At 44.6% G+C, this 287,082-nt stretch overlaps 8 protein-coding genes across 13 annotated transcripts in view; 3 read left to right on the plus strand and 5 right to left on the minus strand.

Annotated features, from left to right (window-relative positions):
- Nucleotides 1-11,235, plus strand: part of PTGER4 (prostaglandin E receptor 4) — an 11,369-nt gene extending 134 nt beyond the window's left edge. The window contains exons 1-2 of the mRNA XM_081132554.1: nucleotides 1-770; nucleotides 9,458-11,235. The exon at nucleotides 1-770 is cut by the window's left edge and continues 134 nt beyond it. Coding sequence (XP_080988680.1) covers nucleotides 1-770; nucleotides 9,458-10,036 — 1,349 coding nt within the window. The 3' untranslated portion in view covers nucleotides 10,037-11,235. The remainder of the gene's footprint in view (nucleotides 771-9,457) is intronic.
- Nucleotides 11,236-19,666: 8,431 nt separating this feature from the next.
- On the minus strand, nucleotides 19,667-43,220 carry TTC33 (tetratricopeptide repeat domain 33). Its single transcript, XM_081132865.1, has 5 exons — nucleotides 43,028-43,220; nucleotides 38,850-39,071; nucleotides 25,224-25,305; nucleotides 23,693-23,824; nucleotides 19,667-21,069 (listed from the first exon to the last, which is right to left on the minus strand). Exons 2-5 carry the CDS (start codon nucleotides 39,068-39,070, stop codon nucleotides 20,716-20,718), a joined length of 789 nt encoding a protein of 262 aa, XP_080988991.1. The 5' UTR covers nucleotide 39,071; nucleotides 43,028-43,220; the 3' UTR covers nucleotides 19,667-20,715.
- A 259-nt stretch (nucleotides 43,221-43,479) lies between these two features.
- CARD6 (caspase recruitment domain family member 6) lies at nucleotides 43,480-96,052 on the plus strand. 2 transcript variants are annotated; one of them, XM_081132867.1, is made up of 6 exons: nucleotides 43,480-43,563; nucleotides 47,306-47,386; nucleotides 50,184-50,233; nucleotides 87,199-87,371; nucleotides 89,074-89,604; nucleotides 92,339-96,052. In XM_081132867.1, the coding sequence occupies exons 2-6, from the start codon at nucleotides 47,324-47,326 to the stop codon at nucleotides 94,606-94,608; spliced, it is 3,087 nt and encodes a 1,028-aa protein (XP_080988993.1). In that variant the 5' UTR covers nucleotides 43,480-43,563; nucleotides 47,306-47,323; the 3' UTR covers nucleotides 94,609-96,052. The 2 variants fall into 2 exon arrangements, with proteins under 2 accessions (XP_080988993.1, XP_080988992.1); XM_081132866.1 differs by having other exon boundaries at nucleotides 43,552-43,563; nucleotides 47,306-47,373.
- Nucleotides 47,485-74,702, minus strand: PRKAA1 (protein kinase AMP-activated catalytic subunit alpha 1). 3 transcript variants are annotated; one of them, XM_081132873.1, is made up of 10 exons: nucleotides 74,482-74,596; nucleotides 73,276-73,407; nucleotides 64,138-64,279; nucleotides 62,442-62,535; nucleotides 59,154-59,298; nucleotides 57,322-57,409; nucleotides 55,105-55,329; nucleotides 53,370-53,856; nucleotides 53,145-53,271; nucleotides 47,485-50,363 (listed from the first exon to the last, which is right to left on the minus strand). In XM_081132873.1, the coding sequence occupies exons 4-10, from the start codon at nucleotides 62,499-62,501 to the stop codon at nucleotides 50,119-50,121; spliced, it is 1,377 nt and encodes a 458-aa protein (XP_080988999.1). In that variant the 5' UTR covers nucleotides 62,502-62,535; nucleotides 64,138-64,279; nucleotides 73,276-73,407; nucleotides 74,482-74,596; the 3' UTR covers nucleotides 47,485-50,118. The 3 variants fall into 3 exon arrangements, with proteins under 3 accessions (XP_080988999.1, XP_080988998.1, XP_080989000.1); XM_081132872.1 differs by lacking the exon at nucleotides 73,276-73,407 and having other exon boundaries at nucleotides 74,482-74,702; XM_081132874.1 differs by lacking the exon at nucleotides 62,442-62,535 and having other exon boundaries at nucleotides 74,482-74,602.
- On the minus strand, nucleotides 81,388-83,817 carry RPL37 (ribosomal protein L37). The gene is made up of 4 exons (XM_081132876.1): nucleotides 83,725-83,817; nucleotides 82,953-83,088; nucleotides 82,639-82,723; nucleotides 81,388-81,506 (listed from the first exon to the last, which is right to left on the minus strand). Exons 1-4 carry the CDS (start codon nucleotides 83,725-83,727, stop codon nucleotides 81,437-81,439), a joined length of 294 nt encoding a protein of 97 aa, XP_080989002.1. The 5' UTR covers nucleotides 83,728-83,817; the 3' UTR covers nucleotides 81,388-81,436.
- Nucleotides 96,053-103,076: 7,024 nt separating the features above from the next.
- Nucleotides 103,077-145,752, plus strand: C7 (complement C7). Its single transcript, XM_081132871.1, has 18 exons — nucleotides 103,077-103,323; nucleotides 105,466-105,521; nucleotides 107,770-107,845; nucleotides 110,630-110,771; nucleotides 112,897-113,044; nucleotides 114,025-114,163; nucleotides 119,000-119,176; nucleotides 120,425-120,668; nucleotides 123,457-123,570; nucleotides 126,487-126,653; nucleotides 129,155-129,383; nucleotides 130,963-131,140; nucleotides 134,095-134,182; nucleotides 136,283-136,415; nucleotides 137,526-137,717; nucleotides 139,399-139,489; nucleotides 142,037-142,221; nucleotides 144,469-145,752. The coding sequence occupies exons 1-18, from the start codon at nucleotides 103,318-103,320 to the stop codon at nucleotides 144,648-144,650; spliced, it is 2,547 nt and encodes an 848-aa protein (XP_080988997.1). The 5' UTR covers nucleotides 103,077-103,317; the 3' UTR covers nucleotides 144,651-145,752.
- A 9,946-nt stretch (nucleotides 145,753-155,698) lies between these two features.
- Nucleotides 155,699-198,235, minus strand: MROH2B (maestro heat like repeat family member 2B; the record flags this gene model as incomplete). The annotated part of the gene is made up of 41 exons (XM_081132604.1): nucleotides 155,699-155,844; nucleotides 156,286-156,351; nucleotides 157,624-157,726; nucleotides 158,119-158,253; nucleotides 158,592-158,747; nucleotides 162,335-162,517; nucleotides 162,777-162,923; nucleotides 163,466-163,580; nucleotides 163,946-164,086; nucleotides 165,161-165,348; nucleotides 165,890-166,016; nucleotides 166,513-166,670; nucleotides 167,206-167,358; nucleotides 168,118-168,215; nucleotides 170,226-170,346; nucleotides 170,687-170,776; nucleotides 171,032-171,127; nucleotides 171,206-171,341; nucleotides 173,650-173,729; nucleotides 174,501-174,620; nucleotides 175,410-175,436; nucleotides 177,781-177,933; nucleotides 178,465-178,572; nucleotides 179,676-179,792; nucleotides 180,715-180,822; nucleotides 182,949-182,992; nucleotides 183,548-183,689; nucleotides 184,235-184,275; nucleotides 184,660-184,816; nucleotides 185,509-185,622; nucleotides 186,361-186,483; nucleotides 187,887-187,960; nucleotides 188,869-188,982; nucleotides 189,421-189,490; nucleotides 189,569-189,661; nucleotides 189,980-190,120; nucleotides 193,378-193,532; nucleotides 194,558-194,656; nucleotides 195,321-195,480; nucleotides 196,656-196,766; nucleotides 198,122-198,235. 41 exons carry the CDS (start codon nucleotides 198,233-198,235, stop codon nucleotides 155,738-155,740), a joined length of 4,785 nt encoding a protein of 1,594 aa, XP_080988730.1. The 3' UTR covers nucleotides 155,699-155,737.
- A 21,034-nt stretch (nucleotides 198,236-219,269) lies between these two features.
- C6 (complement C6) lies at nucleotides 219,270-267,466 on the minus strand. Of its 3 annotated transcripts, XM_081132869.1 has the most exons (19): nucleotides 267,291-267,415; nucleotides 263,419-263,553; nucleotides 262,345-262,503; nucleotides 260,795-260,951; nucleotides 259,431-259,575; nucleotides 254,502-254,643; nucleotides 249,559-249,697; nucleotides 246,649-246,849; nucleotides 239,682-239,922; nucleotides 235,757-235,879; nucleotides 232,239-232,405; nucleotides 230,544-230,769; nucleotides 229,515-229,686; nucleotides 229,166-229,277; nucleotides 227,661-227,793; nucleotides 226,619-226,807; nucleotides 222,840-222,927; nucleotides 220,242-220,483; nucleotides 219,270-219,946 (listed from the first exon to the last, which is right to left on the minus strand). In XM_081132869.1, exons 3-19 carry the CDS (start codon nucleotides 262,485-262,487, stop codon nucleotides 219,765-219,767), a joined length of 2,802 nt encoding a protein of 933 aa, XP_080988995.1. In that variant the 5' UTR covers nucleotides 262,488-262,503; nucleotides 263,419-263,553; nucleotides 267,291-267,415; the 3' UTR covers nucleotides 219,270-219,764. The 3 variants fall into 3 exon arrangements, with proteins under 3 accessions (XP_080988995.1, XP_080988994.1, XP_080988996.1); XM_081132868.1 differs by lacking the exon at nucleotides 263,419-263,553 and having other exon boundaries at nucleotides 267,291-267,466; XM_081132870.1 differs by lacking the exons at nucleotides 263,419-263,553; nucleotides 267,291-267,415 and adding an exon at nucleotides 266,560-266,964.
- Nucleotides 267,467-287,082: the final 19,616 nt, after the last annotated feature.

A 287,082-nucleotide genomic window follows, 5' to 3' on the forward strand; every position in this document is an offset into this window, starting at 1 on the left:
TGGTGGCCATCGTGGTGCTGTGCAAGTCGCGCAAGGAGCAGAAGGAGACGACCTTCTACACGCTGGTGTGCGGGCTGGCCGTCACCGACCTGCTGGGCACGCTGCTGGTGAGCCCGGTGACCATCGCCACGTACATGAAGGGCCAGTGGCCCGGCGGCCAGGCGCTGTGCGAGTACAGCACCTTCATCCTGCTCTTCTTCGGCCTGTCGGGCCTCAGCATCATCTGTGCCATGAGCATCGAGCGCTACCTGGCCATCAACCACGCCTACTTCTACAGCCACTACGTGGACAAGCGGCTGGCCGGCCTCACGCTCTTCGCCGTCTACGCGTCCAACGTGCTCTTCTGCGCGCTGCCCAACATGGGCCTGGGCAGCTCGCGGCTGCAGTACCCGGACACCTGGTGCTTCATCGACTGGACCACCAACGTGACGGCGCACGCCGCCTTCTCCTACATGTACGCGGGCTTCAGCTCCTTCCTCATCCTGGCCACCGTGCTCTGCAACGTGCTGGTGTGCGGCGCGCTGCTCCGCATGCACCGCCAGTTCATGCGCCGCACCTCGCTGGGCACCGAGCAGCACCCGGCCGCCGCCTTCGCCTTCGCCGCCCCCGCCGGCCGCGGCCACCCGGCCAGCGCCTCCCCGGCCCTGCCGCGGCTCAGCGACTTTCGCCGCCGCCGGAGCTTCCGCCGCATCGCGGGCGCCGAGATCCAGATGGTCATCCTCCTCGTGGCCACCTCCCTGGTGGTGCTCATCTGCTCCATCCCGCTCGTGGTGAGTGGCCGGGCCTGGGGCTGCGCTCGGCGCAGCGCACGTCCCGCCCCCGCCCCCTTCCCCTCTCAGCCCTGGGCAGTGGGCGCGTCTCCGGGTCGGGGCTGGGATGCCCACCCCCTTCCCCTCTCAGCCCTGGGCAGTGGGCGCGTCTCCGGGTCGGGGCTGGGACCTCCCACCCCCTTCCCCTCTCAGCCCTGGGCAGTGGGCGCGTCTCCGGGTCGGGGCTGGGATGCCCACCCCCTTCCCCTCTCAGCCCTGGGCAGTGGGCGCGTCTCCGGGTCGGGGCTGGGACCTCCCACCCCCTTCCCCTCTCAGCCCTGGGCAGTGGGCGCGTCTCCGGGTCGGGGCTGGGATGCCCACCCCCTTCCCCTCTCAGCCCTGGGCAGTGGGCATGTCTCCGGGTCGGGGCTGGGACCTCCCACCCCCTTCCCCTCTCAGCCCTGGGCGGTAGGCACATGTCTCCAGGTCGGGGCTGGGATGCCCACCCCCTTCCCCTCTCAGCCCTGAGTGGTGGGCGCACGTCTCCAGGACGGCGCTGGGATCCCCACCCCCTTCCCCTCTCAGCCCTGAGTGGTGGGCGCACCTCTCCAGGTCGGGGCTGGGATGCCCACCCCCTTCCCCTCTCAGCCCTGGGCGGTGGGCACACGTCTCCAGGTCGGGGCTGGGATCCCCACCCCCTTCCCCTCTCAGCCCTGAGTGGTGGGCGCACGTCTCCAGGTCGGGGCTGGGATGCCCACCCCCTTCCCCTCTCAGCCCTGGGTGGTGGGCGCAAGTCTCCAGGTCGGGGCTGGGATCCCCACCCCCTTCCCCTCTCAGCCCTGGGTGGTGGGCGCACGTCTCCAAGTCGGGGCTGGGATGCCCACCCCCTTCCCCTCTCAGCCCTGGGTGGTGGGCGCACGTCTCCAGGTCGGGGCTGGGATCCCCACCCCCTTCCCCTCTCAGCCCTGGGTGGTGGGCGCACGTCTCCAGGTCGGGGCTGGGATGCCCACCCCCTTCCCCTCTCAGCCCTGGGTGGTGGGCGCACGTCTCCAGGTCGGGGCTGGGATCCCCACCCTCAGCATCTCAGCGGGCCCAGCCTCCCTTCAGACCGCATCCCTAACGAAATGTGGCAGGTGCTTCCCGAAAGCCTGGCTTCCTTTCCCTCCTGGGACAGCCCCTACCGGTCGCTGTCTGACATTGGCCTTGAGCCTCTGGGAACCCCCGCCTCTTATCAGATGTGGCGGGGAAACCGCTGCAGTGAGACTCAGCCGGGGCCTCCACACTGAGGGGCCTCCACAGAGGGCAGCAGAGCCCGAGACACCAGGGGCGCCCGTCTCTCCTGGGCACTATTCGACTTGTGGGATCTGGGGGGCGGGTGGTTGATTTGTGTAGGGTTTGGGAGTAGATTCTGCAGAATTTTAGAGCTAGAAGACAAACTCTCTTTAGTCTTAACTCCCGCACCTTACCTAGAGCTCCACTGTCAGCTAGATTCCCGGCTCTTTCCCTGCTGTGCCTGGGAGGACATCTCAGTGCTTGTGTGGGTGACAGTTGCCGCATGGGATGGTTCCTTCGCTCTCTGCTGGGTCCGGAAAGCAGGGTTTCTCAGAGGGTCTGTAACAGGCAGGCTGAGGGACATGGGGTATTGAATTTGAATTTGCAACAGCTATGAGAGGTACAGTACCATTCTAGAGGAAAGGTGCTTTGGAGATGGTCATCCTGTTTACTGCGGGTCCAAACTCTGCGGCTGGTGAGAGCTCAGACCTCTCTGACTCCGCGCCCTGCTCTTACAGCAGGACATCACCCTTCCTTCTACAGCCCTTCGAATTTTGGCCTTCAGACGGTCTGTGGGTTTGGGTTTGGGTTTGGGTACACTTTGTTTTCAGGACATCACCTTCTATAAAATGGCCTCTGAGTTAACTTTTAAAACGTTATAAGCAGAAAAGTTGGAAACCTACCTAGTTCTCCTGTGCATCGCCTGTCATTAGGACGGAATGCACTAGAAACAAATGGGCAGATGCACACAATACTTTATCTGGAGTTTCCCTTAAGAGCAACTACTTCTGAGTTTTTTCATCTCTCAAAACACAGCTTGCCTGGAAATTCTAAACTCTGAACTCAAAAGATGACTTCTCATTCTTATGCTGATTGGGAGCAAGAGAAAATAAATGTAACACATTATTCTTTTCTTTCCCTTATTAACACTGCCCGGGGATAGTTAATATAAAAATATTATATCTCTTTAAGAAAATATATTATATCTCTGATCAAAGTGACTGTGGATGGAAGGAACTTGGAGGTGGCTGAGAGCCAGTGTACAGTAGCTTCTTGCCAGTTTATATAAACAGAAGTAAATATAATTGGTCAAAAGCTTTAAACCATTCCAGGACCCAATATAATTTAAGGAGTTAAGTCTCACTTGAGCCACATAAATATATTTTACTGTATGTAGTGGCAACTCAAAGAAGATGAGATTTTGGAAGACGCAACGTAGCTCCTGCTGGGGCTCCCTTCTCGGGCCTCCGCCTTATGTTTTGCAGAACTGTAAATGACAAAGCGAGCGGTTATTTACGGAATGTCCACTTTAAGGAACAGGGGAATCAGAGCTAGAAGGTCAGCAACCTGCACCACTTTTTAGATGTGTTTCAGTTGGAGGCGAGCATGTGAAGCCACTGGTTGCTTCACAGTCACAGATGAATTGCTCTCCTCCAGCTGAAAGGGCGGACGTGGCCCGTGGTGCAGGGCCGTTTATTACAAAGCCTTTGAAATTACTGGAGAAGCCAGAGGCAAGAAATTATGGGAGCTATATTTGTGGTTTTCAAATTAACCACATTTTAAGTAATGAATACTGTGCACTCTATAGAAAGTCATTAACGTGTAGTGGATGTTAAGTAATTTTACCCTGAAAACTGAAACCAGCTCAGCTAAGAAGCAAACACATAGGGGAGCTCTTACATACCTTTGTAAGTAACAAGTAATCATGCGACTGGCATTGGCTTCAGTGTGGGTAGCCTTTAGTTTGGGCCACCCAAGTCTAGTTTCAGAATCAATTGAACTGTAAGTTAGTGATATGCAAAAATGATATGCATACTCCCCACCCCCCCACCCACAGTTTAGCAGTTACTGGAAGCATTAAAAGGGAAATGTGTCCCCAACCACAGCCCTCTTTGGCTTCTATTTGCAACCTTGTTTTTTCATGTTTCTCATATTCTATTGTAATTTAAGCTTAAGGTTTCTGAGTCTGGCATGTAAAGCAGCCGGGCCGATCATCAGTTCCAATAAAAACGGAATGAAGCATCTCTCTCCTTTTCAACTTTATCAAATCAAGTTGGTTGCTAATCCTATGTGAGGAAAATCAAACCCTTCAAAACACTGAGAAGCTTTGGATGGGGCTAATAGAGCTCACACGGTTTGCTTGGAATTTCAGAAAGCTCGACGGTCGCTGAAAAGCAGCCAAGTTTTTGTCTTCTGGAAAAAAGGGAAGAAAAAGCCATGGTGGCCCCTAGAGGACAGTTGATACAGAGTTCAGTATAAAGAGTAAATATTAATTTGTTATTCAAAACATGGATGTCTCATCATAGAGCTTGGATTGGACATCTGAAAGAGGCTGGGAGGTTAGTTGTGGATATGAGGAACTGTGCTGAACTTTCAACATTTTCTAAAGTGAGTCATAATCAACTAACAGGTGTGAGTACAACCTCCAAGGAACATTACATGACAGCATGTAGTGGGACGGTGCTTCTTGACAGCCAGTCTCTGGTTTTTTTAAACACAGGAGAAGCTGAAGAAATGACAGCGTCTACACCTTAAGATAAATAAAAGGGACTGTATTCTTTAGCAATATGCAAGCAAGACAGCCTCCTAAGGTCCAGCGTCAGTGTGTAGCTAGGTCAACCGTGGTGCCTACGTTTGTGGTTACTAGTGTTAAGATAACAACTGTAATCAAATCTCTGCCTCAGAACTACACGGTCACACCATAGGGTTGGGAGAGGCATTTCCCCCCATGCAGGCCCTGCCCTGTGTATTGTTTACTGTTTCTTTAATTTCCTCTCTTCTGGCTTTGAAATAACAAGTATTAATCTCTGTTAGGGGTACAGTGGCCAATGCGATTAGCCTTCTGCCTGAAACTTAGGTCTTTAGGAAAATAGCTTCCTGTGCGTGTTTCTGGCTGCTGACTGTACACTAATGGTCTGTATAAAGCCCTCCCCAGCATTTGATCAGCGAAGGTTCATTAGGGCAAATGAAAACTGCATAAATAGATACCCTTGATTCCCGGAGGCGAACTGGAAGTGGAGCCGTAAAACACGTGATGGGATTTCAGACGAGTGAGCTTCGCATCTCTAGGTCCAGGAGCACCAGAGATTTGGGGACTGTTACAGCAGAACCTGAAGGGTTGGATGATTTTTCAAATCAATTGAGCTGAGCAAAAAAAAAGTAGCAACTCCTAAAAGCAGTTTTTTAGTCATAACCTAACCTCGCAGACCTATTTGTTGTACCTTGAAGACTGCGGAGTAACATAAAAGTATTCCCACATCCGGCCTCCCATTGACAAAAGCTCTGGGAAGAACGCGGGGCTGGCCAACACGCTCCCTCTCCCTCAGCTTCCTCACCCGCAGACGCGGAATCTGTGTCCTGCAGCTTGGGGGGGGCTGTGGGTGAGCCCTCATCTCCCGCTCTCCCCAGCCGTGCTGCCCTGTGTCGAGGCCTGCTTTTACTGAGCATCTACTAACAAGATGTCTTTTCCCCGGAGCTGAAGTGATTCTTACAGTGTGCTTGGAGAATGCTGAAAATTAGTATATATATATATAAGTGTGTGTATATACACACACTTCAGAAATAAATTTTTGACGTAAAGACTGACTTGTAGACATGAAGTAATTTGCCTTCGGTATCTGGCCAGTTAATGACCTAAAGCAAAGGAGATCTGAGCTCCAACCACCCAGTCAGAACTCTTTTCATTATTTTCTACCTAATGTGTTTTGTTTTGTTTCTGTCACACACACACACACACACAGAGAAAAAGTAACAATTCTGGTAACAGCTGTGTGAGTTTCACAAGGCAGTTGATAGCTGAGCACACACGGGGCACTTCTTTGATGTGGTTGGCACAGAACAAGTAGGCAGACGCACCAGCCCGGCTCCGGGAGCTTGTCACTTATTGGGAAGCGTTTCTACCTTGACAGTTAATGACAGAGAATGGGTTTCATCAGGGCTCAGCATTCTTTGTCAGTCAGGCGTGCCCTGCCAACAGGTCCCTCTTAAACATTAGCTGCACCCAAAAGCTACCTCTAAGCCGTGGCCTTCAAATTATTGATAGATTCCACCGTGGCCAAGCTGGTACACACGGGTCACCCAAAGGGCAGGGACAGCCCACAGACAGGTCAGTGTTAGCCACTTCACTAAGTGCTCTCACCGTCTGTCCGTAAGTCAGAAGGAGCAGGGCCGGGTCTGAGCGGGGGTTTGCCTGGTTCCGAAGCTCGGGCCTCGACCTCTGCAGCAAACAGCCTCCTCGTGACTTTGCTGAGGGCACACACTCCGTAGAAGGGTCATATTTTCTCCTGCACCTGCAACTCGAGTCATCCTCGGGAAGCTGAGGGTGTTGTAAGATATGCCAACATGAACAATAAACTACACGCAGAGATCTGCTGCTACTAAAAAATAGACTGACTTTTAAAGTTGCAAGGGATTATGGATGTTGTTTGTATTTGGTGAATATTTTTATGCCCCCCCCCCTGATTTAGAGGTTCTGTTTCCCTCAGCAGCAGGCTTTTCCAACACTGGGAACTGCCCAAACGTGTTTATCTGTGCAACATACGTGGCCTGTTGGAAGAGAATTCCAGAAAGGCGCTTTCACCTACCCACGTGACATTGCTGAGGGTGTTCTCATCGTAACCTGGGGTTTCCCCCTTTGGGGAGAGCGAGCCAAGGAGCCTTGAAAGTGAGGCAGCGGTTGCTACGGTGTCTCATGTGTCACGAAGGGCGTGGGGCTTGCATTCATTTCTGTCTTTTTTTCTGTACTTCGGGTCTGTCAGCGTTGAGAACGTGTCGCAAAGGCAAACTCATTCGTCTCACTTCTCTTCAAAATCATTTAACCAACTTTTGAGAATGTTTTCACCGGAATTTGGAATTTTGCTTTTCTGATCACCTTTTTGCCACCCTGTGAACACCCCATGACTGAAACACTGTCCCCACTTAACACTGTGCCTTGTGTTAATTAATGGTAGCTACCCCTCCCCCGTGGAGCTGTAAAATAGGGCTTCCTTAGCTTCCTGCCCTTATCTGCCTAAAAGCATGGCATGGGTTTCCCTCCATGAAGGTGGCCTTCCTCCCTCCCTCCAGGACCAGGGTGAGGAGAGTGCCTTTATCGCAGGAGACAGAGCTGGCCCCAAGATGAGCCTGCATAAACCTTCCTAAAAAAATAACTCCTATCTTCCACTAGTCCCCCATATGTCCCCTGGTTACTGCCCCACATGTGACCTCCCTGGAGCCCAAGCCCTCTTTTCTCGGTTAAGATGGGTGTATAAGCTGCTTTTAGTCACTTTTTTGTGAACTCCTGTGCACATAAAAAATATTAATAAGTTTGTTGTTCCTTTTGTCCTGTCAAAATAAATCAATTAAATTGTATAGGCTTCCTTTCATTTCCTTCTACAGTAGTCAAAATTAATTACTGCTGTGGAGGAAGTGAGGCTCAGCAATGATTCTTTCCTTGCTATCATCACCTTTGATTATTAAAGCCCATTATTAATTTTTTTTTTTCCAAAACTCTGACTTTTCTCAAAGGTCATAGAAATGTAAAAATAGAATGCTAACCCCTAATACATTCCTTTAAATAGCTACAAACTTCATTCCTTTGACATCCATTTTAACTGTTCAAAAAGTGTCTTCCTTTCGTTAGTAACCATGTTTTCTTTGAGGTAGTGGTGTGGGGAGCAACCAGCAACAAAACATTTAAATTTTAAAAATATAAGAAATGCTAAGTTCAGACTTAACCAAGTTTCTGTTCTGAAAAGAGAGAGTCCTGGAGATGGCTGGCAAAATGCTGCCTAGGAAGGTCTGCGGGACCAAGACGACCCAAGTGGAGCAACACTGCCACCTAGAGGCTGCAAGCCTCAAGTTCTGTAAACCCTGCCACAGGTTTCTCCCCGGAGTCTATGTACACACAGAGGGCCTGACTTCATCCATCATTTCTCTTATCCTGAGGAACACAGTATGTGATATGAGTAAAATGTAAACCTAATGCTTTTGACCAAGAATTCTATTGCTGGGAAATAACTTAAACAGAAAGCCAGCCAGCCTGGTAGAACAGAAAAAGCAACGTGGAGGTCAGTCATCTGGAGTCCTGGGGCCTGACCAGAGTGGGCCACCAATGGAGTGGGGGGACCTGGATAAGTTCCCCAAAACCTCTAGGTCTCAGCAGCATTTCATCTGAGAAGAGGCGCATAGATCTAAGGGAGGCGGATCTCTTGAGTGTCCGAACACAGCTGAAAACCTCAGTAGAGATTATGGTGGGAAGAAAACATAGATGTTTTGTCTCACAAGATTGTGTACTTAATTAGAAAGAACTTTACATTCTGAAATGAAAATTATAAAAAAAAAAGTGAGTAAATAAGTGATTATGGTAAAAGAAAAATTTTTTAACTTCTAAAGATAAAGCTCCAAAACAGCAAGCAAGTCGTTAGGGTCTCCTTGTGTTTACTTCAGTTACGCCGTGCCTGGCCCATGGGTATGTGAGCCGGCCCACCTGCCTCTTGCCTGAAATAGCTCAGACTGCACTGGAATGAGCTGTCAGCCCTGCTGGTGTGTCCAGGGTGCTCTTTAGCTCTGGCTATCTCCCAGCTGAAATGCAGAATGGGATTCTGGTTGGAGTTTCAGGATGGAGTCACTGAGTGCAGTTGTTGAGCAAAACCATAGTTCGCAAGCAGCAGGGAGACAAATAGCATGACCAGATCTGCTTTTTAGAAATAACCTTCTGGTGGCAGTTTGGAGGGTAGATGGGAGAGGAGGGCAGTTGAGGTGCGGAAGCTAGTTCGGTGGCTGATGCAATAACCAGATGAGGAATGCCGTTAGGGAAAAGATTGGAACCGGTTTTTACAGGAAGAGTTTATGATGTTTGGGGAATAGACTCACAGAAGGAAATAAAAACTTCTCTGGTCATTCTGGATGATAGGCGATCCAGACAGTGGCTTAAAAGTTTCGGGTATATTCTTTCTGGACTCTAAAATAATCTCTGGGCTTGTCTGTGATGACTAGACGGTTAGTTGACTTACAAAATGAGTTTCAATTAAAGATCTAAATGGCAGCTGGAATAAGAAATCAAAGGGTATTGACGGGAAAGAAAACGCACTTCATTAGAATTCCCAAACCTTGAAAGCACTGGCAGAGGGAAGTTAATCACATGCTTCTCAAGGAAACGGCGTGTGTGTGTGTGTGTGTGTGTGTGACCTGTACATGCTTTGCATTTTTGTATGACATCTTTAGTCTAGGAAGTGGTGTGTTACAAAAAATACTTCAAGTTATACTAACAGGAAACATAAATGTAATTTCGCAGTTCGTAGTTTTCCTGGGGCTGCTCCCTTTTTTTGGGGGGGGGGGGCGCTTATTAGCAGAAAAGAGGGCAGTTACCTGATTGTTGGAACATTAGAGCCCCTGCACGCAAACGTTTTCCCGGTTGGCCGATGATAACGTGACCGTGGGCATCTCGCCTGTTGCAGGTGCGCGTGTTCGTGAACCAGCTGTACCAGCCCAGCCTCGTGCGGGAGGTCAGCCGAAACCCAGACCTGCAGGCCATCCGCATCGCTGCCGTGAACCCCATCCTGGACCCCTGGATCTATATCCTCCTGCGCAAGACCGTGCTCAGCAAGGCCATGGAGAAGGTCAAGTGCCTCTTCTGCCGCATCGGCGGCGCGGGCGCGGACGGCGCGGGGCCGCGCTGCGCGGACAGCAGGCGGACGTCGTCGGCCCTGTCGGGCCACGCGCGCTCCTTCCTGGCGCGGGAGCTGCAGGAGATCAGCAGCACGTCGCAGACCCTGCTGTGCGCGCCCGAGCCGGGCGAGGCGGGCGCGGCGGGCGGGGGCCTGCTGCCCGGGGTGCCGGGCGCGAGCCCGCCGAGGGCGCGGGGCGACGCCGCCTCGCTGCGGACTCTGCGCGTCTCCGAGACGTCGGACTCCTCGCAGGGGCCGGACGCGGAGCGCGCGCTGCTGGCCCCCGAGGGCGCGGGCGCCCCCAAGGGCGGCTCCCTGCGGGTCACCTTCCCCAGCGAGACGCTGAGCTGCTCGGAGAAGTGCATATAGAGGCCAGGACAGAGGGATGCGCTGTCCCCGGGCGCCCGCGGCTCCCGCTGGGCGCAGGGACGCTGCTTTCGTTCCTGGAGCCCCCAAAGGGACAGCGGGGCCCTGAGCGCGCTCCGGATCGTCGGGCTGGCTCGCGGGGCCCCTGAGGCCCGCAGCCCGGCGCCCAGTGGGCCCTGGGTTTCTGCCGGACGGGCAGGCGCCGCGTTGCGCTCGGGCCGCGCGTCCCCAGCGCTGCGCCCGGCCCAGCGCGCACGGAGCAGACGGGCCGCGCGTCCAGGACGCGGCAGGGCTCTGGGTGACTTAGCGTCTCACTAAAGCATGAAATGTGAATTTTACTGTTGTAAATATGACTTACGGTATTTAAAGTATGTTCTTCTCTGTGAGAAGGTTCGTTGTTGTTAATACAAGGTATAATAAAAGTCCGGTAGCCCCTCTCCTCCCGGTGTGACGAGCCGAAGCAACACGTGTTAGCTTTTGTTTTTCATAAACAAGCTCAGGCCGAGGTGTTGAACATTCACATGAAAATTACAGTCCAAAATATTAAAGTTCTTTCCCAAGCTATGTGTAATAACATAGTGAAAATTGTTTAGTGCTAGCTACATGTATTTATCCAGAAACTGTGGTTTCTGGAGAAACGAACATCCTGGCCAAGATTTTCTACTTTTGTCCCCACAAATTGATACTTTTAAAATGTAACATAAATTTTAAAAAGTCTTCAATAAACAACCCAGTTGAAGTGTACAATATAAAAGTAAAAAGTCTTAAGCAGCTTGTTCCCCCCCCCCCCCGAAATTTTGTGCATAGTTTTACTTAAGGAATGTTCTAGAACATCCTTGCAAATTTAAGAGGCAGATAGATTGCACGCACCATACGACTTTTACTTTGAGATGTGAAAGGATTGGTTCCATCAGCCTTTCGCAGATGTTGGATGAGTCTAAGGAGACACGGGGTGCAGAACTTGGGCACAGGAGAGTCACCTTCTAACAGTTTTGTATCACGCCCTATAACGCTATACACGTGCGAAGGAAACCTCCTCAAAGAAATATTAAGCATGTTTTGTTGCTTACAAGTGTTTTTTGTGAATTGCCTGGTTGTAATTAAATTCTGACCCTGATAGTGATATGGTTTAAAGAAGCAGTTGTACCAACTGAGATTCTTTTGGAGATTATAATAAATAAATACGTTCACTCAGAGTTCCATATTCTCGGTTTTCGGAGAACGGTGTGATTTTTGTTTGTTTCAGGTCATCTGCTGTATCTTTTTCGATTGGAATATTGAAAATTTTTATTTTGATATGTCAAATTTAGAGAAAAGGTGCAAGAATAGTACACAGCCTTGGGTCTGCTTAGTGTTTAGAAACCAAGCTGTAGGTAGGAGGCGTACTCAAAACCTCCCTGTTTGTATGGGTGGTGGGAGACAGCATTGCTTCCTGTTTGTAAATTCTCTAGAATGTATGTATCAGTCACTGGGAGAGCTTGAAAACACAGTTTCTGATCCCGTAGGTCTGGGGTGGGGGGCACATTTCTACAAAGCTCCTCAGTGATGCTGACTGCCTGTGTGAGGAAACACTTCAAGGAGCAATAGTCCCCAGAAGCGAGGTCACGGTTTGCTATTTGCAAGTTGTTAAGAGTATTTTTGCATGATGTCAGAAAGACACGACTGTCATTTTCACAGGCCTGATGGAACAGTGATTCCCAGCTGAGGCAGAGATGGCGCAGAAAAAGAGCATCTGGTTCAAACTTCTGAAGTGTTCTGTTTCACCAACAGAAGTAGCAATAGTTGTTTCACCAAGTATACTAACCAATGCCTAAGAAGTGATGTTTTCAGATAGTATTTTACTTGTGAAAGAGGCTCTTCTCCCATGTACACAATGAGACACCTAGATTTACATATAAATGAATGTATATATACACACACATATATATACATACACACGAACACATTTACCACCCATGTTCATGGGGGGAAACTAAAGCCTCATTCACAAGTTAGCACTATTAACATAATATCAGAGCATAAAATCACTCATCCTTTACTTCAGGCTCCCCATCCAGAACACTGATTCTGGCTTATGTTTTACTGAAACATAATTCACGTATTTTAAAATCTGCCTTGTATTTTAGTATGTTCACGGAGAGCACCCATCACTGCTCTCGAGTGAAAGAAACCACATACCCACTTGCATTCACTTCCTATTTTCTGCCCCCAACCCCTGGCAACCATGATATGGATTTGCCTATTCTAGGTGTTAATGGAATCCTACAATATATGTATGTGCCTCTGTCTGGCTTTTTTCACTTAGCATGCTTTCAGGGTTCATCCATATTGTACCATGAGTCAGTACTCCACTCCTGTTTGATGGCCAAATAATATACCATTGTACAGATATACCACATTTTGTTTATCCATGCATCAGCTGATGGGCATTTCGGTGGTTTCCACTTTGGGGCTGTTACTAATAATGCCAATAGCATGATTATTATTAATAATGCTGTACAAATTTTTGTGTTAACATGTTTTCAATTCTATATATCTATCTGGAGTGATATTACTGGGTCATACGATAACTATGTTTAATTTTTTTGAGGACCTGCAAATTTTCCCAAGTGGCTGCTTCATTTTACAGTCCCACTAGCAATGTATACGGGTTTCAATTTCTCTGCTTCCTTACTAACACTTGTTACTGTCCATGTTTCTGATTATAGTCATCCTAACCGGTGTGAAGTGGTCACACTGTGGTTTTTATTTGCATTTCCCTGTTTGACTAAAGACACTGAGAATCTTTGCATATGGTATTGGCCATTTGTATATCTTACCTGGAAAAACATCTATTCAAATCATTTTAACTGGGTTATATGTATTAGTTTGCTAGGGTTGTCATAACAAATACCACAGACTGGACAACTTCAACAGAAATGCATTTTCTCAGTTTTGGAAGCTGAAAGTCCAAGATCAAGGTGCTGGCAGATTTGTTCTTGGTGAGTGCTCTCTTTCTGGTTTGCCAATGGCCACCTTCTTGCTGTATTGTCACATGGCCTTTTCTCTGTGCACACACATCCCTGGTCTCTCTCTTCTTATAAAGACATTAGTCATATTAGATTAGGGCTGAACCTTATGACCTCATTGAACCTTAATTATTTCTTTTAAGGCCCTATCTCCAAATAGTCCCATTGGGGGTTTGAGCTTTACCATATGAATGGGGGGGGGGGGTTACAATTCAGTCCATAACAATGCCTTTATTGTTGGGTATGGCTTATTCTTATAAAAACAGCCTTCAGTGCCCAACTGGTGTGGCTCAGCAGTTGAGCATCAACCTATGGTCCAGGACACGGCAGTTCTATTTCTGGTCAGGACACATGTCCAGGTATCGGGCTTGATCCCCAGCAGGGGGTGTGCAGGAGACAGCTTATCAATGACTCTCATTATTGATGTTTCTATCTCTCCTCTCCCTCTCTCTAAATTTTTTTTTAAAAAGTATATATATAAAATAGCCTTCAGCCATCCCACTTCTGGGAATATACCCTAATAATACCAAAACACCAATCAGAAAGAATATATGCACCCCTATGTTCATAGCATTATTTACAATAGCCAAGATCTGGTAACAGCCCAAGTGCCCATCAGGAGATGAGTGGATAAAAAAACTGTGGCACATTTACACCATGGAATACTATGCAGCTGTAAGAAAGACGGAACTTTTACCCTTCGCAACAGCATGGATGGACCTGGAGATTATTATGCTAAGTGAAATAAGCCAGTCAGAGAAAGACAAGTATCACATGGTCTCACTTATATGTCGAATCTAATGAACAAAATAAACTGACGAACAAAATGGAACCAGAAGCATGGATACATGGAACAGACTGGTGGGTGTGAGAGGAGGGGTGTGGGGGTGACTGGATAAAGAAGGTGAAGAGATTAGCAAAAGAACATACGTACACCCCATGGACATGGACAATAGTGTGGTGAAGGCAAGAGGGAGAGCCAGAGGGGGGTGGACAAGTGGGGGGGGGGAGGAAATGGGGGTTAACTGCAATAATGTCAACATTAAACAAATTTTAATTAAAAAAAATTTGACAGGAGGCTAGAGTATTTAATGCAGTAAAGAGACCCCCCCAAAAAAAGCCAAAGAAGAAAAACTCTCAATATTACTTGTAATCCACATTTATACCTTATTCCACATTTATTCATAAGGCTTACCAACTATGTTATGCAGATAGTTTCTTGTTCTGGGAAACTTGTTCAAGGCCATCTAGAGCTTCAAATTTTCTATATAGGAAAGTTCTGATTGTCTAACTGGCTGTTATTAGATCTTAACCAGTCCCACTAGGATATAGCAGACAAGTAATTTTAACACCATCTCATAATCTTGAAGACGATCTAAACAACCAGGTCAAATATTTTAGAAAATATTTTGATATTGGTAGAACTATTAAGGTGGTTTGACCGGAAGACCATGGAAAGCAAGAGTCCTTCCTCAAAGCACAGCCACCTCTATCTAAAAGCTTCTTACTGGAGCCACAAATACAAAGGGCCAGGAAAAATCAAGGCAAATTTGTATTTACTGACAGCTATGCCTTTGGCCATAAACCTTAATGCAGAAATACTCATTTTCCCTTAATTACTTCTACTAGTTTCAAAACGAGCCATGAAGTTTGCCCTCTTCCACCACTCCCCCCACACCAAACCTGAGTCTAGATGCTGCAAGTATCTCATGACTGCTCTCCAGGTACACCAGAAATGGAACCAGACCAAAGAGACTCAGCGAGAGAACATTTGACCCTTATAGCCTACAAGGTCAATATACAAAAATCTATTGTTTTTCTAAGTAGTACTATCAAATTGGAAAATAAGATTTTAAAAGCACTCTATAATAGCATCAGGAATATTAAATATTTAGGGATAAACTTAAAAATATGGGAAGATCTACTCACAGAAAACTAAAAAGCATTATGAAAGTAGACCTAAAACAATGCAGTTACGCCACGATCATGGATTCAAAGACTTGACGTTAAGATGGCAATTCTTCCGACACTGACTTATAGATTCAACACAATTCTAATCAAAATCCCGGCAGACTTTAAATAGAGATAAGTTCATTCTAAAAGATATATAGAAAGACAAACAAGAATAGCAAAATTATTTTTTTGGGCAGGGGGAACAGAGAAAAATCACTGATTTTTAAGATTACAGTTTTTAAGCTAGTAATCAAGACTGTGTTACTGGCATAAGAACAGATCAGTGTAACAGAATACACAGCTTAGATAAACTTTACAGTACATGGTAAACTGATTTTCAACAAAGATGCCAAGGTATTTCAACAGGAAAGGGCAGTTTTTCAACAAATAGCGCTTGAGTAACTGAATATAAAAAAACAAAAAAACAAAAACTCAACCTTTACCTTCTACCATACATAAAATGAACTTGAAATGGTTAAAAGCTAAAACTGTAAAACTTCTAGAAGAAAAGAGAAAATCTTTCAATTTTGGGTAAGTACAGAGTTCCCAGCCCACAGAAAGTATAACCATAAAAGAAAGCAATATATTAAAATTGGACTACATCAAAATTAAAAACTTCTGCTCTTCAAAAGGTATCAAGAAAACAAAAATGCAAGCCACTGACAGGGACAAAATATTTATAATACATAGATCTCATAAAGGATTTTTATCCAGAACATAGAAAAAATTTCTTACAGCTCAATAAAAAGATAACCCCAATAAAAAATGGGCAAAATATGTGAACAGGCACTACCCTAAAGAAGATACAAATGTCAAATAAGCACATAAAAAAGGTGCGCAATATCATCAGGGAAATGCATATTAAAACCACAATGAGATACCACTACACATCCACTGAAGTGCCTCAAATTAAAAACAACAGCAATACCAAGCATTGACAAGGAGATGGAGCAACTGAAACTTTAATACATTGCTGGTAGAAATGCAAACTGGAAGTGTCAGTTTCCTCTAAAGTTACACATATACTTACCATAAGACTCAGCAATTCCACCCCCAGGTATTTACCCAAGAGAAGTGAAAACATATATCCACACACGGACTTGTGACATATATACATAGCAGCTTTATTCATAACAGATCAAAACTCAAGATATTCATCAACAACCTAGATGTCCATCAACAATATGTAAAGCTACAAATTGTGGTATATCCATTCAATGGAATAATACTCAGCAATAAAAAGGAACATATTACTGATATGCACAGTAACATGAATGAATCACAACATGGATTTCAAAAGTATTAGATCGAGCCAAAAATGTCAGACACAAAGTATATATTGTATTTGAAATTCTAGAAAAGTCAAATTTACAGTCACAGGAAGCAGAATAGTGCTGGTTGCTGGGGTGGAGGGGAAGACTGCAAATGAGCCTACGAGAACTTTTTGGATGAGGGAAATATCCTACATCTTAATGGTAATGGCGATTGTGTAATTGTTCACGTCTAAACTCCTCAAACTGTAAATTTATAACGCATGTTTTATTGTATGTAAATTATACTTTAAGAAAGTTAACCATGTTCCCAGAAGACATCATGGTTCGTCTCACACTCTTTCCTTCCAATTAAACCTAGAGTCAATAGTGTGGTCTATCACAATTCCAAGTCAGTAGATGTTTTCAATATCCAAATGTTTACATGTTACCTTGTAATTAACATTACCCATTTTCAATAGAATTTCCATGGTTTAAAAAAAATCTGAAATTAGAAAAAATTTTCCAATTTGGTTTTCGTCTCGTGCTTGCTTTGAAATATAATAATCTGCACTAATCTTTGTTGGGGTTAGAGGGAGGCACATAATATCCTCTGTCCCCTCCTGACTTCTGAGCCACACGAGAGACAAAAGGAGTCAGGCAGATGGAGAAACGGCATGTCAGGTTTACTGCTGAAGAAGTCTAGGTTAGAGATGTAATTTACGTTGGTGCCAACAATGGCCACCTAATGCCAAACCCAGAATTAGACCTCTCATGAAGCGTGGGCAGCCCTGCACAACCACAGAGGCAGAGCCTTCACTGCCGAGCTGACATCTCTCTAAATTCTGGCTCTCTGCAGCCACGATCCATCCAAAAGGAGAGAAAGGAGCTTTTATGTCCAGTTATTTATCCTAAACTCCCTCTCCTGAGGAGGTGGGGGGGAAGAGAGAGATCAGGATTCCTTGGTTAATGGGTGAAGCAGCACTGCGCAAGGAAGCCATCTCTACCCTCTGCCTTCCCAACAAAGTGAAGATCAAGTTTCCCAACCTTTCTTCCACCTCGGCACACATGCCAGGCGAAGTTCACACACAGTAAGGCACGATTTCATGGTACGCTAGCTATAGGCCACCCCTTCTCTCCCACTCAAGTGAGCATACTGAATTGCAAGTGACTAAAGTGGCATATTTCAGTTTGCTTTGGTAATGAGTAAATCATGTACAAACTTCTGTACTGGTTAAAAAAAAATTACACCTTCTCACTTCTAAAATACCATCAATTACAAAATACACCACCAGCTTAATACACTCTCAGAAAAAAACACATTTAACATTGCCATCGATTTGAAGATGATTACGGAACTTTGGTTCTTGCGTCAAATCACAGCTCATTTAGATAAATTATGTCATAAGATCAAAGTCCAGAGTCAACTTAGGAGGGCTTCTGACTCACAAAGCCTGAAATTAAAGAAATGACTGGCCCTTTTCCTGCTGCAGGAGAAGGTAATGAAACAAGCTTTTGGTACCATGACATAAAATATAATTTTCAAACTAAAAAGGCTATACTGATCAGTTATAATCATGCAAACTCCAGCTTTCTGAGACCAACCTTTTTAAGTCTTCACTATACTTTTGCATATAACATCAATTTAAAAGCTTTTCATACTTAGACTACTACCATAAAATGCTGTACACAGACCCCAACTGCAATAGATGTAAGTTTTGTGATCTACACCTTGCATGAGTTTTCAATGTTTATGCAGCATTTGGTAGCGGATTTAAGATAAATGCTCTACAATGTAAGAAACTATTGTCTAGAAAATAACACATGATTCTCAAATTATCGGGCATGGATTGGATGTAGTGTTCTGACTAATGAGTTCCTATGCCATACAACTTTCAACCAAGAAAAATACAAATTACATTCAATATAATTTTAGTGTGTAGTGTAGTTTCAGAAAGTGTACTGAACATCTTTATACTGCTACCATGAATATCGATTCTCTTTCAGATTCAAAAGAGTTTGTTATTAGTTAGTAAGTTTAGTAAACGTCAGTGTATCAGTACTCGCAGCCTTAGAAAATCCATTTGCCCTCTCTCTTCACCACGGAAGAGTATCCGCTAAGCACCTTTTGGGGCCTGGGGAAATACGCGGCCTTTCTTCTCTATAATTCGGTATTTCCTTTTCTCCTCCACCTTATGTGTAAAGCACCTTGTGTCTCATCTGAGTAAGAAGACGAGCCTGGCCGACCGATGTTAATTCAGCGGAAACACTGGGTTCCTAGTGGCGACTGGCACCCCATCCTGGGTCTTGCCTCTTTTGGGGCTGAGGCATAGACTTTACAACAGGAACAACCCCCAACTGAGAACCATCTGTCCTAATATCAAAAGCAATGACTGCTGAATTTCAGATAAAGAAAAGATTACAAAGAAGTTCTCTTCCTTCTTAAATCAGAAGAAACTGAGGTTAAATATCTCCAAGCTAATTCAAGGTCTTCATAGAAAAATCTAGCACTTAGAGAGTACTCCATATGTAAGAGACCATACAAAGTGCTTCACATACTTTCACATAAGAAAAAATAAATCTTTTTCAAAAGCTAACAACACAAAATAATAGGCAAATCTTTAAAATGCAGAAAAAACTTTATTTGCTGATTACACAATAAACAAATACCCATTAACACAACACACCAACTTCTCTAGATACCCAACTATCCACCCTTTGAGAATATTTCTTAGTAAACAAAATAAAATGTAATTAATTTGTTTTTTGGATCATTCTAAAACTAACCTCTCCAACCAGAGCTAATTTTCTAATATCACTTTGGGAGGAAATGCAATACTTTCTAAGACAAGTGCTGACTTCTCTGACTCTGAAAAAAGAGGTAAACATTCCACTAAAAGAAAAACTTTAAAAATCATCTCAGAAAAATATAAACCATTACTTACATGCTCCAACAGGGGAAAATTTCTTTAAATAAATTAACTTACTTTTATCTCCAACAAGGATAAAATTAATTTTATACCAATAATAGTTTCCTGAGTGTCCAGAGTAACAGTACCCAACTGTCCCATATAATTGTCCCACAATGTGTAAACTATAAAAATAATAATTCACATTAGCAATGACAATATTGATTTGTGGATATAACTGTGCTTTTCAATGACTATTTCTTCAATATATCTTTCTCTATTTGTAAGATTCTACCATAATCACATTTTAGTTTCCATGTATGCTGTGCCTGTAATCCCACTGGAACTCTAATAACATCCCTGTTTGTTTGTTTAGAAAGATACAATTTTGTTATTTAAAACTGTGATTATTTCTCATTTTACTGAGCAGCTCCAAACAAGTTATCCAGAAAAGGAATTCCCAATCATCAGCTGAAAAGTTATAAGCAAAAGGTACTTTCAAGGTTTTTAAACTTTTATTTTTTTTTAAAACACGTTTTAGAGAGAGAGGAAGGGAGAGGAAGAGAGAGAGAGAAACACTGACTGGCTTCCTCCTGTACGCCCCCTATTGGGGATCAAGCCTGCAACCTGGGCATGTGCCCTGACCAGGAATCGAACCAGCGGCCTCTTGGTGCACGAGATGACACCCAACCAACTGAGCCACACCATCCAGGGTGAGGTTTTCAAGCTTTTAAAAATAAAGAAAATACTCCTTTTGACTGGGACAACACTGCAGTACAATTTATGATGTAGCTATAAGAGCCACTAATTTAAAAAATGCACATCTTAAAAATGACTCGCTTGTGGTAAAGACTATCTACTTTAACAATTAAAAAAATAAAACCATCACTGTTACAATTTATCAGAACTCCCCACATCCAATAAATACTGAAGGTGGCAACTACCATGGTCTTAATAATTTTATAGTCAAAACAAGCATAAATCAGAATTAAGAGTATCTACAGGAACCGTCCGGAACGTACACATTTGCATGCATTTCCAGCTGAACTTGATAAGAATCTACATATAACCAAATGACAACTTTGGATCAAAATGAGCATCAGAAATACTCAAGCTTTGTGACAAAGTTACTCTAATGAAACAAGAAAAGTAGAAGAGTGACTAGTAACAGCAGTGTATTTTTAGGAGGGAGAGAAATCACCCACTTCCTTTATCATAAAAAGGTCAACGAGTCAACATTTTAATAACACTGGCCAAGTTATTCACTATTCAAGCATCACTTCCAAATCTTGCCTTTAAAATGCATTCACTCATATATCTGGATTAAGTTTATTAATAAAAACCCACTGTAGTCAGAATTCTAATCTTAAGTTTAAATCATAACTTATCAAAGCATAGTCCAAACACTATATAATAATTCTACCCTTTAGTTTTTATATGCCTCATCTGAAAAACTGATTTTACAAACAGGAGTTTGACCCTGTTTCTCCAGAGTAAATGCCCGTCTGCCCTGAACTTCAAGTGGCAATCAAAAGGTAGATTCAGAGAGCTCCCGCTAAGCTTCATCGGGCTCTGATAAAAACAGCGCCATCTGGGGGGGCAGCACCATCTTCCTTCTCACTCACAGTCTCCACAGTCCCAGAAGCGGACACAATAACCATGGTTTTATTTGCTGAAACCGGCTTTTGTTTCTCAGCAATAGCTGCGCAAACAGCAACAATCTCATCACTTTCAAAGTCATAGTCAGGAATGGACTTTGGTGAGACATGTGTCACTTCTGCTGGTGCTTCATCTTTTTTAATCCTCTGGGCTGCCTTCTGCTGCTCCTGAAGCTTTCTTGCCCAAGAAAGGTCTTCTTTCCATATCTCGGGGTTCATTGGATAGATATGAAGGGCTACTTGGAAACTTCGAATTGCCTAGGGAAAGAAAAGGTCAGCTTTTTTTGTTTGCTTTGTTTTAAAAAAATGAATGTATTTAACATAATCCACAATAGCTATCTATATATTTATATATATGTATATGTTATCCATGTATAGTATCTATATATACATAGGTATCTTTTTTTAACATAACAGACTCTAAGGATGGAAGTTAGGGCTGTGATCTAACCACTGATGATGATTATGATGAAAAAAAACAAAGGTTATAAAAGTGTGAAAGTGACAAACTGCTGAAGAGGGTTAAAAGCCCATCAAAATAGCCCTGGCCAGTTTTGCTCAGTGGTTAGAGCATCAGCCTGCGGACTGAAGGGTCCTGGGTTTGATTCCAGCCAAGGGCACGGACCTCGGTTACAGGCTCGATGCCTGGCCCTGGTCGGAGCATGTGTGGGAGGCAACAATTGATGCATGTCTCACATCGATGTTTCTCCCCCCCCCCACTCTCTCTGAAAAGCAATGGGAAAAATATCCTCGGGTGGGGATTAAAAAAAAAATAGAGGTGCCGACATTATAGTTCAAAACGAGGCAGACACACCGTTCAGCTTCTGCAGATCAGCAAATACATAAAACCTAGGGATTTCCTGGGCTAAAGCACAGTCAGGAGGTACCAGGAATGCACAACACTGAAGCCAAGAGCTTAGGCCACAGTAATGATAACACACAGCGAGTGTCATGGGAGACAAGGCAGGCGTTGCATGATCATAAAAGGGTCACTTCCCAGAATTACATAACACTTGCAAATACATATGCACCCAACGCCAGAACACCTAAGCATATAAAGTAAACACTGACACAACGGAAGGAAAGAACATCAATAAGGAAGCAGAAGACTCGGACAACATTATAGAGCAACAGGACCAAACAGACCCACACAGAACCTTTCACCCCACAGCAGCAGGACAGACATCTTCTCAACACACATGGAACATTTTCCAGCACAGATCACATGCTACGTCACAACACAAGTCTTAACAAATGTAAAAGACATGCCAACCATCTTTTCTGACTCAAATGGAATAAAATCAATAGCAAAAAGATAACTGGAAAACTCACAAATATGTAGAAATTAAACAACACACTCTTGAACAATCAGTAGGTTCAAAAGGAAATCAAAAGAAACTAAAATATATCTTGACACAAATGAAAATGAAAATACACTAAAACTATGGGATGCAGCAAAAGCAGAACTAAGAGGGAAGTTTACAGCGCTGAATGCCTATGTTAAAAAAGATCTCAAGTTAAAAAAATAACCTACCTTTGCACCTCAAATAATTAGAAAATGAAGAACCAAGCCCATATTCATTTTCCAACATACACACCCAATTCTGCATAAAAATCTAAATAATTACTCATAGAGATATGCCCAACTATTGACTTTTAATTTATTGCCTGTTCTATTTAACTGTGTATTTTCTTACGTTAATATATATGGGGTGGGGCAAAGTAGGTTTACAGTTGTGACTTCGAAAAATAGAGTTTATTCTTGTATTATTTATTAATTATTGTACTATTTTCCGTAAGAACTGTAAACCAACTTTTGCCCACCCCTTAGTAAGAACTGTTAGAAATTTTAGCTTGCTTTCATATATTTTTCATAGTATCCCTTCATTATGACATTGACTAAAGTAATTTTTAACCACTCGTCTTTCAGAAGAACAGTTTAAGTTTACATAAAAATTACACATTTAGATTTTTTCAAACAGATCCCTAAAAAACATTAAATGAGGAAAAATTAACACTTCCAGTTCCTCCAAGGGTCTCACAGCATAATGGAAAGAACCGTATCGATAGATAAAGGAATAACAGTTTAACAACTAGTATTCTTATATAAAAACTTAAAGTTTTGTCCTGGCCGGGTGGCTCTGTTGGTTGGAGTGTTGTCCCATATATGCCAAAAGGCTGCAGGTTCGATCCCAGTCAGGGCACATACCCAGGCTGCAGGTTCCATCCCAGTCAGGGCGCATACCCAGGCTGCAGGTTCCATCCCAGTCAGGGCGCATACCCAGGCTGCAGGTTCCATCCCAGTCAGGGCGCATACCCAGGCTGCAGGTTCCATCCCAGTCAGGGCGCATACCCAGGCTGCAGGTTCCATCCCAGTCAGGGCGCATACCCAGGCTGCAGGTTCCATCCCAGTCAGGGCGCATACCCAGGCTGCAGGTTCCATCCCAGTCAGGGCGCATATGGAGGTAACTGATCGATGTTTCTCTCTTTCTCTCTCCCTCCCTTCCTGCCTCTCTAAAACCAATAAACCTATCTTTGGGCAAAGATTTTTTAAAAACTTAAAATTCTGAATAAGTTTACTTTTATTGGTTGATTCAAAGTATCTGTTATCCCACCTACAGTGTATTTTCTTTCTTTATAGGACAATTTTTTGCTAAATATTCTGTCCTAGAGGTTTTTTTCCATTACCATAGGCACTTACAACCAAAAGCATAATGATCTGTAAGTTTTAATAAAGGAGAAATGGGGAAAAGTACTACATAAGCTTTTGTTTGTTTTCCTGTTAACCTATTAGAAAACCAAATTCCTTGAACTTTTGGGTTCTGCTGATCAAAACATGTCAAAACAAAATTTTAGCATTATAATCATCTGACTTCCTTACCAAGACTATCTCTCCCAATCCCAGCTGAGCACGCCCCAGAGTCTGCCAAGACTCCCACGAGTGTGGATTTCTCTGCACAGCCATTTCTGCTGCATGAACAGCAGGGAACATTTCATGAAGCGACATTAGGACCTACAGTAAAAAGAAAACAAAACCTGTCAGTAACATTCATAAACTAGTAAACTACTAACAGATAACCATACATAAATAACCCTTTTCATTTTTAAAAGTGTATTTTTAGTCTGGTAAACATAGCATTTCAGTGTTTCTGATCCCATCCACTGCCATTCAGGGTCAGGAATTATATTCTTCCTACTCCTGAAATACTATAAAAATGTATACTAGTCCCTTCCCAATTACTGAACCCTACCGTCCCTCTCTTCAAAACCACAGTCATACTCTGGCCATGGTAGCTCAGAATTATTTGATCTCTCAATTCCACTTCTATTTATTCTGTGTACAATGTGGATTTTAGGGTACCACAGGTCTTGCTGTTAAACTAGGTAGATGTAAATTTGTTCAACCACCCATCTAGTCCCCAGTGAACATCCTCCTGCTATAAAAACCATGCAAACACACCAACAGGCCTCCCCACAACTGGGTTCTTCACATCACACATCAGAAAAACCAGGGAGTTCCAGAACCCTCCACTTCCAATCCATGGAAAAGAGCTGGATATTATCTATATTCTTTGGGAGCACATACATTTCACAAAATTTGTGAAACAACCACCCTTACCAAGTTCCAAATTAAACAACTCGTTTCATACAGTTCACCACAAATCCTGCCTTTAATATATACATTTTCAAGAATGAAAATTAGCTTATCCAAATGAAGGTCCTCATACCCCTCTTATTCAAGAGACATAATCTGGGTTTTTCCTGGATAAACTAAAATCACAACTAATGAAGAATGCACCCCATGTTTAACCTCACCATCAGGAAGGGTGGTAGGTGTGTGGGTGAAGGCGGCACTGCAACTGCTCCCTGCCAAAAATATGCTCAAGGCGCTGAGACTTGAAGTCTCTTGGATAACTTAATCCAAGGGCTCAGAGGTTTTCTTTATAAACTTTCCCACAAAATATTAGAAATGTATTTTTAAATACAATTGTTATTTTTAAATTATTCATAACTTGAGTCTATTTAACCTTTTGCTAAGGGCTAGGCCATTTTCAGAGAAATGTCATCATCTAGAACCCAATCCATCAGAGGAAACTAAGTTATTGCTGAGCCCACGACAATTAATTTCCAAGGGAAGCAAACACATTTCATTTATTTAGGAGAGCACCAGGGACTTTTTAAAAGATGTCCATCTGCTCATAACTTACCAGTTAGGTTGAAATAACAGTTAACTTCATTGTGAAGGTAAACAAATTTCTAATTCAATACATAAGGAAAAGCCACAAATAATATAAAACTTTTTTCCCCCAAATAAATTGTATTTTAAGAAGAAAATGCTATTTTGGCTCATCATGCTCACCAAACAAACACAGTGCAGTTTCATAATGAAAGGGGCCTTCTTCCGTCCTTACCTGTGATTTCATCTCATATAGGGTAGCATCATTTGGGGTTAACTGTAGTGCTTCGTCCCACTTCTGAATCGCCTCTCGATATCTGTGGTTATTAAGGTTACATTTATATCATATTTCCAATGAGTCCGTGAGAGTACATGATCAAATTTAAAGACCAGATACTAGGGAATAACTGTTTATCAAGCAATATCTCTATTCAAGAACTGATAATAATGATGTTACAAAAAGCAGGAAAATTTAAGAGATAAAGGGAAAGGAGAGCAAAAGAGAAAAAAGCAAAATATAAATAAAAGAGATCTTGAAAATCTGTCTCCAGTATTTTGTTTCCTGGGCTGAGAAATCACCAGAAGAATTTCTCTTTTTTCATCAACCTCAATGTCTACATATGTTGTCACTCATTTTAGAAGTATTATAAAGAACCTTTCTGAGGACTTTACAATCCAGCTGCAACCCTGGGCTCTAGACTGCAGCAATCTGGCTGACAGAGGCGACAATTTAAGAAGTTGCCAGGTAATTTGGTACAGACTCTTCAGTTTTCAGTTTCCTTGTCTATGAGCCCCTTGAAAAGAGACCCTGTCTGGTTCATCACTATTAACGCAGACAAGTTCGTAAGACATGGGTCAGATAAAGGAAAACCAGGATGGAGATGGTCACTGCCACTACCACCTTTCACTAAGGTTCTCCTAGTCATATCTCTCTTTTGAGCTCCAAAGCCAACTACCATCTCCACCAAGATGTCCCCAAGACATCTCAAACTCAATATGCCCAAAACTGATCTAGCACACTCCATGCCCAATCTGTAGCATAGAAGCACTCTTCCTTTTTTAAATAAATTTCAGGAATGACTAAGTCCTACACATTATCCAAAGCAGTCATCTCTACGGCACCCTTCACAAAGGTTAACTCACGTACACTTTAATATCTCTATGAGGAGACAGTTCTAATTAACAGAACATTTTTCATTGTACCTTTCTGTCTTTTACCTTTCCCCCAGTGCTACTAGTTCTGCTTTGTAGAGCTAAACATAAAATACATAATCCACCAGTTTTCATTCCTGGTTATATACAGAATGATCTATGGAGATTATGGAGGGGAACACACACACACACACACACACACACACACACACACACACACGTGTCCCTGCCTCAGATCAATTAAAACAGAAATTCTCAGAGCAGGACCCAGGCATCTGCATTTTTTAAAAGTTCCCCAGGTAATGCTAATAAAAACCAGGGGTATGAAGCATTTTTAATCTCTCTCAGAGTATATGAAGCCCCATTGTGTGCTATCTTCTCTGAATCACTTCTTGTTACCTATTTTCCAGACCCTTCATGTCCTCTGTATGTGTGCTTGTAATTTCCTACCTAGTATGAGAACCCAAACCAAACATAAGCACCAAAATGTGAGCTGATCTGTACTGATTTGTAAGCAGGGAGTAGAGAACTGAAGAAATAAGGGAAGAATTTGGTAGAAATACAAAGTCCAAGAACATAAAAACCTACATTCTCTCTGTTTTCACCCTGCTATAGAATAGTTCCTTTACTATAGTAAATAATACAAATGGGCAACACCATTTCCGGGGTCTTATGCCATCTCAGCACAGGGCAAATGGGCTATGGCCAGCTCAGAATGAGTTTGCCCTGGCTGGCACAGTTAGGGCCCACAGAAGGGAGCGTGCTTTACACACCCTGCCTTAACTGCCACTGTCGGCTGTAGCAGTGGCTGTTGTCATCTTGTAGTATCAGGCTATCTGTAACTATACACTGAAGATTCACCCACAAAGGCTGGCTGGCCGTCCACGCAACACATCTGAATATGCAGAGACAGCTACCAGATCTGCAAGGACCACTGTTTTCAAAACCTTTGTAAGGGCCAAAGATAGTGACTCTTCCTTCAAAAATTTATAAATACAAATAACAAACCTCTAAACAAATGCTTATTAGGAAAAGTTCTTTACAGGCTGAAAACAGATGATGAATGTGACAGGAATACTATAATTTTTTAAATAATCACTTATGAACAATAGATCTAGGCAAGACCACCAGTGGGTGCTCGGGTGCTCTGCTCCTCCTGGCCTACAAAGAAAGGGTAACCCCACTGTGGTCAGAGGAAACTTGGCACCTAGCAGATCAATGGCCTCTCAGAATTATGCTCTCACAGAGCACAATGGAGATACACTCCAAGCATATCTACTAATTCAACTTCAGTCTGGAACATGCTGAGCAGACACAGCCCTGCTGCAGCTGTTGGATGGGAAGCATTAAAGATAAAAACTTGGTTTAAAGTCACTGTGGTTAATAAGTGACCAAAGTCTGATCAGCCAGTTTAAAGCAACCTTAACAGTATCCAACTGAACCAGCACAAGGAAGGAAGCAAAAGGAACAGCTCCAGGGGTTGCGCAAGGGCAGGGTAAGATAATGAATGCCCTGCGCCTGCACTGAGGTAAGGAACAGCTGGTGATCCAGCCGAATAAGTTAGATAGCACACTCATTACCAGATAGAAATGTCAGTGTTTGGCTACTTTGCTCCTAATTAAATTTCTAATTTACTATAGCTTCAAGTTTAATGAGCTCTGTAGTTATCGGCTTATTCACTTAATAAATATTTATTGAGCACCTACCCTGGGACAGGTAGGGCTCTAAGAACTGAGGATGCAGCATTCAACAAGATATAATCAGACCTGGGGTGGGAGCAGGTGGAAGGGGGTAAAGGGGGGATAAATGGTAACGGAAGGAGACTTAACTTTGAGTGTTGAACATACAATACAATATGCAGATGATGTATTATAGAATTGTACACTTGGAACCTATATAATTTTATTAACCAATTTCACCCCAATAAATTCAATAAAATTTTTTTTTAAAAGATATAAACAGACCTTCCTTTTCTAAATCTTACATTCTAGAACATTTGTGTGTAAAGGCGGCAGAAAAAGACAACAAACATAAGTTAGAATACGACAAGTGCCATGACAAAAATCAAATGGGGGGATGTGATAGGGAGTGAGCGGGTGGCCACCCAGAACGCATGGTCAGGAAAGGTCTCTAGGAGGACATTTGAGCTGAGATCTGAATGTTAAAAAGTCCTCAGCCAACTGAAGATCTGGAGAAAGTTCATTCCAGACAAAGTGCAAAAAGAACCCAAGGCAGGACTAAACACCCCATGTTTTGAGGAAAGGAAAGAAAACCAGTGTGGCTATAGCAGGAGGAAGGCAAGCGAGAGGCGAGAGGTAGGCCACAGCCACAATCACTGAGGCCCTAGCAGGCCATGGCTATGAGGATGGGTTTAACCATATGTGTAGGGGGGGATCCCTAGACTCTTCCCCACCAGGCCTTAACCCACTCACACTGCTGGGTGTGCGATCCAGTCCCTCCAGGGCATCCACAGGTCAACCTGGCTGGCGTCGAGCTGGGATGGTCATTCATTGTCAGTTAGCACCACACATGGGCTCTTTGGTCTGTGCGGACACAGCAGCTGCAGGGCCTTATGGTCTCAAAGGTAGGGAACTGAGGGTGACTGGGGAAGACAAGCTCTGGTCGGCACATGAACCTGCTGAGTTGATGCCTGGCTGTTGGGCCTAAGTAACTGGGTAAAGGGTGGGGCCTTTTACTGAATAGGGAAGAATGGAAAGGACCAGATGTTTGGGAGAAAAATCAGGAATTCTGCTCAGTACATGTTACGTTTGAGATACTAATTAGACATCCAAGTGGGTCTAAAGCAAGCATTGGAGATTGGAGAGTCTGGGGTTCAGGTGAGGAGACAGCACTGCAGACAGTCATCGGTCTAGAGATGGTGCTGAGAGCCGGAGACCATGCAAGTTTACGATGGAAAAGACTGTGTGTGGAAAGGACAAGTACTTTCTAAATACTGTGGCCCACCAATATTTAGAAATAAGCAAAAGAAAAGACCAAGCAAAGAAAATGAAGGAGTGGACACTGAAACAAAGGACAGGCACAACACTGTTGTAGATTAGGAAGGGAGTGGTCAACTGTGCTGCCCGTGAGAGGGACAGTACATGAGAACAGAGATAAAACCTTTTAAGAGTGGGTCAGCAGATTAGTGGGGACAGAGGCCTGACTGGAATGGACTGAGAGGATGATTCATCAATGGAGCTCGTGCTGAAGGGGAGCAGAGAAATGGTAGGGCATGTGGAGTCAAGGGAAGCTTTTAAATGGATGCTGTCAGGGTTTGCTTGTAGTGAGAAGGAGCCAAAAGAGAGGGAGGAACACATGACATCAAAATGAAGGTCACTGTCATTACATATAGCCAGGCTGGCACTCGGGACATTGTGTGTCACATGGCCAAATCACCCCCAAGTTCACTTTGATAGAAATACTTTTCTAGACAGGAGACAAATTCATGGTAAATTCTAATTATATTCCTGCTTCACACACACACTAATTCTCAAAGAAAAAAACAGACCAACACAATCAAATATCACCACCTAGTGGTTGAAACCTTAAGAGCCAACATATCAAAGTTAGGACCCACACTGTAACTACTGAGAAAGTATATCCTAGTTAGTAATAATTCTAGAAAAAGGTGTCTGAACAAAATCACTTACAAAAAACATTGATACTACATGAAATGTACCAATCACACACAAAATCCTAAAATACAATATCTAAAGTGCATGTACTGAGTGCTTACTAGGTGCTAGGTGGCATGCTAAACTTACACAGGCACTTGCTCTTTACTCACCATTTTACATCTGAGGAAACTGATACGTAAAAAGCTGGTAACCTGCCAAACTTTATACAGATAGAAATGGTAAAGCTAGGCCCTGAACAGAGATAAAATGACTTCAAAATCCTCATGCAAACACTAGGCTCACTATACTGTCTCTATAAAGCACTCAAATTATCTAGAGGGTGAGTAGAAGAGTAAACCACTTTTTGGTTACAAAGAATCATGAATACTACAATCCTTCAGATTTAAAAACCATTCCATTGCAAACCCAATTTTCTAAGAGTGGTGATAGTCGCTAATGAGGCCAACTGGAGAGCAGGAGACTGATGCGACAGAACCGAGTCGCCTTTGGAGGGAGGCTGGTATGAACACTTGGATTGTGCCCCATGTAATGTGTTCAGACAACTCTCCATGTGCTAGATAACACCAAATGAGAAAGTATGAGGGTTAAAAAAAAGAAGCGAAAGAATGCACCCCAGGAATAGAAGTGGCTCCCTCCTCTCCCATCGACCTTCCTCCCTGCCGCCTCCTCTGCGCAGCTCCTCCACAGGCATCCCCACTTCCCCACCGCCCGAGATGACTGCGCGTCCCAACCTCACAGCTGGCCCACACTGTGTTGCACTTACTGTCATTTTACAACAACAACAAAAGAAAAAGCCCAAAACATATTACGTGATTGGTACACATCCTCTGAACTGGTAAACTGAGGAGGTGAGATTCAAACTCAAGATCTGTGAATACATGCAATGGCAAAAGTCCCCACCCACCATCTGGACTAAGACTGGGGCTCCTGTCACTGCTCCCAGAGCAGAATGGACTGACGAAGGCTGACAGGGTGATAAAATGATCAAGACCCCCAAATTGGCAATATTCAGAGGGAGAGTTTTATTGAAATCTAAACTGTTTCTTTTGGCCCAGCTGGGCATGGCTCAGCACTTGAGCATGGACCTAGGATCCAGGAGATCGGGGTTTGATTCCCGGTCAGGGCACATGCCCGGGTAGCAGGCTCCATCCCGTCGGGGGCGTGCAGGAGGCAGCCGATCAATGACTCTCATCATTGATGTTTCTATCTCTCTCTCTATCCCTCTCCTTCCCTCTCTCTGAAATCAATAAAGATATATTTAAAAAATAAATGAACTGTTCCTTCTGTCAATCAACTTGTGAAATAATAGCAAATATGGAACAAAAATACCTCCTGAACATTTACAGAGATACATGAAACAAATACAGAATTATTTAATACTTCAAGTTTGTTTTTTTAAATCAAATTTCCTGAGGAACAATTTATATACCAAAACAGTACCAATTTAAAGACTACTCTTTAATGGGTTTTGACAAATATATACACCCATCCAAATACCACAGTCATCACAACAAACAACATTTCCATCAACCCAAAAAGTTCCTTGTGCCCTTTCTCAGTCACTCACCCTGATGCCTGGCCCCACACAACCACCGATGTTCTGTCACTGTAGATTAGACTTGTCTCTTAAAAGACTTGCAAAGATGAAGTCAGACTATATGCACTCTTTCTGACTTCTGTGAGCACAATGATTTTGGACGCATCAATTATTTGTTCTCGTTGCTCATTAGGATACCACTGGATGGATATACCACAATTTATTTACCCGTTCACCTGCTGATGGGCACTTTGGTCCTTTCCAGTTCATGGCCACTATGAACAAAGCTGCTAAGAACACTTAGACCAGTGTTCACATGGATATAAGTTTTCTTTTCCCGAGTAAATATCTAGCCATAAAACTGTTGGATTGTATGGTTAGGTGCACCTTTAACTTTATAAGAAACAGCTAGACTGTTTTCCGAAGTAGTAAAACCACTTTATATTTTCATGAGCAATGTATGAAATTTCAGTTGCTCCACATCCTTGCCTGACACTGTCAGTCTTTTCAATTTTAGCGCTCTGGTGGTTATGTAGTAGTACATTGTGGTTTTATTTGAAATTCCCCGATAATGAATCATGCTGAGCAGGTTATTGGCCAGTCACATATCTTCTTTCTAAAGCTTCAGTTCAAATATTTTGTCCATTTTTTAATTGGATAGTGTCTAAGTGAGTTGTGAGAGTTCTTTATATACTCTAGAAATAAGTCCTATATCAGATATGTGTTGTAAATCTTTTCTCCTAGTCTGTGGCCTGATGTTTCGTTTTCTTAATTATGCCTTTTGATAATCAGAAGTTTTAATTTTTGATCAACTGACCAAATATACATGAGTCTTTGTTTTTAGTATGTTTTTATTGATTTTTTCAGGGAAAGGGAGAAAGAGATAGAAATATCGATGAGAAAGAAACATTATCAATCAGCTGCCTCCTGCACACCCCTACTTGGGGACCACACCTGCAACCTGAGCATGTGTCCTGACAGGGAATCGAACCAGCAGCATCTTGGTGCAGGAGTTGACGCTCAACCACTAAGCCAAAGCTGGCCAGGCACATGAGTCATTTCTGTACCTCATATTCTTTTCATTGCTCTATATATGTCTATCCTTACACTAATACTATAAAGGTCCAGCATCCAAGAATGTGGTAAGTGTAGAAATGAAGCAATATAAGTTCACTAAGTATGTTTTGTTCCATAAAATTGTTTTGACAGTCTAGATTTTTTGCATTTTTATGCAAAATTTAGAATAAGCTTGTCAGTTACTAGAAAAACAAGCTTGCTGAGATTGTCAGTGGAATTGCGTTGAGTTTACAGCACAATTTGGGGAAAACTCACAAAACTTATTCTGATCCATGAACATATATATATCTCAATTTATGTAGGTCCTCTTAAATTTTTCTTGGCCATGCTTTATAGTTTTCAGTGTCCAGTTCTTATACACACTTTATTGAATTTTTTTCCTGATGATTTTGTTTGGGGGTGGTAGTGTAAATGGCACTTTTTAAAAATTTTAATTTCCAATTATTTCATTTTATCCCCATTATTGGCTTATGACCCTCTTATTATTTCTTAGCAGTTGGTTAGAGTTTAGGTTCAAATAATATTATACTACTTCCCACGTAATGTCAGAGTGTAACGGCAATATAATTCCATTTGTTTCCACATGCTTTTTATTATTGTTGTTACACATTTACTTCCATATGTTATAAATCTCCAATGTGTTGCTACAATTTTTTAAAATCAGTTATCTTTTAAAGGATTTTAGGACTTTAAAAACCACTGGTCTTCATTTTTACCCACACTTTACAATTTCCAGCACCCTTCGTTCTTCTGATACAGATTTCCATCTGGTTATCATTTTCTTCCACCTGAAGAACTTCTTCTAATGTTTCTCGAAGTTCAGGCCTACTACCAATGAGTTACCTCAGCTTTGGTTCACCTGATCAAGTTATTTTGCCTTATTTTTGAAAGACATTTATGTGGTATATAGAACACAAAGCTGATCATTGTTTTCTTTCAGAGCTTTAAAGATGTCATTCCATTCCCTTGAGCAGACCTCCACCTCAGCTGCTACACTCTGAGTCCACAGTCGCATTTGCAGGACAGACGAGCTTCCATGGCTGTTCCCTACACTGACTGAGCGCAGCAGGGATACTAAGACAGGCCCGTTCCTAGGGGGCACGGGACTTCTCTGATGGAGGATCCTGACTTAAGACTACCGAGGTCTTAACCAACAGCCCATGAGACTTCTAGCCAATCTTTCTTCCCTCTTTCCTTCACTCAGGGTCAAACACTGTAGACTGACGACTCTCCCAGGTTACCAGCTTCTTTACCATTTTCTCTCATACAGGTGATTCCACTAATAAAATGTTTGCATGACGTTTAATCTGGTCTTGGCATCTGTTTCTCCAAGGACCGAACAAACACAGCTATTAATCCTATTTGGGGTATTTTTTTTATTTAGAATATTCCATTTTTTGCCTCTAGATTTTCCATTTGTTTACATCATTCACTTCACTCCTGATTAGGTTTGTGTTACCTTTTAAATATGTGAACATAGTTATTACCAGTTTAACCTCTTTATCAATTACTTTTATCATCTACATCATTTCTCAGTCTGGCTTTACTGACTGATTTTTCTCCTGGGTCAAAATGTTCTCCTGCTTGGCATGTCTAATAATTTTTATTGGATGTTGGAAACTGTAAATGTTATATGCTATTAAGTATCTGAATGTTTTGGCTCTGTTCTGACATGCAATCAGTTTGAACCTATGAAAATCTGTTTTTAAGCCCTAGGAAAGGTCTAGATTTGCCTTCCCTCCAGGATTGTGTAGTCATTCTACTAATGAACAACAGACTCCATGTGGACTCCAGTTAATGTCCCTGATGACCTCCAAGGCATCTCCACTCTGGGTGGTGGAAGCTTAAACATCTATCTCTTTGGTCTGGATGAACTCTCGAAATAGGTTCAGCTTACAACTTTTCGGTCATCTTACTAGGATTTGTGGACTTTTCCTCACAGTTGAATGGCCTAATGTTCAACAAATACTCAAAGGAACCTCATACAGATTTCTGGAGCAATTTCTCTGAGCAGCTCCCTCTTCTCTGGTACACTATTCCACAACTTCTAGCTGCCTGAGCCTCTCTGAAATGCAATCTCCATCTCCTCAACTCAGCAAGACCACCATGGTGTGTCTGGTTTCCCCATCATGTGCTTATAGCCTGGAAATTGCCTTCAGGTAGAAAGTGAGGGAGGTCACAGGGATCAAATCATTTGTGTCCCTACTCTCAAAGATCAGAGTCCTATGTCAACTATTATCCAGTGTTTGAAAACAGTTGTTTCATACGTTTTATCTAATATTGTAGTTGCTTGGGGCTGTCCAGGTCAAGTTCTTGATACTGCCTCCTGGCTGCATGCTGAAGTCCATACCTGGTTGTTAAAGTACTTTTGTATCCATCAATGGATTTCAGCCTCACAAGAACCCCGTGAAGCAAACAATATTGCCAGTGAGAAAATGTATCACCAATAAAAGATGCAGAATAATTGAGAATACTATAATAGTGGTATTAATAATAGCTAATATTTATTGAGTACTTACTATGTGGCAGGTACCACCTTGAGTACTTTACATATGTAAGTTCATTTCATCATCACAATGGCATTATGAGGTAGGTACTTTTTGCAAAAGAGGGAACTTAAACACAGAGAAGCTGAATAACTTGCCTAGTATCACAACACTAGCAACTGGCAGAGCTGGGGTAAGGCCCAAGCCCTTAAGCCACTATTCCGTAAAACCTGTTGTCACTTTCCTGTTGTATAAACAAAAGCCTTCTGCACACAGAATAATCCGGAGGGCGAGGGGAAACAGCGTGGACTATGGGGAAAGGGAGGAGACCGAGAAAAGAGCAGTTAATTCTCAAGGGCCATATTCTCATGCACAAGGAGGGTGGGAAAATTCTATTCTCAAAGGCCCGCTGTGTTTGGGATAGAAAAGAAAATATATTCTCAGACTACTCCCATAGATACAATGCAATAAATGCTAGTTAATCCACAAAAAAACTAACCATAACATAGCTAAAAATAGCAGCTTTATAAATATTTGGTAAATAGGTACTGAGGGCCTGGTAGGTGCCGCAAATTGTTTTAAGAGCTGAGGACACAGAACAAAAGTCAGACAAAATCCCTACAGTCCTGAAGCTTATCTTTCCACAGAAGACAGATGAATAACACATAAATAAAAAAATTAAGTAAGTGAATAAAGTAACTTCCAAACAGAAGAAATGCTAGAGGAAAATTTAAAAGGCTGCTGTGAGGGAGAAGGGGGAATGAGGGGCCCTGTTAGGCTGGGGTAAGGGGGGCGGGCATGCTGAGAACACAGTATGTGAGAAGAGATCGGAAGGACAACAGACCAACATCCGAAAACAGGAGAGAGAAGCTGTTCACACAGGAAGCTATAAAGTAAAGTGGTGTAAGAACTGTGTTCAAAAACACAAGGCAGGCCAGTGTGGTTAAAATACGTGAATAGTGAAAATGGGGTGGTTTAAGATAGAGCTGATTTGGAAGGCAGGGAATGAGGATTTTTTTGTTGTTTTTTAATTTAACTTCACTATTTCTGCTTATATTATTTTCTACTTGTATTTTTTTCAATCAAGTTTAATATTCTCTTAGATAATTTAAACTGTTATTTCTACTTATTTTTGGCATAGACTCACCAAACTACTTAATTCGACTAGATTCCTTTAATTCTGTTTAGTTACTTCCTAGAGCTGTATATACATTACTCTAAAAGAAATGCTAATGAGCAGAAAAACTTACTGATCTCAGTGTCCTTCATTCAAAATAAAGCATCTAATCCAGCTGATTTTAATGAAATGACTCAATGTTTTGACATGCAAGCAAAAAAAACAAGAGTTATTCTGTTTATCGACAAAGTTGATATCTCTTCTCTACACAGGAAATTCAGAGAGAATCCCATGGCAATAACTGAATAGCTTTTCCCTTCCACACACCAGTGTGGTCTAGAGGAAAAGGCAAAACAACAAAGTTAATGAACTTTTAACAAGCATTTACGGGAATTTCTAAAGATGTTTTATGGATGTTCTGAAAGTGATTTCACAAATGTGGAAAATTTATAGTTGGTTTCCTTCTAACTGAGACAGAAGAATGCCACTCTCACCAAGTTCTACCAGACAAATTACTTTTGTGCCTAAAATAACACAAATGGGAATTCGCAATCTAACATTAGGCTGTTAAACTGTTGTCCCTGATATTTATTTTCTACCTTCTTTCCCAATTCAAGGTGCTGATATAGTAGAGCTGAAGCATGATTTTATGTTTTATATTAAAATAAAAGATTACACTCAGAATCAAACATAAGAACAGACCTAGAAACTAAAATGTTTGTTTTTCAACTTTGACTCATTTATGACAAAAATGATTAACAAATCTTCTAACCACCCTTACCAATTAGGAAAAATATAAAAAGAACAGAAAAGAAAAGAAAAGCCGTAGTACTTATTCAGCACCACTGCTTTTAATTTCTCCAACTCTTCAGTACCACATGGAAGATACCAGCCAAAAGCACACAGGCCTGGTTTTAGATCACTGGATGATCTGAAGAGTATCCTGTCCTACCAACAACCTATTCAGATACTACTCCTGCTGATCACACACATGTCCTAAAAAATCATATCTTTAGGGCAAATAAATCAACAGTCCTCATGTTCTCAAGTATAATTTCCTAGTATAATGTATTTCCTTCACCAAAGATAAATGTTTCAAGATTTTTATAAAAATGTGGCTTTCAGCAAATATTACACACAGCAAACAGACTGACATAGGCACAGTGTCTTTCAGTGGCTGCACTAATAACTGCACTAATAACAACCACATGTCCTTATTTCCCAATAAGACACAGTGTAAAGCATAAACATTACATGAAGTTTTCTCCTCCAAAGTGCTTAATCAGAATCTAAATCAAACCTCAACACTCAACTTTCAGTTTACAAGAAATACACAAGATAGAGGAACAAGTTAAGGAAACAATCAAATAGAAAACTGGTCTGCACTCTTCAACATGTCAGTGTCATGGGGGATAAAAGTAGGGGACCCAAGTAGACACTACAGAGATACAATAACCAAATGCAAGGTGTGGACTTTGTTTGGATCCTGGTTTTTAAAAAACACTAAAGACACTTAGGTGAAAACTGGAAAAATCTAAATGTGGAGTGGATATCAGATCACAGTACTGCTCATTTTCACAGGGTGGACAGCAGCTCGTGTTTGGGAAGAGAACACCCTTGTTCTTAGGAGAAGCACGAGGACTCAGGAACCAGGTGCCACAATGTCTGCAACCTACTTTCAAATAAATCACACAAAAAATTCTAATATACAATTACGTGTGTACATGTGTATGTGTAGGAAGAGATAAATAAAGCAACTGATAAGAATTTTTTAATCTAATGTAAAGCACAACTTAGGGAATACAGTCATTAATACTGTAATAACTACGTACGGTGCCAGGTGGGTATTTGAAATATCGGGGGGATCACTTTGTAAGCATATGATTGTCTAACCACTGTGCTGTATACCTGAAACTAATGCAAAAAGTACTGAATGTAAACTGTAATTAAAAGATAAAATTTTAAAAAGTTTTCTGAGTCTAGACAGAGGGAATATGGGAGATTCAACTATTTTTTCAACTTTAATACAGATGTGAAATTTTTAAAAATAAAAAGTCCTTTCCCACATCTAGGTCACAGAGATACTTCCTATATTTTTTTATTCGCATAGAGAGTTGTGATGCCTCTAGAGTTCTCTCTATACGTGGTATGACACAGATCACTTTCTTTTCCTCTGTACGAAGTTCCAGCTTCCTCTACACAATGTACTAAACTGTGTGTCCTTTCCCCACTAATCTGCGGAAGAGCGGTTTTTGGTTCCACTGAAGGAGCTAAGCAGAGGAAGGTGAAAGGACTAAGAAAGTAGAAAAAACAGCAGAGGGGGAAAGAAGGAAGATCTAAATAATGGAAGTCTAAGGGCTTAGCGAGGAAGGACAAAGAATAAATGAGGCTATTATCAAATTCCACATTTACTAAAGCACATAAGAAGTCAATGGAAAAAAATGACTGAACACCTACTTAAAAATATATATATATATATGCCCCCAAAGCTATTCAGGAAACATCTAATTTATTTGGTCCATAATATCACAAAGAGAAAGTCAATTACACCAAGAATTAACCATCTCCAACCAACCAGTAAACTGGATTACATTTTACTGAGTCTTTACTCTACTTTAGACAGAACAAAAAAGACAGCAAAGGAGAGACATTATAAGCATCATGCAGACTTTTTTTTACAAACTTTCAGATTCTATGGGAATGTTTAAAGGTGACTTTAAAACCTATTTCTTTAATTTAGCACCTAGATCAGATCCTAAAAACATAAACTTAGAGAATTCATAACTCTTCATCCCACTACTGAAAGCAAGTCAGAAAATATAAATGTTCTGTATGAGAAAACTCTAAAACATACCTTTTATTTTCAGCCAGACTGGCTCCTTCATCCTTCAGCTGTTTACTTTTCTCAGCACAGCCTTCGAGGAGACTTTCCTTCCTACGTTTAGTGGCATGAAGCCCGTTCCCTTCATCACCCTCAACTGCATCCTTCTCGTCAGCAGCTTCAGCCTCAAACTGCTGGGAAGTGGCCTTTGAGACCTTCTCGCCAATTTTCCTCTTCCATCCGAAGGAAGCCATTCTGGAGAAGGACAGAGAAAGAGCTTTAAATTTCAAACCTGGCCCCTTATAGAAGTATTCCAACTAAGGGAAGAAGGAATAGCAGGATCAGACTACCACCGTTTAACTCCTAATTAAACAGTGGCCCTAAGAAATCACCACTGAAGGCTGCTAACATCAAGAAAGACAACTGGACATTATGCATCTCCTGATGGAGGGGACACGCTAGCCATGATGTGCTCTTGCCAAAAATTAATCCTGAATCAGACCAAGGCTCTAGCTTATAAAAAATACGGGATGCAGATGAGCATGCAGACAGCAAAAAATAAAAATAAAGCTGGTTTCTTCAAGAAATAAACTGCCAGGAAAGAAAAAAGAAAAAAAAAGATGGGAGGTAACCCCCAAATTATGAGAGACATACTAGCCAAATAGAATGCATGGATCTTGTTTAGCTCTGGGTTCAAACAGGCCAATGGGGAGGAAATGGGAAATCAGAACACTGATTTGATATTTGATGATAATAAGGTTATTTTTTAGGTATGATAAATAGTATTATGATTATGTTTGTAAAAAAACCCATATCTTTTAGGAATACATACTAAAATATTTCACACAAAATTACATAATATCTAGGAATTGTTTCAATGTAACCAGTGGGAGGTGGGGGCAGTAGAGGAGAAATACAAATGAAAAGATTGCTGAATTGACAGCTGAGGAAGTTAGGGGATGGGTGCATAAGCCTCCTTATACTTTTCTCTCTCTTTTTATATATGCTTCTAATAAAAAGTTTTAAGAGATTCACACCTGGCAAATTCACAGCTGGTGATTCGAAAAGGTAACAAATGTTGAATTGTTTTGTAAATCTGCAATTACGTACAAATGTAAGGGACAAGAAAGAATAAAAGAACAATTGATGGAACAACGTCAAAGGAAACCCTGGAAGAATTCAACAAATATTTATTTAGAGAAGGGATTTATTGAGGGATCCAAGAATTCTTACTAATTACATAGATGTACTTAAAAATTCTGAGAAACCTCTGAAATTTTTATGTAAGTTTTTATATGCCCGTGTGCATTCTTAGCGAAGTCTATGACCCCAAGGAGACTATGATCAACAGACTGAGCAACCCGAGGAACAGGAAAAACAATAAACCAGAAGTCTTCGTAAAATTATCCAAGAAGGGCATTGTGGGATAAGGGGAAGAGAGAAATGAAGCAGTAAGTCCTAGCAGATATCAAAGTCTTCACCACCCAGGCACATGACTGAGGTAAAAGCACAGTAAGTAATCATTAGAAGGAAGGGGAGAGAAAAAGTGAGGGCAGCTGTGAGGCCAGCCATGGGGAAAGGCCCTAGATAGTGACAGAACTTGGAGGGCTAAGAAAATTATGGGTTGTGTGTCTAAGCTCTTAATGAGTATAAATGAGTGCCAATAAATTACAGCAATCGAGAAATATATAGGCTGATAGGGTGAACCATATGCTTTCCAAAGGAGCAGGGATTTTTAGAAAAGCCTAGGGAAGTCATGGATTATAAACTACACTAGGAAATTAGAACAATGCCACTCTCTCTCCCCAGACCTATCATAATATGAGAGAATGAGACTCCTATGTTTGAAGATGACTATAAGCAAGTTAGGGGAAGAACCAAGAAATGCCTGAAAATGAAAGTGTGATGACTACGGCACAGAAGTGCAGAGGCACAGAGTGAGGACCATGTGAGAGAGTGGACCATGAGGAGTCTCACAAGATACCAGGGTAATTCAAGATAAGAAAGAAGTCTTGTGTTTATGACTGTCCCTAAAGCTGACTAGAATGAAGATGATTTGGTTTTCTGGTTTCAAGTTTCCAAATGGAACTTTGTGAGGCACTCTATTAATAGACGGACACCTGTATTAATTTACTAAAGACAAATTCATTATAACTCATTGATCAGGTCTGTAGATTATTGGGAGCAGGGGGTTAGGGTGGGAGAAAAGGAAAAAGACGTACAGATCCACGTGTATTTTTTTTTTTAATTAATAGTTCATTTAGACTCCCATTACCATCCCCCATCCTCCAACCCAAACCACTGTTACAAATGCTGAAGACAGGTATAGGTCAAGGGCCCACGCAGTGGTTTTCAACCCCGTAGGAAAAAGCCACACACCCCACTGCCTCAGGCATTTCTGCCAATCTCCTCCACAAATCCTTTAGGATCTTCTAGAGATCAGAGGCTGTGGAGGTCAGGACACAATGAGGTTTTGTAAGAGGCCTGATGACCCCTATCAACTGACAAGTTGAGCCTTGAAGAGAGGGACAAGAATACATTCCTCTCGGACAACACCAAATATTGAATGAAAAGTATAGGCAAGTTCAGAGGTAGAGGAAAATGAAAATGACAAATTTCATTCCCCAAGCTTCACATTTTTCAGAGAAAAGAGGAGGCTAGTCATCTGCTCCAAGTAAAAGGGAAAGAAATGAACCTAAGGCATGAGAACAGAAAAGATCTGAAACAGTCACTGTGAATAGGAAAAGCAACAATAAGGGATGAGTCAAGATGCCAAACGGAACCAAGGGCGCACTAAGGTTAAAAGGCACGACTCTCCTACCAAAACCATTAGTACGTTTTATATTTTCTTCAAAATTGTCTGGAGACCACAAGAGTAAAGCCAATTACAATACAGAATAAGTGCTAGAAGAGAGTAAACAAACGGTGCTAGGATGTCAGAGAAGAAACACTTCAGCTTCAGTGGATTTTGAAGAATAAAAATTAGCCAGGTTTAAAAGAAGGGCGAGTCCTACAACATAAACAACATGCTTTCTGCTTTGGAGAATTTAACACTCTGAATTGATTCAGTAAGTAGGATGAGTTTATTGTTCTTCTAATGCTAATTGAACATTAAATTAAAACTTCTTAAAAAGAAGGCTTTCTTCTACATCTTAAAGAATTAGAAAGCTTCCCTGTGAAGCCGTTCGGAGCCGGGCTTTTGTTTGCTGGGAGGTTTTAAATTACTACTTCGATTTCATCAGCTGTTATTGGCCTATTCAGGTTTTCTGATTCTTCCTGATTCCGTTTTACATGATCTCACTCATATGTGGAATCTGATAAACAAAATAGACATGAACAAAATAGATCCAGTGACACAGAAGCATAGAACAGACTGATGGATCTCAGTGGGAAGTTGGGGGTGCGGGAGTGAGTGGGGAGAAATTAATCAAAGAACTTATATGTTTATGTGCATAACCTACAGACCCAGACAATAGTGTGGTGAAGGCCTGGGGTGGGGGGGCAGATGCAGGGTGGAGGGGATCAAAGAGGGAAAAAAGGGGATATCTGTAATATTTTCAACAATAAAGATAAATTAAAAAAAAAAAAATCTTTCTTGAATCTGTGTAGTCAGATGCACAAGGCACCAACATCCTAATCTTTACATTTTCCACCATGATACAAAAAAATCACGGGTAAATCATAATTAAGTGGGTTTCATGTTTAACTCACAAAGCAAGACAAATTCACTTTACGCAGAATTATGTTTAATTACTGCCGTGCAAACTCCAAACAACGACGCTGGATTCTAAATTCTTTTGCTGGGCAGCGATCCAGGAGGCCCTCGAGGGCTGCTGCCGGCCGGACGAGCCAGGGAAGGCTCCCCGCCCGGCCGGGGCGCGACCCCCAGGCGGGAACCCGCTGGCAGAGCCGGCTCCGGACGCCGAGCGGACCCCGGCCGGTCCAGGGAGGTGTTCGGAGGCGAGGAGTTCAAGAAGCGATTTACCCGAAGATGTCCCCGCGAGACTGAAGCCAGCATGAGCGACTCGCCTTCATTTCCCACAGGGATAAAAACGTGGGGCGCCCGTCGGAGCTGCCCGCGGGCCCGCCGCGCCCCCAGCCCCGCCCCAGCCGCCGCCGAGGGCGCCCGCCCCGCTCCTCCCTCCGCGACGGGAAGGTCAAGGCCGCACACGCCGCCCCGGCGCCGCTGCGAGGGGCGCCCGGACACCAACCTTAGCGGCCCGGCGTGGCCGCAGCCGCGTGGAGACGCAGCTCCAACTTCTGAAGCTGCTTTCTCCTCTAAACGAGGACCCACGCGCCTTCTTTCCCCGCTCTCCCTGCGAGTGCAGCACGCACCGGGCGCCCAGTTCCCTGAGGGCCACTCAACGGGTCCCGTGTTTACATTCCGCTTGCCCTTTGCCCACAGGAAGCGGAAGTCACCGCGCGCGCCCTCCGACCTGCCTACCTTTAAAGCCTGGGCTCCAGCCCAGAGGCGCTCCTCCGAGCCTCTCTCAGCCGCCAATCCCTTCTCCGGGACCACGGATCCCAGAAGCCATTGCGGCCGCCCCCCCTGTGGGCCGTTACCCTCTGGGATTTGTAGTCCGGGCCGCCCGAGCTCGGAGCGCCCCCTAGCAGCAGGCGGGAGCGCCGAGTGCGCAGGCGTCCGCGGGAGGGAGCGCGGGGAACTGCGGCTGCGCGGGCTGAAGGGCGCTGGGAGAGAAGCCGGAGGGAAGCCCCGCGCGACGCGACGCGGCCGACCCGGCGGAAGGTAAAGCGGCCGAGGCGCGGGAAAAGCGATCGGGGGCAATTTACTGCCTAAAGCTCCCATCCTGCTTAAAAGAGTTTACGCCCTAGCTATGGAGGCCGGCCACGCGCAGAGGCCGGAGACGGGCTCCCCGGCGGAGGGCTCAGGGAGCAGCTCGGGGCGCCCTGGCTCCCCCGTGGGCTTCCCGGGGGAAAACACGAGTTGGGCAGAGGAGGGAGGATTCCAGTCGGAAGAGAGCCGCGGTTCACGTCTAGACAGTGAGGGCGGGAAAGCCACACGGGGGAGCGGTCAGGCCTCCGTGGCCGCCCCGTGCAAAGGAAGGCCGCCTCCGGGGACCCGGGTTCCAACGCCCGGCGCCGCCCACCCGCGCGGGGAGAGGGGTCCACCCGCGCGCCGCCCACCCGCGCGGGGAGAGGGGCCCACCCGCGCGCCGCCCACCCGCGCGGGGAGAGGGGCCCACCCGCGCGCCGCCCACCCGCGCGGGGAGAGGGGCCCACCTGCGTGCCGCCCACCCGCGCGCCGCCCACCCGCGCGGGGAGAGGGGCCCACCCGCCCGCCGCCCACCCGCGCGGGGAGAGGGGTCCACCCGCGCGGGGAGAGGGGCCCACCCGCGCGCCGCCCTGTGCTTAGAGCAGCCGGGGCCGCCCACCCGATGCCGGCACGGCCACCGTCGGCTGTGACCACCCAGAGGCCTGCCGCGGCCAGACTTCTCCGCAAGGAAAGTTTGCTGCCGCCCCGGCCCGCTGGGAGCCGCCAGTGCGAACCAGAGCTCTGCAGGGGTCATCCTCCTGCGGCAGAAGCTAGGGAAATTCTTGCGCCGGTGGAGTAGGGAAACTGAGAGAATCGAACAAGGCCCAACAACTTGGACAGCCTACAGCCAGCTGGTGCAGCGCCAGGCCTTATCTTCCCCAGCCAAGGACACCTGAAAGCAGTTGGTTTCTACTGCCCGCCCTAACCAGAGACTCCATAGCTTAAATCACCCTGGTCTGGGACATAGAGAGCAAAGGCCCAGTTACTGCCCGTTGTGCCAGCTAAACTCAAGGGCAGACGAAGTCCGGAAACAACAAAAATCCCATTAAAGCCAGACAGACGTAACAAGGAAACCAACCAAAGAATAACCCCAAACTCTATACACTCCTTTTGATTCATCAGCATATTAAGAATGCACCAGGAAAGCTGATGGATATTTTACTGAAACCCTCCCCTAAGATTCTCACCTGCGGGAAAAAAGAGGGATAAAAAGCCCTCAGGACAAAGGCTCAATGGGGGCTCACTCTAGAGCACTCCTGTCCCCCTTCCCCGGCATAAACTATTTCTTCCTAAATTCTAAGGGTGCCATGAGACTTGCAGCCAGGGAAGTAGTAGGCAGTGGCAGCTCGACCCGGGCTCACCGCCTGATCTGTCTCCAAGGCCCCCTCTTTCTCTGACTTCCCAGTGAGCTAACAGCAGCCCCATCTTGGCTCACTTCTTTCCTATAACATTTCTAGGGAGCCAAAACAGAGCAGCACTTAGGCTCTCTCCTGTTGCTGCTTCTACCCTAAGCCCTTCCTTTGTTTCGCCATCCCCAGCTTTAAAAAACGTACTCAAACCCACCTGGACTCGTGCTGTGACATCTCTCCTACACGAAGTCAAGAATCCACACACTACAGGCCGGCCTGAGACGGACCGGTTCCAGACCAGTCCCTGTGCGGTAAACACTCGGACCCGGAAACCCTTTCAAAGTCAAAACTATTTTCATGCTGCTCTGAGGACATTTTCACAATGTTGACATTTGCACTTGAAGTGGCAGAGTGTAGTGGGTGAAAGTGATGGCCCCTGGGTGCCCGTCAAGGCAGTGACAACACTATTCAAGTAGTCACTCTCTTCCCCCCCACACACTGAAAACTGGCCTTGAGGAAGCAGTAAAAATTATTAAAATGACCCTTGAGTACACCTTTTAATACTGCGTATGACAAGGTTGGGGAGTATTCACCAAGTACTTGTGCTGTACCCACAAAGTGTGATGTCTCGAGTACAGGCACCTGGGGAGACTGCAGTACAAACTGAAATGTGTAGTTTTCACCAGAACACAGCTTTCACTCACAGCTGACCAGCTGGTTATGCAGGCTTGGGTATTTCTCAGGCCTTGACATTGAACAAAGGGAGCTAGTTTCTTCATGAAAACAAATGATAGAGTTGCCATTGATAAAATTCAAGAATTGAAACAAAAATTGTGATTTTAGAAAACATTTGCCCTGAAGCTGTACTGCTTTCTAGGGGTCTTTCCTAAATTTCTCACAACTCGATCCACTCTACTCTGGTAAAGGCCACCCCCACCCATCATTTCTCTACATACTTTGGTCTATGATCTTGATGCACCTATTGGTAAATTTAATGCATTTACCGTGCTTTCTGCCTACAGACATGATCATCTTCCTAATTGCTAGCAATCCTCTAAATTGATTATAGGATTTCTTGGCACTCACAATAAACAATTCAACATAGACTTTCAAACAATTTTCGTATAATTGTGTAGAGTCAAGGTAAGTACCTAGAACAGTTTATAAGTTCCATAAAATAACCTTATGTGCTGTTCATAAGTCCTTTTTTTAAAAAAAAAGTATTGATTTAGAGAGAGGAAGGGAGAGGGATAGAAACATCAATGAGAGTGATTGATCAGTTGCCTCCAACACGCCCCCCCACTGGGGGTCAAGCTTGAAACCTGGGCATGTGCCCTGACCTGGAATCAAACCTCGATCTCCTGGATCCTAGGTTGATGCTCAACTGCTGAGCCACGCCAGCCGGGCCATAATGGTCTTTAGTACTGTTTTGTTCCAGCTATTTTAAAGATTTAGAACGTCAGCGATCTAGTACAGCGATTTTCAACTGGTGGTTTGACCGCAAGAGTTTTTAAAACATGCAATACCTATTCAGTCAGGGGCACTGGCCTTTTTTCCCTTAGATGGTCAAATAAAATGACAACAACCAATACAGCAATAGCCGTCCAGTGTGAATAAGTCAGTACTATACCTATTTTTTGGTCAGATCAGCAAAAAATATATTTTTTGGTGTGCTGTGGAATTTAAGCGATTAATTTATGTGTGCCATGAGATGAAAAAGGTTGAAAATGGCTGATGTAGTACAAGCCCTGCCTAACAATGTCATGTGGGATACAAGGCTTAATACCAGTAGTGGAATTCTAATTAAATCTAATGTTAGCAGCCAGAGAGAAATGGTAGCTGCTTTTGCTTTTCTCACATATATCTTAATATTTTGTTCAGGTGGTTGATTTTTAAACTCAAAACTAATTTAGTTGAGACAAAAATTACAGTATTTGAGTGCTAAAATTTGTTCAAGCACTGTGATTTATATTTAGGCATGTCATTGTAAAAGGAAGGTGCACAGATGGTCAGCTATAAAAAAGCGGGTTGTTTTGTTTTGATTTTCCCCAGAGGTTAAAAAAGTTACACACGTTGTAACAAATGAAAAATGATGGTTTTTTTATTATCCATTTCTAAATCAAAGTATCTTAAATTTTATGTTTAAATGTACTCCATTTAAAACAAACATGAACGTATCTCAGCACATTGCACCACAAAGATTGATTTCTACCCTACTGTACCAATTTACAGTTATGTTGTATGTAGAATTTCATTCATCTGGCCAGAACTCAGAATGTAAAAGAGATTTATATTGTGGATGTGGGCAGTGCAAGGGGTTAAGGGGAAGAGATTTAACCACCACATATTTTTCTTTCGTTCCAAAGGTGACAGAACATGGATGCATGGAGTTCTACACACGGCCAGTCCACCAAGCAGGAATTCAATGTGAATGGTATCCCTACAAGGTCAAAAAGGGTGGGGCAGGGGTATGAGAAGGCAGAACTTTTTATAAAATCATTGAACACTCTGAAAAACTATAAAAGGAGCTCAAGAGAATAAATAATCAAAGTAAAAGCCATGGAGTTTATTTCAGTGAAATTATTTTAAATTAGATATGATATATTAAGCTCCCATATCCCCCAACCTGGTAGAAAAGTTCCTCTCAGTGAGAAATCATTTATTTTAATGGCAAAATTTTTTACATATCAGTAAAATCTGTTATATTTAAAACTATGTATATAGTACATTTCTGGCAAAAACCTTATACATCTTTCAGTTGTCAAAACAAAGTAAAAATGTGGTTGCATAAAATCACAAAAGATATAAATTGCTGAAAAGATAATAAAAAAAGATTAAAAATCATTTGCATTGACTTCCTTTACATCTTCAATTAGTAAGAATTTGCAAACTACAATAAATTTGTGAAAAATCTGATGCAACCTTTATATACTCAACCAAAGTTGTCATTTCAAATATCTCAGCTTAAAAAAGAATTTACTGCAATAGTCTGTGCATTTATCATACTGTTTGTACAAGTGCAACACTTAAATATCTTCAAAATAAAACTCAATAACTAAAAAGGAATCACAATAACTTAAAAAGAAGCAAAGTTTACAAAATTAACAATTTTTAGAAGGTCCTATTTAATTGGCCCTCCTTTTGCCCCCCCCCCCAACAGCTTAGAGAGAGACATTACAACAATGTCTTAGTTCTATATACAAATTTGTAACTTTAAAAATAGTCTTCTGTTCTTAACATCAGGAACAATGCTGCATTTAGAGAGCCTACATAAAATCAGTATCTTCAAAACAGAGGGCCACGTACAAGTTAGAACACAGTTTTAAACTTATATTTAAATGGAACTCCTATTATTTTATACAGCTTTCAGATTCTAAATAGAATAGAACAAGCCCTGGACAAAAAGAAGCCTTTTCCTTTTGAATTCAGTGCATGTTTCTAGGGGCACGAGCCAAATTTGCAACTACAGTAACTACACAAGCCATCATGACATCTGAGAACATTACTGTCTAATTACACAGGTGCTCACTGTATTTGGGAAAAAAAGACAAAATAAAACAATCCTACATTAACAGTCTTAAAAGAGAAAAAAAAAAGATAGCTCTGTTGCAATGGAAAAATGATTAATAGGAAAAAATCCATTTCTTGAAGTTAAAATAGTATAAGGCAATTATGGGTAATCCTTTTTATTTCTTATTAGCATACACGATACCAATTTTATCTGAGGTGACTTTAAATCTTCATTTACACCTATTATGTAACATTACTAAGAGCAAGAAAAAGACTATCAATCAGAAATCTTAGGAAGATTCAGCATCTTTAGGCAGTTCCCATATTGCTTTTAAAAAATTCAAATTCAAAGTAAATGTGACCATTTGGAACTACCCAATTTGTTCCACATTTTATTGAAATAATCATGTCATACCTGATTAAGAAGCCATTACCTAATACAATGTGTAAACTTTAATTGGATCTGGTTTGAAATAATCCAGCTATAAAAGAAATTTGGAGGACAACTGGAGAAATCTAAATACACATGATTAAATGACATCAGGGAATTATTTTTATAACAGGATTATGGTTTGGGGGGGACAATATTATTTTTAAAAATATTTTTTAGAACATGCCTGAAGTGTTGAGGGCGATGAGTATGTCTGCAACACCCAAGCGGTGCATGGAAGAACATGTGTACGCATGTATACCTATAACTATGACCCATATACACAATTAGATAGAAAGCAAATACGGCAACGTGTTAACCAGTGATGAATCCCAGTGGTAGATACACATGTATAAATGTTTATAATAAAATTTGGGAGAAAAAGTCACATCTGAACATTTAAAATGGTTTGTAAGAGATGTTCTGTGCACTGAATCAGTTTAAAAGACAGGTGATCAAATGACAAGAAGTGTTTGCATACATTCAATACTGACTGACGTGAGGAGCAGAGGAACAGGTGAGATTGGCAAAAACAAGATTTATTTACAGTATATGCAATTCAGCTCTTGTCACAAAAAGAGCAGTTTATGTACAGAATATGAGACAGACTGTGAAAATTAAGCCCAGTGCCTAGAATATCTGAATATGTTAGTGCTGTGTGTTTTTTGGACTTAACCAGACTTTCCTGTGTCTACTATCTTTGATGTGACTTACTATATTCTATAGACTATTAGAGTGTGGGATATGGAAGAGTCATTCAGACTGAACCTACTGTTGGAAGATACTTGCTACTTAAGAAGTTAAGGAGCTCAGAAAACAAAACCGGCTATAAAGTTCTCTGAGGATTCTAGGCAAATATTTATTGAATAAATTTATGAAGCAAATATGTAACACAACATGTAAGAACATATGAAGGCCTTTATGGTAAATTAATATTCTACAAAGCCCTGTGTACACTAAATATAAAATAGCCAAAAATCAAGTGAGCCTGAGACCTATAATTCATTGTGTATATTATATGATGCTATATGCCCACTGAACAGTGAACAAAATTATCTTGATTCATTTTTGCACATTAGGCTTTTAACTATTAATCATGTCCCAATCCCTGTGCAAAATGCATTCCAAAAGGCCAGTCCTCAGTTATAATTATGTATAACTTGATTATAAATGGAAGCATTTGGCTATGATTTATTATGCATGCTTATTGCTATCAAAGAAATAAGCAAAGTTTTAGGTTTACTGTGCAAGAATTTTAATTAGATTCGCACACATCTCAAAAAATTCTATTGTGTGACTTCCAGGTCTTGGAGTTAAGTCAACAGGAGAAGAGTCAAGTGAGGTCACAGATGAGGTAAGAGAAGCTTCTGCGGACTTTCCTTGGGCCTCAGCATCTGAGTCACTCCTTTGGCAAGATCGGTAGTTGCTAACTGATCCCGATCTCTGTGGTGTAGCAGTCCCTGATTTGGCTTCAGTAATTTCATCTGGGTAAAAAATAATTCAATTTATTATAATCCATTACACCCCCCAAAATTTTTAATAGTATTTCATTTTCTTCTTTGAGTGCAACCACTGACCAGCTATCAGATCCTGTCTATTTTGAATACCTTCTCAAACACAGGCAGAGCATCTGTACAGTATTAAATTACTCATCTTTTTTACACACAACATGTATTCTCCTGATGGCTAATCAAGGTGGGGTACAGTACGTAGCTACTCATCAATCTTGCAATCCAAGATTAAGAGCCCGAAAACTAATAGCTTGGGGCTTAATAAACATCAGTCCTTAGCAATAAAAATGAATCCCTCTATAATGAAATCATAGAATAAATGCACTTTTGGAAGATATCTCATCAAACTCCTTGTTTCATCAATATGAAAACAAACCACAAAAGTTAAGTGACTTGCCATAGGTACGAACTGAGCAGTAAATCAAGAACCCAAGTCTCCTAACCCTCATCACAGTGCTTTTCACTCACCCATTTTCTCTTCATATTTACTTTAAGATCTCATAAAAGAGCAACAATGAACAAATTAATGAAATGAACAAAAGCAGGGAAAAACTAAAGTTTTAGGAACACAATACAAAAACAATAAATGGTCATTGCATTGGTAAACCCAGGTGCTAAGGTTGAGAATTTGATCCAAAAACAATGAGAAAAGTAAAGCCCATTCCATATCTCAGACTGCATTAGTATGTATTAGCAGATAAACACCTTTTGGACATAAAGATAAGCAGACAAACAAGTCTGGCTAGCATGTCGCATCCCAAACCTGTGTCTTTCTGATACTATGTAGAAACTATCTTTGAGTTTATAAAGAAAAGATATTCATAGGTGAATCTCACCTGACAATCCCATACAATCTCAGATGAACAAAAATGGCAACACATCTTAACTCAATTGGGCCAATGAAGAATTGCCATAAACAATTATAGGCTTTGTTTATGAGAGAACTTTTATATATACATCTATACCTTTTAATAATGATGGAGAAAGAAAGAATATTTACTTGAATTATGAGTCAAATGTGTTCCAACAGGCTTTTTAATATATAAGGTAAATTAGTTTTAACAGCAATACAGATGGGAAATCTGAGTTAATGTAAATTTCAAACCACATCAAGATTATTTACCATTTACTGTAAGTATTATAGTCTATCATATGTATATACCTTGCCATTCAAGATATTTTCCGCATTGAAAAATAAAAGCAACAACAAAACCAAATGTCTGCTTTCCCCAGTGAATTACTTCAAGTTAATCAATCTAAATAGTTGAGGAGGATCTATTCTGGCAAACTATACATAATGGTAATCAGAGATGCATTTGCTAAATATAGATTTTCATTTTCTAACTACTGAGACAGTAAAACAATATTCAATATAATTAATGTTTCTTTAAAATTCAAGGTATTTTAGGAAGGTCATTAATTTAATGACCAAGTAAAAGACCTAATTTAAAATTTTAAATATTTCAGTGACTTGATCATCAGGTTGTCTCTGATTATTTATAGTAGCTGGTAAATAGAAATGTACAACAGTCTAGGTTTAAGGTGTCACTGTTGGCTAACTACGATAGTTACCTTGGACATAAGATGCTTAGTCTCAGGAATCCTTCTACAGTGCATTTTATATAAAAATGATCTATTATTGCCCAGTTGGGCATGGCTCAGCGGTTGAGCATCGACCTAGGATCCAAGAAATCATGGTTGGATTCCCAGTCAGGGCACATGCCCAGGTTGTGGGCTCGATCCCCAGTGGGGGGCATGCAGGAGGCAGCCGATCAATGACTCTTTCATCATTGATGTTTCTCTCTCTCTCCCCCTCCTCCTTCCTCTCTCTGAAATCAGTAAAGATATATTTAAAAATAAAAAAATGACCTATTATTCAAGCACACTTATGGAAAGGTAAAATTGGAATCATGTAACTCGTAAAAATGTCTATAGTGTCAGGCTGAGAGGAAAAGGCTGGTTCAGAAGAGAAAAATAACCAGAAATTCCTACAAAACATTTCTAAGTGCCCTGCAAGAAAACTTACTCAGCAAATAATCCCTTGTCCTATGAGCTACTAATCAAATCTATTTACAGTGCCTTGTCACTTAACTCTAAAAACTAATAACTATATTCTTATCCTTACATGAAAAATAAAAATTTTATTAAATATCAGATACAAAAAATTAATAAATAAAAACTTACGGAAAAGTCAACATTTCTAAATAAAACATTTTACCAGAATAAACCACATCAAAAAAACAGAAATGTTTAACCGCTAACACATACTAATGCAGTCTGATCCTAAGAATTTAAGGATTCTACAAAATAATTTTTTTTAAATCCCCACCTGAAGATATTTTTCCGATTGCTTTTCACAGAGAGAAAGAGAGAGAAACATCCTGTGAGAGACACATAGGTTAGGTGCCTCCCGCACATGCCCCAACTTTGGCCAGGGATTGAGCCTGCAACCGAGGTATGTGCCCTTGGTCAATATCGAACCCAGGACCCTTCAGTCTGAGGGCCGATGCTCTAACCACTGAGCCAAACCAGCCAGGGCTACGAGATAATCTTAAAAGGACAATATACTCTAAGACTATAATAACAAGATTCACAAATGTTGACATCACGAGGGCACAGGATCTCACATCTCATACTCTTTTGCTGTTGAGTTACTAGGGACAATTCAAGAAACTTCAAAAGAATCAAAGACAAAAAGCCCAGTTCGGTAACAAGGGCCAGTATGTCACCTCTGGCGTTTTGTCAAGGACGTACCATCAATACTTCGGAAATCCAATAAATACGTCCTACTATCCACTTGGTATAACTGTAGACTCATTTTGGAGTACGTACTTGTCACAGGATTCTTCCTTCGAACACGCAAATAATACGGGTTTACAACCTAGCATATGGTAGGGACAAAAACAAAGTCAAAAGCAATTCTATAAAACACTACAGGTCTGCCCAATGGGCTAATCGTCAGAATGCTTTCTCTCCTACCTTCCACTCATAATCCAGTTGTTTGATTGCTCTACAGACTTCTGCCATGATATCATTTGGTCGACTTTGACTTCTGATTCCCAAATGCCATTTCGCTTTCCTTACACCCTGGTGTTTGGATTTCTGTGGATTTAATTCATCGAGGGTATGGCGTGCCCTTGGTGTTTCAGCAACCAAGAAGGGCACTCTCTCGGGGTGGGGCCGAGTCAAGTGGTGATCATCGAGGAAAGAATCGGGGGGGCTTGTAGCCAAGTAAAAGTCTTTCGCCTCATTCATTATTCGCCTGTTGTCTATTATGAGGTGGTAGGCAACTGCCAGCGGGTCCTGGTGGTTTCGGTTATAGAGGCAGCTGAGAACCTCCTCTTCTGAGCACTCAAACTTTTCACACACTTCTTTTAAGGCTTCGTCATCAATCATGGTTGAACTATATGATGGATCCTCAGGAAAGAGATATTTTGGAAGATCCTGTTTAAACCATTCATGTTCCCTGAGAGAAAAAGGCAGGGCAAGAAGAAGGGTTGTGAGTAGAGGTGAGACTGAAAGTAACAGTTTGGGGAATTTAGCATATAAATTCATTTATGTTTATACTCATGTTTTTTTAAGTTGAGATTTTCCTCTTCTGGCTCACAATTCATTGTATATATTAGGGGAAATGCTGCAGCCTCCCTTTGATTTTAAAAGGGAGAAAGCAATACTGTAGTAACAGGAAAAGAAATGTGTATACCTGAGGTTACATTTAAGTTGGAAAAAATATGTAAAACAAGAAAAAAGATCTCTCAGATATTTTAAAACATAAATTTTAGAGAATGATTTGTCCATTTCATCAGTTGGTCTCTTTTGGCTAGTCTACAGCATACGGACTGAATGGAAAGGCACCAGGCTCTGAAGTCTACATACATAAAACCTTTCCTCCTCCTTTGTTACCCTAATGCCTTCATTTACTAGCCCCAGAGCTGCATCTCATTTCTTCCTTCCATCTCAGAGAACTGTGCTATTGAGCTATTATAAGACCAAAGAGAAATTCCAGGGAAGGAGGGCACACAGACATAATGGTAGACGAAACATGGTCGGCAGCAAATTTTAAGTGTTCCTCTGAAATGTCTCGTCCAAATTTAAGAAGTAGATTTGTCACCATCACTTTTGTCTTATTTAAGTTATTGCGTTAAACCATAAGTAAATGGCAACATTAATGGATTTTTTAACCTACAAAACAGCAATTTCATGTGATTCAGCATCTGCTACTACAAAAAGTATGTGTCATTGATTATATTAAAATTTTCAAATTCCTTGAGATGAACGAGAGGAAAAAATATAATTCATGAGATTAGAACTCAAATAGCTACACATAAATTTACCATTAAAAAGTATTCATCCTAATGAGAATACATAAAAGTCAAATATGAAGCATACTATAAAAAATCTTAAAGAATCACTACAAAATCTAATACCCTCCCAGGGTCCTTTTCATTTTTCATTAGCTATTTTTTTAACTTAAAAAGTATACAATGTTCACTATTACAATTTCAAAACAAACAAAGATGCATAAGTAAAAAGTGAAAGTCCTCCCTCCTACCAATCTTACAGTACAGTGTATATTTTTTAATAAAATAAATAAATGTGTCTATACACAATTGTTTAACATAAAAACAGTGCTTTCTGTCCTGCAATGTTTTCTTTCACTTAATTTACAATATTGATACTATTAGATCTGATTATCTCCAAGTTGCTTTATTACCTGATATCTTTGATTGTGGCCCTCTTCATGGGATCCACCTGCAGCATATGTTTCAATAGGCTAATCACAGAAGGATTTAAATACTGAGGGGTATAAAAGATTCCATCGCATATCTTCTTAAAAAGGGTTGGCACATGGTCATCATCAAATGGAAGCGTTCCACATAACAGAGCATAGAGAATAACCCCACTGCTCCATATGTCTACCTCTGGGCCTGCATACAGTCTGCAACAGGAAATGCCCATTGGATTAAATAATCATTAGTAACTTGAGAGTCAATCATTTAATCAAAAATCTTAAGTACAGATAATTATTAGTCAGAATGTTGTTTGTGTAATCAGTGCTGTATACTACACATGAAGATTTTGTACTAATTCTATCAGTATTTTCTTTGAAAGCAAAAGTCAAAAATTTGTTTTTTAAGTTACAGTCTATAGCTAAAATTCTGTTCTTACTACCTTACTATGTGCTCCTGAGAGCCAACCAATAGAGCCAAACTTTGAACTAATATGTCATTGCTGAATTTAAAACCACTGTTGTTTGGTTCCAGAAGAGAGAGGAAATGATCTTTCACTAACTGAGAATGTTCTTTACTGATGGACTCTAAATCCAGCCTCCCCAATAACCCGAGATGTCCTCAAGGTAAAGCGGGCCTGCAGCTGTGGGAGGAAGCCAAGCCAACTGGTTCAAAGACGGTTATACTTGCAACACACTGCAGCCAACTGCCTAGACTAGCTGCAGACTGGTTAGATAACCCATCAAAGTCTGGCTTCAGAGAAACAGTTTCTTTAAGCTGGTCAAAGAAGCTGTTAAACTGATCCATAAACACTGTTTTGAAAACAGAAGTTTCCATTCTTCCAGATCTTACCGAAAGACCTTATGCAAACTAGAAAAATCAGACTTTAGTCATGGCCCAATTGCATATATTCATAATTACAATACGTTTATTTTCATTTATTTAACCCTGCCCCCAGTATCTAAGTCTTGAATTGTTTTCTTCCCAAAAGAATTCAGACAACACAAATGATTTTTTAAAGAACTCTGAACATTAAGTTAACATAAAATGATAAAACCTGATAAATCTAAAATTAGGACACTTCTGCCTTGTTCATAGCCATGACTTTACAGAAATATAATTTCTCTGAGCAGGTTAGGCAAGCAAGCTTATGAAAATAGGAAGAAAGTACTACAATATTTCTGCATTATGAATTAATCAAGATCTGAAACAAAGAAACGTGGTTTGAATAAAAGTTCTTACAAGCTAACTATAAAAACTAGTAAAGAAAATCAACTTTGTGTTGAATCTCAGTGGTATCACGAGGAACAATTAGTCTTCAAACAACTTGACTTCCCTGTCGTCTAAACTATTCAAAAAGCTGCACCATACAAAGATTTTCACCTTCTCACACATTAGCTTAGTAAAGTAAGAGGTTAGAATTCTTATAATATTGCAGTCTCTAAAAGATTTTTAAAGTGAAAATTCAAAATAAATGAAGTCTGAAGATTTTACTAATACTTGAGCCTTCTCTGTAATAAGGTGATAATACACCTTATCATAAAACCTTAAGCTACTACCAAAATACCATCTATTTGAAAAATTAAAGTTACACATTACCCTTTTAATTCATCTAAGTAAACAGTAAACCACTTCTAACTACTAGATACTTCAGTATTATTCAAGTTTTTAATGTCTCACCTACCTTTAAACCTCACTGATTTTAAACCTTCAATTTCTTCCACAGGAGGGGAAACGTAAGTATTCTCATCTAACTACTGTAATATAACACTGACCTTGCATACCAACATTCTCCTCTATACATGGAGGCCTTAATTGTAATGTTTTATTTTTAAAACAACACTTTTGCCCGGCCAGGCATGGCTCAGTGGTTGAGCATCAACCTATGAACCGGGAGGTCACGGTTCGATTCCCGGTCAGGGCACATGCCCGGGTTTCGGGCTCGATCCCCAGTGGGGGGGGCGTGCAGGAGGTGGCCGATCAATGACTCTCTCATCACTGATGTTTCTCTCTCTCTCTCTGAAATCAATAAAGATATATTTTTAAAAAATTTAAAAAAGAATACTTTCTGGATAAGAAAAGAATAAGCCTTAAATGTTTTTCCTTTCACTAAATTCAACATTATACATACTATAGACTAACAGCATCCAGGAGGAAAGGACAATTACAGGTGTACTGAGGGGAGGGAGTGTCAATCCTACCTTCCTGAAATCACTTCTGGGGCAGCATAGTTGGGTGAGCCACAACTGGTTCTTAGGAATTCACCATCTGACATCATGTTTGAAAGACCTAGAAATGCACAAAATCGACTCCTCAGGATTTTCCAAGGACAAAAATAAAAGCAAAACTCCATTAAACAATACAACTGAATCTGCATTAAAATAATCAATCATTTTATTCTCTGCTTCAACAAAATCCTCTAGTCTTTACTGTTCCCAAATATTTTGCACCTGTGCCCTAAAATTTGTACTCTATTTCAACATTTAAAGTTATTACATTTTTGGAGTTTAATGAGTATATATTAAGCTATTAGTCACTGAGCTTACTGGAATAAACTTGGCATGTTTAAATTTTATTAATACAGGCTGGCCAGGCATGGCTCAGCGGTTAAGTGTCGACCTAGGATCCAGGCGATCAGGGTTCGATTGCCGGTCAGGGCACATGCCCAGGTTGCGGGCTGCAGCCTATCAATGACTCTCTCATCATTGATGTTTCTATCTCTCTCTCCCTCTCCTTCCCTCTCTCTGAAATCAATAAATATTATAAATAAATAAATAAATAAATAAATAAATAAATAAATAAATAAATAAATAAATAAATAAATAAATTTTATTAATACAGCCTGGCCAGGCGTGGCTCAGCGGTTGAGCGTCGACCTACGATCCAGGCGATCGGGGTTCGATTCCTGGTCAGGCCACATGCCCGGGTTGCGGGCTCGGTCCTGGTCAGGGGTGTGCAGGAGGCAGCTGATCAATGACTCTCTCATCACTGATGTTTCTATCTCTTTCTCTCCCTCTCCTTTCCTCTCTTTGAAATCAATAAAGATATATTTTTTTTAAAAAAAGTTTAAATTTTATTAATACAGAAATTACTAGAAAAAATGTAGAACAGAGAATTAAAATGGAAAGTTTTTCCTAACCCCCGTTTCTTTAACAGAATATAATAATTTTGAAAATCAGAGTTCCCTCACAGTTTTACTCCAAAAAGACACCTCTGCCTTCTTAAAAATGTCCTCTATATAAAAGTAATTATGACAACTGAGGTATAAGGAAGTCAAATAATTTAGTCAGTTACCAAAAAACAGAACAAAAAAATAGCAGCTCAGGGCTGGTTGGCATGTTCAGTTAATTTCTATACACTAAAAAAATATATATATTCAAAACAGAAAAATATTTATAAGAAAATCTCTGATTTGAAATAAAGCTAAGCAAAAAACATTGCAGAGATCCAGTTTTCTGTTAGATTTAATGTCAATGGCAGCTAAGCAAAAAACATTGCAGAGATCCACTTTTCTGTTAGATTTAATGTCAATGGCAAAGGAAATTAAATTCATCTTTCACAATCCAAATAACGTTCCTCAAGCTGAAATGACGTTTTTCTCAAGATAAAATTGTTTTTCTAATATTTAAAATACCCTTTTTCCCCCTAAACAATTTTGTTCATATAGTTTACCTTCTGGCTTTCAAAGTTTGAATAACTCCATCCCAGTCTCTCCACCTGCTCCATAATTGATCAAAAGAACACACTGGAAATAGGCTGCTCCTTCACACATAATAGGCTCCTTCTGATGATGTCTCTACTGCCACCAACTTAAATTGTTTACCTACTGTCACAAAACTCAATTTTAAAGAAGACATAAAGCTAAAAAAATAGAATGCCTTATCTTTTCGCCTTTCTGTATGCTCATGAACAAAATGGTGAAGCTATACTACTCTGGGATACTAGGTCTACTACATAAAAGTGGAAGTTACCTGAAGAATGCTACTCCTGCTCGTTAAACGTGATGAACATATGACTATAAAAACCTCCTTACCAAAATCAGCTATCTTGGCATTCATGTGTGCGTCAAGCAGGACGTTCTCGGGTTTCAGGTCTCTGTGGACCACCATGTGCCTGTGACAGTAATCCACTCCAGAAAGGATTTGTTGGAATAGACGTCGACTTTCTTTTTCATCCAGCTAAAAAAAGTAGAGAGGCATCTTAAAGGTGTGTGCAAAAGAAGTTCTTTTACCTATAATTCTCCAATCTACAAAACTGTATGAATGCATGAAACCTTCCAAATGAACCTCATTTACAATGCACGTTTGAAATGCAGAGGAGAGAGATGCAGCACAAAACAGAAATGCTGAGAGGATCTTGGAACCCAAGTCAGTAACTCAAGTTTTTAATGTTACCACTGTCATGGCCACATTGTTACAGCTTGCTTTCCTTTATATCTCATGAGCTATTTCAAATAGTTTCAATTTCTGCCTAAAACCAGACATGTTTTCTATAAATTCAAAACGTTTCATCTTTCACTCCTTTAACAAATATTTATCGAACACCTACTGCTTGCCGTGCACTGTTTAATGATATACAGAAACAAAATAAAGGACCTAACACAGTTGACGAGAACAGACAATAAAAGGAATGCGTGATATAGTGCACGGAAGAAAAACAAGGCAGGGCAAGGACACAGTTATGCTGTGGTGGGGACTTCATGTTAGACTTCATGAGGAAGACACTTAAGTATCGTCAATGAATTAGCAAGCAACCATCTCATGTTCTGAAATAAAAGACGTTCTAATTCTAACAAAAGGAAAACCTTAATTCCACTTATTTTATAAAATATAAAAGCATTTACCTTTAATCTACGTACTGAAATGATTATCTTATGCTAAAACTACATTTTAAAAAATATTCTTTTAAAAATTATCTTTCATTTATCCATATTTTCTTATTTTGTTTTTTCCATAATCATTACTTGGACATGCTTGCTATTAATTCTTTAGGCAGAGAACTCTAATGTGCACTTCTCTAACTCAGACCACATATTAGCATTCTAAAACCAGACTTTTATACCTTAAATTGCATGGATGATCTGGGAGAAAAGATGAAATAATTTTTTTTGAAAACCAAATTAAAATGATCAAAGTACTATGAGATACCCACCCTTCCTCCGAAAAGAATACTAATGAATTAGCAATCTAACACCTTTATTTCTAGAAGAAATGTAAGTTGATTTTTAAAATATTTATATCAACTGTGCTAAATAAAAAAAGAATGTGTTCTAAATGTGAAAGAGAAGAAAACTTAATTGACTAAACAAAATATAAGAGGTAAAATAACTCGAGAGGCTACAAAACAATGAAGATTATACTGAACTGATAATAAATACAGTACAAAGGATGAGGGAAAGATCTACAAGGTCGGTTAGAAAGGTCAAAGCACATTTCCAGTTAAACACGACAGACTGAGCCTTGGTCTCCACTCCCTGAAACATTACCAAAATGACATCAGCACATAAAGACAAAAGAACCAGAGAAGAGACAACAGCAATCAAGAGGAGTCACCATGCTGGAGAGCGGATGAACAGTGCCCAAGACTTCGCCAGGCAGGACGCTAGCGAAACCCAAGCCTACAGGGACAGAGACCAGTAATAAACTTGTCTGTACACAGAACCCTGGAGAGGCTCAGAAATGGGAAGTATTGGGAATTTTTGAAGGTAGATGTGAGAGGTGGGCTGAAAACAGAGGACACTGGTTGAAGAAAGACGTTTTAATCTCACCTCTACTAGGGAATAAGACCCGTGATTTACTCTTTAGTAAGGATGACTCAGCTCTGTCCTCAAGGACACCAAGGCAGGGATGAGGCACCAGAAGGAAAACAAGGGGATTAAGTGAAAGTTAACATACTAACTAGGGACACCTGCAGCCTCTTCCCCATCCAGCTTCCGAGCGCTGGCAGCTAAGCTGATACCCTCAGAGAAACTGGAAGGTTTCTTCTGGAGCAACTATCTGATCCAAGGAAAGATGTTTTTTGTTACTGACATTTGGTGTACCCTAATAAAATGGACAGGTCCCTACCTAATCAACCTATGGGAGGCCCACCTATCAGTAAGTTCCACCCACATGAGCTTGGCATTTAGTACCCCATTCTCAAGTGAGTGGACAGCCGGTGAGGAAGGGCCAATGCACAAAAGACAAAGGAAGACCAATAAAGTGAATTAAAAAACCAGGGAGCAGGGAGCACAGAGCGTACAGGAACAATGCAGGGAACCCGAGAAAAACATTTAACTACTTGTCATCTTCAGATAAGATCATTACACCTGTGGAGAAAACACAGGCTATTTAAAGAAAGAAAATTTCAGAATATAAGAAAGATCTTTGAAACAGAAAATATGACAACTGAAATTTTAATATGCAACAGAAAAAGCTGAAGAAAATTCCCATAATGTAAAGCAAACTGACAAAGAAATGAAAAATGGAAAAGAAAACAAGATACCAACTAAACCTGTGTCTATTTCCATTTTTTCCAGGCAGAAAAAGGGAGGTGGAGGGATACACGGTGAATAGAGAAGTGGAATCCTGATATGGCAAATCAGGATGAACTTGGTTAATGAGTTGAGTTTGATGAAAATAAACATAGGCCATACAGAACAAGTGAATGACTGATATAAAGAAAGGTTCAGAGGGGGGAAAATGGATTCTCAGTGCTAGGTGCAGCTTTTCCAGTAAGAGGCTTTTGCAAACCACATAACCTGGGTGTGAGAAACAGTGTGGGCAGGGGGCAGCGTTCAGGTTTTGGATCCGTAACTTAGGATACTGTTCAAAATGTCTTCTATAGTTCCTTCCAGCTCTACATTCTGTAAGTCTAACTCCTACCTCCTTCACGGAGCCTGTCCTTACTACTTCAGGTACGACAGATTTCTGAAACCAGAAAATGAATGCAATTTAAATGTGGCTAGGGTTGACCAGCAAGGCCTAGTAAGGATTAAATATATACTTAAAGATACATATGTAAAGTATCTGTATGCCCCCGAGAATTAGGTCTGAAAATCATGGGTTCTGTGCTCTCATTCCAGTTCTGTCATTAGTAAGTCATGTGACCTCGAGCAAACATATAAACCGTGGGTCTCAGTTTCCACATCTGTGTAAGTAGGCTGAGGAAATAATGTTTAAGGTCCTTACTAGCTCTAAATACTCTGATTCTAGACAAACATAAGAGTAAGGGAAATGGTTATTAAATAGACCTCTTAACAAAACTGCTTTCCAGTGTCCTGAAGCCAGTAAGGGATGGGGGGAGTTACAAACAGATACAGGATTAAATCGGAGCTGCTTACCCTTCCATTTTTACAGATATAATCAAATAGCTCTCCTCCTGAGACATACTCCATCACCATGAAAATATCAGATGGTGTACTGATGACCTGGTACCTGGTGAGAGAAAACATTATCTACCAATATTAACACATATGAACTCATTCATTCAATAAATATTTATTAAGCACCTACAATCTTCCAGGTACTGTGCTAGGAGCTGAGATAACTGCAGGAAACAGAACTTCTCTGCCCTCCTGGAGTTCATGTTCTAGGAGCCAGGCAACAAACATTAAATAAATAAGCGTCATCTCAGGGGGTGGAACATGCTATAAAGAGAAATAAAGCAACTAAAGGGGATCTTTCACCTGGAGTGTTCAAGGAGGGCCTCTCTGGTAAAGTGGTATTAGCAGAGCCTAGTGGAAGTACCGGATAAACTGTGCCATTACCTAGGAAGAAGGTGAACCAGGCAGAGGGAACAGCAAGGGCAAAGACCCCACGTGGAAGCCTGCCTGGCATGTTCAAGTGATGTTAAGAAGGCTGGCAGAGGGCCCTGGGAGAGGGAAATAGGATGTGGAGTCAAAGAGGTGACTGGAGACCTGAGGACACAGAACCTTACAAGCCGGGATGGAGATCTGGCTCTTACTCTAAGAGAGATGCAGGTTTCAAGCAAAGTAGTCACGTGATCTGGCCTATTCACACGTTACTGTGGCAGCAACGTGAAGAACTGACCACTGACCGTAGACAGTCCCGGTGGGTGCAGCGGTCAGTCCGTGAGCGAGATGAAGGGAGCTCAGACCGGGGTGATGGCAATGGCGTAACGGAGACAAGAGAATGGAATGGACGGCAGACGTGAGGGCGGTGGGGAAGTTAAGGTGGCTCCCAAGCTTCTGCCCTGAGGAGCTGGATGTTAACTGAGATGCGGGAGACGGGGAAGAGCTGGTCTGGGAGGGGAACAGCGAGTTCTGTTTCAGCCACGTGGAGTTTCACGTGCTTCGCGGACATCCACACGGACGTAGAAAGCAGGCAGTGGGCGTGAGTCTGGAGTTCAGGGCAAAGGCTTCAAAGCGGGAGGTGGATGCTTAGGGGCCATCAGCACACGGACATATTTGAAACCATGACACCTCAACACGAGAAGAGGTGAGAGTGAAACAGATTTTGAGTCAGTGAGTTCAGACAAAAGTCTAAGCAGTTCTAACTTACAACCTGTAGCATAAAGCTGAGCAGTGAACAAAGTACCTAAAAACCCTACAACTGGCAACTGAGAAGCACCGGTAATGTTACTGCCCTTGTGCACAAGTGGACTCCTGACATTGTATTATCTGCTCTTTGTTTTATCAGATGTCAGCAGCATGGGGAAAACCCTTCTGACTGCCTTTCTCTAGTGAGGGTAACTGACACGTGGAAATCTGGGGGTTAAGAGTTTGTCCTAGCAAATCCCTGTTGGTCCTGCAGCAAACAGGGTGCTGAACGTTATCTATCAGAAGGGCATCGATCCAGAAGAGAACGAATGAGAATGGTAACTGCTGACACGCACAGGGCGAAACGGGAACGCAGGCTTCCGGGACCCTGAGTGGGGTCAGATACAGAACAGGGAGAAACATCACCCTCAGGAACAGACCGAGGAAACGCCGGTCGTCTCCCTCACTCATCGTATTAATTAGGTTAACAAAGATGATGGAAAGTGGTAAGGCTGTATTTAATATAATCAGGTCTTACAGTTTAATTATGTGAGGATGGCGGAAAAGCTTGAGGTTCTGAATTTCTCTGCGGATTTTTCCTACCACATCGAGGCTGCGAATCTTCTGTCGATTGAGTATCTTCACAGCGACCTTGTGCCCCGTCAATTCGTGTTTGCCAACTGCAGGAGAAATCGTTTAATGAATTAGTACATAGTTAGACACATTCTAAGAGTAGGAATCTTAGCATTCTCAGAAAATACTTGAGCGGGTTTAACTTCCTTCCAGTTCCGCCCGATTTACCCGTGAATGTCTGAGTGAGTGACTAAGTGGGAGGACACACAGGAACATGGTACCAGGGGTCCCCTTCCAGGGAGGGAGGCTGGGCGGCGGAGGGAGAGAGAAAAGAAACTTCCTTTTCTTTTATCGTCTCTCCATTTATTTTTCATTCTTTAAGCTATCAGACATACAATCACAATTATGAAAACACCAAATATGGATTTTTAAAGAATGATATAATTTTATTAGGAGAATGAAAGTGTAGAGGAAAAGGTATAAGAGCTAACATCCATCTACCATAAGAGGCGGTCGACCAGAAACCCTGTGCGAGGAATCAGGCGCCTGTGTGGGTGTGTCACTCACAGACCCTGGAGGCTGGGCACGTCCAGGAGGGCAACCACCCGACGTTTCTCTCCCATGGACGTTTCCTTCTCTCTCCCTTCCACGCCCTAAAATCAGTGTCCTCGGTTGAGGATTTAAAAACCAACACCAAAAACCCAGGAGTGAGAACCTTACAGATCATCGGGTACAATGGTTTTCAACAAGTCAGTGCCCTGCCCCAGCAGGCTAACCAAGGCAGCGAGTGACGGCGCCCTGCCCACCACAGCCCAACTCAGCCAGAACCAGGGCGGGCTACTTCCGCAGTATTCTGAATTTTTTTAAGCTACTTTGCTTAAATATTTTAATTAATAGTATTAAATCCAAGGTCAAGTTATACAGAGATTCCGCAATGGGAGAGGAAAATCTTTGTTAAATAAGACTCAGTGTGTTTAAGTCAGAGTCCTGACGCGCAATCCTTTCCAATACAACTTTCCACCTAAGTTCAGCTTCCAATCTAGAGATCCTTTAACCTTCACAATATCCCTACAACGCAACCTTCCCAGCAAAGGAGAAAATGTGCAACTGCAGCACAGTCTACTGGAACCCAAAGGATTATCACAGAATCATAAGGTGAAAATCCATTTTTAAATTACTACAAGGTAAAAGGAATCTCTAAATTTAACTGCCCTTTATATAGCTCCACTAATCTCAGAACCACCCATGGCTAAGAAATTAGAGCAGCTTTCTGAAATGGCAGAGTAACAGAATGCACTGGATATACTCCTATCAAAACCTTATTAAATATACATGAAATTAGTGAGGAGGAAAACCCTACAGTCAGAGCTAAAATGAACTGTGGGAATCAAGCACACTCCTATTTCTGATAAGGCTTTCTCCAATCTCCAGTACCAACCAGATGTGATTGAGAGCAACCAGCTTGGTTGTAAAAACACAATTCAGGCCCTGGCTGGTGTGGCTCAGGTGGCTGGGTGTCCTTTGGTGCACCAAAAGGTCGCAGGTTCGATTGCCACTCAGGGCACATGCCCAGGTCTGATCAATGCTTCTCTTTCACATCGATGTTTCTCTCTCTCCCTTCCTCTCTCTAAAATCAGTAAACATACACACAATTCAGGAAGCATTTTCTTTCTGAGGCCCAGTTTATTGATACCTGAAGTAGTAATCACCTCTGTCCCAACTACCCCCCAAACCTCCAAGCCCTGGCTTCCTAGGAACCTTTTCCCATTAATTGCACAGCTGAGACAGACTGGGAAATATGCACAATACTAGATAATACCGCAGACTGAGACCTGGAAAGAATATTAAAGCAGAATCCATTTAGGCTAAACTCCAACACAAATCAGCCAGTCTCCTCTCATGTCATACCCTGCTTAATTTAGTTTCAATCCTGAGTAGCTTTAAGAAACAACTGGAATTATCACAAACCCCAGAAGTACATTCTGTCATTAAATAAGGAAATGCAAGAGGAGCTCCAAAGCATTCTCTCAAATCCATTCGTTTGGCATCATGCAGTAAGCATCTCCTGCATGCCAGTTAATGCTGCCAGGGAAAACAGTACTGACCCAAAGCGACCTGGGTTCCCGGACCTTCCTAGCCTCTGAAAGTGACCAAAATAGCCATGAGTTTAAAAAAAAATTACAGTACAAAAGAATAAAAAGGGAGGGGGGAATACACATTAAGGTCACCCAAGAAATGAATGTTTTAGGACAGATTATTAACTATTTTAAGGTGATAGTTAAGTGAATATAGAAGTTATGAAATAAGAGCAGAGTAAGATGACTTTTGCAACAGAAACAAATCATTTCGAAAGCAGTAAGTTGTAGCACAAATGTGACAGAAACATTTATGCAACACAAACCAAAAATGAGGAAGAACTGAGCAAGAATCGGAGGGAACGGGACAGGGAATCAAGTAAAATCCAACTCATGAGTAATTAGGGAGCAGAGGATCAACCCACCTGTTTATTTAATTATATACAAATCTTGGTTAAAAGCATTTTAAAATGAACAGGGTGTTAATTTTCACATACGACATATGGACTGGAAATTTCGTCCGCTAAATCGAAGTCCGCAAAATCGAGGGTTTACTGTATTCACAGAGCACCAAGTCCCTGGCAGGGATTTCACCTACTATCTAAAAACTGTAGGAACACGTTCAGTCACAGAAGAGCAGAGGAAAAAACAGGTGCATCTGACTTGAATTTAAATCAGATTTTTTCAGCGAATACTATTTTTAAATAGTATTTTAAATCTAGTTAATATGCAATGTAACTTAGGCGTACAATATACTAGTTACTATTCACGACATTCCCACTGTGTACCAGACATGCAGACCCCTCAGCAGCCCTGAAGATCCGTGTCGTCAGCAACACTCTGCAGGTAGCAAAGCACCGTAAGAGGAATTAACCTGCCCACGGTCGCACAGCCAGTGGCCTGCAAAGCCAAACTTGAAGCCAGGTCTGTCTCAAAATATTGTGCTTTTTCCAAAAAGGGCCAAGTGAAATGTAGTAATTTTTAAAAAAACGACAATCCTCAAATGATATTACTTAATACAACACCACAAATATAAATATCCTTTTCATAGAACACAAACAAACAGTTAAACATATCAGAGGAACCCTTAGTTTATTGTCTTATAGTTTTAAAAAGGACAATAATTATGCTAAAACTTCATTCACTTATTTAAGCAATAGTTAATGAGTACCTGCAACTACTATACGCCAGGCACTGCTACTGTGACCTTCTTTCGGTACAAGAAGATGAACCCCGTCTACTAAAAACCTGCCTGGCATCAATTTCAATGTTTTAAGACAGGATACCAGAAGATATTTTATTTATTCTATCAAACCAACTTAAAAGTTACTCAAAAATTAAGGTATTGCCCGGCTGGCGTGGCTCATCACTTGAGCATCGACCTAGGATCCAGAAGATCGGGGTTTGATTTCTGGTCAGGGCACATGCTCCGGTTGCGGGCTCGATCCCATCGGGGGCATGCAGGACGCAGCCCATCAATGACTCTCTCTCTAATCATTGATGTTTCTATCTCCCTTTCTCTCTCTCTACCTTTCTCTCCCTCAAATCAAGAAAGACCTATTTTTTTAAAAAAATTAAGGTATTATTAAGGAGAAATGAAGAGCATAAAACTATAGGCATATAAAATACAAAGGCAAGTGTAGGGGTTGAATAGTGTCTCTCCTCCCTGAATTCAAGTCCACCTGGAACCTCAGAAAGTAACCTTATTTGGAAAAAGGGTCTTTGCAGACCTCATCAGCTAAGGATCTCAAGATGAAATCACTCTAGATTTAGGGTGAGCTCTGTATCTAGTGACCGGCGTCCTTATAAGAGGAGGAGCGAACACAGAAAGAAACACAGACACACACACAGGATGTTGCCATGTGAAGACCAAGGCAGAGATTGCAGTTTTGCTGCCACAAGCTAAGAAACACCAGCAGCCACCAGAAGCTAGAAGAGGCAAGGAACAGACTCCCCCCTAGTTTTTTCAAAAGGGCTGTGACTCTACTAACCCCTTGATTCTGGACTTCTGGCCTCCAGAACTGTGGGGGAATAAATGTGTTGTTTTAAGCTGCCCAGTTTGTGGTACTTTGTTACTACAGCTCTAGGAAACTGATATAAGTTTATCAGCTTATAAGTGAATTTTCTAAAATGATATTTACCATTAACATTAACAAGCTAACAGAAGTAATCTCTTCTGAAAGCAGGCTTTTTAAACTACTCCACATGCCCAAGCGCTCTTAAATGGAACACACTGTACATGACTAGGGACCAAGCAGATGTTCGAAACCTATGAGCATCAGTTACTCCCAGCTCCCTCGCATGGTGACATCGTGGGAGTCACTTGGCTGGATGGGACTTCTTGCTCCTAGACTGTATGTCCAGCTCCTGTGGTTTTCTGCTTTTTGAAGTTGTGTCCCATCATTCACAGTCTATCAAGAGCCAACTATTACAGCCTCCTCTCCCATGTTCTAATTTAGGAGTTCTAATTTTCTGTGGGCTAGAAAACTTATTAAAATAAATTTTATAAAGTATGCTCTACAAAACACCAGGACTGGAGACTCTCCACAGGAAAAAGCCTCCATAATCAAGGAAGTCTGGGAAAGGACATATGTTCTCCCCTTTCAAAATTCACTATGGGCGCTGGCCACGTAGCTCCGTTGGTTAGAGCGTCATCTCGATACGCCAAGGTTGCGGGTTCAATCCCTGGTCAGGGCACATACAAGAAGTGACCAATGACTGCATAAATAAGTGGAACAATAAATCGATATTTCTCTCTACCTTCCTCTCTCTCTAAAATCAGTAATTTTTTTTAAAAAGTCAGATATTCTCATGATTAAAAAAAAAAACTCACTATGCATATTAACGCTATAGAAGCTCTGAAAAGCCCTGTAGTAAAGAAACCTGTTAAAAGTTGTTTAACCTGGTATTTCCCAGTCTTAACTGGATATAGGTTTTTCCTTCCGAGGTTTTCAAATAATGTCCAACATTGATGAGTCTAAAATATTTCCTCTTTCAGAGTAGGCAATATTCCCTCTGTTTATTTCCTCCCAGCAAATCTTGGTAATTTAAGGCCATCACATGATTATCTGTGTGTTTTCCTTACTTACAGGAACAGAAATATTTGCCTTGAACCCAATTACCAAAATACTTCAAAATTAGAATTTATGTTGCATAATACTTTTCAAACTATCGTGTCTTATAGCTTAGGAAAAAAACACACGTTCTCACATTTAAGCCTCACAATAAACCCAGCTTTCTCAAAAGTAAACTAAACATTCTCCACTGACTAAGCTCAGTTGCAGCCAAATTAATTGCTGCTCCATAATCGATCAATGTCATAAATAGACCCTGCCAGGATATGCATTACTAAGAGATGCGTCCCTTTTCCAAAGCTCAAAATTCTACTTTTCAGACTCTCACTGTATAACAGTAGTGCTAAGGCGTTACTTTTGAACGAAATGGAAGACCTGTACATCATTAAGCAAAGGTTACCAGAATTCACCTCTCCCTCACACGAACAGGAAATTAGTCAACTAAATCTTAGCTAACAACCTGTTCTTGCTCTCTAAAGGGAACTTTGTCTAACTGTAGAACATTGTAACAATTGCTCTTCTAATCAGATATGTAATCTTTTTTAAAAAATATATCTTTATTGCTTTCAGAGAGAGGAAGGGAGAGGGAGAGAGACAGAAACATCAATGATGATCGGCTGCCTCCTGCAAGGCCCCCACTGGGAATTGAGCCCACAACCTGGGCATGGGCCCTGCCTGGGAATTGAACCTCCATCTCCTGGATCATAGGTCGATGCTCAACCACTGAGCCACAGCGGCTGGGTGGATATGCAATCTTGAAGTGAAACAAGATCATACTTTGAGAGGATTTTAAATAGGAAAGAGATGCCACCTACAGATAGAAATATCGATTGAAGATATTCTAATCACCTAATGATTACATCCCCACTGTAACATTAAAAGTCTCATTTATAAAAATATTAGCAAAAAAATAATCCTAGAGAGGGGTAAACTTTAAAAGCTATTGGTGGAAATTTGAGAAAGCTACCTTTATTATTTTTTTAATCCTCAACAAAGATATGGTCATTGATTTTAGAGAGAGGAAGAAGGGGGAGAGCGAGCAAGAGAAACATCGATGTGAGAGAGAGACATGGATCAGTTGCCTCCCATATGCGCCCCAACCGAGGATAGAACCTGCAACCTAGGTATATGCCCTGACCGGGAATCAAACCCACAACCTTTTTGGTGCAAGGACGACACTCCAACCAACTGACCTACCCGACTGAGGGGAGAAATCTACCTTTAACAACACTTTCAGCCATCCCAAAAGGCATACCAAATATCCATGTCTCACCCACCATTAAACAGTAAAATAGTACAGCTGAAATCCAGTATGACTCTTCCCAGATCTTTCTCCTTCCTCTCCCCAGAGATAACCACTATTTTGAATGCAGTGTTTCCCACAAATTTGAACCCATAAACAATACAATAATATTGTTTTCCTGTGCCTCTCTTGCAAATTTAATTTTGTTTATTCTTTGAACACATGATACCCGTACTACACAATTCAAAAGTGCAAAAAGGATACACAGTGAAATGTCCCGATACCTAGTTCCCCTCCCCTGAACAACTAATGTAGCAGTTTCATGTGTACCTTTAAAGAGACACTTTATTCATAAATAAGCAGTTACACTTAGACACATATTTGCCTGGTTTTAATATTTATATATGGTAGGTATACTATACATATCATTCTGCTACTCCCTCATTTCTCCTCTTAAAAGTATACCTTGAAATTGTCCCCTAAATTATATAAAGTCTCTTGCTTTTATTTTCATGTTTGCAAGACACTTCACTGTATGAATAAACCATAATTTAACTAATGTCCTATTAGAAAGTTGCTTCCAATCTTTTGAATTTGCAAACAATATGGCAATAAATAACTCATTTCACACACATGAATATAACTATAGGATAAATTCCTAGAAATTGAATTACTGGGTTAATTTTAATAAATACTGTCACACTCTACAGAGGTGGTACCAATTTATACTCCCACTAGCAAAATATGAATGCTTTTGCATGTTTTTAAAATTTATATAAATGAGTGTAAACATTCTTCTGCTGCTTCTGCTTTAGTGACCTAATCTTATATACTTGTGATTCACCCATGCTGATGTGTATATATATATAGCTCTAGTTCAATTATAGATTTTTACTTAAAGAAATGTTTAAGTAACTTCCACTATGATTCATTCACAAAGAAAACAGTCATCTATTTACCTGACACTGCAGTTTTATGTAGAAATACTTGCCAACTTAATAGATTCTATGTATGAGCAACTCATTTGCCAAAGACCATCCACCCCCACCAAAAAAAAACAGCCTTCTCTTGGAAAACTAACAAAAACTGCCATTTTAATTTACTGCACTAGTCACATGGGGGGAGACCTTGGAAGTAATAAAAGATAATTCAAGCATAATTCCAAATTACCCCTGTTGTCTGTTTCAACTTTCCCCTCAAAATGTTACCATTAAGTTTTTTAGCCTGTAATAAGAAACAAAATAATCACTATAAATTTACAGTCCCCTCCTTCCCCAAAATTAAATTTCATCTAAGCATGGAATATTACATTGGGAATTCTCTGGCATTATCAATATCACATCTTCTATTAGATTCCTTTTCTATGTGAAATTTACCAATGTGCTTAACTAACTTTAAAAGCTCTATCTACTCCAAACTGTCTCCATTGAAATACATGGCTAATCATATTATTCATAAGAATTCTTGTCAAATTAGGGGTAGTGTAAGTTACCAACATCACCACTATAGTAGTTATCTTTGCCTGCTCTCTGAGCATCTATATCCCCCTTTCTCCTAATAATACCCATGTCTGTGTATCTACCCTGTCTCCCCACACTACCCAAGTACTGCAAAGATCCCCTCCCCCACCCCCACACAACACACGCATATCCAAGAGTGTCCATGTCCCTGTAAGGGTAATTCCATCTCCCTTGCTAGTGCCGACTTAGGAACATAGCCTAAGCTGGTTGGCACAAGGCATCCCTGGCCTAAGGGACAGGATGAGCCAGTGAGATTCGAAGAGGTGCACGAGCACTTCCTCTGGAGAGAGGACTGCCCAAAGAGATGTTCTTGGCCAGGTTCAGCTGGATTTTCTATTACTTGGGGCAAAAGGCATCCCAACTGTTTAACTGTTAAAAATGGGTGAGCCCTGGCCAGGTGGCTCAGCTGGTTGGAGCAATGTCTGGTACACCGAAAGGTCACAGGTTCAAGTCCAGGTCGGGGCACATACCCAGGTTCCATCCGCAGTTGGTGCACCTATGACAGGCAACTGATCGATGTTTCTTTCACATCGATGTTTCTCTTTTTCCCTCCCTCTCTCTAAAAATCAGTAAACATAATACTTGGGTGAGGGTAGAAAAAGTACCGGTTGAGGATTTTGACCAACATCAACTAATGTATTTACGTACAAACTGAACCACATCTGCGACGCTTTGACCAGTGCTGGCCTTTCTGTGCGGGGTGAAGCTGCTGACCTACCTGATGAAGCTGTTGACTCGGACGGACAGTGTGAGCGAGGCACGAGTGGAGGCGTGAAGGCTCAGGAAGAGCAGCCACTGCTCCTCGCGTCACAACCACACCACAGACCAAGTCCAGAAAACAAGACTTCCTCTTGCTTTCCTATCTGCCAGGCCAAAAGCCCCCTAGCAAACTGAAAAAAGTGAGACCTGACTCCTCTCAGGTCTACAGCAGGAGCATGATGAGCAACCTAATCCAAGCAAAACTGTGGGAGAGGTGACGGCATCGAGAGTCATCACTATCTGGGGGCATCAATGAGCATTTTTTACCAATACTTGCAAACTAAAAGCAGTTTGTAATTTGCGAACAAGTAAAGAGACAGCATAGCCAAAACAGATAACTTCAAGGGCACAGAAAGAACCGTCTTACTGACCTAATCCAGACCCACCCTAATTAATGGCTGTTATCGCCCTATTCTGGCATTTGCGTCTTACTTTCTTAGATTGTTGGCCTTGCTGATTTTCATAGGAAGGTTTAGGCAGCTGCTTCCCTGTGGGCTACACAGCAATTTTCCAGTTCTATGACTCAGAAAGGGCAAGAGAAGGAAGGGTTCTCCTCTTCCATCCCTAGATAAAATCAGAAAATGTTTATTTAGCTCTGGTAGGGCAAGGCTCAGTCAATTCACTGTACAGACTTTCAGAAACGTTTCCTTCTTTCACATCGAATATCTATACGTAAGTCATAGGCTCTTGCGTATCCAAAGCCATAAATTATTATCTGTTTCATACTATTCTCCTCTGCAGTCCTAAAAGCAAAGTCAAATATTTTAAAGAAAAATATATATATATGTATGCCTCACAAAGTTTGCAATTAAACTTCTTGTGCCAGACGCTGGAGGACTAGAGAGCAAGTTTGCTATTTCCAGAATACTGTGTTGAAACCCAAGGGTAAGAGAGCCCACAATGTTCTCAAAAACAAAAAAACAAAAAACAGAAAAATGTTTTCAAATGACGGGCACTAAATTGTTCGTCAACACATACATGCCCTGTGCAGATGAAGGCGCTGCAGCCGTGGGCCAGCGAGCACCGTCCGGGGGCAGCACCGCCCGGCCCCCGGTCTGGCGCACGGGCTGCGCCCCGCTCAGCGGCGGGGCCCGGGCGTGCGCTCGGGACCGGGCCCCTCGTCACCTCCCCCGGAGGGTCCTTCCGGACACACGGCCTCTTCCACGGTTCCATTCCCTGAGCTCCCCCACAGCAACCTGGCTTTGGGGGAACACACTTCCCCCCGGGGTAGCGGCGAGCAGGTAGGTCGCCGGCCTCCCGGAGGGGACGGAAACAAGGACAATGCCCGGGGCGGACAGAGCGCGACGCTGGCCCCGGGCCGAGGGAACGCACACGGGCCGCTCCCGGGCTCGGGTCCCGGCCCCGCGCCGCGCCCCCCGCCGCGCCCCTGGCCAAGTTCGCGCCGCCGCCGCCCCGACCAGCCCGCGGCCGCGGCGCCGTCGCCAAGGCGACCGGCCCCACCCCGCCCCCACCCGCCCGGCCGCGCCGCAGCCCCGCCGGCCTCGGGCTCGGCTCCCGCCGGACGCGGGACCGGGGCTGCCGAGCCCGGAGCCCGGGAGCGCGGGGCCGGGGGATGGAGGCGCGAGGAGCGGAGCGGCCGGTCCCGGCCGGGGCCCAGCGTCGCCCCGGGGTCCTCACCCTTCACTTTGCCGAAGGTGCCCACGCCCAGCGTGTCCCCCAGGATGTAGTGGCCGATCTTCACCCGCCCGTCGTGTTTCTGCTTCTCGGCCGCCGCCATCTTTCCCCGGGAACTGAGTCTGCGCAGGGCGCCGGGGGGGCGGAGGGCGGAGGGCGGGCGGGGGGCGGAGGTGGGACGCGGAGGGAGCCCGCCGCCGCCCTGCGCGCACCGAGGCCCCGCCGCCGCCGGCGCGCGCGCTCCCCCTGCGGGCCGGCGCCGCCCCCGCGCCCCGCCCTCTGCCCCGCCCACCTGCGCGTCCCCGGCCCCGCCCACCTGCGCGTCCCCGCGCCCCTCCCTTGGCCCCGGCACCGCCCACCTGCGCGTCCCCGCGTCCCCCCGCCCGGCACCGCCCACCTGCGCGTTCCCGCATCCGCGTCCTGCATGCGTCCCGCGTCCCTTCCGCCCCGCACAGCCCTCCTGCGCGCGGGACAACTCGCTGGTCTCTGGTCGCCGGCCGCTGGTCGCTGGCCTCTGGCCACGCCTCCCGGGCGCCCACCCCTCCCTCCCCGCCGAGCCTCTGCCCCCCGCCGTCCCCCCGGCGATCGCCGCCGGCTGGGGGACCCTCCCGGTGACCGATCCCGCTCGAGCGGCGCCCGCGTGCGGCGTTACCCGGCAGCCTGACCTGACACGTGTCGGGGCACCGTCCAGCCTTTGCACTTTCCCCGCGCGGGGGATTAGAAGCCGCGCTGCGCTGTCGCCCGCCGCTTTGACGGAGCAGCGCGTACCCGCTGCGCCCGGGTCTTTGTACTTGGAGCAGTAGGTTGCTCTTGGGCACCGCGGCAGCTCGGGCAGCGACGTGAGCCTCGCCGCCTCCCGGACGCTTTCCCGAAACTTCCTCCCCAGGGGGAGCTCCTGGGAAGGGCCAGGTCGGGGACGTGCGGCTGTTTGGGGTCCAGGACTGGGGCATCGCCCAGACCTTTCGACGGATTGGAATTAGTCTGTCAGATGACCAATAAAATGTAGGCTTTCGCTGAACTGAAAGCAAGGCTCGCGGGTGCATGCATCAGGTCAGTCGGCAACCTGTTTTTTAGCAGGTAACAATGACCAGCATCTAAAATAGTGTTTTGATGAGAACACTTTCTCACCATCTTTAAATAAAAATGATTTGCACTTTTTAATCTGAAACAGCTGCGGCATTAGGACTTAATTCCCTCGTGGTTCAGGAGGCTGAGGTGCCAGGGCTCTAACGCCAGGGCCCTTGAGGCAGGTGTGAGCCATGCCCTCCTGGCTGGAAGTCCTTGAGGCCACCTGGGGCTTGAATCTTACCAAAGGTTTAGCCACTTTCTGCTTTGCACTGGCTGAAGGGATGCTCCTGTGAACTTGAGGAGTGAGTGCGTGCTTTTTCCAATCCAAGCACCTTTATTGCATCTTTTTCACAATACGGACATCTGCCCTTTTGCACTTTTTATTGTGGTCACAACATGCTGGTTTTGAGGGTGCTGTGGATCCCACTGTATTTTTCATGAGCTGCAGGTGAATGCAGAAACCCTTTTTCTGTAATTCTTGTCTTGGTAAATTTATGACAGATCCTACCTGTACAAACGAGACACTCCACACTTTGTCACATTATGTAGTCTGGCTGGGGGCCTCTTAACTATTGAGCAGAAATCCCAACCATGAGTGTGGTGACCAAAGAGGGCGCAGAGAGGAAGCCAACAGGAATGGACAAATATTTATCTTTGTTGGAGAGAGTAGGACGTAGACTATTCCCTATACAATGGGATCACGCCCTATCATAGGGGAAGTAGAGAAAGTATACTTACTTTTAATAAATATACTTGATTTGTAAAAAAAAAAAAAAAAGTGAGTTTATTAGTCAGCTATGTTTCTCTAACATGAGCAGAATCCAGTGTCCAAAAAACCCCCAAAACCAGCTTATATGATCTCAATTTTGCAGTGTCATAGCATTTGGGCCAGTGTCAATGGGCAAAGAGATGGACTCTTCGTGAAAATAATATAAAAAAGTAAAAGACTAAAAATGTTACTTTCTTCCAGTGGAAGTTACCCAACTGTTGTGATTTTTCAATGCTTCCCATGTTTGAAATCGTGCATTAAGTGCTGTGTTGTTTCAAGCAAGGACTGCAGGGGAAGGCAAGCCCTGAGCTTAGACTTACATCTGATAAGCAGAGTCCATTACAACTAGCCTTGGAGAGATCATCAGTTCCTACTTATTATGGACTGCTCATATTTTGAAAGGCAAAAAGTTGAGAAGTCATTGATTGCTGAGATATTGGGGGCGGGGGGCAGAAGTGGTTACCATCGTGATTTCTGCTCTCGGGTTTCTTCACGTGCCATTCCCTGGTTTGCCTTGTGAGCTTCCGCACCTCAGGCTTTTTGGATCTCCACAAAGCACAGAGCTCTCTGGACTCTCTTAGGGAAAACAAAGCACTGTAATCCCCCCCACCCCCTGAAATAGTATCTTCAATTACTTTAAATTTGTATCATGTCTAGAATTTAACCCAACAAGTTTCAGTTATTTCTTTAAAAGAAAAATCACAAGGTCCCTTAGCTCAGTACAGTGCCAGTTAAGCCACAGAGCAAATGGAAGCTGAATTTTACAAGCCCACTGCCAATCTCTCCATGAAACAATGAAGGCCCAATTAAGAAAGTAAACTTTTTTTAGCAGAAACATCAGTTTGCTTCTGCTTTGGTATTATTTTAGACTACATAGTCTAAGCAGCTGGTGTTTTTCTTGTTCCGTTAAAAACTGATTCCAACTAACAGTTTCTAAGAAAGTAATAAGTCGTCTTTATTTCCTTGCTTTCTCTTTCCTTCATTCCTTTTTAAAAAACTTTGTCACATTTCCTTCCACTTTCTCTTCCTTTCATGCTCCCATTGATCCATTCCCGACTTTCACTTCCTTTTCTTCAGGGATCTGAGAACCACCAGACACTGAATAGATAGGAAATGAAGAGTCATGCTCCCGGCTCTGGGGGAGCCCCTAATCTAGGATGGCAGTTCTCTGGATCCCCCCACCTCGAGTAGATAATAGTCACATGTCCAACATCTTTCCGGGTAGAAGCAAAGATAAAGTAGACTGTGGCTTCTACCCGGTTTCCAGATCCATCAGTTGCAACTCTGCAAAGTAAATTAAATTGGAATATAAGTGTGCAGGAGTGCCGTTGTCGAAGTAGCCTTCAACCCGCTCTAGTTTAAGGGGAGGAAAAAGGTAAATTGTTTCCAAACGTAAGTACTTCAGCTTTTATTAGTACACATAAGTTCCAGTCCATCTCAGGGCTGATGAAGACATGGCAGATAACCCAACACTGGCAGAGACACTCGGGTCTCAGAGTGGGGCTCAGCAGGTACTAGTCAGCTGCTTCCTGTGTACCCCTTCAGAGGTTCTTAGGGAGCCCAGTCCTCTTGGCCTTTTCTCCTTAAGGATGTCACGGTGTTAGTACACCCAACACTGTCAGGTGGACATTACACCTCCCCAAAGTCTACCTCTAAACACAGTAACCAGAACCAAAAATTCTGAGTGCTCTGCTATTAGTGCAGCCTGATATTCCCTTAGCTTAGCTGTAGTTACATGGTAACTAATATTCAATATTTATTAAACACATCTAGGTAGATACTAGGCAGTTTGCTAGGCTCAGAGGACTCAAAAAACAAAGGAACACAGAATCTGCCTTCAGCACGTCATAGCAATGTGATAGATGCTCCAATAAAAACACATATGTGGTCCTAAAAGGGGGGTTATGAGGAGGGCATAACCTGTAACTGTGGAGGTAGGTCCACAAGAGCTTGAACCTGAATATATTTAGAGGAGCATTAAGAGATGGTGCTTTGGCCCTGCCAGCATGGCTCAGTGGTTGTCTCAACCTATGAACCACAAGGTCACAGTCCAATTCCTGGTCAGGGCACGTGCCTGGGTTGTGGGCCCGATCCCAATAGGGGGCCTGCAGGAGGGAGTGGATCAGTGACTCATCATTGTTTCTCTCTCTCTCTCTGAAATCAATAAAAATATATTGAGATGGTGCTTTGTACTCAAAGAGGGTGGCTAGCTTGGAGCACAAGGGCACTTGGGGGAGGGACCCCAAGTGGGGTCGAGCACATTAAGAATCCCAGAGGGAAGTGGGCTAGGCTTTTTCAGTTTTTCAGACAAGAGTGAGTGGTGACTGGATGAAAGCTGGATGTGCAAAGGGCTCCTCAGAAGAAAGGAGGTAAACAGGACCAAATCCTGAAAGGCCTTGTACGTGCTTCTCAGCTTGGACATGATCTTGCAGAGTGATAAGCGATGAGAGGCTATGAAGTCAAGGATTTTATTCCGTAATACATTGTCATATAGGACTTTTTGGGGGGGAGGGAGGGAGGGGATCAGGAAAAGGCAGAGTTGCTCTGATCAAGGTAACTGGGAATGGCTTGCTATTACCTTATAAAAAGTTAATCCGATGCTCAAGTTATACGTGCGAGTGCGATCTTCATCTCTATACTTTAGTGTATGATTAGCACCGTGCTTCCATATCCAGGCCATGGATGAGTAAGGATTCTATTTAATGAAGACAAATTTGCTGCAAAACTAATCTTACATTGTACAATGTCCCAATTAAAAGAGTGCATTCCCATAACCCTGTTGTCAGAATCTTTATTACCAGAAAAAGTTACACCTTTAAGAGGAAATCTCGGAGCCTTAGTTTTCTCCTCTCCAAAGGGAGTTTGCTTTCACCATCAAGAATCCCTTGCAACTCTAACAGCCCTGTCATGCTGCCACCTCAGAGGGATTGTTCCCAGAGCTCTCTCCAGAGCCATCCCCAATTGGACAGCACTTCTCCCTGGCTTCCTGCCTCCTGACTCTCCTCCCTTGGGAAGCCGCCTTCTTCTGAGGGCTGCTCCCGTGACACAGGGACCATAATTAGTTTTTGCTCTGACTTCACCTTCTCCACTCTGAGGTGGCTGAGCCATGCACAGCCAACCCCTCCATTCGCCCGAGGTGGTTGTTTCTGAAATACTATTTGTCACCTGGTATAGAATTTGCTTCCTCCTCAGTCACCTCTATCACCTGCCCCAAACTGAAGCGAGACCTTTCTCCTATACCATTTTATCAGGTGCTGTTTTTTTTTTTTTTTGAAAGATCTTCCCCTTAAAGGACTTACTGATTTTCTCCACGTTAAGAGTTCAAACCATTTTAGACACTTTGGAGGGCAAAGCAAATACTTTTTACATTTGCTATTTACAGAGCTATGTTCAGTCTAACACTATCAGAATGGGGCTTTTCTTGCCTCAGGCATCTTTTGTCAGATGAGGGATCCACTGTCCAAACCTCAATTCTGATCCTCAGGACATCAGACCCACTACACACATTTTTGCAAACTGATTAAATGAGCAACTGAACGCACCTGTTTGCACTTCATTTCAAATGTGCCAACCCAGCCCCATTCCTTTCCCATTGCTTCTCCCTGGGTCTTCAACTTAAACTGTGATCAGTGCAGCTTCATTCAGCCTGTGAGCCATCTATGATCAATGAGGATAATTACCATTGCACTAAATTCCCACAAACTCTTTATGCCAAGGGCCACAGACACTGGCAAACAACTAAGTTTACCTTATACTCAATACACAGGCATTAATGCATCACTGCCCACCTCTCACCTGACCCCTTGTAGCCACTTCTTTTCCTGACCCAGGAGTCAGCAACTCCATAGGTCTTCAGGTCAGTGCCCACTTGCCTTAAAGCCTAACATTTACTCCATACTAAGTATTACCTATCTTAATGGGCCCCTCCATCATTTAGGAACCAGCCATTAGTAATACTGGATTTCAGAAAGATCTTAAGAGCAAGTCAGACTTCAGTTCTATTGAGCCAAAATAGTTTCATACATTGGAAGGAAGCCCAATGTAGACTAAGATCAGCAGGGCTTCTGTACAAGTGACTAGAAGCTGAGACCTGAAGGGTGAGTTAGGAGCTGAGAAAAAAGCAGGATGAGGGCAGGAATGAACTAATATCTTGGGGAGCATTCTAGAGTGGAGTAAAGGTAAGAGTGGTGAGGCAGTGAAGACCACAGAAACCCTCTGCAGGCCAGGTTGAGGATGTTATCCTAAATACGAGAAGCTACAAGTTAGCAGCTCAGCCACTTTGCTATTTCATGGTGACTGTCACAACACTTGTGCCATGTAATCCTGTCCTGACTCAGCAATCCAACAAAGCTGGCCTTGTCTCATTTCAACTCTCTGGCGATAAGCCACCCAAAACCATGGCAAAAAATTCCAGAGCACTTTAACACAGAAAAATCCTTCATCACCCAGTTGAGGGTTAAAAAAATTCTACCAGGGAGCAATTTATCATTCTTTAGTCTGCAATGAGTTTATACTTGGCTTTCCTTTCCTTCCTACGCAATCTCCTGCATTTGCATGGGGCCCTAAAGACTTTTACACACCCAACAGGTTGCTTTAGTGTTTCACTCAAACCTCAAACACAGCCTACATGTTGGGCACCAAGCAAGCATTCTGGATACTTGGATGAGTTCAGGTAGAATTCATTTGACCCTATACCCCCCCCCCCCATCCTTCATGTCCTCACTGGTACTCCAAGCCCTACTGTTTAGGTTGACAACCACTCCCCAGTCATTACACTATATTAGATGCATGTTACTAAAAGGAATTTATGCTTTCATTCACTAACATTTTAAATATCCATAAGCCACACAAACTGTGCTCCTCTACCCCTTACTCTGTCATTTCCCAGTGTTGTCTGCTTGAAAGAATCCTGGAATTCCGCTGGTTTCTTGTCCGTAAGCAACGTCACAACCAGTTCAGAAGTTAGTGTTCCCAACCACCACTTAGCAAGTGAATTCGACAGCAAGTTGTCCCATTCCCAAATATAGTTCACTGATACTACAAGCCTATTAAAAATACCTTAGCACACCAGATATTTTTTAAAACCATGACATTTATTGTCCCAACTAATCATCGAAATCCTTAAGATGAACTGGATGCGGCAACAGCTGCCCTCTTGGGTTTAGGTGTTGTTCCTTCGCGGAATCCATGCCTGCACCAAGTTAAAGACAAGAACCGTTACGTCAGCAATGCCACATATGCATTGTTTGCTAAAAAAGATTTTTAATAAGCTTATCTCAGTTAAATGCTGAAATCAGTATTGAATTCATATGTTCAGACATTTATTTTTACAACATCATGGATAAGCTGCAAGTTTATTTCCTTCCTTCTGCTTCACAGTATCTATTTTAGGCATCATAGCTATGGGTCCCTAGACTATGAGGCAAAGATATTACTTTCCCTGAACCAAGGAAAGACAATGTGTGTGTTAAATGCAGGTACTTTCTAAACTGCTTGACAATGCTGTGCATTCTAACTCATTTATTATTCACACCTACTCTAAGGAAAGTGGCAAGTATACTGCCATCCACCTTAAAAGGCTGGTGAATCGAGGCACAGAAAGGTTCAAGTCTGGCTCCATTCATGCTCTTAACCCCTACACCACACCAGCAGGCCACTCAACACAAGTCCACACCACTGTATAATGGTCTGAAGTGCAAAACAAAAGCCACCTCAGTACACGAACAGACACATCAAAGGGTGCTATGTTAATAAAGCCCCTGCTTCGTGATCTTTCAAAATTAGAAAATGTGGAGTTAAGTGGGTAGAAGCCAGGGATTCTGCTAAGTATCCTACACTGCACAGGACAGCTGCTCACAACAAAGAATCACCTCACTTGAGACCTTAGATGGGTCAATGCTTTAAAACCTACCATTGAAACACAGTTTATAAGTCTAGGTTGGAGCTGAAATCTCTGCATTTCTAACAAACTGTAAGTAGTAAGACCGTAAGATTTCTCTCTCTATAAAAACCCAATAGCAACTACGGCAGTTTTCTACAGTAGACTTGCCCAAAGCCACAAAAATCTGAGGCCTGATTCCAGTCCTCATTCATACCACTGTCTTGGCAAGTGTTGGTCTTGGGAATCTAGCTCAAACCAAGCCCTAGCCATTTATAACTCATACCAGTTTCCTGAAAGATTAACAACACGTAGATTTAATGGATCTGACGGTTATACTGGTGAAAATACCTTCTTACACCCCATCCCCACTAATCAGGACAGTATTCTAATTTGACTCTTATCCAAGCTCATAGAGCCAATAACGGAAACATGGAAGCTGTACCTGAATCTGCGGTACACAATCTTTAGGTGCCTCATGCGACCAGTCCCGGTGGTGTTCCGTCGCTTAGCCTTGGCACTCCAGTTATCTAAAACACAAAACCCGGGTGAGGTTCTGCACGGTTCCCCCAGGACACCCTGTAGGCGCCGCTGGTCAGTGCAGTTCAGCGCCTCCCTTGGGTTCTGCATCAGCTTCAGAGGAGACACAAAATAACCCCCCCAAGCCAGCCCCACTCCGGAGCGCCGCCAACAGGGCTATTGCGGGGAAGCTCCAGACGCATCCCCGCCCCCGCACGCGGCCGGCCGCGGCGAACTCACACTTCCTCTTGCGCTTGGCGGGGTAGCCGCACTTGCCGCAGGTGGACTTCTGCAGGTGGTAGGCCTTCGAGCCGCAGCGGCGGCACAGCGTGTGCGTCTTGTTGCGCCGCTTGCCGAACGACGACGTCCCTTTCGTCTGTGCATTAAGGGGGCAAACGGTTCCGAAAGCCAGCCATTACTAGTCATGTCGGGCAAAGCAGCTACAGAGGAGCTGAGACTCTCGAGAGAGTCCTAAGGGCTGGAGCTGCGGGACAAGTTCCTAACTTCTCTTCGAGGCTCCATCGGGAGCCACTAACCGGCATTTCACGGTTACCTAACGTTTCCCGCAAGAGTTGCGGTTCTGGAATCCGCTACAACCGAGCAGAGAAAAGGCGAAAGGCCAAATAATGTGGTTTTCCTACCTACTCTCGCCCAAACACCGAGGCGCGCCTGCCCGGCACCGCTACCAACTCATCCTTTTGCTTACAGAGCCAAAGACTCCACACCGAGCTGCTGCTCCCTTTAGCTCTCACCCGAGGGCAGGGCGGCGAGGGACCCAAAGCTCAGACCGCAGCCAGGGAGCCAAAGCGGCTCCAGGTCCACGACGGCAGGCTCGGCACCCCGCGCACAGTTAGGAGCCATTCTTCCGGCTCTTGAGCGCCACAGCGTGTCCCTTTCCTGCCCATCAGCTCCCCTTATCGGGAACCTTGCGGACACCCCCACGGAGAGCAAGGAACGCGGCGCAGGGGAGGAGGATGGAAGGCGATTCGAACAGCCCTTGCAAACAACTCACCATCTTGCTCCTGCGGCCGGGACCAAAGAGGGTGCGAGGGAAGACACTTCCGCTATATCGCGCTGAGCAGCTTCCGCTCAAGGGAGTACTTCCGGCGGGCGCGGTGCACCGTTCTCAAGCCTCCGTCTCGGCGCAGCAGCTGGGGTCGGGAGCCCGGCGGGGCCAATAGGAGCCTCAGCTCCCGGCAGGTGGGCGGGGCCAGGGCTGGCTCCGGGGCGGCAGCTCCGCCTCCAGCTTCTGCAGCTGGAACAGCCCCTGGGCCTTCGCGCGTGGGCGGGTCCCAGTTGCGGCCTCGTCGTGGATTCCAGTCCCGAGCTGATGGGAAGCTGGGGCGGGAGGCGGGTCCTCCCGGGCGCCCCGCGCGGACCCCGCGCCGCCGCGTGCGGGGCGTCGTGCCGGGCGGGGGGTCCCGCCGCGGGGAAGGCGGGGTCCCGAGGCTCGGCCAGGCGGCTGCTCGCCGGGAGGTCGCCGCGGCCCCGGGGGCGAGGCTCGGGGCCTGAACAGCCCGGCGGATGTGGCCTTTCCAGCCGTAGCCGTCTAGAGGCAGGTCTTTTATTCCGAATTCCGTTGCGCCAGGAGTGGCGCGGGGACCCGAAGCGTCGTTTGCCGCGCCCGGCGTGGCGCCCGGGAAGCGCCGCCTGAAGTGTCTCCCTTGGGGGCTCCCGCGCCTCGACCGACGTGGATCCGATGGAACCTCCTGCCCGGCGGAGCGCAGCCTTCGCGGAAACGAACGTTTCAAAGTCGTGGGGGGAGACGGCCCCGGGTGACCCTGGAAGGTGCTGTCGGCAGCGCCCCGGGGACCCACCTGTCGTGTGTGAAACGGTCGCCGACCGACCAATGGCCGCGCGCGGGGAGCCCGAGGATCCGGCTCATGGGCAGGTCGCCGGCGGCTGAGGGCCTGACACGCACCGGGCCCTTTCTAGGCGCGGGAGTTGGAACAGGAGGAACCTTTTGCTGAGAAGTTGTGTGCGTGGGGCACGACCACCACCCGGCCGCCCCGTCGGGGGTTCAAGGTCAGACCCGGAGGCGGCTCCCCAGGCCGCCCCTCCCCCGCCCGGGGGACGCTGCGGTTCGTCCGTCCAGTGCCGGTGGTCGGTGCTAGGGATTCTTTTCGGGTTCTTCTGAACTGCACCACTGAATGACGACCAGCTACATAGTTAAAAATCAAAATAAACTCTGCTAATAAAAACAGGAAAAGGTAATATATTGCATAATAATTTTTTAAAAAAGGAAGTTCGACTCCCTCTGTAGCCTCAGCCCCAGAGATACCAGTGTTCCAATGGGGCGCCTCTTCCATAGCTGCCTTCTGTCAAGTATAATGTATAGCTAGGTACACGTTATATACGTGCGCTAGACACATTCATTTTTAAACAAAAATGGGGTCTATAACTTGTTTTTTGTAACAGTACATCGTGGGTATCGCTGCTTGTCATTATGTACAGATTTACTCAATCGTTTTTAACCACTGTTTGATGTTTCCTTGCTGATATATCAAGAATTCCACAAACCTGCAATTTATGGAAATTTTGGTTACTTTCAATTTTCTGTCATAAACAATTTTGTAATACAGATTCTTGTGCATACATCTTTGGGCATTTGTCTGATGATTTCCTTAAGATAATTTCCTAGAAGTGAAATTGCTGGATTGAAGGGTATGAATTTTTGATTTTTTTTCTATCAACATTTATTTACTGCTGCATATTGCCAGATTTCTCTCCAAAAAGAGTTAATCAGTTCACATTGTTATTATCACACGGATAGAGCTCGGAGCAGGGAGTATCTAGTCCAATCAAGTTGGAGAGAGGCTCCTCAGAGGCGTTGACCCTGGTGCCTGTTTGTAATGAGACTGAGTCAGATGATCGGAATCGCAGAATAGAATCCACTTGGAGCCAGTGTCTGGGAGGGCGCAGGGCTGGATCCTCCCACTGCCCGGGCTTGTTCCTATCATCAGCCCTCTCCAACACCAGGCAGTGTTGACATATTTAATCTTTGCCAAATAGAATTCCTCTTTCCCTTTTTTAAAAACGTTTTTTCTTAATTGAGATTTTATTGCTTGTTCTGAGGATAAGTACATAGATGATTCAGTTTGTACACAATTTTTAGCATACATACCCAAAACCTGTAATATAGTTGTGATTCTTTTCTGAGCTTATTCCAGTAACTTTCCAGCTTAAAATTTGGCAAATTTTCCTTAATAGAGTATCAAGTACCAAGATCTTTAAATGTTGACACACTATTACATCAAAGTCCCACTAATTCACATTTTATATCATATGCACGACATAATCTAATTTTCAGTCTTTCACAGCACATTGACAAAGTTACTAGGAAAACTGGACTGCCACGCCGAAGATGTTACAGGGTGGACACAATTCTGACAGGAAGAGCCAAGACCAAGGAGTGGTTTTCTTTAGGAAACAACTCTACCAAAAACATGGGAATGGAAGTAATTTAAAATGTTCAAGACATGTTAAATGCATGACTGACTCCAAATTGCCACCTAGTAAGCGTTGTGTTATGGGACATAACACTACCCTCATCTATGGATTGTTAAGCTGACATCCAAGAAAACCAAAGCCTCCCATATTCAATATCCTGCTATTTTCTGGTTGTGCCAAAAAATAAACAACCAGCAAATGATTTCACCTCTTTTAAAAAAAGCATTTCTACTGAAAAAAAGGGGGGGGGGGATGAAGTGGAATTCCCTCCTTCTTAAAAATGTTTCTTGGGCTACTAAAAAACTTACATTTACGAAATAGCTGACAAAAACATTCCTATGGATTGTACAAGAAGGGAGACAGAGCCCACTGATAAGACGGTGTATGATATTAGCCAGACTGGGCTTCTGGCTCTCCTGCTTCATCTGAAGCTGGACCCTTGTCATTTTTATTTTTTTAATTTTTTAAAATTACATCTTTATTGATTTCGGAGAGAGAGAGATAGAAACATCAATGATGAGAATCAGCTGCCTCCTGCAGGCCCCAAGCAGGGATCGAGCCCGCAGCCCGGGCATGTGGCCTGACCGGGCATGGAACCGGATCTCCTGGATCCTAGGTGGATGCCCAGCTTCTGAGCCCGGCCGGCCAGGCCCGCCTTGATTTTAGTTTCTCCCTTTTGGGCAGGGACAACTAAATCTTTAGCCTCCTGGCCAGCCGCTTCGGGGCTCTGCCTTTGCTCCCCCTTTCCCTTTGCTTGCACTTCCCTGTGTGCAGATCGCCTGCCCTCTCGGCTGTTTCCAGGCTGCAGGAGCCCTGGCTCCTCCTCTGCCGCCCGTCGGGGCTGACCTCCCGCAGGTGGCAGCCACCGGAGGGCCCGCCTGCACTGGTTGTGTAATCCAGCTCCTGGCCTGGAGAAAACAAGAACCATGGCCACCGGGAGTGTTGCCTCCGAGATGATAGAAAGGGAACGAAAGCAGCTGCTGGAAATCCTCCAGCAAGATCTCGATTCGATCCTGGACTCCTTAACCTCCCGCAGGCTGGTTTCCGAGGCCGAGTACGAGACTCTGGAGGGTATTGCTGACCCGCTGAAGAAGAGTCGGAAGCTGTTGATTTTGATTCAGAAAAAGGGAGAAGACAGTTGTCAGCATTTCCTCAAATGTTTGTTTAGTACTTTTCCAGAGGCGGCGACCGTTTGGGGCTCCAGGCACGGTGAGTTGAAGCGACACTTTTTGGGGGTGAAAGGGACAAGGCATATCTCCTGAGGAAAGGGAACAATCACCTATTTTCATTTGTCTTTCTCCCAGAGATAAGTTTCCAGTGAAATGTGGTAACGAGGAAGTGGCCGGATTTAAAAGCAGGGAGCAGTGTAGCTTATCGGTTCAGGGGACTGGTAATTTTTTTGTTTATACAACATTCAAAATTTGCAGTTGATTTAGGGCCCGTATAGACTGCTCATTATTATGACAGACACCCCGAAACACTCACAGTTGGAGAGAGGCCACTGTTCATGATGACACATCGGGGATTTCTTTGTCAAGTAAGTGAATGCACGAATATAAACAATGCCCACGCCACAAGCCACATCTTTCACTTAGTAGATAGCCTTTTGGAAAATACAGGCAATTAGTCCCCAGATGTGGTAGATCAGTGACTTCCTTTTCCCCTAGGAGTCAAACCCTAGTTTTCTGAAGCAATGCAATGCTCATTTCTCAACGCTCAGAGATCATTAGTGGCCAACGAGGGAGCCATTCTTCCCAAATGGATTGTTGAGCAGCTCGTAGGTGACCGCCAGGGCCCAGGGTAGCTCCCCTGGCGCGAGTCTAAGGACTGTTGAAGATCTCCAGAAGTTACAGAGGCGGAGTCTCGGGTTAAACGGTTAGTGTTAATGTTCCTGAGTGCGGGACAAGACCCCAATGCTTAAAGAAATCGGTGTTATTTATAGGATTTACTATTCCAAATTAGAGCTATTTGCATCCTGATTAGAAATTATTAGGATCATGCCCCGGCGGTGTGGCTCAGCAGTCCAGCATCCACCTAGGGTCAAGGAGATCGCAGTCAGATTCCCGGTCAGGGCACATGCCTGGGTTGCAGGCTTGATCCCCGGTAGGGGGCATGTGGGAGGCAGGGGATCAATGACTCATCATTGATTTTTTTTTTTTAAATCCTCACCCGAGGATATTTTTTCCATTGCTTTTCAGAGAGAGTAGAAGGCGGGGGAGAGAGAGAGAAACATCGATGTGAGAGAGACACATCCATTGGTTGCCTCCTGCATGAGCACCGACTGGGGCCAGGAATCCAGCCTGCAACCAAGGTACGTGCCCTCGGCTGGAATCGAACCCGGGACCCTTTGGTCTACAGGCCGACGCTCTAACCACTGAGCATAACTGGCCAGGCCTCATCCTCAGTGTTCCTCTCCCTCTCCCTCTCCCTCTCTCTCCTCCCCCTCTCCCTTCCTCTCTCTGAAATCAATAAAGACATTAAAAAAAAAAAAAGAAAGCATTAGGATCAGACCTCATTAGCAACAGCCCTAGGAATTCTGAGCTGGTTTTGGGCCACAGTCAATCCACAAGTTAGCACTGTTCATTAGATTCCACTTTTGCTTCGCCCATTTAACATTTGCGTTTGCTGTGGAAGACTGGGAATTCTGAGCAAGGCAGGAGTGTGCCCTGACTGGGAATTCTCAGCAAGGCAGGAGTGTGCTCTGATTTTTTTCCAGCAGGCCAAGAAAGTTCTGACAGGTGACTTGCTCCGTTTGTGCTGGAGCTGGGGACAGGCGTGTGTTCCTAACCTCCAGTGAAACAAGGAAGAGGGAATACTTTGAGGTCTCAGAAACCACAAGTACACATAACATTTCTTTTTGTTAATTTGGAAAACAAAATGAAAACCCCCATAACTTTCTTGTTCTTTTCAGAATTTCTAAAACATGAGAATATAGAACCTGCTCCACCGTCGGGGGTAAGCAAGGATCCAGAAGCTCGATCTTCGCCGGCAGAGCAGCAGCCTGAGGATTCTGAGAGCACGGTGTCCTTCGAAGAGGAAGAACGGCTGGGCCTGGAGCCCTCCGGGAGGGTCACGGACAAGAAAAGGAGCGACGGGGAAGCGGCCTGGCCGTCCGGGGGAGATGAGGACGAGCTCCCCGCGGCCGAGAGCCCGGAGGGCGCGGTCCCAGAAACCATGGCTTATGTGCTGGACCAGCAGAGATACGAGCCCGACGCTTCTTTATACTTGGGGAGCGAGGAGTATCTAGACTGGCTGCTGTACTCCGAGGGTGTCGGGGCAGAGGAGGGTGGGGGCGGCCCAGAGCCCCTGGGCTGGGACGGCCAGGAGCTGGCTGTGCCCTCAGAGGCCACCGAGCTAGAGCCCGCTGACACTGACGATGGGCAGGCCTGCAGCGACTCGGAAGCCGGCCTGGCCCTGGAGGAAGAGGAGGAGAGAATGGAAGGTAGGGGGTAGGGGGGTAGGGGAGGTGGGGGGGTAGGGGAGGTAGGGGAGTGGGGGAGGTAAGGGGGATAGGGGGGTAGGGGGTAGAGAGGTGGGGGGGTAGGGGGTAGGGGGTAGGTGAGGTGGGGGGTAGGAGAAGTAGGGGAGGTATGGGAAGTATGGGAGCTATGGGAGGTATGGGGGTGATGCAGGAGCCTCACCTGCAACGACCCCAAACAACACCACATTTCCAGGCTGAGTAATGGGGGAGAGGGCGAGGGAGGGCACCAGGTGCCAGGCGAGGGAGGGCACCAGGTCCCAGGCGAGGGAGGGCACCAGGTGCCAGCCGAGAAGCAGCCTCTCAGGAATTCCTGGCCCCTCTCTGACCTGGTCCTTCCCCCAGGTGGGTGTTGACAGGGAGGAAGACCCAGGGCCTAGGAAACGCTGCCCAGTACAAGCAAAAGTAAACCTGGACTGCAGCCCGAGGTGTCTGCGGTCACCTCCATGACACACAGAAGGTGGTGCTGGCCGCTAACCTCAGGGTGTTACCTTCTAGTCCTTCGATTCAGTCTCCTGAGTCATTTTAGTGCCTTGGTGACCAATGGGCTATGGTGACGAGGGGCCTAACTATTGAAGTGAGGACAGGAGAGGAGTTTGTGGTGAGTGGGTAAAATCCCCAAATACGGTTACTTGGCTTGATCCAGTCCATATAGTGCCATCTTGATGAAGGAAACTATATTAGTATCTTCAATTAAGATATTTTTTCTTTTTAACAAAAAAATTATGTATCTATTTTATTTCATTGAATGTATTGGGGTGACACTGGTTAATAATATAGGTTTCAGGGGTACAGTTCTACAACACACCATCTGTATATCGTATTGTGTGTTCCCCACCCCAAGGCGAGTCTCCTTCCATCACCATTTATCCCTCCTTCACCCTCTCCTCCCTCCCCACCCCCTTCCCTCTGCTAATCGCCAAGCTGTTGTCTGCGTCTATGAGGCTTTTTGTTTTGTTTTTGTTTTTGTTCTGCTGAAGCTCTTCACCTTTTTCACGCTGCCCCCTGACCCCATCCCCTTTGACAGCTGTCAGTCTGTTCTCTACCTATAATTCTGTTTCTGTTTTATTTGCTAGTTTATTTTGTTCATTAGATTCCACCTATAAGTGAAGTCATACGGTACTTGTCTTTCCCTGACTGGCTTGTTTCACTTAACATAATACTCTCCAGGTCCATCCACGCTGTCGCAAAAAGTAAAATTCTCTTCTTTTTTTACGGCTGAGTCGTATTCCATTGTGTAAATGTACCACAGCTTTTTGAAAACTCAAAATAAGACGGATGCTTTATTTGGGGAGCTCTTGTCTAGGAAAATAAACATCACCAAGTTCTGAGTAGAGAAGGGAAAGATGACTACCATCTCCCATTCAGTCCAAACCCCGGGGGATTCATAGTCCAGTCCGGGGCGGAGAAAGTTATTTCCTCTTCATCACACCTAGTGTTCATCTGCCAGGGCTGCCTTAAGAAAGTACCACGAATTGGGGAGCTTAAACAATAACAACAGAAATGTATTGTCTCAACAGTTTGGAGGCTAGAAGTCTGAAATCAAGGTGTCCACAGGAAATCAAGGTGTCTAAAGACTGCAAAGAAAACCTGTTTCTAGCTTTGGTGGTTTGCTGGAAATCTTTGGCAACTTTCAGACAACCCAAGGATTTCTTATACTTACTTTTATTAACTCTTAAAATCCATACTTTTCTCTCTGTTCTATTGTTTCTTCTACAGTTTTTTTTTTTTTTTGTAGGGGATCCAAGAAGCTTATGCTTATTTACCATCCACCAGGAGCAAAAAATCCTTTCAGCCCTTCTTTCTCTACTAAGTACTATATCTATATTACCAAGAAGTAGCTAGAAGATACATTAGGAAGTAGGAGACCAGAAAAATTAGGTGCAACATATAAATTCTGAGAAAACCTAAATCGCAACGAAATCTTCCATTTCTCCAAACTTTAGCAAGAGGTACACTTACGAGAGAAATCAGTATCAACCTAGAGAATGCCTCATCATGTGTATAATGAGGTATTAACAAGGTTTTAAATTGCTGCATATAAACATTAGCCAAAAAAATCCCAAACCCCGAAATATGATGGATTAGCTAAAATGAATGAAGTAGATCTCTATATATACTGACTGGGAAGAATTAGTAAAGAATACCATTAAGTGAAAAGAGGTTGAAGAATCATTTGTTTAGTATAACATCATATATGGAAAAATAAACTGGCATCCACTAAACTGAACTATGCATTTCTATATATCTGTGCATGCTATGGACTTCCATAGGAAAACGGTGGGAAGCAAACATGTGGACGTCTCTTTTTAAAATATTTTTTAAATTGAATTTTAGAGAGAGGAAGGGAGAGAGAGAGAGAGAGAGAAACATCGATGTGAGAGAACCATCGATCAGCTGCCTCCTGCACGCCCCCCACTGGGGATCGAGCCCGAAGCCCGGGCATATGCCCTGACCGGGAATTGAGCCAGGGACCTCTTGGTTCATGGGTGGATGCTCAACCGCTGAGCCACACCAGCCGGCCCATGTGGGTGTCTCTTAGAAGGAGAGTAGAACTGGCAGATGGTGGAAGGGCACTTTCACTTTATTTGTGTCGTTTCATCTTTTTACAATGAAAATGGCAATTACTTAATTTTAGAAGTCGGTGAGGGACTTCGAATTTGGAAGTGACATTCATGGGGTATCTTCTTTCCTACAGAAAGAAAAAAGGTGTTTAAGGATGTCCTGTCCTGTTTGAACTTGGATAGGAGCAGGAAGCTCCTGCCCGATTTTGTTGAGCAGTTCTCCTTAGACCGGGGCTGTAAGTGGACGCCCGAGACTCCGGCAGACTTGGCCTGGAATTTCCTGATGAAAGTTCAAGCCCTGGACGTGGCAGCCAGAGACTCAAGCCTTGGGCCCGGGGCTCTGTGTGAGGGTAGCCAGGGGGACCTGCGAACCGGAGCAGAGAGTCTGGAAATGAGGGGCGCACAAACCGTGAACCCCCTGGACGTGCTCTGCGCCTCTCTGCTGTGCTCCGACGGCGCTTTGCAGCGCACGGTCATGGCAGGCCTGCATCGGTGCCGGTTTGCCCTCCCTCTGCTCCTGCCAGATGCCGAGAACAACAAGAGCATTTTGCTGCTGGGGGCCATGCAAGGCATTGTGAAGGGGCAGCCGGCGCCGCCTTCTGGGGGGCCGGCGGGGGGCGCCCAAAGGCCCCTGACTCTCTGGAAGATGCCTGTCATCTCCTTCGTGCGTCTGGGAGACTGCAGCTTCTCCAAGTCCAGGATCCTCAACGCACTGCTGAGCCCGGCCCAACCGAAGCCGCACAGGACCTTCCTCCACCAGGACCTGCCTGCCCTGGCGCCCCCCCGGCGGATCTCCGACGGCCTGGTGGAAATCGCCTGGAGCTTTCCCAGTGGCCAGGGTCCAGAGGAAAACCCTCATCTTTTCCGAGAGCCAGTTGCCGTGGCCAACCTCCGTGGGGATCTGGAAAGTTTTTGGACACAATTTGGTTTCTTGGTGGAAGTTTCCTCCGCTGTGTTCTTCTTTACCGACTGCCTGGGTGAAAGGGAATGGGACCTGCTCATGTTTTTAGGAGAAGCTGCCATCGAAAGATGCTACTTTGTCCTCAGTCCCCAGGCCAAGGAGAGTGAAGAAGCTCAGATGTTCCAGAGGATTCTGAAGTTGAAGCCGTCACAGCTACTGTTTTGGGAGGAGGAGAGAGCTGGGGAGCAAGGGAGGAACATGAAGAGCCTCCGAGCTGCCCTGCAGGAGGTGATGTCCTTGTCGCTCAGACATGTGTCTGTGGAGGACATGGCCTCCCTGGCAAGGGAGCTGGGGATCCAGGTAGACCAAGACACTGAGGCCGTTCAAGGAATTCAAGTTGTCCCTGGTGAAAACGTGGCTGGAAGAGTTGAAGATGAAGGTCAACAAGGACGCAGCCAGCCAGAGAGCTCGTCCGAAAGGCCCGCTGAGGTGCCTGCGAAAGAGCCTGGAGCTGGAGACGAGCTCAGCCGGGCACTTCAGGATTTCCACCTCGCCCCAGTATCCCTGCCTCCTCTGTACCACCCCTGTCCCTTCCCAATCGGGATGGGAGGCCACTTTAACCGCGTTCCTCTGAAAGCCCCTTGGGCTGCGGGCTTCCACCCTCGGCCACAGCAGAAGTGGTTCCGTCTTCCACCCTTCCAGAATTCAAGGGCCCATCATCGAGGTAGAAGTTTTGGGGCCCAGTACTTCCAGCCCCAGAGGTTTTGTTTAGGTGAAAGGTTTATGAAATTTTCGGGACCTGCTCGGGGACATCACATGGGTGGACTGTTTGTGAGACCACCAAGACCCATTTGGCGGCACGTACAGGCCTGGCCTGGCAGACCACAGACAATGAGAGCTTGTGATAGGTCTGCCATGGCCTCCCAGGTAGGTCACCTCCATTCACAGCCAGCAGGACCAGCTGGGAAGCCACAGCCTAGGCCAGGCCACGGCCGGGGAACACAGCCATCTGAAGCAACTGGAAAAGTTGGGAGAACAGCATCCCGGGCTATGAATCCTCACTATCGAGCCTTTCAGCCAGCAGGAGTCATCCAAAGACCCCTAAGACCCGCCTTTCCGCAGGGATTCAAGCTGAAGACGCAAGGTGGGCCTTTAAATCCAGCTGGCCAAATGGGCCCCCATCCCATGTCCAACAGCAAGTTTACACCCAGCTCTCCATTCAGTCAGCCCAAGCCATCGCAAGGCAAGCATCCCCAGGCCAAGCCCCCCCAACCTGTGTCCTCTCAACCCAAGCCCACTCAAACAAAACCCACTCAGCCGCAGCCCTCCCAAGCTAAATGCCCTCCATCCAAACCCACTCAGGCCCAGCCATGCAGACCCCCGTCCTCCCGATCTACGCCTTCTCAGCCCAGACCTACTCAACCCAAGTCATCACCAGCCAGTTCTTCACAGGCTAAGGCCTCCTACCCAAGAGCAGGGCCCAAGAGAGGCGGGAAGCGTTAAAGTGCTGACTCCAGAGACCTGTGAACTGTGTCCGTTACTCAGGCCATTCTGATCACACAGTAGTAACCTGAAGAAGGGTGGCAGTGATGGGAAGAGATTCCTATCATCAGAAAAGGAGATATGCACCGCCTAATTGCATATCATTAAACGATCTGTGAGAATTGTGTCCCTAACAAAGAGGAAAAATACGAAAAGAATTTAGAACAGAATCGAGCAGTAAATAAATTAATTGAATCCTACCTTGAGTTGTAGGTAATATAAAACCTGAATCCGGGGAATGGGGGCTGTGAGGCAGCCCCACTTGGGGAAGAATGGGCTTGGAATCTCCATTTGCAAAGAGATCATAAACTAGGGCTCAGGTTGCCTCAGTGTTGCAAATAAAATTGCCTTAGATGTTGGCTGCTCCAGAGGTGTCTTGGTCAAAGTTTTTGGTTTAATATCAGCCACTAAGCAGACAAACCCTGTTTGGGATAAATCAGTTTGCTTGTGATTACAGCCTTAATTTGCTTGGATGGTAAAACTCTCTCATTTGACCCTTACATATAGAAATAATGAACTCTCGACCAGTAAAATTAATTATTTTTCATTAACTTTAAGAGTGATCTGTGTATGTTTCATATTTTAAATGTTTGTAATAAGTAAGATAATTTGGCGTATTCTTGGAGGATCTCCTATGTTAGTCTCATGATTTCAGTGCAAAATGTGTAATTTAAGTTTTTAATGTTAGAGTTGTTATTTTTTAAGATGAGAAGATTAAGATCTGTTTACAAAGTTTGTTAGAAGCATTGAAATATTTAAGAGAACTTAAAATTCACAGAATTTACAATTTTAATTTATTGGATTTACTTTTGTCCCAAACATTTTGCTAAGTTCTGCTAGTTCAAAGCATTAAATAAAAGGACTATATTAATTTTAAATATCTATGTGAAGTTCTAATTAAGCTTGTGAATGATACCAAATATTAATAAAAGGTCACTTTTAAAGGTAAATGTTAAAATTTATTAGATAGAGATAAAATAAGATTATAAATTGAATTAGGAGCCCTGGTTTTTGAATTTGTAACTTTTAAAGTACTAAAATAGTTTCAAAGTTATCTTTTCTGAGTAAATAAAAAATGCCTTCAAGGAGTCACGAAAAAATCATATTGACAAGTAGATGAGAAATGATCTTTGGAAAGGAGTAATTAATCTCTGAGAACATTCTCAGACTTCAGTAGGTCTCCTTCATGTGTCCGTGCATATATTAAACAGTCAGCCTTGAGTATTTAGAGGGTGCTCAGTCCCTCTAAAGGTTTAGTAAGGGCAGAGAAAGACAAAGAGGCCTACGCATGTGAATTTTTATCTGGCGGGAGAAAGAGCATGCTAATTAGTTCATTACAGAATCTTTGGTGTACAAGTGGTGCCTGTCAACTGAAAATGACACTTTTGTTATTTAAGCTTTCGCAGCGAGCAGTAGTGTGATGCTTTTAAAACCTTCCTCCGAATCCTTCAAGATTAGCTCCTGGAGGGTGGCACTTGCTGGGTTGTCGCCAACAGAGTCAGTATCTGCCTGGGTCTTGACAGTATGTACATGGTATGTTCAAATCGGACAATTTGAGGAGTTTCATAAAGGGACCACTTATAAAAGACTGAGCAAGAAAGCGATTCATCAATGAACTTACATGCGAAGCCCATAGACAGACAATAGTTTAGGGAAGGCCTGGAGAAGGGGCCAGAGTGGGGTGGAGGGGGCCAGTGGTGGGAGAAGGGGGACATCTGTAATACTTTCTTTTTAAATATATCTTTATTGATTTCAGAGAGAGGAAGGGAGAGGGAGAGAGAGAGAAACATCAATGCCGAGAGTCATTGATCGGCTGCCTCCTGCACGCCCCTTGCTGGGGATCGAGCCCACAACCCGGGCGTGTGCCCTGACCGGGAATCGATCCTCGATCTCCTGGTTCATGGGTCGGCGCTCAACCACTGAGCCACGCCAGCCAGGCCTGGGGAAACATTTCAATATCGCTGCTGGAGTAGGGGCATGTAATTGGTCTGTCATGCAAAGCCCGATTGGGAAGGGAGTGGAGAATGCGATGTGACCAAGTGCAGGGCTGTTTCTAAGCAGAGTTTTTCAGGGTGATGAAGGCTGGCTCCTCAGATGACAACTGCGAATGGACTGGGCAGCAGCCAGTCAACAGATGGGGGCGTTGGCCTCAGGAGTGCGCAGAGGTCCCCTGGGTGTTGGGGCACAGGAGCTGAGAGGGGGTAGATGCACCATGAGAGTGTGGAAGTCCTCTCACAATGGGTGCCGTTTTACCAGTGAAATAGGGGACTCGTTGGTTAAGAATGAGTGTGGGGCAGTAGATGCTGGAGGTCTGAGGGGAAAAGTGACCATGAGACAGTTTTGCACAACTCTTCGGTGTAAGGATTCTTGGATTCTTTTACTCTAAGTTACACTCATCAACTTTCCCCATTGTGGCCCCTACCTAACCCTAGCATCCCAGTTATTAATATTAAGTAGAAAACGGTGAAGAAAGATTCACACCACCACCAGTGAGACAGGATGTCATCGGGGGCAGTGACGCAAGATGAACTACAGCTAAGCCCAGCATCCTTCCTACTAAGCCTTTCGGGCTGATTGACGAGGCCTGTTTACTTTCCATGACTCAAGGGTGCCATCTAGCGACCACGCTGGCACCTGACGAGCACGGAGGCGTTCCTCCAAATGAGAGAACATAAATTTTGTTTTTATACTTAAAAAATAAGAAACCTTTTTTATAGGATTGATGAAATTCGAGATACATAGCATTCACTCTGCAGCATCTTGAGCCCATATAGCCCTCTATCCCCTCCACAATGATTGATAAATGAGATTTTCAAAAAATATGCACACGTGAATGTGAGCCAAAGAAAAATTTTAGCAAAATAGTTTATCTAAAGGTATCCTTCTAACGATACACAGCTTTGGTGCTAGACTCCCTGAGAACAATAAAATCAACTTGCAAACACTTGGTCCAGAATGAACCTGATTAATAATTACCAGCTATGTGGCATTAGATTATTATGGGCCTGTGAAGATAGTCATTGGGGGACCTAGGGTTACTTTACTAATGTATATTTACATGATCTAAAATGAGAATGTGCAGGCTTATCGAAGCACCAAGACCCTTTTCTCTACATTGAAATTACATCAACCAGCACAGCTCACAGCAATGAGAACGTCCAATTGACAGTTGCATTATTATAACTTTGATTGACAAAAAGTGAAGCCAATTATGTTGATAAGTGCTTTTATTGCCAAAAAAATATTTCAAAACATGTGGCCTCAAGTCAAATGAAGAGGGCACCTCACTTGTGAAAACGTCGGGAAGAACTTGGCAGAGCACTTAACACTTCGTGTAGAGTTGACAGAGATCGGCGGCTTCTCTCATCAAGACTCAAATGGGTCCATCCACGCTGTCCCAAAGGGTACGAGATCCTTCTTCTTTACAGCTGCGTAGTATCCATGGTGTGAATGTCCCACAGCTTTTTATCCACTCATCTCCTGAGGGGCACTTGGGCTGTTTCCAGATCTTTGCTATTGTAAACTGTGCTGCTATGAACATCGGGGTGCATATATCCTTTCTGATGAATGTTTCAGGATTCTTAGGATACATTCCTAGGAGTGGAACCACTGGGTCAAAAGGCAGCTCCATTTCTAATTTTTTGAGGACCTCCCTACTGTTTTCCATAGTGGCTGCCCCAGTCTGCATTCCCACCAGCAGTGCACCAGGTTCCCCTTTCCCCACACCCTCGCCAGCACATGCCGTTTGTTGACTTGCTGATGGAGCCATTCTGACAGGTGTGAAGTGATTCCTCATTGTGGTTTTAATTTGCATCTCTGATGATTAGCGACGTTGAGCATTTTCTCACGTGTCTCTTGGCCATCCGTATGTCCTCTTTGGAGAAGTGCCTATTCAAGTCCTTTGCCCATTTCTTAATTGGGTTGTTTGTCTTCCTCTTCGACCTGGAGAATATTATGCTGAGTGAAATAAGCCAGGCAGCGAAAGACAAACATCACATGATCTCGCTTATATGTGGAATCTAAAGAACTTAATAAACTGATGAACAGAATAGATTCAATGACATGGAAACATAGATGAGACTGACGAATGTCAGAGGGATGGAGGAGGGCGGGTGGGTGGAGGGGGAGAGAGTAACCAAAGGATTTATATGCACATAGGCAGAACCCAAGGACAGGACAATGGTGGGGAGAGGGACTGGGGAAGGGGAAGGGACAGTGTGGAACAGGTCATTGGGGAGAAAAAGGGACATCTAATATTTTAAACAAAAATAAAATTTAAAAAAAAAGAAAAGACTCAAATGGGGAAACCTCAGAGCGAGAAGCAGACTTTCAGAACTGTTCAAACACAGGAGGTGACCTCTGTTCACGGGAGCAATCACGCAGCTGAATTGCGAGACAGACCCGCCTTCTAACTGGACGTGACGCCTCTGTGTTCCTCAAGCGCCTGCACGATCACTAGATGGCACTCTTGAGTCATAGAGAGTAAACGGGCTTGTAAAATTATTTTTAAAATTTTGATTTTTATTGACTTTTTGGGGATGGCATTGGTGAATACAATCAAATAGGTTTCAGGTGTGCAATTCTGTAACACGTCACCTGTATATCGTATTGTGTGGTCCCCACCCAAAGTCAAGTCTCCTTCCCTTACCATGCCCCCCCTTACCCTCTTCTGACTCTTTAAGAGTAACACCGACGTAAGTGGTAAAGCCTGGATTCCAGACGAGGCCTGTCTCACGCTCTTTCCGGGGAGCCACGTCTTCTCCCAGGAAGCAGCCCCCACTAATAGAAGCTGGAGGGGCAGGAGGTGAGGGAAACTAATCTCTTCATGAGCCTGGGTAACTTCCCGCATCTTCATGTGCATTTAAATACGTGTGACCAGGGCACCGTAGTCATCTACTCACTAGGAAAGAGCGTACACGTGGGAACATGGGCACATAAAAAGCTAGGGGCTGTGTCAGCAGTCACTAAGGGGAGGGCCTCTGAGTCACTGGGTCTATCTTGCACCCAGGCACCCCCCCGCCCTTGGCCCTGGCATCCGTGAGGCCTTCCAGTGAGAGCGCCGATCGCACATCCTCACAGTATAACCCAGTTCCTTCACCCGGACGCATGAGCACACGCGCGAAGGACAGAGAAGGTGTCTGGTCTTGTGCTATTGCGCTCTGAATAATAAAATAATAGCAGCTAACAAAAATTAAATAATTTGACAGGTTAGCTGAGAATAGGTAATACGTTCATTAATGTATTAAAAATGTAAACCACCATAAGGTAAAAAGTCTTAGTCCCATCTCTTTCTGTCTATCCTGATTCCAGCCCCCTTCTCGCATGTATCCCCAGTCAGGTTATAATTTTTATTAGTGTCTTGGGTATCCGAGAGTTTCTTCATGCAAATATAAACAAATGTGAATATATATTTTTCTTATCCTTCCCCCTTGTAATCCCAAAGTAACTTACTGTTCTGTATCTTTCTTTTTCCTCAATGCATAGAGAACTTTTTCAATGTTTTATAACTGCATAATATTCCACTTAATGTGCATGTTATAGTTGACTTAACCAATCCATAACTGATGAATATTTGGGTTGTTTCTAATCTTTGCACAGTAGCTCACATTTATTGAACTAAGCTTACTATATTTGAGGCACAGTGCTAACTGCTTTACTTGGATTCGCTTAATGTAACAGCCCTATGAGTTAGATAATGTTTCCACTTTTTGGGTAAGGAAGCAAGAAGATCGAGGTGGCTAAGCAACTTGCCTAAGACTTGAACCAGACTCTCTGCCCTTAGAGCACATTTTTATACCAGTGAAACATAAATGAGTACCCTTTATTGATTTCAGAAAGGTTCTTTCTTTTAAGAAGTTCTCAGTTATGTGTTTGTGACTGTTCTTCACTTGTTTCCAAGATTTTTTCACAAACATGTGAAGTTTGGACAATTCAGGATTTTACTTCCTTCTACCGCCCACATTATCTGACATTATCTGAGAGTGATTAATTTTTATTTTAGGGCCATGATATGCTGAACTCTTGATCTGAAAAAACAAAAACAAAAACCAACAACAAAAAAACCAGACAAACCGAACTTTCTTTGTAGGCACCACAAGTTTAAAGTACAGAATAAATAGTCCTGGCCGGTGTGGCTCAGTTGGTTGGGCTTTGTCCCCGGCACCGAAAGGTCACTGGTTGATTCCCAGTCAGGGCACATGCCTGGGCCGCGGCCCCGGTGGGGAGCGTGCAGGAAGCAGCTGATCGATGTTCCCATGCATGTTTCTCTCTCTCTCCCCCTTCCTCTCTTTCTAAAAATCAATAAAAAAATCTTAAAAAAGAAGACCCCCATCTCCAAATGCCATAGTAATTTAGGATAGGGCTTCAACATATAAAAAAATAAAGTGTAGAATAAATAAATGACCTTGTCTTTTGATAGTCACCCTTCCTCTGTAGGACTTCACGTAATGCAGTTAGGGAACCATGGAAAGCTCTGCATTTTGTATCTTCCTTCTCAAGCTGTTTGAATTAATTTAAGTGTAAACCAGATGAAATGTATCTTGGGCTTGCAGGCTGCTGCTACTCTGTGCATTGCAGATAACTGAAAAACCCAGATGAAAGCACAAACCCAAGCAAACCTGGCCTTTTCCTAAACTTAGCAAGTGCCTGCCACTGTTGAAAACCATAACAACAAACGTCTTATCGCCTCCCGATGGTAACTGGATCGTTGCCTTCTGCGGCCATCAGAACCACGGGGCAAAGGCCTGAGCAGTGCTGTAAGGGGCACCGCCATCTATCTAAAAGGGAAGTGTGAAGCCCCGTAAATATTTCTTACTCTAATTAAACCATAAACAGCATTCATATGAAGAACTGGATGCCAGCACTTTAAACTAATGAACAAATTACAGTATTGAATGCCAGCAGAGATAGGCAGAATCTTATTAGTGTAATGATCAGACATTTAACAATCATCATTTTGCTGAAAGCTTCCTTTGGATAAAGCATTGCCTCATAGTCATTTTTCACTGTTCACACAGTGACACTTAAATGGAAAAAGAGATGCCACCTGGAGTATTTATTAGCTTAACAAGCCCTTGACTGGGAGCCTAAGAAGATTCAGTGTTTCTCAGGGTTTCCAAGTGGTTTAACGCCACAGCCTAATGCTGTTCCTTTACCCGAGGGCCTGGAGCACACGTGCCACTAAGGGGTGCTGTTGCTTCTTTGCTCCAGCCCCTGGCAGTTTCAATTCTGACCTTACCAGTCTCAGCAGAAGAGAAAAAAATGAGGCTTTATCGTTCCCCAGGGAGTGCACTTCTGTGCCTCCAGAGCCAGAGGAATCTGTTAGAACAGCGCAGAGCAAAGCCAAATGGCCAGTAGATGAAATAGGCTTGTTAAAATGTTCTCAAATATCTCTCCTAGGTGGACCCAAACAGCTTCCTGATATCATCAGGGGCCTAATTTTATTCAGGTCTGGGGATGTTAACAGCTTTTGAGGTGCTAGCAAGGGAAGTGAGGACTGATGGGGGAAAGGGGGGGGTCATAGCAGGAGACGTGGGGAAGGGCTGGGCTCTTGTGGGCTCTTGTGGACCCTTCCCCAGTCGGGCAGAAATCCGCTTTCCCCTCTACCTATTCAGTCCTGGCTCAGACACCATTTGCCAAAGCACGCCACATTCCCGTTTTGGGGGCTTGTTAGAAACGCAAGTTCTGTGGTCACATGAATTTGGGAAACTCTGGTCTGAACAAAGTTTAGAAGAAGCATTAGTTGGGTAGAACTTTCGGAACATTTAATTTGTCATGAATGGCCACTGTGCTTTGTGAATCCAGGGCTGGACGTTTGCTGGGAGTAGACGTTACTCCGGTGCCTCTCAGTGGAAGGGGTGTGTGCGGGTTGGCTGTCCCTGTGCGCCCCCGACTGGGGACCGAGCCCGCAACGGGGCCTGTGCCCTGACCGGGAATCGAACCCCGATCGCCTGGATCCTAGGTCGATGCTCAACCGCTGAGCCACGCCCGGCCGGGCTGCAAGGATTTTTACAACATGCAATACCTGACTATTTAGTTAGGGGCACTGACTTCTTTTCTCTTAGGTTGTCAAGTTAAAAAAAAAAATGACAACCACCAACACAATAACAGCCGTCGGTGTGAATGAATCAACATTATACCTATTTTATTATTTTTTTTTGTCAGATTGGTAAAAAGCACATTTTTTGGTGTGCCACAGAATTTTGGTAATTAGTTTACGTGCCATGAGATGAGAAAGGTCGAAACTCGCTGGCTTAGTAGACTGAGACGGGATGAAGGCTCATTCCTTGTCTCACACAGTCTCCTGTGGTTGAAAATCACTTAAACGTTGAGCCGAGACCATTTTCTGCCCTTCTTGATTTACAGATGTTTCCGCAGAGCCGCATTTCCAAGCAGTCCCAGCTGGCCCGAGCCAAGGCCTGGGTGGCTTGATAAGCTGCATCTGGCCTGAAGACACAGAGCAATGGGGGGCGGGCTCCTCCTGTCCCGGGGGCTCCCTCCAGGAACCCGGCTGGGGCGGCAGCCAAGCTCAGGAGCACCGGCTCCATATAAGGGAACCAAGCGAGCCCAGGGCAGCCAGGGGCGCAGACTGCCCGCGGGCTCCTCTGCTAGGGATCGGCCCAGCGCCCAGCAGGACTTTCCTCCGCTCCCCGCCCGTGTGTTCTCTCCAGCATGGAGGTAAGACAATTATTCTGTTACTTTTGCAAACAGAGCTGTCTCCAGTGAGGGTGACCTTAGTGGAAAGAGCTCCAGGAAGGAGAGGACATGGGAAACAAGGAGGACAATGGTGACTTTTTATATCTTCACTTAAATATGTTCAACAGTTCAGCCAAAGTGAATCCCTTTTGCTTGTCCTGCAGTTAAAGGATTGGTCCAGAGGTCTGGGAACCAGGAATTGGAGACAATGTTTATGAAAGTCTGAGGAAGCCACTGAGAGAGGCAATGGTACCTTTGTTATTTCTTAGGGAAAAGTTCCCTGCAGCGTATTTCTGTGTGTTTTATTGGGAGTCGAGCCGTGAGCCCCCGTGATCTGACTTATCTAGGAGCTTTATGAAAAAGAAAATTCAGAGACTCGGGACTTCAGAGGGTCAGCATTACGATGGGAGAAGGCACAGGTAGTTGGGATGAAACTAAAGGTTTAGCAAATACACATGTTGGTCCAATGCAAAATGGCCAGATGATTTAAAAAAAAAATTACTATTCAACCAAAGACAAGACCAAAGACAGAAATCACTGTCATAGATTGTATTTCTGGAATGCAAAAGTAACTTGAAATTGCTGCCACAGTTTTATTATTGAAAATTTTGCTATTTAAATGTTAAAAGTTTTGCATTATAATGCTGAAACGATGATTTCCAGTCCTGTCCGCTGCTCCACGGCCTTTGTGGTCGCTCTGCTGTCCATCTGTGATATTGAGTGATATATGTGCTGTTTCCAATGGGTTTGGAGGAGGGGTGAGACATGGGTCTGAATAACTCATGCCCCAAATTAAGTGATTACAGATTAAACCCAAATCACAATTACTAGAACACCAAGTAACCCTACAAAGTTAGAATTATGATACAGTCTAATCTTTATGACCCTGTCTTGCAGTTTTAAAATTTAAAAATGTTTGGGGGCGGTGAACACCATCACCAGACTCCCGCTGACTGAGTCAAGCAATGGCAACGCGACCAATTTAATAATCATTAGAAAAAGACCCTTTTCGGCTCTTTCCCCTTTCACTCCCGCTGCTCTGACTCTGAAGAAGACAGAGGCAGCTTGGGCGAGGGGTGGGGCAGAGATGCCCAAGAGCACCCCTCCCTTGTTATAAGCATCCAGGAACTGGGAGTAGGAGAGATATTTAAAATCGGATGATAAGTTGAAGTTTGACTATTAAATTGGTCCAGAATTTTTATTTTCTGAAAATTTGTTAATGCCTGGGCGTGACTCCTGAAGCTCTGAGACAGGCTTTCCCGGGGGGGCAGGAAAAAAGGGGGGCACAGAGGCATATGAGCAAGGAAAGAAGCAAACATGTAGTTTACAATTAAAAAATAAAACCTTTAAAAGGTGTTGCTTTGCATTATATGCTCCACACGTCTGTTGAAAACTCGGGAGGTGTCCTACCTCCCCCACTATTATTTACTCACTTCCACGGTGCCCACGGCGCCTCGGTTGGGCTGATCAGAAGAAGAGACAGAGGGTTTGTTCAAGCATAAAGGACAGGGACAGGCCGCAAGGATCGTTTAACTGGAGGAAGACACCTAACGTGAGGGCAGGTGAGCTCGGAGGGCGAGCGGGAGGGTCTGGAAAAAATGTTGGGAAGCCACCCCACAGCTGCACTGAGAGAAGAGAGAAAGGATATTGGCCTGTTAGCAGGAGGGGTGTGTCTCAGCCTCCCGCTCCTTTATGAGGCTCATTTCCCCTTTACCTCCTCCACACTCTCCCTGCGCTTTCTCCCAGATGTTTCCTCTCCGGGTGCCCTCACGGGTGCTGAAGTCAGAGAGCAGGACAGCGGAGAACGGAACTAAAACACAAGGGACCCAAAAGAAATGCTTGCGACAGTTTAACTCTAGTGATCATTTTTAATTCGTCCTTGACATCGCCCGGCCCTAGCTGTTTTACAGAAATGAAGAGTAGGAGGTGGGCTTAAGAGAGTCAGAGTAAACTCTTACTTAACGTGGAAACTTAAAAGACTAGTAGCGTCATCAAGGCTTCTGTATGGTCCTCCCACTCTTTGCATCCCTCAGTCACAAATCCTGACTTGTGCAGATGAATTCGCTTTCAGCTCATTAAAGAAATGCAAACTAAAATAATGCTTTTATTTCCTCCCCTCCCCAGGCAATAGGTTTCTTCATCTTGGTGGGATTTATAGGACAGTTCCCAGCTTTTTCAAGGTGAGAATTGTTTGGATTGTGGGTGGAAATCATTAAACATTATTTTTGGGTTTTAGGACATTCGTGCGCCGTGATTTCTACATTGCAGCCTGAGCGTATTTATCTCTTCAACGCTGTGTCTTTCCACATTTTGAGGAAAACAGTGATAGCAAAAGCTTGTTTAATTCTTATTTCATTTCGCTCTCTGTAAGGAAGAAACCTGGAGATGAAATAAATACACCTCAAGGTGTTCTGCTTGTCCCAGCTGCCTGGTTTTACCTGCCTTTTGGAGGGCGGCAGCCGCCCCACGCAGCTCAGAGCAGACTTTGATCTTTAACTGTAGTCATTGCAGAACATTCTTTGGATTTAAAAGGTCGAGAGTTTTTTAAGAAAACCGTTTTTTTGGCTCTTGAGGCCTGGAAAACAGCAGCAGCATTTACCCGTGGCCTTGTTTTGCTTCTCGGACAGTTTGGCGGGACGGGACCAGGTCAGTTCACTCTGTCGAACTGTCAGAGTAAGTGTCAGGCTCAGAGCTAGTGACCGGGACGCCAAGAGGACCGAGCCAGCACCACGAGCCCGCTGGTGGTTCAGGTCGGGACACAGCTGGTTTCCATGCACACGTGCTCAGGGCTCCTCGCCGAGGCCTGGCCGGGGAGCTGGGGGGGCAAAGAGGCGGCGAGGCCAGGCCCCCTCCCCTCCCCACGCCTCGGTGCTTGGGGAAGACGGCAGTCTGTCCCCGGGACCCAAAACAGAAAGACAGCAAGTTCCGATTGCTTAAGGGTCAGTAATTCCAAGGCCCTGCGATCACTGACGCCCTGTCAAGACTACGGGTTAGCGCCGGTGGCCCCATAAAGGCCCCCAGACACACGCACCTCCTTACTTCCAAGGTCAGCGCCAGCCTGAGCATAAGCAGAGGGCACCTTAACTTGCGATGTTTCCAAGGCGAGAAACATGCTGGAAATCCAGAGAACAGGAGGCTTCATTCCTTCAGCCTTTGTAAATGTGCTTTGAGGCTAGGCTAGGCCTCAAAGTTTCTTAGGTGTAAGCCAAGAGGCCTGGACACAGCCGAGAGTTAAGCGTTGCATGAGTGCCAACTCTCCATTTTATTTTGATTAATTAATCAATCAAATAATATTTTTATTTATTGGTTTTGGTTTTTTTAATTGATTTTAGAGAGAGAGGAAGGTGGGGAGAGAGACATGGATCTGTTGCTCCACTTATTTATGCATTCATCGGTTGATTCTTGTATGTGCCCTGACCTGGGATCGAACCCACAACCTTGGCTCACCGGGACGATGCTCTAACCGACTGAGCTACCAGCCAAGGCTCAACTCTCCACTTTCCACATGTATTTTATTTGAGTGGAATTGTTTGTGCTGGAATTTCCCCTCTATGGGTGTGTGCATAAGAAGTGACCTAAATGACCGGGGGAGCGTTTAAAAATAACTTCCTGTCCATCCAGCCATTGCCAGTTTCCAGTATCCCCACTTCTCACAGGGTCTTTTTAGAACCCCTGGTTGCCCTGTTCGAGAGTTTCTGAATAACATTTCCACTCATCATTCAGAGCCCTTTCAAAGGCCGTAATACCTTCCTCCTATATGTTCTCACTTATCCCTCCCAACTGGGAACACTCCCCTAACTGTGCCTCCACAGCGTCACACTGTGCTCATTTCTGCCATGAAATCTTTTAGATCAGATATATTGTATTACGGATTATGATTGTATTATTGTATTAGGGTCATTTCTTGATGCATCTGTATCTTTGTTCTCCCCTCTATCAATGGTTAGTGACCTATCTTTATTTAATTTATGTTTTTTTATTCATTTCAGAGAGAGGACGGGAGAGGGAGAGAGGGAGAAACGTCAATGGTGAGAGAGTCATTGATCGGCCTCCTCCTGCACGCCCCCTCCTGGGGACGGAGCCCGCAGCCCGGGCATGTGCCCTGACCGGGAATCGAACCTTGACCTCCTGGTTCATAGGTTGACGCTCAACCACTGAGCCACGCCACTGGGCTGACCTATCTTTTAATATATCTTCAGCGCTAGTGTCTAAATAGCGCCTGCTACATTATAGATGTTTAATAAATGTTAATCTCTAAAGAAGTGGGTACCTTTGACATATTTTAAAAATATATTTTGGGATATTTCTGGTGTCTCTTAGAAAAAAACGGCAAAGCAATTTTTGACTATATTTGACTGTTTTTGACTATTCTTGATGTGTCCCCTCTCTCTTATCTTTCTACCTGCTTTGCGATGAACCACTGGACAGCGCCTCCTCTCCAGTCGATTGCCAGTGGGGTTCCTTCGGCCCTTGGTCAGAGTGTAATGGTTGTACCAAGTCTCAGGTAGGGCCATGCAGAAACTTTGTACTTACTACTTATCTGCTGAAATAGCTCAGGTGTGGACAAAAAGGCATTAACTTTTGAATGCTATCCTTTGTTTCTTAAAAATATAATTAATAATTTTAAAGAAAAAGAGGCCTAACTTGTGTAATAATATTGTAATAAAGTAATTTCTGCATTCTAATTTTTTCTTGCAGGACTTTTCTAAATAAATCTTACATTTGAGCCTAGCAATATACATAGGATGACAATGAAAAGCATTTCACTAACTCTTGAGCTATTAGAGAAATAAGAATAGCATGATATGAAGTTAATTCAAAATCTGGTTCATGCCTATTGGATTCAGCTTTTCTTCTTATTTGAAATAAACACTAACAAGTAGTAAAATTATTGCTTTGTTTTACCTGACAAATAGTGAATGGCCATGAAAAGACAAACTTTTTTTTTGTAATAGTTTAAAGTTTCATTCTTAAGTAATGCAAATAAAAGACCAGACTTGCTCTGGAGATTATAGAGAACTTCTAAAAATTCCTGCTTTTTTTCTTGTTATAAATTACTCATTGGAGAAAAAACAGAAAATATACATAAAGATAACACTAATTATAATTCTACCATTTAAAAGAAACCAATACACCAGCATTTTGGTATTTATTTCTTTCTTTTTATTTTCTTGCTATGTGTTTATGATTTTTAAAATTAGGCTTATTCGATCATAGTTTTGTATTCTACTATTTTAACCTAACATACTATCAGCATGAATTTTAACAGCTGTATTATGTTCCCTTATATAAATACAGCAAACTTTTTAATCAACTTTGCTATTGTTTTGAGATTTAGATTATTTACATTTTTGTTTTTTATAAATTAAACTTTAGTGAACATTTTTTATACATAGCCATATATCCTCTTTTCTGATAATTTTCTTAGGATAAACTTGAAAAATCTAATGTTTGTTTTAAAGGTTCTGAACATTTGAATGGTTAAATATTTTAACTGACATGTAACATTATAATAGTTTCAGGTGCACAGCATAATTTCATATTTGTAAAATATTTCAGAGGTGGTTCTGTTTGCATAAAAAAAAATGTGTATTTTAAGTTTATTTTTTAAGTAGTACAACAACGGAAAGATACTGCAGAAGATAATGTTGAAGCATCATCATAATCATTGTTTTCATCCAGCATTTACTTAGTACCTCTGTGAGTGGCATTTACCAAATAAGTTAAACAAATGCAGAATTCGGCTTCTGGCAAATATAATAGATGACAACTCTGATTACAGGCACAGAAGTACATGAACAATAAGGCATACGTCAAACACACGCTAACCGCAGAAAACATTTTTATAGTTTAAAAACGGGTTAAGAAAGAACACTAAATAGAAGGAGACAGAAGGTATTTTTCATATTAGCATGTTTTCTCGTTGAGTGAAGGTCATCGTACAATGGATACATCCTTAGCTTATACAATCAAAACTTTCATCCAGAAAGAGACAAGTGAAAATGAAAAAGGGCTCGTAAGATGAGAATGTGACAGGTGAGAACGAGACGGCTGAGAGTAGGCGGCCTTCAAGGTCGCCCTGATGACAGGGAGGGAAAACATTCCTTATACAAACAACATGACCTGTGCTTGGGAACTCCAGAGAATGACAAATGAATAAGCCATACGTGAGAGGTGTCTTCATCAATTAAATGCAGAAACTAAAAACTTATCAAGAAGCTGTACTGAGTTCCATTCCCCACTGAGAAACGGGGAGCCAGGCCCAGGATGCTGGAAACCTGCTCAGGGTTCAAATCACATTCCTGTGGCCCTTTGTCCCGAGGCAGCCCCACTTCTAAGCTGGTTTAAGATGGATCGATTCAACATCTAGTCTTCCCTGCTGGTCTTTGCTCAAGGTGGAAATTCTCTGGAATCTCAGATTTTGTTCATTTTTATTAATGGGGAGCAGCTGAGTATAGGAAGAAGCTTAAAAGATGCCCCTTTGGGGATGGAAAGAATTTCGTACATCTCTCTTTTTATCTAAACATGGGATCCACGTCTTTATTCCGATTAGTGCATTTTAAGACGATGAGTTGTTTCCCATTTGGTTTGATGATTTCCTCGACCTTCCCCTACTCTTTTCCCCGGGGGTTTGCTTTTGACACAGTTCCCATTTCAGGGGTCAACGATTTTGATTGTCCCCTAGAATTCCATTGCAGGCGCAGCCTCCCCTTCGGGCTTCTTAGGCCCCTGCTCTGTAAATTTCACATGCACATCGACACGTTTCCCTCTGGGTTGCCTCGCCTTCCTGGAAAGGGGTTGACATTCAGTTCAAATCAGTTGCCACCACTTTTCCAAAGTTTTCCATAACTTCACTTCATCTCAGCCCCCTTCTCGATACCATTACCCTCTCTCCAGCCAAATTCACTGTTGCCTTTCTGATTAGCTCTTGGTACAGAGCTTTGGCAAAAACATTGACCATCCTGTATTGCAATCTACTCGCATGTTTCCCCAGCTAACTCTTTCAGGTTACTTTCTTAAAGATTCACTAATTGTTTTTAGCACTCACTTCTAAGAGAAAATATATATAGTAAATATAGATATATTATCTGTAGTAATAACCCAAGTGTCACTGGACTCAAGGACAAGTAGGTCTGTGGGCTCATTGATTTTGGAGGTTTTACTTCTGTGGGACACCAGAACCATTTCCCAAACATCACTTCTTCAGTTGTGTTAATTTTTCTCAGATCTTATGTCTCAGACAAAGGAACCTGGAGCCGTTGATGAGCACTTGCTGTTTCTCGCGCAGACCCGCAGGCGCTTGATCGCCGTTCACGCGCAGTACGGCGGCCAGCCGTGCCCAGGCGGTGCCTTCCAGACGCAGGCCTGCGAGCCTGCCCGGGGGTGCCCTGCGGAAGAGGGGTGCGGAGAGCGGTTCAGGTGCTTCTCAGGTACTGGTTTTCCGCAGGTGCGGCATGCAGAGAGCAAACTCAAATGCTATTTGGTTAGCGTACTCAGTATCTATTTGTTAGATTTTACTGAATTTATATTGACCTATAAATTAGTGTCCCCCCAATCTCGGTATAATTTTTATTGGCATAATAATCACACCCTCCACTATTATTCTTTCAAATGCAAGGGGAGGCATATGGTAATAAAAGCGGGCAGACTCTTTGCTTCTTTGAAAAGAAATATGACTATTGATGGACTCACACAGTTCTTGACATTGCATTTTTGGTGAAGATCTGGTATGAACACTGACACTGGGCAAGAACAATGTTACTACCAAAATTATTAGTATGTTTATAAGAAAAGCAACTCTCATAGGTCATTAAGGAGCAATGCAGATCACCCCTATGCATGGGTGATTGAAACATAGTTTTTCCATTATGTGATTTATTATCTATGCTGCATTTGTGCAATAAGATTAACTCAGCAACCTTTAGCAAACATTTATTATTCTTGTTAATGTTCCAGATATAGTGATGGGCGCTGTGGATTTATAAATAAAACACAGCCTCTTCTCTAAAAAATAAAATTTAAAAAAATTAAAGCTTTATGGACAGAATAGAATATAAATAATCCTTGTGTTAGAAGTGTTCCTCAGCAACAGCTGTCAAACTCCTATTTCACTTTCAAAACCCAAATCAAATGAGACCTCCTTTGGGGAACCTTCCCTAACCCCTTAACTGATAGAGCTGATTAACAAATCACTTCTCTGTGTTCCCTATGTACACTGTACCATCTGAAATCTGGAGTATTGGGCGGTCTGGACGTCTCTTGGCGGACTATGAACTCTTTGAAGACATACAGAGTGGGGCAAAAGTAAATTTACAGTTGTGAGTACGTGAAACACAGAGTTTATTCTTGTATTATTTTTTATTTAGTAATTACTGTATTTTACATATGAACAACTGCCGACCTACTTTTGCCCCACCCTGTATCATATTTGATTTTTGAGCCTGGAGTGCCTCGTACATAGTCGACTCTCAACCAATGTTTGCTGCATGGGCTTGAGTGAGAGCATAGTGGGTGCAACTATACTGTCAGGACTGTGTGCAAAGCATACTGTGAGGACAAGGGGAAGGACATGCATTGTAGCCTGCGGGATAGGGGTGGTTTCTGAGAGGAGGTAATGTGTGATTTGATTCTTGAAGACAAGCCTTGAAAACCCGTCTAGGCTGCGAGAACTGTGAGTGCAAGGTCAGTGGAGATGAGAGGAAGCCTGGCTTTATTCCTGCAAGCGATCCAGGATGACTAGGGCATGGGAAGCTCGCCGAGCGGCTGCAGGTGGTGCTGCGGAGGAGAGCAGGAGCCAGATCATTTGTACCCTCCAGTGCATCCCTGGAACCCTGGGCTTATGTCTACCGTGACAATGATGTTGTCGAATTGTAATCTACGTCTATACTCTTCCCTATTACATTGTAAAGTATATTAAAAGCCTGACAATACCATTTTTATTTATGTTTGTATTCCCACACCCAGAAGAGTCTCTCACACAGAGTAGGTGCTAAAGAAATGTTGAGTTGTTACCTTTTGGCTCAGTTCCTGTGCTCTCAAAGCTTACACATCTGAATCATCGAGAAAAGCAGGACTTGGCCATCTGGGTCAGTGATTCCAGAAAAGAAAACGGAAAGTTGAGGGGCAGGAGATCAATCTTTCTTTTCCCAGTGGTTGGCACTGTCCGATTTTGGAGAATCCAGACAAACTGCCTGATGCTCACAGGTGAAAGCCTGGAGTTGGAATTCAGGTTTTATTTTCAATTTTGTGTCTGGTCAAAATCAGAATCAATTTGTTGTATTGTAAAATGAGGACCAAAATAATCACCAGTCCTTCCGTGGAAATGCTGGGAATGGATGTCAAACTCACACCAGAGTGTCAGTGCAGGGCTGGGGGCTGGGGCCTGGGGTCTGGGGGCTGGGAGCTGGGGGCTGGGGGCTGGGGCCTGGGGGCTGGAAGCTGGGGGCCAGAGGCTGGGGGCTGAGGGCTGGGGGCTGGGGGCAAGCTTTTTGATCCCATGTGGTGCTTCCTTTCTTCCCACTTTTATTTTCATGGGATGGCCTTTCCCGTGGTCAGGCCAGTGCATCAGCAAGTCTCTGGTTTGCAACGGGGATTCTGACTGTGACGAAGACGGCGCTGATGAAGACAGATGTGAGAACGCAGAGAGCAGACTCTCCTGCGACCTCGATAAACCTCCCCCCAACATTGAACTTACTGGAAATGGGTAAGGAGCTGGTCAGCCTCCCGTGCATATTGGTGGGTCATAGCAAATCACCTAATGGCCAAGCCTTTGGCTCAGAGCTCTTTGCCACATCCTGAAACAATTTTTAAATTCCTGTGTGTATACTCGTAAATGTATATGCGGTAAAATACAGAGGGACCGACTGTCCCAGGACTGTCCTGGTTTAAGCACCGAAAGTCCTGCATCCAGGGAAGCCTCACAGACCTGGAAAAACCCGAATAGCTGCTCAGATTGTTGGGGGAGCGGGGGAGAGAGAGAATTCAGTGAGGTAGGGCTACTGAAGAGACTGAAGACAAACACGAGAGCAGGGAAAGGAGAGGCAAAGCGGTATATTGGAATATTCAGGCTTAAAAGCAATTGCTCAACTTAGCTGGGAACTTTTATTTCCAAGTAAAGTTGGGACAATCCCGTGTTTGCCTTTTCAGAAAGAATTCTGAAGAATTTTTAAGGGTCAGACCCAAGTTAAGAGTTCAAGGTTTTAAAATAATCTATTATGGAATGATATGATTTTTTCTATGATATTTGAATATTCACTCACAGAGAAATGATAAAATTACTCTAAAGAGGATACCATTCAGCACGCTAAGAGGCAGTCAGTTGACATTTGTTGTAGAGAGCTCTTGCTCCTCAAGAGTAATCTTAATTGTATTGGTTTTCTCTGTAGATTCAGTTCAAAGCCAGCTGTTGCCATAGATAGAAAAGGTCTGTGTGTTTCCCAAACATGTGCTGCGGCTGAAAGATGTTGGATTTTCCCAGATATTAGTTTTAGCTCCCATACCAAGCAAGGGAGGCTGGAGAATGTACTGTGTGCAGTAGGGCGGTGTTCTCTCCGTGTGAGCTCTCTCCAAGTCGTACTTAAACACAGTGCATTTCTAGAGTTCTCTAATGATGCCTTTTTCAACAAGTGCTATTTCTGATTTTTCACTGCCTTCCTTTTTTTTAATTTTTAAAAATAAAACCAGTTACAATATTCTCACCGGCCAGTCCCGGAGCAGAGTCATCAACACGAAAAGCTTTGGTGGTCAGTGCAGAAAGGTGTTCAGTGGGGATGGACGAGACTACTACAGACTGAGCGGAAACGTCCTCTCGTACTCATTTCAGGTACTTAATTACATTGATTTTTCTTATTTTGAACCTGTGAGATGTTGCCAGGCCTCATTATTTTCATGATATGTATATATATATATTTTTGGTATTTTTGGAGAATGTACTTGTACCTAATATGTGGTCAGTTCTTAGAAATATTTTCTATGGACTTAAGAAGAATACCCATTATGGAACTCTGGAGTACGGGGCAAGGGTACTTTAACTTGTGTTATTTGAGCTGAAATCTCCTTCTGCCTCATTTTCATTTGCCCCTGCTCCATGTGGGCCCAGGACCTCATGGTCTGTAAAAGTCAAGGCCCTGGCCATAGCTCGTATGACTATTTCCTCAGAACCGCCACAGTGTACTGAAAAACACTTTTATTTTCAAATTGTGAAAGATTTCATACATACAAAAGAGTGTGAGTAACATATATGTGCAGCTGGGAAAAAACTAATAAAACAAGTACCCATATATGCCCACCAGCTACCTTAAGAAATAGAACATTACCAGCGACTTAAAGGCTCTCTCTTATTCCTCTCTGACCAGTGCTCCCTCCCCTCAACTCCCCAGGCGACCACTATCTCACACTTTGGACAAATCATTTTCTTGTTTTTCTGTAATGTGTATTTCCCATGTCTTTGTCTATAAATTAAAATCTGTAATTTAGTTTTGACTGTTTTGGACCATTTATGTAAATAATGCACACAGTCTATATTCTTCCATGGACGGTTTTTTGTACCCAGAATGATGGTTTTGAGTTTCACTCCTGCCGCTGTAGATGGCATTTTCATTGCTGACCCCAACTGTTCCTTATGAAAATGCCTCGAGCATCCCTGCCTGAGTTCCACGCCGATGAGGGGGGACTTCTCTGGGGCACACCTGCAACGCGGGTTGCTGGCTGGCCCGTGACACTCTTGACTAGGGAGAGCTTCCGACGTGGAAGCAGCGGCTCACCCCCACCAGCCTTGTGGAAGAGCGCTCTGCGCCCCCGTCCCGTCCTGCCCGCGTCGCCCGCACTGCCCGCCTTTACCTTCTGCTTATGGTCCCAGCGTGGCCTCTGGCTCCAGGCTCCTGCTTCTCCAGAGCCCTTTCTGCCAGACGCACCGGAACTCGGCCCGTTCCTTGATTTCAACACAAAATCTGCTGACGCAAAAACAGTTAGGGCTTTGGGGGACGTCCCTGAAGATCGTGGGGAATGCGGAGGAGAGGTTTTCCCATTGCAGTGGAGCAAACGCATTCAACAGAAACAGTTGACCGCCTTTGTCTTAGCGGTCTGTCCTTCCACATGCTCAACAAAATGTTGTTTCTGGTCTTATCCTGTGTTAGCCCGTCCCTCTCTCTGTCCCTCCCTTTAACCAAGGACACTGCTCTTACTTTGACACAGGCCCTGCTTGTCAGACACGTCAGCTGGTAGCACCCACTGAGTGGGTTGGCAGTGGCCCCTGCTCTCGCCTCTTCCTTGCCGTGCCTCCTCCAAGATCTCCTCTCTCAGCGCTTCCCTCCCTTCTTCCCAGGATGCCCCAGATTTCCAACTGAGTGCTTCCTATCTATTACTCCCAAATTTGTAAACCAAAACTATTAGGGTGTTCAGACGGAAGGGCCCTTGTTTACCAAAATTAACCCCCTCCAGAAAGCAGTTTTGATTACAAATAGCAAAACTCACCACCCTCCAACTTACAACAGAATACATTATATGTAAGAGTTACTGAATCATGAGAATGAAAAGTGAAACTGGTCTGAGAAATAATCATAGCTATCAATTTTTGAATATCTCCTGTGGCACCCGCACTGTTTCTCTCAACTCGTGTGGGTTTAATCTTTAGAAGACAAGTAATATTTTACCATTTTAAATATGCAGAGAGCGAGGCTCAGGGAGAGGGCCTTAGGTGACTTATTCCAAGTCACCGCATTGTTAAGCAGTGGAGCTTGGACCCAGTCTCTCGGACTTCACCACCCTTTATTTTTCTACTGTATTTCACTCGCCCCATGTATTGTATTTAACAGCATTTCAGTCCTATATCTATGAGATGAGTAATATGCGTTCAGATTTCAGCGGTGGCCGGGAGGGAGAGTGTAAGCTAGGCCTTCGTAGAGAATTTTTTTCTCCTTCTATTCCTAGGAGGATGTGTTGAGAATTATTTTATGATTACAAGAGGGGGAATTGAAAAAATATATATATATGTATGTATTTGGGTGTAGTTTAGAAAGTTACAGGGCAGAGAAAATAATGAGGAAGAACGCTTCTGACCCAGCTGGAGGGCAGACATGCTGGGAGGGGCAGCTTCTGAGGAAGGGGAACCATTTAATAGCAGCACAACCCTGACATGTTTCCCTCAGCCCGGCGTGGGGTTTGGGGTTGACACCTAAGGTGTCTTCTCAATCACTGAATTTGTAGGTGTCTGTCAGAGTGGAGGGAAATGCTAGCTTGTTACTGACTGAAGAAAACAGATGCTCTGAGGACCCAGCCCAAGGGAAGTGAGGCGGGAGGATGGCGGCGAGCCGGTCGTGACAGCGCTAAACCCAGTGACCCAGTGGTGGCTGTGGGGGTGACCTAGGGCCATGAGGTGTTCAGCTCTCCATGGGGTGGGAGGTGACTTCTGGTTAGCCAGAACATAAATATTAGTAAATAAACGTGTAAGAGAATCAGTCTGCCTCCCTTTGAGTCTCTGCGTTGGTTATCAGCAGCAGAGTTTATTCAGGGCAGACCCGGGGTCAGCCACTTACCTTGATGAAGCATAGTCTCTGTCTCCTCCTATTTTTCACGCCACAGGAAGCCTGTGGAACATCAGCACGATCCCGCCCCATGGTCCCTTTGGGAAGGTGCCAGTCTGTGTAGTTTATCCTGGGAGATGGTCGGCAGACTTGTGTTTACTCTCAGTATGGGATGAGTTGCACATGGGAGTCAAGATCGGGGTGGAGAAAATTAATACCTTCCTGGATCCTCCTGTGTTTGGTCTTGAATGTACTTCCTATCCACATATCAAATGAACTACAAAAACGTATTCTAAAGGCAGTTTTGACTAGTGCTTAATTATCTGATCTTCTGCTGCTTCTGTTGGTTGAGTTTAGATATCCAAGATCTCTAAATCTAGCTTGTTCGGCAGGAATAACTTAAATAATAATAATGAAGATAGCTCACATATGTTAAAAACATGGGGTCCGGGCTTAGGCAGTGTGACTCCAGAGCCCTCGCAGTGCTCCCTGCTTTGGTGGGGTTAGAATATGCGTACGTGTTGATAGGAACGAACCAGCAGAGGGAGAAAAGTTGAAGCTATAGGAGGGGGAACGATCAATTAGTTGAATAAGTCTTTTGAAGGGGAGGGAGGGAATGAATACAGTGAAGAAATAGAGAAATTAGCCTCAGGCAGGAGGAGGGACACTTATGGAGGAAAGGGGGGAAAAAAAGAAATGTTAATAACTTTGTAGATTTGTGAGCCAGAAGTTTAAGAGGACTCCATCTGACAGTGGGAGGAAGAGGATAAGTTCATCTTCTTAGAGTTAAGGAAGCGGTTGTAAGATTGGACGACTGAGGTAGCTGCACAACTTTTAAAACACAGGTGTTGCAGAGAATGAGAGAGAGAGAAAATTGACCAGAGAACTATAGGCCCACCAGATCGCGCGGAGGGTTCCACTGAGGTTGGAAATCCTGAATGGACTTAGAGCGGCACCAGTCTATAGAGTGATTTTTCTGCAGTAGTGCTGAGCAGTTGGTTGCAAACGTTGAACCAGGGTTAGGTGTTGGCCAGGCAACCATGATGGCAGGACGTATTTAGGCAAGAAAGTTAAGTTCTCTGGCGAGAGAATGGTTGAGGTCATAACTGCAACAGCAAGGAAGTGAAAAAATGAAGGGGCTAACAGGGAGAAAGAAGGGAAAAGAAATTGATGAGCTCGTCTCTACGAAGCTGAACAACAGATATGTCAATAATAGAGTGAGAGTTGAAAGAGTAAGAGCTCAGAAGGTAGGATGTTGGAATATGTGATTTCAGAGGGAGGATCAGGTTGAGGGAATCCAGGATCTGAGCTGGAAGGAAGAAGGTATCAATTAAGGGTTCTCGCAGTTGTGTGTGGAGTAGATGGCAGTGAGGAGATGCTCAACTAAGCAGCTAAGAGGCTTACTCGCATCGATTGTAACAGAATTGGAAGGTTAAATCTACCACGGAATCGCACAGAACGTTCCAAAACACAGTCCAGGTAATCCGATTGCATTGTATAACCTATTTGCATCTCTGTTCCTCTCTATTAGGCAAAAAAAATCAAGAACCAAATGCTTTGTTGTTCTTTTTTTGGTGTAGCCTCGTTAATTTGCTCACTTCTTTTTAAATATATTTTTATTGATTTCAGAGAGAGGAAAAGAGAGGGAGAGATAGAAACATCAATGATGAGAGAGAGCCATTGATTCGCCGCCTCCTGCATGCCCCCTACTAAGGATCGAGCCCGAAACCCTGGCATGTGCCCTGACCAGGAACTGAACCGTGACCTCCTGGTTCATGGGTTGACAACCACTGAGCCACGCCGGCTGGGCAGTTTGCCCACTTCTGAGCTAAATGTCGACTTTAAAGGAAAATGGAAGATGTTTGTTCACAGATGTATTTTGAGAAACACTTGGGATTGCTGTTATTGATAGCATGTTTCCTGGTTAACAAAGAGTAGTTACAGAGTGAATTCTATTCCTTATACTCAGGAAGGTCTGGTCTTCATGGGAGGCACAGTTGTTTTGTGTCAATGAAGAGCTTTGTCTTTGGGAGACTGTAGGAAGAAAGTATCCGTATTACAGGATCTATGACGGAAGGTTCTTGATTGTGTCCAAGGCCTTAATTTAGTTACAGCAAAATTTTTCATTTTCTTTATAGGTGAAAATAAATAATGATTTTAATTACGAATTTTACAACAGTAGCTGGTCTTACGTAAAAGAAACATCAACAGTGACTTCATCATCTACAAACAAACGCTCCTATTTCGGATTTTCATCATCATCTTCTTCTTCAAAACATGATTATTCAAATTTCAAGGAAAATCAGAAGAAAAAGGTTAGTATGAAATATGAGTTAACTTTTCAATATTTTACTGGCTTAATTATTTATAACATTGACAAAAGTGTGTTTACCAAAAGGACCAGCTTTCATTTTTTAAAAAGGGCAACAGTATCTTCTTCAAAGAGAAAATACAATATGTTACTTTAAAAGGTATGAGCTCGTCTTATTAATTCTCTTTGATATATTTATTTATACTTTCACTTTTTTTTCATTAAAGTATTTGTACTTATTTGAAAATCTAAAAAAAAACTTACCTTCAAATCTTCTAGTTAAAACTTTCTTAAATTTCTCACCCATGATTACCGATGCTACTATTTTAAGTGTTATAATTTTTAAAATCCACTTCATTTAGCTCCCTAAATACTAATGCTAGAAAAAATTTAAAATACTGTATTACTTTTGTGATACTTACATTTTCATATGAGGAAGTTAAAAGGCTTGCGATACTTTGTTGTTTTGAAATTTCAAAACTTTTGTCTCGGGCCACCTGAACAGTGGATGTGAATTGTGTTAAGTGCTACACACTTACTGCTGAAAAAAAAATTCAGGCTGATCATTATTGATAATCTGCATATTTCATCTCATTCTTAAAGTCAATAACTTGCCTAATAAATCACACAAGGGAGGCATAAAAGAATATTTTATCTGTTTTATGACTAAGAAGTGGGAATATGAGCTATAAAAACATCGATCATGAACATTGTCCACATAAGTGAGGATTCGGTATAAGGCAGATTTGTCTTGAACAGCATCAAAAGATGCTTAAGAAGCAGTTAAAAGAGCACATTATAAAGTGGCTTAACTTATAAATACTTCAGTATGGGCCATCTTTATACGGTCACCCTACCTTAAAGTCATCACCAAGATGTGGATCCCAAGGACACATTATTTTATATACTTATCTGTGAAATGATTTCGCAGTCAATGAAGTGGGTTCTCGTTTTGCCGTTGAGGAGGGCCCAACACCTTGGTCACGGGGTTTTCAAGGTCACACATAAAAGAAATGACAATGACAACCCTCAAACATGATTCCTACTTGGGATTCCAAAAATTCCTTAGAGCGCTCCGAGTCATCGGGCCCCGAAGAGGCCTTGCCGCGCGTCAGAATTAAAATCCACGGAGCCTGGGTGGAAGGCGGCGCGTGATGCAGGTGGCAGGTGGTGGAGACGTTGGACGGGGGGCTATCTCCGCTGCCTTTCAGCTTCGACCCGAAGCTCCTGTCACTCTTTCGCCTTCCCACAGAGCTATCAGCTGCTGGTGATACAGAACACCGTGGAGGTGGCCCAGTTCATCAACAACAACGCGGAATTCTTGCAACTGGCCGAGCCCTTCTGGAGGGAGCTCTCCTACCTGCCCCCTCTGTACGACTACAGCGCCTACCGAAGGCTGATCGACAAGTACGGGACGCACTTTCTGCAGTCCGGGTCCTTGGGAGGAGAGTACAAAGTTCTCTTTTATGTGGACACAGAGAAAATGAAACAAAGAGGTAGAGTATGTATTTTTTTTAATGTTATAAAAGCATTGCAGGGATGGTAATGGGGAAATAACGTGTAGCTGTCTTAAACTTTAGAGCTCTAAAATAAGGCAAATAGAAATCAAGTTGCAAAAAGGCATCCCAAGCTGCAGGAGTCCGTTATATTTTACTCAAAATCTTACAGGCTTTCAGAAAAGCTTGCCAGCCCTTTTAGACAGTGCCCTGAAATGTGAGTTAAGCCATTATCATTATTGACTATTTCCAGAGGGTGCTGATTGGGTTTTTAGAATTCTTTTTTCTCCCGTTTCTCAGATTAAATAATGTTCCTCAGGGAAAGCAAATGAGAAATGGGCTGTGATTACAGAAATCAAGATTTTTAAAGAAGTATTTTATTTACCTGTCTCCTTTACCACTCACATTCCTTTAAAAAAAATCTGCTCCGGCTCTCACAAGCTGGCTTGCTCCCTAATCCTTGTAGCAACAGCTTACATTTCTTGGCTGCCTTTCTCACGGAACCCGGGTTACGTACGTTGGCAGTTACCCAGTGAGACAGCCACTGTGATTCTTGCCCCACAGACTGAGACACGGAGACTCACCAGGGGCCACCGAGATTGTAAGATGTTCCGACTGCCTCCAGGGCCAGCTCAGTGCTTTCCTCCTGCTGTGCGGCTGGTGGAGGCACCTGGCCTTTGCCGGAACCGGAGCCTGCCCCCGAGCTCAAGCTCTGATCCACAGTGAGACCCCCACTGCCCCACTGTGGGAAGGGAGAGTGTCGCGTCTTACTCTCCGCTTGTCCTCTCCAGGGTCCTTTTGACCTTGATTTACTCATGTCCCCAGTCAGACCTGTTCCTTCCCAACTTTGACCTTAGGCTGATGCCTTCAGTTTCTTCTCCAGCCCAAGTCATCCCCTCAGGATGTTTCTCATCAGGGAAGACGCCCTCACAACCCTGGAGGAGAGTAAGACTTCTTTTTTTTTTAACAAGTTGTTTAAATATTTCACGACAGCAGCAATTTAAAAACGTTAGGCCGCACAGTTCACTTCCTTTTCCATAACAAGAAATAATTAACGAATAGCTGTTACTAAACCGCGACGGTAAAATTAGAGCGGTAGGTTTAAAAAATTGATGTTGCAGGATTCAAGTCAGATGTCTACTTGATATAACAGTGGATAGGGAATTATGTGGAAACGTCCCAGATTGTTTAATTATAACTTTCCCAGAGGGAATGCAAGGCAGTTTCCCAGACCTGTCATCCTATGATAGTTGCTTTCACGGTAAGTTTTAGAGGCAGTGAGAGTAAGACTTCTTCATGAGATTCAGAGGAGATCTCGTTTCCTCTCCTGTGGGTGAGCCAGAATATTTTTCTGTTTCCATTAACTAATTTTTTTCATTGGGCTTTCATTTTTACCAGTTAACATTTAAGTAGTATTTGAACTCTTCTAACTTCACAGGTTGGAAAGAAATTGCACAAGCATAGGTTTTGTAGCAAAGACAGAGACAATATTTCTTTGGACAATTAATCTAGAAAGTGGTCTGATTTAGCCGGGTCGGGCATGACTCCCCAGTTGAGCATGGACCTAGGACCCAGGAGATTGCAGTTCGATTCCTGGTCAGGGCACAGGCCCAGGTTGTGGGCTCGATCCCCAGTCGGGGGCGTGCAGGAGGCAGCCGATCAATGCCTCTCATCATTGATGTGTGTCTCTCTCTCCCTCTCCCTTCTTCTTTCTGAAATCAGTAAAGATATATAATTTTTTTTTTTTAAAAAAACAAAGTGGCTTGATTTAAATTCAGTTTCACTGTTCTCCCCCTTTTTTTCTGTAGCACTTAAAAGAAATGGAGAGAAAAAATTTTTAAAGCTTTTCAAGTTGGTAAAAGTTTTTTGTTTTGTTTTTTTTGAGTAAAATTTTACTCTTGAGCAGTTCCTGTTCTTCCTAAATAGTTTAATTTAAATATAATCAAATTTTTGGGGATACAATACAGGGTGGAGCAAAAGTAGGTGTTGCGAGTATGTAAAACACAGAGTTTAATCTTATATTATTATTTATTAACTATTGCATTTTTTTCCATGTGCACAACTGTAAGCCTACTTTTGCCCTGCCCTGTATATGCCCCCAAGTATTCTTTAAGAAACATTGAGGTTATAATTAGTACAATTATGTAAGAAAAAGATATTTCCACACTTTATTATTTTTTATCCTCACTTTATTAAAAAAATAAGTGCATTGGATAATGAATTGTAATTTTCACATACTGCGGTTCTGAGTCAGGGGGAGGAAATGTTGGAAACCAGATGTTAAAGGTAGAGAGACTGAGGCTGTAGAAATAGGGTTTTAGGAATTAATTGCTGTAGAACCAGAACCCAGCTTTTGGGGTCCCCAGTAGATGGGCTGGAGGCCGTCACTGCCTATTTCCATCTATTTGCTTTATGCCTGAGAAGCTGACTATGGATGGGTGAAAGACATCACTGCTTGGGGTATTTAATTTCTGCTCCCTCCACTGTTTCATGTAGAAATCACCTGCGTCTCCTTCTGTCTGTGGTCAAAATTAATAGGAGCCAATACTGTCTCAACCATTTGAAACTAAGTGTAATGTCTGCTTTTGTTTAATAACAGAAATCAAACAGCCCTGTTCCTCACCCTTGACTCTTCTGGAGCGCCTGAAAAGGCCCCTATCGTATCAGTCTTGATTAGATGGGCACACTCGTAGGAAACATCCTCTGATCCTCTCTCATCATACCTAGCTACATCTAAAAGGTCTTCAATAAATATAGAAATTAAGCACCTTTTTATTTTTCCCAACAGGCCTTAGCTCAGAAAGTATGAAGGAATGTAGTTCCAAAAATGTCAACTTTGTGTTTGTTACACAATCTTCAAGCAAATGCAAGGAGCTAGAGGACGCCTTAAAATCGGCTACAGGTAAATGAAAACGGGGCAGTTTGCACGACAAGCTTCACCTCCATCCCCCTCTTTTTGGTTAATTCCTGGTTGCCAAAGTCCTTAGACATTTCAGCAGGTGTCCCATTTTGTGTTTGTCACATGTTTGGTTATTTTTGCCTCTGATCGCTCTTTCCTACGTCAAGGTAATAAGACTCAGGCAGAGTGAGAAGTTCCCTGGGGATCTCCTGTGGACCGTAAATATGTCCTCAGGGTACACTACCTCTCTCCCATATGGTTACGGTTGGCAAGCAAGCCTAGAACAATGTCACCATCAGGAGAAGGTTCAGGTTTGCTCTGTGACATGGATGCTCAGTGAGGTTGGCGTCTTTGGCGCATGCCCTTGGTGGTGGTGGTGGTAGGGAGGTGGGGAGCCTGGGGCGCTAGCCTTTGAGTGAAGCAGCGACAGGAGAGTGACTTAGGCTGTCTAGATGTCAAGCTAGAGAGTGTGGCTTTCATCCTGATGCCAGGGGTGCCAGTAAAGGATTTAATACAGGGAGCGAGTAAATGAACGTTTACAAAGATATAAAGTGGGAGAGAAAGAAGAAAGACTGAGAAAGAACAGCCTGGTAGGATAAGAGCCAGACGAGATCGACAGCTGGGGAAGTCAGGAGAAGGGAAGGTCCACGAAGAGAAATGCTAGAGAGCAGGTAAGTGAGAAGAGCACTGAAGACTCTCCCTTGGATTCGGCGGCAAACACCTACCTGCCTTCAAAGGAGAGACTCCGAGTGTGGTAGGGGCAGGGGGGAGGCCATGGGCGAGGCCGCAGGCTGAGCGGATCTGGAGATGAAGTTCTCCTGGGGTGATGGCAGAAACTGGGGAGAAAGCGAAGACTGACCCAGCTGCCAGAGTTCTCATCAAAGAAGTGGAGATTCTCGGAATATTGGTGGGTGACTGCCTAGTAAAACCAAGTTTATTTATTCACTCACTTCATTCATCAGCTAGTTATGAAGCCCGTAGTATGTGGCAGGAATTGTGGGCAGTGGGGATGCAGCGCTGAATTTGCCAGAGAAAGGGCCTCTCCTCAAGGGGCTGACGCGACAGAGGAGGAGTGCAGGTTTTGAACGAGATGGAAACATCCTGATCTGGAAATAGAAATGGACGTGGGAGCTTTGGGAAGATGTTGACATCAATTGTCAGCGGGCTGGGGATTGGAAGCTGTTCACCGATTTTATTTCATTTTGTATTTAACAAACACACAGCACTGTGTGCCCCGCACAATGTTAAGCGATTTACAAAAATTAACCAATATACTGTGTCTGTCTAAGAGTTAGGTATTATTCTTGTTCCCATTTTACAGATAGGGGCACTGAGGCACAAATGCATGAAATCCGGCTTCACCCTCTGGGCTCTGGGCTGTTGCACCAGGCTTGCTGTCTAGGGGAAGAGAGCCAGCCGCAGCACAGAGCTCACTGGGGTGTGGACAGGCCTAAAAAGGAACATGAAAACAGAATTTTTAGAATGTGTAGTTCATAAACAGGGGTTCCAGGTGACGCAATGATTCCCAAACTTTAGTATGCACGAGGGCTACTGGGGTAGGCTGTTCAGTGCCAATTCCAAGGCAATTCTCTCACAGCTCTTGCTTGGGGCTCAGAAGTCTGCGGTCACCCCCGGTGACCCTGGTTCAGGTAGTTCAGGGGGTGAACGTGGTGATACACTTCATTGAAAGGGTGACTATTTGCATATTAAAAAGTAGCTGACAACGAAGATGAGGAAGCACTCAGGCAATTTATTTAAAACATCAGGCTTTAATAATTTCCGATGATAAAACTGCAATTTTTGAATTTGTAAAACCTTGTGAAAAATTTTATGGAATTTAGTTAAAAGAAAGGAAATGAAAATCACCCCAAATGTGATCTGCAAGTTAGGACTTTCTTGACATGACCCGTGTAAAAATCAATTGCAAGTGGAGATAAAAATATTTCTGCAATTATAAGGCACATAAATGGAAAAAAGGATTCAGTTGGTATTCAAACGTTTTAGAACACTTTTCAATGGCTTTTTTGCTTATTGTTAGTATTCCAGGTGCAATGAGCTCCCCCCATTTTATTATGAAAAACTTTAAGCATACAGAAAAGCTGAAAGAACAGTGTAATAAACACCCACACACCCACCTCCTCTGTGCAACGTTTATTATTTTGACATTTTACTATGTATAGCTACATATAATATTTATAATATGAACTATTTAGCAACGTATAAATATTATATGCTTAAAACAGTTGTAGTATGTGTCGAGCCACTTGGAAGTAACATCATGATGAGTCGTCTGTAAATATAAGCACGTGTGTCCCAAGAAACAGCATCCCCGTCTATCACAACACCTGTTACCCTGAGAACAGTAAGAACGTGAACAATGACTCCCCAGGGTCATCTCCTGTTGGATAATGACTATTTCTTCTTTTTTCTTTTAATAGATATTAATCTGTAGAGCAGTTTTAGGTTCACAGCACAGTCGAGCGGAAAGTCCAGAGAGTTCCCGCGCACGCCCCCCATCTCCCACTGTCAGCACCCCGGCCCCGAGGGCCCCGCGTCACAGCTGATGCACCGCCACTGACACACTGTTACCGCCCAAAGCCCGCACTTCACACGAGCCTTCATTCTTGCTGTCGTACATCCGATGGCTTTGAACAAATGTGTGACGTGTGTCCGCCACTATCGTATCACAGACAGTAACCTCACTGCCCTAAAAACCCTCTGTGCTCCCCCCACTCACCCCTCCCCCGGCCCACCCCGGCAACCGCTGATTTTTGTTTACTGTTCTGTGGCTTTGCCTTTCCCGGAACGTCACACAGTCGGATGGGTTGTGTCTCAGGACTCGACGGACTTTTCACGTTGTTTACGCTCCCGTTTTCATCCGTGCACCTGACTAACGTCGTTCGATTCCTCCTTGCGTAGCGACCCACAGCAGCATGCTGCGAGGGCTCCCGTTTGTCCGGGGCGGCCGTGCGGGCCTGGCGTCCGGCCTGAGCTTCCTGGAGCTGGATAACCCCGCCGGCAACCAGAAGCGCTATTCCTCCTGGGCCGGGTCTGTCACCCAGCTTCCTGACGTCATCAAGCAAAAAGTGGGTGATGCTCTGTTTTATTTATTATTATTACTATCTTTTTAAACCTCACTAGAGGATATTTTTTCCGTTAGTTTTTTTAGAGAGAGTGGAGGGGAGGGAGGAGAGGGGGTGAAAGAGAGAGAGAGAGACATTGATTGGTTGCCTCCTGCACTTGGGCCTGCAACTGAGGTCCGTACCCTTGGCTGGGCATTGAACCCAAGGCCCTTTGTTTCGTGGGCTGATGCTCTAACCACTGAGCAAACCAGCAGCAGTGCTCTGCTTAAAGCAGCAGGAAGCAGTCCTGTTGATCTGCACCGGGAATATGGGATTAAATCAAGGTGGTCAAACAGGGAGGGCTGTGACCAGCATTTTCTGAGTCCCAGTTTATGTTCTGGGTGATAAAATTAATATGTGCGTAATCTTAAAAAACAGAAAGTCTGTGACCTTGTATGTCCATATTTCAGGTGTAAAGGTAAAATGTCTTGTCAATCCCAAGAGAAATTAATGACAAAATTTGCATTTTAAGCTTTTGCCCTGAATTTGATTGATATCTTCGGAGCCTGATTCCGAGGAGCCGCAGACTCTTGCAAGAGGAAGGCGCTTGGGCTTGTTGTGTTTGTCAGGTCCCCTTCTTCCTGTGGGCTTCTGAGCTCCCGGAGTCACGCAAACCAAGACAGCCGATTTGGCTGGGGAATTTTAGGATGTTTTATTGGTACAGCCAGTCCTTTTATAACGCAACAACTGTGTTCCTAAAAGTCAGAGAGCTAGGAAACATGGCAAAATAAAAAAGACTGCAGGGTTTATGGGGAAAATGGGGTTAGGGCCACAAGGCTAAAAATCTAATCTGTGACACTCATTTTAAAAAATATATAGGCACCAAAAAAAAAATTAAAATAAAAACGAAACACAGTGGCACAGTTTTATGTATGTTAATCGTTAAGAAATGCATTTACTATTATAAACGTGGCACATTAGAGAAAGATCTGACGCTTGCTGGGCGAGGGAACAGTTGCAGCGTGTGAACTGCCGTGAAGTGGTGGGAGGACAGTCGGAAGGGCCAGGCAGTTTAACACCGGGCGTGGACGGGTGTCGTTTATCACAGGCGGTGAACCAGGTGGGTGTCTGAGGGGTTCGTGTGCTTTGTGTATTTCTATGCGGTTTGGCTCAGTCGTATCCAGTTTTCTGTGTTCACCTGGTGTTCCTTGTAGACAAAATTGTACATAAGAAAAAGCAATATTTGTGTGCTGTGCTTAGATTGTTCCTTAATTCAACAATCTCAGTGGAACAAATTTATATTTGCAAAAACAAGCGCTATAGCAGAATTGATTCTATGATCTGTTCCCTACCATGGGAGTCAAGCATCGTCCAGGTGAAACTGGCTCCCAGAGATTAAGATACGTAGGCAGATGTTATCAACTGAAAAACTACAATAGCTCCTCAAGTTACCCCCAACACCCTTCTGCACCCCCTGGCCTCCTGATAAGGGTGGTGAGGGAGGGGGAATTTCCCCAGGACTCAGGAAGATTCAAAGTGGCTGATTTTCATTGTCAGCATCCCATACAAATCTTTACAAATCCTAAACTGCTGATTAGGAAAGAAAAGATTCCTTTGCATTCTCAACTATGCACTTTTGCACGTAGGACTGGGGCTGTCCCAGCCAGCTGTGCTCACTCGTTAGCGGCACAGGAAAGGAACAGAGGAATTAGGGACACGTCACGGCTCTGTGGCCATGGGGAGCCGTCCCGTCCGGTTCAGAAGGGCTGGGGCAGAGATGGGGCCAGTGCGGCCGACTCTCTGAGTTCATCACGGTCGGTGCTGCAGCTGGCTCGTGCTGACTCTCTCCTGCGCCAGCGATGACGCACTTCTCTTCCCATTTCTGTGCCCGTGACGTCATGGAGGTTGCCTGAAATCAGCATGGTGACAGTAGTCACACTGATGCTACAAATCAGAGCCCCTTTGTTCCTGGGAGAGCAGATTGTTAAAGGTTAGGCAGGGCGCCCATGGGCTCCAGCATCGGGCATACCCAGCATAGAGCAGTAATAATGCCCACGTGGTTTAATTTCCAGGGAGAGAGAGGGATGGTCTCCACTCGAGAGACCTGTGAAGGCTCAGAGGCAGGGTATTTAATTTTAAATTCAATTGCACATGCTGCTTTACTGTGACGTAAGTGTGCTTCCTTTTCTTCTGTCCCCTGCATGGGAGGAAATGTATTGTCTTTAAAACGATCCTGCAATAACTAGAAAATGAATGTCCTGTTGGTTTTTAAAAGAATTTTATACACGCACACAAAATGCAAAAAATAGTCCTTCCCTATCTGGTCCTAATTTTCCCTAGATTTGTCTTACAAAGAAAGTGAGTTGTTTTCTCTTTTAATTTGAACAAGAAATAGTTGGAATTAACATATGAGTTTGCTTTCGATTTTGTTTTGGTGGGGATTGAGCTTAAATGTCAAAAGGAAAATACTGTCCCGTGAAACCCTGACTTCCTGGCTTCTGACTGTGACGTCTCCACCCGTCTAGCTGACACCTTTGTATGAGCTGGTGAAGGAGGTGCCCTGTGCCTCGGTCAAGAGACTCTACCTGAGACGGGCTCTAGAGGAATACCTGGACGAGTCTGACCCCTGCCATTGCCGGCCTTGTCGGAACGGTGGCCTGGCCACCGTGGAGGGGACCGAGTGTCAGTGCCATTGCAAACCGTACACATTTGGTGCGGCCTGTGAGCAGGGAGTCCTCGTAGGGGATGAAGCAGGTCAGTGCGCTGAATTTTCTCTAGTTTCCCTGGACCCGTTGAAAAGGGGGATCCCCTTTCCTCCTGCCCCTGAGACTGCACTCCTCGGTGTATGGAGGGGAGGCAGTCTCACCGGCATTTTAATTCAGTGTCTCCCCCCCTTTAGAACTTTAGAACAGGGTCTGTGAGGTTACTTTAAGAGTAGGCCACGTATGAGACAGTTTATGGGTATTTATTCTCATTTTTATTTATATGTCCCTTTCCTCTAGAAAGCTCGTTTCTTAAGATCAGGACTGTTTGATTTCTTTCTTTATTTCCAGAGCCTGACACAGAGCTCGATTTCTAGAATTCACTTAGTAAATGTTTGATAAATGAATAAATACATGACTAAACTGTGGATGCTTATAGACAAACATCAGGAAGGCATCCTTGCCTCCAAATGTTTCTCCTTGTGGAAAAATTCCACCACGGAGTCTTTCCTTTGTGGCCTGGATTTCCAGCTATTTGATAAAGTGGAAGCTTCCCCTGCCTATAAGGAATGGAGTAGCAATCACAATATACCAAGCTATTTATTACCCCTCTTCATAGATCCAGGGGGCTACTTTATTAGCTCAGTTTTTAATTATGGAAGAAAGCCTAAGGAAGGTCGTGGGAAAATATTATACAGATGAGCTTAGTTTTGGTGTGTGACACTGAGGAATGGGGGTGAAGTGGGGGGCGCAGAGGGATGTAGGTTGCACAGTAGAGAAAGCTAAGGACCAGTCAACACACCCGTCTATTACCGGAAAATAATGCTTTGGAAAATGGTTTCTGAGATCGGTTTCTAACTAGTAAGGCCAAGTTCTTAGAATATGGGACAAGTTCTCTCTTGCCGCCCCCCCCAAGGAATGTGGTGGGAAAATACTAACAGGGCTGTGAGTCCTGCTTCGGCCCTGAGGGGAAGGCAGCCAGGGCGGGTTGGGGAAGAGCCTTGTGTAATATTGGGGAGGGATGCTGCAGGGGGAAAAGCCTTCCCCAGCGCACACTGCCGGCCTTGCACAGCGCCCGCCCTGGGCTTGGCGGCCGGGAGCACCCGGGACGTTCCTTCCTTCTGCCCTATGGCTGCTCTAACAACAGCAACTTACTTGCTTTCTTGAGAGACCGGGGCGATGACCAGAACCTGAACTCGGATGTAAGACCGGGGTGCAGTCTGGATGTGGCTCTTAGCAGCCATTATAGCCCTGGGCACAGAATTACCCCACTTTGTGTTAGATTCCCCACCTATCGAATAAGTGGTACCATTACCATGGGCCTTCTGCCACCCTGGAATCATTCTTGTGAGAAGTAAATAAGTGGTAGAATGTATGTGACAATGTTTTGAAACGGTTGTGCAGTGATAAACGAATTCAAGATAATTTTGCAGACGCTTGTTAGCGCAGCCTTGATATGGACGACCCTGGTCAGCGTGCAGAGCCCTGGCCTTGTAGGGGGCCTCAGCCAGCGCTGAAGGTACTAGACCTTAGGCCGTCCCCTCTCCCAGGGCCCACGGGAGCGGGAAGCTTAGCGCTGAAGTCTGGACCCTTCCCTCCAAGTGCTTTCTGACCAGCCTCTTCTCGTACAGGAAAGGTTGATGGAGGCTGGAACTGCTGGTCCTCTTGGAGCCCCTGTGTTGCAGGGAAGAAAACAAGGCATCGGGAATGCAACAACCCCCCTCCCAGTGGGGGTGGGGCGGCCTGCATCGGAGAAACGTCGGAGAGCAGGCCCTGCGGAGAGGGAGACGAGGAGCTGGAGCACCTTCGGTAATGAGACCAGGCCTCCCGGCGGGCGATGCCATGGAGCAGTGTCCCTGCAGTGCGCGGGCCACGCGGCGGCTGCTACTAGGAGATTTAAACGTTAAATGGCGATTTTTATCAATGACCGCTTTGCCCTCTAGCACTGGGGTCAGTGGAAGGACGGAGGCGTGTCCTGGCCACCCTGCTCTTAAGGTCCAAGCTTTCCGGACACATCTTTACGAGAGGCTGGGGACCTGGGAGGCAGTCTGGCCACACAGATAGGAGCAGCAGCGTTGGCGTCGAGTAGATCGGCCGCCTCCTGGCTGTGAGACCCTGGGCAAGTTACTTGCCACACGTCTAAAATTATTAAGATCATCATAGTAGATAAAATGAGAATAGGATGTTATCAGAATTAAAGGAGATTAAGCATGTAGTGATTAGTCCAATGCCTGGCACATAGTAAGCATTCACTAATAGTTGCATTACTTTTCAGATATACCACTCCTTCTTATTTATTTATTTATTATTTGTTTATTTAGGAGTAACCATAACGCCAGATGCTTGAGATGCCTAATAGCTTTTCTTTTTTTTTTTTCTATATCTTTATTGATTTCAGAGAGAGGGAGGGAGAGGGAGGGAGAGAGAGAGAAACATCAATGATAAGAGTCATTGATCAGCTGCCCCCTGCACACCCCCGACTGGGGATCGAGCCCTCAACCCGGGCATGTACCCTGACCGGGAATTGAACCCCGATCTCCTGGATCCTAGGTTGATGCTCAACCGCTGAGCCCCACCCAGCCGGGCCCTAATAGCTTTTCTGTTTCTAAATCAATACGTTTTTATTTAAGGAATATCACGTTGTGACTCTTCCCACTGCCTTAGCTGCTCCGAGTTGGAGTCATAACCTTCGGGTTAGGCACTTCGCTCAATGCACAGTTGTCCTCTCCGCCAGTGCACAGTTCTTGTTTTAAATTTATTTTTATTCTTCAATATGGGTTAATACTCTTCTCCATTTCTGTACATCACAGCACCAAGAGCCCACAATTCATTTAGTTGAGATTCTTTGATCTCCACCTGGCTAGAGACATACTTGAAAATTCCTCGCCTGTAACCTTTGGGATCAATTTCCTTTAGGTCCCTGGAAGTTAAACTGTGGAAACTATATCGCAGTTTTGGCAAATGATCTAAAACCCAGTCGTTTCTGATATTGAAAAGTCTCCTTACCACCAATTTTTGCTCACGAGCCTGGCAAACAGCGTTGCAGGTCCCATCGTCACCACCGCAATAAACGAGAATAACCTGTGTCTCAGTGTAGGCGCCAGAGACCGTGAGCGTTGTGCCTGTCACCCCAGTTGGCTGGCACTCACTTCCTACCGCCAGGGCCTTGCAGACACTCTCCCAAAACTGCTCAGTTGATGTGCCGTACCCGGGCCAGCGTTCTTTATGCCACAGCCACGGTTTCACAGCGTCCGCACTGACCTCTTTTAATCGGGGGTTGGCACAAAGTTCTAGTCAGGTAGTTTGAAGATGTTGGGAGTGAAAGGAAGGGCGATGCTCAGGCACCTAGAGTGCGATGCCTTGTTCCCAGGCCCTCGCTGTCTCCTAATCTAACGTAAGCAATGTCCTGACGGAGGAAGGTGGTGAGCATGTGGAACCAGGGTGAGAGGACGCAGGCCTGAGGGCGCGTGTCTCTGCGAAGACGAGGTCTCTGAGGAGGCCCCTGCCCGCTGGACTGCTCCCCTACCTTTAGACGGAAAGCTTGGAGGAAAGGGGCGTCCTAAGGAAGGCACTGAAGGGATTTCCACTCTTCTTGGTGCGCAGAGGGGGGGAAATCTCCTTCTGGGTACAAAGAGGAAAGTGATGATGAAACTTCACATTTCTGAGTCTCGTGGGACTGTGGCGAGTCGAAGGGACTGAGCCCAGAGGGAAGCGGGGCTCAGGTTCTGTGTCTCTGGAGTGGAGATAATACGGGCGATACACTGACCTCAGAGGCACTGTAGAAGACCGTTGCTTAAGGACGGATGTCACCGTCATCACCATGGTCATTAGGAGCTCCCTCTAGAGTTTGCCTTGTGAGAGGTAGAAAGGGCATGATTTTAAGAGCCTGACCCATTAGACATGAATCCCAGCCCTGGTATTTTTACTTTATAACCTTGGACAACTTATTCAAACTCTCCCAGCCTCTGTTTTCTCCACGTATCTCAGAGGTTACAGTGAACTGAGGAGGCAACACACATTTGTAGAGTGACTGCCAAGGTCCCAAACACACAGTAAATGCTCAATCAGAAGAGGAATTATTTTGTGTTACTTCTCTTGCAGGGTCACTAATTCTAATTACCTTTTTATTATTATTGTTTTTAACCTTCACCCGGAGGTAAGTTTTTAATTGATTCTAGAGAGAAAGGAAGGGAGAGGGAGAGAGAGAAACATTAATGTGAGAAACAGCGACTGGTTGCCTCTTGTACGAGCCTCAACTGGGGATTGAACCTGCAACCCAGGTATGTGCCCTTGACCCGGAATCGAACCTGTGACTCTTGGTGCACAGGTCAAAGCTCCAACCAACTGAGCCGCACCAGCCAGGTACCTTATTTTTAATACAGAATTCATTCTGTGTTAAAGAATTTCAGAACCAACAGCGATTAGGAGAAAAATTAAGTCTGCATCAGGTGACCCCTAGAAATCACATAAGTAGGTGTGTTGTCCAATGAATGACTTTTCTTTTTCTTTCCTTTCTGCTGTTCCCCCCCCCCCCCCACTACTGACCTGGTAGCTATCTTTTGCAAGCCTGAGTTTATGTTTGAATGTTCAGTCACAGGTTGTGATCAGATATTTGGTCCTGACAATAACAAAAAGATTATGTCAACGTATGTACACGAATGCAGTCCTTTCAGATGCAAATGAAAATATTGCTCTGGTGCAAACTATTGATTCTACTGTGGCGATTCGTCATGTTAATTATATTTGTTTCCTTTCCCTTCCAGATTGCTCGAACCCCATTGCTTTCCTTTGCCTTCGGGTCCGAGGGACTTCTGTCCACCACCGCCTGCCTTGGACCATGGATTTGTTCAAGTTGGTTATGAGAGATACATTTTTCCTCTACATATACTCTGCTTCAAGTTCTGCCTCTCTACTCTTGTCACAATCGATGTCCTTCCCCGAGGAAACAGGGCTAAATATTTTATGTGTGCATCTTAGTTTTAGTGATGGGGGTTTTAGACTTTTGTTCTTTGACCGAAGGTGATTAGAATTCTGCAGAAGGCAGTCCGTCTTCTGTGGCAAGGTACATCAACACTGCCACCCCATGAATTAGCAATGTAATCATGCCAGAGGGCGGCTAAACATTCCCATTCCCACTAAAATAGGAATCTATAAGCAAGTTCTTCAATGTGAGGACTTCATTCTTGCCACTGAAAGAAGTCTTTTTTTTAAAGAGTCTCATAAATATGGTGTTTGGGGTGAAGTATTAGGTTTATTCCAGACACTGAGGGAGTGTTGGTGAGATACGGGTCATTGTACTCTGGGCAATTATCTTGTTCAGGAAGGAACACGAGTGCCCCGTTACTTGTCATTTTCGGGAACCTTCTTGGCTCTGGGGCCCTGTTAACTTGTGCCCTTCTCACTCCTTGTTATGGGGAGGCTTGGGCCCCAGACCCAGCGAAGCCCCCTCCTGGCTCGCCCGGGAGGTGCTGCTCGTCAGGGCTCTGTGCAGCCGGCCTTGCTTTCGAACAAAAGCCTCTCAAATCCCAGGCCCCAGAACATACAAACGCTGAGATCCTGCCGAAGTTTCCCCAAATGCAGGTACTGCTGGGAGATGGAAGAGTGGTGTGTGTGTGTGTGTGTGTGTGTGTGTGTGTGTGTGTGTGTGGAGAGAGATGAACCCAGCATTACTAACGCTCATCTGTCCCACTACGGTCGCCACAGTCCATGAGCTTCCCGAAGGAAACGGGTGCTGAGGGCACAGGCCAGGCAGACTGACACCGGTCAGCGAGCCCTGAGGCTGCCCCAGACTCCAGTGCACGTGCTGTCCCGTGGGAGCTCGCGGTTCCCAACGCTGCCCCACGGACGGGCTCCGTGGGTCACCCAGGCCCTTAGCACTAGAGACGGCTGCTTGCGGTTTGCTCTCTATTGTTTCTCATTCTGTAGGTTTAGGGCAGATCCTGAGAGTCTGTATGTTTCTAACTTGCTGCTAAGGGCCCTGAAATAGAGCCAAGTTTACACACTGTCGAGCTTGCCTTTCCCAGACCGGGGGCCCTTCTGTAAGGCCCGGGAAGTAGGGTGAAAAGAAGGTCGAGGCTCCTTCCCCATTTTCTTGGAGCCTCCGCATCGCCCGGGGCCTCTGTGTCCCGCCCGCTTCCCTGACGGAGCTGGACTGGGCCAGGCCCCGATGGGAAGGAGGCACGTGGAACCTTCCAGCCCAGTCCTCTCCTGGGCCGATTACTTCGCTGTAGCCTTGGGTGGCAGAGACCAGAGGGGTAAGGCAAGGGGCTGAGAGAGACCCCAAACAAGCCTGACCGCCCACTCAAGGCTCGGGCTGCAGAATCTTCTGTGCTTCGCCGAGAAAGCTCACTCCTGGCATCCCAGGCGATGACATGCCCTTGAACCCGACCCAGCCCGGCAGCACTTTCCTTACAGGGTGGGCTGGGAGGGCAACATTGTGCTTCCCCCAAAAGTCATTGGGGGGAAACATAGACGTTCATGCACAGGCTGATAGGATTTGAGCATATCTGTCTGTTCACACCAGCACTCGTCCGGCAGCATTGCCCGCGAACAGCCCATAACACGTCCCTGTGAGGGGTTGACTGACAAGGGTGTTTCCCAAATCTGATCTCCAACCGCCTTTAGCTAAAAGCTTTAGGGAGAAGTTACTCGGGCAGTGTGTACGAAAGTAATTTTAGTGAAATGCTTAGTGCCGTGCTTGGTATTTTGAAAACAATCAATAAATTATAGTACATGGCATTACTGGCTTTATTTCGGTTGACGGTGGGACCAGTGTAGCTAGCTAGGATTATAAACAAAATAATATCTTTCTAGGCAATTTTTAAATCAGTGATTTGAACGTAGGTTGTCTGATGATTAAAAGGAGGCCTAATTTATAGACTGAGTGTATCTAAAGAAACGTTTTGTTAATGCAAAGTAGGCATGCTCTCTCTCTCTTCCATCTCTGTTTAGGATGAAGGCACCAGGTTTCCTGTGGGGAAAAACATAGTCTATACCTGCAGGGAAGGATACTCCCTGGTCGGAGACCCTGTTGCCAGATGCGGAGATGATTTACAGTGGCTCGTTGGGGAAATGCATTGTCAGAGTGAGTGGCCTCGGCTGTCATATAATTGAAAAAAAAAAATGTTTTTATTGATTTAAGAGAGAGAAGGGAGAGGGAGAGAGAGAGAGAGACATCGATGAGAGAGAACCACCAATCGGCTGCCTTTTGGATGCCCCTTACTGGGGATTGAGCCTGAAACCCGGGCATGTGCCTGACGGGGAATCGAACCGGGACCTCCTGGTGCATGGGACAATGCTGAGCCAACCGAGCCACACTGGCTGGGCGCCTTTCAGCATTTTTTTTTTATTTTTTATTTACAGATAACTCAAGGAGAAAGGCGTGACTAAATGTAATCGCCATTTGAGACTTCCTTTCTCTCAGGAATCTTGGACCTTCAAAACCTGACATATCTTGTATCCCTAGCAGCACACAGCATTCTTGGCAAAATAGAGGCACTCCATGGATGCTGTTCTGAGTGAATAAATAAATGGATTTTCTGATGAAAATGATACAGAATACAGCAGTATTTTGTAGACTATTGTCCAAGGTCCGTTAGAGAGATTACCAAGATTTTTTTTAAAAAAATTGTGAATTCTGACTTGCTTTTCATAGTTATGCATGCTTCTAATTTTTCTCTGTTATTTTTTCAAGTACGAAGTTTGAACTAATAAACGTAATCAATCAAGAAAGAACAGAGATGGGAAACCGAATAACATTGAACACTTTTACGGTTGCCCGGTTAAAGGCAGTTCTTTAAAAATTTCAGATAGTAAAATATCCAACTGGATCCATGCTAATGATATACAAATAAACACAGTTCTTGGGAAGTTCTCCCAGACCAGAGAGATCCGTGGCAGCTGTGGAAAGTCTGGTTTTGACAGCAGGCTGGACTTTAGGACTCTGTTTATAAGGCTTATTTATTTTAAGCTGTCACATTGTTTTGAGGGTAGGCGTGGAGGGTGGGAGCTGTTTTGGTCTTCGGTCATTCAGTGGTTAATGTCTCCTGAGAGTGAACTCAACTCTTCTTTCTTGTCTTCTAATGTGCAAAAGCAGAGCAGGTATGTCAGTACCGTTCAAGGCTGTCATGTTTTTAAGAAATGGCTTAGGAAAGCAATGACGCTGGTATTCTGCTCTCTTTGTTTTTATCTTTAGAAATTGCCTGTGTTCTGCCTACACTGATGGATGGTGTACAGAGTCATCCCCAGAAACCTTTCTACACAGTGGGAGACAAGGTGACCTTCTCCTGCTCGGGTGGCATGTCCTTAGAAGGTCCTTCGACATTTCTCTGTGGATCCAGCCTTAAGTGGAGTCCTGAGATAAAAGATGCCTATTGTGTGCAGAAAGGTGAGTGGTCCCAGGTCTGTCCAGGGACACCTGCCCCCAGGCGAGTGACGGTGCTTGTGGTGGTCCTTTATGGCCCTGAATCACTGTAACTGTTGAGTCCTTGCCTCCGTCTCAACCCTTCGCCCCCATGAGAAGGGGGTCAGTTCATAGATAAAATAACAGGCTTTTTTATGTGGCACAGACAGACTCAAGGAATGCAAAGAAAAGCAGAATAGCCCTGGTGATTCTTAAATTTGAACTGAAGTCCTTTATATCAAAGACTAGTTTTGTACCACTTATGGTGCCACGGAAACGGATTTTTAAAAGCTAATTACTGGTTTCCTCCTAATTTTTAAATGTATTTTTGTTAAGTACAAAGTTAAGATATTAATTTACATAACATTGTGTATGTTTTTTATTTATGGGCTTTCAGGGAATTTATTAGTATTACTGAAATTGAAAATTTAAAAGCATTTACATTTAATACCACAAAGCAGAAGTTATTGAAGAAAAAGTGTTGTGTTTTGCAAAGTTGTTCTTAATAGTGTAAACCCCAAAATCTAGTGTTTTGAACATTGGCAAATTAATTAATTTTTTTAAAACAATTTAAGGTAGGAAGAGATTGGGAAAGCCAAACTCTTTCTTTTTTAAAAATATCTAAGATGAGATGGATTTGTTTTTTAAAAAAACCTCTTATTTTTTCTTTGTTGGCATTTTAAAAAAATAGAGAATATATGTTTAGAATAACTAAAAACAGGAAAGAAGAAAATCTCTATTACATTCCATTTTATTCTTATTTCCTAGTGCCCGCCTTTGAACTCAATGCTGGAATTTGTCTCTGCTGGTGGATGTAGCACTGGGTTCCATGAGTGATGCCGCTCGGTGCCTTAGGTGGTCGCGGCTGCGGGGCGCAGGCTGGGGAGCAGCGGGGGGCTGACGCGGCCGTGGCGTGGCCTAGTGGCCTAGACAGACGGTGGCGACAGGAGGGGAGGGCAGCCCCCGAGCGCCCACCGAGCCGCCACCGTGTGCTCTTCAGCCGTCAAAGGCCCGCATCAGAGGCAGCTGTGTTTTTCTACGTGCACTGAAGCATAAATACAAATTTATTTGGGATATTTGAAGCAGGGGACCTGTGCCAGTAATTCTAAAATGAAAGAGAAGGGGGCGCAGTGATGAGGTCGCTTCTTGATTCCAAAGGAGATTATACCCTTGTCTTTCTAAAAAGACAAGGCCGTTTTAGAGCACGATTTGGTATAAAAGTTCTCCCTCTCAGTAGCAAATCTTACTAAAGTTTTAATTGAGGATGTTTTTCAGACCTGCGTGTTTTTTGGAAGATGTAGCTAACAATGACTACCCTTAAAGTAAGCCCATAATAAACAAAAAGTTCCAGGTGTGTCAGCCACCGAAATTAATGTTTTAAAAGACCTGCCGCATCACTATGTAGTCTTTTTTATTGTGGTAAACTGTACCTACCATGAAATTTACTATTTTAACCAAATATAGTTTCCAGATACCCTTTACCCACCTTTCCATAATATTAACATGTCACATAACTTGACATAATTTAGTTGGTCAAAATTAAGACATTAATATTATTACAATACTACTGACTAAACTACAGGCTTTGTTAATATGCTGCCAGTTTTCCCACGAATGTCCTTTTGGTGGTCTAGGGTGCAATACGAGACCCTCTGTTGCTTTTTAGATGCCCCTGTGACTCAGGCAGTGCCTAAGTGTCGGCCCTGGGAGAAGGTGAAGAATTCCAGATGTGTTTGCAAATTGCCCTACGAATGTCGGTGAGCCCCGCCTTTGCTCCTTTTCTCTGTTTTATTTTACCCAAGGTAAAGATGATGATTTCTTAGATGCTGGTCTCTGTTAGACCAAGGGCGCTGCTTACCAAGGGTTAAGGGCCTTCGCCTTTTCGTCTGTTCCATTTGCCGCCTGCTATTTGCCTGGGTCACCAGGGCTGACAACTGGGGGCATTGGACTGTCACCTGAGGATTTAGAGTGTGAGAGGATCAGGCTGAAATCCTCCTGAGCAATGTCCATAGTGAAAAAAGCAGCTGGTTTTCCGGTTCTTGGCATGTCTGTCTCTAGATTGCTTTATAAGAGGCCGCCCAACTGGAAGCCAGTCCACTGTGGGAGGAGGGCTGAAGGAGCTACCGGATGTCTGTGTCAGGGTCCTAGTCGGGTACAGGTGGTGCAACTAACTAGGACAGAGGAGGGTGACAGGAGGGACCACTGACCGAAGTGTGGGAGAGTAAAGGACATTGCAGGCTACCGGGCAGCATCCTGATGGGTCACAGCCCAGATCTGTACCTATGCCCAAGCCTGAAGGAGCAAGAGAGGAGCATTTATGAAAACCTAGAGACAGAGGGAGGTGTGGAGATGGCCGCTGAGGAGGGACCTCAGGGATCCCCCAGGAGGGAGCCAGGAACTCACTCTCTTCCCCTTCCAGTCCCCTACCATTGCTCCCCATTGGTTAAATGCCCCCAAAGCTGGAGGGCAAGGGGATATATACACACATATGTATATATGTGTGTGTGTGTATACATATATATACACACACATTTTTAAATCTTCACCCAAGAATATTTTTTCCATTGCTTTTCAGAGAAGGTGGAAGGGGGAGAGAGAGAAAGAAACATCTATGCGAGAGAGACACGTTGACTGGTTGCCTCCTGCACCCACCCCTACCGGGGCCAGGGATCGAACCTGCAACTGAGGTCCGTGCCCTTGGCCGGATCAAACCCGGGACCCTTCAGTCTGAGGGCCGACGCTCCAACCACTGAGCCAAACCCGCCAGGGTGACAAGGAGGGGTACTGATGTGTTTTACACCGCAGCCCCCCAGGCAGGCGAAGAGGAAGGTGCTGGAGAGGCACGTGGGAGACACCCAGGCTCCCGGACTCAGTCAGAACACACGTTTCCTGGCCACTTACTTGGCTGTCAATTATTATTGTCATCAAAGTGCACACCCCGCTCCATGGGCACCTGCAGTGGGTAGTGACAATCACGGCAGCATCTTGCAGGAAGGGACTTCTCACGTGAAGGAAAGCGCAGCGGAACAGTGTGAGCGGCAGTAGTGTTCGGCCCCACGTGTTCTGACTGTGCTGTTATGTCCTATTAACCTCATTTACTTTGACTCACTCACATTGTCTTTCTACCTTCAATGATTCATTTAGTGTGTCTGCAGTCTGCCGTTTATACATGTTGTGTGTGTGAGGTTCCTGAGCAGATACTGAGGATGAGGTGTGGAGTCTCTGCCTTTTAAGCAGCTCTGAGTTGTTCTATTTAAAGTTTAAAGAAGCAGATGAAAGAGAGATACAAGGATTTGTTTTCATTGTGTAAAAAACTCCAAGCAAATGGAGAAGAAAATATGAGAGCTCGATAGATCTGTAAGTGAAGATAGACTTCGTCCGCTATACAGAAATGCTGCGCCGTCCAAGGTTTCACTCCAGTAATGGCTCCTTATGCATCAACATGCAGGGATGTAGTGGGTTTTATTTTTTTATTTTTTATTTATTTTAATATATCTTTATTGATTTCAGAGAGAGGAAAGGAGAGAGAGAGAGATAGAAACATCAATGATGAGAGAGTCATTGATTGAACCCGCAACCCGGGCATGTGCCCTGACTGGGAATCGAACCCCGATCACCTGGATCCTAGGTCAACACTCAACCTCTGAGCCACGCCCAGCTGGGCATGTGGTGGGTTTTATGAGCGACGTTTCTCGAAAGCTGGATCTCATCATTTTGGCACCAATGCTTAAAAAAAAAAAAAATAACACATTTTATGGAAATGTTTCTAAAGAATTTTGTAAACAAAGACACTAAAAAAATAGCACTGAAGCACTTTTGCCTTCCCTTGAGGGTTTGGTCATCAGCTGCTGGACAGCGCTGCACTGTGACCTGACCTCTCGGGGCCGCGGGGCTGGGAGCGCTCCTGTGTCCCGCACTCAGCGATCCCATCTCGCCAGAGCCTCTGGGTGCTGGGTCTTTGCAAACTTTCTGTCTCCTTCCTGCCATCAGTCCCCTAGCTGTCCCAGCAGAGCTTGCCTTCTCTTCTAATTTACTGTATCCGACCTGACCCAGGTGAAACTAGATCGACACTAGATATCTAAGCTTCTAGAAGTTTGAGCAAATAAAGAGCCAAACCTGTTCATCGAGAGGCTCCGAGGGGGTTGGGCCCTCGTGAGGAAGGGGACGTGAGTTCTGTTCCATCTTTTCGCTGTGGGTGATGACACCTGGGACCCTGAGCTCAGAGCCTCTCCTGCCACTTCTCATCCTCAGCTTTGAGGAATGAAACTCTGGTAAATAATATGATTTGACCAAATTCGTTCCAGGTCCTCCTTGGATGTATGTGCTCGGGACGAGAAAAGCCGCAGGATACTGCCCCTGACCGTTTGCAAGGTGCACGCTCTCCGCTGCCAGGGCAAACACTTCACTCTTACGGGCACGGACAGCTGTGTCCTGCCGGCCCCCGCCCGGAAAGCCTGCGGCGCGTGTCCCCTGTGGGGCAAATGTGACGGTGAGGGGCCGTTTCTCTTCATTTCTTTTCTTTTCTTTTTTAAAATACAGGCGCTTCACGAATTTGATATGTGCTGCCGAAGCAAGAACAGGAAGGGCGATTTCTTATTTGTAACTTTAAAAATGCTAAAGCGATAGTGCTGAGGTTTTAAAAAGCTAGTTTTCTAGCCCAGCAGCAGATCAGAGCAGACCCCCGAGGGTGCCAGACTCAGGCTGGTCTGAGAGTGAACCGCCCGCACCCACGGGCTCCCCTGAGAAGGAGCTTGGGTCAAGTACCTAGAGGCCCAGGGCCCATCCCTGATGGTCTTAGTGTCCTCCCAGACCACAGTGAGTCCCGTTCTACCTTCATGATTTTCGCTTTGTCCCTGTATTATCCATATGACGTACGTGGAGTTGGGCTTTTCCAGGAGAGTGAAAATGGATTAGAGCAGCCCTTCCCCCCAGCCCGCCCGCCCCCATGCAGGCGACACCTGTGCAGGGTAGTACATTGAGGTGCCGTAGCCGACACTGCAACTAGCCGGCCTGTAGCGAGGGCTCAGCCCTGAGCTGCCCGCGCCAGAGAGTTCCTCCTGGGCCATTGCACGTCCCACTGAGCCCCATGCTGCTGGGCTGGCAGGGAGCCTGTCCATCCCCAGGGCACATCTGGGTCAGGTTCCGAGAGCTGGACTGGAACCTCTTCCCTCTCTGCTTTGAGTGAGCCTGGTCAGCTGGTGGGATCCATGGTGCAGGCTGCTCCTAAGCTCTGGACGTGGTATCACGTGCAGGACCTTCAGGGACCCGGGCTGGGTCCGCATGCGTAGTGCTGACACCCCCTCAGAGCTCACACGTGCTGTCCCATGAATGACCTCTCAGTGTGCTTTCCCCAGCCCCAGGGTCCACTCAGGCACAAGGCACAGCACCTATCTAGTGTTACCTGTTGCCATTGGCACCTAAGGATAATCCAGGCCAACTAGGCTATATCTGTGACAAGCAGCTAGCAGAGCCACTGGTCTCTCCTTGGACTAGCTGCCTTCAAGCACCCCATGGCCTTTCAGGTCCCTGGTCATGTCTCTCCTGGGCCATTTCCAGAAGAAAATATGCCTTCTTATCACAACCTGTCCTGCAAGTGTCCAGTCCATTCTGGAGATCACTGGGTGGTTCTCTAAGCATAGGAGACCTGATGCAGAACCCTAGCCTCAAGGTCATTGCTGACCACAGACAAGCTTAATCCATGCTGAAGCCACATAGTGTGCATGTCTGTGTGTTCTGCACAAAGGGAGAGCCTTTCCTCAATCCAGTCCACCGATGAGGGTCCCAGTGAGGACTGGGTGGAGCAGTGTGATCCTGGCCCCCAGGCCAGGGAGGCTCAGAAAGAGGCTAAACTGGGGAAACAGAACTTGGTGTCTGGAAAAGCTGTTTCTGTGGCACAGGCTTGCCTCTTGCAATGACCTTGATCACCACCACTGACCTTTTCCACCTCCCACGGTTTCAGCTCTACCACCAAGCAGGGATGTCTGGGTCCCTTCCTCAGTTTCCCCATCTGTAAATACAGGAGCTGGACTGTGGGATCTGTAAAGTCTTTTCCTGCTCTTCAGGCCCTGCTCCCTGGCCTGTGACCACTGGGCACCTTCCTGCTCACTCCAGTCCCAGTACGCAGCACCGATGATTACATTCATAACTCTAGCTACGTCTGGGTCACTTTGAGTTTGGGAGTCACCACAGTAGGCTGGCTGACCTTGCAACTCTCTTTCTGATATATTCCAGCCTCAAAACTCCAAGCACACAGAGCTCTCCCGCACAGTCCTTTCTGATTGATTAGGAGGCTATGTGGCCTTTGGTCTCTCATGTCCTCTCTCTCAGAGCAAGCTGAATTCTTTGGTTCTTTGTCTCCATTTGACCCCTGCCACTCAGCTCTTTGCTGAGGTCTCTTCATTTGGTCTGGGGGTTGAAGGGTCCCACTCAGTTACTGACTCACCTGGACAGACCCCTCACTAGGAGAGAGCCGGACAGCTCTTGACCCGGGAGAACCACCCTTTGTGGTCCAAACAATAATAGCAAGCCTGGCACCAGTTTCCAAACCTGCTTGTTCTGAGCGGAGCAGAATGCCTGGCTGTCCTGGTCCCCCTGCTTTTCCCGGGGGTAGAGGGTTCCACCACCCGCGGCAGGAGCTTCTAGGGGTCACTAACCACCACAGCGTGACTTTGGAGGCCGTGTGCCCAGTCTCCCCATAGCCACCATGTGCCGTGAGCCTCTCTCGCTTCTTTTCCAGCCGAGGGCAGCACATGTGTCTGCAGAGAAGCATCGGAGTGCGAGGAGGGAGGGATCAGCATCTGCGTGGCCGTGAACGGCGAGGAGCGGACGATGACGGAGTGCGAGGCTGGCGCCCTGAGGTGCGGAGGGCAGAGCATCTCCGTCACCAGCATAAGCCCCTGCGAGCAGGGAACCCAGTAGGCTCCTGGTTGCCGCGGGCTTGCTCGGGATCAGCAGTCGCCGTGGCTGGACTGAAACAGCCATGTAACTGAGCACTCCAGGCAAGGTCTCCAGGGGGAGGCACATTTCTTCTCCTTCCCCAGGGCCCATGTCCCCCCTTGACCCCCAGCCACCTGCAGAAGCCAAACCGGAATCAGATACTCTAGCTCTTCTTTGTTAAAACATCAGTCGGGGTGAAGAACATTCTTGAACCTCTGCATGAGTTAACTGTGTTCTTGGGAAAATTGCTAACTTCTCTGGACCTTGGCTTTTTAATCAACTCTCTGGACCTTGACTTTTTAATCAGAAAATTAGAGGGATAGACTAGAGAAATGCAAATGCTCCCTTCAGCCCTATGACTCCTCCAAGTCTGATTGACCCCACCCAGGGGCCCAAACACTGCAAATTGATTAGGAAACAGGAAGGTCCGAGAGGTACCCCCACCCTACAATGAAACCAAATACAAAGGGGACCTTGGATGGAAAAGGATTCCTTCCGATGCAGCGATTCTTTCCCAAGAAGGATACTCATGTCACCCTATTGACTCCTGTAGGGGCCCCTGATCTTGTCAGCAGATGGAAACCCAACGGTCAGAGCTGAACCCATCATGCTCTAGTCACGGCACCTTCTGCCCTTTTGTCTGAGAACATACCCCTTTCAGTCTTCGTTCGGGAGCTTTTTTAGTATGTGTCAAACACGATACCTGCAGCCTGCCCCCGCCCCCCCTGCCTCGCCCCTTTTCTTTGGTGGGAAGTGTCAGTTCATCCTGAGCTACGGCGTGATTGCACACTAGAGAGAACAGCTTTCTCTGATGAGGGTGCACGCCAAGATTTTTCGGGGGCTGTAGAGGCAGATCAAGTTGAAGCACTGGCATTCAATTGATTCCATAATCATTCTTCATCCAAACAAAACGGGAAGAAAACGGCTGTGGGAGATGAAACGAGTGGGCTTACACAGAACTTAAAATGTGCTTTTATATACAAATAATGCCTCTGTATTTTTCTGATTCTGATAAATGCATTTTGACAAAGCTTTAGTTAAAATGACAATGATTAAAATACTCATTAAAGATACTATCCTTTGGAAATTTTTGGTCTGTATCATGTTTAATTTTAAAGAATCTTTCCATGACGAATAGCTAATGTGTTCTTTTAAAAAATATTTTTATTTTTTTAGACTACTTTATTGAGGTATGATTGACATGTAGAAAGCTGTGCATAAACGATGCTTAATATAACTTGATGAGTTTGGGGACAAGCATACGCCCATCAAGGCCATAAATATATCCATTACTTCCCAAGGTCTCCTCCCACTTCCATCATTATTATTATTATTATCATCATTGTAAGAATACAACATAAGATCTTTCTTCTTAAAAAATTTTAAGCATCCAGTAAGTATTGTTAGCTAATGGCACTATCACTTGCACATGGCCTCAGCTATGCTGTAGAGTGGATCTCCAGAACTTACGCATCTTACATAAGTGAAACTTGCTACCCTTGACCACCATCTCCCCATTTGTCCCCTCCTTAGCCCCTGGCAACCACCATTCGAATTTCTGCCTCCTAGGAGCTTGGGTATTTTAGATTCCACATGTAAATGAGATCATACAGTATTTCATTTCTTTTCTTTTTCTGGCTTATTTCACTTAGCATAATGTCCTCCCCATCCATCCATCCATATTGCCACTAATGGCAGAGTTTTCTTCTTTTAAAGGCTGCATAGCACCCCAGGCTATGTCTACACCACACTTTCTTTACCCGTTAGCCATGGTTGGACGCTTAGGTTGTTTCCATGCCTCGGCTGTTGTGAATAACCCTGTAATGAACATGGGAGTGCAGGTATCTCTTCAAGATCCTGATTTCAATTCCTTTGGATATGCACCCACAAGTGGGGGGATTGTTGGATCATATGGTGGCTTTATTTATAATTTCTTGAGGAACTTCCATACTGTTTTCCACAATGGATGTACCCAGGTCTCACCCAGGTCCAGTTTTATATACCAAATTGTCCCTTGAGTGACACTTCAGATATAATATGCAGAAGTTACAAGGAGGTAGGTTTACACTGATTGAAAAAAATAATATTCAGAAATGTTTAATTGAGGCCAACTACATTTGTTAGAGGTTATTATGGAGTTACTTTCTATCTTGGGTAGGGGGATAGATTTGAAAATGCCAGGCCCAGGTGCAGATGTCAAAACAAAGACTTGAACAAGTAATTCATTTGGGAGGAGGCAGATCAGCATCCTTACAGTAATTTCTCTCTTGTCTTAAACTAATCTGGAGTTAGGGGTCTATTACCTAGATACCAACCCCCTCCTTCCCTTTCCTAACAGATGCAGAGGACATGGTTGACATTGTCAAATGCTAGAAGAGAAAGGGGCCTGGAAAGAGGAACCAGCAGATTTGATGTCTAAAGTTAGTGAAGGAGAAATAAGGGCTTAGCAAGCAGGTGGAGGAAGGGAGCAGTGAAGGGGGCTGTAGAGATGCTGTCTTGAAATATGTAATTTCATGCCTTTTTTCTTTTCTGAACATCTGTATACTTGACACTTCCTCTCGTTAGAGACGTTCACAATTGTCTATAGGAGAATTAGGTTCGTTTCAGCAGGTCTGCAAGGAGAAAGTGACTTTCAACATTAAATCTTTAAAAATGTTTGAGAATTTCAAAATAAAGTCTTACATAGCTAAAGAGAGGGCTTTGAGGGAAGCTAGATGGACTATCTATGGATGGTAAAGAGAACAGAATGGAGGGAGGGTGAGGTTTCCCTGCCTGCCCTCCCTCAGCCTCAGGCCAGGTGAGGGTCACCTGAGAGAGGATGGGCTGGAGCCTTGGAGGAGACGGCAGAAAGTGCTGAGAGTAAAATCACCTGGACCTTGGTGTGGGGGGAGGGACAAAGGGAGGGAGGGGTTGGCTGGTGCATTAACCATCACTAGCGTCAGAGAGGTACATGGGAGCCCAGCCACATCCTATGATCATCACTCAATAGAAGTGAACCCTACAAGTCACCTGGGCCGAGAAGCTGCTTCAGGAGATCTAATTGCATCGGCCAGTGCCTTCTTGTGACTCGGCACCTTTTCCTAATCATGGGCCAATGGGCGTGCTGCTTATCAGTGCCCTGAGATTCAGTGAGCCCATCCCAACAGCTCTGTAAGGAACCTTCCTCCCTGCCCTCATCTGTCCAAGGCACTTGTAATCTTCTTGACACAGAGGGAAGGTTCCCGGTGTTCAGATGGGGCATGTTTCGGGTACTGAGTGACAAGCAGGAATATCTATCTGACAAATGATCCCTGGAACTCTGCCCAGCGATTAGCTAGGCTAGGTAGCTAGTTTGATTGAGAGTCCCAACTCCTCTGGGCAGGTCACAGCGCATCTCAGCTTCGTATGGGAGCTGTGAACCCGTCCTGCTGTTAAGCGGCCACGCAGAGCTGTGGGGGCGGGGCAGCTGGCTTACTCGGCATTCTCCGAAACAGCTCATTATGTGTCTACACAGAAATTGCCACTTTTCCATTTGGTTAAGATAAGTATCTATATTAATCAAAATTTTTGAACCCCACAATTTTTTATTTGTTCTACATTTTCTTCCTATACCCACTAACATTTCTTACACCAGCAAACTCACATGCACACTAATCCACCCTAAGAGATGGGTTATAGGTGAGACAAGTATGATAGCTCTTGGCGGTAGTCATCATAAACTTGACTATAAGCTGAGGTGTCACATACTTGGGGTACAAGGTGAAGTGTGTGTTCAGGTGCCTCTACCTCTCTCTCAAGTAGGAAAGAGGTGGGGAGAAAGAAGCAGGATAACAGAAATGAGAAGCAGAGGAGAGAGAGGGAGAGAGTGGTGGTGGGGGGAAGAGACCTGCTGGCAAGGCTCAGTGGTTGAGTGTCAACCCATGAACCAGGAGATCACACCCTGATTCTGGAACAGGGCACATGCCTGGGTCGTGGATTCCATCCCTAGTAGAGGGCATGCAGGAGGCAGTTGATCAATGTCTCTCTCATCATTGATGTTTCTCTCTCTCTCTCCCTCTCCCTTCCTCTCTCTGAAATCAATATTAAAAAAACTAACAAACCAAAAAACATATTAAAAATAAAATGAAGTGTGAAAAAAAAGAGGAGAGAGAGAGTTGGGGCGGGGAGAATGGGTCATTCTTAGTATAGGATTAGCAGAACTGAGCAGCCACAGTCCCACAGTCCTACTATCTGCCAGTCCACTGAGAATTTTCCTCTTTGAAGGGCTAGTTACAGTGTGTTCAATGCTTGTGCTAGAAAGGGAATGACCTGTTTCTCTCTCAGAACACTGAGCCAGAAAGCAGCCACAGTGGGAGGCAATTTCCGTTAATATCTGAGAAACCAGAGGCATATGCACAACTTTCAATTACCTTGGCCTTGCAGGCAGTTCGCACATTTGGGGACAAGAAAGCTGATGGCATGATAGGAGTCCCTGCTGTGACAACCGAAGCACCTAGAATTTGTCTTTTATTTATTCCCGTCAGGCAAAACTCCAGATTTACACTCAAAACATCAATCATGGAGAAAAAACTGGCTTTTTCAGCCAAGGATCAACCAGGCCAGGTGGAAAGACTTGTTTCACAGGGAATGGGCTGAAGGTGAGAAGATGGGCGCAAGAAGAAAAACAATAAAATGTTCTTGTGATTCATAGGCTGAGGTCAATTTCCTGTGCAAGGACAAACACAAAGGACTGCTCTGTTATCACTGTTATTTGCAAGCATCCTGGGGGGGCGGGGGCGGACTTGTCCTGAATGCAGGGGAGGGGCCTTAGGTACATAACAGGTCAAGGAGGTTTGAGACAGAGGCCTGGCTGGAAGAGTAATGCCTGTGTGATACTCAGTGAGTGTCCTCATGGAGCAATGAGCTGGCCAAGGCGGCTGGGAACACAGAGGTCAAAGGAATTCGCTGTAACAGCAAAGTGGAATTTTCTTATCGAAGGAGAGTTTTACCAGACATCCTCAAAAGAAAGTGATTCATATGAAAGGCTCCGGATTGGTGTAGTGTTAGACCACGTGCAACCTAAGTGTGCTTTAGGACAGCATTTAATCAAGGGCCCTAACTGAACCCTACGTCCAGAAACTCTTCTCTGTGCAGATGCTGGGCACCAAGAGGAACTCCTGAAATCAGCGTGATGGAAAACTGTGGACAAGCCCGTTGACCGGATGATTGCAGCCCTATAGAATTAAGTACTTTGCTATAATGATAAGAATACTTCCAAAAGATCTTGAGTCTCTTAAAAGTGCAATGATTGGCCCTGGCTGGTGTGGTTCAGTTGGTTGGGCATCATCTCGTGCACAGAAAGTTTGCTGGTTGGATTCCTGGTCAGGGCACATGCCTGGGTTGTAGGTTGGATTCCCGGTAGGCGGTGTGCAGGAGACAGCCAATCGATGTTTCCCTCTCCCATTGATGTCTCTCTCTCTCCCTCTCACTTCCTCTCTCTCTAAAAATCAATAAAAACTCTTAAAAAAAAAAAAAGTGAGAGGAATGCATCTTTTAGGAAATCTAGACCCAAACCACCTCTAGACTTGGGAGGATTGGGACGTACATGGTTATATGGTCCTGTGCCCCTTCTTGCTCAGTATGCTGCCTGTATATACCCAATAAAATGTCCATTTTCCATAGTTGCACAGCTAGTTAGCAGAAGACCTAACCTGAAGATGGCTCTTGTGCCTCCCAGGGGAGTACTCGCCCTGTTTCACAACAGCACTGGCCTTGTTCCTTTCCCGTGGACCTGTGGATGCCATGTCTGAGCTCCGTCTTCCAGGACGGGGCAGAGTTAATGAGCTGTTAATGAGGATTGGTATTAATTCTTCTTTAAATGTTTGGTAGAATTCACCAGGGGAGCCATCTGGTCCTGGCTTTTTGTTTATTGGGAGGTTTGTGATTACTGTTTCAATCTCCTTACTAGTAATTGGCCCTGTGATTTCTTATAATATTTCCTTCATCCAAAAGCCCATCACCTACTCTCTGATATACCAGTTTATCTACTCTGTTAGTCAGTCACATGCTAAAGCACTGATTTTATCATTTCACTACCTTGATCAAGAACTTCTTTTGGCTTCCCACTGTCTTCTAGATACAGTGTCACTTGGTTTGTCATTACATATTTGTGCCTTGCCAGTTAGCCGTCTTTATCTCTTAACAAAATCTTTCTGCTACAGTCAGATGGGGCTTCATTCTATCTCCTATAGAATGTTACAGACTGGAAAACGGCCACGCCACAAGCCCTGCCTGCAGGCCTGTCCACCCTGGCCCACAGGGCCGGCACAGTCTCATGATCCCAACCCTGAGCAGAGCCTCTGAAGGTTGGATGTGGGGTAATTAACGGTTTCCTGATGATTCCACTGGGGTCAGGGTAAAGATAAAGTCCAGCTCCCTCCTCTCTGGAAGTAAACGAGTCCTGCCTAACTGTTCTCCAGGCTCTCCATCTCGAAGACAGAGCCTCTTTTTGACCCCTGTGCAGTTAAGAGGGTGTTAGAGCATCGGTCAACTTAATCGTCAGGATTTACCTCAGAATATTTGGACAGGTGGTAGGTAATGCAGAAGGAAGGATCTCTTATCTAGTGTTTTCTGGTGGCTCTCCCGTGGAAAAAGAAGCTATGAGTCAGGGATATTTATAAAATTGTGTTTCCAAATGCACCTTTCTTTCAGGATAACCACATAACTCAATAAATAAAATCCAGGACAATTTGTCCAAAAGGAGCACAAAAAAGTTTTGTTGGATAAATAGTTTGACAAAGTAGAGGTAAGAAGCAAATGCCACTTCTCAGGTCATGACTTGGTGATTTTATACACACACACACACACACACACACACACACACACTTTTGCAATAAAACCCACTATCCTTTCCTCATGTTGCTCCCGACTCCCTCCATGTTTTGCACTGTCCCAGTTTAAGGATACCTGCAATAAATGAGTAAAAAAGAGAAACTGCAAGAAATGATCCTCCCCAGCTGCTGCTGTATAAAATCGCTCGTCAGGGACCCAGGCCAACGCGCCCGGCTGGCTCGCAGCTGCTCCCATGTCTCACTGACCGTGGGCTGTCCTTTCTGTGCTTAGGAATCTGAGGGATGCTGTGGGACTGACGACTAAGCCAAGTCATAACAGAACACTGTGAGAAGGTCTTCGCTGCAATCTCAGAGCCTGCAGGGCTTCAGAAGTGGCTGCGCCAGTGTGTTATCCTTTAAAACGACCTCACGCAGGGCCCATTCCAGTTGAGCAGTTGGCCTGGCTCCTTCCTCTGGGAGCCCCCCCCCCCCGGTGATCTCTGCTCTCCCCTTTTCTGGGGAAACTGCCCCCTTAGCAGGGTCAGCCAGGCCCAAGGGCCTGACCTACCAGCAGGGCGCCGGCCCCGGGCTGGGTTAAAGGGCAGAGCGCTGGGTTGGAAACAGCGTGGCCGGACCCGCGGAGCAGAGCCAGCCCCTCGGGCAGCCCGGGGACATCCCAGGCTCTCCGGCCTCAAGTCAACACGAGCTGGAGAATTATCACGAGAGCCAACAACAGCCAGCAAGCTGCAGGGGCGAGGCTGAGCGGACGGGCCGTTCAGCGGTGCCGGGGCCTGTGCCTGTGCCTGCTCCGTCATTGTCTCCCCGAGACCCTCGGGGGGTCTCTCTCGTCGGGGGCATATGCCTGTGTTTGAGCCCCGGAGACGAGCTGCAGAGGCCGATGGAGGACCGACAGGGAAGACCGGCGGCGGGGAGGGCTGGTGGCAACGCCCTAGAGCGAATAGTCGTCATTGGGATTAAGAGACATAATTGCTGGGGGAGCAGAGAGATCCCAACTCCCCGTGTCGCACAGCCCGGCTGCGGCTTCTCTGTCTGACAGGAGAGCCACTGAGGAGGCTTCAGCGGGCTTTGGGGTGCCCGCTGCGGAGCTGGGATTGAGCGGAGGGGCCGCCTCATCGCCCGCCTCCCAAGGCCAGGAGCATGGCCACATGGGGGTCGGCTAACCAGCTGTCTTTAGATACCAATCACTGAGCTTAGGTAATATCTGTGATTGTAGTGATACGTTCGTTAATATGGTCAATATTCATGTTGTATAGTTAACCTGTACTTAACAATGACGCTGGGCCATGTTTCTAAATGCGCTGCGTGTACGTTAATGCGTTTAATCCTCACAACAGCACTTGGACATAAATAATTACTGCCCCGATTTTACAGATGTTGAAATTGAAGTACAGAGAGGTCATATGATTTCCCCAAGTAACGCGGCTATAGGAGGCGGAGCCGGGATGTGACTAAGAAAAAGTCTTGGAAATTCTTGTCAGGGTGAATTTTCCTAAGATTAGGGTTTAGACAGACAGAGTCAGTGGCAATGTATTTCATGTGGCCGTCCCACCTAACTCCCAGCAATCGAGGGTGAGCAAGGCTTTGCTGGGCTCTAAGAGGGGTGGAGAGGAATCATGGGGATTTACAAAGAAGACCAGTAAGGCCCCATGTCAGTGAATTTATCCATCTGTTCAGAGTGTCCCGTGGTTCTCGGGTGGCTCAGCCCAAATTCTACTACAACTCTGCCCCACGTTCTGAAACTGTCTTGTGCCATATTGTAGCTACTAGCTACATATAACCACTTACATGTAATTAAACTTAAAAAGGGAAATGTAATTCCTCAGATAGAAAAAACACATTTCAAGTGCTCAGTTGCCACATGTGGCTCGGGGCTGCCGTATTGGTCAGTGTAGACAAAGAACATTCCCATCACGGCAGAAAGTTCTGGACAGAGCTATTTTGCAAAGTCACTTGACTTAAAATAACCTGCCAAAAGGGGTCGACTAAACTCATATATCTCGCCTTCTTTTCTTGCTCTGTTTCACATGTTAGGCTGCGGAATAACTTCTCGCTCCGTGAAGAATTTAATGAAAGCAATTACCCAGAAAATGCACCTATGCAATTATGCGCAGACATATGCATACACCTTCAGTAGGATCATGAATCCTCTGTGTAATAGTTGTCCACTGGTGCACAGCAAATTACCTAGAAACTCAGTGGCTTAAAACAGCAAAGATTTACTGTCTCACACAATTTTGTGGTTCAGGAATTCAGGAGTTTAACTTGGTGATTCTGGCTCAGGACTCTCATTAGATTGCAGGAGGGTTGTCAGATTTAGCCAATAAAATACAATTTGAGTTTTAGATAAACAATAAGTAATTCTTTACGCGTGTCCCATGCAATAATCAGGACATGTTTTTATTAAAAAAATGTTTTCCTGAAATTCAGATTTAGTTGGGCATTCTGTATTTTATCTCATAATCCTGGAATCCATGTGTCAGCTGAGGCTTCAATCATCTGAAGACGTTCACTGGGGCTCATGGATTTATTTCCAAGATGGAGCATTAAAGCGTCCAGGAAGCTAACCCTGGTTGTTTGCAGGAGGCACCAGTTCTTTGCTCTGAACTCTTTTTGGGCTGCTTAAGGGTCCTCGTGACATGGCAGCTGGCTTCCCCCAGAGGGAGTGACTGACTCAAGAGACTGTAACGCCATCCATGACCTTGCCTCGGAAGCCACACTTTGCCATTTCTGAAACATCGTATTGCTTGTGTAGGTCATTTCTATTTTTCTCCTCATTGTGGGAGGAGACTATACAAATCCCAGGAGGCAGGAATCACTGGAGGCCTCCTTGGAGGTGGCTCCAGCCCCTAGAATTCATACACAGATTTCACAGAATAAGCTCCATGAGGGTAGCATTTTTAAGTATGTTTTCCTCATAGTTGTAGCCCCAGTGGCTAAAACCGTGCCTTACAAATTGTAGGCACTCAATAAATATTGGCTAAACGATTGAATACATGAACTCTGGCCTAAAATCTCTGGCTTAAAAGATTCCTTTGGTCTTTAGAAAGTTTTATAGGAACAAAAGATGCTTCCTCAGAGTCTGAGGATGAAGAGATTACAATGCAAGTAACAGGGATTTGTAAAGGGGTACATCAGTTGACTAATGTTGCTAATAATTAATCTTGGCGGTGGTGGTGTTAGGTGGTGGTGTTAAATGAATGTGGGCTTTATGTTAGAAACTTCTCTTCATGTATGTAACCTCTCAGGTACGCACTGTGGAAAGAATAAAAAGTTATGATTCAGATACTACAGAAGGTTAACACATACACGCACGCAAGCACATATGCACACACGCACGCATGCATGCACACTCACACATTTCGAAGGGAGGCATGCTCTGGGATAAAAATGGAGAGGACTTTGGGACAGCATGGAGGGACCTGGAGAATATTATGCTAAGTGAAATAAGCCAGGCAGAGAAAGACAAACATCACATGATCTCACTTACATGTGGGGTCTAAAGAACATAATAAACTGATGAATAAAATAGATTCAGTGACATAGAAGCATGGATCTCAGAAGGAAGGGGGGTGCGGGAAGAGATTAACCAAAGAATTTATATGCATATAAGCATAACCCATGGACACAGACAATAGTCTGGGGAAGGCCTGGGGTGGGGGGGAGGCAGGTACAGGGTAGAAGGGGTCAATGGGGAAAAAAGGGGACATCTGTAATACTTCCAACAATAAAGACAAGTTTTAAAAAATGGAGAGGAGATCATGAGATTTAACAGAACGTCAGAAAGGGACTTTGGTAGAGAAGTACCTGGCATTGTCCTGGCACATAAATTACAACCGGACAAAGAACAGACAGGTCAGAGTTTACCGACTGATCGCTTGTTAGAAAGGGGAGAGTGTGGGCAGTGATTCGAAGCTGGCTAAAGAGGGCAAGAAGGGGTTGTGTGTGGCAGACAGCATGGCCCTCTTCTTAACGGCAGCGCCCTATTTCCAGTTCTGTCCTTGTCTGGTGTCTGCTGGGTCTGAGCTTCCCGAGAGGGCTAACCTGTGGCAAAGCCGTGCGGAGGCTGCCGCAAGTGACTCTGTGGGGCTGACTCTTCCCTCGGGGGAGCCACCGGGGGACCCTGGCGGGCGAGGAGCACACCACCACCTCCAGGTCCCACCCCAGGCCCGTGTCTGTCCTAGGACGCTGCAGGTTGTGAAGTACGGGGACGGAGACAGCAGTCGGTTATGGAAACAGCCCAGCAGTTTATTTCCAGGTGGGTCACGGAGGGGCGCTTATCTCTTTACACCTTCGCAGGAGGGTCTGCAAGGCAGCCTCGGCCGCTCTCTGCACACTGATACAGGGGTCTTGCCGAAGTTCCTGGAGCCCTGAAGTGGAGAGAACAGCGACGTCCCGTGAGGGGGGAGAGCCGAGGCCCAAGGTGTGCGGCGCTGTGGCCTCCCCACTGAGGGCGGCCCTGGGTGGGCTCGGGCTCCCACGCTCACATTTTACCCTAAAAGGCAGGATTTGGAGCCACAAGTTGAGAATCTGTTTTAACGCTGAAATGACGTGAGAGAAGATCCTGACCTTGTGGTCAACAGACAAATGGAAAACTGCGGTCTGTTGGGTGTGATGCCCATAAAGGGGGGGAGCTGGGGCTCGCTTTATGCCCTGGAGATAGTCCAGGGTCTAGGGAGCATTGGAGACAATAGTGGGGTGCTAAGATTTTCAATTTCGGGGCTAATGTGAAGCTTGGAGCAGCCAGCACGAGCCTCTCTTTCTCTGAGAATGCACCACCACGCCGGGCAGAAACCGGGCTCGGTACTCACGGGTGGTCAGCTGCTCTCTGTCTAGTAACTCCACATTTTGGTTGGTCAGATTGAGGACGATGGCATCTAAAATCAAGCCGAGAGAAAGGCACTGATTTCATTATAGAGAAAGAGTGACCCACCTTTGCCCCAAGCCTGCTGCCCCTCCCTAAATGGTCTCCTTTGCATCAGCTCTTAACATCAGCGCACGCTGGGGCAGGTCAGACTCTGCAGCCGGTCAGGGGTTAAACGGTCTGGCTAGTGAAGGAGAAAACTATACAACCCCCCCCCCCCCCCCCCCGTGCTCCCAGGATGATGCGAGGACCACGACTACTGGGTCTGGAGTGCCACGCCTGGAGGTGGTCACGCACTCCATGTGCGTTCCAGAAAGCTCCCACTGTGTTCTCCCAGGGGGTGTGCCAGTCATTGTCAGGGTTTCAAACCTGAGTAAGATAAGGTCCCTGTCTTCAAAAAGTTTACAGTGCAATCGGGGATCAGGGTACACGATCCAGTAAATAATCTTCACTCTTAAAAGTGGCCAAGCTAGTAGGCCTGTCACTGTGGGCTTGAGCAGTTGGGATAGGCATTGCGGTAAGACTTAGAATTTCTTACTGGAAGGGTCCTCAAAGTTTCTGTTATAGGTCAGACAAAACGGCCACACAGAGAAGTTAAGGGGATCGTCCAGAATCACGCGGCAGAGCCAAGCTGTGCAGGCCCCCGCAACAACCCACTTGCATCCTGTCGCTGCTGAAGCTCTCAGCTTGACCTGAGCTCAGGTTGGTTAGGGTTTTATGTTAAGAGCTGATGCAAAGGAGACCATTTAGGGAGGGGCAGCAGGCTTGGGGCAAAGACTTGGGGGAAAGAAGGAGCAGCGGCTTGGAACCAGAAGAAGCACAGAGGGCCCAGGATGGGCAACGCGTGTCAGAAAGTCACAGGATATAGGTTTTCATTCGCAAAGAGAACAGGCTCCTTTGAGGGGAGATGTCTCAAGACATAAAATTTCCTTTTTCTCTTCATTTCTTGTCACACCTGTCACATCAGTGTTCAATTTAGAGTCACTTGCAGTCAAAGCACAACTAGGTGGTAAAGAGCAGACACACCTGAGGGGGGCTGTGGAGGTACCCTCACCTGTGAGTTTTAAAAAAAAAATGTTTTTGTTGATTTCAGAGAGAGGAAGGGAGACAGAAAGAGAGAGAGAGAGAAACATCAATGATGAGTCATTGAACAGCTGCCTCCGGCAGGCCCCCTGCTGGGGATCGAGCCCGCAACCCGGGCATGTGCCCTGACCGGGAATCGAACCGGGATCTCCTAGATCATAGGTGGACGCTCAACCGCTGAGCCACACCGGCCGGGCCTCACCTGTGAGTTTGATGGCTGTGCTCCTGATCATCTCCCAGCTGCTGCTGAAGAAGATGAACGAGTGTGTGTGGAGTATCCACAGGATTTCCTGATTTTTCTTGGCCTAGAAGAGATTCATATTGCAAAGAGGGCAACCGGAAAGAGATCCTTTATGGAAATCAGCATCCTAGGGTCCTAAGAAGGAAAATCTAAAGGCCAGTGAAACTCACACAGCCATTAATTACTCTATTGGAAGATGTCTTACGGCTGTTCCAACCCAAGTTCAATCGGAAAGGCATTGGGCTTAAGGGACTGAACAACAGACGTGTTGCAGGAATCTAGGAGGACAGATCCAGCCAGGCCTTGGGAAACATGGCAGGACACCAAGAATCTCTGCCACCTTCCCAGGACAGCTCTGCGTCTGGCCCACGGTCCCTTGCTGTGCTGTTTCCCTTTCTGGGATTTGCCGGGACTCTTGCCTGTGTTTTTCGCAGGCAGCATTGGCTGCACACTCACCAGTTTCACACAAAACTGCCTATAGAAATCCCTGGCCCTTGGTGGATCCTGACCGTCAAGGAGGCGATCTAATACCCCATAGAGTTCCTGGAGGCCCAGGAAAGGAATGGAGACCATCAGGACGTCTCGGCAAGCCTGGAAAACAGAATTTCCTGCGTCACGGTCCATAGTGCCGGGGTCCCCTTCCAGAAGGGAAGAAATGTGGACTAGTGTTGGGCAAGGAGCAGTGAGAGTCAGTGACGTGAAGGGCTTCATAGCTGGTGTTATCACCTTCCCGGTTTCAGGGACAGAGGAGCAAACTCGGGAGGCGATGGAAAGAAAGAAGCCAGGATTGGAGAAGTGGCTTTCAGGCTCAGCTGAGAGTGGCGACTTTAGCTGTGACTTCTAGCCGGGCCAGACGCAGACCGGGCGAGCTGGCACTGCTGGCCTCGGGGAGAGGAGAGGGTGCAGGTGTCGGTGCGGGGGCCACTTACGGCTCCAACTTTGGGATTGGGGTCCCAGAGGTGGAGAAGGAATGAGATCATGCTCTTTTTAATTTCTTCCGCAAAGAAAATCTTCCACCTTCTTCCTGTTAGGGATGCCAGATTCTCAAATAAGACAATGGCAGTCAGTCTCACATCATCCTGCTCCTGTGGCGACAGATGCATGTCACGGGTGAGTCCCCCTCTCAGGCCATTTCTGGCCAGCACCCCCCTCCGCACCCCAGCCCTGCCCCACCCCACTTCAGCAAAGGAAGGCTGGGACCCAGGCACGGGTGCCGGCCTGGTCACAGCCCCGGAGTGTCCCCTTCCCAGCAGCTCGCTGACCCACATGACAAAAGTTTAAATGACCACAGATGGGTCTGGGGTTTACTTGACACCATAGGACTGGAGACTCAGTTTCTGCCTCTGAGTAGCTAAGTGGGGAAATGGGGCCACAGCAGTGAGGAGCAGCGGGCGGAAGGCCAGGGAGGGGTCCTGCTTATTTTATATTTACGCAAACCAGTCTGACTGCACCATGAGCCCAGTTATGGGGCCTCTCATCTGAACTGCCCAAGGCCCAGGACTCTCCTCCAAGGTCCCAAATGCTCTCTAGTGGAATTACAGGCAGCTCAGAAATTTGGGCTTTGGGTCTGAGAGAGAGAGAGAGGGGGAGAGAGAGAGAGAGAAAGAGAGAAAGAGAGAGAAGGAGGGAGAGAGAGAGAGAGAGAGAGAGAGAGAGAGGGAGAGAGAAGGAGAGAGAGAGAGGGAGAGAGAGAGAGGGAGAGAGAGAATAAATGCAAAGTGCTAAGCCCTATTCTGGCGCATTCGAGGTTCTGGAACCCCCTTGTTTGCTGCCCTGAGTGGTAGGCAATGGTCTTAAAAGCTAAAGGGGAAGGTGGTGGAGAAAGGTGGCCTTCTACTACCTCAAATTCTTTGCTGATATGGTTCACAGTTCTAACAAATGCTGAGGAAATTTCTGGAGGGTATTTTCCACCCCAGGTCTAGAAAATTAGTTTAAATTACCCATGTGGGGGCAGAGGGATGAGAGAAAGAGCTGTCGGACTAGCAGAACGTTATTTAGATTCGCAACAAACAGCCAACAGGAAGCATTCCCATGAATATGAGGGAGAGAAAGAAGGGAGGGGAGTTAATTTTGATGGCAAATTAAACGTATAAATGGGCGCACAAACAAAATGCCATGAAAAAGGAAGGCATCGAAGATCTTCCAGAAAAAAATAAGACGGCCTGCGCGGAAGGGCCGGGAGAGTTAAAGAAACACATGAGATGTGGCCTCATGTAGTAGAAAGATTTTTTAAAATGTACTAGGAAGGCGATCAGGATATATTTTTAAAAAGTGTTATTTTAAAAAAAGAAGACTGATTAATAACGAAGTACCCAAAAGATGGATAGTTACTTAAAAAAAAAAAATCTTTTGAATTTTCCAAAATTGATGGCCTACTGATAGGCTAAGGAAGGATCAGCTAACTGGGCGATGGAAAAGCAGAAAAGAGGAGAGGCACGAGTGTTCTGGATGCTGGGAGAGGGGTCAGAGTTTAATGTCCTTGTTTGGGGTGGAGCAGATGGAGTCACAGAGTAAGGTGACTGCTCAGGGTGGCAGCGTGGGAAATGGCAGGGAGCGGGCCTGGAGCGTGGGGCGGCAGCTCTATTTTCTGTTCTACCGCTTCATCAAAGTGTCACCATGTTCCTTGAAGTCCAGTAAAATATTTAAATATTGGGAAAAAAAAATGGGGAGGGAATTGGGAGATTACAAAATTGTATGTCTAATCTGTAGAAAGCATAGGAGCAAAGCATCCTAAAGTATAGTTAAATATATTTGCGGAGAGAGCATTTTGGAGAATAAATTGCTTGTCATTGCTAAGACTCAAGTTTGCTCAAGTGCTTAGGCAAATGCAACGGAACTGATACCTATTAGGAAGGAGAAAGGTCTACCCTACCAACCAACAAGACTCAAGATTATTTTTCTCCTGCATGAGATGGAAAAACATTATCTTGGCCACAAATGTGGCAGGTGAATTTGTGATTACGGGAGGGTCGGATCCAAGAGCGTTATTATCACTGGGTCAACAGCACCCCAGGGAAACCTAAGGAGCAGATGGGCCTCTGCAGGGGGGACCTCAGCCCTTTGTTGTTCAAGATGGTCATCAACTATCTGTGTGATGGGGAAAAAGACACATTTGTTATTTTACAGACAACACCGAACGGAGTATAAGCCAGGTAAACATTTGTGAGAACAAGATGGGGGTGAAGCGTACTATCGATACCTTGGAGAGAGTGGTTGGAAATGAGCAGAAAGCTGCTTTCCAAGGTTAGGCTTAGGCCAGCACGTAAGTAAACAAGGGACACTGAAAAGTACTAACCTGGACAATATATTGCCGGCTAAAATCCGGACGTCTGTGTGGTTAATACGTTGCCAAAGAGTCAGGAAGAAAGGGCAAGATTTTAAAAAAAACTGAAGAGAATGAACAGGTGAAGTGTGGACTTGAGAGGTAACTTTTCCTTTAGATCCTATTCAGTACTTCTCAGGCCTTATTTAGAGATACAACCCAGTCACTGGTTCATAAAATACTCCAGGAGCTGAAAAATGAGATGTATGGTGAATGAGGAAGGAGAGGAAGACTCTCCAGGCTGGAGGCTGGAGGTAAACGGGGAACGTAGTAAAGCCTGAATGTTCCAGGAGGAGGCAGCTATCAGCCTCCCGTCTCCTCCGACCATACAGTGCGGAGGAGCAGGCTTAGGCCTCAAAACTGTCCACCGAAGTTAGACGGTCAGTACATTTTTACACTGATGACAGCGAGTAGACCAGAAATAAATAATAAAATCCAGCTTCCCAGAAATTATAGAGGATAATGACCTTCCCCTGCCCAGGGACGCTGCCCGGTATTTTTTGAGATTAGGGGTATGGAGTAGATCAGGGGGTTGACAAACTTTCCCCGAAAAGGCCAGACAGTAAATCATTCGGACGCTTGTGGGACATCTGGTTCCTGTAACAGCGAATCGACTCCACAAATGAAATGAGGGAGTCGCCGTAGACATTATGCAACCAGGGAGCGTGGCCGTGTTCCAATAAACTCAATTTACACAAAGATGCTCTGGGCCGGATTGGGCCGAGGGGCTGGAGTTCATACCGACTCCTGGATGAAATGAACCACGTGAGCGCCCTGAGCCTCAGAATCTCAGGTGTGGGAAAGATAGTGTTGGAGGCGACAGCGTCTTTCCTGGGGCCCTAGTCCTGTACTGAGTATTGTCGTAACTTGCATTCCCCCCCGAAGCACATGCTGGGATGATGATTTACGTTGAGCGATTTCTTTGGGAGGTGAGCCCAGGAAGCGTGATGGGAGCGGGAACGAGACAGGGAAGAGACAAAAGCCACAGCAGGGAGTATAGATGAGCGTGCTACCCTTGAGAGAAGGTGGGGCTCAGTCCCAGGGGTGAGGAAGCTGGGGAGTTATCTACAAACTGCTGTTTCTTATCATTTGAGAGTCCTTCCCCAACGTCTGGCCCATCCTGCTCAGACCAATTAGGATTCCTGGGCCAGGGAGTCCCCTCAGACAGACACACAGGCAGCCGACAGCCTGCAGAGGAATTGTCCAGGTGACCTCTGTGCAGGTGACCTCTGGGGCAGGCCAAGGACTGTGGACAGGACACCGACATTGTCTGCTACGAGCACTACCTGAACTTCTTTGTGTTTACTCACTTCGTCTGGGGAGGGAGGATTCCTAAACGGGCTCACTTACGTCTTCAAAGAAGGTTCTCGTTTGCAGCACTATTTCCTTGAAGTAGAAGCTCACATCTCGGTCTGTGAGCAACTCCAGGATCTTCCTTAGCGCCTTCAAGCTTTCGGAGACGACCTCGGTGCGGGCCAGGTGATACAGACCTCGGATGACAGATTCTAGCATTATCTGCTTGTGCTTCCTCACCTGTTTTGAAATAAGGTCTCTTAATCTCAAAACCTGTTGTGCGTGTAACTGGAATAGGGTGGAAGACCCCGGACAAGGGGACTGAAGTTCCTTTAGGGGCACAAGTACTTCAACTCAAGAGCCACAACCTCAGCAATTTATTTGGATTTGTCACTTAATTTCTCTGCAACCACAAGGTATGGGCTAGTAAATAAGTATTCCAAACTCATGAAATAAACTACCCTCCCTCAAAAAAAACCCCCCAAAAACCTCCCGTTACCTTGTGAGGGGCTCCAGAAGCTGTATTGCCGAGCCCTCGGATGGCCATCTGCCTCAGAGTGGCATTGGAGTCCCAGGCACTCTGATCCATCAAGATCAGCACGTCCCGTAGATTCCAGTGCTTCCAAAGGATCGGCTCCTTCATGAGCTGAAATCGACACACTCCTCCCCTTTAGTGAAGGGAGTGGCTTCCCTTCAGGACAGTGACGAGGGCTCCGAGGCCACAGTCGAGGAGGAGGGCCCCGCAGCTCGCTGAACAGAAGGAGAGCCCCTGGTGGGCAGCAAGTCCTGCAGAAACTAAGCTCTAGGCGCCAGCAGCCCACAGGTCACGGTTACTGATGGGCACAGGATACTCAGTTAAGAAGGTGCTTCTAACTAAGCCACGTGGAAAACGGGGCAGGGAAAGCGGGAGTTCCTGACAACGCTCCTCCTCTGGATGGGCCGGGACTGCTTCACCCCACAGGGAGGGGGCAGTGACCCCCGGCTGGCTACTTTGGGCCCCTCCCCTGTTTATTTTCCACCCTCCTCTGTCCGGGAGGGAGGAAGAGGTTGAGGGTGGGGTCTGCGTCTCCCTCACGCCCTGCTCAGGCGCCAGGCCTCTGGGTCTCCCCACCCCCAAAGCTCCCCTTGAAGGTCCCCGCGAGAAGCACCCCCACGCCCCGAGCCTGCTGTGCGGGCTGCCGGCCTTGCCTCGGAGAAGAAGGCCGTGCCGGTGATGCGGTAGTTCTCCGAGGAGGAGGTGAGCGAGGAGAACAGCTGCTCCATGATGTCCACGGTGACCCCGTGCTGCCACACGGCCATGCTCCTAGAAAACGAAGCCTCCGGTTGTAGCAGAGGCTTGTTGTTTTCCAAGCGACGGAGGGAACTGGAGTCTATTTCTCTATCAGGAAAGTAAGTCCTCTACAAAGGAACGTTCGAGGGAAGAAATGGCACACCGGGCGCCCAACTTAAGTGTGACTTGCCTAGAACGGGTCCAGGTATCGCTGTTTTCTTGAGGGGGTGGTGAATTCTGGGCCGACCCTACCATCTCTCCCCAGCCCCCTTGGCTCCCTCTTCCCTGCCTCTTCTCCTTGACTATATACAAGCCCTTGGTGGGTCAACTGCTCTCAGTGAAGTTGCCCGTTTCGAGTTTCTTCCTTTGCGTGTGGTTCTAGGATCTCCGCACGTTACCTGGCCAGCGCACACACCCCGATGTGGTGGGTGCCGGGATCATGGAGCAGCACCCACAAGTTGTCCCCTTCGTCAGACTCCCGGGCCAGGCCTTCCCTCATGGCTTGGGCTTGCACGCACTTCAGAGTTGCGATCGAGAGCCTGAGGGGGCCGGTGGGCATCACAAGAGTAAGTCAACCCTGCCCGGTGAACTGTGACGTCCCGGGGTCACTCCTCCTCTTCCCCACAATGCTCCCTCGCCCCTGCGTTAATGGGTGGTGTGCCAGGGAAACAGGCGGCCTGATCTCACACTTTAGTGTGGGGGTCAGAGGGAGCATCGAGATGGTTTGAGCTGGTAAGTAATGCCAAAGAATCTCATCCACCTCTCACGAGAAAATGAAGCCCTAAAGGATGGGAAGTGAAAAGGGGCCGTATTTCATTGGTTCTGCAGCAGCGGCTCGGGAGTTGGGACACATCTCGCAACAGCTGGTGCGTTAGTTTCGGCCAGACAGTGGTTGTGCCGGGGCTGCTGTTGCCTGGGCGCGCACGCGCATGGGCGTAGGTACGGATGGCTCTGTGTGCTGATGGCGTTTTGGTAAAGTTACGTGTATTGTTGAAACGGCATGTGCTGCGCCTGACTGCTATTGAACTATATTCTTAAAAGCTGGTTTGACCTTGGGATGAAAAGTTATGCCAAAGGGCAGGGGGAACAGAGCAATGGGATATTGGATAAAAATGTATACCTAAAAATCCTAAAAGAGCTCTCGGGATAAATATAAAATACAAAACTTAAAGTATAAGAACGCATTGACGCATGGCTTAATTGATGATGTGGCATCAATTAGGTCGTTTTTTTTTTCTTTCTCAGTGGTACAGAAAGTAAGGCTGCCTCCTTCAACTGGCAAAAATCTTAAATTTGGTGAAACACGGTCTTCCTTTTTCTCCTTTCCCTGTGGTCTTGGCTATGGTAGAATTCCAGCTTTCCTTGGAAGGCCTCAGTGCAAGGAAACAAAGGAGACAGCGGGCCCTCTAGGGAAGCAGACACAGCTGCTTATTCCTTCTGTGGCCATTGCACCGGGCATTGGCCAGGGGAGAGCTGCTCCCAGGCTTAAGGTCGCAGAGCCTTGTGTCTTCATGGGTGGTTGGGACGGTGCCAGAGGCGCAGGCTTGACTTCTGCGGTCCCGGATGTGGAGTCCGGGATCAGGACAGCTCGGGGCCCCCGCCCAGCCGCTTACCTGCAGGGGTCGGCGATCTGCTGCCGCTCCCCTTGCTGCATCACCCGCCGCCTGTAGCTCAAGGAGGAAGCGGGCATCTTCTGGCCCAGCGTGCAGCTGACCAGCTTCAGGAGCAGAGTGAACAGCTCTGGGTACAAGTTCGCCACGGGGGTGCCTATGGATACCACTTCTTGGATAGCACAGGCCACCTGAGGAGAGAAAGGACCCTGTGGTCAGGCAGGCGCCTCACCTCCAGGGATATCATCCCACTGGGCTGATCGACACGTTTGTTTTCTCCCCAGACGACTGCCTTGCACGCAGGTTGACCACGTTCGTGGTAAAAACACGCAGGAGAGGAAGGACTGGTCTGGAAACTTCTCAGCTCAGACTGCGTTTCTCTCTCGGGGCTGCCACGTTGGGCGGCTCCCAACTCCTGGGGGCGCTACTCAGGTAAAATGACATGTTTTCCAGCAGTGGGGTCTTTCAACAAAAAAAAGGGCACTTCAGGTATCTCGAAGACAGGTTTGGAAATACGGATACACAGATTTTCTTTGGGCTGATGAGAAATTAGCTTCTGAAAATGTCTGCCAGAGGCCAAACAACAGCCATATCTGTCGGTTATAAGCTGGGGCTGATTTAAGATCAGGGCGCGAGAGGAGAAGTGTGATTAATGACACACCACCAAGTCCCAGGTGGGAGAAGTCACGGCGCAGGGCCCATCCCAGACCCGTGGCGCGTGGTCCAACTCACCGCGATGGCGTCCATGCGGGCCAGGTCGTCTTCCAGGCCCACCTCCAGCTTGACAGTCAGGGCTCGCAGCAGTTTGCCGCAGGAGGCGGGGTGCTCAGCCAGGGCCTTCCACAGCGTCTTTGTGTCCCTAGGGCAGTGAGGCGGCAGGCTCAGGAGGCACAGCTCCTTGGCACAGGAGCGTTTCCACCCGACTCGCTCTCAAGCCACATCGTGACTAACCAGCATCTCAAGGACAGAAGGACGCGTTAGTGTGCCTGGGGTCATGAGGGTGTTTTATTTAACAATCCAGCACTCTGGCCTTGGGTTACTGAGGTTGGTTAACGTTCATCAAGACAGAAACATCTCAGAGAGGTGTATTCTGGGCAACCAAAATGAGGAGAAATATTCACTTTCTAATACTTTTTCCTATGGTCTATTTAAGAAAAATCTCAGTATTATTCCATAAACATATGGGAAACATGAGGGAAAACATTACCTGTGATTCAAACACCAATTTTTAAATTATTATTCGGGTGAGATGTTTTCAACCTGTATTTGCTCTCTTTCTTTCAAACAACACGCCCGTCCCCGTGCCCTGCAGAGCGGCCATTCCTGGGAGAAGGGACCGTTCAGACAGAACCTACCTGTCGTGGGGCAGGGGCTTCTGCAGAAGGTTGGCGACCACCGCCTCCATGTGAAAGCTGGCGATCTGGGAGATGGCTTCCAGAATGAACTGAAAACTTTCCTCCTTCTGCCGGAGGATCGGCATGTGATAGTAAATGATGCTCAAGATCTCCAGCAGCTACACAGAGAAAGCCAAAGCCAACGTTACGTTGTCATTTCCCCTCTAGGACGGGAAAGGCTCAGGGCTAGTGCAGTCGGCGTATCGGTGGCCGATGGATTATAAAAAATGTTAAAAATGATCATTGATTCTCCACACGGCCTTCTCTTATTCAGGAGAATTGCTGACTTGGGTATGTATTCTTAAATCAATTTAGTGACTATTTCGTGAAAGGCCGCTTTATGCCAGGAGCTGTGCTAAGTTAAGCGCTGTGCGGAGTTTACCCAAGGTGATTAAGATGTGGCCTCTCTCAAACGGAAAGGGAGGCCTGATAAAGGCTACTGGGCATATCCCCCAAGGGTGTTGCAAATGGCATCCATGAGGCACCCAGGACTGACGGGCACCCAGAAATAACTGAGGTCGCTCTGGAGGGACATCTGGCCTGGGTCTCGAAGGACATACAGCAATTTCCAAAGGCGGGGTGGAGACGGCGGGAAAGGCGCCTTCACCGGAGGGTTAGAATTTGGCTGGGCGGTCGGGGGGGCCGTCAGTTTACCTGATCTTCCAGAACAGCTCCCTGTTCCTTCAGCGCCGTGATCATCCATATGCCACAGGCTGTTGTGCATGTGGGGTTGAGGGTCTCCAGGCCATCCAGGGCTTCCTCCAGGAACATGAGAATTTCTTCACTTGGGATGAGCTTGCTAACGATCTGAGAATGGGCCAGAGGAACGCGTGTTATCAACCACCTCACTTCCCATCTGGGCACCTACCTCGTGCGGGGCGTGCGCACTTGCTGTCCCCCTCTGCCTGGAATGTTCTTCTCCAGGTGCCTGCGTGCTTCCCTCCTTCGGAGTGACCTTCTCCAAGGGGTTACCCCTCCCTTACTCTCTTTTATTTTTCCCAGCGACTCCTACCTGATATGATATTGATTTGGTGGACTCCATCTACCGGGATGCAAGCTCAACTCAGGCAGGCATTTTGTCTTTCTCTGTTCTTAGAGCTTAGACAGAGTCTGGCACATAGTAGGTGCACAGGGCATATTAGGTGAGTAAATGAATGATTGAATAAATGAATGAATCGACTGACCAAGTTCTCAAAACAGCTCCGAGAGGTAGATGAGACAGATCCTTTCTCTGGAGCTGAGGATTCTGGGCTCCGAGCAGTGCACTTGGCAAGTGACTGATCAACTCCGTGGCCCTTGTCCCTTCTACTCCACCCCACTGCCTCCCTCAACCCGGAGAGGGCCGCTTGGTTGGCAAGGCTTCCCGGGGTATGAAACGAGCTGCGGCGGGCGTCCACTGGGCACCTGTCAACCCAGAGGTCATAAACGACAGGACACAGGCCTTTCGTTCGGCGTGGACGGCTAAGCCGCTGCCCTCGTTGGCAGTGAGGGGCACGCAGCTTACTCATTTGAAAGTCACCCCGGAATCATCTTTACAGCCCTTGGCCGGTCCCCCATGCCCGTTACCTTTGCTATTTTAGAAGAAATCTTGACCTGGACCTGCACGTCGTCGCATTGCAGCCCCTCCTGCAAAATCTGCAGCCTTTCCACTTCCAGGCGGACACCTAGAAGCAGCCACAGGAGACCGGTAAGAGCTCACAGCCCCGAGGGACGTGGCGGAGGCTGGCTGGGTTAGGATGCGACACGAATTCAGCGACCGGGCACCTTCCACAGACGCACCGAAGACTGACCGATGAGGCAGTGAGCGTAAGAACAAACAGGTATTGAGTAGCCTCTGCCTGCCGGGCACCATGGTAAATACTCGCATGCAGTGATCTCACTTATTAGTCAGAAAGATCGCCTGAGGCAGACTCTCCTGTCGCTGTCCCCATGGCGCAGACGAGAAAGCTGAGGCAAAGAGAGGAAGCCATCTGGCCGCACGAGGGTGAATAAAAACAGAAAGCTGGAGCTGGTGCCCTGGTCTGTCTGACACCCCGACCCCGAGGCCCAGGCCCTGACTCCCTGTGATCCTGGCTCTGTGGGACTTCCATGCTGCAGCGAGCCGCTCCGGGGGGGGTGGGGGGGGCGTGTTATAGAAATAGACACACAAATTTATTTCTATAACAGGGGGGCGGGGGGTGACGGGAAGGTAACGATTGCAATGGGACCGTCAGCGACTGCGTCGGCGCTTGTTGATCGCAGCTTATGGAAGCGGACCTAAACCATGATGATTTCCTGTCTGTCGTTTGAATGTACGGTAACTGTGGAAACTCACACCTGAATGATTCGGTGGACGGCCACCTAGCCCAATGAAACACACCCAGTCTTTGGAGTCACCCAGTCCTGGGCTCAAAGCCCAGCTCCGCAAGGTCAGCGGTCCAAGCTACTGGTGCATTCTTAACCTCAGGTCCCTCATCTCAAAACGGACCGAGCAACATCCATGAGTATCCGATGCGTATGTAATTTAGTATCACACTCGTTACTTGTGCCTAGTAGGTGTTTAACACTCACGCTCTTTCTCTCCACCATGCTCATTTGATCAATGAAGAAAAAGCGTTAAAGTGAGTAACAAATTATGGGATTTCTTGTTAACAAAGGGTATTTTGAAGCCTTGAACTTGGCACATTTCAGGGAAATAAAGTGGGCTAAAGGAGGAAAAGGTAGAACAATAGTAGAATTCAGGTCCCTTTCTTCCCCGGAGGTCCCTGCTCTGACACCTTTCCTCTCTCACTGAAATGGCCCATCGCCTCCTTAGTTCATTGTTTTCCTGGCTTGGTAAAAGCATTTATCCTTAATGAATGACCTTCCCATGTTCCAAGGGACTTTCAGACCTATTCTGTCTCTGCTGAAAAGTTTTTTTCTTTTTGACTGACTACCCCTGCCCCCATCCCCTCCCACCAAACCCCAGCTTTTGGCTTGGGCACACTTTTCTTATGCGAATCTCCAGACTGTAATATCTCTGTGTCTCCAGCACCAGGGCAGGGCTCGTCGCCCGGAGGCACTCAGGGAATATTTCCTGAGTACCTGAAAGAACAAAGGGTGCAGTAAACACGAGACCAGGTGGCACTAACTGAGCCCAGGTGTGCCTGGCCTCGCCCGGCGGGCACACAGCTGAGCACACACACCGCAGGGCTGTCCTCCACGGAACACCTGCGACGTCACCTGGGCAGAAGGCCCTGACTGTGGGGTTCAGCCCGAGACTGGGGTTTGTAAACTCCCTACATTTACTGACACTGACAGTTATTCCCATGTACTTGGAGAGCCGACCGAGGTCCTGTTATGCCAGCTGGGAAAACCCTCCCAGAACAGGGATAACAGCGTGACCTCGTCCCGAGGAAGGCAGAGGGGGCGTCAGAAACATGCGGCGGCTCAGCGACGTCAACCAGACACTCCCAAAACGTTCCACCCTCTTTAATGGCTCTTTAAGATGCTCTGGTGTCACTATCTTTATTTCAAAAAACAGAACCACTGAGTAAGAAAGATCCAAGGGACAAATTCTGTGACATAGTTAAGGTATTAGAATCAAAAATGTCTGAACTGGGGAAGGAGGGAGGGAGGGAGGGAGAGGAGAGAGACACAGGTGTACAAGGAGGAAAACCGGGAAGGTATTTTCTGTTCCTTTGCCTCTCGCTCACCTTTTATGCAGAACAGAGCGACGGCGGAGCTGGCGGCCGCCTGGCGGATGGTGGGCAGGGTGTCACAGGAGTGTGGGACCAGGAGGCCGAGGAGCGAGCCGATTTTAAAGTTCTCTGGTGCCTGCAGGACAAAGGGGCCCCCACGGTGATGGGGTGGCTTGGTAAGACCTCCGGAGAGTCCCAACACTGGATAGTATGGTCCTTGTTTTCTCCCTGCAGGTCCTTGGAATGACACCGAATCCTGAACTTTCCCCTTCAGGGGGTGGAACATAAGCGGGCACGCCGGCCAAGACTCCCAAACAGCCAGTCCCCGTGTGCTTGCCGCCCGGGCTTAGGTGGCACCCCTCTAGAGCGCCCTCCCTCTGGGACTGGAGACCCACCGAGGAAGAGGTCTGGATTCCAGGGGCCTCAGGGATCCCTCAAGCCACGAAACCCGTTCATTCGGGGCGGGGGTGACTCACCGCCACGTCATTAGTCAGCACCTTTGCGGTGATCTGGAAGGCCCTTTCCCTCTCCCACTCTTTATGTGAAACGAGCCACATTCGGAGAAGCTGTTGGTCAGAGGATCGGCGTGGCTCCCTTAGAGCCCTTCACGGCCACTCACTGGCTCTGGCCCCCACAGCGTGGGCTCCCTCAGTGTCCCCCGCCCCTCGCCTCTGCTGTCACGGGCGCCCGGCTCCCAGTTTTGAAGGGCCGGGCCCTACCGGGTGGGCTACGTGGGTCGGGCTGGCCGTCCCCGCACGAGGACCAGGAGGTCGGGTTTGAGGGGCACACGGATGGGGCACAGGGCTCCAGGCCCTCCTCACATTAAACGTTTCCTGGCAGTCCTCGGCTCTCACGTTGTCCCACATCATGGCCCGCACCAGCTTCCCCAGGGCGTCCATGGACCGCTCGTAGAGAAACTGAAACGCGAGGCGAGGGCGTGAGGCCGAGGCGGGGCCGGGTCGGGCCCACGGCCCCCGCCCGGCTGCCCCGCGCACGCTGATGAGCTCCTTGTCCCGGTCGGTCTCGCCCTCGCTCCTGAGCGCGTCCAGCGGAGGGAGGGGCAGCAGCCTGCGCACGCTCTCCTCCAGGATGTTGAGGTGGTCGTTCAGAGAGAGCCGGGGCTGCAGTTTGCTGGAACGAGAGCCACGCGCAGGGCGGGTATTACGACGACAGAGGGGACGTGGCCCTGCAGGGTCCCCAGGGACCGCCAGCCACGGCGGAGGGGGTCGGGCACACTTCCCGACGTGCTGGGACGTCGGGGGAGCGGGGACAGGAGCCGGGGGAGACCGGGGACGGAAGGAGGCTGTGCCGGCGAGCATCGCCGACGGGCCTCGGCTATGGTTTGCTGGGGCGACAGCAACTCCTCACCTGCCCTGCCTCCCCGACCCTTTCGCAGGCGACCTGTGATAACACTAACTGCTGGGTCTCTCCAGCGCTCGGGCGTGGGAGGGGAGGAGAGAGAAAGTGAGAGGGAGAGGGGGTCGAGGTTTGGAGCAGTGGGTTTATCGGTTTCATCTGTCCCCTCACGCTATATGTAGTGTCACACATAACTATAGGTTCTTACAAATGCACATCCTGCATCCCTTCTCTCTCTCATGATACCCTGAGATATCATGAGGACATGAACAAACCTGGACATACCTTGGCAAGATGCAAATGTTCAAAAAAACATGAAAATCCCATTTGTTACTAAAAAAAGACAATACAATACCACTTGTCAGTGACCAAACGAGCGAAGAAATGAAAAATGGTGACACTCTCAGGGCAGGGTGAGATTGGCCCTCTCACGGGGAGGAAAAGTTGGGGCCAGTTCTACTGAAAGAGTTAAATGTGTTGATATATACTTAATAGTCTTCTCATCTTTGTTGTCTGGCTGACTTTTAAAAAATCAACTTATTGATGTATAATTTATGCACAACAAACTGCATCCATTTAAAGTGCAATTAAATGAGTTTTACACCCATGAAACAACCATTATAATCAATGCAAAACATTTCTACCACCCCAAATTTTTCCTTACACCCCCCTGTAGTTCATCTCTTCCTCCACCTGGCCCCAGGCAAACACTGATTTGCTTTCTGTCATTAGAGACTGGTTTACAGGTGTCCTGTGCAAGTGAGGCCGCACTAGTGACAGGTGGCTCTTGGACACCTGGGGGTGGCTAGCCTGGGTCAGGATACACTGCCATTCTATACACACTGGATACGGGATATTTAGTAAGAAAAGTCATGCAAATGATCGCGTTACTATTTTATATATTGAATTCATGTTGAAATAAGTAAGGCACCAAAAAAAACCCCAAATATTGTATGATTCTACTTATATGAGATACAAACATATAAAATTCATAGAGACAGAAAGTAGAATGGTGGTTCCCAGGGCTGGTGGGAGGAGGGGATGGAGAGCGGTTGTTTAATGGGTATAGACTTTCAGTTTTGCAAGATAAAAAGAATTCGGGCCGTAGGTTGCATAACTATGTGATTCGACATAACACTACTGAACTATGTACTTAAAATGCCGAGGATGATAGCCTGGCCGGCGTGGCTCAGCGGTTGAGCACTAGATTCCCAGTCAGGGCACATGCCCGGGTTGCGGGCTTGATCCCCAGCAGGGGGCGTGCAGGAGGCAGCCGATCAATGACTCTCTCATCATTGATGTTTCTCTCTCTCCCTCCCTCTCCCTTCCTCTCTCTGAAATTAATAAAAACATATTTAAAAAAATGACTAGGGTGATAAGTGATGTGTATTTTATCACAGTTAAAAATTTTTAAAAAAATTTAATGAGAAAAGAACGATGTTTGTGAAGGACTGGCGGTAATTTGGGAGTACAGAAGGTGCAGTGAGAAATAGCAAGAAGAAAAGGCGTATGCAGAGCAGGACCTCAGCTCTAATCTAACGGGGCGCTGCATGTGAAGACCCGAAGAGGGGGAGGAAATAGGGCAGATTTTATTGTATTTTTAAAGCTTTCTATAGTTTCCAAGTTTTAACAGTGAACTTGTAGTTCTTTTACTGCAGGGTGGGGGAGGGGATGGGGAGATATTATTTTAAAAACTTGCTTAAACTTATTTTCTTCTTCAGGTTTATTGCTAACAGCCAACTAGAATGTGATTAGGGCTGTCACAATTTTTTAATGGGAAGATTAAAATTTTTCTACAGGCCAAGGTCTAGGAAGAAGAATTTCCTTTGGCACAGAAATTTCAGTCTCCGCGTTATCGATAAATCTGACACCTCTAAGCAGCTCTTAGTCTCTGTCAGTCAGCAAAGGATCCACCTGTCAGCCCTGAAGCTGCGGAAAGAGAAGAGGCCCCTGTCTGAAACGACCCGTCGATGAGCTGTGTTCATTTTCGGGAGGGTGCCCTGGAGCCTGCGCTGACCCATAAATCAGAAGGAGGACTTGGGGGAGGATGTTTTTCCAATGACAACGACAAAAAATTCTCTACCTGAGGTATCTGATGGCGATTAAGGCTTTCCACCGAACAGGGGTGGCTAAGGAATCCAGCGGCTCGTCCCTGATGAAGTCCTGCCACACAAACAAGGGGGTGCAGTGTTTCAGAAAGGATGAAGAGAGTTTCCCAATGCAGCTGCGATTGATACCATTGTAAATAACCTCATTATCAATAACAGGAAAGGGGCCCGGGGAGGCCAAATCATATAAGCTTTGCCAGGAAAATGCAGTCTAACACTCCCCAGGGAGCCACCGGTCTGTTCCCCACAGATCACTGGGGGGAGGGACTGGACAGGGGGAGAATGGCCACATGCCCAGTAAAGTCTGGGGAAGGTACCTGTCTGTGAGTCACACCTGGGAACAGGTCATTGGCCAGAGCAGGCTTGGCCACTGAAAACTCGGGAAGATTTGAGATACTTAATCCCTTAAGCAAAGGAGTTCTTGCTCTCTTGGTTCCTGGCTCTCGTGGTTGCTCTTGTGTTTTCTGGATTCTTGGGACTCCTGTTGCAGGGGGAGCACTCTCTTGGCTCCCCTGCATTTTCCCACATGGCCCACGGCCATGTGGACCCCACACAATGGACCAGTGGACTGCAACTAGCCTGATGCTGAACCGGACCCAGTTGTAATACAGAACGGAAACTCTGGACACTTGGCTTTGCTTCTAGCTCTGCTGAATCCCCAGCTGTACTTCTCCTAGGACTGGATTAAGGGAAGTGGGACTTTGGAAACCCCCAGCACTCAATGGGGAAAGAGATACCCCACTTCCACCGATAACACAACCTCATTGGGCCCTTGGGTGCCCCTGGGCAGAAATATGGCAGAGATCTGTCCTCTCTGCTCACTCACCAGCATGTGACCGAGCAGCAACTCCTTGTAGGAAAACTTGAACCCCCAATCCTCAGCATCTTGGACAGCAATGCCAATCTCAGTGATGCTTCTTGTGAAACTCATTTGCAGATCCATGTCCTAAAGCAAAATGATTCAGTGTACAAGCTGGGGTCTTAGGCATCACTCCTGGTTCTACAAACGCGTCGCGACCTAGGGTTGAAATGCGGGCCCAGAAGGAGCGCGTGTCTGCTCCTTTTGCCATCTCTCCCTCAGTCTGGGGTCGAAGTCGCAGGGAACTTGAAAAACAAAGGTCAATTTCCACTCCCTTCCCCGAACTCCACCCTGCCTGGTAGATCAAGTTTCTCTACAGCAGTAGCTTTCAAACTTTTTTGACCATAAATCACAGTAGAAAACAGTTTACAATTCCACCCAATATTACATACACAATATCTATACCTATCATCCATCTATCTATCTATCTATCTATCTATCTATCTATCTATCTATCTATCATCATCTATCTATAAATCTATCTATTTATCTATCTATATCTATCAATCATCTATCTGAAATAAAAGTTTTACAATACTGCTATATGCAATGTACTCTTCTATTTCTCTTTTATTTCACTACAAAAATTTTGCTGGTTGTGATCTATTAAATTAATTTCATGGTCTACTGGTAAGTCAGACAACCCACAGTTCTAAAACCCTGCCGTAGTTTACAGCCTAACTTCCAAACCACCTGGAACCAAATACAGCATCTAGCTCTGTCCTAGACAAGGCTCCGGGATCCCGGCTTCAAAATTGGATTAATATATATTGAGATCCTTTCCTGTGGAATCAAATCAAGGGGACATCTATGCTTACTGCACTTCCGGGGAGCATGATTTGTGATCAAATATATAAATTCAAATACATCACATACCTTGTTCATCACAGACATGCCCAGAACCTGAAAATTCAAAGGTAAAAGCAGATGCTGGAGCAGCAGTGAGAGAGTCCCCGAGCCCCAACAAGGAGACCCGCCTAACACCCTGAAGGATCCAGTGCAGCAGGACACCCCGTCTTGCCAAAGGGTGGGGTCCGCTTACTTCCTCCCGCATTTTCAAAGGGAGGCCTAGTGCACTGGCAGAAACTTTCCCTCGGGTGAGTCCCCACTGTGCTCCAGAGGCAGCCTTCGGGCCTCAGGCTTCACAGTGAAAGAGGCTCTGCTGGACTTGGGTGAGAAAAGGGGGAGGGCTCTTGGCAGAAAGAGCAGCGAAAACTTCAGAAAGGAGAGGCAATGGGGCAGCTCGCTGTGGAACTGGATCCGGTCAGTTCCTCTATGACGCTTGTGTTGAAAATGCAAACCTGTTCCAAGGAGGTCGGTCTAGGCGGGCATATCTGTAGCAGCTCTGGGTTTTGCGTTTGCTGACCCGCAGCTGCGTCCGTGAGAGCAGAACAGTGCCCCACGTGAACTGCGCTGCGTGAGAGTCCACACGCACACCTCGGCACCTCCGCGGCCTCAGTTCACTGCCCTGGCACCCCATCCGAATCTGGTGTTACCACTATCCAGCAGATTTCAGATAACCTTTCTCTGCCACCATTTCATAATGTTTTACAACTTTCACAATTGACTGTAGGTATTTTTCAAGGAAAAAGGCCACCATTTTTGGTAATATATATACACATACACATATCCATATCCATATACACATACACATACACATACATATACATATACATATACATATACATATACATATACATATACATACATATATATAGCACAATTTTGAATTGTTTTTAAAAATAGATTTCTGGGTGTTTTTTTAATGCGTCATTGATGGATTTTTTGAATATTGTGCCCCTCAGCCCATTTCCCTCACAATCCCCGTGATCCTCCTTGTACTACTCAGAGCACGTGTTGTGTCCTAGCAAAACTGATTGCACCTTGAAGGTGTACAGTCATCTTTATCTAAAACATCTCTGTCTCCTTTCCTCTTCTATTTTTATCATAATTTTCTCAGTGATGGACTGAAAGTTAATGGAACATGAAATGTCTTTTTTGGTTACGTTTTCTGCTCTCCTCATTGTGTGTCAAATTTTGCATGCGTGGGGACGATCTTGTGGGGGGACGATCTTTTGGGGGGCACTTTAAACATGCAGGTTCCGAGCATGTCCCGGAAGACTGCGGTTCGCCAGGGAGGGGACCTCTGTGTGCATCAGGCCCCCGGTGGCCGTCCTCAGCGGCCGGGGTGTGAGGGTCGCGAGCCTGCGCCCCCAGCACAGGCTCGCATCTGTGCCTCGCGGGCTCCCTGCGATTCCGTCCTTGTCACCTACACACGTGAGTTTACATCAAGAGCACAGGTTCATCGGACAGGTGGCGTGCAGAGGGCACAGGAGCGTAAGGCACAATCCCTAATGTCAGGGCGCCGACCGCTTGGTGGGAGAAGCAGGTGTCAGCGAGAGCTTCCCAGCCTGGCCATGGATGGAAATCATTCAGAAACCTTGAAAAATACAGGTGCCAGGCTCCACCCAGGCCGCCTGAACCCCCCTCCCTGGAGCATGGCCCTGGGAAGCTGTTTTAAACTTGACCCCTAGGTGGTTCTTAGGTGGCAGCTCGGGCCTAGTCAGCAGAATAGCTAAACCGACAATGTGTACAAAGCGCTTTACTAAAGAGACCAAGAATGCTACGGGCGCAGAAACGATGGGGTGAATCCTAACCCGGCTGGGGGCCCTGAGTTAGAGGCAGAACATTCTTGGCATGTTTGAGGAGCATCAGGGACAGTCGGGGTGGCTGGGATCATGTGGGGGGAAAGCAGTACAACATGAGATCGACTGGGTAGATCGATGGGTGACATGATTTATTCACTTAAAAGCACACACGTGGCACTTATTTGTGAAGCACTGTTTTACGAGGGTTATAGATATTACCATATAAAAGTTTAGACATCTTCCATTAGTAACACTTTAGAGGCTTTTAGAAGGAACCAATAAACCAGCTGCCCTAAAGCAGAAGGGGATTAGTTGTTTGAAGTTCAAAAGTGGGTGAGGCGACTATGGGTACAATTGACATGGGAGGCACTGCGGGGGTGGTAGGACATGGGCATCCCAAGACCTTAGGAGAGAAACAAATGACCTGTTTCATGACAAACTTTTCTGTTCCCACATGTTCCCATCTTCCAAACGTACCAGATCCTACCTTGCCTTTGGCCTGTTCCTTTGAGCAGGAAGATTCCCAGGGCCTGAGCCCCCTCCCCCCAAGGTTTGGGAACCCCAGCCTGGAAACAGAGGCAGCCTGTCATGGTCATTACCTGAGAGCACTGGTGATAAAGGAACAGGACTTGGGATACGATGTCTTGATCAAGCCTGGTGAGGAGCTGGCGCTTGGGGGCATGGAGGGCCACGGCCCCGTAGATTACCATGATGTCAGTCTTGCTGAGGCTCTTCTTCCCAGAGAAAAGACCCTGAAGACAAGGGGACACACGAACAGTATGAGCGAAGGAGTCTACTTTCTCTCACGTCTTCCTCACCCTATGGATGACTACAGAGGTTAAGAAACGAGATGGAGGTGATAAAGATTTGTCCAAAACAGGTACTCTTGTTTGTCTGAATTTAAACACCCTGATTGTGCTGTGGACATATCAGGCTTTAATAGAGGGGCCTGCGAGAGGCTTGTGTTAACTTTTACTTATTAAGTTTGTCTCCTTCAGGGGAGGCAGGGTGTCTATGTGCAAACTGTCTATGAAGGCCAAGCAGCTGGTAGGGACAAACCTAGACACACACACAGAGCTCCTTAGGGCTTCTGGGTCAGCATTAGTCACAGAAAATAGAGTAGCCTTGCTATCTAGCTGGTCACCCTATGGGGTCTGGGCTTCCGCAGTCCTGACCTTCTGACCTGGAATAAAGGCCTGGGGACAGGAGTCAGTATAATATGACCAAAAGCTTTGGGAAAAAAAGAGTGGGAGTTTTTTGGTTTTGTTTTGTTTTGTTTTTACCTTGCATCGATTCATGAAACGCTTTTCCCGATCTTGGAATGTCTTAAGAACTTTTAAAACAGTATCCAAGTGGTTCTCAGCACAGTGTCCCAAAACAGATGCTGTTCCCTAAAGTCAGAAAAGAGATGAGATTGGGGGTTTAACCATCCATTTATTCAACAACTACTTACTGAGCACCTATGATGTGTCAGGCTCTTTTCTAGGTGCTGGGGATGCAAAAGTAAAAAGATACACACCAAACTCCTTGTCCTTGTGAAGTGTACGTCCAAGGGAAGTGACATTACATAAACACAAATTCAGTAAATGTAAATATATAGCGTTGTGATGGCAATAAGTGCTATGGAGAAAAGAGAAACAGAAAAAGGGCACAGTTGCTGCAGGTTGGGGGCAGTTTGCGATTTATTTATTTATTTATTACCATTTTTAAAATCTTCACTGGAGGATATGTTCAATGGCTTTAGACAGAGAAAGGGAGGGAGGGACGGAGAGAGAGAGAGAGGGGGAGAAACATCGATCGGTTGCATATCGTACATGCCCTAATCAGGGACCGAACCCAAAACTTAGGTATGTGCCCTCAGCTGGTGGTATCTGGAGACATTTAATATGGGAGAAAGACCCTAAACACCTTGGAATTTCTGAGGAGAGTATATAACAACCCAATACTTATTTTATACTAGGTGGTTCTTATTAACTTGGAGAGGGTTTTGGTTTTTTTAAATACACACCCTCTCCTTCCTCCGTATTTATATATGTTCTCTAGCCTAGGCTAGGGTAGGGAATAGGGAATGGGGGGGAGGGGGCGAAAGCTCTCCAGGTTATACTTATATTCTCTCTAGGTTGAAAACCATTGGTGTGTGTGTGTATATATAAACACAAATATAAAACTATATATATAGTTAGTTTCAGCTTGTAAACTCAATAATTTTGATGTTTATGATCATACCCAAATTATAAAGCCAATGTCAAATATATAAAAGATACTTGTTAAATAAGAGAGATTAAAATTTGTTTTTCAGTATTTTTACAAACATGGTTAAATAATGAAACATTGATATTTAAACAGGGTGTGTCATTTTCCTGAGAAATTCCATTGGGCTCTTTTGACTGTATTCATGGATAATTCTGGACAAGTAAGACATTATCATAAGACTGTCCGGTGGAATTAATAATTATCATTGTCATAAGAGGACATTGAGAGATAGGAGTCCCACCTGTCGCTGGTCCCCCAGCTGGTTGGGAGCAATCAGAAATTCCTTAATCTGTGAGCTTACAAAGTTTGTATCTTGGCAGGATGCTAAGGTGGTTCCCAAGGCTTTCCAAAGGAATTTCTGGAACACAGAGGACAAGAGTGTTAAAGGTCGGAAGGCAAGACCCTGCTGACTTTATATTTATATACTTCACCCCATGGAACCCGCATCACAACGCACCCTCAGAGGTGGGTGTCATCTCTCCTTCCCCGGTCAGTACCGAGGCTAACCTCCAGAGAGGTTAAGTAATTTGCCTAAAGCTACATAAGTAGTATGTAGCAGAAAGTGGATTCCTACAATGAGGAGGGTCAGGTTGAGGCCTGCTGGAGTCAGGAGAATGAAAGAACTGGCCTTTGAGAGATTCTTTTAGTGCCAAGTTTTTGTTAAAAGTAGTAGATTCTTTCTGGGAGCCAGCCTCAAACACCGGCCCAGTGGAAAGCAAGATGCAAGCCTCGTGCTAAGTGCTCTGGCAGGGCTGCTATCGGCCTTCCAGTATTCATTCTTCCTTCTCTAGGACAGAACCCCTGAATTCTAGTCAGGCACACATCTATCTTCCCCCCCCCCAATAATCCTCACCCAAGGATATGTTTTTATTGATTTTAGAGAGAGGAAGGGAGAGAGAGAGAAAGAGAGAAACATCAATGTGAGAAACATTGATCAGTTGCCTCCCATAGGCTTCCTGACTGGGGATCGAACCCGCAGCCTAGGTATGTGCCCTGCCTGGGAATCAAACCCTCAACCCTTTGGTGCACGGGATGGTGCTCCAACCAACTGAGCCATCCAGCCAGGGCAGGAATGTGTCTATCTTGAAGACACTATACTTCGGTTTTCCTCGTAGACAGCTGCGGCCCTGTGGATAACTTTTGGTCCAGTGTGAGGCGAAGAGAAGGTAGCATTTTTCTAACAGGTCCTCCCTCTTTCTGACTGCAGGACAGACGAACTGGAACTTGAGCAGTCATTTCACATCATCAGGTAGAGCTGAGGCCCCGAGCGGGACACCAACCTTCTCGATGGAGGTGTTGCTGTAACTGCCCATCTGCTGGTTGAAGTCCCGACTCAGCTGGATGGTCCAGGCCACGTCACCAATCTTCCATAAAGACTCTTTGAGCAACTGCGGTGGGAGCGGGAGTCAGACGTACATGTGACTGTTTAGCGTGCTCTCTTGGTACCTTTTTGGTACTTTATTTTTCAAAAGTATAAATATATATTAAATGGGATTATTCTGTTTCTCATAAAAAGGACACAACTAGTTCCTTTGGAACTTTGCATCTTAGTTTATTTGCAAAGCCATGTTTTGAATTCCCACCAGAAACAAGTTACACAGAATCTGAAAGTAACTCCAGGTAGGTGCCTCTCTTTCTTCCTAAATGAAAATTGCTTAAAGACTTAAAAGAAAGCAACCTGTCCTGAAACTTAAATTGACGTGAACGTTTTCGAAGTTCTGGACAGGTTTGGAAAAACTCCATTTGTCAATGTTAGTTTGCTTTATTATAGACTAAAACGGGACATTTTTTGGAGTAAAGAAATAAATGTCTTTAAGAGCCAATGGGATGTACAGGCACTTTTTGCTAACTTCAACTCCAGTAATTATGTATTCCTAGTTTCACCAATTGTTCTGAGGCCAAGGCCACAGTGACTCATCTGAGCCCATGTTCTTTTTCACTGAACAAAAAAAGGCGTTTTTGTCTTTTTGGAGGACAACATCCATTGCAATTTCTAAAATCTATTCTCTCTTCTATATTTTCTCTACTTTAAGTCTAGAAAAGGACACCTAATGTCAAAGCCAGTGAAAAAATCTGTATGCATTTTCTTAATAGGAACTCTTTCCGTGAGTGGGTCCTTTGACGAGAAAGAATTCGACAGCCTGGGTGTCTAAGCCAAGAAGGCAGGCAGGAGCTTTGGAGGAGGGCTGGAAGCACGCTCAAGGCTGGAAGAGGGGAAGAAGCTGGCCTCAAGGCTTCTCCCTAGAGAAAGAACCCTCATTCCTGGTCAGAACGGTTACTTTAAAATGGCAGCAGGGGAACACAGGCCGGGATTTCGATGGGGGTGGGGAGGGTAGAGAAACACGAGTAAGGAGAAGAGGCGGGCCCTAGAACTAAGGGCCAGGGGAGTAGACAGTGGCCTTCACATCTCATATTGAGTAAGAATCGCTGTGGGGTCTTTAAAAGGTGCCAGTTCTCAAGCACCCCCCCCCCCCCGCCCCAGAGATTCTGATTCTGGAAGGGGTGGTGACGGGAGGTGGAGGTGCTGTGGAGAGGTCACTGGAAACTGACTTTTTAGAAGAAGCCATATGCCATTTACGAAATAGTCACAGGGATGTAAAGTACAGCACAGGGAAGCAATATAGTCAATAATGTCGTAGTAACTATGTATTGTGTCAGGTGGGTACTGGGAATATCAGGAGAACACTTTGTAAAGTATATGATTGTTTAACCACTATGCTGTACATCTGAAACCAACACAAAATAACACTGAAAGTAAACTGTAATTGGAAAAAATTCTAAAATAAATAAATAAATAAATAAAAGAAGCCATATGTAATTCCTCTGTAGGTGGTTTATGAACTGAAGCTCGGCTAGATTACAAGCTCCTTGCTCATGGGCTCCTTGACCTGCAGGCTTCTGAAATCTAATCCTCCCCATAAATCCAATGCATAACTCTTGTCTGAAGTTTACCATATGGGGAATTTGGCATCATCTGGAGCACTGTTTAATTGCAGAAGTCCAAAAAGTTTTTGCACGAAAGGTGCCAGTTCTCAAGTACCTTTTTCTTTCCTGAGAAAGGTGTACAATGTGGTTCTTTGGTTTTTAGAAATCAGGAAAAAGACAGTGAGGGGCAGACAGAGGAAGAAGTGGAGTTGTATTTAGGGACACAGAAGTGGAAATTATGTTGGTCTGTGTTTCTTTATATGAATGGCAAAAGAATGCAATTGCAAAGAGAGAAAAAAACAACCCTGAAAACTGGAGAAGATTTAAGAAAGACACAGAGAAAAATATTAGTAAGTAAAATATTCAAAACTGTCTTAAACTCTTAATCAAATTGGAGACTAAAGGTTGCCGCTCAGATTATGGCGATTTAAAGAGCATAATTCTTAAGTGATCGCTTCTGACATACTAGACCTTTTCCTGAGAAAAAGAGATGTCGATCACTGCCCTTGGGAATCCAGTTCTTTTCAGTGAGGATGGGTAACTTTAGCTGATTTTATCACCCCACCACCAACACTTAATCTACCCTTACCTGAAGCAGCATGGTTTCCCATAGCACTATACTAATGTTCTTTCCTAGAAAAAGAAGAAATTAATGCAATAACTGCCCCCAGATCAAGGCTCAGTTTCTCCCTTGCAAGGTCCCCAGTGGATGCTGCAGTCCCACGTCAAGCTTAGTCTTTACACAGGACGGTTATTTCAGATGAAATTCACCATGTTGCCAACTGTCAGGTGCTGGTCAGGGGGCCAGAGGGTCTTCAACCCATAATAAAATCTAGGCTTTTTGCTAATTTCAACAGTAACTACTGAAATGACCATGTTTCAATATTCTAGCATGGACGAGTAATAACTTTTCGGAACAACACCAAAAAAGAGTTTCTCTAACCACAAGAAGATGACCAGTTTATCTTGCTAAGGGTGTTACCTACCTGGTCCTCTTGTAGAACAAGTGTCCGGTAAAGAAATAGGACATGAGCGATCAAGGAAGAAATATAGCTGTCTACCTTGTGTATCAAGCTCATTGCTCTCCCTGCCTAAAATGAACCACAGTGGCTTTGGACAGAGGAGTGGCGCCTCATTTCTTTGTGTTTTTGCCTCCTTGGGTAAAGACCTGACCCCACTCCTGTGTACCTTCCAGAGGTTGCAGGAGCTCAGGCAAGCGTGTTTTCCAGAGGTTTACCAGTTTGGGGTGAATTATCTCAGGCAACAACTTCAAAAGTCCTATTGCACCAGCCCCACATGGTCTCCCTAAGCTGGCGAGCATAGATAGTACCTGGAAGATAGAAGAGAAAATGATGGTCAACTTGGGGGTATTTAAAAGGCCACCTACCTGTTCCTCTTTCCTCTTGTTGTGGATTCCCTGGATTCCCACATTAGCTAACCTTTTAACGAGTCATCACAGTCCATTCTCACTGATTCTAGAGCTGAAACCAATGAAAGTTAGCAACACTTAGCTAGGTTTATTAATTAAACAAGAGTCTGTGGAAATAGTGCTTGAGTAAAGGATACACATGGGGCAAAAAAGAGGCTGCAATCTAAGCAATCGATGTGGAAGTTGTTTGAATGGTACTTACGGATCAAACTCAGGCGATGCTTATTTAAAAATTGTACAGTTTAACAAGCATTTCAGAGTGAGAAGAAAATCTAGCCAATTATATGTTTTCAGGAGTGCCATTAGCATAGCAGGACACTTACTGTGCCTTTAGTGTTTCTTTTGGTTTGGAGTATCTTATGCACTTTTTATTAGCACTTATTTGGAGCTGAGTTACCGATGCTGGCTTCAGTTTATCCCACATTGGTTTTTCGTGACTCACTCACCAGGAGTCTGGCCAGGAGCTGTTGCGGTGAAGGAAGTTTCACTGGAAAGAGAAAGCCATTTTCATTATTGCCATGGGGGCTAGAAAATTTCAGATTGGGGTTCGGTATATGATCAAAGCCCTGTAGCCTTTCTGAAAATGAGTCTCAGAAAAGAGAAATGTTTTGCTTTGTTTTTGTTTTTTATAGTATGTTTTTATTGATTTTTAGACATAGAGGAAGGAAGAGGGAGAGAGACAGAGAAACATCAATGTGAGAGAGAAACATCAAATAGCTGCCTCCTGCCTGCTCCCTACTGGGGATCGAGCCTGCAGCCCGGGCATGTGCCCTGACTGGGAATCGAACTGGCAACCCTTTGGTGCACAGGCCGACACTCAACCGAAGGAGCCACGCCAGCCAGGGCTTGCTTTGTCTTTGAAGGTACAAACCAGGGCCTGTGGAGATGACAAGGGCCGTGGACTCCGAGGCACTCTTCTTCTTCCTCTCCTCTGCCATGATCAGAATCCGGATGATGTTGAACAGGTAGTCCAGGGTTCCCGTGTATTCTGCAGGTACCACGAACGTCAGGATTCGTGGCCAGAGCACCTGTGGCAAACACGAAATTTCCCCCCACTTGTTATCAGTTTGCTCTTCGGGCCAGATCAAAATGAAACCATTAAACAATCTCCGCCCAGCACATTCACTTTCAGCCGCTCGTCGCAGCGAGTGTCGCCGGGGTTTCTCCGTGGGGTCGTTGCTGGGACTCGGGGCGGGACAATGGACTCCTCACTGCGAGGACGTGTTCTGGGCACTGCGGGAGGTGCCGCAGCCCCAGGAACAGCCTCTGACCCACGTGGACCGGCCTGTGACTGCCTCCTGGCTGGGCCAGGTATCTCTGGCCTCTAAGTCCTTTCTCTGGTTGTCTAGCTTAAGGAAAATACAGATTCCAAGGCTACGCCCCTCGAGGGTCAGGTTATATTGGCTTCAAGGGAGGCCTGAGAACGTGCGCTCTTAACACCTGCACCGGTGAGTGGGGATGTTTAACATTCACCGCATGGCAACCACCATCCGCTATGGGAACGTCAAGGAAAGAAGAAAAAGAATAATTGAGGTACTTATAAAGTGTCGTCTGCTATCCAGGTATCAGAGTAATGAATTAATTGATTCTATACCTGTCTTTGAGGAACTACTATGTGCTGGGCACTGAGCTTCAGAAAGCCGATGACACATGGGGCACAAGCTCGTGTCTTTACTCCCGAGCGGGCAGAGCTTTCGGAAGGAGATCCAAGACCCCCTACCTGAGGCATTCCAATGACCAGGGGGTCCAGGGTTCTTAGGACCTCGAGGCTTGTTGCTCGGACCGATTTCTCTCCCTTTTCTTCCTCACAGGAGTTAGGTCTCGCTGGTTTCTCCTTCAAGAAACATGAAACAGGTGACTTGGTAATAGTCCCTCCCTGTGTCCCCTCTGACTGCACGTGGCTGTGTGCTCAGGCTCTGGGGTGGGGAAGGCTGTCACTCAGCTAAGGGGACCCATGGAGCCCATTGGCTTAGTCTTCGGCATCTAATTCCCATTTAAAATTGCTTCTTGGAGGAATCGGTGAGAAAAAACACCCCTGGCTGAAGCAGTAAAGAAAAATTGTGAGGAGCCTTGAACCGAAGACATTCCCTCTCTCTCTCAGGCCTTTGCCATTTTCTCTGGGACAAAAGGAATTCAAAGACAATGCTTCCTGGTGGGCTGCAGCTTCAGTGGTCACAGACGTGCTAAGATCTCTGAGATCTTACAAACGTGCTTTTCCTGCTGTTCGTGCACACGACGCCAACTCCAGGGCAGCAAGTATCCCTGTCTCCGATTTTCTCTAAACAATTCGTTTTCTCTGCCTCTGTCCACACCGCCCCCAGGCCTTGGAGGCCGGGCTGCCTCCTCCTTAGGGTAAACTGGGGTTTAACTACCTGGCGTTTCGTGTAAGTCAGACGTGATATCGGGGAAAGGGATCTGATAACTCTAGAGGCTGAAGAACGTATCAGAAAGGGTGAGTGAAATGTAATTTCTAAGTCAGGTATGGGGTCGAACCCGCGCGTTTCTTTTAGGACCCAGCTGAGGCAACTGCACTTGACCCCGGGCAGCGCCTGGAGCCGCACCCTCTTCCTACCAGGTTCTTGTTGGACATGACAAACTGCGAGAAGACGTATTGGACCAGCGGCCAGCCCTCCTGGGCCTCGATGTAGCACTTCTCACACATGGTAAGGATGAGCAGGAGGGTGCAGTTTCTCACCTAGAGCGAGGGAAACGCACTTGCAACAATTTACTGCGTTGGGTGGGATGGGAATTTAGCTTCTCCTATTCTTTAACCTTCATGGATCATTTAGTGGGAACCTTTTTTTAAAAAAAAGATTATAAATTGAATAGTGTTACTCTCATAGATGGAGCAGGGGGTAATTTATAGGTTTCGATGAAAAGGTCACCAGAAAAGCTCTCTCTAACCAAAGTCTTTCTCCCTAGCTCCCAAGACATACCCTCTGTTATTACGTATTATAAAATGTTGCTAACTTTGGGCAAAAACACCGCCTCACTTCTGGGATTTTGTTTTTAAAATTTGGTGGCGACTCATTGGTGTCAAAACCCACACTGAACTGTTTTAAAGCTATTTGTGGTCTTTACTTAGTTTATGTAGTGTGGATATCCACCCATTTTCCTGCAGAAATATTAATGGGTCTGACTGTGGGCTATTGTCATGGTAATGCTTTTCTAAAATCTGAAAATTCTGAATTCTGAAATATATCTGGCCCTGTGTGATACGTTTTTAATAATTTGGCCTCTGTTATTTATTGGATTGCTTCCCTCAAGGATAGCAAGCCCAGATCTAGTTCCTTAGTGAATGGGTCTTTTAATGGAGGGTGGGAAGTGGGAAGAAAAGAATAGTTTGGAATGGAGAGGCAGAACTACATGATGGCAGTTATCAAAAAGGTCACCCAGTCATCTCCCCAAGTGAACAAAAACGAGGCCCAGCTTCTCTCTGTTTTTGCCAGAGGAGCTGGCCTTCCTTAAAGTTTCTGTGTTCTTTTATTCTACCCCTAAATCTTCTAGCAATTCTTTAATTGGCTTAGCCAATTACTGGGTCAGGCTTTTCTATACAATCACTCTTGTTATTTATTGCATAACTTTTATTTTAAACACAGTCATAGTCAATCAAAGCTTCTTAGGGGAATTTTCTCTTCTTCCATTGTCTTTGATCCAAACAAAACACGGTTTTCATTCCAAAAATACGACAATTGGTAATTTTTAAAAATTTTTGTTAGCAGAAGTTTTCTGTCTTTCCTAACATGAAATAACATTGATCAAATAATCTAGAAATATTGAGCAATCTATTTCGTGCAAGACTTGCTCCAGGCGCTCCCTGCTTGAAAAACAGGATGTCTGTGCACAGAACGCAAGGTTCAGGGGATATTGTTTTTTGGAGGAAGACATATTATCTTTATCACTAACAAGTTATTTTTAGAACTGTATCTCATTTTGATTTATCTTTTGGGGGAAAAATGGAGTTCTTTTAAAAACAGAATTCATCAGAGTTCTTTATAAAGCAATCTCATAAGTAAATCTTTCAACAGTCCAAACTGTTTTGTTTACTCCTAAACTACCACCAACAGAAGAGAAGTAAGTCCCCATTAATTCTCTTACTTTTATGCTGAGGTCGCCCATGACAACTTTGACTGTACTTTCGATTGAAGTGATGTGATCCCTCAAGTTGGGCTCTGAAAGACAGAGGAGAAATTGAGACAGGTGACCCTGTAGGAGTCCAGTATGTTCTAGGATTGATGAAAACCCATTAGAGTTTTGGCGCATAATTGAAAAGTCTCTTGTCCTTAACATTTTACGTTATTAACGTTCCTCCTATCTTCTTCATCTCCAACTCTTTAAAGATGTTGATTGCTTCCTTTGCTCCCTATTATGTTTGGTTTCATCTTGTTTAAAATTAAATTAGAGTCCAAAGCGAGTTCAATACATCACGCCCAATGGGTAAACTTTAACTTTTGTGAAACTAATTCACATTTCTTGTTTGATTTTCCAATAAATCTCAGTGGTGACTGAATTTTAAAACCTGTTATAATGTAGAGCAGAAATAAATTACCATATTTTATTAATCCAAGATACCATCAACTTTATGAGGCACCATTATTTTATATTGCATCAAAAATAAAAACTGTAATGTCTGACTATAATTAAAAATGCCGTCAATTATAACATATATTCCAATATCATGAAAACATGCGCTTCTCAGAATTAAAAAAATATGATAGTTTATTAAATTCTGCTCTTTTATAAATGTACTAATCTCTAGAATATTATGCATTCTTCTCGCCCATCCCTTGTTTATTGGGCCACTTAACCAGCTTACTAGATCTTCCAAATTCTAAATTCAATTCCCAGATATTCTACTCATCCTCCTCAACTCAGTGTATCCATAAATATAATAAAAGAAAAGAGGTAACTGGAAATGCCTGTTTAAAATTAGTAGATTGTAGACAACCAGGAAGACAGAGCTTCACTTGAACATGATGTTCTATAAACATCCAAGGACATAGGTTAGGGTTAGAGCAAGCACAGGCTTTGGCTTTCTTCCTGGTACAAACGAAACCGCTCTGGCGTCATCCCTGCTTACCTTCAGCATTGATAGCTGATCTTAACAAAGTCAAGATGCCCGCTCGAGTGACTTCATTATTAATTCTTATTTGTTCATCAAAAAATTCCATCAGGTCTGCAGGGTTGGAATGGGCTGCAGGTTGAAGAAATACTGGCATCATAACAACTCACTTTCCCCTCCAGTAAAATATATGTGAATGGGCGGAGGGGAGCGCCGGGAGGCTTGTCAGAGCAGCCCTTAAATTCCCAGTTAGATTTTATTACGTTCTTGCTTCTTGAGTATCACGGAAACATTGTGTGTGTGCGTGTGTGTGCGTGCGTGTGTGCGTGCGTGTGTGTGCGTGTGTGTGTGCGCGCGCGTGCGCGTGTGCGTGCGTGTGCGCGTGTGTGTGCGCGCGCGCGTGTGCGTGCGTGCGTGTGTGTGCGTGTGTGCGTGTGTGTGCGTGCGTGTGCGTGCGTGTGCGCGTGTGCGTGCGTGCGCGTGTGCGTGTGTGCGCGCGTACACGCCCTTCGCCGCCGCATCACCACCACCCGGCCGGCTTTGCTAACAGCCGCCGGGGCCTGGGCCTACCTAGAACGAGGAAGCAGCCGGCGGCCTCGGCTTCGTTCTCCTTAACCGGGGGCTCGGGAACCCTGCACACCTGGGGAGGGAGCGGGCGGCGCTGTTGGAACGGAACCGGGCCAGCGGCACCAGCGGCCGGGTGGCGCGGGCGCCTCACCTGGTGGAGCAGGTTGGTGAAGATGCTTCTCTTCAAGTCCCGTGGAAGGCCGATGTCATACAGGACGACCGAGGTCAGGATCTGCTTCAGGCTCTGGAATCAAAGGTTAGCTGGACGCTGCCCGTGAAGCAGCAGACACCGGGCGCGGGAGGCAAATCCTTCGGTTCTGTGAGAACAAACCTCTCACCTTCCCGCAGTTACCTGTGTGTGCGTGTGTGTGCGTGTGTGTGCGTGTTTCCTAGTGACTCTGGCCCTTCTACCATGTTCACTGCTTCAGCAGCTCCTTCCTGGAGCTCCCATCCGAGCCCCGCGGGCCCGAACTTCCCAGGTTCAGCTCCCACAGGGGCCGGTGCGTCAGGCCCTCCTGGGACTTGGCGTCGCCGGCCAGCTCCTGGAGGGTGTGGCTCCTACCTGAGTGACGTGGAAATCCATCTCTTTGTCTTTATACTGGCTCAGGAGCCAGGGAAGCTGGCCCAGGGCGTATTCGCAGAGGTCTTCCCGATGCAGCAGCAGGCTCACTGTGGGGCCGAGGGCCTTGACGATGCACAGAGTCTGCAGAGGCAGCAAGAACGAGCACTTCCAGTTCTGCGCGGCGCGGTTTGTACGTTTCTCAGTCCCAGGGGATTGAGAACCCCGTCCCCCCAAACCTTCCTCACTGCTTTCGACCGAGAAATGTTTCTTAGAAACTTTGAACAATGCTCAGGTTAAGATCAGTGCACGAGGCAGTTATGTTTATATTTGTATTTATATCTGCATCTTTATCTATATTGATTCTCATTTCAACACTTTTATGTCTTTGACCTGTCTCTAATAGTCACTTTCTTTCATTTCTTTTTTTTTTTTTTTTACCCTCACCCAAGGAGTGAGGGTATTTTTTCCATTGATTGTTAGAGAAAGTGGAAGGGGGACGGCGGGGGGGGGGGCTGCGGGGAGAGAGGAGAGCGAGAGAAAGAAACATTGATGTGGCAGACACATCAGTCGGTTGCCTCCCACAGGTGCCCCGACCAGGGCCGGGGATTGGACCTGCAACCCAGGTACGTGCCCTTGACCGGGAATCGAACCCGTGACCCTCCAGTGCTCAGTCTTATACTCTAACCACTGAACCACACCAGCCGGGTCTCTAATAGTCGCTTTCTTTCACGATGTTAACAAATTTCCCTCATATTAAAACATTCTTCGCCTCCATACAACTTCGAGCAGCTGCCACCCTCACCACCCCACCCGTTTCTTCCTCTAGAGCAAGGCCTTTGGAAGGAGTGTGCACATTTGCTCTCCCCCCCCCCCCACTTATCCCTCAGTGCACCGCAATCTGGCTTCGCTGACACAGAAAGTGAACAAATATAAAACACACACATAATGCGCATCGATTATAAAAGTTCAGAAATCTCCAACGTTCTCATGAAGGAAACTCTGCCCACCGTATTCAGAGATAATCACAGCTCGGTGTAGTTTTAATATGCTCTTACATTCACTTTTTAAAACTCTTTTCTCTATGGATTCAAATGTTTAAAAAATTAACATTCTTTCATATAGAGTCCTATATTCTGCTTTTTCTGCCTAATAATACATGAAGTGTTTTCTATTAGCTGGGTTTTGCTGTACAGAAAAGCACTCAAAACTTACTGGTTGATAACAACCACCGTTTATATCACTCAGGACCGTGTGCCAGCGACACAGTTCTTCCAGCACGTTTCTGTGCAAGGAATGCTTTTCAAGAGTTTTCTCGCTTGAGCACTGTGCCAGTGGATTCTGGATCCCTCTTTGCCTCCTGCAAATCCCTCCTTTCTTGGTTGGTAAGTTCTCATTCCACTCGGTCCTCCCATTCCTTCAGCAGCACGTTCTCGATTCTCCGTCGTGAGTTCTTCCTTTGCTTTCCCTTAAAAATTGATCACCCCCACCCCAAACTCTATTTTTAACACTTTCCGCTCTACATACTCGTTTTAAAATTTTTTATCTTTCGATTACAGTTTGAACTCAACACTATTCTGTATTAGTTTCAGGTGTACAGCCCAGTGGATAGCCATTCATTATAGGTTACAAAGTGTTCCCTGTGATAATTCAATACATACTCCCCTTGAGCAACTCGACCCACAGCCATGTATTCAGTTGTCACTTGTATAAAGCTGGTATCCAAATCTGTGTATCTAGTTTTTGCTTTTCTTCTTAACACCGACCCTGAATATCCCCAAACCTATTAATATCTCCTCTTGGATGGCCCATAGGCGTTCAAGTCAAAATGTCTAAAATGAAACTCATTTTTCTTACCGCCCCAAATGCGCAATTCCTCCTGCTTTTCTCACCTTGGTTAATGGCCCCAAGATCACTCAGGCTGGAAATCTAAGAATCATCCCAGATGCCTCCATTTTCCTCATTATAAACGCCTAATTGATGCCAAGTCCTGCGGATGCTATTTTTCAGCCTGTGACTCCTTGGGTCTGCACTGCCCCTGCTACACCAGTCTCCGCCCTTAGCATGCATGACCTGGAACGTTTCTCCAGCCTCCTGACAGTCTGGTCTTTCTCCACCCTACACCCCATCCACCTTCAGCACTGATATTAGAATGATTTCTGGCACTCAAACTCTGGCTTAAAATCCTTTAAAGGAGTCTCATTTCTTAAAAAAAAAAAAAGTCCAAGTCCCAGTTCCTGAGTGGCAGTCAAGGCTCTTCATTTTGTGGCCAAGGCCTTTCCGGTTTCATTTCTTCCTGCCTTTGTGTCCCCTGCCCCCCGGGCCCTTCGCCTTCTCCCACCAGACTCGCTCAAGTGCACACGCAACCCCATCTCCCACCTAGGCTTCAGTGGGTTTCATTCCCTCTTTGGGGAATGCACCTGCCCCGTCGAAAATGACTTCAGGGGTTAAAAGCTCAGTCCCAGAGTCCCAGCCTTTCCAGCGCTCATCACAGGAGCTCAGGCTGCTCTCTCTCTGCTCCCTTCTCACTTCAAGCACCGTCTTGTCATTTGCCTAACTCCTCTCGTGGGACGCCAGGAAAGTAGTCATCGAATTTGTACTGAATTTTGTTTTTCAGATGTCTTGAAAAAAAGACTTCTATAGGACATTTTTAAAATTCCACGTTTGCTAATGATTTAACCAACCCAGCATGTTAAAAAATAAGTGCCTTAGCAGCTTAAAAGATAGAAAATGGGGGGGGGGGGAGGAGTATAGAAAAGAAACTGAATGGGAGAAGGTAGCTAAGTGTTAGATCTTTTATAATATAGCAATAGGGGATTAAATAGGGTATAATTTAGCCTACTTTTAAAAATTATAGCAATTAAAGCAAGATACGGATGGGATTATATATGTGCACTGTGTGACCTAGTCTCTGGAAAGAATTACAGTCTTTTGAAGCAGCCAAACACATTCTTTAGATGTTATTTTATTTCGCTGTGATAACCACACACAGGCAATTTCTGTGGACTATTGTTTTTCCTAATCAGTGACTCAGCCCAAATGTGGATTATGATAAATAAGACATGAAACAGCTAACATTCTATATATTCTTTTCATTTTATCTTGTCTGTTGTCTCCACACACTGGAATGTCAGTGGCATGAGAGTGGGGACTCCCATCTGTTTAATCTCTGTATCCCCAGCATGTGGAACAGTGCCTGGCATGTTCCGCAGACCCAATAAATAGTCATTGAAATTCAGAATGAATAAATACTGATTTGAAATAAGAAAAACAAAAGGTTTGATAAACCCGATAAAACACAACCCACAGCTCTCCAAAAAAATCGAGATTAATAATCATATGAAAAGAAGAGAGGAAGTTCAGCCAGCTCGGAAGGAGAGCCAGGCGGGGGCTCCACTCACCTGCGCGGGGGAGGTGGTGGGGGCCCACTTGTCCATTATATAGCGGAACAGCATGAAGATCTTGTCAGACAGTCGGTTGGCATCCAGCCTGGGATAGGGGAAGTCTCGCCAGTGGTTCACATACTTGTAAATGGCCTTGCTGAACTTCTCAAGGGCTGCATTTTAAAAACAACCACAGACTGAGAAAAATAAAAGGGTGGGAAGGACCGTCAAGTAATTTGAGAGTAGGGAAGAGTAGCAAATACAGTATAATAGTTTCTATAAGATCTAATAACTCTACTAAATAAACATAAAAAATGTTCAGCCATGTTAGTGAAATGTAAGTGAAAACCATATGAGATACTATTACCTACCATCCGCTATGGCCAAAATCTAAGCCAATGTCCAGCATTGACAAGACTAAGATGTAGCTGGTATTTTCACGTACTGATGGTGGGAGAATGAACTGATACCAATACTGGGAAAAAGTACTCGACACTATCTACCAAAGCTGAATATGTGATCTCTGTGTCCCAGAAATTCCATCCCAAGGTATATATACAATCATTAGACATGCGTACATATAGGCACTAGAAAGTTGTACAAGAATGTTTCATGTTAGGGCTGTGTGTGTGTGTGTGTGTGTGTGTGTGTGATAGCCTCAAACAGAAAATATTCCAAATATCTGCCAACAGATGGAATGGAAAACTAAATTGTAGTGTAGACACATGATAGTATACAGAAGTGAAAATAGACTACACCTACACAAAACAACATGTGTGAATCTCACAAACGGGCAAAACTAATCTATGCTGTTAAATGTCAAGATTGTGAGAATGGAGTGACGACCGGGAGAAAAGAGGGGGACATCTGGGGTATTAGCAATGCCCCACTTCTTGACCTGAGGGATGGTCAAATGGATACATTCACTTTGTTCCAGCCCATCGACCTGCACACTTCTCATTTGCATGTCTTCCTGTGTGTCTGTTTTCCTTTTAATTTAAAAGAACCTTGGGCCTACAACGATGCCCTGTGGGCCACTGACCCGTATGTGTTTGCATCAGATGCAGAGGGCCTTCCACACGGCAGGCACCTGATAAACAGCGGCTCTTGGAAAGGACAGGAAGGGAGGCAAAGGAAAGGGAAGCGAGCGGTGTGCTCAGTTCGCGGCCTGGCCCCAGCGGGGGCGCAGGGTACCCACCGACGCAGAAGGCCGCCTTCATGCTGTCCTCCTCGGCCAGCCGCAGCATGGTCTGCATGGTGAGCAGCGTCATCATCATGAAGGGGATGCTCTGGGACGCTGGGGGAGAGCAGACAGGCGCTGGCCTCGGGCTGGGAGCTCCCGGCCTCCTCGTGCCAGCAGCAAGGTGGCCAGGCCGCGCTGGGCCGGGCAGGCAGGTGGGTGCGGGAGGGAGGGTGCTCTCCAGCCCGCCCCACCACAGTGCCAGGCTGCGGTTAGGGAATTAAGGAACCACTGGCTTCATAGCTATGCAGCCACTTGCACCTCTGTTTAGCAGCAATGACTTATTTGGATAATTGTTTCATGACCGTTCATCCCTCCCATCAGAACTTTCCTGTATCTCTAGGGCCTAGCCCAGGTAATAGGTGCTCAATAAATAAAGTGGTGTAGGAAAAATATCTTAAGAAGCCCTTACTGCGTGTAAGTGTCCATTGGTTTGCAGAATACGCCTGTGGAAAACGTGCTTCTGCAAACACAAAGCTGGCGGAAAGGGAAGGCGGGGCTGGGCGACAACCCAGCCAAATTCGGAGCCAGCCGTGCGGACCAGTGGCGGTCAGCAGGCGCATCTCCGCCCATGCACGGCTGCCCAAATCCCTCTGTCCATGCTCTTCAGTTCGGCACAAGGTAGGGATGCTGCCCTCCTGCTGTTGGCCCCCCTGGGGTTTTCCACAGTGAGTCAGGGCGGCTGCTTCCCAGGGGAGCCTGGCGAGTGCCCCCACCCTACCGTAGCTGGTGGCCAGCTCCGCCAGGGCGAGCACGACGAATTCATTGGGCAGCTCCAGGATCCTGAAGTTACTCTGTATTTCGTACATCACAGAGTTGAAATCATGGGCAGCGAGAGACACCAGCACCTCGCCAGCTAGCATTCTGATTCCTCTGGGGACCTGAGGGACAAACGGAAAGCAGCAATAGTGAGCGAGGGGGGACGAGGGGACATAGGATACATAACACTTGTGAGTCCCCTGGCTCTGGGGCAGAGGGAGGACAGGCTGTTCCCAAACCCGGGCGAAAGCCTCAGGGGTGGTGTCAGTAGCTGGGAAAGCAGAGGAAATCGCAGTTCATTTTCAAACTAGCTTCTAATAGGAATCTTGTAAACTCAGGGTCAGTACGTCTTTTCTCGCTGATAGATCAGGCACCGTAAGCATAGGATTTATGTTCTAATTCAGGGATGTGAACAGCTGTGGTTGAATTACTGTGACGGAAAGGCCACGAGGAGAGGAAACTGGGGCTAAGAGTCTAGAGCTTTGGGTTTTAGTTCAGCCCTGATCTAACAATAGCTTTGGTTGGTATTGGAGGTAGTTGGAGGAACTTCTGCTTTTGCTAATGGCGAACTAGGTAATTTTTTCCCTTTTTATTGAATTTACTGGGGTGACATTGGTTAACAAAATTATACACTGGCTTCGGGCGCACTATTCCACAACACGTCATCTGTACACTGTGTTGTGTGTTCACCACCCCAAGTCCAGTCTCCTTCCATCACCATGTTTCCCCTCTATATGAATTAGGTAAATTTAATCAACTCTACTACTGAGAAGTTGCTTAAAAACTCTCAAGCTCTGAAATTAATCATAGATTAATTAATTAGTGTCCTTGGCAGGTAAGCAAGTAAAAACCCTTTCTGGAAGAAAATACCATTATCTTAGGACTCAAAATAATTTCTGCAAATATTTTTTTCAGATACAGTGCCTATGTACATAGATGGGTAGGCACATAAATAAAAATTTATATGGGAGTGAAGAAAACTGGGTTCTAGTCACTTGTTCTGTCAGTACATAACTGTCACTTTGGAGAAAAAAAAATCTCTCTAAACATCAAGTACCTCATATAAAAGTGGATTGGATAATATGACCTCTAAAGTCTTAGCTTGGCCTCAGTTTCCTCTTCTGTGAAAGGCTAAATAACAGGCCCTGTTACTGCAGACAAGTTACCGTGAAGACCAACTAGAAGTGATTTCATCTGCGGTCCTGGCAGCTTATGGACGGCTACATGGGTGCAGTCGGGTCACTGAGAGACCTGTTGTTGGCCGTGACACTGACTCATCACCAACAATCAAACTTACGTTGTTGTCTCTCATGTCCTTAGATGCGTAATAAATCAGCCTTTGGACAATGGCGTCGTCCAGGATGTCACTGTTCTGAATAACGGAGGTGAGGTGACTGTAAATGTCTTCCTGTGAACAGACGAGGGAAACAGAAGTGTGAGTTGCACGGCTAAAGGAACCACATGGAACCCGAGTGGATAACACCATGAAACTAAGCAATGGATCTCTCCTGCCCCCCAGATTGCGTGCATCTTAGTCGGGGCTTCCTGGATATAACAGGCATCTTCAGGGCCCAAAGGCTTCCAGGTAGAGCAAAATCTAACGGAAGGAGGGGTGGGCTGCCTGACTATCAAAGTCCCCTGGAGATCACTGTCATAGGCACACAGGGGAATGGAAATGCCCGTCAACCTCACTGCTGCTCTTACTACCAGGGAGTGACTAGTATTAAGGAACAAACGCCGTTCCCAAAGAGGCTGCGAGGCTATGAAACTGGCCCCTGAGGGAGGTTTAGAGGCCTTTGCTTCATTCATGTCTTTGTGGGGAGAAAGTGATGCTCTTTTATTTTTGGATAGAGCTGCAGACTCTGGGCAGCAAATGGCTTGACCAGATGCGGCGTCTGAAGGCCCTTCTGCATCTCTCAGGTGGCTGCATGGCCTCTGGAAGAGGCGAGACTGGGTGCTCTGAAACCTCCAGCAGCCTCAAGCGTGTCGCCTCGAGGTACTGGGCCTGCTTTAAAATGTGAAATAACTCTCTCTGCACACAGACTCTAACGTGCAGTCAGGGCCGAGAGCCACGGAATTAAGAGAGGAAGGCCTAGGCATTGCCCTTCCCAGGGAGGCTGCCCTGAATCGGGAGCATCACTTCAGAGCCCAACAGGCTTGTGTTTGGATGTCGTCCTGCTCCTCTTAGGCAAGTCACGTAACCTCTCTGTGCCTCACTTCTCTCAGCTGTCAAATGGAAATCGCAGTACCTACCTCACGGAGTTGTGAGGAGGGAGTAGGATCCGATGCAGTATTGTTTGGAGAGCACACAATCAGCGTCCAAGGAAGGGTAGCTATTGTTACTTTACAAAAGGTTAGTGAAGCCAGAACAGCCTTGGAATCCCAGAGGAAAGGCCTCTCCTTACAGATGCCTAGGGGAGGTCTTTTGGGGTTCTCAGAGGAGCCCTCACATCATACAGGGGGAGGCGCCATCCCGGTGTTATGAGCCCGACGCCCCCCCTTTCTCCCACTTGCTGCAGGAGGTCACGGGAAGGGGCACTCTTTGGCTAAGACTAGACCTGGATACTCTGAATCTTCAAATGCCAACATGCTTGTTAGGCGTTATAATGACTTCCATTGTAAGTGCATTTTCTGAAAGATTGGTGGCCACGTAAGAAGCCCGGGGAAAAGAGGGGTCGAGGCAAAGAAGGGCATCTTTGAAATGTCGCAATACCCCGGACCAGAAAAAGTCACCGGGAAGGGGGCCTTCTCGCTTTTCCTTACCTTGTTGATACCGTCGCCGGTGTTCAGCATGCCGAGGGTGAGGCTAATGTCCCCCGAAGTCTCTAAAACGCACGGGAAGAGGTTCAGTGTGCGCTCAGAAGCCCTCCTGTTCATCACTCCACCGTCCCAGGACAACTCTTCTCTCTCTCTCCTCCTGAACTGCCAGCTCTTGGCTGTCACAAACTGTCTGATTCATATTTCCTGTACTTGATATTATCAAAACTAGCCAATGCTAAGAATTTTTTTCAAAACATCAATATATGCACAACCCAAGGACATGGACAATGGTGGGGAGAGGGACTGGGGAGGGGGGAGGGTGGAAGGCGTCACTGGGGAGAAAAGGAGACATCTAATATTTTAAACAAAAATAAAAAATACGATACAATACAATAAAAAATAAAATAAAAAGTGGAGGGGAAGATAAAAGATGCTGGATTGCTATGTGTCCCTCCAGCCCTGTAGGCACGACCTGTACCCCCGCCAGCAGGGCTCAGCTCTCCGACGCCAGGGGCTGCACCCTGACGCGGGGTGTGAGCAGGCGGTGTGGGATGCGGCCCTCTTCCCCTGGCACATCTCTCTCCTTTTTCCGCACCCCTGCCCTCTGCGCCCTGCCACTCCCCCTTATGGTCCCATGCTCATGGAGCCTTGCTTTTTTCTGATAATAATCTGAAAGCTTTTGACCTGCCCTCTCCAGAAATATTTGTATTTGAAGAAAGCCCTTTGGAAAACTGAAAAAAAAAAATTAAAAATAAAAAAATAACTGAGTCAAAGAAATTGAGCATTTTAGGCCACAGGGTAAGTTGGTGGAAGAGATATTTTTGGAGGTGGTTTTCCCAGGCCTCCAAGTCCAACAACAAAGCCCTCAGCACAATCTTTTTTGGCAGAGAGTCAGCCATACTCAAAAACTGGGGAAAATATTTTCCAAGGATTCTTCCAGTATTTATGGTTAAACAGTGTGGACAATAAGGGTGGGGGGGGGGCGGTCCAAGGAAAGTAACCTCATGGGTTCATCTGCTCATAAAATTTTAAATAGGCTAGTCATGGGGTAGTCACATCTCAAGCCTACAACTTTTTATTGAAAGGTCTTTTTCATTTTTGTTGTTTTTTGTAGAAGGTTTATCTTTGCTTTAGCAAGCCCTGTTTACTGTTTCTGTGTGTCTAGGTCAACACACCTTTGAAATAAGATGTAGCCACCCTCAAGAGAGCACATAATCTTGTTAACTCTCGGGTAACCTGGCCCCCACCTCCCTTCCTCCCACCTCCATGCCGGTCTTCCTTACGTCCCCTCCTTAATTTCAAATGCATAAAAAAAGCTGCAAAACTGTTATTCCCCAGAGCATTTGAGGTTTTGCTCCCCAGCGTATGTGGTCATTTTGGCGCAAATAAACTCTTACAAAATTTATGAACAGGTTCCAATGTTTCTTACACCGACAAAAAGAAACGGCCTCTCTCTGTGCTGTAGCCACTTCGGCCTCAGGTGGGCTACATTTTTAAAGGAGACAAGGCACGATCATCTCTCGGGCTCCTAGTGTATCACTGGTTGTTTGCAGTCAGTGTGAGTTTCTTATTTTTGAATTAAGGGAGAGTAGAGAGAAACAGTCTTACTTTACCATAGCTTTTCATAAAACCTTTAAGGTATACGGACCTCCCCATGACACACACCATCCCCCAGCCCACCTACGCGTACGGTCACACAGACACGCGACCCCTGGCTCCTCAGGGCCCTGGCCAGGCTTACCCACAGGCCCCTCCGTGCCCGGAGTCATATCTTCGCTACTTCGGGCTAAGAGATCGCACCTAAGTATCAGCAACAGTGAGGCTAACAGGCCCAAGAAGCAGCTTGGCAGGTCCCTCGTACACGGCTCACTTAAGGTTCCCTAAATGAAAGTCCCTCCCTCTCTTGATTGGCACAAGGATCTGGAAGCTTCCAGCGACGGGCTGCTGTTGAGGAGGAGGCTGTTTTCTACGACCGTGACATTTTCTTGCTTCTGAGCTCTTGCTGACCAACAAAAGGGTTGCATCTCACCGGATAGTGTCCCTTTGGTGGAGACCAGAGTGTCTGAGAAGGAAAGTGTTAGAGACTGGAAGTCAAACCATTTTTGTAGACCAGAGGAGCTCCTCTCCCTAAACGTGGGTCCATTGATCACAGGTTGGGGAATGATTTTCAGCGGTCACATTACGGGCTTGGTGTTGGTAAAGCCTTTGTGGGGATCTTGGGGATTGTCCCCCTTGGGGAAGGTCGGTCACACCGCCTGGGCACGCTCACTGGGCTGGAACCCCTGCCAGGGGCAGTTGAATGGAATGTCCAACCGACGGCGGGAGCAAAGCCTCCCCCGCCTCCCTCCCGCTCTGCCCGCCCCACCCCCGCCGTGCACTTGGCCTCACTCCAGGCTCAGGCTTTTTCTCTTGACTCTATTCTCTCTTCTGGTTTTCAAATCAGTTATTTTTTACTTTTATCCAGACCTCTTGGATCTAATGCTCTCAACTTTACTAGTATGGACCTAAACGTGGTCCACATGCCCCCCTAACCCTAAATCTGTCTGACCACAGTTTCCCAGGTGTGTCCAGATGGGATGTTAATGGGCAGACCTTAGAGGGAGCGGGATGGGAGTCTGGCAGGCAGGCGATAGGTCTGGGTGGGAAAGGGCCGAGGGGAGGGCTCAGCACAGTTCTCAGCTGCTGCTGCTTCTCTGGCCAACGCCTGTTCATTAGCGAAGTTCATTTGAGACTTAAAGGGAAAATGCTTCCAACAAAATCTTTGAATAGATATTTTCCACTGTCTTTGTGGTAGGCGTCTAGGGCAGGCTGGTGTTTGAGAACATCTTCAGTCTCCCAAGTCAGCATCACTATTTTCTGATGCGTCCACAAGTGCTGAGTAACAGGAATCACACGTGGTGTCCTTATTTAAAACGTCCCTTCCCACCCGGCTGGGCGTGGCCCAGCAGTTGAGCGTCGACCTAGGATCTAGGCGACTGGGGTTCGATTCCCGGTCAGGGCACATGCCCGGGTTGTGGGCTGCAGCCGATCAATGACTCTCTCATCATTGATGTTTCTATCTCTCTATCCCTCTCCTTTCCTCTCTCTGAAATCAATAAAGATATATTAAAAATATAAATTAATTAATTAAAATAAAATAAAACATCCCTTCCCAGGCCCACCTCAGACCTGGTAAATTAGAAGGAGAGGCAGAAATCTGTATTTTTGATGAGCACCCCTGGTGATTCTTATGTTTGCTGAAGTCTGAGAAGCACTGGCCAAGATCCTCGCCCAATTGCCCATTAGCAATAACTCGAAGGCCGTTTATTGGATTGGGCAAGGACACAGTGACTCATCTCGAGCACCATGGCTCACCCACTCATTGGAGAAGGGCAGAGAATTGGTGGGTCAAGAGGTATTGAGAGGCAAGAGAGGCACCCTAAAACTCCTAATGTCTTATAGGGAAATAAAAACGTAGGAAATTATATGCACTTAGAATCTTAAAGAACAGTATGTAATAGGATCGATAGGGAGAAAGCTAGCCATGTGGGTGCTGTTACATCAATTTCTTACTCTTTTTGTAAGTGGAGGCAAATAATTTTTGTGGATATCTGTATATAAAGAATTCCTTGATTTCACAGAGATTGGAAAAGTCAGGAGGTGATTGATATTTTCTATTTATTTGCCGAGAGTTAGGCAGAGTTATATGGTGGTCACCTGTGGTATTGTGATACAACGTATATTCAAAATACCCTTTTTCCCCCACGGAGCAGGATTTATATATGCAATAAAAGGGAAAAGAAAACAACAACATGGAACTTGGAGTTCAGGAAGTTGAATTGTATCTAAGTTCTGCTTCAAACTAGTTGTGTGATTCTGGAAAAATCGGCCTCCCTGGACCGAGTGTGTATCCTCAACTGTAAAATCTGAGAATCAGGTTAGTTGACCTAAGGATTATTATTTCCTGCCTAAAGCAGCTTCTCTTCACTTTCTTAGTAATGCCAAAATCCTTTGTAACGCTTACTTATAAATGATTATTTTTTGTATTGGACCTTTTGTGGATGGGAAACTTCATAAACCGGGGCTGGGGACTTCTTTTTGCCCTGTGTGATAGCAGCAGAGGGGGTGGGGGCGCAAGAGGTCAGGGGGCGTCTAGGGACTGAGCGTAAGGCAGCTTCACTGTGGGGGGCAAAGCGAGACACACAAATACACCTCAAAGCCTCATACAACGACGAAGCCTCACTAATGTGTCTTGATTAACAAACCTTGAGGGATATGAGCCATGAACTGCTCATCTGAAACGTGCAGTCACTTTTCTGCGTGTGATTAAGCTTGCTGCATTTTAAAACTGAGAATGTGGTTTTAAAGTCATCCCTTCGGGAATTCGGAAGGTGCTGAAGAATTGAATTCAGAGAAGGGAATTTGCAGATGGATTTATACAATGATTTTGCTCTCAAGTGATAGATCATTCAGGCCCCTGCAGATGTGTGGGCAATTTCCTAGCAATTTGTTTCTCAGACAGCTCTCCTGCTGGCCATTTCGAGCTTCATTCCTAACAGGTGCCTGACTTCATGATCCAGAGCAGTGAGGAAGCCCTTGGCCTCTGCAGCCCCTAGTGCCTGGATCCCAGGAACCGGCTGTCTGCTTCAGGGGCTCATGGGGCCCTGGCCAGAGAGCTTTTAGAAGGTCACTAACCGTCAGGTCGTGTTAGTGAGAAATGAAGCGTCATATTTTGACTGAGGAATTCAGCTTTAATCATTGCTAGAGAATTCAAAGTAAGAGGCTTTCACTATGCCAGCTTTTCATAATAATAAATTACTTGGGCCCCATAACTTCCTAAGTAAATAAATCTGAAAAGAAACAGTCATTAGTATTGTATTTTTAAGGATTACAAGATAATCCTATTACCTCTGGGTGATTATCTTATATGTACAAAAAAAAAAATCTTTTACTTTTTTTTTTTTTTAAAGAAACAAACATCTCTGTTGTCTTTTAATTCCTTTTATAAGATTAAAAAACATTTCTAATTCATGATTGGGGTAGTTTCAATATGCGGATATTTTTATGGTACATTTGGAGACTTTTAGAATCCAATAAATATTCAATGAGATTTATCAAAACAACTTGTTAAGTGAAACTCTTAAAAAACATTTAAGTCAAGAAGTCATGGTAAAATATTAGATAAGATTCCAATTAATACAATTTCTGGTTACCAGTCGCATTCAGATATGAGGAGGGGTTTTGCTGGGAAAGAGGCACATCCTAAGACCACGCTCTGGGTCAAGGACCGAGAGAGAAACCACGACTCTCATGGGTGGTCCCAGTGTTAGTGTATGTAATTCCCCACCTTATTCTAGTGCACAGAAGTCCAAGAAGAGGAACCTGGAGCCCATGTCAGCATCTTATGCTTACTAGAGCAGGAAAGTATAACCTGTTAATAAATATTAGAGATGTTAGCAATAAGGTCACACACCATACCTAAGCCCCGGTTGCATCTTCTGTAAAGTGGTTGGTTGTGTAGGTTCAAGAAGTAATCGAGGGAAATAATGTTGCTCTGAGCTGTCATTGAGTTCTGGTCGTCTGCTATTTTGTTTGAGTTGCTCTCCTGCTTGTCATATTTACAACTTAACCCAAACACAGACTATGATGCGGACTGTGGTCTTAAGGCCTGTAAGCTCCACTTGGTTTCCTCTGCTCCGTTCAGGGGCTTAGAAACTTTCCCTGGAAGTAGGGTTGGGGCAGCCACTGGGGCTAACCTCGCATCGTCTCCACTCTTACAGGTCAATGTCCTGGATTAAGTGGTCTTCAGTGTCTGAAAACTGTCATTTTTTATATTGTGTCTGTTGTTTTAGTTGTTTTATGTGGAAGGGTAAGTCCAATCCCTGTTGTTTCATCTTTGCCAGGAGCAGAAGCCTGCAACGTTCTTGTATGTATTTATGCTGTGTCTGTCTTGTGAACTTCTGCCACCTAGTTTGCGCCCAGGGACACTAGTGTATAAGTTAGAAATATGTTTTCTTGCAAAAACAACAACAATAAAAAAAACCCAAACCCAGAAAACACTTTTAACAGTGGCTTAAACCTGCAGCGTTTTTTTGTTCTTCTGTAAAACTCCATCTGGAGACAGGCGGCCGGAGCTAACGCAGCTGCTCGCAAGGCTCTCACGGATCTGGGCTCTTTCTCTGCTTCTGCTTTGCTGTCTGTAGAGTGTGTTTTGGTGTCTTAGTTGCAAGAAGATTGCCGCACCGCCGTGTAGACCTCAGGGTTGCGGTCCAGGAAGGAAGAAGGCACACAGCTCTCTCCGTGGGAGGTATCAGCATTCTTCATTTGGACAGAGGAGGCACCCACCGTGAATTTCGTTCACAGTGCCTTGGTAAGGATTTGAACACAGGGCCGCGCTTCACTGCGGTGGAGTCCGGGAAATCATGTATTTCAGCTTCCATGCCTCCCAACAGAGGGAAGCAGGGAAGGAAGAGGCTATGAGGACCTTTTGGATAGTCCAGGGTGTCTGCAGGAAAAATAATGCTGTTATGTTTCAAACGTTTAAGGCTGTATAGATTGCCACACCCCTAAATATGACTAGAGATCCGTGGGAGCCAGATAGGGCCACTGAGTTCCGATGTTTGATCACATTTTCCCTCTGTGTTTGTCAGTTGGCTTTATACGAATCTTCCATAGAAAATAAGTGTAAAGGCAAACTTAGGAAATTAGATTAGGGTATAAAAGATCAATTCGAATGGATGATCGATAAGTTTACTACATTTTGACTTGTTTATTATTTAACTCAAGCTCTCCAAACCAATGTTTCAGTTCTCACTTAGGCTTCTGTGCCTCTTGATCACACATATAAACAGAGCTTTACGTGTGCATATGTGCACTCACAGACACAGATTTGAATTTTGATTCTGTTGAGGTGATAAAATTTATGAGAATACATTTTCTTTGTTTTAAAAATTCCAGTGTAATCATTTACAAGGAGAATTTTGATTCGGTTAAATGATTAAACAGATGTTTCTGCATGAGAAGCGAGATCTCCAGGGATAGACCGAGCATATTAGTAATCTTTAATGTGTCTTTCAAAGGCTGGGAGTAACTAGTGGTATATTTGTGGGCTATATCAGAATAATTATTTTCCCTGTTTACAAAACACCGATGTAGCAGAAAAAGACAATATTAAGGAAATAAAGAGAAAATAAGCTTAAAGACAGCAATACTGAACAATTTCAGCTATAAACACTTGCCCTATAAAGACAAACTTTAAAAAGCATGTGTGTGTGCTTGTGTCTGCCTACACATCCCTTATTTTGCAGTGTAAATTGACAAAGTATCTCACTCACAAGTTATAGTATTTAGACAGGTTTGTGGTTCTAAAGTTGGCACTTAAATATTTCCCTGTCAAGAAGAGTCACTTTTAAGATTTATTAAGTGAGTACCATATGCACATCTAAATTTAGACAGTCCTATTTAAGCAACAGAATTAGCAATTCTCACAAGGGCCATCCTGCTGCGGGTGGAAATAGGATTCTTCCAAGGAGCCATGAGAAAAGTATTTCAGGGACTTGCACAGAGGAGAATGTGAGCAATAGTGGAAAGATTTATTGGAGCGAAAACAAAGGACTGCCCCCAGGTGCCCGATGTCTCATCTACGACCTGGTGGCTCAGCTCCCTCTTACTGCAGAAGTCAGGCCTCTGGGGCCTCAGACCTGCACCCACGCCTACCAGCCCAGGAGGATGAGGACCCAGACATGCAGGACTTCTCTGGGCCTCATTTCCCCATCTCTCTGTGTGCAGCCAAGGCCCGATGGCACCTGGGGTGTGACTGGCTGATACCCCCAGGCTCTGTGGCTGCTACTGAGAGAGAACCTGTGAATGCGTGAAACAGGCCTTTGCTAGGCTTTGATTATATTACCTAGGGTTTGAGGAGGGGTAAGCTTTCTTTCAAATTGGCATATTCTTCATCTCATCCAAGCCCCACAAAGTAAAGGAGCACAGCTATTCGTAACAACATTTTATTGTTGAGGAGACCAAAGCTTCCCCAGACCTGGCAAGTTGCTCGTGTCTCCTGACTTCAGGAATAATTCTCTTTCCTGTTTTCCTTACCGAAGCAGCAGATGCTCGATGGGTGTTGGAAAATGGAATTATTGAGTGTTTAAAAAGTGATATTTTGCTGAACAGGACCAGGGCACTTCTGGGGCTTAAAGGCAGAGATGAGAGTTGAGTGACTGTCATGAGGAGGCAGCAGCAGTGCAGAAAGGGGGCAACTAGCTCAGGAGGCAGGGGCTATGAGTGGGATTTTGTAAGAGCAATAGTCATAAGACAGGAATAATAACATTAAAATGTTAGTATGCATAATAAAAATCCCTAACAATAAAAACCATGGATCTCTAAAATATCCTGGGTTACATAGAACCCAGAGGCACTACTTTATTTTGGACCTTACTCTCCTGTCAGGGAAAACCTGCCCCTTTTCATTGCGACCCAGCACCTTGGCAGAGCGAAGGTAATTTCCCAGCATCCTCTGCAATTTCTGCTGAGCACGGACTGTTAGGCTGCTTTTGATGAGGCCGATGATCATCTTAGCAGCTCAACAAGGCTTCCACGGGAGAAGCAGAGAGCATGGCTTGGGGCAAGCACATGCCTGAACTATTATTTGTTATTTATACAGACTACTAAGCTTTTTTCTTTTTGGGGGGTAGAAAACTAGACTAGAGTAAAAATTGCTACATCAATAGAACGCTCCTAAAAGGTATAACTGTGGTGCCTGGAAGCTAACAAACTACATTTTGGGGTGGCATGCTCTTAAGGGATCCCTAGGTTTCCCCTCAAACAAAAGATACGCAAAGAGAGTAGGGGTGGTGGCTGAGCGAGAGGAGAAGCTGCGTGTGGTCGCTAAGGGCTTGCTTGACCTCATGTCCCCGCTGCCTGCAGACTGCCCTGCGCTCAGTGTCTACCTTAAGTGCACTTGTGTCCACTCGTAATAATGCGTCTCTCTGTGTGCTTAGGTGATTGCTGTCTACTCTCCGTGAAGATAAAGACCATGTGTGTTTGCCGTCCATTTGTACCTCCCATGCCTAGCAAAGCGCCTTGGCATGCGGTCCTTCAATAAAGAGATAACCACTAACCACTAACAAACAAGACAGATCACCGACGGGAGCATCCTCTGTGAAACCCGCCCCTTTCATTTCAGAATGAAGAGTGCTCAGTCATGCCTGCGCTAAGCTAGGGAAAGGCTAGAGCAAATCCTCGGGCCATTTGAGGCAGTTGAAAATTATGGTCCTGTTTCAAATTTATTTCTTTAACTATGTCTCTTCAATGTTTACATCGTGGAAGTCAGGGGGAAATGTGGCTTTTACGAAAGAAGCATACCTAGACACAGATTATCTTATAAATTCACATGCACAGGCCAAAGCCGAATCAATGTTTAAAAAATTGTCAGAATGTTTCCTCTTTGTATTTTACAGAGACCATTAGTTGTCTCTTCTACATATTTTCTTCTAGAGTCATTGAAACCCTAGCTGGGGAGCAATATGTCCCAAAAGACTACATTTCCCAGGCTTCCTTAGCACCAAAGAATCATGTGACAATGCTCTGGCCAATAGGATGTGAGCAAAGGTTCTGCGCCCCACTTCTGGGTCATGCCTTTGAAGGAAAGAGACTGACCCCTCTTTCCTTTCTCTTCCCTCAAGGCGGGAACGTGGGCTATTTTGGCAAGTTGCTTGTGGCTTGAGGATTAGGGTGTCACCCTGGGATGGCAGAAAAGCATCACAGAAAAGCCTGTTCCAGACCTTGTTGAGCCTGGGTACCCACCAGCCAAACGATATCTGTCCTACCACCTCCCCAGCATGGTTGGAGCATCAAAGGAAACAACATATAATGAGAAAGTGCTTTGAAAATGTTAAAGTGCTGTGTCTATGTCTTCTAGCCGTCATAAAAAGCCCTCGTCCTGGATGCTTCTACATTTTTAGAAACTTTGGCCTTTGAGGTTCCTTTGTTTTCCAGGTTTCTTTTCAAGTCAGCCTAATGTCATATTTAAAAAGTGCCACCAAGACTAGGCAGCAGGTGCCCACGGCTTGCGTGGTATCCATCCTCGCGCCACTTAGTCATAAGTTCACAAATAAGCAATAGAAAAAGATGTTCGTTGCAGTGATATTTATAAAATAAAAAATACGTTTAAAACGGCTGGAGATGTGAGTCTATACGGGACCAACGGTGGGCTGTGGCATCTAAGAGGCGCGTCGCTCAGCTTTGTCTTCAACAGAGGTGCCGCTGCAAGGAGTGCGGTTAGCTGACACCCCCAGCGACTTTGGAATCGGCCACGGCATTCAGCCCAAGGCCATTCTGCACGTAGGCTGCTCCCGGCAAGGAGAAGCGTGGCCGGCGTTAAAAGCCGAGCCTGTCCTGTCCAGCGTGTGACTCAGCTGGGGGCCTGTGCTCGGGGCTCCACGTCAGCCTGGAGGAGACGGGATCGGAGCTGCCTGGGGCTCTTCCTCTGCACCCCCCCCCCCACCCTCTTTTCGCAGGCGTCAGATCTGCACTGTGGCCTGAGAGTCCCTCCGCATACCCTGGCCTTCTCTCCGCTTTTGTTTTTGCCGGTGGATCTTCCGCTCAGCCAGGCTGTGTCACCACCGAGCAGTTTCCCACGGAATAGTTCCCCAGACTGGGGAATCCTGTGGGCTTCCTACTGCTGTTGAATTGGCGCCAACCGCCACTGGGTGACACCTCCTGTCTTTGTTTCATAATTATTGATTTTGCATTAAAGAGGCGAGAGCGGGATTCGGGGGGAAAGTGGAAATTCCCAGAGAAATGTTCAGCCTTTGGCACCATTTTTCTCCCTCTTGAGGTGTTTGCTGATTCCAAAGTCAAGAGGTTGAGAAGTTAAGCAGAACTTTTTAGAGGATTAATGGGGGCCTGGTAAAAACTGCAATTTTTCCGCTTTATTTTCCTCACTGATGGGTTGCAGTAAATGGGCCAGCCCGCGTTGGAATGGGGCAGAGGCCCTCAGTGCCTGCTGGCTGCCCTTAATTTGTTGTCATTATTATTTTTACCTGCTCCCTGCTCTCCGCTTCCCCTTCCTCACCTCAGTGGAGGTTTAAAAGCCCTGAGAAGACTGTTTTAATATTTGCTATTATTTTAGAGTAGTTTCTTGTGGATTTTGAGCTTCTCGACTTTTCCCCCCATGGGCTCTGAAAGTTTTATTCGCAAGCGTCTCTTGGGTGGGATTTGCGTGTAGTGTGCAGGCGCCTGTGTGTGTTCTGCTTCCCCGTTGCCACGCCCGTAGCTCCCTGCTCGCGGTTCCCGGTACACTGGGCCCCGCGGTGTGGAGCCAGACTGTGGTTTTGGTAACACGGGCCTACTAGGCTGGGAGAGTGTCAAAGGTTCCTTCCCCAGGCCAGCTGGTTAACCTGACCCAAGTTTGGGATCTTAAACGCCGCCCCCCTCTCCAGATTGGATGGATGGGCTTTGAAGAGAAAGACTGTTCATGGCAAGGAGTCCCTGCTCGTCTCTGAATTCTTGCCCCAAACTGACCCTGACTGTGTAAAATGTCTGAGGCATCATAGTTCCTAATCAGCCACCTAGGAATGGACCTAGATGTTTGTTCTGGGCCCATCGTGAAGCTCACTAGGTCTGTAGTCCTAACCCAATTTAATTGTCTTTCTGGCTCATGAATAACGATTAATATCATTTAAAGCACAAATACAACTTTAAAAAGAGATGAAAATATTTTATTTATCATTGTCATGTTTTTATAACAAAGTTGTTGATTTCATGAGTAATCTTAAAATACTACCTTGAAGAGAATGAAGTATTGTTGTTATTGTCAGTGGTAGTAACAGTGGAAATAGCAGTCGTAGTTATTGAGACGCTGGCTCATGCTACATTTGCTATCACCTAAAACCTCAGATATTTTCATATGAATTGTTGCAAATTCCATGTTTGATTTTCTATATGCATAACGATATTTTTTGATATCCGTGCATATATTTTTGTAAGCAGATGAAAGGAAATAGCCATGTTCATATAGTCATATTAAAGCTATTGTTTATAACCAAGTAGCAGAAATAGACCAATGGAATTGCCCACTTTTATTGAGGAGTAGGGAAGAGAAGGAATTAAGTCAGATATCTTGAAAGCCAAAAAATAAAAACTGAAATGTTAAGAAAAAACAGATACAAAGTGATAATAAAAGTTCTAAAATGTTAACTTGATAACGACAATCTTTGGGTCTTATGCTTTCAAGATATTTCATTGTTATTTCATTATTTTGTTTTGTGGGCTACTTAATGGATTACATTTTTGATCTCTCATTAAATACATTTTCAAAAATTAGGCCTATAAAAGACATTCAGGCATTTTGTCAAAAGTACGCTGCACTGATATCCTGCCAAATTTGATTCTATACGAATGCACTTAGAAATCACAAAACTGGCAAGAAACATTTAAGCTGAATGGCTTCCCAGTTGAAACATAAACAAATTAAACATTTTTTCTAAGCATTAGGCAATTTCATGAAATTCGTGGGGAACAGTCCTTTTTTCTCCTCTGTTGGTTTCTTGAATGGCTGGTGGCTTCTGCTTTGTAATGCTCTTTTCTTCCTCCTTCCGTCTGTTCCTAGGTGATGAAGCTGAGAATTCTTGGCATCATATCTCAAGGGAACAATAAATGCATCAGGTAAGATAATCTAATTAGTTCATTTGGATTTTAGTTGTAAAAGTTTGGATTAACCATAATCACTGGATCACCATTCATTATCCTTATTAGTTTGGGCATGGCCTTCTTTTAGTTGTTTGTAAATGGAATAAAATTCAGATTTCTATTTTACATACAAATGGTCACACAGTTACAAACACATTGCTGTTTCCAATAGGAGCCCAACAGGAGTTGAATCCTCAAACGGCACTCGTCTCTCTTGCTTGTGTTCAAAGGCAAAATAAAAATAAGGTGTTGCCAAACATATTTGCATTTAATTAGCAGGAGTTGGTACACTGCATATAAATCTGTTTTAATTGGCAGGAGAGTGATTAAAAATGCTTTTTAATTTGAATTTGAAGGCTGTTATGTGGTATGTATGCTGCAGGTCCATCAGAAGGTGCCCCCACCCCCATTCTCCGTGACCCTAACACTTGGTCTTCACCCACCTGTTGTTTCCTGGCTCTGAAGACATTTGCATTTGACACCAATGTCTAAAGCCTCAAAATTAATATCTGACTCCCCCTGGAAACTGGACTCCTAAACACAGAACTTTTCTGTGCAGTACCTGGCATAATGCTACTGAAAAGAATCCCTAAAGGAAAGCGAATTTATATGGCAGAGAGCAATGCAATAAGAGCCAGGAGACTCGGATTCTAGACCTTGTTCTGCTACTGTCTAGTTGGTGATCTTGGGAGAGTGTCTCGACTCCTATGGCTCCCTGACCTATCCTGCTCTCATTCTACCCAATTTTACTCAAGTCAGACACCTGAGAGTTATCTTTGGCATCTTTCTATGATCATATTCAAACCATCAGCAAATCCTATTGATTCCACCTCTAAAACATTGCTTGAATCTAGTTACTTCTCTCCATATCTTCTATAACAACCCCAGTCCAAACTACTATTATCTCTCACCAGAATTAGAGCTATCGCTGCTTAAATAGTCTCCTTGATCTGGCTTTTTCAAATGAAAATTAGATTATTCTTATCTTTTTCTCACTTAAAACCATGACTTAGAAGAAATGAAAACGTTTTACTATGTCCTAGAAAGCCCTGCATGATCAGCCCTTGATTGTATTTTCAGTCTCATACTTTACTTTCTGTATCACTCAGCTACATCAGCCCCATTTCTTTCTTTTAAAAAATATATTCTTGAGCATAATAGTCATACTTGTTTTAATGTGCTATCTCCTAACTCTAGCATCTGGGTCACATGAGCATCTGCATTTATTCTCTATTTTTTCCTCTCAATCCTTGGTTATATAACCATTATATACCCTTGTCTCTTCACGATTAGTAATTTTTAGTTAATTAACAAATACTACCTATTTTTAAAAATGTAGAGGCTTCAGTTGACATTATTGCCCATCAGGGAACTCTCAATCACTGTTCTGCCAGGCAGTTAGAGTGTGGAACTGATCTCTTTAACCTGCTCACTGTCTGAGTTGGGTTGAGGCCGGGTTGTAGTCTGTCTCGGGTCACCCCTGCTCTTAGGGCCTTGTCCTCCAGGGCTCTTCACTGAAACTCTGGTGGAACTTTGTGCCCTCAGTGTTGAGACATCAGCACAAACCTCAAGAACACAATTTCTGAATCAGGATACCTTTGACTATTAAGTAGCAGAAATTCCAACTCACAAAATAGCTTGAACAATAGAGAAACTTTATTATTTTATAACAAGAAGACCAGAAGCATGGGCACTCCGCAGTTGGGTAATTCAGTGGCCCAATGATTTCACAAAAGGTCCACAAAGGGTTCTTTCTATGTCTCTACTGGAGCCTCTTTCATATCTTGGCCTAGACAATAAATGGAAACCCCCTCATGGTGTCAAAATGGCTGCAGCAGTTCCAAGCATCACATGCAGACACAGCAACATTCAGAAGAGTCCATGTCTCCCTGTGAACTCTTGAAGAGAAACTTCTTCTAAGAAGCCCTTCAGAAGACTTTCCTCACTTCTCATTCATTGAATTTGCATCATGTGAACACATCTAAACTACATATGGAAGGGAAGTGGAATCCCATTGATTGACGTAAGCCAATTGGGGTTTACTTCTTGGGTCTAGTGTGGGGGTTGGGACCAATCTCTTTGGAAATACTGACCATTGGCGGAGGGCTGATAGATTTTTTGGGGGGCAAGGGGAGGGCAATAAATACTATCTGCTACAATATGCTAATTAGATTTTAAATTTTTTTCAAGCATTAGGAATTGGAATGAAGAATCCTCTTTTGTACATCTGCATCATTAGTAAATACCTGAAGTTCTTTAGAATACAGTTTTGATAAGCAATTGTATAAAACATAGTAGGAATGATTTGGTAATCAAGAAATATGAAGCAGATTTAATTAACATTGAAATGCTTTTTAAAAAAATAAACGTTTCTAAGGTTCTAAAGAATTTCCCAAATATAATAAGGAACTTCTTAGAAGAGTGTTTGTCATTTTTGCATTTATGTCCCTCTTTAGTCCTAGCAAGTAAACTCTCTTTGTAAGGTGTTTTTTTTTCTTTATAACTTTAATTTTCTACTAATTTCTCTATAAACTGATGGGTGCAATTAAGAATGTATTTAAGAACTAAATATAATCACTCTCCTCTTCTAATTTTATTTCCCCCAAAATGTACCAGCGATTACAGGCCATGTTCAAAGCAATAACAATCCCTATTTTCTCAGTGATGCCCACAGGAAACTGAAAGTGTTCTGGAACGCAATTTGGGGAAGTGAAAGAGACCAGCTTCTAATGCCATGTTACACTTACAGTTAATATCAGACAGGCGTGTTAGGTAAGGATGCAACAAATAAACCACCCCCAAATCTCAGAAGCTGTTGTTTTTTGTTGATGCCACATACCTGTAGAAGTTCAGTGGAGTGTAGAGGACTCCAGGGACTCATGCTGATGGAGTGGTCACCATTTCAAACGTGCCCCAGGGAGAGGGAGCTCCGGGGAAACCCTGACAGCAATTGCATGTTTTGTCCGGAAGCCACACTTGTACTTCTGCTCACTTTCTATTGGTCAGAACCAATTACGTGGCATCCCAACCCCTGGGGGGTGGAGGTGTGATGCTTCCAGGTCCCTGAGGGATCACAACCAGCAACACTGGTGATCAGAATTTTGACAACTGCAAAGATGTGCCAGTGTGTATCACTGCCTTTCAATAGCAGGGCAGTCACGCCCCAGAGCAGCAGTTATGGAAATGGACGGAGCTCTCTGTATGTCCCGGTGTTATTACAAATAGAGCCTCGAGAAGGACAACACAGTCTGGCCTCATGGCTTTGAACTGTGATGTGGCTCTGCCCTTATGGTGAGAGTCGTGTTGAAGTAAAATGTGGCCTTTTCCAGTCCACGATGTCCCTGCATACAGGAGGGTGGCTTCAAGCAAGTGGAGTGTATTCCCACTGCCAGTCTAATTCCCTCTCCACTCTCTATTTATGGGTCTTCTGTCCGTATTGCTTTGATAGTGTAGATTATTAGGATTTTCTGGGGCAAACATTGGGCCGTTCCCACTGATCTCGCGTGAAGGGTGAGCCAGCCCGGAGGGAGCGTCCAGCCCTTCCCGACCCTGGTCACCGTGGTCTCGTCTGTCTGAGCACCGCGAGCAAGCACCTCCCGCCATGAGGCGGACGCGCAGTCTGGGTGCTCGGCCGCTTCTCTCCTTACAGGGAGGCCCCCTAAGGAGCCTGCGGGCTCCCTGGCACCTCGGGCTTCGAAGGCAAGGCTGGCAGGAGAGGAAGTGTCCCGTGCGACAGGAAACCAAGGCTGAAGTCCAGGCATTCTCCCCACTGGGGCTAGACAGTGAGAGCAACACCCAAATAGCTGGGCGCACAGTTCACTTTAGACTTTAGTGGGTGCCGCATACGGACGCCCCAACCAGCTCCCAGAACGGGGCGAGTGAGCTGGCTGGCAGGGTCCCCGTCTTCACAAGGGGAAGCTGAGGCTCAGAGGCGCTTCTCTAAGGTCAAACAGCTACTCAGCGTCTCCAGCGGCTACGAATCTTTGAAAATTCAGGCTTGATTTTTGTTAATAATCCAGTTCTTTAAGTTTCCAAAAGATGTTACCTGTGCCTGTTTCACTCTAGACAATGAAGGATAATGTAAGTAAGAAAATTAAAATAACTCCAAATTCCAGAGATTTGTTGTCCCAGCAATCATGAAATTTTTAAATACATTATATACACACAATTCACATAGCTATAGTCATAGATAGTATTCTAGCCTGGTTTTTCACTTTTTATTATGTCCTTTAAAATCTTTTTAAAAAGATGCTTGTCAGTGGTCTTGTACTATTCCAATAGGGAGGGGCCATAATTTATTATTGGACATTTAGGCCCTGTCGTTTTTGCTGTTATAAATAATGTTGTCATGAACATCTTTCTATATAAATCTTTGTGGGCATGACTTTCAAGGTTCTATCTGTCCCTTGGAGTCCCTTGGTTGGTGACACACACCTCACCTCGACTAACTGACATTTGACACGTGGAACTGAAGCTGTACAGCTGGAACTTGTCAAGAAGACAAATAGGGTAGCAGTGGCCTGTCTCAGTCCCACAAAATAAAATAGGTACAACTATCATTTTGCAGGCCATTTGTTTGGTGAGAAGCTTGATGCCTCATTGATTCCACACACGATGCATTCCAAAAGAAAGAAGGTGACCTTAGAGAAAGCCAGCCATTTAGGAACCCAGTTACTCAAGCTGCAGGGACTTGGTGTCCCACACCAACCGGACACATCATGGCCTCTCAGCCTCGTGTCACTCAGAACTGGAATTTAGGAAGGGGTGTGGATTAAGCTTAGCTCTTGGGTGCTCTTCCGCCAGTAACAGAACAGACATGCTCTTTCAAACTAAGGAATCTTGGTCGTGCGAGTTGCAGGCTTTTGTGGAGAGAGAAAAAACAGTGAAATAGTCTAAAATTTAGTGATATTTTCTGAAGACTGCTGCAAAGAGGAACTCATTAGTGAAGCATCAATGTCAGCTCACCAGAGGACCAGAGTTTAAAATCATAGTCTTAGAGCTCTGCTTCCAGAAGTCTGAGATGTATAGCATGACAATTTATTAAGTTCTTTAAACTGGGTCTCATTTATTTTGTCAGTATCTTGCAGAATCAACCAAAATGGTTGATTCATGTCCTTTACAGAAAGGACCTGAATCAGTTTCCTGTTACTTAAGATACAGGAGTGACAGCTTCTCATTCATCTCTAGCAGCTGAGAAGGTAAAGCTTTTACTTTTGATCTAGAATTTATTTAATCTTCTAGGGCAGCAGTTGAGATTCTAGGTGCAAATTCCTAGTATTTAATATGCTTCAGTTTTGCTCTCTGCTTCATGATGATGGTTTTATCACTGGCTTTTAACTCTTACTGCACTCAATTGCTATATTAATATTAATAGCAGAGTGTGATAAATTTAACTGGTAAGCGGGATGCAAAGTGACCTTTAATGAATTAATGCACTCAGAAAACCCCCCTGACACAAAGGTAGCTAAAGTGGTAAAAAGGGAAGACTGCTAGGAGCGAAAGAATAAAATACTTTGAAGCAATGCAACTAATTTTAATCAAACAATGTGAACGTAACAGCTAGTATAAGCCTTTGATTATATTATGAAGTACAAACAGAAAACATTTTCTTTTTTTCAACCATAGTGCTAAGGATTGAATTGTGTCTGCAAAACAGGATATGTTAAAGCCCAAACCCCTGGTACCTGTGAATGGGACCCTATTTAGAAATAGGGTCTTTGCTGATGTCATCTAAATAAGATGAGTCAGCCCGGCCAGTGTGGCTCAAGGGTTGAGCATTGACCTATGATCCAGGAGATCGTGGTTTGATTCTGGGTCAGGGCACATGCCCAGGTTTCAGGGTCCATCTCCAGCAGGGGGTGTGCAGGAGGCAGCTGATCAATGACTCTCTCATCATTGATGTTTCTATCTCTCTTTCCCTCTCCCTTCCTCTGTCTGAAATCAATAAAGATATATTTTAAAAAAACCAACAAAACAAAACAAAAACAAAAAAGTATTTTAAACAAGATGAGGTCATTAGAGTGGGCCTAATCCAACATGACTGCTGTGCTCTTAAGACACGCACAGAAGAAAGACAATGAAGACGCCATGTGGTGATGGGGCAGAGGCTGGAGTAAAGGATGCACCTACAAGCCACGGGGTGCCAAGGGTTTCTGACAAACACCAAACGCCAGGAGCGGCAAGGAAGAGTTCTGTCCTACAGGTGTCAGGGAACATGGTCCTGCTGAGACATTGACTTCAGACTTCTGGCCTCCAGAACCATGAGACAATAAATTTCCATTGTTTGAAGGCACCTAGTTTGTGGTATGTTGTTATGGCAGCCCTAGCAAATGGATACAGCTTTTACTAAGTTCTGCCCAATTCCATTTTTCTCTTGCCTCAAATAAATCTGGGACAGATCATATAAATTCCCGGTCAGTTTCTGTTTTTAGAGGTTGGTTCAGTTTAAGGCTCCACACTCATATCCAGTTCACATCTCATCACCTTCCCTGCCTCCAGCATCAACTAGGCTTGTGGGCCAGAGGACTGGGTTAGGGGAGGGAGGAGGGTTGCTCTGGCATGTTTCCAAGCACCCCAGCATCATGGAAGTGATGAGGAGGGCATGTCTCATTGCAGGACACTGCCCTCCCCTGTGTCTGCTGGGTCTGGCTTTCCTGTGTTGGAAGCAAGGAAGTGGACTGGGTGAGATGCCAGGAGTGGCGGGTATAACAGTCAGTGATGGGGCGTCACCTCTGGGCTTGTTCTTACTACATCTGGTTCCATGTTACTGATGGTCTCTATGTTTCCTTGGCGTGATGTTTTGCTTTTCTCCTATTTTCTCTGTCTCCAGAACTTCCTGAGAGAGGTAGCTGTGTCTCCTTCTGGTATTTTCTACAGGTTCACATCCAAAATTCAGGATGGCCTCAGAGCACCTGCCTTTCCTCTTCTCTGTGCTCTTTCCTGCAGAACCAGGAAAGTTAATCCTTCCCTGTGCCTTGGGACTCAGATGGAGAAAGGGCAGCCCCTATATTTTCCTTCTTACTATGACAAGGGTGCTGGCTGCTCTTGACAGCATCCTGCTGTCAGGATCCCCTGAGCAGGAAGTCTTGTGCGCATGTCAGGGAGGACTCCCCAGTGCGGACCCACAGCTCCCAGGACCTCCTCCAGCACCCTGCTCTCAGTGGGCACAGCCCGGTGTATCCTTGCTGTAGGTCCCTCCTACCCTACAAACGACTCTCTCGGGTCTTTGGTTGCCTGGCTTCAGTGGATATTCTCAGGAAGGGGAGGAAAAGGGCCCAGAGGAGGGCTAGGAGCTCCCTAGGGGCACTGCATTCATGTGGCCCCAGGTCTTCATGCCCCCACCCCCATCCTGCTATGCAACCAGGAAAAGTGTGGGTGCAGTGAGTTGGATGGGGCAGAACCAACTCAGTCCTGAGCAAAGTTTCTTGATGCAACTGTTGGTGGCCCCCTAAGGATGTGGGAGAATTCAATGCCTCTTCGCCCTCCACTCGGGGTCCTAGGAGTGCTGAAGACCTGCACCTCTGTTGCAGTGAGAGGGGAGTGGGGAAGCCCGGCTGGGACAAAGACCGGTTACCGACTCCTGGGGAAAAAAATTCCCACTCAGCTGCATTACATCAGGAAATAGGTTTTCTGCTTCTAGGTTTTTCCCTTTCTCATTGTCTTTTGATATTGCAAGATGTTTTAGATTTTGTCAATGTCCTATGATTAATGAGACAGAGGAGGAGCTGCATTTAACATGTAAGGTCGAGTGAAGGTGCTGCCAAGTCCCTTCCACTAGGTGGGGATCCCCATGAGTTTCAGAGGAAGGGAACCTGCTTCCTTCTGCTCTCCTACCTGGAGGCTGGCTAAGGTTTTGAGATCCATTACTAAATCAGAATTAGCTGTCTGATGACCCCATTTCTAAACTAAATGTTCTCAAAATGTGACCCCTGATCTCGTCAGCAGTACTACCTGGAAAGTTCTTAGAAATACAAATTCTCAGGCCCCACCCCAGACCTGCAGATCCAGAAACTGGGGGTGGTTGCAGGCACCTCTATTAACGAGGTGTTGCAGATGCACACTAATATTTGTGGACTACTCTTCCAAAGACATTTCCCTTCCCCGATTCAATGTGGCGCCCTAGCCGCGCTAAGAAATGGGTGTCTACTAAGTATGGCCTCATACGAAAGATATGATTTTCTTTAAAAATTATTCCTTCAAAATTCTTGATGATTTTCCATCCAGTGCATGCTCTGGCTTAAAAAACTTTGTGCTACACTTCAGCTGAGGCAAAGAGAATCTCTTTTCTTCTTCCTAAGGGACTGGAACTCCAAAAATTTATTAACTACTCTAAACAGACAATTTCTACTCGAGCCCAATCATCCTTACTGGGCTACTTATGACTGTGGAATATTTCCTTGCATACGGTGAGGCTTAAGGATAAGACTCACTCTTCCCTGCGTTACTCTCTCCATAGCAATTATCACCATCGAGCGTACTGTGTAATTCATGTACTTATTTTATTTTCTGTCTGTCTTCCTCCCCATGGATGTGAGTTTCACGAAGGAGAGAGATCTTGCTTTTTTATCCCCTGCTGACTAGCCAACACCTTAACCAGTACTTGGCACCTGGTAGACACTCAGAACTATTTTTTGAATGAATGCATGAAGGTTGGGTTCCAAGAATGTGTTTTACAAGTTGTTGAAGATTTCTATTTTTATTGACTCATTGAAGAAAATTTTGGGTTTTGTTCTTATTTCTACTTGTGAGGATGCTTAATACCACAGGATTCATAAAGTTCTTTGGAGTTCCATCATTTTAATGCAACATGAACAAAAGAGTTTACTAGATTGATATGGAAGGTATTATCTAGGAATATGCTACAGGGTGTCATGGGCTGGACCTGGAGGGGAAGCTAAGATAGGATAGGCTGTTGGTACAAGAATGCCCTTTTGCAGGGATTATTTTTGGACAGTAAACCTGTCCATCAGTAACTGTGTTAGACCAAACACCTTCCAGGATGCAGTATTTCCACTTTTCTGTTGGCACATCTTACAGTTCCTACTTCACAGACGTTCACTGTCTTACTGAGCTTCGACGACACCATCCTGACGCAGTAGAGTTGGTTTCCGCCCTTGATGCACTGGCTGGGCAACCTGCAGACACACCTGGAAGTGGAGGCTGCAATGAGAGAGAGAGAGACAACGGGACTCACCACAGTACTCAGGGTTGGATTTTACCGAACTTGTCCCCAGAGTGGTGAGCTCCTTGGTGGCAGTAAATGAGAAAGCTGAAACAAAGTCAATGACCCAAACTACCCAATGACTTCACAAATATTTTTACAACAAAATAGAATTATTTCTCATTAAGGGAGGGTTAATTTTAAGAGCGAGTGTATGAATGCAAAATAAGCTATACTAGCTGAGATGAATTTTAGGCGAGAGCATTTCTGATATGTGGTCACCCCTGGACTTACCTGAACATTTTTCCCAGTCATAGCAGGTGTCATAGCCACAGGGTTCTTTCTTGCTACTGTTGAATGAAAGCTTTGTCCTTTCAAGACCCCATTCTAATTGTAGACCATCTTGGCAGGAACCAATATGTAGAAAATGGAATTGCTGATTATTTAAACATTTCTTGGCCAAAAATGTACAAGCTGGTGAAGTAAAGTAACTGTCGGAGTCTGAGTCAAACACACAGAGATCTTCTGAATAATGGCTGCCCAAGAGAGGAAAGCAAGCATTTATATGTGAAGACCAGAAAATGAGAAATGGCATCTAGCCAATTTAATGTTAATTTACTACCCAGTTATATTTCCCCTGTTCTTCCCACACTCTCCAATTTCTCTTCTTTCCACCCCCTTGCATGATCTGGGATTCATCTTTCAAAAATTTCACCTTAGTTCTTGGTATTACTCTCAATTGCCTTTGAATTAAAATCTGAATTCTTAAATTCTGTTAATGAAGATCTTCCCAATTTCGACTCCAGTCAACTTGCCTTTCTAGAATTATTTTCCCTTCCCCCTTAATCCATCTTTATCACCTGGCAATTGTATTGATGATTTTCTAAGTGGGTAAGATTATTCTCCCTTTGCTGCCATCCCATGCCCTGCTCAGTTAGCACTGTGCTGTCTCTCATCTCTGCCTATCAGTGCCCAGCTCAATTCCTGCCCACACTTTGAAACTAACCCCAGTCGACCTAGCCCATGGTAGTCCATCTGTACTGCTTCTGAACTCAGTAACACTCATTAATTGCAACACTAGAATTGTATATCATTATATATAGCTTTGCAAATGTGTTTGTATTATGATTAAGAACATGCACTTTTAAGTTCTTTGTTAACTTGCTTAATCTCTCTAAATAGGGATGGATTCTGCTACCAAGAGGTAATTTGTGGTCGTTGTCTTTGTCTTACAGAGAGGACAAGAAATCCTTGGTTACTCCAAATCTGAGTCTCTTCCCTGATGTCAATTTTAGAGTTAACAATTGGTGCACCAGCATGTAAGGCTGTTCCCAGAAACTAGAGCCCATAACTAAGAAGAAAAGGCCACTCGCTAAGTTCAGGGAACTTAGGCTGTGAGGCCAGTCACTCCCACAGACACTTTCAATGCCATAGGAAAGAAAACTAGGATACAGAAAGAGGCTAGAGAGGTAGGGAAGAACTGAACTTCAGACAGTTCCACAGGGCAGTCTGTATGCTCATGGTTTGGTATTGCAAAGATAAAGAAAGAAGTTTCCCCTGGGTTAAGTGGGCAGTATGAATGTTTTAAGTACTACCCAGCAGGCAAGGTGCTGGGTGAGGGAATTTCAGTAGCGAGAAGCTGTGTGATGGACCACTTGTGGTGGACACTGAGGAGGGTCGATAGAGTCACCTTTGGGCTGAATTATGTCAGTGAATTATAAAGAAAAAGATGCCGTAGTGTTTAAGTGAATGAATAAATGAATGAATAAATGAATGAATGAATGATGAGTCCCTATAAGCATTTGTGCACCCGCGGCACAGAAGAGCATGAGAGCTATTCAGTGTTTAAAGTGTAACAACTGGGCACAGTCTGTTGGCTTCTTACCCCAATATTCATTCTTTCTGCTCCCCAGTAATCTAATTTTATTCTAAAATGCCTGCACATCCAGCCAAAGAACTGTGTTCACAGCCTCCCTTGCAGAGACATGTGGCCACAGGAATAAGGGAAGATTAAGAAGATGAGAGCAAACGACGGCTCTTTCAGGAACTCTCTCTAGAAAGAGAGAATGTGTCTATGTCTGGCTTTCCTTTCATCCTGTTCCAGCAGAGCAATCTTGGCCCATGAGATAGCTTTAGGACAGCAGACCAGAGGGCAGAAGGAGCCTCAGTGCTATTTGAAAGAAGCGAGTCACCACACTGGCCCTAGACTGCCTGCCTCTAGATTTATTGTGTGAGATAGAGAAACAAAATTTTATCTGAAACTAATGCTATTTTGGATTAATTTCAGAGGAAAGTAGACCTACAATAATAAGAGCCCTCGACACTCCTGGGTTTGTTCACGTAAAGAAAAGGCAGTTAAAACAACACAGAGGAGATAGCTGACTATACACGGTAGCCTCATGAAGATACCTGATTTTTGTTCTTCATGCTCTCTGCCTCTATATGAAAAAATAGACTGATAAAGGTGTGTGTGTTTGTAAGTGTGTTTGTATGTGTTTGTAAGTGTGTGTGTGTGTGTGTGTGTATGAACTCCATCCTCACACTGCTTTCTCTACTCCAAGCTTTTGGAGTCATGACTTTGCCCTACACTTTGGGAAAAGAGAAAGCATTGAGGTAATTGAGTCTGAAGTTTTAAAATAAACAGGAATAAGTCTTTATAATCAAAATGAGACTGTTTTAATAAACAAACGCCATGAAAACTTAGGGAACTGGGCTGAGAGAAAGCTTGTAACCAGCAGGGAAGGGGGAATTCAACTGAGCACAGAGGGGATCTCTGATTTGAAAAATTAATATGTTCATGCTTGTGCTTTAAGAAGCTCAGCCCCTCCATCAAGCTGCCTACACTGGGCTGGCCTCCCAATGTCCAAACACAGTCCACAGAGCACCTCATACCTACAGTCTTCTGGAGACATACATATGCATTCAGATCCTGATTCCTTTTGTCCTAGTGGACAACGGCCCTTTAATTTGCCCAGAATATCTGAAAGAGAAGAAAAAGGAGTGAAGAACGGTGCACGGTATAGATTCCAAGTGAAAACCTGAATTTAGGAGTGAAGGCAAGGGTGGAAGGGCCTCATTTATCTCTTGCAGTGAAAGCATTCGTTTTGGCTTTTCCAAATAAGCTGTCATGAAATACTCCATCTGAAAGGTCATTTCTAGCTCTGGTGAGCTGTCATTCTCCAACCTAAAGTGGCTATTAGGTTCAGATAACTAAAGAATATGGAATTGGTGAAATTTCTGTTCATATCTTTTCAAATACTTTTTGAGTGACTATGGCATTCCCAGCACCCCGTTAGGTTTTGGGGGTAGTGCATTGAGCAAAATCTGACCCCAATCCTAGGCTCACAGAGATCATAGTCTTATGGAGGCAGACAGACAGACATTAATAAAAAACACACTATTACAAATAGAATTGCTGTCCTTCTTAGTGCTATTAAAGAGAAAGCATATAATCAAGAAAATTGAAGTAGCTAGCAATGGCAAAATGAGAAGAGAAGAGGGGAAGCATTCAAAGCAAAGGAAATATCCACATGAAAGTGCTAAAAAGAGAGGCAGCGTGTGACTTTCCTGGAACTGAAGACCAGGGCACTTGAAGTGCATAAGACAAGAGCATGGAACAAGGGATGACCTTGTACAGGGTCTTACAGGGCTTTAGAAGGACTTTTGTCCTTACTTGAAAACCAGTGAAAAGTCTTTGATGGGTTTTAAGCAGCAGGTGGTGTGACAAAATCAGGTCTGGATTTTGAAAAAGAAATTAATTCTGGCTTCTGAGTGGAGAGTGGAGAGGCATGGTGGTCAAGAGAGCTATGGGTAGACAATCTATAAGGCTATTGCAGCAGTTCAGGTAAAAGGAGATGGCAATTTTGATCAAAGTCCCCAAGGTGGAAATGGAGAGAAGCGAATACACTTGAGACATAGTCAGTAGATAAAAGAGATGATGTCACATTTTGTGGGTTAGATATGAGAGCTGTGAAGCATGATTCTGAGGTTTCTGATTTGAATAAGAGAATAGACATTGGTGCCTTAACTGAAATAGAAAATATTAGATGCTAGTTTTAGGGAGGGGAGAGCAGTCACTCAAGAGTTCTTCTCTGTATATATTAAAGTATCTTTAACACATCTAAACAAAATAGATATACAGAAATTTGAATATTCAGGTCTAAACCACAGGGGAGAAGTCTGTGCTAAGGATTTAAATTTGTTATTAGTATATGTGGGATAATCAAAGCTATGGGTATGGGTGAGATTCCCAGTAGGAGAGTGTAGCATAGGTGAGGAGACAGATCAGAGCCTTGAGGAGCCCCAACATTAGATGCTGAAGTTCCTCAAGGTTCCTGCCAAAAATACAAGGCAATAGTCAGAGAGGGAGAATCTAAAGAAGGCGGTGTCCTATCTTGGAAACCATGGAAGGAACATGTATGCAGACAGTCAACATCGCTGAATGTTGCTGAGAGGTCAAGGGAGATGAAGACCAAAATATTGTCCATTATGAAGACCGAAGTTCTGTCCATTCCCTTTAGCAATCCAGATAACAGTGATGACAATCCTGCAAGTGGATGTTGGAGAGTAATGGCTTGAAAGTCTGTTTGTCTTACAAGAAGAGTCAATGAAGAAATGCAACACCTAAATGCAGCTATTTTATACCTGTATGATATTCAAGGCACTAGGATATTATGATGGGGGGGTAGAAAGAAAGAATAAACACAGAAATGGTCCATCTCTCCATGAATCTAAAGAGTAGTGGGAAAACAGACATTGATCATAACCACAGTAATGGGTTTTCACTTTTTTTTTTTTTTTATAAGATTTTTTTTTTTTTTTTAAATATATCTTTATTGATTTCAGAGAGAGGAAAGGAGAGGGAGAGAGAGAAACATCAATGATGAGAGTCATTGATCGGCTGCCTCCTGCATGCCCCCGACTGGGGATCAAGCCCGCAACCCGGGCATGTGCCCTGACCGGGAATTGAACCCTGATAGCCTGGATCCTAGGCTGATGCTCAACCTCTGAGCCACGCCCGGCCGGGCTTTTTTTTAATTTTTATTTTATTTTTTATTTTTATTGATTTCAGAGAGAGGAAAGGAGAGGGAGAGAGAGAGATAGAAACATCAATGATGAGAGAGTCATTGATCAAGCCCGCAACCGGGCACGTGCCCTGACCAGAAATCAAACCCCGATCGCCTGGATCCTAGGTTGACGCTCAACCGCTGAGCCAGGCCCGGCCTGGCAGTAATGGGTTTTCACTTAAAGGGCGAGATAGATGTTTTGAAGGAAGGGAATGTGGTTCCGGGAGATCACATTAAAAAAGACCCCAATGAGAAATGGAAGGAAAGAGCCTTAAGGAAATGACACTTGAGCTAAGATAAGCAATTGAACAGTATACATGTGAGAGAGTAGAGCACTTTGGTATATTCTAAGGAAGGGAGAATCTTGGCCATCTTGGCTTATATTAAGGCTCATCCAGAGAACCTTTAGAGTGGTAGAAATGGGCCTTAAAAACAAGACATTATTTGAACAAGCATGTTGATAAATTTAGGAGACATGAATTGGTAGAAGCCTGTTAACTGTCCTCCACCTAAGCAACTGACTCGCCACACTGTTCTTGGGTCCCTCTATTCCCAGATGCCCGTCTGACACTGAACTTCAAGATTTATGGTTTCTCTCTCTACAGCTTCACACTGTTGCTTCTGCTGGTCGAACTATAGGTTTACCAAGAGTCAGCTTGGTTTGTTCCAAATCTATTTATGCAGTTGTTATTGTAAATGTGTAAGTTGATTAAATATATCAACTGATGATTTAAGGAGAAAAAAGGGAGTGATTTTCATAAAAACTAAGTTGAAATTTTTGAACTATTAAAAGTAATTTGCAAATTTTTGTTTTGAGTTAATTGTGAGAGTACTGTGAAAGAGTCACAAAAATATATAAAAATTCTAAAGCATTTTCTTGTCAATTTGCTTTAAAAATGCCTTTTAAGTTCTCACCTCTCTTCAAAACAGTGGTTGTCAACTCTACACACATCTGCGTTAGGCAGAACAGATTAAACAAAGACTAAATACTGGGCCCTCCTTAGCTCAATGACCTCAGAATCAGCGAGTGGGACTTCGGTGGGGGTGTTTTTAAAAGAAGTGCCCCACCTGGAGTTAAGAACCATTGTTTCATAGTAGCATGGTATGGGGTGAATTATGTATTTGTTTAATATGAGGAAGAAGTCTTCAAACTCAACTTAAGAAGCTCATTAGAAATAAAAGTTAGGTCCTCCATGAGAAAATTGGTGAAGAAATGTGTATGTTTATGTTTCAAGTTAAAATGTTTAAATAATTAAAAAATAGTGTGCTGCTTTTTTATAACCCTCCACTTTAACCAAATTTTCAGTTAACCATCAATTCTGATTTTATTAGATACTGAGCTTGCACTCCCTCAAAATATTGAAGTATATTGAAAAAGAAAAAAGACCGCAGTCTCTCAAGCTTGAAGGTATCCACCCAACCAGAACCTTCTCGTTTCTGCCTGGCCTCCCTGTCTGCGCAAGATGACCACAACCTCGCCATCGACACAACCTGCTTTGTCCCCCCGGCACACACTCAAGAAACAGCAGCATGGGAGATGCTGTGCTACCAATTTTGGGAGCCTCCTCCCCTTAGCAGACCACAGAGTCCTGAGCTGCTACTCACCATTTTCGCAGGTGAGTGAATTTGAAATGGGCGGTGTCCAGGAATTCTCAGTGCACGTGTACCTCGATGGCCCAGAAACGACAAAGCCTTTGGGACAGGTGAGCTCAATGGATTTTCCAATTTCATACGATATCTGAAATGGTGAGAGCGTCAGCACTTCTTGTACAACTGGCTTGAGGCACTGTGCCCCTGCAGGCAGAAGGACATTGCAGATGCGTTAGTGGAGCGGGAATACCCACCAGGCATAGGCAGATTTTATACAACCCAAGAGACAATTTTAATGTGATTCATTCCATTCGCTCTGCTTGCTTTAATGCCGCCTTTTCATCAGAGAACCTGAGATTGAGGATCCTGGGCTTCCCCTGAGAGCCTCCCTTTAGCTCCATTATCTGAGGGTCCCTTTCTAAGGAACTGGCTGCAGATGCTTCCAACTTTCATTACGTTATTGGGACCTGCTTTTCCTCCTTCTACTTGTTTGCCCAAAAGCAAGTCACCACATTGTGAGTGATAAAGACAGGGCATTCCAACTGACGCTGGCCTCAGTTGTGCCCCACGGGGTCCCAGAATAGCTCTTTGGAGTCCCCATGTGAGCTTGTCTTACTTTCATTTTGACTTTACTGTAGCACAGATGTGCTGGAGCCTACAAGCTCCCCGTCGCCTCCCCAGGAAAGGAGGTGTGTTCCAGGGAGAACACTGCATTTCCCATGCAATCCCACTTTCCACACGGAAAGGGTGTGAGTGTCCTCCTGGGAATCATCAGTTCGCATCAGTGTGTACACATCAGGCAAGCAGATGCCTGTGGTTAGATACACTGCGCAGACTGCCCGGATTTTTTAAGCACATGTTTCGCCATCCAGTGTGTGTGAGGCCAATGTACAGGGGCAGAACTGAAATGGGAAGATACTTTGAAATCTAATTTTAGCAGATGAGTCCTGTTTTCTGCTTCACTAAACCTTTTCATCAGAGTTATTAAATGGTAGTAAACTGTACTGGTCTGCGGGCATGACTTGGCTTAATTTATTCTGGGCCCATTCGTTCTCACGTTGGCATTCCACGTCTAACTGCTTCCAGGTCCTGTCTGGCAAACAACTGAAGTACTGGTACCCGACCAGCCTGAATCCGGTATAGCATGTGATTTCAGCATCTTCCCCAACTGAGTACAGTTTCTTTTCATTCTGGAATTAAAACGGAAACCAGCAAACTATTAGTGCTATGAATAATATTCCTGAGCACCCCCGGGCCATCCTGGGTTCTGTCTATTCCTTCTCTCCTGTATCAACTCCATCACAGGGTCCCCTCAATTGTGACTTTTAAATATCTCTCCAAGTTCCCCCCTTTCCTTTGCCATCAGCACAGCCTTTGTTTACAGCATTTGTTATCTCTTACAAGGAAAACTTTCTAACTGGTCTCTTTTCTAATCCGTCTTCCATATTGTTGTTCTAAATTGATTAGGATTCTTTTTTGACTTACAAACTTGCTCCCCTGTATATGGGACGGTCTAATATGTCAAGAATAAAAAAACTATATGCTTATCCTTAGGTGGCTATAAAGTGGATATATAATGTATCCTATGTATGCAAACACATGCAGTTGCTATGATGACTAATTGACTATAAATCATTTAAAAGTGTTAATTCCTAGTAAGCCATTGGTTGTTATACATTTTCCCAACTATGGGTAATTAAAATTCAACTACAATTGTGTGTGTGTGTGTGTGTGTGTGTGTGAGAGAGAGAGAGAGAGAGAGAGAGAGAGAGAGAGAGAGAGAGAGAGAGAGGAGGTTACACTAAAACTTTCAACATAAAGTCAGTCTTACTTGGTTTGAAATATTAGCTTTAACCCACTTTACTTCCTCACCTCTTGTCAATTCTTCCCATAAAACCTGAGCTCTAGCAAAACAAACCACCTGCCATTCTTTGAATATAACATTTATTGTCTTTCATGTCTCTATGTCTTTACATGGCTACCTAGCTGTTTCCTCTCTATGCTCAACACTTTCCCTCTTCCCTTCTCTCAAGACTCAACTCAACTAGAAAGTCCTCTGAAAATGCCCTGCATTTCCCAAGCCCCAAGAGGAGCACCGACCTTTCAGTTCTGGGGGAAACATGCACAAAGCTCTATTTCATAGTGTTTATTGCTTTCATCAGCCCCACCCCGACACCTGAGTGGCATCTCCACTACCAGATCTCCATCTCACAAATCATAATTGAAGAGTCAGACCTTAGCTGCAGATTCTTACCAATCATCCAGACCTCCATTATGCTCAAGTTCCACTCTCCAGTCACATAAATGTACTGTAAGCACACGAATTAGTAGTGCCAAGTGACGCAAGGAACCTACAATCCTTTGGCCTAACAGCCAGGTATAAAGACACCTCCAGGGAATTCGGGGTGGAAGAGCGGCAAAGTGTTTCTAAATATCATGTTTTCACTTTTTAACTCAACAGATTATTAACCTAGGACCACAATAACTCTAAATTTTGAAAAAGCATACTTTCAAGTTCTGTTTTTTGACCTCCAATCCTAAAGGGGCAGTCAGGATGCTTACTCGGATAAATCCATTTTCCGGAGGAACTGGCTGAGGACACCCTGTGTCCGACTCCAGGTCAGGAAGGTCTACTTCTTTCACATATTCATCATCGTTGATGCATACTTGCCCACTAAAAGGGGAAATAAATATGTGCATGTGACATAATAAACATGTATACGCTCACGTGTTCACATGTGTATGGATATACACATGCATTATATATGTGTATATACAGCAGCTATAAAAAAGAGAGCGAAGGGTAACAGCAGACACGGTGCCCCACTCACATGCTGTACACAGTTCGAATTCTCCTTTATCTGGGAGTGGCAGCGGGGCAACCGGCCACCCCTCCCGTTCCCAGCCTTACTCGCTCGGCATGATTGAAATCGAGCAGTGCTCCTCCTGCCGGCTCTCCCCCGGGCAGGGCTTCCCTCCTTGCTGCCGGGCAGGGTTGCTGCACACTCGGGTTCTCGATCTCTTGTAGGTGACGTCGCACTGGCTCCAGGAAGACCAGCAGCCCCAGTTCCCGTCTACGGCATCTGAAAGGCAGGAAGACCACCCACCGGTCACGGTCACGGCGCACCGAGAGCACGTGGGCTCTGAAGCCAGGCCGCCTTGGTGTCCCTGCTTTTCCGCTGGGTGATCCTTTGTGGAATATCACAGGGTTATTGTGAGAATAAGGAGGAATTAGGGCCTGGCACCCCCCCGCCCTGATTTCCTTCTCCTGTCCCCACAGCCTGGGTGAAATGGCAGCAATTAGGAATCACCGTCGGCTGTCTGAAACGCACCACACACACGCGTGGGCATATGTACATGGAGAAGTGCGAACTCCTTCTGCCTAGGACATGTATCAGACTGTGTGTAAAGGCAGTGGGATATTTTCTTACTCTTGTGACACCCCCGTCTAAGCAGGATCACAGGAAACCAGGAACATGACTTAGTCCTGCATGAAAACTTCGGTTGTGGCTTATTTTATGCCCATTCCAAAGCCGTCTTCGTTCCACATCACAACATATTAAAAGGTTTATGACAATATTATCACATATCGCATTTCCTATTGCTGTATTTATTTCATATTACAGGCATTGTGCTATGTACCCTTTATATACATATACATTAATCTTCGGGTACATACTGACATTAGCCCCATGAAATGGATGAGCACATGGAGGCACAGAGAGGCTGGGTGACTTTGCCAAGGCCACAGATCTGGAGGTCACAACAGGCTCATCCCAGGGCTGCTTGAAGTCAGAGGCTAATTTTACAGGCTTTTATCTTCCTTGTGGGTTTGCACAGGGTGGGAGGTGCTCAAGGAAGTTGTCTGTGTTTTAATTGGCCACCCTGGCACACTTTCTGGAGGGGAAATGGCGCCTGCCTCACAAGAGGTCACACTCACTCGATTTGTAATCCGGGGCGCGCCTCTCACAGTTGTCGCCGTAGGTGCCGCTCTGGCACACACACAGACATTCGGTCCCCGAGAGTGTGGGGCGGCCGTTGTTGGGACACGGAGCACACCGGCAAGGGTCAAACGTGGCTGCGTATTCCTGGAAAGCCTTCCTGAGGTTGTTCCGTCTTGTCACTGCGCAGGAGATGTTCCTGACCAAGTCCGTGATGGGAGCGAGCTGAGAGGAGGTGGCAGAGAGGAGGTCCCGTCACAGTCACATCCCCTTGCAAATGCTGCCATCACCGCCCAATTATCATGGGCCGAGGGGCAAGGCACGGGGAATCCCACACGTCTAGGAGATTATTGTGGGTTATAGTATGTGTTTCCACTGAACCATTTAAAATGTTTGTTGGCGCGCATTTTAAAATATGCTCATGTTTTAGGCAAAACTGGTTCTACATGGCCTATGACTGATATGTGGGCAAAGTATTCCATGGCGACAAGGAGAGGACAGGGCCGTTTCCCTCCCTTCTGCGGGGGACGCAGCAGCCCGCAGCAAGACGCTCTTGCTTTCGCAGGTGGGATGTGTCTGGAGCTTATGCTCCCCGGACCTCCACTGCGGAGGATGCGGAGGAAGCCTCGGGCGGTGTCGTTCACTTGGACCTGTGTTGTGTTGTTTATTAAGCATCAAATGCATGCAGCTAAGTACTGAGGTAGGTGACCAGAGTTAGGCAGCTCAGAAACGCTCCGCTGAAACCTCACTAAGCCTGACCCAGGTGGAAAGATCCAGAGAGGGTGCAGAGAGGCTTTTTGCGTCCTCTGTTTTTCCAGGGGCAACACTGGCTCTTGATGGAACCAGAGGGGAAAATGTAGAGTGGGACACGAACTCACTGGTAGGACGAATGAAGACTTACAGTAACAAATAACGGGGCTAACACAAAACCAGGGCTCAGTTTGTTAACATTTTAAAACCCTGCGTATGACCCACAGGGGCCTAGGGGGGCGGCTGGGTCTCATTTCCCTACCACAACCTGGCGAGTGTGCTGTATGCTGCCTGCGGACTCTTCTACTTTCCTGATGATTCAACTCCCCTGTCTTCATTTAAGCGAAATGAGAAGAATAGCTTGTTAGCACGCATTTTAAAATATGCTCACGTTTTAGGCAAAACTGGTTCTAAATGGCCTATGACTGATATGCAGGCAATGTATTCCTCGAATAATAAAAAATCCCCTTTTTATGTAATTACAACAAATATAAGACCGGTAAATTTAATCAAAGTTTATAGAACCAGAGAGCCAAATAGATCTAAAATCCCATTTATCCCACGGAGCTGTAAATGAAGATTTAGGAGTGCTCATCAAAGAGTTTGCAAAAAATTCCAGAAATCAAATATATTGTATATGTCGGGAAGATGAACACTCCTGAAGGCAAGTTCGAGCAGTTTTATATACTAATCCCTTTCCTGAAACTCTGTGAGATGTGCGTGCTGGAGATGCTAAATACTATCCCAGAGAACCCTTGCTTGACTAGCAAAAGCAACAGATGCGTAATTTAACATTTAAACAAAGGCCCATTGTGCTTGCACTCTAAAGACAGGCATTTCCTTTATCGCCTCAGAGTAAAATGGAACAGGAGTTGTGTGACCATTCCTTTGGGCTGCTAGACAACTACTCCAGCTCTGTCACTCATAATGCTTCTCAGTCTTACCTTGAAGTCGATCACGACAGGATTATCCTTCACCGACTCTAACCACTGAGAAAAGACGCCCTCGCCGGGACCAGAGGTGCCCTTTTCCCACACCAAAGCCGCTGCTTCCTCGCTCCTCCCGCCTTGCACCAGGGAGATGGATTTCTCTGCTCCCTGCAACATCGAACCTGCAAGGTGTTTAAAGAAAATGGCCCGTTTAACTTTATTGCAGATTCCACCTGTAGAGAAAAGCCTGTTTGCACAGAAGTAGATGGTATCCTCCCGTAGCTCCATTAAGCTAAGCGAAAAGCAAGAGCACCCTGCCTCATCCCCGCGGGGAGTTCAATAATAGAAATGATAACAGTGCCAGCAGCTCCGTTAACTAAGCAGCTTGTACATGCCAGGCACTTGGCACACATTATCTTATGCAGTTCTCACAACAGTCCTGAGCAGTGGGTATTGTTGTAAATATGGACATTAAAGCTAGAAGTAATGTGGCCCCAAACCCGTGGTTATTAAGGAGGACTGGGAGGCTGGGATGCAAATGCAGCCCAATCCTGCCTACTCTGCTCCCTGCTCTCTGATGCCAAACCCCACGTTTGATGGGTATTAGTATATGTCTGGGCTCCCAGGGTAATACGGACCACCTGACTTCTGCTATCCAACCTGCTGACGGCCATGCTGGAGACTTCCAACTACAGAAAAAGTTGACAGAGTGCTTTTAAGGATAAACACAGGAGTAAAAGCACAACAAACCAAAGGAAAAAAGAAATTAAACCTCAAGTGAAGAGTTGGCACAATGTTTCTTTACAGGCAATAATATTTAATATACATAGCACTGATTTTTTTTTATATATATATTTTTAAATTTATTTCAGAGAGAGGAAGGGAGAGGAAGAGAGAGATAGAAACATCCATGAGAGAGAAACATCAATTGGCTGCCTCCTGCACGCCCCCTACTGGGGATCAAGCCCGCAACCCAGGCATGTGCCCTGACCTGGGAATCGAACCCTGACCTCCTGGTGCCTGGGGCAATGCTCAGCCAACCAAGCCACTCAGGCCAGGCCATAGCACAGATTTTTATACAAGTTTTCAAAACAATCTTTCTTAACTAATGGTGTCTTTAACTAGTAAGATTAGGAGCCAAGCAACAGAAAATTGTAGAAAGAAATAAAATGAAATGAAGAAGAGGCTAGTGACATGGGCGAGAGTTAATTAATATTTGGTGGATATTTCAGTGCTAGGAAGGATTAGCTGTGCCCCTGAGTAAAACAGTCTAGAATGACTAGAACAGCGGGAAAAGTACTCTCTCTATGAAAAACAGTCTGATATTTTTCAAAGCGAGGCATGTAAAATAATGCAGAGGGGCATAAAAAGAAAAATGATAGAGATTTTTGCATTTATTTTGCATATAAAAATAGGAAAGAAATTAGTATTTGCAGATATATCACATACCGATTGACAGTGACAAAATTTAATTATCTAAAAATAAAATTAATAAAGTTAATCATGTGCAGAAAATATTTAATGTAATTCATAATAAATGCAGAGAAAAAATTCAGATCTTAGCAATTATGACTGAAAATCTAATGGAAATGGAATGACAAATATAATTTAAGATGTGGGAATTAGGTCCCTGAAGTACGGCAATTATATTTTGTCTTTGCAGTATCTAATTTATTTCTAACGACAGTGGTGATATTTTTCAATGTTTGTTTGTCTTTGTACTTTAGCTCTGAAATCTCCCTTTTCAGTTAATTCTTACATTTAATCTTTTTGTCTCCAAGCTCTTAATTTATTGAATTTACATTCTTATTAAATTATTCTATCACATGAAAAGCAGGTATAGAATCTATATCCATTCTTTTACTAGATTATTTGTCTGTTTTCCCTGTTGTTCTCCCCTTCCCCCCTATTTTTTAATAATACAAATGCATAGTTTTCAAACCAGTTCTTTTCATTTTGCTCGGGCTTAACATGGGCACCTGCATGGAGACCATCTATATGCTCTGATATTTTCAATTATCTATTTATAATGATAGTAACTATCATTATATTTTTATTTGTTCCTTATATGCCTCCCCATGAGAAGATAAGCTTCACATTTTGGAAATGTCTATGACTTTCGCTTCCCTTTGTCCTGAGCAAAATGAGTAGCAATCCCTCAGGGGAAGTAAGGGGATAGGAGAATTGCACACGGAGAAAGGAGTTATTTATAGTGGCAAGGCCCAGGCGAAGCATGACTGAGTTAGGGGACTACGCAGCTCAGCTAGGCAGAGAGAAAGAGGCAGGAACTTATCTTCCAGGCTCTGTGAAAAATGGCATGTTTAAGGCATGAGTGCTTCAGGATAAGATTTGCCTCGGAGATGGTTCCTCTCAGAACATGTGTGGACAGGCTGGAAGGAGGCAAGACTAGGAGCCAGGGCGCAGTTAGGAGGCCTCTGTGGTGGTCAGGTTGGAAATGATGCATGGAGGGAGTGCCATGGAAGTAAAGAGATGGGGATGAGTAGGAGAAATATTAAGGAGGTAGAGTGATTACCTAGTGGATGCAGAGGCTAGAAAGAGGGAGAAGCAAAAGCTCACACTCATGTCAAGATGGCAGTGGAGGTGAGTGCTGTGCTCCCCCCTTCTACGACCATATCAAAATGACAACTAAACTACAGAACAGTGAACCCGGAGAACCTCCTGAAGACTAGCCAACAGAACTACTACTCCTCACCCAAAGATATATTTTACTGATTTTAGAGAGAGGGGAGGGGAGAGAGAGAGAGAGGAAGAGAGGGAGAGAAATGAGAAACATCGATGTGAGGGAAACACTGATCGGTTGCCTCCTGTGTACGCCCTGACTGGGGATCGAACTTGAACCCTAGGAATGTACCCTAATGGGAATCAAACCTGCAACCTCTTTGGGGTACAGGATGATGCCCTAACCAACTGAGCCACCTGGACGTGGCATATCCCTCTGTATTTTTTTAAAAAATATATCTTTATTGATTTCAGAGAGAGGGAGGGGGAGGGAGAGAGAGAAACATCAGTGGTGAGAGAGAGTCATTGATTGGCTGCCTCCTGCACGGAGATGGAGCCTGCAACCTGGGCATGTGCCCTGACTGGTTATCGAACCCAGGCCTCCTGGGTCCTAGGTTGATGCTCATCCACCGAGCACGTGGCCGTGGCATACACTCTGTATTTTTAATGGTTGGTTAGACACATCATTACTTTGCAAAGTCCTTGATAGGAAGGCCTCATTCACACCCATCTTTACATCGCAGTGCTTAATATTGGGATCAGCCCATGGCAAGAGTCAACCCGTGTCAATCAAACAGCTTAAGTGTAAGATAAAGAAAACCTTAACCATCGCCCCCTTTTCAGCAGTGCTGATGTTATTTTATCTGCGCTCTCTCCCGACCGCATGCAGGGCTACGAGGCAAGTAACTGAAATCGGTGAAAAGTTAAAAGGAGCGCAGTCCTGTGCACTATGGTCCTACGTTACTGCCAGCCCCAGGGCGCCCTGGGTAGGCTGCGGGGGACAGCACTGTCACCTTCATACTTCTCTGACATCTTGTTGGTGGTGCACCGGTGTTCCACAGTTTTTTTCTTAAAAAAAAGAATGCGTTTTGTTGTTTCAATCCGGATACAATTCTTCGATTCCTTCTCTGTTAAACCTAGGAAATAAGAGCACAAACACACAGGGCTGAGGATCGGAGGCGCGGCTCTGGGCACCTGCTGGCCTCTCCCTGTTGCTCTCCCCACCGCTGCCTCCAGACCCTCGTTCCCTTGCAGAAGTTCTGACTTGGGACCCAGGACCACCTCTTTCCAAAGTCGCTCCCCTAATCTGAACACAGACTGCGCTGGGTGTGTCCCTGGTGTCTCTGAGGCAGGGCGGTGCCACCTCATTCCCAGCCCCTTCAGCTGGGGTGTGGTCCTGGCCCCCCAACCCCGTGCTGCTTCCCAAGGGTGCCTCTCACAGGCCTAGACGGCTCATAAAACTCCGACGCCCTGGGGCCGAGGCCACCCCGTTCTAGTGCCCCGAGTCCCCATTTTCCTTGCCTTTCCCAAACTTCCAAGCGTCTTTTACTGAAGATTGTGTCACCTGAGTCCCTCTTTCCCACCGCAATGCTTGCCATGGTTCTCAGTGACTTCAGCATCTACCTGGATGTCAGGGGTCGCCTGGGGACAGTGCAGGGAAGCAGGCCTTTGTATGTGTACGCTGAGGTGGCACTGCCCCTTGGGGCCATTTGACAAGATTCAGCGTTTCCCTTTTGTTCACTGCTTCCCAAGTGTCCTGACCTGCTTCCCAAAACACCAATTTTAGGATCCAGTTTGGTTTTTGGTTTTTGATGTTTAAAAATTGCCTTGCAAAACACAAGCACCTGAGAACTAGAGGTGTTAATATCATCTCTAAGCACCTTAAAGCAAAGCAGTTGATCAAACGCTGGCATTTAGGGTCGCCACAGGCAGGAGGGAGTGTGTCTGGAGCTTGAGGCCCTGTTTGGTGTGATGCTGAGACTGAAACCTAAACGCAGAGGCCACTGAGTAAGGAGGCTAACTGGGTGGGGACAGGGTGTGCCCATGTCACAGTTTTCTCAATAGTTTTTTCAATAGTTCGACACATTGGAAGGGATGCATGAGAAGTTGGGAGTAAAGAATTCTTGGCTTGAAGTTCTTATGTTTACCTTGTATCTCTAACTTTAGGGAAAAAGATGGCTATTGATCTAGCTAAATAAATATGAGTCACTCCTCTCCTGATGGTATTGCTCCTGTAAGTAAGTGGGTCAGTCAAATGTTTAGGCCATGGGAGGCGTTTAATGCCCCTGTAGCACACAACTCCCATCTTTTCTTATTCTTTTGTTAGGTTCTGATTCTTTGTAAGTTAAAATTAAATTTTACGTGTCCAATTTTTTAATGATAATGCAATTAGTTAACCATAAGCTTAGTTCATTCCATTTTCTGAGGATTAGAGGAAAATCCTTGAAGGTTTGAATGGAGAAGGCCTCTTACAAGCCATGATATTGGCATGCAGTGATTAAAACATCGAGGCTTCATCAGTGAGTTTCTGTACCAGCCTTTTCTTTTCTGTAGCAGGTTCTGTAGCTGGTGCCTGACCTCTACCCACATGGACCAAGGACCAGTTTGGTGCTGTAGCCCTTGGTCCCTCAAGCCCAAGTGTCCTTCTGCTGGGGCACAGAAGTGAGGATTTTGGAAATGTCCTCAGCTCCTCTGCCTGGACGAAGGCCAATAGTGCTAGTTGAAAATGTCAGACCAATAAATAGTGAGGCAATTAATTTTTCTCTTCAAATTAAGAGCAGAAAGTGACTTCTCAACAAAATATCATACCATCTTGCATACTATGCTATTTTAATCGTTCAGTGTTTCCCTGAATGCCTGACATCCTTTCACCTCGCACACTGAAGAAATGCCAGGTTTGGTTCAAGGTTTCAAGTGGACTCGGGGACCCTGAACGACAGAGGAATAGACCAAGGGGTGCGACTAAAAAGCAACTGAATTTTCTTTATTTTTCTTGATGGAGACAAAGTGTTATGAGATATTCCAGTCACGTTTTTTTAAAATTAAGGACAAGGGATATGATTCTTATTGCATAAAGCAAACAGAAGCTAAGCCTCTGCTCCAGCTCCGTGTCATGGCTAAAGACAGAAAAGGAAGAGAGAGAGAAAGGGAGAGGCCCAAATATAGGTTCATCTAGAGAGCGGGCAGGCAGGTGAGCACACCGCTAGAGAGTTTCGTTTCCTTAAAGCCGCCGTCTCTCTCGGTGTGCCTCCATGGAACCACAATTAAAATTGTGCACCAATATTGTTATTGTGACTCAGAGAAATAAATAAGTACATAGACTCATTGGACATAGGAATATGCATTATACACAAGAATATTGACCAGAAGAATGTGTTTTATTGACTATATTGAATATACGTATACATACACACTACAAATACCATGTATAGTGTGTGTGTATGTGTTTGTGTGTATGTACTCAGGCGTGTATGATTATGTATTTCCAGTTTCCTATTACATCTCAAACTCCCTTTCTTTCCCTTATGGTGTGTCAATCTCTATCTCCATTCACAGAGAAAGAGATGGAAGGCGAGAATGTTCCAATAGGGAAGGATAGCTCATCACTCTTCATTTAGGTTATGGGGCTTCAGCTATTAAAATGCTGGAGGGTTGATTAAAGATTCACACGGCTCTTTAATGGACCTCATCTCTAAGCCTTTAGAGGCTTTGCTCTGAATGCATGGTGAGTAGAGCTCATCAAGTGAAAAATTATTCTCTAAGCCATAGCAGCAGTGACTAGAATAATTTCATCCCAAGGGTCAATGAAACCAAGTCAAGGGCCAGAGATTTCCCCCAACTATTTTTGCTCGGCATTAACACTGATGCTGGCCTCAGTGGCAGGAGACATCAAATTCCTCCAGCAAACATCGCTCCAGGGGAAAGGATAGCTGACGTCAACAGGAGGGCTAGGTGGTATGGGAAGTGCATCACAGAATAAATCTTTTCGATTTCAGTAACTCTGTCCGGTGAAAAATTTTAGGACCCTTTTACTGAAAGTACTTCTCAAAGGCATTTATCCCTTCTCTCTTAAGAAGCAGATCAGGAGGGATCTCTGGTGACTAAGGTTTGGAAGGACTCAGGGCAGCCACAGCCAACATCAGTATTTGCCATATGGGATGTAAGAACACAGGAATGGACACTTCATCAACTCTGATGTTGTCTTTTAAAATAAACCCCTTGTTTCTTTTGGATAAAGTTACATGATCAAGAATTAGGACTTATTTGGGTTGGTCAGTTGAATTCTTGTTACCATTCAGTTTCCTAACTGTGTTCTCAAAAGAACACGTGGTAGAATCATCACAAGGACCCTGTGCCATTTCACACAGCAGTCTGAAAACAAATTATTTCGGAGGTGCTTAAGCTGTAATAATAATTAATATTTGCAATTTAAGATAATACTTAAGAAAGCAAGATTTATTTATAAACTAAGGTTTATGTTGTTATTTTATATGCAAGCAGGAAAACATCACTGACTGCTAGTGAATGAGCTATAACTATTGTTCTATAAACTTATTATTGCCTATAAAGATGCTGTAAGTCAATGATCCTTTAGAATTTAGTTCCAGGACAAATCATGTTTTCCTTGAGCAAAGGGGCTGCATCTCTCTCTTTAAGTCACTGATACCGTGTCACTTATGATGTCTCTAAATGTCAGGAAATTCACAGACAAATCTGATGCCCCATCAAAGATGTTAAGCATATTTTATTTTTCCTTCGTTTTTGGTCCTAATTTTCTACTTTTGCTTTATTTACTTGACTTGGTACTTTTTGGTTGTTCTTCATATCATTTTAAAAATAAAGCAGGGTCTAAATAAAGTTAATAGAAAAGAATTAAAGCGACACAGTGAGAGAAAAAGGCATCTGAGCGGCTGACGGGCCGGGCCCCAGCAGACATACCTGAGTTCTTCAGCTCCTCGCGGCTGTACTGGTACAGGAGGTCGTACACGCCGCCCAGGGAGCCAGAGGTGAAGTAGTGAGTCCCGAAGTTCTCGAATATCTGGCTGTACAGGGCATAGTTGTATTCCAGAGGCAGCTGGTTGAGTGCTTTTAGAAAGACATTCGAAAGCTGCAGGTCTTTACTTTTCATGGTGAAGTTTAAGGTTTTGATGGCCATGTGGATCCTAATAAAGCTGGAATCCTACGTGGAATAGGAGAGAAGAGTAAAGAGAAAAGATGGTTGAGCGTAATGAAAACTTGTCTTTAGGTATCAAGCACTTTAATTGCATCTATTGATCATTAGCTTCATTTCAATCTAGTATCACAACAAGTCTAACTCTCCCTTGCATGTTTGCACATGCAAAATTATAATTTTCATTTTATCGTCCAGTACCTTTTCCTGAGATGTTCAAAGTGCTAAACGAGATGAGATGACCTCAGTGATGTAAACCGTGTGACTAAGGTGTATGTTCTCTACCAAAGAGAGATCAATTCTTAGAAAAGTAAATTTTTTTCTCTTGATTGTCAATCGTGGCTGCATCCCTACTGGGTTTTTATTTAGAAAACCTTGCTAGTGCAAATGATTGAAACAGGATCATGCAACAAATTTTCAATGGGAAGTTATGTAACTGAATTTCAAATCACAGCTTTGTCACTAACTGGGACAAGGCTTTTAAATTCTTTACGCCTCAGTTACCTGTGAAATGTCACCTGGTGCACAGACGAGGGCTGTGTGCCTTGACTTTACACCCCTTCAACATAACATCAACCAAAATGCCACAATTCAAAATTACTAAGAGGTAAAATTAACCAAACTATTTATATTCTCTCTCCACCACCCATAAGTAAAAGTATTTGTTTGGAAGGGTTTTTTTAATCGTTTCTTGTTATGTCAGGTTGATTAAGGATTAAGTGGTTGGTGTTATGCCCCAAATCTCATTCCAATAAATTGTTCTTTCTACATAGCCACTGAGTTTTATAAGTTTATCCATGTTACTGTTCTTTAAAAAATGTTTTATATACTTTATCTAACTTCTCAATTTTACAAAATTGTAGCATTTGAGCAAAAGAAACAAAAAAGGGGGCCTATTTTAGTAAAAGAGCTTCATTATAGCTGTAAATGATTAAACAGCAATCTTCCTATATGCTATAATTATGGCACACAATGACTGCCAGCGCAAAAGAAAACAATAATAAGGATGGAAAAAGAGTCATCATTCATCCCCCTCTTTCCCCTCTCTCCCCCCCTCTACCTTCTTGCCTCCAGTCCATTTACTGGTCTACCCTCTTGGGTGCTGAGGCTGCAGAAGTGAACAAGGCAGACAGGTTTATGCCTCTGTGGATTTTACATTTTGAATGTCCATTAATTCTATTTTTAAGTTTAAAACTTGAATTTTGTCATAGAACCAGAACTTTTAAACTTCGGAGGGGCACTGTGCTTTTACTAAGAAGCCTGATCGCTCCCTGAGGATCTGAAATGCCTGTTGAAATCTGGGCATTGAAATGAGTGGTTTGAAATTTCCAGGAAGCTTTAAAAACTAAATTGTGGAAAATACAAGTGAAATTTTGGTAATTCAGCTTAACACCAGCATCTCATGGTGCTCCACTTGTCAGTGCGTAATGGCTTGAATTGATTATTCCAGACTAAAAAATTATGTGACAGTAGGTTATTAACCATGTGTGACTCATTTCAACATTCTGTGAGATCTTTTTTTGTAAAGCAAATCAGAAAAGCACTAAATCTTATCGAGAAAACTGTTATTTTGACTCTGAAACAGATGATAGGCCCCCAAAATGTGTTTACTCAGATCTGTGATTGACAAAACTGATAAAACATTAAGCTCCACTGAAGGGCTTGGATTGGTTTTCAAGTTTGTGGGAACTTGTGTTCAATATTTGAAGACTAGGAGAGGTTGCCGTAGTATTTTCTGTTTAGACTGAGATTTTCTTATTCTGTTCCGATTTAATCAAGGACGGTAGTTATGATATTAGGTCGAACCATATGAAGTTGAGAATTTTGTAAATCAGAAGTGGTTGAATATCAGAAGTTTCATGTTTCAAGCTGATGCTGTAATAGCCCTAAATGTTTCCACTTTAGGGCGGGCAATTCGAGGGTCAAATAATAGCTGTTTACCTTCAGATAAGGGCTCTACACATGTTCCCTAGCATGAAACCTGTGTATAAACCGATTCTGCATGGTGAATCTTAATAGATACACACATATATAGATACACACAAGATATAGATACACACATATATAGGTATGTGAATGTGTATATGTATATCTTTCACTTCAAGCTATTTCTATTTGCTTATTTATGAATAAATAAACAAATAGCTTCTAGTGTAATGTAGTGGATAAAAATAGTGAACAAAAATTGACACACTTATTTCAATTCCCAACTCTGGCACTTACTCACTGTAAAATCACAGGAGCCACTTAGCTCCTTGGACTTCAGTGTAGTGCCTGGCATGTTAGGTATCTGACATATGTGTGTTGAATTAAAAATAAACTTCTTCATGTGCAAAATAGTGTTAAAAATATCTACTCTGATGACCTCTGAGGGTTCTTCTGAAGATAAACAAAATGCTTAGGGAATTTACCTATAAAGTGCTACAGGCGTCATATTTATATAAGTGTATAAATAAATAAAAATATGAAGGGCACTATGGTAAAGGCAGGAGGAGCCATAAAATGGTGCCCTCCAGGTGTCGGGCCCATTGCTTCCAGTATTGGAAACTCCATCTCCTCTCCCACCTCTCCTCTCACGCCCTGGGATTTGGGGCTCAGTCTCCCCATTCATCTCTTTGGAAAGAAGAAACACTACTTAGAGTGCTGCTTGTAGACAGGAGCAGACACCCTGTTAAAAGATACTTGTAAATGCCTAATAAAATCTCTCCCCTAAACCACTTAAGAGTTGGAAGACATATCCAGGAGATTTAACATGTAAATAATAGAAGAAAAAGGAACCAATGAAGGAAGGTGAATCGATGAAGATGTGTCTTTCCACGTTCAAAGAGTTCCTTAAGTTCCCGGCAAGACTAACGGGAGACATATCCAGCTGGCGGCGCAGGTCACAGTTACACCCGCCGCCTCCGCAACCACATCAAAATCACAACTACAATACAGAACCACCGTCACTCAGAGCCTCCCGAGATCCGGCTGCACAGAAGCCCCACAGCCAGGGAGCTGAAGCAGCACCGAGACCGGGAGGAGGGGCGGAGACGAGGGCGGGGCGGGGCTGAATCAGAGACACGGCCGCAGGCCCACACCCGGTGCCGCGGGTAAACCCGGGAGGACATCTCAGCCGTGGGGGTTCCCGGAGGAGCGAGGGGCCCAGCCCCACAGCAGGCCCCAGCCCAGGGCTCCAGGCCAGGAACAGACGTCCCCACAACTCCTGGCTGTGAAGCCAGTGGGGACTGTGGCTGAGGGTCGCGGAGGCCGCGGGAGCCCCAGCAGCTCCTCTAAAGGGCCCGGCGCGGACTCACTCGTACGCTCCCTCTGAGCCCAGCCCCGGGAGCAGCCGGAAAGGACCCGGGACACTCGGGGGGAACTAACCTGCCTGAGATCCGGGCGAGAGGCGGAGGGCGGCTTCCTCCGGGGCAGAAGGGCTGGCGGAGGCCATGGCTCCTGTGGCGAGTCCTCCCCGCACAGCCGGCAGGCGGGCGCCATGTTTGAGTTGCCAGCACCTGACTCACCTTTGGCCCCGCCCCGTGATTCCCGGAGGCCCCGCCCCTCCCCACCTGCAGCTCATCCGGGCCATTTCCAGGGGCTTTTCTGTGCAAGTGGCCTTTCGAGCCCCATGCTTAGGACTTTCCTAAAATCTCTCAAACAAGCAGCAGCGGGCCCCATAGGGCTTGATAAGCGGCCCCGGGCCTGGCACTAGCGGCAGCTGCACTGGCTCATAGCTTGGCCTCTCCTGGGCACCTCCAAGCCCAGCACAAGGAGCAGCCAACTACGGTTTGCTGTGTAGCTCATGCTGGGTGGCCCTGGGCAAGGCACTGGCACAGGCTGGCTTGGCACCTCCTGGGAGGCCCCAGAGACAGTGCACCTGGTGGTCAGAGTCGGCCACGGTGGATTACAACCCTACCACATCCACGAGTGACACACTCAAGGGGTGCACTTGGTGAACATTAAAGCTCCACTGAAGTAAATCCTGCTCCATAGGGGTGTCTCCAGCACAGCAGCTCTCTGGCTGTAGTTGTAGCTGGTCCTCACAGCTGATTGGCCTGGGGGCCAATTCCTCCCAGGGACGCCAACAGCAACCAAGGCTCAACTACAACAGGACAGTGCACACAGCCCACACAGGGGAGCACCTGGAAGGCCCAGATCAGGGGATTGGGGAGGCTGAGCCACTGGACCCTACAGAACACCTGCTACAGAAAGCCACTCTACCAATTCCAGGAGACATAGCAGCTCTACCTAATACATAGAAACAAACACCTGGAAGCAGCCAAAATGTGGAGGCAAAGAAACATGTCACAAAGGAAAGAACAGAAGAAATCTCCAGAAAAGGAACTAAATGAAATAGATCCAAGCAAGCTAACAGATACAGAGTTCAGAATTTTGTTTATAAGGATGTTTAAGCAGACTGTTAGGGAAATAACAGAAAATTGCTAACATAATAAAGTACCAATTTGAAATGAAGCCTACATGAACTGAAATGAAGAATAATTTACAGGGAATCAACAGTAGAGTAGAGGATGCTGAGAATCAAATCAGCAATTTGGGACATGAGGAAACAAAAAACACCCAACCAGAAGAACAAAAAGAAAAAAGAATCCAGAAATATGAAGATAGTATAAGGAGCCTCTGGGACAACTTCAAGAGGCCCAACATTTGTATTATTGTGGTGCCAGAAGGGAAAGAAAGAGAACAAGAAATTGAAAACCTATTTGAAAAAATAATTACAGAAAACTTCCTCTACCTGGGAAAATAAATAGACTTACAAGTCCTGGAAGCACAGAGAGTCCCAAACAAGAGGAACCCAAAGAGGCCCACAGCAAGACACATCATAATTAAAATGCCAAAGGTTAAAGACAAAGAGAGAATCTTAAAAGCAGCAAGAGAAAAGCAGTTAGTTACCTACTAGGGAGCACCCATATGACTGTCAGCTGATTTCTCAACAGAAACCTTGCAGGCCAGAAGGGAGTGGCAAGAAATATTCAAAGTGATGAAAACCATGGAACTACAACCAAGATGGCTTTACCCAGCAAAGCTATCATTTAGAATTGAAGGTCAGATAAAGAGCTTCTCAGACAAGGAAAAGCTAAAGGAGTTCATCACCAACAGACCAGCACTACAGGAAATGTTGAAGGGTCTTCTTTAAGAAGAAGCTAATGAACAAAACAATATGATGAACTAAATAGATCCAAAGACATTGACACAGGCAACAGATGATCATATTTCAGAAGAAAGAGGGAAGGGTGTGGAGGGTGGGAAGAGATTAACCAAATAAGTTATGTGCATATATGCATAACCCATAGACACAGTCAATAATGGGGTGAGGGGGTGGGATTGAAGCGGAGGGGGTCAATTAAGGGGAAAAATGGGATACCTGTAATACTCTCAACAATAAAGATAAATTTAAATAAATAAATAAATAAATAAAAGATTAAAAAAAAGATTAATGGGAAAAGTCCAATACTTAGACATCTCCTAAATTTTAATCATAAAAAATTATAAATTTCCAGACAGAATAAAAGAAAGAAAATAGTTCTACATGTGATTTCTTCTGTGCAACAGTGGAAATTAGGAGACAGTGGAATAATATCTACCAACCATCAAACGAAGAAGACTATGATTTCAGATTCCACATTTAGCCAAGATATTCTTTATCTTGATTGCTCAGGGAAAATGTAGGCATTTTTATATATACTATAAATACTTAGGGAATATTCTATGCAGACATCCTACCTGAGGATAATACTAAAAATATGACAATTAAAGGAAAAGAAGGACCTCAAGAAAGAGAAGATAAGAGGAGAGAAAATGGTGGTAAGTAAATAGAAAATACATATATGCACACACACACACACCAATACATATATAAAATATAACACAAATATAAAATACAAAAAAATAAAAAACTTGGAATTTATAAGTGTTGTGTGAGGGATCTTTAAGTAGCAAAGACAAGAGTCCGAATAAAATACAAATGTACACATATAATATAAGAGCCAATACTAAATGATCTTTACGGAACACGAAGGTCCTGAACCATCTCAATGGAGCTGAGGTTTTGGAGGCCTGTGATGACAGGGGCGGGGTGTAGGGAGCACGTTTGATCAAGGAGACAGTGGAGATGGATGCAGAGAATAGGTAGATGCAACATCTTTTGGGGAACTATACATATTACTTAATGTGATAGAAAAAAACACAGGTATAGCTATGCTTTATAACTAGAGAAAGGTGACTACAGGCAGAATTGTAAAGTTAGTAGAACTTCCAAAATGACCAGAATAAAAGGGGTGGAGAGAATTATGACAACGATGGTAGAAGGAACAGGAACCAAGGAAAATGAGTAAGAAAAATGAAAGATGGGAGGAAAACAAGCAAGTATTTCAGTGAGCACACTAAATGCAAGTTGGCTGCATTTCCCTAGCAAAGGCCTGAGACTGCCAGATTACATTGAAAAAGCCAAGTCCCATGACATGTGGTTTGTAAGAAATGCATATGCCTACAACAGTAAGACAAAGAAAACAACCATAAACACAGCCAAATACACGCAAAAAGGAAGCATCACTACAACATCACCTCTATAATTTTTGAAGTGGGCTAAATCAACAACCGCGAAAAACCACAAAAGTTACTTAAATATGAGTGAGAAATCCCACTGCTTGGATGTCAAAACTTCCGCCTTCTTGTCGCTGGAATTGGTGTTAGTTTTCGGGAAAGAACAGAAAGATCAGGAACCATTTGTATTACCTTTTTGTGGGAGGCTTGGATGGCTTCTTTGAAGGCGGAATTGTGGGTGGAGGACTGGCTTTGCGTCGAGGAGTAAAAAATTGGCACGGACCAACCGCTCTGCGATTCGTACGTACCTAAGCTTTTTTGATTTTTGCTCTGTTCAACAGGAGTTAAATCCTTATAGAACTCTGTTTTCAAATCTTCTTCTTTAACTTCTATCTGGAGAAAAACCCATAGGAAATATAACAGAATTTAGGAAATGCTGGAGCCACTTGTAAAGATCTAACTCAATGACCATTCATTTATGCACTCAATAAATCTTTAGTGAGGACTCATTTTGCTACAGAACAGGGAATAATATTAGTTCCTGCCCGCAGGGAGTCAATAGTTTAGTTAGGGAGCAAGGCAATCACAGATACTTAATTCAATAGGCGAAGTGTTGAGCTGTCCATGGAATTGCCACAAATAACTATAAAACCCAGAGAGACAATACCAGGAAAGTCTAGCTCAAGGAAATGACTCCCAAGCTTAGACTTATTGGGCGAATAAGCAATGAGGACTGTCTTCAGTCTGCCTGTGAATTAGATGCAGTTTGCAATCTAATTTCAGACATCTTTCGGAAAATTAAGGCCTAGGGAAGGAGAGGGCAGGTCCTGTCTGATCCTGTGCTGGAATCACCCCCAACCCTTAGCCTTACTCAGTGTTGGGCATCAGCACTTTATGTCCATGTCTACAAGGCAGGCGACAAAAGATCAATTGGTTCTGCCTGGTGGGTGGTTATGAGTCTTCACTGACTTGGTCTGGGAAGAAGAGAAAGAGCCAGTGGGACTTGAGTTGAGTTGAGTTGAGTGGAGCCGATTTTAAATACAAGTTAAATACTTGTTATGGTTTCGCAGGTAAGAAGAGAACAGTGGATAAATAAATAAATAAGTGTTGCAAAGCAAATTGAAGAGTAGTTGTCTATGTTTGTCTGGTTTGCAAGGAAAAAATTTCTTCTTTTAAAGAAATACTCAGTATTCAAATACACAGTGAGGCAAACCACATGTCACAATTAAATAGCTTGTACAATTAGTCAAATGAAGATAAAATAACTCAGCTGCAAAAAGTCCTGCTCAACAGTAAAATACAGTCAAAAGTTCACTGTTACTTTCAGATATTGCATTGCACTACTTAGCATTTAAAATGCCTACAAATAAAGCTCTTAACACCAAAGCAATGTAATCATATTTCGAAATAGTTGCTGACATTTCCGCACCATTCCTCTAAAAAATTCAGATTACAAATATTTTACTTCATGAATTAGCTCTCACACAAGAAAAGATGTGTCAGCTTAAAGAAAAAAATATTTACATGTAAGGAAGGGGGCTTGGGTATCCTGGCAGAAGCTCAGAGAAAATCTGACCACGCACATGAGCTTGGTGGGAGGGTAGGCTCCCAGATGAGCAGTGCTGAAAAACTGCATGGACCTGGGAAACTGGGCCAGGTCTTGTAGGCCCTGCTAAAATACTTGGATTGGATTCTGAAGGCAAGCTTTTGCACATAAGATCTTTAAAAGTATTAACTGAATGAATGAAAAATTAGGAGTGTTACCATCACATTTTTATTTTGTGAAGATCATGTGAATGATAGTTAACTGAAGTGGAGACAAGGAGAGTGGTTTAAAAACTGTTGTAATAAGTCAAATGGGACAGGCCTAGGGGAGTGGTGATTGGATAGAGGAAAACTGGTGGATTGAAAAGCTTTTTAGGAGGTAAGTCATCAAATTGTTGACCAAGCAGATGAGAGGGGGGTGGGGGCCGAGGGAGAGAATAGGAATGCTGTTCCATGAAAGGGAATTTGGCAGTTGTACCCTAAGGACATCCCCCACACCATTAATATATATTAGATGATGTTAAATTGAGTTTATCAGATTGGAAAATGCCTGCATTTATATGTATATAAAAGTTGTTTCAAAGAAAGGGTTGAATGACTTTTGCTGAACTCATACCCTCCGTAATGTGGTCTCAGAAATCATTAGGTCGGCCTGTGGACTGAAGGGTCCCAGGTTTGGCTCTGGCCAAGGGAACCTACCTTGGTCACCGGCTCAATCTCTGGCCCGGTCAGGGCAGGTGAGGCAACCAATGAATGTGTCTCTCTCACTCACATTGATGTTTCTCTCTCTCTCTTCCACTCTCTCTGAAAAGCAATGGAAAAAAATATCCTCAGGTAGGATTAAAAAAAAAAAAAAATCATTAGACCTGAAATTCTCTAGCATGTCAATTTGTGTGCATGGATATTACCATTAAAATCATATCTTTTTTGTTTCTCTTATCATAAATGAAAAGAAATAGATTGTTTTGTTCAACAAGTATGGAACAGTTTTCACGTGTAAGGCACTGGGCTAGATTCTGGGAGCATGTAGTGTGAAGCTCATTACCACTTAGGAAAACACACAGAAAACCAAGTCAGCTAATAACATAGGAAGGAAGGGGGCAGAACTACCCCCTTATACTTAGAGCCATTTGACTTTTTAGAAGGCAGGCGCTCCTTCATGTCCAAATGTAGTGGTTACCTGAGAGAATGAGCTATGGTAGGAGGAAATTCTGAATAAATCACCATTTTTCTGTGTGGGGATATGTCACAGCTTATGTTCATTGGGGAAAACATGAACTCTGGAGTTTGGGAATCCTGGGCTTGAATCTCTAACCTGCTGCTTACTAGCTGTTTGACTTTGGGTATGTTAATTATATTAGTTTTTTCATCTATAAATTGATGATACAAGACTGACCTCACTGGGTTGTGAAAGGACTAAACACTAACACATAAGAGGTCATTAAAAATGTGCACTACCTTTTTATTCTGCCCCTTCATTCCTCACTAATCTTTCATTGGGAATTTAGATTAAAATCACCGTTGGCCCTGGCCTGCCCCTGCTAGAGGCCTTCATACCTCAAAGTTGACGTTTTCCAGATTGGCCGAAACACGGTAGGGGTTACTTGCTTTAGCACTTTTGGCGGTTTTACAGTTTCCTCCAGTGAAAGAGTTATCAAGGACTTCTCCCCTGGGCTCTCCTGCCAGAAGGTTATACCTAGAAATACAGTCATTTTCAAGAATTCAAGAGATGGAGAGCAATCTTTACAATTTCCCTTACTTATATGAAAGAAATCCCTCTCGTAGACATTTTTGACTCATGACAAATGACTTGAAGGAAAGTTCATCTTTTTTTCTGGTCTATGGTGAAGCATCAGGGAAGGGCTGGGAGCCAACGCTCAGCCCCGGCCCCCCTGTTTCGGTCGGGGTCGCCTTATCCCACCCACCTAGTTGTTCTGGGCTTTCAACATGAAATAAAATCTGGGTTGATCATTATTTTATGACTTATGAAACCAGCACATACTTTGGAAGCAGATTATGATATAAATTATTACCTAATTATCAATAAATTATTAATGCCACTCTAGGTTCACGTCTTTCAGGATGATACAGGAAAGGAATTCTTATAGGGAGCTAATGCTCAAATAGTAATAGCAACATTTTAATAGACTTGTAGTAACATTATTTTTTGTGAAGTAATAATAATACTTAAAATTTATTTAACAAATGCTTGCATGTTATTATATGTGAAGCACTATTTCATCTATATTTAATATTATATTTACTTAATATTTATGATAACCACGTGATATAGATATAATTATTATACCCATTTTACAAATGAAGAAGTTGAAACATAGAGATTAATTGGCTTAGCACAAATCATTATTTAAGAAATTATTTTTTGGTAAATGAAACAGTCCTTTAAGATGCTAATAAGAGTTTTCCAAATTCTTATAGATATTAATATGTATTTTGTGGGAAAAGAGTTTTGTGTCAAAAAGTTTGGTAACGCTGGATTACATATGGTGAGAAAATAGAAAGTATATATAATGGTCTTTGCCTCTAGTTCCTGGCACAGGACTCCTAAAACCCCTGTAATCTAACTGATAAGAGCACTAAGAGCATCTTTTGTTCTAGTATTTAGTCTTTGACCCCAGATTGTGACTCAGGGCTCCTAAATCCCTTGGAATGTCCTGGGTGATAGCGGTGTCTTTTTTCTTTTTTTAAAAAATTATTTTTCAGTTACTGTTGACTTACAATATTATATTAGTTTCAGGTGCACAACCTAGTGATTAAGCATTTATAAAACTTACAAAGTGATCCCTCCAATAAATCTAGTATCCATATGTGCAGTGTCTTTTGTTCTAACAAGGTGACTCTTGGTGGGCTCTTGGATGGGGACTGGTCACCAGAAAGATCAAGCCTGGATTAGAAATTTAGAATTTTCAGCCCCACCTTCCATTCTCCAGGGAGAGGAGAGGCTCTGGGAATGGAGTTAAGGCTCAATCACACCTACATGATCAAGCCTCCAAAAAAAAAAAAAAAAAATCCAAAAGAATAGGGCTCAGGGAGCTTCTGTTTTGGTGACTACATGGAGGTGCTGGTAGAGTGCTACATCCAGCAGACAAGGCATGAAAGCTCAGAGCCTCTTCCCACACACCTTACCCTACTCATGCCTCCCAACTGGATGTTCATGTGCCTCCCATATAGTAGCTGCTTATAATAAGCTGGTAAACAGTAAGTAAATTGTTTTACTGGGTTCTGTGTGCCCCTCTAGCAAATTAATCCAACCCAAGGAAGGGGTCGGTGGGAACCTTCAATGTATCAGAAGCACAGGTGAAGTGGCATCGGAAGTGGAGGGCAGTCTTGTGGGACTGAGCCCTTAACCTGTGGCATCAACACTAAATAGTGTCAGATAGATAGTGTCAGAGTTGAATTAAATTCTAGGACACCCAGCTGGTGTCACAGAGAATTGCTTCATGGAGGAGCACTCCCACACATCTGGTGTCAGAAGTATGAGTGTGGTAGTGAGTGGTGTGAGTGTAAAACAGGTACACAGGAGGACTGCTGCATGAGTTATAGCTCAATGAAACTATTCAAAAAGGGAGTGATTCCTGTGGGGTCTGCATCTCATACCCCAATAGCTGTGAGCACAATTTGAGGTGTGCTCTCATTCATATTTGAATTTGTATCAAAATGGGTTCTTGAGGGAGGAAGTATGAGGAGCTGGTCTGGGAAGATATTTCCAAACTACTTAAGTTAGCACGACAAACACAGGTGTTTCAGACTCATTCATTTTCATTTTCTGACTTAAGAGGGATCAATGAGGCATAAAGAACTGCTGACCTGGTAGTGCCTTCTGTTATGTTCTTATGAGTTTGTCACAGACAAGAAAGGGCTTAACAAAAATGGTGCCCAGGTTATAAGGAAACTCCGAAGGTGGCAGCTGCTTGTAGGGAGCCCGAAGATAGGATTTCCATAAAAGAGGCTCTCTCAGGCCAGGCCTGAGGAATCTTCTATCAGTTAAGTCAACTGTGCAGCAATTTTCTGCCCTATTCTTCCTTCTCTGCTCTGTGGTATTTAAATTAACTTTAAACATTTTGGTGTTTCAAATACATTATGGATTTTAATATTATAGGTTTCTAAAGGGCTGTTATCTAATTTGGTTAAATTTGTCCTATTTTTTTAACTTTTTGGATTTATTTAAAAGTTATATATATATATTTACTTACTGTATATATATATATATATATATATATACTTACTGTATATATATATATATATATATATAGAGAGAGAGAGAGAGAGAGATACACACAAAGGCATGTGTATACATGTGTGTGTGTGTGTGTGTGTGTGTGTGTGTGTGTGTGTATGCATTTATTTGTACCCTGGCTGAACCTGGGGAACCTGAGGAAAAAATAAACAGCATGCTAACATTGCCTGATTCTTGCTTCAAGTTTAAGACCTGGTGACTGATGTTGGCAATGAGACTGTTGTTCTGTCTTGTTAAATTCTTCCTTGGGGAGATGCCATTTAAGAATAGACACCGTTGTCCAGGAAGTCACTTTTTGTGGGTAGAAATGTGTCAGAGAGGGGCAGAGATTCTCAGGCCAGCAGATTAGGAAAAGATCCCAGTAAGCACGGCTCTCCAAACTCTCAGCTCTTGGGGAAGTGAGGAGAGGACTGGCTGTCCCGAGCCAGCAGGCTTTGCTCATTTCTGAGAATCCTTGGGACAGCAGCTGTGATTGGCAAAGGGCCACATAGTCCTTCTGTCAAAGTACACGTAGCATGTGGTCCTCCCCATCTGCAACTCTAGAGTCTAGACCAACTGAGCCAGAGGTGAGATTGTAATGTCACCCCTCATCAATCAAAACATTAGAAAACAGGGTTATCAAGTGGGAGTTTTGGCTGAGGTTTTCTCCCAGGGAAAGAAAAAAAAGGAAACCATTTCTGCACATTGATAAGAAGATGCTGTTGAAATGCTCTCGTTGACATCAACTCTAATTAGGAATTCTTAGGACAGAACCTCAGATAAGTTTGCAGTCATCTGACATACCAGAGAGGAAATTGCAGCCGAGAGATGTTCAACAACTTGGTCATGATGTCGTGAGTTAATGCAGAGCTAGTCTTGCACCTGGCTCCCCTTAATTCCAAGCTAATGGCTGTTGCATTTCACTGCTGTCCTTGAGTTTGGTCCAATAGCTTCTGGAATTTATTCTAATCAAATGAGATTGTATTTGCAATGGCTGCTGTTTGTCTTTGGTACCTCAAGGCTTCATATTATGAAAGTCTGGTGGTGTAAGTGAAGACTTAAAAAAAAAAAAAAGTCCAATACAAAGCAATAAAAGCCTATAATAAACCATTTGCCTTCTGGACAAAAATCGAAGTGAGATTTCTTTATCATGGGAGCAGGAGAGTACAGGAGATTATCTGTACTGATTTTTCTGATGCTTCCAACTAAGGCTTAGTTCTGTTTCCATTGACTCTTCTTACATTTTGTAAAGTTTTTTAAGCCATTGACTCAGTATAATGAATTTAGAATCCCTTGCCAATGCCCTTATGCCCTGAAAGACAAATATAAGAATTTCTGAAATGGGAATATTAGAATTTTTGAGCACAATTCAAAGATTAGGATGAGTGTCACATGGTCTCTTGAGGTTTCTTCCAGTATGTTCCTATTGTTAAGGTGGTTATTGTCCTAAATTAGCATGAAACGGCGAAAATAACCTGGGTTTTGAGGTCTGGATTTGAATCCTGATTCTATCATTTACTAGATGGTAGACCTGGACAGGTTATTGAAACTTTCTGAGGTGCAGTTTGTAAATTGAACAAGAACCATCTGGTAATGCAGGTCTGAACTTTGGCCTTTAAACTGTACTGACCTTCCCAGGCATCATATAGTTTATGTGAGAAAAAGTTTGGACACCCTAGCCATGTTCATTTCACCTCTAACTCTCTTAACTTTCTCACACCACTGTTTTTACCACCCCCTCTTCTGTTTGTCTAAGCCCTTTCCTCCACTTGGTCTCCCATTGCTGACTCAGGGCTTGACTCTTACCCTTGGGGACTTCTCCAGTGTTCTGACTTTTGACACAGCCATAGGCATACTTTTCTGACACCCCCCTTCTCCATTTGCTCCTGCCATTTCCGAGTGGTACTCACCCACTCAAGACCTAGCCCAGGAATTCATCCTGGCACCTCCCAGCTTGGCTGGCCTCCTACCATTTTGCCCTGATCTGTTCCGGAGCTTGTCAGAAGGATACATGAGAATGGAGGGCACATGACATTGCCTGGCACAAGGTAAATATGAAAATACTAAGTAATTTTATTCCCTAGGAGCGAGGGTCATGGCCACAGGCTGCCCGAGCACGGTAGCCAAGGGCCAGAGGCAGGCTGGCAAGAGTGGTAAGAGATAAATGAGGAAGCAGACAGTGCCTCATTGCTTCATTGCTGCTTCCAACTCATTAGTTCTGAGATGCTGCTATTCCCCCAAATGATAAAAAGCTGTTACTTACCCGGCACCCATCATGTATACGTTGGGGATGGGCTCATACTTCCGACGGCACACTGACTTTTTCCTCCCACAATCCCTTTCATCTGAGTTGTCTCCACAGTCATTTTCTCCATTGCACTGTAACTTGTTGGCAATGCAGCGGCCTAGTCAAGAAAAGCAAACAACATGGACCACAAATGATCATTAAAGACAGTATTTATCGATTTGAAACATTAGTGCCTTAAATTCCAAGAAAAAGTTAAAAGCAAGTTTTCATTATTTTTTAACTGACTCACTCAACATCATGATTTATTTATTTATTTAGTTAGTTATTATTTTTTAATTCTCACCTGAAGATATTTTTTTCCATTGCTTTTCAGAGAGAGTGGAAGGGGAGGAGGGAGAGAGAGAGAGAGAGAGAGGAACATTGATGTGAGAGAGACACATCGACTGGTTGCCTCTCACATGGGCCCTGACTGAGGCTGAGCCTGCAACCGAGGTATGTGCCCTTGGCCTGAATCAAACCTGGGGCCCTACAGTTGGAGGGGCAACGCTCTAACCACTGAGCCAAACCAGCTAGGGCCATGTTTTACTTTTTAAAATTAAAAAAAAAATTTCCATTACAGATGACACTAGATATTATATTAGTTTCAGGCACACAGCATAGTGGTTAGACATTCACAAAGTGATTGCCCAATAAGTCTAGTACCCACCCAAGTTTTCATTATTTTTGATAAAGATTTAGGAACATAGGGAAATGGAATGATATACTAAATATTTTCTCCTATTTGTTTTAGGATTAAAAGAGCCACCACAGATTATTTAGTCACCATGGGGGTGACTGTCTTAAATAAGAGAATGAAGTCTAGAATCCCATTCCCATCACAGCGACCTTTCTGCAGAAATCGCGCTCTGTAGGAGAAAACGAACAGTAGGTTCAGAATTTTGTTCTGACTCAGGATAGCAGACCCAAGGTCCCTGTTTTATTTAAGAAACCAAACCTGTAATTTTACACACACACATGCATATGGTAACATGGCTGAATGTCTAAAATTATATGTTGAGTGAAAGAAGCCAGACACACAGGGGTCATGCCACACGATTCCTTTATGTGATGTTCGGGAACAAGAGGAACAAGAAGCTTCCTCAGGCTTATGGATATTTCCTGTATCTGGACTGGGGGTTGTTCACACGGAGGGATACATTCATCAAAATAAAATTGCACCCTTATTATCTGTGCATTTTACTATGTATAATTATTTTACTCTACACAATTACATTTTTTATTATAAAGTCACTATATATAACTACTGTATATAATTGCTTTGCTACATATTATTTACTATACTAATTATTTTTTGGACAAGTTCAATGCCTAGGTGCTACAGCATTAGGTAAGCTAAATTAGTGAGTTCAGGAAATAGTACAAACTTCATGTACTTGGATAATTCCATTCTCTTTTAAACTTACTGCATTTCATAAGGATCCTTGGAATCAGTGACTATATGTTATAGAAACTGAAATGCCTCATGCACAAGGACAGCCCCTCTCCTGTCCCCCACCCTCTTGCCTGTAATCAGGGGCGTGGCGTCCTACCCTTATGTACAGGTCTCACTATCAATCCTTCAATGTTTTACTCAAGATTATCTGGTTGACTATTTTAGGTTGTGATCAGTGTATCACCCTAACTATGTGTGACTATTTGGACTAACAGAAATGCTTGGGGAAACTGGGCAGTCTGTTGAATACATTTTTTTTTTTTTTTTTATTAATGGAGAGTTCCCTAGAAAGCACTTAATAATTTTCACTAAGAAAGTAGAGTGTAAGAAAGTAATTAAGTTCTTCTTTGATTGTTCAAAACTTTGTATTGCCTCTAGACCAGGATTATAAAGAATTATAGCTATGCACCCCTGAATCACACAAGACTGAAAACATAAAGAGAATAGAATTTCTGTTAATCCCAGGATACAACCTGAAAGATGACCTGTTTTTAAAAGAGCACATTTCTAGTTTTTTATTTGTTTGTTTGTTTTCAGGGCAGAATAGACTGGGTAATTTTATTTGAAAAGAAGAAGCTTTTGCTAAAGAAAAAAAGCCCCAAATACTACATTTTTAAAGGTTTTGAATCTGGCACTTACACATTTGAGCAAAAGCTAAATTTTGATATGGTTACACTAAAAAAATCCTATTTTATGGAACAGAGGTAGGGATACACATGCAGGATACAGATCTCATTAGTCTAGCTTCCTGAGCAGGGCACCAGATTTGTTAGAACCCAAGAAATTCTATCTATTTTGACCTATTAGCAAGAGTAGGGATGAAAGCAAGAGGACACCTCTTGAATGATATCTAGGACTGCGTAGCAGGTGTGATATAAGTCTGGTGGGACACAGCTAAGAATGGTTCCAGGCCACAAAAACTCAATGGAGTAGGAACCACCAAGGGAGAGATATTGTGAGCCACACACATATCTTCTACCAAAGAAGGATGGGGAAGGGAAGGGCAGTCCAGATAGAGCAGGATTTAGTAATCAGCCAGCACATACACATAATGTGTATACACTTACTCCTGGAGCCATGCAATCATTTAGAAATTGTACGTGCTTTTCCTATCTATTTGAACTGATTTTTGTTACTGCAATGATATTATTTTTAAAACCTGCTGCAAGTTCTCCAGTTTTCTGTGCTTAAAATGAGGGCTTTGAGAGAGGAGTTCGCACAGTGCATGGAGGTGAGCCTCATGGGCAATTCTCAGATTCAGTGAACTAATAGACTTAGTCTTGGGGACTCTTGGAGGACTCTGAACAGACACTGTGAGGGAGGAGGGAAGCTCTGTTTAGGACAGACAGTTCTGAGTCAGAAAATGATGGTCCATCCAACCTTTTATTCCCTTTGAGATGTTTTTAAGAGAGCAGACTAGAATACCATCTTTAGTAGACTATTTAATGACCATTAGGCCATGCATCACTCAATCGGAACGGATGCCAACCAAATCTATGCCAGGGATTAACCAGCGAATGGCTGAATCATGGGAAGATCTAGGGATTCCTGGTGAAGGGACCTGGGCAGCAGGCCAGGGAGCTCAGGGTAGTAGCTGCTTACTAACTATTGCAGATGCATTTCAATAATGTAGTTTTTTATCAATGGCTGTGGAAATATTACTGATGAACTAGTGACTAGCTGTAAGTATCTCACTAACTTTCCTGAAATCGCTCATTATGAATTGGTGGCCTCTGAATGTATTTAAAGCCTTCTTAAACTTGTGTATATCTTTGGCTTAAACAAAGCTCTTTTGTAACAAACTGTAGAATTTATTATCTATTAAGTAAAGGAGTTTTTCCTGGTAATTTGTTCTAAAAACTCTCTCTCCCTCAAGATTCAAACAGTTATAATTCAGTCCTAAACCTTCATCAGAATATTCTGGATATAACGCTTCAGTCTGCAGTCTCCTCAGCCACTACCACCGAGATTTCCCCCTGTCCTCTTTTGTCTGTTATCTCACAGGTCCTTATTCACATAGTCATGCTGTGCATCTCCTTACCCTCATCCCACCCTCTTACTCCAGGTTTGGGGGAGCAGGGCCCAGAGGGACAACCCCGACACCAGCATTTCTGTCTGACGTTTAGAAAAGACTGGCAAAGCTGAAGGCAGGAAGCAAGAAGTAAAAGGAGGAAAATCTTATGCCAAGGGTCTGGGGTCAATTTTCTATGGAATTCGAAATCTGCTATCTAGTTATAAATACGTTAGTTCCCAGGGCATTCCAGAGTACACAAAATGATACAAATTGTATTAATCTGAACTCTAAATTTAACTTCAAATTGACTATTTAGATAAGAGGTCAGTGAACTATGACCCAGGAGCTAAAACTGACCAGCTGCCTGTTTTCGTAAATAAAACTTTATTGGAACACAGCCATGCTCATTTGTCTATAGACTGTCTATGGCAGTTTTAATGCTAAGACCCAAAGCTGAGGAGCTGCAACATAGGCCTATGACCTGCAAAGCCTACAATATTTATCACCTGAGGTTTTACTGAAAAAGCTTGCTGAAATCTGATCTAGACTATTGGAAATGGTGAGCATTGAAGGGCTATTAATTAGTAAGACAAAAGATAGATTAAGTAGTATATTCAATATTTGATTGTGATCTGGTGAAACTTAACAAAATTTATAAATCTGAATGAGCATTGGACTTGAAGAGAATGTTGCCAGTGTTTAAATCGTTTTCAGTCTCTGCTTTTGGAATTACTTTTAGAGCCAATCAATGGACCACCCCAGAAAATGTGTCACACCATCTCTAATCATCGACTCATGACATAATATCTCAATATTAATATTCTTAGCTGAATAAACTATATGAAACTCTTTTAAATTTATTGCCCCTTCTCAATTGCTTATTCTGATTATAGATTTGTGCTTATTAATAGTTAACTTTTTTTTTTTAATAAATATATCTTTATTGATTTCAGAGAGAGGAAAGGAGAGGGAGAGAGAGATAGAAACGTCAATGATGAGAGAGTCATTGATCGGCTGCAGCCCGCAACTCGGGCATGTGCCCTGACCGGGAATCGAACCTCGATCACCTGGATCCTAAGGCCAATGCTTAACTGCTGAGCCACACCCGGCCAGGCTAATAGTTAACTTTTAAAAGTATCTGCCTCCCGCTCTTCTTTCCCTCCTCTCCGGCCCTCTCCCTGGTGCTTTATAGCAGGGTGGGGACCTGGCCACCAGTACTTGAGGAGAAGTGAATCGGGTGGGTGGGCAAGGGGCTGTAGCTGAAGGCTGTCATTTCACACGCGAACAGCTCAGGAGCCGGCAGCATAATCCCTCCACCTCCCACGCCTAAAACGCGGCGGGACTCCTCTGTCCAGCTTTGACTGGAGTCAGTTGGAATAACTTTAGGTTAGTCAAGTCACGTTTAGTGGCGGCTGAGCATTTTCCAAAAGTACATTACCGCTGTCGCAACGGAATTTATTCTTGCAGTCGATCTCTGTGATTTTGCAGAGCTTAGATGGAATGCATGGTTGAAAATTCACCAGGGGCTCCGTGCACTTTTCTCCTCCAAACTGACTGGGGCGCAAAATAGATCTGACCTTAAGCTGAAAGAAAAGGAGGGGAGATGCGTAAGTCTGAGGCAGGGTCAAAGCCAAGGTGTAGCTAAGGACTCTGGGCTTCTCAATCACGGTAGTGATGGTTATTATAGTGGTGCTTCCTGAATTAATGAATGATTTTGCTGATTCCATGATTGTGTGTCCTTAAGGAAGTTATCACCTCTCTGGGCCTCAGTTTCTATAGACTTCCAGCTCTAAAATCAAATGATTCTAAATTAAATCAAAATCTAATGCACAAATATTTACTGAGTGTCTCCTGAGTGCAGATTCTTCAGGGTGATAATAACAGCCCTTGTCTGTCTCGAAGCCAGTGTGACCTGAGTGATGAATGTGAAAGGATTTGGGAGTTCTTTTGCACAAGGAAGTCACCATGGAAACCAAGGTTGACACATTCTCTGTACTTTAAAGGATTTTAAATGGTAAGTAGCAGAACAGAGTCAGGGAAGGAAAGAAATATGACAGGATTAAAAGGTACTGACTTTGACGTCAGAAAAATTTGAGATCAGAATGCAGCTCCTACATGCATTAGTGGTGTATTCTTGAGCAAATTATTTAACTCCTAATGAGCCATAACTTCCTCATCTGTAAAATGGGTCGAAAACAACGATGTGGTGTGAAGTTTGAATAAGGGGCGCATGTAAAGTTTGGCTCAGAGAGTGGGTGCCTCACAGATGAGCTTCATTCTTTCCCCCCATGTGCGAGTGCTCAGCACCTGCCCTGAAGGGGTTCGCACGGGCAAAGCCCTTACAGGAATGAGCTTGAGGTGGGTAAATATTGCATCAGGAACAATAAACACACCAAAGGACTTTCCCAGGGGGAGAGGGAAGTAGGAGGAAGGTCGAGGAGTCAGGCTTTTGGTTAATGTTCCAAATTTCCGCCTAATTATGAACCTTGGACTGAAACCCTCCTTTTCTAGCACCTGCTTTTGCTTCCTGTGTTCTCAGAGGGCACAGAGCTGGGCAGTCGCCGTGTGGGTCCGGGGGGGCACAATTTCCCTTCAGTGGTCATACAACAGGGAAACATGGGAAATGAATCCCCCATGACTTCCAAAAAATTGCTAAGTGAAATTTCCCCTCAATGGAAGGTGGGAAAGTTTACTTTCAGAAATTGAAGAAATTCAGCATTTCTGTGATTTTTGAGCCTTTTAGGGACTCTGAGTCTTTTTATTGTGATCCAGATTTCCTGACTATGTCCATGCATCACCTACCTGTTTCTCAACGCAAGGGTCACAGTCTGACCATGGTCCATAATCTCCCAGGAGGCAGTTGACAGGACAAGCTTTCCAGTTACATTCTCTGATCTCCCTGAGGGTGCAAAGCTGCATGCAGGAGTTCTTCACGTAGTAATCATTTATTACTACTTGTCTGTGACGGTGAGAAAAAATCTGCTTAGAATGGGTATACTCACTGTGGCTCCAGCCCCCTAAGAAAAGCACCATGGAGTATTAACCACAAGGAATAAAAGCAAAGAAGGTTTTCATGAAAAATCAGCTAGGTTGGCCTAAATGCAGCCCTTGCTACTTCATGGAACTCAGGACCAGGTGCATAATTTATGGGGCCCAGTGCAAAATGAAAATGGAGGGTGGGTGGGTGGCTCTTATTAAAAAGTTAAGAATTTCATACAGTGATGATACATCATTAAGCCAGGCATGAAGCCCTTGTAAGTGTGGGGTCACTCCCTATGACACTGGCCCTGATGGAATTCCTGGAAGACGGTGGATGGGAAAGAAAGGGAGGGAGAAAGTTCTTGCAAACTGCTTAAAAGATGACAACACAAGGTGGTAAGTACCGCGATCGAAATGGAATCAGAGTGGTGAGGGGCCAGGGAGCCAAGGAGAAAGTGGCAGGAGAGATTCCTCTTGGAAAACTCATGGGAATTCTCCAGGAACAAAGGGAAGGGCGTGTGGAGGAAGGGCATGTGCAAAGGCCACGTGTGGAGGAGCGTGGCCTGTCCGTGGAGGAGCCTGTGGCGAGGGCTGGAGAAGCACACAGTGGGGAGGAACCGGATTTATTGCTGAACTTTGCTTGGTGGGGGGGGAGAGCTCCCGAGGGTCTCTTCAGTAGAACAGTATTATAAACAAATCTGTTCTCACATACTTAGTGGCTGGCTCCTTGGGGAAGTCAATCGGTTGTTTTAATGAGACTCACTACATATGCAAAAATAGTTTCCTGAAATAAGTTTCTAAAAAGTGCTGTGATAGCCAAAACATACTAAACATATGCCTTTCTCCCCCAAGTCATGTGAGCATCTCCATGGAACAGAAACACCTAACAGATTTTTTAAAACTGCTGGGGCCTAGTCGTCTGAATTGGTGGAAAGACTAAATGTTGCGCAGTTTTCCTGCTTCTCGCACATGCCGACAATCAAGCTAATAGTCAGCCATGCTGCTCAGTGGAAGTCCTGTTAGGCTCTGTTTAATGAGTAGAAAATGCTCTATAATTAACTCACTCGCTGGTGGCAAGCAGTTATATGATGACTGAATAAAAAGCTTGAGTAGTGATACTAAGTAAAGAGTCAACTGAAAAAATTGCACAGATTCTTAATTAAATTTCTTTGAAACTCCTCAATTTTATGGAAGAACAAAAGCAGACTTCCATTCAACTTTCCATGGAAAAGACCTCAAGCTCCGTGCAAGTTCATGAGTCCTTATTTTGAGATACATTGTTTTTCCCATTGCCTAGTTGGCACTTTTGATATTTCTCAGTGAGTCCTTCCCAGGGCACACAGAAAAGCTGTACGGCTCACACCCACACCCACCGGTATCTGCTCTGGGTTCCCGTGTCGCAGGTTTTTGAGCAGCTGGACCACTCAGTCCATGGGTAATGGTCGCAGAAACAGGCTCTGCTCTCGCCCATCAGCGCGCTCAGCAGGATGAAACCCAAGACCGAGCGTCGGGCCATGCTCGGGGCCTCCGGCCTGCAGAGGAACCACACAGTGGGTATGAAAGGCTTGGCGGGCGAAAGCTTTACAAATGCTTCTCAGAGACTGGATGTCATCTTAGAAAACATCTGCCCCCCCCCCTTCCTTGAGGCAAGTTAACAGCTATGAATTTACACATTCAGGATTAGAAATTCTATTTTGAAAGATTTTTAGGGCACGTATTCCTGTGGTCACAACCCGCAGTATGAGGAAGTCTCTCTGACCTGTTAGTGAGAGGCTAGAAGACAAAGTGTGCAGTGAATATCTGGGACCCATTTCATTCCAAAATGGGAATCCTTATAAACCTTACCCTTTTCTAAATAACTGCTCATTTTGTGTGGGCGGGACCCTCAGGTACGTCCCAGGTTTTCCTATTTTTCTGGGTCTGGGGAATGAGTTAGGACCACTCTGCTGGATGCTCCATTCAGTGTCCTGACATCCTGGAAACCTGCCAAAGCAGCTCCCCCAAAACAAAAACCTCATAGACACAGACATAGAACAGTGATGAGCAGAGGGAAGGGGGGTTGGAGGAGGTAGGAGAGGGTAAGGGGGGACAAACGGCGATGGACGGAGACTTGGCTGGGTGGCGAACACACAGTACACTGTACAGGGGATGTGTTCCAGAACTGAACACCTGAGACCTATAACATTTTATTAACCAAGGTCACCCCAATTAATTAAATAAAATATCCAGAGATATTAGAGAGAGTTCACTGTCCGACTACTTCAATCATGGAAGTTAGGGCTGGGGTAAGCCTTTGAAACCTGCAGCCTCAGCTCACTCATTCTATGGGCGATGAAAGTGGGGATTGTAGGGGCGCATTCACATGGAGGCTACGTGCCCAGTAAGAGCCCAAGGCCCCTCATTCCTAGATGGGGTGCATCCCTCACTGAAGCTGTAGTAACACTAACGATTGTGTTAGCTGGAGAGCCTTTCGAGGCTGGGAGCTCTTCCACGCAGACGGCAAGAGGACTGATCCAGATGCGGCAGAATGCGGGAAAGCTGTGACCAGCGGCGGCCACCGCGTGCTGAGGAGCCTTGAGCATCTGTGAATTATTGAAAGGAATTTGCAAAGCCATCTCTGCCCCCCAATATTGCCATTTTGATCTTTATATCTCTAACAAAGCATGCAACATGATTAAATATATAGAGAAAATACTGCTGTAATTAATATAGTAACTTTCATTTAAAGAAGTAAAATTCCCTTTACCTAATTTCTCTGCCTCAGTTTCATTATCTGTAAAATAGGAATCATACTTTTATCTTCTTCATAAGACTTTTGTTAGGATTCAGTAAGAAAATTCATGTAAAGTGCTTGAAACAGTCCTCGGCATAGGATCATCGCTCAGTATTAGCTTTTAAAATTAGTAATAACACTTAAGAGTACTGCAAATTTAACCGTAGCTGTTGATCACGCATTTTTCAAAATTAAAGGCTCTGTGAATTACAGCAAGGGCCTGTGAAGATCAAAATATGTTTTGATATTAAATACTCAAACTGATTTAGACATATGGTTTGTTTTTAACCCCAATTTTTGAAAATTTAATTTACTGGGGAGACATTGGTTTGCGAAACCATAGAGGTGTCAAGTGTACGACTCAACAGAACATCGTTTGCTCTCTGCATCGTGTGCCCACTGCCCCAAGCGAAGTCTCTGCCGTACCCCGGTCCCCCTCGCCCACCTCCACCTGTCGCCCACACCCTTTTCCTCTTTCGACAGACATATGGTTTTAGTTACTTCTCAGTTTACAAATAAAATTAGAGCCCTGACCATCTTACTGGAAATTGTGGTCTCCCACCAGTGTTTCCTACCCCCTTTCACTGCCTAACTTTTCTGTTGTACATCCCTTTCTATATGTAAATTACTTTTTAAATTTAAATAAATATTTCCTCTGCCCTTTCTCCTTCCCTAGACTGTAGACACTGTGGAGGTTAATTTTTTTTGGCCTGTTTTGTTCATTTTGGCATTTGGCAGAGTGAGAGCAAGCATACTATAGAACAATAAATACTGTTAAATTGATTGAATAGAAGAAACAGCCTCCAAATGGGTTTTAATGAAACCTGAATAATGTAATTTGAGTCCGTAATTACAGAAGCTTCTGTAATACTCCTCAGTATTTCTGCCAGATTGAGGATATTTCATAGACTTTAGAAACGAACTTGTCTCTTCGATTGTCATTCATTGTTTTAGCAAGAGTGATAATCTGGTTAATCTCTAGTTTGTTGTAAGAGTTGATGGAAATAAAAAAAAACTAGAACTCTTGAGATTCAGATTTATTTTTAAATACTTATCATTTATTTAGTTAGTCCACCTCTTATATATATATGTGTGCATGTTCTTTACATACACAAAAAAGAGAACGTCTGATGTATACTCCTCTGCACATTGCTTTTTTCACTCCATAAAATACTTTGAACATATTCTCATACGAATACATGCATATCTGCTTAATTCCTTTTAATGGCTACATAGTTTTATACCACATGGATGTATTATATTAGATTGAACCATTTTCTTAATTGTGGCCATTTAGTTTATACACACACAGCAACAAACCCCTTTGTAATATATCTTAGTACACTTTTGTAGCACATCCATGGGGTCAACAGTTGTATTCTTAGCAATAAAACAGCTCAAACGATACGTAAATTTAAAATTTTGCTAGATATTGCCAAATTGCCCACTGAAACATGGCTCCTTCAAGTGTCTCAGAGGGTGAGTTTCTGCTTTTAATGTGGTTATTTCACATTTTAGTTGTGATGAAGAATACTTCAGTAAAAAAAAAAAAAAATGGGGTTCACCATTTTATAAATTTCTGTTCAAGTCAAAAGCTTGAGATCAGATATAAAAATTGTTTCTCAAAAATGAAAGCATGTCTTCCTAATAAATCACTAAGCTTTTTGAACTTTCCTATAAGCTCAGAGAAGAATACTGGAATAAAAGCCACCAAATTCATTGACAGATGACTGAAGTATGTCCTTCAATTTACTGCTAGGCACTGAGTGAGAAAGAGAATTCGTTGTCAGTGTCTGGGGAGAGGAGACGGGGACCCAAGATGCTTCCCATGTTTTTTATCCAACTCACAGATAAGCTGCTCCAGTACCAGGCTTTCAATCATTAAGCTGATCGCTGCACTTGCTGCCAGTTTTAGTTCAGGGTAAAGAACACACCTCTCCTGGGTTTCCTGTGCGGCGCGGGAACATGGGACGGTGGGATCAGGCTGTTCAGACAGACTAGGCTGTGAGCGGACACAATGGTGTGAGGCCTAAACAGCAGACCCGGGCCCCGGGTTGGGTGGTCTTTTTAAAGGCCCGTGGGAGCTGAGGTTTCTGAACAATTGAAGTTCCCTTGTCTAACCTCGAGACAGATCCCCAGCCCATCCCCAGCCCATCCCCAAATTTGGATCCTCTTATCCAGGACTGCTTCAACGGGGAAACTGAAACAGAGGGTTTGGCTGTTGTTGCTGTTGCTTGTTTATTTGTTTTTCTTAGTAGATTTTGAAGAAAGGGATTTCTTCCAGAATAATTCTCTCAAGTTTAGAAAGAACAAATTCTCGAAGCATTCTGTGTGGTCAGCATGTGATCGGGAGAAGTTGACTTACAAGAGGTTGCCAATTCTCAGTTCTCAGCAGACACACTATCTGTTTTAACTTCCCAAAGCTGGTAAAGTAGAGGTGGATTTTCTTTCAGTTATCATAAAAAACTGCAAGAACAGAACCCTTAAAAATATTCTGATTTCCTTTTTGGCTCTAACTGTTCTGAGGCAATTTAGAAACTGCTCTAAATTAAGACGGCACGTCAAAGCTTCTTATTTGAGGAGATGCTCATAAAAGAGCTAATGGGTAGCATCTCCTTTATAACATTTCGTTGTTATGAAGAGAAATTGTTTTATGTTAAAAAGATAATTTTCATTCAAATAAAGGTAATTATTTCACTAAGTTTTTAAAATTCATGGCCCAGCATATAATATCAAATGGTTCCTTATTTGTTAATTTTCAACATCTCTAGGCATTTGGGGGATATCTAAAATTATTTGAGGATATTTTACCTACCCATTACCATGCGATTTTCATACAAACATGGAACCAAGGAATGCTCAGTGGCACAGGGAGACAGTGAAGAAAAATCTTCCCTGGGGGGCCGTGGAGGATGGCACCTGTTCTGCAGGTTTCTTGTAAGTAGCATCCGCTCTTGAACTCCAAACATCTGTGATCCCGTGGAGCCGCTGGAGGTGGCTTTGTGAGCGTTGAGAGAGTTTAGTGCAGAGTGAAGTCCACCTGGTTTTGACCTGCTACCCTCCCTTGACCGAGTTGTCTGTAGGCAGCTCAGCGCATCTGATCAAGCAGCTTCAGAGGATGATCTCGTTTGCTCTCAAGCACAGGTTCTTCCTTTCTTTTGCCATGTGAACTTCTCAAATCTCTTATTTCTTATTTTTTTGCTTCTGAGCATGCCCCAGGGCTCAAGAAATGCTATTTACCATTGCTAGTGCAGACTGGGGAGCCCGGGCACAGGACTGGTCTTTCTGCTAAAGGATATGTTTGCTTTACTTTTAATCGTAAACAACAAGGTAGCTTTCTGGAAGAAAATTTCTTTACGACATGAACCTTTGGGTCTTTTGAGATTCGAGCAAAGTAGTTTTTGCTTATTTTTTTTTTAAAAAAAGACAAAGAAATGACTATACTCTGAGTTATGTTATTTTTACACAAGAAAGGATAAGTTTGTTGGAAACACAATCCACAATTTTGAAATATTAAGATTACAAATGAAATCATATATCACTCACCTTTAAACAGAGTTTGTGGTGTCCAGGGAGCCAATCTAAAAATGCTGGAGGAAACAATAGGTGCTCACAATAAAAAGGGTTTAAATGATAACCCAAACCAGGCTTTCCCGCCTATTGCTGGCTTATGCAAGGCAGCGCTGCCATATCTGAGACCTAACACTCCTACAGTGTGTTATGCAAACATTTAGTGGAGACTCTGGACTTTGCAAACAATTGCTTCAATCACAGCTACCTGGAAACTCTTAAGGGTGAGATATTCCACAGGAACTTGAATTTTCAATGATTTTCCCATTTAAGGGATATTGCAAAACGTATTGCTACTGCAGAGAAAAGAAATCTCTGACCCTATTTGATTTTTTAAACTCTTTAGAATAAATTGCTTAAAATTGCCTTCCTTTTAGGAATGTTCATTTAATTGAAATATGTATAGATTCTTGCTTTTTTCTGATTATAGAATATTTATTGAGGGGGATTTAGAAAATATGAAAAAGGGTGAGGAAAATTAAAATCATTTTGCATAACAAGACAAAACCACTGTTAATATTTGGAATAAATACTTCTGGCCATGTAATGTGCAGTGTATGTGTCTCTCTAAGTGTACACACGAACATGCATACCTATATAATTTTTAAATGCCATCACACACTTTAAAAAATATTTAAATGTGCAGGATTAACCCCATCCCACAGTTTATAAAACCAGATCATCATTGGCCTGTGCAAAACCTTCATTTTTATTTCATTTCACTATTTACCCCCAAGATCCTGTCTCGTTTCTTTCCCCAGATTAGTTACATGTGTTAATGTATCTGATGTCTGTCCTCACATATGATTATTTGACGTGTGCGTGTCCTTCAAAAACACAAGGTCTCATTTTCCATGTGTATTTTTTGTGACTTACAGAAATGGTATTTGGCTGAAGGTTTGCTTTGATTTCTTAGTGTCTTCATTTAACATTATTCTCCAGGGCCTCCCTGGGGTAAATCCACTGCAGCCCAGACGCTCGTGTGCCAGCCACGCTCCACTCACCCGCCTCCCGTGAGCAAGCTCCCTGCCGTGGGAAACACAGTGTTAGCCTGTGAGCAAAAGTCCAAAGACTTCAGGGGGCTCTTTAGGAACCTGTGCACCTTCCCCTCTCACTCGGGCCTGTGGGGCCTCTCAGAGCCAGTGCTTCCTCGCCTTTGCTGTTAGCCAACCGACTGACGCTATGTGCTGTCTCAAGCTTGCTTAAATAGCCTGTCTGTGATCAACAGTGACCTTCAGCATCCTTTCGTTCTTGCCCGACATTCTAATTTTCTATCTGTAAATGAAGAACTCATATTTCCTAATTACTTTTCTACTGTATTTCTTTGCTTTGCCGCCTGATTTTCAGGTATGCCCCATACGTTCTAGATACTAATGCCTTAGAAGTTTTAGATATTGCAGATTTCTTCTCTCACCCATGTGTTAATTTTATCTATGGTGCCTTTGATCGAAGAGAGAAATCTTCATTTTAGTGTAGTCTACTATGTTTATTTTCCCCTGATAGTTTTTGCTTTGGCTACTTTTCCTTTTGCTTATGAAATTATTTTGTTTAAGAAAGCATAGTTCCGTATTTTATATAGTGTTCTTTAATCCTCGGCTGTTACACTGTGTTTTGTAAATGGTGTGAGGCGGAATAAAGTAAATAAAGCAACCCCCCCAAACATCATTTAATAGATGCAGAAAAGCAGGATGAAAGTCAGGAGGAATCAAGGGAGCCTAAAGAGAGCTGTTAAGCAATGTGGGCTAGGAGGGCAGAGAAGTGAGGAGGCTGTGGGCTGTGGCACAGGAAAAACACGGGTGGAGAGAGTGCAAGGTGGTGTGGAGGCATTTTCCAGATGGAGTGCAAATGTCTGTGATCCGAATACTAGAGGTGACCTTGTATCAACTGAGAGCCTAGCATCTTTCAGTGATGCCTGTTTGGGTACCCACCTTGGGTCCTATGAACGATTAAATAACAGATCCACTCAGGGCCCTTTTCTGGAGTAGGGTTTGGCAAACTACAGCCAGCTACCTGTTTTGTGAATAAAGTTACACAATGTCATTGTCTCTGGTTGCTTTTGTATTACAACAGTAGAGTTACGTAGTTGCGACAGAGACTGTATGGCCTGCCAAGCCAAAAATATTTACTCTCTGGCCTTTCACAGGAAAAGTTTTCCGAACCCTGCAACTTAGAGGGGAGATTTCAGGTCTGATCAATGTAACCACAGTGTCCAGTTCCAGGAGGTAGTAGTCTTGCTTGGGACAGATGAATGGGTGATTGTTTCAGAGCTAGGAGTCGAATGCCGTGTGCAGTTTGGCTCAGGTATGCCTCTGTGCAAGAATATGAGTGCTCTCTAAGCAATATCTGCATGTGTGCCACTGACAAAGAAAGCATGCTACCAAGTTTGCCAGCTGAGCTGTTTCAGCAACTACAGGGCCTTCTACACTGTAGGCTGGTGACATGGAATGCCATTTTCACACAAAATGCTCCATATTTTCATAATGTAGAAAGCTGCTCATGAGCTTTCATGTAGACTGACCAGTAGAAAAAGCCTTTAATTGCAAAGGAACAGAAGGGTGTAGGAGGTGATCAGAGCCGGGACATGGAAAGTTAAGATGGAGCAATTATAATCTTTCCAGAAGGAGAATATGTATTCTGTTCAAAATCATTATTCCTCTCTTAATGATGATAGATTTATAGCCAAATGGTATTTTCTGCCAAGAAAATAACTCTAAACATAAGATAATGAACAGTGGAAGCTGCTGATTACCTGAAGGCTTTTTCATATGCTAAGCATTCCGATGCCAACTGATCATTAGAGCAAAAATACTCTACTTCTCATTAGAGCCAAGGCTAATGACCCCATCTATTTTACACGTCCTTTAGATGTGCTCTGTCAATGTGTGAATAGATCGAGTGAAATTGCAAATTGAATTATTCCTTGGAGGAAATAGAAGTTCCATTGGACTTCATAAAGCACACCACTTCCTGTTGATAAATTTTCTTTTTTTGCTTACGATACTTCACATATTACTGACAAATGATCTTTAACTGAGATACATTTTGTGATTTTCAAATAGTTGCAATTTCAAACAGTTTCAAAAGAGATATCGAAACACCCTCACAGTGGTGTGATATGGCACTGCTCGATCAGAATGAGCCCGACCCCATTTGTCCAAGTCACGTGTCCCCGCTGACGTCAGCCCAGAGCTCTGGCCACAGTTAAGTGAATGGGGCATAGTTCCTGCTTTCTTTGAGCTACATGCAACCAATAGCAATTGTAGAAATGAATAAATCAGTTAAATATTGACTAAAAATGATTTATTCTATCTCCTAGGACAGGGTGCAAAGTGGAAGGTAGAAATTGTGCTTCCAAATCAGGGCAGCTTCTTGGAAGTCGGTCATGGAAGATCAGTGTATAGGATGGAAAGTGGAAATAGTCATGGAAGATCAGCTATAAGACGGAAGGAAAGAGGTTGGGAGAGGAAGGTCATCTCAAGTTCAGGGGTGGCCGTTGGAGAGCTTGGAGTGGGCTGTAGTGAGCACTGTTGATTTTCTGGGTTGTGAACAGCTAACAAATGAGGCAATAAATCAATAAAGGCAGATGGGAGGTCCTTGAGAGTGGTCTGGCAAAGCACTTGGGGCGAAAGCGTTTATTCTGAGTTCTGAGGCTGTGGGAAACGACCGCAAAGCTAACGACAGCAGTGATTTGACCCACTGGGCAAAGGGCAATACCCGGCGCATGGAGCAAAGGAGGGAACAGGTCCAGGTCAGATACCTTTGGGGCATGGCTAGGTTTGTGGCTGCGTGGCAAAGGGAGTGCTGTGTTGAGCACAAAAACAAGTCCACGTTTTGACAACAGAGTACAAGGCAGTGAGACTTGGCTCACACAAATAAATATCCATTTTTTCCAAGTTCTTTGAGATGGAAGTTTTATCAGTCAAATGCTTGGAAGCCTGACAAGAGCGTTAACAGCACATGCCCAGTGTATTGAATCCAGCCGTGGAAGACAGCGGTTCCCAGTCATCGTCCACACACCGCCAGGCCTGTGGCCAAAGCAGAGAGAAAAATGAGGGAAACCGAACAAATGGAGGTGTTCGGCGAGGTCACGTTTTAAAGTAATCAAACTCTGAGGAACAGCTATATTTCCTATAAACAATGGCGAAATAGTCTTACAGTTAATGAAAAACGCAACTTCTGTTGACATGGACCAAAAGTTTCTTGATTTCTTGACATGTTTTTTAAACATTTGCAAAAATGGGGTTGATTATTTCACTGTGTTTATCTTTTTATGACTTGATAAAAAGCCTCCTTTTTCTTATAAATCTATAAAAATTTTATCTTAAGAGAGTTCATAAATTCAAACTATTTCCCAGTCCACCCTTAATTTGGAATTATTTTGAAAGCCTATTTCCAGGTTCATTTTCAAAAGATTCATAGAGGACCCCCTATTGGTGAAGGAATTGATTAAACCCTTAACATAATTGTGACTAAAACAGTTATGATCCTTGTTCTCACGAACTTACTTATGGTATATTAGATAAAAGTGATATAAAACAAATAAACACCCCCCAAAAGGATATAATCTCTTAAAGTATATAATCTTTTAAGTAATAACTCTAGAAGTGTCTAATAAAATATGGCAAATACCATAAAAATCACCGAGTGTTATGAGAAAGTATAAAGAATATGGAATTTAGATTTGGGGGTCGGGAAGGGATGGAGGACAAGCACTTGAGCAGAGATTTTATTTTTATTTTATTTCCTCACTTTTCGTTTTTCGTTTTAATTCCGTGTGTCGGGTGGCACTGGTTCAGAAAGTCATACGGGTTGCGGGTGCCCGGCTGTAAGCGCAGCGTGTGCCCACCGCCTTGCACACGGCACAGTGCACACAGGCAATTATTCCGTTGTAACGGGCCATCCTTTCCTGCTGAGGGACACGGGCTGTCCCCTGTCCCCGCTGTCGTGAATGATGCTGCGGCGAACGTGGGAGCGCAGGTATCTCTCAGGCGGCTGCTTTCATTCCCTCCAACTCTACACCCGGGAATGACCGGTGGGCACAGGCCGTCCAGTTTTAATTTGGGGGGGAGCCTCACGTGGCCTTTCGCAGTGGCCGCCCCAGTTTGCAGTCCCAGCAGCAGCGCCTCCTCCACCCCCTGGCCAGCTCACTGTTTTAGGACCGTCGCTCCAGCAGGCTGGGGCTGATGGCCCGCTGTGGTCTCAGTTTCCCTTTTCCTCGCCATCAGTGGCCTCGGGCGCCTTCCCAGGCACTGCCGGCTGTGAGCACAGCCCTGGTTTTCGTGCAGGTAAAGCGCCGTTAGCAAAGGAGAGTCCAGGCCTGGGTGCTTCGGGATGATCCCCGGGAAAGCCAAACCGAAATGGCCAGCGGGGATCAGAGGCCTGCTGCTCCCTAGTGGCGCTTGCTTGGCTGCGTGTCTTGCTGCATCCAGCATTCCGTGGCCCGTGGCCGGCCAGACCACGGTGGTGCCTATTTCCCTCAACAGGCCTGCTGATGTTTTGAGTGGAATTAGTAAAAAGGCCTTTTTACAAACTAGGTTTTTCAAAGAGGGCAAGGATATAATACACATTCTTGGCAGTTTAATTTGAATATTTTATTAAAATGTTTTCTTTATTTTATCAATCTATTTACATAATTAAAAAATAGAAACAAAAGTCTTAAATGACAAACCAAAGCCCTTACTTCACCTTTCGCACGTCTCCAGCCTCCTCTCTAGCACCAGGCCGGGCTTTTTGTTTTGCCTTGTTTCTATCTCCGTCTTTCTTAGCACTGGTACCTCTATAACTCCATTTATCCTGATTTCAAGTCTTTATGCTACAGTTGTCATGTAAACCCCATGATATACTTTCTATTTGCTTTAAACTATGCATTTACAACAGGGAGAACTTCACCCTCACAAGAATTACAACTGGCTCTTGGTGGGGTGGTGAGAAAGTCTTAGGTCTTACAGTAGCCTGTGGTCCCACAAAGATTGGCCCTACCCAACAGAAACTTATTCCTAAGAATTTCATTGCTTTTGTTGGTTTTCGTGCCTATCACACGGGCAACATTGATAGTGAGTTCATGGAAGATAGACATAATGTATACAGGATCAGTGCTAAATAACCCTGGTGGGTAGATGGCCTCTTTCTTTTGATTATTTGTTCTATTTTGAGTCAAGAGGTGGCCTCCTCGCGTCCACTGGCTGCTTTTGGCTGCCTCATATTGTTTGCTGGATCCTCAGTGTTTTTGTTTGTGACTTAGACTTTGAGAATCATATAAAAATTGTTTATATTTTATTATTCAGTTCTATAAAAATGATTCAACCCAACATGTCGTGTTGAAAAAAATGCTGACTATATTTAAATGAACATCTAACAGCTATTTATTTTCTCATATCAACCAAAAATTAAAAATTAAGTTCATTAAAAATAATTTTAAAGAAATTTAACGTTTAAATTACATTACTTTTTCAACAATTAATAGTTTCATAACCTTTTCTTACTGTTTATTATGTATGTTGCTAATTTGCTATTAATTTTATAAATTATAATTTACAGAACTAAATAATTACATGAAAATTTACTTAGCAATAATCATGTAGTTATAAAGTTCAGTTACTTACTAAGAGCCTTTTCATTTTTTAATTTAACTCTTAACTTATAAAAGTTGAGTCATTCTGAACACTGCGTTAAAGAAAAATAAACAATATATTTTTTCTTTTCATGTATAAAGCCCAGATAGACATACAAAATAGGCACACATATCCAATATATCTTAAATATTAAAATTTTATTTGGGGAGGGGAATGAGTGATTAGGGGAGAAAAATCTAAAAAAACTTCCTAGGGGGGTGATAATGAAAAAAAGGTTGGGGAAATAATTTAAACCATCATATGTATTTCAGAGAATTTAAGACAAAGAAATTGTTCATTTTTATGTATGTCACATATTTGTCACTTCTGATGTTCTTCAGTCCATGTGTAAGATCTGTTTTTCCAAGAGTCACTTGCTGGGAAAAAGGGGGGAGGCGTTGCTTATCTTGAGAGAGGTGGCCTGGTGCCTGGAAGTCCTTTGCCTGCACCGGGGTCTGCAGATGAAAACTGACCCTCTTGTCTTTGGTGTTCACCTCTATGTCCCTTTTAGCATGTGGCTTCCTCTGCTCTAAGTCACGTACTGTTCTTCCATCTGCTTTCCGTTTTCCAAAAGTTAAAATATATAGTATGTATGCTGATATCTCCTCTATTCCCCTTGTCCTTTTTGGATTTACAACATTTTAGTTCTTTCCTATTATAATGAGAGATTGACGAAATTGCTTCATGTGACCAGGTGCTTTGTTCAATAGAAATTCATGCAGCCTTTTTAAATGGGAATAAATTCAACCTCTTACCCATAGTCATTTCATTAGATACTTTCCCTATTATTTCCCCCCATCTTTAGAAACACGAGCATGCATAAATCCTTTTGATATCCTATTGTAAATTGTGCTTTTCAATCTGTTTAGATCACAGGTACAAAGAATATCATTCACGAGAATGTGAGGGAGAGATGTACATTCAGCTTGAAGCTGAACTTGCCTCAGGTGCTATTGTGATAAACAAAAGCTTTGGTTCTCATGATTTCTCCTATCGCTGACACTTAGGAATTAATAGGTATTGTTACCCCAAAGGGTACTTGGGAGATGCGTGTCAGAAGAGGCAAGAGAACAAATGGAGCAGCAGCGAATTAGTCATAAAACTGGGATGAATTCATTATTCTGCAAGGACTAGATGGTTGAACGAAACTGTGCTTGAACAAAAGGGCCTTTTCCCTGCTCTTTTTCTCCAGTGATCTGAGAGGAGACCAGAGGGGAACAATTACCCAACAGGCTGGGTGGATGAGCGATCCCAGAGGCCAAGTCACCGTGCGAAACTCTCAACACGGCATGGACATGGTACCTTCGGAGCCTAGCCCTACCCTTTGGGAAAAGAGAGCTCAGATACCTTCTCTTGACACCAGAGAATATGCCTCATTGACCTTTTGTGTGATTGTGTTGGCTCAGTTTTTCTAATAGGTACGTTGAAGCAGTTTATTTGAATTAAAACAAACTAAGAGCGTTCTCTTAGGCTTAGACGAATGGATGACAACAAAGATGATTTTCTTTTTAGGTTTAGGTGTCTGCACTGTAGGACTGTCATGATTTTATTAAATGCCTTTATTAGCTAAATCATGAGACAATCACATTCAAATAAAAATGGGAAGGTTTTATAATGTTACAGGGAAAACTTCAGACTGGAAGGCCGATCAGCCCCTTTCCACAGGTTAGACCTCGGGGCCCAGTCTCTTAGGTGCTCCAGTGCTGTAGCTCAGTGGTAATACCGCTGAACCCAGATGGCTGTTGTGAGGCTTGTTTAGGATAATGTCAGTTTTCTAACATAAAACTAAACTACAGTTCAACTCACTGTAACATAACAGCTGAAACTCAGGCCCACGTCAAAAAATTTTTTTATTACCCACTTTGTTTTTCAGCAAGAGTTCAAAAAGTTGAGGACAGAGAAATACACAACTAAAACTCAACTTTACTATAAAAGTTTACGAAAATAGTTTAGAAAGCTCAGGAGGGATCTCTTTGTAGAAAACAGGTTTCAAAGCTGGAGACTTGTTGAAAGTAATTGTATCTACATGTACACAATGAGATTAACCAAGATGTCTATGGATTTTAGCTCAGTAATAAAGAAATGAACTCTGGGTCCCAATCACAGATGAGAAATTACAGCCTAAAAGCTTAATTAAAAATAACGTGATAAATTGGTGTTGCCTTTAGGGGATATTGCTCTAATGGACTCGAAAGAATTATTTCCTCAACTTAAAAATCATTATATTCAAGCATTTGATGAGCATAAAGGGTTGACTACAGAAATGTTTAGTTGGCCAACGATGAACCAAATATATAACTTATTTCACCCTCTGTCCCTTCATCTATGTGTGGGTTTCTAAAGCCTCTAAGCTTATTCCACATCGATGTAAACTAATCGATGTAAACATATCAATGTCTGGGCTTTCATTTCAAACCCTATTTTTCAGGTCTAATGCTACTAAACCTCCACAGTTGTCCCCATGTTGAGCACTTGAAATTACAGGCAATCTTTTGTTCTCTGAGACAATAGCACTATTTTTCTACAGTAAGATTTAAACCATTTCCAGCACATCGCCACCTTACATAAAACCATCAGCTCCCTTGACACAGCTGCTGAGAATTTAAATTGCCAATTGCTTACAGGAGATGTTAACTATAATTTTTGAAAGAGGGAGACTTTTGTGTTCTAATAATTCATTTTATTGGCTGAGCTGCACAGCAAAAGAAGAGAGAAGAGAAGGGGGAAGGAGACCCATCCCAGTTTCCTGGTGTCTCCCCGTAGGAGGTACCTCCTAGGAATGGGGCGCCATCAGCTCTGACCTGGTGCCGGCAGCGTTAGGATGCAACAGTCCTTCCTTAAGCCAGGGTGCCTTGTACCCGTTGAGGGTTTCCTGGAATCTCTGGCCTGCACTCGCTAAATGCCTGGGGCTGTCCCCAGTCATGACAACCCCAGACCTCCTCCCCTCATTTCCAAATGTCCTCGAGGCAGCAAACCACCTCCAGCTGGCAACCTAAACCTCAGAGCAGGAAGACTCATTCATTTTATAATGGATCTGTTTACTATCCATGTACAGATAATGACTTCTAGATTATTCACAAATTATAGCCGAAGTTTCCTATCATGCAATTTTTTTCAAAAGTAATTCAGGCCCACATTTCGTTTCTATTCCACCACAAACTTAATGCATGCTCTAAAACTCAAGTATCTATGAAATCCTCAGTCTGGGCAAATGAAGTGGGTAGCTGGTGGTGACCTGAGCTGGCACACGCACAGACAGCTATGTGATTCAGGCACGTCACTGGGCAGCGAAAGGACACACGGCAAAGTGCTGAGAAACTGAGTTTGAATCATGAAACATCAAATCTCAACCATACTTTGAGTCCCAGAATTCCTTACTTACATGAAACAATAACCTCACAACTTCTCTAGTCTCAAACACTAGTCTTTTTTTAAAAAAAAACATGTTTTTATTGATTTCAGAGAGAGGAAGGGAGAGGGAGAGAGAGAGAAACATCAATGATGAGAGAGTCATTGATCGGCTGCCTCCTGCACGCCTCCTACGGGGGATCGAGCCCACAACCCGGGCATGTGCCCTGACCGGGAATCGAGCTATGATCGATTCCCAGATCATAGGGCGATGCTCAACCACTGAGCCATGCTGGCCAGGCTCAAACACTAGTCTTAAAGGTGAACACTAAGTAGGAAGAACAGAATTAATAAATGAAAACATTAACCAGTGAGACTTGACAAGGTTGCACTTCAATTAGTAACAACAACACACTACACAAAGGTTTGCTTCCCAGATGCATAAATGACTCCCCAGCCACCCACCCTGACCTTGTCACCTACCAATCACATATTATAAAGGATGCTTTGTAGTAATAAACATGGTCTGTGCAACTGAGCCAACTTTCATCTAGAAATCTTTTTTAAACCAGCCGTTCCAAGAAAGACTAACCTCACATGCATGCTCACCAACGAAGGAAAGAAAATAATAAAAAAGCTGAAAACTTACCTGTGACTGGAAGAAATAGCAGCAGACACTTCGGCACGTCGGCCATGCCGAGTAACTAAGCCCACGCACACTCTCCCGGGGCTCTCAGCAGGAACCTCAGCATGTACTGACCGAGCGAGGGCAGAAGGTTTCTCTTCAAAGGCATTCTAGTTTTTAAGACTCAGTTTCAGAATAAAATTGAATATGTGTTAAGCTGAAGATAACAGTAAGAGAGACACAAATAGGTATTTTAGGGAGAAGTTTCTGTATATTCTAAACCTAATTTAAAAAATTTAAAAAGAAATTGTCAGAGCAAAACAGAGAAAACTGTAAAAACAATTTGTAGAGTCCACAGTGGCGGTAGAAGCTGCTGGAAGCAATTGAAAGCGGAGCAGGAGCTGGGCTTACACCGCAGCGGGAGGCCGGAGAGCTTCACCACCTGAAACCCGCCGCCTTCCCCCCCACGCCTGCCCCGTCTGCGGGTCCTGCAGGGAGGACCCCTGTGTTTCCCCCAGGGAGGGCCTCTGTGTTGCTTCACTCCCGGGGACGCCTTCCAGGCTCCCAGAGCAAGCGGGCAAGTGTGAGTTTTCTGCGACCATCTAAAAGACCATTTTAAGACTGCATGTGCGTGGGTAGGGCCTGCGTGACTCCCATGCCAATTTTAAGATGAAATTTTTAAAAAATTGTGTTTCCATTCTTCATGATCACCAAAGAAGTTAGAAGGCATTCTTTGATTTAAGAAAATGGAGATTATTAGAAATTTCACTTTTCTGGGTACTGACCCATTTGGTCATGGCTGAACTCCGTGTGTCACTGCTGTTTGGAGTCGCTCTGGAAAGAGGCATTATAATATCATGAAAAGAATTAACTGGGTGATGTGTGTGAACCTCCACCAGCAGGTACAGACATGAAGCAAAGTAGTTTTACACACTGTCCTTCAAACAGAGGGACTTGCTACTTAGTTAGACCGTTACCCATGGATCAGGAGGTAAAAGAACCAGTTTTATTTTTCAAGTCACTTTGGCTAAAGTGTTTTCGTCTTTTCTTGGCTTCTACGGAAGAAGGTTATTTATCGCCGCATGAAACGCTGGAGTACATAAGTCACTGTTTGCTTGTTTTTGCGAGTGGGACTGGGTTTAAGCATGACATCATTAGCAAGGATGCACAGTGGCCAGTCTGGACAAGTAGCAGTGGAGGCTAATTTAATGGAGGGGGCTCCCCAACAGTGACCACGGGGAGTTCTGACATTTCTCACAACAAGGGGCCATGTGCTGGTCATTTCTGGCCAACAGACCCACTGTTTCACTTAAAAAGAACGAATTAAAGCGTCAGAGAAGTTTGCTGTAAGGTGTTCGCTGTTTTAAGATGATCTGGCTTTTTTTAAAAAAAAAAAAAGTCTAAATACGAATTTCAAGTAGTGAATCTGAACAATATTTACTCCTCTCATGGCCCTTTGGTTTCCTCAGAGCTCACGTTCAAATCAAAGGGGAGCTGCCTCAAGCCTGGGCCCTGCGGCCGCTTTACCATCGCCCCCCCACCGTCCCCGGCCGCTCCCCTGCTCCAGGGCTCCTCCGCTGTTCTCCCTCCATGTCGCCTAAGCTCTCCGACCTTGTGTGACAGCCCCTGAATAGTGACCCTTGTTTTTACAGCCCACGAAGATCTAAACTTCCGAGAAATCTTTCTTGACTTCCTCTCTCGTAAGATCTTGCCTCTTTTCAGGGCTTTGGATATTCAAGCTACCCAGTCTTAAGCAAGCCTGCTGAGGTGCCCAGTGGGTCAGCGTCACCCTCCGGGTAACGTTCCCAGGCCTTAACCAAGGTTACCCGGAGCCATCCCACACACTCAAGTACAGATGGGAGTCCCCTCTCCCAATACCGAGGCACAAATACATGTCATTGGCCTCAACAAGGACCCACAGAGGCGACACAGGTGGTTCTCTTAACCACCCTCATTCCTGGAAAACAGCATAAAATGTCTGCATTTTCTGATGTGTGGCTGTGAAGTTACGGGGTGGGGGCTCGGCCCCAAAGCTTTCACAGCAACAAAAAGAGGCCATTTTCCTTTCATAACACGAACCAGAGTCAAGTCCTTGGAAGACAATTTGGAATCTGAGTCACACAGTGTTCTCTGTATCCTGCCATTATTTTTCTCCCCAGCATGTGCTCAATGAAGATAGTCCTGCGAATAATTAGCTGACTGCATAAAACCATCAGGCCAGGTGCCAGTGAGGTACCCCAGCTGTGCTTGGGGCCAGATAATAGGGAAGGAACGGCACTCAGGGCTCCTCACATCATCCATCTCCTCCACGAATAGTGCAGTGGAGAGAAGATAGGGGCCAAAGCGCGGTGGGCCTTCTTCCCAGGGTCCACCACGAGACACCAGGAGTATGGAGCCAAGCGAAGTTATCTAAGAAAAGAACCACAACCACTGTTCTAGCTCAGGTATCTCCTAACCCTGAAGACTTGCTGTAGGCGGCGGGAAGGGCACTGGTGTTAGACAGGTGGGGTCAGACTGGGCCTGAGTTCAGCAACCTCCGGTACATGGGTTCTGGCTAGGAAAGAATTCAGAGCCAAGACTCAAACTATAAGAGAACACTTATTTATAAAATCACAGAGCTAGAAGTAATTCGTAGAAGAAATGGGCTGAGGAAACAAGTTATAGAGGCAAAGGAAGAGCCCTTGGAGCTTGGGACTGAGGAAGGTAATGGTAATGCTCCTGGGGGGGCAGAGGTGGGGGCAGGGAGGGGGAAGGGGAAGGCTAGGGCCTGCTTCCCGCAGGGAGAGCCCACTAGGCCCTCCTCCCTAAGTACTTTAAGGGTAGAGATTTTAGGGGAGGTCCCAGGAGAAGATTTCATTATAATACTCAGCGGCTTTCCAGGTGTGTCCTTTCAGGGCCTAGATCTCCACTGAAGGATTGGTTGGTGCCCGGGCAGGGGGTCATTATCCAATGCAGCTGGTCCTGAGGTCAGCCATGGGGTCGCTGGTAGGGTTTTGTTGTTTTCTGGGCCTGGAGCTGAAATACAGCTGAGGTCTAAATATTATCTCTAGGGAGGAAAGGTCGGGGGGCCCAAACCACATGACCACATGACCAGCGATATGCTAGGGGAGAAAAGGTCATCCTAGGGGCTAGGTCTCACCCAACAATTGTCCTTTGCTAGGTACCCAGGGCTTTCCACGCTGGTGACCTTCTGTACCTGGCCCATCGTCCTTGCTCTGCTCATGTCTGTCTGTCGACCACAGACTGAGACAGGCCTGTGTTTCAGGCTCTTCAGGGGTATAGACTCTGAAGTGCTTTCCATCGAAGTGATCGTAGAAGTTTAAGCCAAATCAGCTCCTTGTAACACATGTAGTTCTCGCCTAGAAAGGGCCAGGAGTTGGCGACTGTGTGGCTGCCCATAGTGCCTGCTCTGATCACACACAGTGTTCTGTTTATTTCAGTGATGGCTCTCCTCTCATTAGGCTTGCTGCCACGGCCAAACGAGGAATTCTCAGCCTGCCAAGGGACAGACCTGGCCTCTGTTTGCCAATGTCCTCGAGGCTAGCTTTTTGCTTTCTCTGCCTAATTTTTTAAGAGATGCCTTAAAGATAGGACTTCAGGCTACATTAGAGCCAGAGGAAAATATCAGCAAATAAAATCCCATTGAGAAGACTAAGTGAACAGCCTCAGGGGTTTGTGTCCCAAAGACTGGATTAAATCCACTAGCATTTCTGTCTGGGAGTGAGAACCAGGATATTTGTGGAAGGGGCTAGGTGGCTTCTTCAGGATTAGGTCAAAAGACAGAAGCCTGCTCACTGGGAGCCTGTTTTTAACTTCTTTTTGTTATTGATTTTTAGAGAGAGAGAAAGGGAGAGAGAAAAACACATCATTTGTTGTTCCACTTATTTATGCGCTCAGTGGCTGCTTCCTGCATGTGCCCTGATCCAAACCCGCAGTCAAACCTGAAGCCTTGGCTCTCCTCAGGACGATGCTCTACCCAACTGATTTTCCCGGCCAGGGTGACTGAGAGCCCGTTTTTAAAATAAACTAAAGGCTTACCATCCAACTCAAAAACCAGGGACAGTCAGGTTATGTCTATTTAACATCGATACACAGGGAATAAAAGTGAAATATTTATTCTTTCTCTCAGACGATTAGTTGATGTGATATAAATACTTCTGGGATAGATTTGTACTGATACCTGCAAAAAAGAAAACACGAGAAAGACCACAGTAGGATACGGAGTGGAAGTTTACAGAGAAGAGTGAAGAAGAGATGAAGAAAACTTAGACAGGAAGGTATCTTTGGGGCTCAATGCAGAGAAACAGTGGAAAGACCAGTTACCCCGGCACCGACCGTGAAGGACTCGCAGCTGCTGGGCCGGGCCCTCCGGGGGGCGGCCCTGCTGCGCGGCTCGTCCGCACCGAGCCTGGCTGAAGTTCAAGGGAGGCCTAATTTGTACAAATATTTAGCCTTAAGATATAATATCAACAGTTCCTTAGCTTGGAAAATTTTGAGGAAACCATCTGCGGGCAGAAAACAATGGCTCAGGGAATTTTCATAACGAACCATTTCGACATCAACAAACAAATCATTCAGGCAAATATGGAAGTTTCAGCCTTTCGCTCCGACTTTCATTAAGACAAACTGAATGTTTACCTGTTACCCAGGGCAAATCTGCACAGACCAACTGAGCCAGGGGAGAAGGGGATGGCTGTGAATGAGAGGGTGGAGATTTCGAAAGCTTTTCTCTATGCACAGCAGATAGTAGCACTTTTTTGGGAGGAAAATAGCTTTAAATTCATTTTTGCATCCAAAATGAGAATACATTCTGAGAGTTCCAGCAGAACTCTTCCATTCAGACATGGGCACTGCCTGGGAGTCAGAGAACTGGACTCTGGTTTAAGCTCTGGTGACTGTCTACAGGCCTTAGCAAAGGCTGCTCACCCCCTGGCTTCAGCTTTCACACCCCTGCAATGTGGAGATTAACTTACATGTTTTCTAAGATCCCTTCTAGAACCAACACTCTGGGAATCCACACTTCCTCCCGCAGCTCAGAGAAAAAGACTCAAGGGAACCCTGTCTCTTGTACGTCTTGTTCACCACGAGGGATGAACAAATTAGGGTAACACTGTGGTTTGAGTAATGAAGAATGTTTGTATTTGGGGACAACGATGTTTTCTAAGCTCACTCCAATTAGGGAGCATAGAGCAAATGGAAGTAGAATTTGTAGCTCTGTGTCTTAGCGTGTATATAGTTACAGCTCTTCTTAAGAAGCATGTGTCGACATATCACTATATAATTTTCAAAAGTTGTGAAGTAGAGCGATGAAAGTTTTATTCCTCAAAACAGCACAATAATTCTGGAGAAGGTAAACTAAATGCAATAGAACTGACAGGGCTCTGGAAGTGAGCACCTCAGTGGGCAAACAAATACTGGACTAAATTGTCTTTACAGAAAAGCCAGTGCGTGAGGTGAGGAACACGTCCGCCTAGTCTGCCTTTGCCAGTAACAAGCTGTGTGATGTAAGGCAAGTCCCTTAGCCTCTCTGTGTCCCAGTTTCCTTGTCTGTAGAAGAAGGGATTGCAGTGGGTGTATTACTAACCACTTATAGTTTTAGAGCCTTATGACTCTGTAAGAAGAGACTTAAATACAGTCCATTATGAATTGAAAATGTAAACAAATTTTACAGATGCATATTTTAAATCCTTAAGGGAATAAGTTCTTCAAAGATACTCATTTGCATATAAATTATTTATAAGTTAATTAAAACTCATAGAGTCACATAACTTTAGACATGAAAGAGACCTTAGCAATCAGTACTGTTATAAAACTGCATCATAATTACTTGTGAATGTCCCTCTTTCTTTGTGGGTTCTTTTAGGGCATGAACAGTCTTCTGTGTTTCTGAATCACAGTACTTAGACCAGTACAGATATAGAGTAGGTACTAAGTAAAGAGTAATTAAATAATCTTTGCAGCTGAAAAAAACCCAAGACCCTGAAAAGGCCAGCTAAGCTGCCCAAACCTCGGAGGTAGCTAGAATGGAGCTTCTGCCCTCTGGAGACCCAACCCAGGGAGGGATGGTTTTTCTTTAAGGCCAAATAGAGATTATTTTTCAGTAAAAAATCATCAGCAATGATTTCATGAAAATAGGCCTTGGAAGGACTTTAAGGCAGGTCAAATAAAACTGACAGACAGTAAAGTACACAGTAAATACTCAACAACTGTCCACTGATTGATTTAAACCTGAATCAAATGATCTTCTTAAAGTGGTAAAATCATATGTCTGTGGTAGCTGTATGAATAAATAGGGCCCATAGGGTACAGTAAGTACTGAAATGGAAGTGAGTACAAAGGAGACTGGGAACTTAGAGGAGAGCAACTGTGCTTACAAAGGTAGAGAAAGTTGTTCCAGAGAAGGTGAAGTTAGAACTTAAAAGATAAATTTTGCAGACAAAGAAATAGTAAAGGACATTTCAAGTGGAGAGAATGACATTGCAAAGGCATGAAAAAGTAAAGTAAAAATGGCAAAACTTTCACTGTGGACGCAGCAAAGGGACCGGCAGGTGACTAACAAGATAAACAATGTTATGGGAGAGATGGGGTTGGGGGCACACAGCGAAGAACTCCTCTGCCATAGACTTACAGTCAGTTGGCCTTTGTTCAGTGCTCCCAGGGGGCCTACTGATTGGGTAGCATGCCCACCACCATCTGCAGCTGATTAGTCCAGAGGTGTGTACCTGGCCCAAAGTCACCCCATCTTTTGGCTTGATTGTGCCCGATTTTCTATCTCAGACATTTGCCTTAAGAGATATGGTTGGTGTTTGTCTGACCATATGTTACTGTACATGGGATGAAACGGTCATGCAAACATGGGGTCAGCTCTGACCTCACGACAAGCCAAAGCCACAAGCAAGTTAATGCTACAGAGCAGCAGAAAAGCTACAGGCCTTGCAGAGTCTGTGGGCAAGAAAAGAGAATCTGTGGAAACGAAGGAACATGTATCAGAGTGAAAACGAGGGGGGGGGGGGGGAGAGAGACAGGGAGAGAGGTGGAGATGAAGAGCCCCAGAAAGGCGTGAGGGGATCATTTCTGAGAGGAGGGTGTGAGATTCGACAATCAGGCCAAATGTAGTGGAGCCATCAGCCAGATGAGGACCTGGTTTTATCCATTAGATTTGACAATTATAAGTGACCTCAAAAAGAATGCAGTCTCGGGGCATGTGTGGCCAGAGTCTTCAGAGTCCTAACACAATCATTTGGAGTCTGAGTGCACATGGAGTGTCTGAAACACAAGGCAAATGAAATCTGATGGTGGTGACTTCACCTATAACATGGTGAGGCCTTGGAGATGGCTTGGGTGAGGTGATTAGAGCCTGTTCCCCCGGGCCATCCCCCTTAGAGGCACACTATGGCCGGATGCTCTTTCCTTCCCTCCACTCAGTGTCCCCTAATTTGAGGAGGAACTGAGCTCTGCCTTCTTCGGGGACCTGTTGCCTTCTCTTTTACTAATGATCGCAGCTAACGGTGGTCATGTTCCACCGATTTCACCTGTGAGCAACTCAGCAAGTCCCCACTTACTCTAACTACTGTTCACACAGGGTGGGGCGAAAGTCGGGTTACAGTTGTGAGTTCATGTCAGCACAACACAGAAATGGGACCAAGCATGATTTTTCCCAGTGTATCCATTGTTTGAAGGGACCAAGAGTAAGATTTTCCACAGTTGAATAAAACAAAACTTTAATGATATCTGCAGAGCTTTGAAAAAAAAGAAGCTGAAAAGTCTCAAATGTTTTTCCTTAGTGAGAGCAAGGGGCTGGTTTAGTGGCCTGAAGACCTGCTATACTGTCCATTACGCAAAAATACCTCGAAAACCTGTAAATGCAGGTTAAGGACCTGGGCACACATGTCCTTGCATTAAAACAAGACTGTCACAACAAAAAAGAACAAACTTCTGAATTGTGTTTTTATTTTGGATGTAACTGTCCTTTATTAAAGTGACGGATGCTAAAGACCTACATCTCCAAGGGGAAGCCTGAGTTCTAGGGCTGAGACGTCACAGGGCAGAATGGCTTGGACTCGGATTCGCAGGGCAAAGGCCAGGGGAGATAGTCTTGTCTTTAGGATTCGCATTGTTTTGGTTAGTGCCCTGGTTAAAAAGTGCTATAGGTTTTGAGGGGTCTGCTCCTGATGCTAGTTTTCCCCGAGTGCTGTGTGTTTAGTGCATGATTTTGCAGACAATTAACAATGTGCATCCTCATGTGGTATGCAGAAACTCCCGTGCCTAGGAGTTCCCTTGAACAACTGTATAAGACATTTTCCTAAGCAGAAGCGGTGTTTTAAGCGGATATGCGTCTGCACGTGTGGGAGGAGGGGGCAGGGGAGGCTATTCTTTAAGTCGCACCAACGGGAGGGCTCTCTCAAAAGGTGAGTTTGCTGGGAAATAAGATTCTGTTAGAATGAGCTGTCATGTAGAAGGGAGCATATAACCTTACTTGATGAACACTGGTTTTCAGGTTTTATTATTATTATTATTTACATATATCTATTGATTTCAGAGAGAGGACGGCAGAGGGAGAGGGAGAGGGAGAGGGAGAGGGAGAGGGAGAGGGAGAGGGAGAGGGAGAGGGAGAGGGAGAGGGAGAGGGAGAGGGAGAGGGAGAGGGAGAGGGAGAGGGAGAGGGAGAGGGAGAGGGAGAGGGAGAGGGAGAGGGAGAGAGAAACATCAGTGATGAGAGAGTCATTGATCGGCTGCCTCTTGCATGCCCCTGACTGGGGATCGAGCCCGCAACCTGGGCCTGTGCCCTGCCGGGGAATCGAACCTCCATCTCCTGGATCCTAGGTCGATGCTCAGCTGCTGAGCTATGCCTGGCTGGGCTAGTTTTCAGGTTTTGCCACATGTTTAAATTCATGACCAATTTCCCTTTTTAATTCAATCAGTACTTATTAGTCTTTTCAGGCTTTTAATCAAGTCGTCAATAGATAGTCTATATAACGCAATGCTGTGTGTGTGGATGGATTATAGTCATTGCACTGTTTTGTGTCACTAAAACTGGTTATTCTGGCTGCTTGAAATTGATTAACATCAACCTCCCTCCCTCGCTCCCTCCCTCGCTCCCTCCCTCCCTCCCTCCCTCCCTCCTTTCCTCCCTTCCTTCCTTCCTTCCTTCCTTCCTTCCTTCCTTCCTTCCTTCCTTCCTTCC

The sequence above is a fragment of the Miniopterus schreibersii genome (assembly GCF_964146895.1).
Source record: "Miniopterus schreibersii genome assembly, chromosome: 3".
Taxonomy (NCBI): Eukaryota; Metazoa; Chordata; class Mammalia; order Chiroptera; family Miniopteridae; genus Miniopterus; species Miniopterus schreibersii.

Coding starts and splice junctions, on each gene's coding strand:
- RPL37 (XM_081132876.1), bottom strand. Junction 82,724..82,952: donor CGCCAAGCGCAAGAGGAAGT/GTGAGTTCGCCG, acceptor TTTGTGTTTTAG/ATAACTGGAGTGCCAAGGCT. Junction 81,507..82,638: donor ATTGTGTACCGCAGATTCAG/GTACAGCTTCCA, acceptor AACTTGGTGCAG/GCATGGATTCCGCGAAGGAA.
- PRKAA1 (XM_081132872.1), bottom strand. CDS start 74,581: ATGGCGGCGGCCGAGAAGCAGAAACACGACGGGCGGGTGAAGATCGGC. Junction 53,857..55,104: donor GCCACAATCAAAGATATCAG/GTAATAAAGCAA, acceptor TTTTTCTCTCAG/GGAACATGAATGGTTTAAAC. Junction 50,364..53,144: donor GGATTTCCGAAGTATTGATG/GTACGTCCTTGA, acceptor TTTTTTACCCAG/ATGAAATTACTGAAGCCAAA.
- CARD6 (XM_081132867.1), top strand. CDS start 47,324: ATGGAGTTCTACACACGGCCAGTCCACCAAGCAGGAATTCAATGTGAA. Junction 87,372..89,073: donor CGTTTGGGGCTCCAGGCACG/GTGAGTTGAAGC, acceptor TGTTCTTTTCAG/AATTTCTAAAACATGAGAAT. Junction 89,605..92,338: donor AGAGGAGGAGAGAATGGAAG/GTAGGGGGTAGG, acceptor TCTTTCCTACAG/AAAGAAAAAAGGTGTTTAAG.
- C7 (XM_081132871.1), top strand. Junction 105,522..107,769: donor CAGTTCCCAGCTTTTTCAAG/GTGAGAATTGTT, acceptor ACCACTGGACAG/CGCCTCCTCTCCAGTCGATT. Junction 142,222..144,468: donor CCTGTGGGGCAAATGTGACG/GTGAGGGGCCGT, acceptor CTTCTTTTCCAG/CCGAGGGCAGCACATGTGTC.
- TTC33 (XM_081132865.1), bottom strand. CDS start 39,070: ATGGCTTCCTTCGGATGGAAGAGGAAAATTGGCGAGAAGGTCTCAAAG. Junction 23,825..25,223: donor TATATGAGATGAAATCACAG/GTAAGGACGGAA, acceptor TTTTTACTGTAG/GTCCTAATGTCGCTTCATGA. Junction 21,070..23,692: donor GATTGGGAGAGATAGTCTTG/GTAAGGAAGTCA, acceptor TTCTTTCCCTAG/GCAATTCGAAGTTTCCAAGT.
- C6 (XM_081132868.1), bottom strand. CDS start 262,487: ATGGCCCGACGCTCGGTCTTGGGTTTCATCCTGCTGAGCGCGCTGATG. Junction 260,952..262,344: donor GGAACCCAGAGCAGATACCG/GTGGGTGTGGGT, acceptor TCACCGTCACAG/ACAAGTAGTAATAAATGATT. Junction 249,698..254,501: donor GTATACATGATGGGTGCCGG/GTAAGTAACAGC, acceptor CTGTATTTCTAG/GTATAACCTTCTGGCAGGAG.